The 277,620-nt window shown below is 33.2% G+C and overlaps 5 protein-coding genes across 6 annotated transcripts; 2 read left to right on the top strand and 3 right to left on the bottom strand.

The window, feature by feature from the left end:
* Positions 1-18,864: 18,864 nt before the first annotated feature.
* LOC129229263 (uncharacterized) lies at positions 18,865-37,729 on the bottom strand. Its single transcript, XM_054863537.1, has 7 exons — positions 37,604-37,729; positions 36,876-36,992; positions 26,673-26,765; positions 23,007-23,181; positions 22,155-22,217; positions 21,949-22,007; positions 18,865-19,123 (listed from the first exon to the last, which is right to left on the bottom strand). The coding sequence occupies exons 3-7, from the start codon at positions 26,754-26,756 to the stop codon at positions 18,938-18,940; spliced, it is 567 nt and encodes a 188-aa protein (XP_054719512.1). The 5' UTR covers positions 26,757-26,765; positions 36,876-36,992; positions 37,604-37,729; the 3' UTR covers positions 18,865-18,937.
* A 7,904-nt stretch (positions 37,730-45,633) lies between these two features.
* Positions 45,634-251,875, bottom strand: LOC129234349 (ninein-like protein). Its single transcript, XM_054868342.1, has 8 exons — positions 251,814-251,875; positions 249,124-249,305; positions 246,996-247,089; positions 244,750-244,928; positions 237,450-237,746; positions 236,975-237,204; positions 157,953-158,025; positions 45,634-45,777 (listed from the first exon to the last, which is right to left on the bottom strand). The coding sequence occupies exons 2-8, from the start codon at positions 249,301-249,303 to the stop codon at positions 45,634-45,636; spliced, it is 1,197 nt and encodes a 398-aa protein (XP_054724317.1). The 5' UTR covers positions 249,304-249,305; positions 251,814-251,875.
* Positions 157,889-230,539, top strand: LOC129229248 (XK-related protein 6-like). 2 transcript variants are annotated; one of them, XM_054863517.1, is made up of 4 exons: positions 157,889-158,046; positions 206,632-207,151; positions 223,739-223,971; positions 229,832-230,539. In XM_054863517.1, the coding sequence occupies exons 2-4, from the start codon at positions 206,640-206,642 to the stop codon at positions 230,434-230,436; spliced, it is 1,350 nt and encodes a 449-aa protein (XP_054719492.1). In that variant the 5' UTR covers positions 157,889-158,046; positions 206,632-206,639; the 3' UTR covers positions 230,437-230,539. The 2 variants fall into 2 exon arrangements, with proteins under 2 accessions (XP_054719492.1, XP_054719500.1); XM_054863525.1 differs by having other exon boundaries at positions 157,897-158,043.
* Positions 251,876-261,106: 9,231 nt separating the features above from the next.
* On the top strand, positions 261,107-263,882 carry LOC129234541 (transmembrane protein 209-like). Its single transcript, XM_054868556.1, has one exon. The coding sequence runs from the start codon at positions 261,218-261,220 to the stop codon at positions 262,991-262,993; it is 1,776 nt and encodes a 591-aa protein (XP_054724531.1). The 5' UTR covers positions 261,107-261,217; the 3' UTR covers positions 262,994-263,882.
* A 9,294-nt stretch (positions 263,883-273,176) lies between these two features.
* LOC129234348 (B-box type zinc finger protein ncl-1-like) lies at positions 273,177-275,411 on the bottom strand. Its single transcript, XM_054868341.1, has one exon. It carries the CDS (start codon positions 275,409-275,411, stop codon positions 273,177-273,179), a length of 2,235 nt encoding a protein of 744 aa, XP_054724316.1.
* Between the last annotated feature and the right edge of the window lie 2,209 nt (positions 275,412-277,620).

Below are 277,620 nucleotides of genomic sequence, written 5' to 3'. Positions count from 1 at the left end.
GTGACATTCATCCTTAAATGTTGGTTTATTGAGATATTAGAGGGTACAGTAATTTACCCCCTAATACCCCAATACTTATATCAAATGTCGATTACAAAAGTTAAAGACATTATTTAAAATTTGAAAAGAAAAAAAATATTTTACACTGAAAAATCAAAAAGTTGCGCGTTTCAGGATTTTTTTGAAAATTACAAAAAATATTACCCTTTAATATCTAGAGGGTACAAGGATTTACCCTCTAAAATATCCGAAAACTTATTTCAAATTTCAATTACAAAAACTAAAGTAATTATTCAAAATTCAGAAAAAAAAATTGTTTTACAATAAAAAGTCAAACTAAAGGTTGCGCGTTTCAGGATTTTAATGAAAATTATGAAACTTATTACCATTTAATATCTTATTGTGATATTAGAGAGTACGAGGATTTACCCTTTAATATCCCAAAACTTATTTGAAATTCCAACTACAAAAACTAAAGTAATTATTTAAAATTCGGAAAAGACAATTATGTTACAATACGAAGTCAAACTAAAGGATGCGCATATCAGGATTTTTCTGAAAATTATGAAACTTATTTCCCTCTAATATCTAATTGTGGTTATTAGAGGGTACAAGTATTTACCCTCAAACATCCCAAAAATTATTTTAAATTTCAATTACAAAAACTTTAAAAAATATTCAAAATTCGGAAAAAAAATCTTACAAAAAGAAATTAAATTAAAGTTGAAGCGATTCAGGATTTTTCTGGAAAACTCTTTTCCATTCAATTGAAGGGGGTCTGTTGAAGGTTAATTGTGATGAATATTTTGCCCTGAAAATTTGTATTTTTAGCAAAATCCTATACCGTGTCAACTGTAATTTGTTTTCTTATTGTAAAGTTTTTTTTAGTTTGGTAGTTTGGTTTGGTTTATTTGGTTTTTATGACGCAAGAGCCTTTGGAAGCTGTACTACGCCAAACGATTGATTATTTCACATTATTTATTTTTCATTTAAGAAGAAAAACAAGAAATGGTAAAAGAACGTATTTTAAAGTAAAAAACATAGAACGTAAAGCAGTTTAAAATTAAAATATGTGAAAAACATGTAAACTTTAAAAACATTTAAACAAAGTAAAAATCAAGAAAAAATGGTTGAAATAATACCTTGATAACAAACCCTGAACAATAAGAAAAGGACAAAAGCACATAATGACGATACAAGCACTACATTAAAAAGGGGAAACCAATCTCCTGGAGGAGGAAGAAGAATTTTTGATGGGGTAAATATTTTGATAGCTTTATAACCAAACACTTGTACCATAAGCGAATGGTCTCGACTTCTAACACTAAAATATCATACAATTCAAAGGTAGTATTGATAAGAAATTAGTGCACTGTTTTTATTCATCCATAAAAAAAGACATTCATTAATACAGTTACTTTAACAACTTCGTTATTTTTCAAGATTTCTAAACCTTTCATTAATAATAATCAAATTTTTATATGTTCAAAACTGTTCTGGCATTTTTTTTTTTTTGAGCTTTTCAACAATTTATTTATTTATTTATTTTTTAAAGATGTTTTGCTTTGTAATCTTTAATGCTTTTCGTGCAAGGGAGGGGTATGTTTTCTCAGTATAGATGTATACATCATAGTTTATCATACGAGAGCACATTATCATTCAAAACGAACCTTAAAATTTGCCAAATTTATTTATCTAAATCGGAAACAACATAAAAATTCGCAGTTTCTAAAGAAATAATACAAAGAAAGATGAAATATTACAGCCACTAAGAAAACATAATTCTCTCCTTTTTACGATTTTTCACTTTTATGGCACTTTTATGAGTCTTTATGATGCTCAAATAATCGTAGACATGAATAACGATTACAGATATAACTTACAGCGTTTAATCCGACTTAAAGTAGAAAAATCCATTCATATTTTGCGTTGTAAAAATATCGTTATTCTTTACAGCAAAAAATCGTATTTTTATTTTTATTCATATTGTTAATATTAACTTGCTTAAAACGTAAAAATGGAAGAGAAAATTTTGGTTGAAGAGGTTTTTGAGACCACTTTAGAATCGTGACAACTTTTGACGCCTGACTATCAATGCAAAAATGTGTGCTGATAGTTGCGTAACTAACCTACTAGCTATTGATTTAAAATCGCAATTTAAAGCTCTTTCTTTCCAAAAAAAACTTGCACAGAGTTAGTTTACGTAACTGGTGGGCGTAAAAAAGGTAGAATCAATAGAGAAACATTATTAAAATTTCATAATTTAGAAGAATAATTTTCAAACCTTTAGAATGAATTATTAATTTAGGCAACAAAAACTAACCAGTAAACATCACAATTTTTTGCACGTATTGTAGTAATATTTGAGACTAAATCGCTTAAAAACTACTTATGCGTAAAACTCCATTGGTTTTTTTTTTTAATTGTTTCAATTTCTTTGTCGGGGTGCGATATGTTTTTTTTTTTTTTTTTTTTTTTTTTGTCATGGACAATGCAACTAGAAGAAAAAAAAAATAAACATATAAAATAAAACACAAATAAATACAAAAAGTCTCAAGTGCTGATAATTTTACAGCAGTGCGCAGATAAAAGTTCAGTAACTGCAAATTTTTCATTTTCTTTTGGAATTTTTGTCATCTATTTTACGTTAACTTTCTTGTGCAATATATGTAGTTTCCGCAGAAAAAAAAAGTGCAGAAAAAACTTGTGTTCAACATTTTCCTATGGTTAGTGTTAAATCCAAAACGCATTTCTTCAACCATATCGAAAACTCTTATCTGCAGATACTGCCGTTTACCTGCACAAGGCAGTGCAGTCAAAGTTATCGTGTATATGTATCGTTGGTGTAGTTGCCTGTGCTTCTGTGATTCTGGGCTGTAAAAGACATCTCGTTTTCTTAAGCTATAGCACCCCAAGTCTTAGGATATTCGCAATCAGAAATGGATACTTGAAGATATGCTTCGAAGGTGCAGGACTGACATGAGGTCATATCAGTCTAATCATGATCTCCACAAATATGAATATGAAAACCCAAAAAATAATTTGCATTAACAGAAAACGTGTCAAGACTTTCGGTTTTTTTTTTTTTTTTTTTAGTTGTGTAGCTTTTTTGGCCGAGATGCGGCATATTGGTGGCCAGATTCATTTTTTAACAGTAAAACTTTGACATAATAAAAAATCATATGAGCAATTCAAAGAGTCAATTTCCATAAATGATATGAAGACAAACAAAAACGAAAGACATGGGGTCTTTGATGAATATGCCGAGATTATTCCGCTGATTTTCAAGAGATTTCAAACAAAATTTCTTAATAACATCGACAGACTTCTATATATTTTTTTTAATACATATTTCATTAACTTTTATTTACATCTCAATACAAAATAGTTGAATGGTATAACAAACTAAAATCTGAACAGAAAACTTTGAATTTATCCAGTGGTTTTAACATGTTCGTTTACTGGGTTGATACAACAGAACCATAAAAGTTTTTATTTGCACATATCTATATAAATGTTTTTAAGGTTATGAACCAAGTACCATAGCTTTTAAAGACATTGCGAATTTGTAAAAATGAAATTGTACTTAAATGTTTATTCAATGGTCAGACTATTTTATATCATTTTACGGTTCAGGAAAAGAACTATACAAGATGAATTTTAATTTATATTTTCCCTATGATTAGAACGATTATGACTAAGGATTGAAATACCGGACCAAAAATTCTATACCGGTATTCATTATTCTTAATAACGTGGTGCCGGGATACCGGTATTTGAAATTTCTCAAAAAACGCCTGAAAACATATTGTTTTGTTGCCACTTTTCATAATTTTGTACAAAAATTGTATTATTCATGAAAACGTATTGTGAACATATATAAAATGAAGGAACAAATGTCATTATAAAAAGTAAACAATATAAAAAACATAATGTATCTATTGAATTGTCTCTAAGCCTGGATTTCATTTAGTGCTCAACGTTCCCACAGTTGAAAATACTCTTTCTGAATTCGTGCATGTCGGTGGTGCTTTTAACAACGCGCGATACACCTCCTCTAAGTGTCTAGAAGAACTTCATCTTCAAATAATTTGGTCTCTTGCGTGCCTTTTGTGTGTTTGTTTTGTATTGTGTGTATTATCATTATAATTTTTTTTTTAGATTTATATCTAGTTGTAATTTCTCTCCGAGAGACGATACTTTTTCAATATTAACATTTTTTCTTGAGTAGGAGAAGTTTGTCTCTGATTTTTAGCCTACTTTCCCAGTAAAAGTCAGAGAAAGAAGAAAAAGGCATGAAAGAAGGCTTAATGCGTCTTGAAAATATCTATAAAAACAAAAAAAAAGTCAAAAATTAAAAAAAATAAAATTAATAAGTATCGAAAAATTAAAAATTGGAAAGTAGGGTATTGAGATGGGGGAAAATGTCTGTCGATCTGTCTGCCCCCCCCCCCTCCAAAGAAAAAACACTTTTTTGTTCGAAAGATCTCTTCCTAAATTTTAATTTTTAATCTGAACTAGTTTTCGTTCAATTTTGAACAGTTCAAAAGAACTTAACAGTAGCGCCTACAACAACTCCGAACTTAGAGTCGAATTTGCTTCAAACAAACTTGGAGGAAAAAGCTTTTGATGAAAAACATGTAGGGTAAAGAAACCAATTGCTGACATCACCCCAATTACTGACACATGCTCATTGTATCTTGAAAAATTAGCGGTTCAAGTCACCTAGGAATTCCAAATCGGCGTCAAATCAATGCTACAGTAATTTGCTACCAATTTTAGCCAAGATCTTATCAGCATTCATGATAAGGTGTTCAGGAATCAAGTTTTATCAGCAGTCTAACAATAGCTGTCCGATCGTCAGTGGTTTTGATAAGAAGGTGAGTCGTTACTTTATCTGTTATATGTCATGTTTGTCTCCACATTCAAATTATTTCTTACATCTCCAATATTAATGTTAGGTAGTATATAAGCATACACAAATCCTGTTCAAATTACTGATAAAAACAACATTTTTTGTAGTGTTAAGATTTGGGTTGCTAGAAACGTGCCTTTACACAATTACTGACACTTGTATTAGTTATTGGGGATTTCGGAAAAATTTAGTTCCAAAGTCCAATTAACTAGAGTGTTTAAGAAGAAAACAATGGTGCTAACCGCCTTTTGAAAAAAGCAAAGGATCCACTTCCTAACAGGGGGTGCTAGTAACTAGTTGTGGGAGTGTTAGTAATTGAGATGAACGCACACCAGATACTGACAGTGAGCATATCCAATCGCTGACACCCCTTTCCCTGTAAGGAATCGTGTGATTCAGAAGGGAAGCAGAAAACCTTACAGTGGAGGATCAAATGCTAGCAGCCCTTGCTGACGTACAGAAAGGACTTCCAGGGGCGACTGCAGCTCGGAATCACAGGGTACCTCGTATCGCTCTTCACTGTGAGGTAATTGGGAAATATCTTATTTCTGGTAAACCTGGTCCTCATAGTATTCTGAACCGTGAAGAAGAAGAAGTTCTCGTTCAATGGATCGATGAGATGTTCAAATCAAGGTTCCCTGTCACTGATGAGCAATTGAAAGACAGTGATCAACATCTACTCAGGAAGGAACAAAGAAGACAGTCACCATTCAAAAACGATCGGCCTGGGAAAAAGTGGCTTCAATATCTCATAAAGCGACACCCGTCTATCAAAGATCGAGTAGCTGAGAACTTAACAGTCAGCAGATCCCCAGTCACAAAAGAAGACATAGTAAGTAGGTTCCAACGTATTGAAAAATATTTACGTGTTAAATTATTGTTTAATATGTTAGAAAATCCACAAAGGGTGTTCAATGTGGATGCGATCGCATTTTTTCTCTATTCTAAAGGGAAAACAGGGTCGGTTCCCAAAGGAGCAAAAAAGGTTTATTTAACTCTTAGCAACGATGAAAAAGAATGTCTACTGTTTTGATCACTGCCAATGCACTTGGTGATATAGCTGCACCAATGGTGGTATTTAAGTACGAGACAGTGTCCGACGTCATTGCAGAAAGTGTTCCTTATAAACGGGGCATGGGGAAATCTGAAAACGGGTGGATGACTGGGGCCACATTTTGTGAAAATATCACTAAAATATTTGAACCTTGGCTTGAAGAAAATGAGATTCCACGTGTAATTTTGTTCATGGATGGCCACTCATCGCACCATTTGAACCACTTTTGTATAGAGAAAAATATAATTATGATTGCTTTGCCCCCGAATGCGACTCTTATCATGTCGCCGACGGACGTCTCCGTGTTTAGGCTCTTAAGAAAAATCTCGAAGACTAAGATGCATAATTGGCGACAGGAATACATGAACATGATGCTGGACTTGTACCCTTGGACATGACAGCCACAGTGGTGTGAAAGAAACGAATACCTCGAATCTCACTGGTTCAAAACCTCATTTCAAAGGTGTTCAACAAGCGTTGTTGGTAATGAAGGGATTCAACAGCGAAGATACCATAAAGTTATTTAAAGAATCACCACGAGGTACTGGTCATATTGAGGATTCATCTCTCCTAATGACTTTTAAAAGAACGCGAAGGTGTTGCCTAATGGGGCTTGCTAGGGAAGAGATTTTGGATACATCTCAAGGAGAGCTCATTGACGATGCGCTCAGAGATGGGATGGGTAAAAGATATCTTTGTAATTAGCATTCACTACTGGCAGGTGAAGATGCCACTGAAGTCGTATCATCTAAACCCCTCAAAGACTTTGAGAACTTCCTGCCCCCCCCCTTCTCCAGCACCTTCAAAAAAAAAAAAAAAAACAGCACGGATGATCCATCCAATTTAAGCCGCATCAGTTGATAATCGTAGAAGCTATTGTTCGTAATGACCCCAATACACGAGTCAAATCCAACAATTTTATAAAACGTGTTATAGAAATCACCGTACAAACTCAGGCATGTAAAACCTAAAAAGTTACTAGTACTAAGCAAAGATTATTTGTAAATGTTATTCGGTTTATGACCTCGATTTCTGTGAAGCTTACTATATTTGGAAAAAAATCTCATTCTCTTGTCAATGATTTTTCCAGCATTCCATTTTTTCATGATATTCGGAAGCAATTTCTATAATTGCTTTTTTGATTTCTTCGTTGTCTCTCACTCTTTTTGTCTCCTGGTTTCCGATTGGTTGTCTCTCCCCCTTGCTCTGAGCTCGGGGTTGGGTCACAATATTCCTCTTTACAAGCAGGGCATCTAATAACACCATTCTTTGAAGTCATGCAACTGGATTGCTTGGCATGAATGGAATAAACTTGTGCCTACAAGAACTTACTTCGAGTTTTTTACTCTCTTTTTAGTTTCACGAGCATATTTCCTCTTCTTTTTTTTCGAATAATCCTTTTTTTCCTTCTGTTTTGCTCTTTGTTCTGACATTTCTTTGATGAGTGTGCTTCTAAGAATGTTTGAGCTCAGTTTTCTTCTTTTCCTGTTTTCTAACATTGTGTTGCTTTAGGTAATGGATTGAAATCAGAAACACTAACAGGCTTCTTTGGTGCATCGGAATCAGCATTTGTCATAACTTCTGCTTCGTCTAGAGGGCTTATGTTGATTTTCCACTCCCAAGGTCTGAGGATCACACAACACTATTGTTCTCTGTTTCATCGCCAACAACATCATAGTCTGCTATAAACAAGAGAATTATGAGTCTCGATCCCTCATTCTTTAAACCCTTTATCGGCACTTTCAACTGTAGCTGCTTGAAGTCAGCGGTATTCAAAAGCTGACCAATATTTTTGTATGTGATAATTTGTCTTAGATGAATGACCATAAAATTGTCACATGCTTGGCTATAGTAGGTTTTTTATAGGCAAAAAATGACGCATCAGGAGCTAGAGACTATGCGGTGTGTGAGGTGGCAACCCAACCATGATAATGTTTTTCCACTGCAATATAAGATAGCCTGCAAAGTTATGTGAGATATATGATTGTCAATAATCAACAGAGCAGAAGATCCTTTGCTTGGTTTAATTCAATCAACTAGTCATTTACTCAATTAGTTTATAAATAGACTCTGGTCACCCGTTTTCGAGCGAAACCTCCCTTGATTCAACGCGTCCTTTAGCCCCAGAGGGATAGAAGCGCAAGGTCGCATGGACAAACACACAGACAAATGAGCGTTTACAGGATTTAATAAAATGAACAACATAGTTTAATAAATTCCGAAACAAGGGGCAAAATGACCAGCTCGTCATCTTGCCCCGTGTTTCGGTCCGTCATTTTGCCCCGGACTGCCTGTTTGAACGGATTTTTCACCATTACCATAAAAGAAGGCGAGTAATTGACATTAATTCATGGTAATAGGTAGTATTTAAACCAAGTTACTCATAAATACTAAAGAGACATGATATATCTATCTGTATCTGTAGGAGAACTTATTTACACATGCATAAAAGTTATAACGTGGCAACAGAAAACAAACAGAGCTTCAGAACTAGTACAAATATGGCGACTTCATCTTCTCTATACTATTGCTGAACGAACAGCGGATAGGAGAGCCAGTAGTATGCAGTAGATGCTGTTACCTACTGGAAAACGGAAATAATAAGGCATTCGTCATCTTGCACGGCTCCTCATCTTGCCCCGGTCTCACCTACGTAACAAACTATTTTCGAACTGAAAACATTCTTTTTGAATTTGAATTAAGCTTTGAACAATAAACATGTAAAAGTAAAAAAAATGAATTAATAAATAATTACACTCATTATTAGTGTCATTCGCACTAAGTTTATTAACTTGGGTTTCCACTGAGTTCGCTTTCTTTTAAAAGTCATGTAGTGTCCCATAACTACAACGCACAACAGTGATTTTTTCTAAAAATAATTAAACTCATAACTTGGAAAATTATTAGGACAAAACTTCAAATCGCGACAGATGTGTGTGTTCTGTTAATCTAACTTACTTCTACGTTTCATTGAATGAGGAGCAATTAATTTTAATTGAAAACAATCTGAAATCTTTTTAAAGGAATTTAAGCATTAGCACACGAACAACACTTCAAAATTCTGTTTTAAATTACATTTTCTTCACATTCTTTAAAAATCGCTAAAGTAAATATTTCTAGTTTGCTACTTACAATTGAGTTTATTTTGCACAAGAACAGTTGAAAGTTCTAGCTAATATAGGAGTTTGTCTTTCCTCGAAAGAACTCTTTTTCCGCTTCAATGAATGGAATTGAGAGAAGCTTTTAAGGGAAAGTCGCAAAGAAAATTGGAAAAATAGTTTCAGAAAAAAAAATACCGTATCGGATTCCGTCTGCATTTAGAATAAAGTATTAAACCACACGGTAATAGAGGGAGAAAATGCAAAATAACCAAAATGAATTAAAGGTTTTTCTTACGTTTCGAAACTTGATGGAAAAATTTGATGAAAATAGCGCAGTCTCGGCAGGGTGAAAGTTGTTTTATTTTAACTATTTTTTTGTATTGAAATGTAACAGCTAAATCATAACAGCGCGGAAATAATACGTAAGGCAATACATTGACTCTGACTGACAGCTCCATAGTTTATTTATGCATAATTATTATAGTGTAAGTTGATGATGATAGTAACAAATGTGCGCAATTAAGGGTCCTCTCAGCTTACTTGTCTCTTTCATTTTGGGAGTCTTTAAATTCTAGCCTTTTTCACCGAAAATGTGCTAAATAGGCTCCATTAAGGATATTCATACGGCAGGACCGGATTTAGTCTTAAGGGGGCCCTAATCTTTATCAGGTATGGGGGGGGGGGGCTTTTTTTTGTCTGGGCAAGTTTTATGTTAGTGGTAAAAAGAGGCCAATTTTCGTATTGGCCCTATGCGTCGAGGGCCCTATGCGTGTCTTTTCCTCTGGAAAAACACATGGTTTTATGTATCATTCTCTTTTTATAATACTATAGCAATTCTGGATTACAGAAGAAAATGCTCACACAATGAACATCCGGTTTGGAGTAAAAGCTTTCAGTTATCATGGTAGTAAAGGCACAGTGCTATCGAAAATATATATTTAATGATACTTCTTTTTGAAGTAGAAAATTTTATTTTGTATTTTTTGCTTTTATATTGCACTCCTATTACCTAAAGCCCTAGGTCGTAGCTTAAGTAGCGACACGTCCACCATCTTGGGGTCAAACGATGCTTTCTTTTGTGCCTGCTATGGTGAAGTAGCTAGTTTTGCTACTTGAAAGTGGTGTTTCTTGATTGTGGATTAACATGGAGTTAATAAGAAACCTCAATCAAGAAGAAAAACACGCTACTTCACCATTACAGACATAGAAAAAAAACACCGTTTGGTCCCAAGATGGTGGGCGTGTCGCTACTTAAGCTACGATTCAGGGCTTTACTATTACCTTGTCTTCTAGGCATGAGCCTAGATTTAGACATCATTATGCCTCAAGGGCAGATACAAAGGAGGGGCGATGGGGGCGATCGCCCCTCCCTTGTGGGATTCTGCATCAGCAATTTTTCCAAATTAAAGTTCTAAAACGCAACTGTAGGCCATCTTTGTAGGGGAGTGACAGAAATTTTGGGGCCGTCACAAATGACTTTTATGGGCCCCCCTCCATATTGTTTACTCCAAGGTCTCTTCATATATTTCACACCTCATTTAAAAAATCTCGGGCCCCCTTCAGGATAGGAAAGGAATGTTTTTCGAATCTCCCTCCCGGAAACTTTTCGGAATTGAAGCTTCAAAAAGGCAATTTCAGACGATCTTGGAGATGTTAGGGGGGAGAGTTTAGAGGCCTTCCGCCGGGCATTTTGAAAATTTAAGTCTTAAAGATGCGGTGTAGACATTAGGGTGAAGTGAAAAAAAATCAAAATCTGATAAACGTTAAGTAAATAGTGCGGAAAAGTTACCTTTTGTAGAGATATTTAGTCATGCAAATGGATTTCGACAGAAAAAAAAATCTTGAAGGTTCGCCCGTTCCTTGAAGTTGACCATTATTGCATAAAAAGTGGAAAAACAATAATTTCATCAAAAATAAAAATTTGATGTAATATCACTTAAGAGTATGCTTTTTGTGTAGATTACACACCGCATGTGATCATTTTAATAATTAACTACATTTTAAAGTTCCACACATGCTTTGAATTTAGCGTCAACACTGAATAACATCGTAATGCTACGTACATTGAGAAAAAAGTATTAGATGTTATTATTTGTAAAAATTTGTTTCCATATTATATTAATTAATTCTTACATAGATACGGAAAAAATAGGTAATACAAACATTTTTTGTTTAGTAAAAAAAAAGATAATTATCCACTTAGTCAATAACTTAAGCTCGAAAAGTAAAAATTGCCTGATAGGGGAAAATGGTTAAGTGTAAAAAATTGAAAATGTTTATGTAGCTAGAAACAACCGACATAAATCACACTTCGAAACAAAAGTTGCTAAATAAATTTTAATATTTTTGAGCCCTTAAAATGACTATATATATATAAAACATAGTGTGGCGTGTGCGAATTGAACTATTTCACTAATGCCAATTTTCGGTCGTAGTGTTATATTGTGGAGTAGTTCTGGATTCTAATTTGACTCGAATAAAGCCTTTGTCTAAACAGTTTGTTGTCTTAACTCTGGTTAGACAACTATAGCTAGCGTTTCCTTATCTAATTTTACCTATCGTCTCACTGCTTTAGTATCACATGTGAGGTTTTGAAAACCATAAAATTCAGTAGGTGCGCCATAAAGCACCATTTCTTTCAATTCGTTTTATCTGAAATTCTCATTTTGAAATGGTGGAGCCAAGTTTTCCCACTTCTGCTTATCGATGAACTCATGGTAGTCTTTCAGCTTCGTAATTGAAATCTGAAATTGCAAATTTTCAATGTCCACTCGAACTGTTCGACTTTGTCGTCGTAATCCGACGCAAACCAAGTTCTCTGATGACGATCATCTGCATTCCCCAGGGTAATATTTTTTAGATTCTCAAAGTAACCATTGTACAGAACTACAGTATTGTTGACGATCGAAACGCCATCTGAGAACATGGTTTATGTCGAAGTACGATGGCAAAGTTGAAGAATTCGATTGGACAGCAAAAATGTGTAATTCCAGATTTCAATTTCAATGCTGAGAGACTACCTTGAATTCATTGATAGGTGGGTATGGGAAAACTCGGATCCTCCGCCTAAAATATGAATTTCAGATAAAATTTTGAAAGAAATGGTCCTCTATGGCGTAACTACTGAATTGTATGATTTCCAAAACCTCACGTTACACTAAAACAATGAGTCGATACGTAAAATTAGAGAAAGAAGCGTCAACCACAGTTTGTTGTCTAACCAAGAGAGATGGATTTCTTAGAGTCAGATTAGAATCTAGAAATATTACCCCACATTGCATCACTAAGGCCAAACATTGTTAGGAGTCAAGATAAAGTCCGACTCGCCAGCCAAACTATGCTTTATGGTGTGAAATGTGGTTACAGGTTAAGAACTCAAAAATCGTTAAAATTTATTTAGTAACTTCTTTTGTTTCTAGGTGTGACTTATGTCGGTTGTTTCAAGCTACATTTACATTTTCAAATTTTTACACTTTACCATTGTTCCCTATCGTAGGCAAATTTTACTTTTTGAGCTTAAGTTATTGACAAAGTGGAGAATTATCTTTTTTTTTATTGGATAAGAAATGCTTACCCTTTTTTTCGTATCTATGTAAGAATTAATTCATATGGAAGCAAGTTTTTACAAATAATAATTTCTAATACTTTTTCCTCAATGTACGAAGTATTATGATATTATTCAGTTTTGACGTTATATTCGTCAAATTCAAAGCATGTGTGGATTTTTAAAATATAGTTAATTATCAAAATGATCACATACGGTGTGTAATCTAAACAAAAAGCCTACTCTTAAGTGATATTACATCAAATTTATCAAATTTTTATTTTTGAAATTATTGTAACTTTTTCCATTTTTTATGCAATAATGGTCAACTTCAAGGCGCAGGCGAACCCTCAAGATATTTTTTTCTGTTGAAATCCTTTTGTATGACTAAATATCACAACAAAAGGCAACTTTTCCGCACTATTACTTAACATTTATCAGATTTTGATTTTTTTCACTCTACCCTAGTAGACATCTCAGTTGGTGTTATTAGGGAAAAAAATGGGTTCAGTGACTTTCCTCCGGTATTTTTTCGAAACTGAAGTTCCAAAAAAAGCGCAACTTTAAACTACTTGTGACATGTTAGGGGGAAGGGATTTTGAAACATTCCACGAAATTACTACGAAATTGAAGTTCTAAAACGCAATTTTATCCCTTCCAACGAAAAAGGAAAGGAATAGGTTCGGGGACATGCTCGGAAAAACCTCTATATTTTAGTTGTGTTAGATAAAAATTAGGTGGCAGCCCCCCCCCCTTCCTACCCTTCTAAAGTATGCAATTCAGATACGTAGTAAGAGGTAAGTTAAACTCAACCGCCTCCTCCTTGAACAATTTCTGGATGCGTTCTTGCTCTGCCTGCAAATGATGGCTCAAGTCCTATTTCACAAAGTTTGAATAAAATTGGCAATTAATAATACAAAAATCTGCTAACAGAAATAAATTTATTGTGCTAAGGCACAATGAATATGAAATACATATAAATACTAATTTTACAATTCTTAAACTGAATTTCATCATGAGCTTAAATGAAACATGAACAATGCATTAATAGTTCAATTTTCTAATTTATTTTTCTTGTTTTACCAACTTTCGGAAATATTTTGAGGTTTCAGTAAAATGAGAAAACTTTTCTAGAGCAAATATTTCTTAACAACTGTTGCAGCAAAAAAAGTGCTTAAAAATTACATAAGTATTTCAAAAAACAATCGGCAAACAACATTGGTTAATATATTTCAAACTATACAAAAGAATAAGTGGCATAACATAATTTAAATCAAATTATTTTAAAAATAACCGGTATCAACAATTCTAAATGTTTTTAGTAGTATTTTTGAAAAGCTGTAATACATTTTCTCACACGAAAAAAAAAAAAAAAAACATACATATGTACAAAATCTTTGAACATAAAAACCCAATTAAAATAATTGGCATGTGAAATAAAGACCATTTCATAAAGCTGTAAGTAAAAATCTAAGATATAACATTTTTTAAATAAAAACTTTCTAAATATATCTAGGTTCCTAACATGTTTCATTATAAAAAATATGCATAACAATTCTCAAGCAAATTCATGTAACATTTCTTTGTAAAAACTAGAAAATTTCATATTTATGTTACAACAGTATAAATTGCAATAAAGGAATAGACTCTTATATTTACATTTTATTTGTAAAGCTAAAACACAAAATCGATTAACTCCAACATTTTTGTCATAAAATATAACAACTCAATAAATCTTTTTCAGACACATGTAGGGAAAACAACTTCTTCAATGATTAGAAAAGTGCATGAAACAAAACTGCAACTCAAATATTACAGTAAAAATAAAAATAGTGTGTTTGGCGCAAAGGAACCCAAAGATACCAGCTTACCAACAAGCTCTGTATTATTGATGATGTCAGCTCTTTTCAAAATCCAAACATTTAATGGGCTATTCTTGAAAAAATGTCCCGTGCGTAATACTAAGCTTTTTATTTTTTCCAGCTAACTAAAGCCTTCAAAAAGTAATGCTGTTGGGGAATAATACATGCTTTAATATACTATCAAAGCATAACAGTTAATCCCATATTTAATTAATAGTTACTTGAATAAAATAAAAAAATAGCATTACGCATGGGACATTTTTTCGAGAATCGCTCTAATACTGTACTATTACCTTTCCTTATAATTTTTCCCTACAACAGAATATCAATGAAATTTTCATATCATTAAATGCTTTTATGGTCAAAACTTGCAACGTTTCATATCACTACAAAGCTTTTATGTTCATGCATTTTGTTTTTCAACTACTAGCGTAACGTTGATTGCTAGGATACAATTCGCTGATACATGCTCAAAACCATTTATTTTAGTTAAAACAGCATTTTATGAAAAAAAATTTAAACGGGGAAAATAAATACATTTGAACCAATCACAAATCACTATAAGAATTGGATACCTTGGTGCTTGAAAAATAAAAGAAAATAAAGAAACGTAAAGGAGCACAAATTTACAGGAGATCTGCATACACGTGTTTCAGGGTAACAAGAAGCCCCTATATTCAACGCAAAAGAAGCCAGCTTATGGATGAAAAGACATACGACAAAAGCTTTTCATCAATAAGCTCACTTTTACATTGAAATTATTAATGAAATAAAAAAAGTTTTATATACCATGTTTTAAAAATGAGCTAAAAAGTATTCATAATTTCTAACAAATTGACTGGACAGTTTGTGATTGGGAATTTTTAATAGTTATCAAAATACTTTCAGCTGTAAAAGGGAAAAATATGGCCCATGCAACAAACAACTGATGCATTTATAACATAACTTTAAGAATTCCATCAGTCTACAACTGAGGAGTGGGTTTTCTCATTGATAGCTACCTTTTATGCTTAGGATTACGCAGTACATAATCCCCATGTTTTTCCCTTCAAAGCTTAAAAGTATTTTGATGGCTAAAACATGGTAAAAAGGGGTACCTTGTACACTCGAAACAGCCCCAAAAAGTGCAGTTTTCCTGCAAAATTTGCTTTTTCATGTTGTATTATTTTCTCTTACACATCACTTTATCTGGCAAACATGGGCGCCCATATGTAAAATTGTAAGGGGGGCTCAGATATTTTAACCATGGTTCAGCATTATATTTTCCCCATGAAAACCAATTTCAGGACAGATTAGAGTCATTAAAATTGGACATTTTTAATGGCTTATTCATTAATGGCTGGAGAAATATTTTTACATTTTTGCAAAGAGAAAAGTATTAAAAACAAGAAAGTTCTAATTTCTAAGGGGGGAGGGGACTGGAGCCCCCCTTTGCTCCCCTATATGGGCGCCCGTGCAGGCAAATGTTATTCACTATAGCTATTCAGTGTAAATATTTTAAGCAGCGTAATTGCTAGAATAACAGAAAAAAAGTATTAGCACCAGCTGAAGAGATATGAACGTGAACTTGCAACCAAAAGTAGAGTACAGGGACAGATTTAGAAGAGTTCTATGGGGGACATGGCCTCTCCCAAAACCTTGGGATTGAACGATTTTTTTCAAGAAGAAAGAAATAAAGAAAATATTATGTGAAGGTAACAAAATTTAACATGTGTTTTACTTTAAAAGAAATTTATGCCACAATTGGGAGAGAAATTATAAATCTCCCCTCAAAACAGAACTACTATTTTCAAAATTTTGCTCCATCGCTTGCATCATTTCCTGATTTCAATCTTAGACCTCTCAATGCTGCTGTATTCTAAGTACATCCATTGCTCACGAGACCAAAAAAAGTCGAAGTTTGTGTTTTTTTTTACTTTAATTTTAAATCTTTTCTGGGGGAGAGCCCCCTTTTGCCATGCTCTTCCACAATTGCCATGAAAGGTAAACAAAAATTGTATTTTAGGACTTCAACTTGGAAAAAATTTCAACGGAGGTTAGCTAACTTCGCCCTTATCGATTTACTTGCCTAAAAGCGCCTTGAATGGCCTTTTTTTGATGCTTCAATTACAAACAATTTCCGATAGGACCCACTCCCCTCCCCCATTAATATCGTGATGATAGCTTTAATATGGGGTTTTTTGAGGGACAGCTCATGAATCTGGTATCTCTTTGTCTAATACGTACAAAAATAGCAAAAAATTTGACTTTTAGAGCCTGAATGGCAAAATATTTCCTAGGAGGAAGATTGCAAACACCCTCACTCTCGTTTCAATGTCAGCAAACATTTCTCAAAGGTGCATTTTTAGTCTCAACAGCATAAGAGCGCTCACCCCCTCTCCTAATTTTCCAACATATAAAGGCAAAATATTTCGGTTTCTAAGTTTCATTTTCGAAAAATATTTTGCGGTCAACACCACGAACAATGACCTTACATCATTAAAAATAGCCTAGAGAACGTTTTTAGAGCCCTACTTTTTCTAAAATTACTTGGAAATTTTAATTTTGAAACGTTTTTGATACATCCCTAAATTCATCCCTCTCACCTAACCACTCTAAAGATAGCCTAAAATAGAGTTTAAAAACTTCATTTTAATAACATTTCTGTGGAGTTCGCTCAAAAATCTCGGATGGCCTTTGCCAAAATGAACGGCTAGATCCGCCACTGGTAGTGTGTCACAGAAACCTAGTTTCTGGGTCAAGCTTTGAGCAGTCCTGTTATTAGAGTTGTCAATATATACTTGCAATACAGCGACTGCTCGATTATTCCATGCAGAGACTTCAGTTTCGGCCTTGGTATGAACTCATCAGTCTGGAATAGGAGAGTCCATAACAAGAACGAAACTGCAGTCTCTGGATGGGATAGCCGAGTTGTTGGTATATTATTATATTAGATTTCTAAGCAGGTAAAATAAAATTATTTCCTACAATGATGGATGGTAACCGGATATGAAACATCGCCGGTTGAAAAACAGAACATTGTTGCTGAATTTGGTTTTTTAAGGCCATCAAAAATTTTTAGTAACCAATTCGATTTTAACAGGATGCCAAAGGTTGTGCCAACTTTTCGGTTGAAATTTCTGATATCTCTTGGCTTAATGAAGCAATTTATTTCTTCTTCTGGATGCATTTATTGCTCAACCTATAAAATGTTATGAATCATTAAAAATGAGAATTAAATACTTCCAAGCAAAAGGGCTTGATGAACTTGCTATGAATGAAAACAGAGTATAATACTTAATGAAGATCTACATGAAAAGATGTTTAATAAAAAGCCTTGCAGTATAAAGCAAGGAATGGTCTAAATTTAACTGCTAGACTAGCAAACTAAATATAATGTGGCACTAAATCAAAATTCACTTTTGACTAGCTTTATATGAGCGCAGGGGCTTGCACAGAAATTTTGAGGCCCGTTACAAATGACTTTTACGGGCACCCCTTCCTTATTGCTTAGCCCTATGCCCCTATACATATTTCACCATTCAATTCAAAAATCTCGGGCTCCTCTTGGGCTCGGACCAACAGATGCCCCTTCCCCCTGTGCACACCCCTGTATCAGAGCGTCTAGCAATATAACTTATTTCGTTTAGATTTTATCATAAAATATGATCTCAAGCAAGCAAAATAAATTTCAATTCAAATCACCTATCCCCAAAATTGATTTTTTGCATAAAAATGCTTAAACTTTTTAATAGCATTTTCGTTTATTTTCCATCCATGTTCCACTTTTGAAACTATTGTTTTATCACATCATACGTTTCTGCTGTGATATCATTTCTAGTAGTTTCATTAAGTTCAGATGATCTTTCATGATTATCTGCAGTTGTTTGTCCTAAATTTAAGCATCAATAACTTAAAATATGTTGCTTTGCAGTTTGCACATAAACCAATGAGTTCTTTAGTTTCAAAAATAATAATAACCTTGGGTCATTATAAAAGTTGTAATTACAATACATGTTGTGGAAATACATCAGATTAATTCTAATAAAGACAACTACTTTAAAAGCCACAAAATAATAATTAAAATGTCATTCACATCATATTACAATACAGAATACGTTTAACTCATCTCGATTTTACTATAAACTTGCAGCAATTACAAATTGTGTAAAAATCTATGTACATTTCCAGGTTTGGAATTATGTATACATAATACATCATGACTAAAAATCTACAATTAAAAAAACTTCCATGACACTGAAACAGGCATTTACATAAAAACCAGTCATATGTAAACATAATAAGAGAGAGCAATTGAATCAAGTAAGCACACTGTGTTTGCTTGATTGCAAGTACAGTGATTGCAAGCACATTGTGCTTGCTGCATAAAGAAACATGGTCAAAAAAGTTGAACAAGGGGGGACTCAAACCATTGGAATGTTTTTAAGTTAAAAATAATGCCCTGAAGGAAAGTACAAAATACTAAGCCATGGCAGTTGACATATCACGTATAAGACTATTTAGCATTTTATTTTTGTTCTCAGAACGTTTATATAATCTTTCAAACATCAATTGCTTTTCTTCTGAAACTTGAAGCTTTTTCATTAAACAAGATTGGTTGATCATCATATCTTTAACTAATATTTCCAATGAACTAGGCTGGTTTCCCTAAAATAGAATAATTTAGATTAAGTGAAAATGAATTACAAAAGCACAGTGGTACAACAGGAAACATACAGAGTGTGGCTACATGTCTAAACTAGGAGATGATTTAGTTTGCATAATAACATTTTAAGAATGCCATTGTAACATTTTAAAAAATAGATTCAGGATTCAGGGGCGAAAAGTCTCTTCTTAGATTAACACAACACTGGATTTTAGTTCAATGGGATACAATCAAAAAATACTTTCTTTCACAGATTTTATGTAAATATCTCTTTTCGAGCAAACTTGTTCGAACCAAATCTACATTTGATCTTCAGCTCTAAAGGATTTAATTTTCCAGGTGAATGCAGTAGTTAGTAGCACCAAAAGGTTGTATTAGAAATTGCATACGGAGGTCAGAAATTCTATTTTTTAAAAATTCAATTTATATATATATATATAATGCGGCGTATATTATTAAAATCAGCTATATTAATTTTTTATAAATTTTACCATGAGAGGAAGAAAAAAAAAACAGTTCTGGCTATGCCCACTTCATTTTTCCAAAGGAAATAACTTTTGCTTGAATAACTTTTGGAGTTCAACTTGTTTTTTGTTTTCTTTTTTTAAAGTAGCTGTGTGGTATAATTAAATAGATAAAAATAAGCTATTTAAGACACTTTTAAAACCGAAATTCCAAATGTATTGTAACGCATGAATCTTTTTTGAAGTTTTGATTTTGCAAATTTTATTGCATCAAGGTAAAAGAATAAATTTCAAGGGGAAAGAATTTGTACTCTTTAAAAATCCACAAAAGTCTACAAAAGCCTGAATAGAGGGTGAAAATTATAATAAACGATACATATGGGTAGCCTTTTCCTTGATACATTAGCATGTAAAATACTCTAAGCTTCTTTAATTCAGAATAAAATTTTGTTATTACAAGCTTTTAGAAATAACTGGCATTTACCCCATTTTGAAAACATAATGTAATTATGTATTTTTGTGTGTATTGTGATGCTTTTTTTCCTATAAAATGCATTAATTTCATACTCCATCCTCCCCCCTCCCTCCACCTCCGGAAAACTTTGAAATGACGGGCCTGAAAAAGAATCATCAAAGTTCATATTGACAACACACTCGTTGTGCTCTGCAAAAATTGTTCCTTGCTGAATATTGTTCCTTATTTGGTCTCTTTAATCCTTGATGGATTTTAGTATGACACACAGATCCACAAAATGCTAGATGAGCAAATGGTTTGTTACATTTATAGTTGCTGGAACAACAGAAGTATCAGCAACCACATAGTAAAAAAATCTGAATATTTCTGTGTCTCTTCCACACACACACACACTCTTCAAAGTTCTATACTTGCTTCCAACTTTGGTTGACAGTGACGTCACAATGCGAGGAAGAAAAACCGAGTAAAAAGATAAAATGTCACACTTACTAGCTACATACCTTACCTGCTTCGCGAATAAAAGGAGATAGCCACCTGTCTATGAGCTGCTACTGGCTCGAGCTTTTGGTTTAAATGGATAAAATGCTACGCACTTGTAAAATTGAAAATATTTAACGATTGACAGAAATTATGACAAAACGGTTATGTATGCACGGGTTTAACTAACTAATCCCATTTCTAAAGTGAAGAGAGTAATTTTACCCGAATATCGGACAGAGAGCTAGGAACTATTTCCTTCGCCTGGTCTCATTTTACATCTCCAGTGTTAAGTAAGCTTCCAGCCGAGTATAGTGTCCTAATCATAAGCAACTCCACCTCGCACTACCCATACGTTTTCAAAAGAAAATTTTAGAGGAGAGGGTCATATTTACAATAAAATGTACACTAACTTCAAATTTTTGATTGGAAATTTTCACAACATGAACTAATTCTGAATGCTCAAATCAGCCTAAAGAATGAAAACTGAATTGCATTTTGACTTGCCAGTTTACATGACAAGAGTTATGAAGCAATGTAAAAAAAACCAAGATCTCAAAGAAAAAAGACTCAAGAACTACAATGTCTTTGTCAAAGTTATCTATTTCTATAAAGAAGTACAATTGTATACAAACCTATATTTTTTATGAGATTTAAAATTTAAAAATGCATGAAAATTATCTGTTTCCTCAGAAGACTAACAAGATGGATAATTTTTCTTAATATTTGTAATTTTTTGCAATTGTTGCGATGATATTAAGAACACTTCATAAATATCAAGATAATTTCTTAAGTTTTTCCTATTGATTATTTTAACACAGTAATGTTAAAATAAACCTTATTTTATTTAGAAATGCTATAAGCCTCTAAAATGGCAGCAATGCTTTAAAATGTATTTTTAAGCATAATAAAAATACAATTGGATTTTTAAACTAAAATTTTGGATGCTTAATAATTATCATAATACTTTCAACCACTTAAAATATATTTTACTGCTTGTTCAGTTCAGTGTTATGTAAACGAAAATCATCCACCTTGATACTGCAGCAGTTCAGTTCATATGTAAAAATTATCAAAAAACATTTTCACGTAACAAGGTAAACTTTCGCAATTTAAATACAAAGAACTGAACCAAATTGCATGAAACTTGATTCATAAAAATATTTTAAATATTCAATAATAACGTTAGGCATCACTAAACAGAAGCTAACAATTCCATTAACAAACGTACATTAGTATGTGATGAAAATATTTCATCACTAACGTCTGTAATTTGGAGAAGTAGAGTAGTTAAAATCAAATTTTAGATGACAAACCATTTACTCAGATTGTTCAGTGATGCTTACAGAAATATGTTTTTTTTTTTTTAAACTTTAAATTATTGATGTATTTTTTATGAAATAACTTTTACCTTCCGTGAAGACTTTTTGTTACAGGCTTCTTCAAAATCCAATTCTGGAGTTAATTTTCCTATAAAAAACAAAACAAAAATAATTAAAAGAAACACTGTGAATTCATAAAATTACAGCAACCTGAAATACTGTCAGTTGCTTTCAATGGACAATTTATCTGCGAAATAAGTAACAAAGAATTAAATAAAAAAACTGAGTAGTATACCTTCTGAAAAGAATGTCTTCCTTAGCTTTCCAATGGTTGGGCTTTCATCATCTGACATATCATCTATTTGGAAAAAGAGTTAAATTAAATGAGGTACTTGATCCTTCAAAAAATCATTGCAAATTAAAAAAATACAGATTGTTGAAAATCAGTCTTACAAGAACCAAGCCATTTAATTAAAAAGGATTTTCTACTTATTACTTGGCATTGCAACTTGGGATGGGTTTTAAGGCTGTTTCACAATGCTCTTCCAAATTAAAGGGAGTAAAACACTCCTATAATGCAAGTGCCTTATTTTTGAATGCAACACATATGGGTAAAAACGTTAAAAAAACATTATTTTTAGAATTTGAAGTTCTGCACAAAAAATAATTGTTAATAATTTAAAAAAGCAAAATATAGTGTCTAAAAAAGGATGTTATCACATTATCACAATACAAAATTTCAGTAGTTTCACCCATATATTGAATTTTACTTTCTCTTAATCACTAAATTACATGGAAACACACTGAGGATTTTTTTTAAAAATGTAAATTTACAATACAACAGAAAATATGTTTCATCTTTTTAGCCACGCAAGAAATAAAATTGAAAAAAAAAAAAAAATCAAGAGATATGAGAAAAAGGATTCTAAACACATTAAATTTAAGTACTTGTATATAATTTCTTTTATGTTGAACTTTATCATATTAATAATATGCACTTAACTCAATCTTCAACATTCAGCCAATTTAAAAGCTTTTCCTGACAAATTCAAAACAGTGATACATATCATATTTCTTGTGGGTTCATAGTAAATTGCTGTACTGTTTTATAGCTTTCTATCTTGCACATAGGTATAATATGACTGACCTGATGAGGAACCACTGCCACGTCGCTTATTGCCAGCAGTAGAAGACTCCTTTTTATAATCAGACAACCAAGAATGTGTTCTTCTAACCCCAGGACTTGCTGAAGATTCGACTAACGAGTTCTGATGAATATTTTCCATCTCCAAGGTTAATTCATCAATTTTATCGAGTAACTCCTTAAAAATAATCATTTTAAATGAAAAATCATACATTAAATGAAACATACTACATCGAAAATATTGTCCAAACAAAGTTTGTTAACTGATACAAAGCAAATGCAAAATACCCAGTCATGAAAATTCATAATACTTCTTGAGAGAAGCCTATTTAAACTTTTCATTGGAAAAGATAAATGCCACAGTTTAACAAATACAGGGGTAGAAAATCAAAAAATCATTTCTGTATCAGTCAAAATGCCAATTTTATATCAGATAGACCAGCTTTGTGTCAGTAAAAACACAGTTTTGTATCAGATCGAATACCTACATATACTGAAGGTGGCACTCTATGGCTTAAACTTTGCAAGTTAAACTTCAAGGGTTGATAATATGAGAGGGTTTTTAATTGGGGAAGGGGGTGTGCCATGCACATCTACATACTGTCACCTCAGAGCATCAGTAAAACATCTAAACCCAGGAATAACAGTAAGGTATCTTTCTGTTGATTTGAGGCGGCAACATACAATACGTAAAATAATCATTGATTTTTTTTCATAAATATTTTACGAATGCTTTCATTATTCACAGATACATTAATATTAAATATTAAGATGCATAAAATTTGTATTAAATATGAAAGCAACTTTATACGATAAAGGTAAAACCATGCACTCAAACAAGAAAGAGGTAGACCAAAAAAAAAAAATCCAAGACCAGCACTCAGAATTCCTTAACACAATATTTTAATAGATGGCACTTCTAATTTTTGTCAACAAAATTTAAATGTTTGAAGAAGAACTTGCAATTGAAAATGTGTAGCAACATATATAAAATCGAATTGCATAAAGGGATCATGTTATACATTGAGATAGTCAGAAAATGATTTTTAATATAATAAACTTCAAGACATTTTTTTTTTTTATTTTGAGATTTGATAAATTTTACACTTAAAAAAATCCAAGCAGTGGCGGATACACAAGGAAAGGAGGGGGGGGGGGCAAAACTTTTGCAAATTCAAAAAATTTCCAGAAAAAGATCACCAAACTCTCCCCTCCTCCTACTCCAACATATCACAAAAAATCGCCTACAACTGTATTTTTACGACTTCAACTCCAAAATTTTTTCACGGGAGAGTTCCCCAAACTCCCTCTCTCCAATGTCAGCAAAGATCGTCAAAAATGTTGAATTTTCAGAGCTTTTAATTTCGAAAAAAATCGCTGGAATCGAAAACTTTTTTGCAAATGTCGTTAATGATGGCCTTCAATTAAGTTTTTAGAACTTCTATTCCGAAAAAACTCCTGGGGAGAGCCCTCGATCTCGAGTCCTTCCCCTAACATGAATGAAGACCCACTAACATTGAAGTTTTTGAAGTTTCAATATTGAAAAGTTGAGGGATAACTCCTGACTCCATCCCTCCCTTTATCGCTACCAAAGACGGCTACCATTGCATTTCAAGACTTCAATTTCCGATAGAAAGTTCCAAACCCCGTTCCTTTCCCATACGTCATAAAAAATGGCTTACAACTGCGTTTTTGAGACTTCAACAAAAAATTTCTCGAAAAGAGTCCCCATGTCCCTCTTTCCTCATCTTTCAACACCATTCAAAGATCGTCTAAAACAGCGTTTTTGGAACTCCTACATAAAAAAGTTTCTGGGGTAAGTTCTGAACCCCATGTCTTTTGCTACATTATCAGAGATAACCTACTATTGCGTTTTTAGTACTTCAATTCCAAAAAAATTTCAGGGTGAAAAATTCCGAACCCCTGGTTTGTTAGCATCACTAAAGATATCTAAAATTGCGTTTTTGAAGCTCTAGTATCATAAAAGGACTGGGGAGAATTCCTGAATCTCATCATTTCCCTTCAAGAAAAGAAGGATAGCAAACAATTGTGTTTTCGAAAATATATCCTTAAATTGAAAAAAAAATTCCGGAAAGGAGCCTCCAAATCTCCCTTCCACTCACGTGTATAGGCAACGATACGGTTGATAGAAAGCGAGATCAGTCTTTAATTCGCTTCTTGATTATCATAACTTGGAAACGCGATAAACAGATGTGACACAGTGCATCATTTGTGACGTCATAAAAACCACGTCTTTTTTGAAGAAACGGACATTTAAAAAAATTAATTAAAAAATAACTGTTGGGAAAATTAAAGTATTTTCTGGGTCCATGTTATTTTTTTGCTCATTCTATTCATTTCAATGACTAAAAGTAGTACTTTTGACTGAAGGAAACCACCCCATTGTAAAATAATAATCACTCTGATAAACATTTGCATTTCACAAATAAAATATGCATAAGAACAGCATTCCTATTCAAATAAAGATTCGTGTAATAAACTCTGACATTTGCCAATATTGTATCTTATTAGTAATATTCTGATTGGAGTAACAAAAGCTAGTTGTGGTTTCAAACAGAATAAATATACAAAATTACACAAGAGCATAATTCAGAAAGATTGATGAAAAGTTAATACAAGGAGGAATAATGCAGTTTTCAAGTTTTGAGTGACAGAAACCAATCATGATATTCAAAAAACTAATTGCAATAAAAACTAAAGTCAACTAAGATGTTGATCAGGCCAAAATTAATTTAATTGAAAAATGGTATATCTACATAAGTGAGTCTTTCCCTGCAAAAAAGTACCGTATTACCCCGCTTTATCTGGCATGCTGGGAAAAAGCAAGGTTGACCAGCGGGCTGGGTAATTCGAATTTTCCGGCATGCCGGATAATTCAAGGTTTATTTTGCAAGAAAACAAAAGTGAATTTCCCCATTTCCAATCACGAGGCAAACCACCTGTAAGGAAAAAAATAATAAATCCCGAAAGTAACCTTCTTTTTAAAAAAATGTGTATTGCATATAATATGTACTTGTTATTTATGGTATGTCATTATTAATCGATTTAATTATATGCTAATAAGGTGATCAATTCAGGAGCAATCATCGTTACTGCAATTTGTTCATAATTTTTTTAAATAAATTATTTTAGGTTCATTTTAGAAACATAAGTTTAATTTTTATTTATTGAATATCTATGGTAAATTGGCACTGGTTTATGGGCGGTAACTTATTGCTTAAATGTTTGCTTACTTAGTTTTGATTTAATTTTCATAAAATTATTCATTATTGAACAATATTTTTCTTGTTGAAATAACAAACGACATTGTTAGTAAATATTTTTGCAAAATTAAACTGTTTATCAATACTAATAAGATATGTATAGAACTTACATTCATTTTAAGCTGAGCATACATTTTGTATAGTATTTTTTTGTTTCTTAACCTCAATTTCTCTGGCATGCTGAAAAGGACCAGGTAAGTTTTATTGAAAATCTGGTGACCCCTGAGTTTTGCGGCACGCCGAAAAATGCGGGATAATACGGTATTTATATGCTAAAACAGACTCTCTCAAAAGGTTTCCCGACTACAAATTATTTCACAATTAACAGTTACAGTTAACACCATTTACATTTGATGTAAGAGAATGCAAAAACAAAATTATTTACTTGATTTGTTTTCTTATGAGATTCTAACTCTTGCAGTAAAGACTGATGCTGTTGTTCTTGAAGTTCAGTAAGTTGGGATTCCATGTCTGCAAGCTATAGGATGTAAAAAGAAGTTAAATTTAAATTAATGATAAAGGAATAAGAAAATTGCTTGACATTCAAAATTAACTTCAATCCTTTTTAATTAAAAGCTTGTGCAACATTGATCATTCAATTTCAATAGGAAACTAATGATATAGTTTCGATAGACAACTAATTATCTTTTTTTTTCAATTATTTCAAAACGGAAAATATAAGTGATCTTCAAAATCATTAACTATTAAAATATTAATAATATTGCAAGACAAACTACTAAGATTTTTTACAAAAAAAAAAAAAAAAAAAACCTATAGATCAAGTTTTCCAAATTTTTTAAATGCATTAAAAATGTCAGTTTTGAATTTCATACAATGAAAATTTAATAAAAGAAATTTGAATTAAAGCTAGACATAGTACATCAGACAGTATTAACAGCAATAAATGGATGAACTCTTTACAATAATTACCCTTTTATGTAAGTTTTGATAGGGAAAAATTTAGTTTCTGCATTTTCGGTATCATTGCAGTGTTAAAGATTTTCTTTTGAACTCTGATGAAAAATGTTTTTTTAAAGATCTTTAACTTCTCAAAATCTAAGTCTCCCTACAAAACTTAAGTCTTTTCTTTCTCTTTCATTTCTTAATTTATAATTTTTTCTGATTTTTTGCGGTAGTGAGAAGCAAAGGGTTGTAAGTAGACATTTTAAAGTTTCATGTAAAACATGTGCTGAGTTTTCACAACAATGAACATATTAACTCTTTACAAGTATCCTTTTCCAATATAAATTTTTTTGGGTAGGTAGCCCTAGGGAACTTTTACTGAAAAGCCTTTCTAAATCCGGCTGTATAGTAGTACCTACCAAGGCTACTAGTACAATATTTTGCCCTAAAACAGAAGAGACATTTTCCGACCATTTAGTAGTTATCTTCAAATTTTTAATGTTAGCATAACATCCCCCTGCTTCCAGATGCTTCACATATAATATAACAAAATATCAGGGGTGCCCCCCTGAGGGCAAGGGCAAACCCCCCCCCCTTAAATATCGCAAAGACCTCCCAGAACAAAAGTCCCCCCCCCAAAAAAAAACACAAAAATATCCCTCCAAACACTCTCCAAAAAATTCTAATGGTGTAATCTGCGCCACAATTCCCCCCCCCCCAGGTGGGCACCCCTGAAAATATGCACAGTGTTAATAATGAAAACCCAATTTTTTAAATTTATACAAGAATAACCTACTTTCTAACGTACATTAAAAAATGTAAAACTGTTTCAAAAGAAGTTTCTGACAACAACCATTTAAGAGTCAGTGAGCAGTGTGCTAGTGGCGTGATATCGTTGAAAAAACATCGATATTTCAAGATATCGATATTTCAAGATATCGATGTTCAAAATTAAAACATCGTTGGTATCGATACATCGACCCCAAAACGTTGATGTTCTGAAACATCGAACTCTTAAAAGCATAGGGTCTGGTGGGGTAAAGTGGTCATAAAATCGTAGGTTTCCAACTTAGGTGGATAATAAATGCAACAAATTCTTTAAACACTTCAACTTTTTTTGTTGTTATTTTACATTGCATTATTAAAGAACACGGTACATTGAATTTTAGGAAGAAAAGTATTGATTTTAGTAGTTTTATAGAACTTTCTTTTTCCTATGTTTTTATGACCACTTTACCCCATGGGGTGGGGGAAAGTGGTCATAGCATGGGGTAAAGTGGTCATAGTTAAAAATAGATGCAAAACCTTTATAAAGAACCCTAATACTTGTATATTTCAGTTGTTTTTATAGTTACAAGTATATTCACGAGTACATGCGTGTATACACGAATATATACGTGTGTTATACACGAGTAAACACATTCCTATATGAGTAGATACATGTATACATCGGATACATGCATGCACGTGCCTACTCAAGTATATACGTGTATATACGAGTATATAAGCATGTATACGTGATTACCTACAGGAGTGTATACGTGTCTACATGAGTACATACGTGTCACATGTATATACGTGTTACGTATATGTACGTGTCATGTGTTTATACGAATATATACGCGTATAAACGAACATCATATGCGCGTCTGCACTTGTATCTCGAGAAAATACATGCATACTTAAGTATATATGTGTATAGTAGACGTACATACGCATATATAAGTGTACATACGTACATATACGAGTATACACGAGTTAATTCGTGGATACATCCAGTGCGTCTTTGTAAGTGTCTACTCACCAGGCGCGGATCCACGGGAGGGGAACTGGGGGAACGTTCCCCCTCCAAAATCCCAAGTATACCTAAAAATTTTCAAAAGAGAGTACGGGAAAATAATTCCGTTTTTCAAAACTCGAACTATAAGAAAGGCGCCAGAAAAAGTAAGGAGAGAATTTCAAAAGCGGATCTAAAAAGAGGAACTGCTGGAATGTCCCCCCCTCCCGCACACACACACTTTAGAACGTGAACTAAGGCACCAGGAAAAGCAATTAGGCAACAACAGAAACGGATCCATGGAGGGAACTGGGGGAACCTTCTCTTCCCCTCAAAACCCCCATATATACCTAAAAATTTTCACAATAGAGTGTAGAAAAAATCTTCTGTTTTATAGAACTTAAACTCGAGGAAAAGCTCCAGAAAATTCGATCAAACAATAGCAGAGGCGGATCCCTGGAAGGGAACTGGGGGAACGTTCCCCTTCCTCTAAATTCTCATGTGTACTTAAAAATTTTCACAACGTATTACAGCGAAGTTCTCCAGTTATATAGAACTTTAGCTTGAAGAAAGGCGCAAGAAAAAGATAGGAGAGAATTGCAAAAACGGATCTAAAGAGAACTGGGGAATGTTCCCCTCTTCCCTGCATAAAAATAAATAAAGACAAACCTGTTTAAACTGTTTTTTGCATTTACTTGGTGAAGGATTGATCATTATATTTAAAGCTACTGCAATTCAGTGGCGCTATTAGAGGCTGGAGGGGGGGGGGACACAGGGCGACAGGATCCGTGATCCCCCAGAAGGCCGAGTAGAATGTTTTTGTAAAACATTTCCTATAATTAAAGAGAAAAATAGAACGTACCTTGGAAACAGTCGCCTTTTTTAGTCGGTCTAAAAATAAGAAAGTCTTCATAATGTCGGAAGTCCGCTTCCTCCGCCAATACCTTTAAAGCGCATCTCAAATCTTGCATTCAGGACTTCAATTTTGAAAATTTTAAAGGGGAGAACTACCTAACACCTCGCATTCTAATAACATCGAGAATCGTTTAAAATTGCTTTTTTAGAGCTTCAATTTTGAAAAATTGCCAAACCCCTGACGTTACCAAATATGGTCTACAGTCATTTTTTTAAGATGTCGATAACGAAAAATTTCCGGACAAGGGTCCGAATGCTCCTGTAGAAAATCTGAACATTAAGAAATTAAGGTTTTGAAAAATTTAATGGGGAAAGCGTTTAAATCCTTTATCACCGAATATCGCTCAAAAACTTCGTTTTCTAGGACTTCAATTCCGAAACATTTTTTGGGAAAAGTCCCAGAACCGTACTGCTCGAAGTATTGTCAAAGTTAGTCTGTAACTGCGTTTTTGGAAATTCAATTTCAGAAAATTTAGCGGAGGGATTTTCGATTTAAATCTATTTTACAAAAAAACGGAGGCAGCCCCCAAAAAAAATCCCATCTCTGACCCTACCGTCAATAAATATCGCCTATAATTGCGTTTTTAAAACTTTAATTTCCGCAGGCGGCCCCCGAACCTTTCTTTTTCGTAACTTCACCAGAGGCCGTCTAAAACTGCGTCCTTAAGACGAAAATTTCAACATTTTTTTTCAACAACCGCCCTATCAGATGGTGAAAATTTTAAAAGTGCACCCTCTATAAAACTTTTGTGGTTGAACCACTGGTGCACATATTATTTCCTTTAAGCACATACAAATAGAAAAATGAACAAACTTTTTAAACTAATTATTTAAGAATTGTACTTTTAGAATTTGTAATGAATACATTTTTTTCGTAAGAGGCATTAAGAAGCAGTAGATACATTGTAAAACTCAATATTTATGGTTATTTTTTAATGAGTAATTTCATATAACTCCCCCACCCCCATAAACATACTTGCTAGAAAAGTTCCCCTCCCAAATCCATAGTCTGGATCCGCCCCTGCTACTCACGTATATATAATATGGAAGCACGAGTACATATGCACGTATACGTGTAAACACGATTATATACCTGTATAGACGTATAGACGTACATTTACGTGTATACACCAGTACATGTATGTATACACGAGAATATACGCTTATATACATGTTGGCCTACAGAGTGAATCTAAGCTCTTGGGCAAAATAAAAGGGTGTGAGAGGGGAGGATAAGAAGCAAAGAATCATTAGGACGTTATAATCACTGACGCGCTACATGCACACGAAGCCAGAAACTGATGGATGCAAAGCAGGGCACAAATTTGTTGCACAAAGATGATTTCACCTAACATTTTAGTTTTTAAGAAATATTTAAAGCAGTTGTTGAAAGTTACGGTCTGTAGTAGCTTTAATACACGTATCGCAACAAAGGCGCAGCGGCTGATGAAAGTTTTTCAAAAGTCTCGTTATTACAACAGAGAGGGATCTGTGAATGCGACGCTTGTATTACAGCCTACGGCCGCAAATTTCATCAATCGCTTTAAAACTTTCTTAAGTAATAAAATGTTGTGTAAAATTGTATTTGTGTTATATATATATATATATATATATATATATATATATACATATATATATATATATATATATATACAGGGTTCATACACTTTTGGTTAAAAAAAGTTCCCTGACTTTTCCAGGTTTTCCAGGTTGTTTTTTAGAAAATTCCAGGTTACTAGCTTCATTCAAAATTTAAGTTTAAATAGTAATATTTTTAAAATAATTAAAATTGTTTAAAGTAGCGATGCAGAAGAACTGAAACTTCTCCCCTTAGATTAAAAAAAAAAAACTTTTTTTTTTCGTTTGTTTTCTCTGTCAAAATTTTAAGTTTTTTTTTAAACATTTTGTTCAAAATTGTTTTAATTTGTTTACAATTTGTTGAAAACAGAGTACTTTCAACTTATTTTAGTGTTTCTTTGATGTCACGCGTAATATTATAGCGTTTTGCTGTAGTCCCGCAGCAACCTTTTAGCATCCGCTTTTGGTTTACAATACTTTTTATTTTCTTATAAGTAGGTTACACAAAACATATTGAGCAAAATGCAATGCTAAATTTCAGTTTAAATATGATTAACTTGTTGCATCAATCGGCATACCATGTAATGCATAGTAACAAAAATCAACTCCGCCAATCATAGGCCAATGCCAATAATCTTTTTTTTTTTTTTTCACATATTAAAGGACGCTTACATTAAAATTTCAAACTTTCTTTTCCAGAAAGTAGTAGTTAATTTTCAAAAATTCATAACTTTCTGCACATTTAATGTTGTTTTCAATATTACACATTGATATAAACGTCCAATTCTGTTTCTGGAAGTTTAAGTCTACTTCCATTGTGCAAACGATCAAATATGGCGACAAAGTGAAAAATTTAAAATAATAAGTAGATTTTTGGATTTGTAGTATAAAAGTAGTAATAAATAATTAATAATCCTTAAAAAACTACAATAAAAGCAAAATAGTCAGTATTTAGCATATAAGAGTCTAAATCAATTTAAAAAAAAATGTTATGAAGATTAAATTTTGCATTTTTCCAGAAAATAATTACAAATTATCCGGAAAAAAAGGGCACAATTTGTGTTGTTTTCAATAGTTTGCATTGCAATTAACATCCAATGCCATTTTCGGGAACTTAGGCACTTGAAAAAGTCTTGTGTACTTCCATCTTGGAAATGAACAAATACGGCGGCTATGCCCAAAAATAAGAAATAACTTTTTTTTTAATTTGTTGCATGAAGGCAATTAAAAAATAATAAATCTTCATGATACTACAATTCATTGAAAAGTTTTTATCACATTTGCGTCCGAGGCAGTGAGGATAAGATTAAGTTTTAAGAACAAAATTTTTCATTTCTCAAGAAAATTATTACAAATAACAATAGAAAAACAATTTGCAGACCATTTTTTGTTGTTTTCATCAGTTTTCAATTAAAGAAAACATCCAATTCTGCTTTGTTTTTAGAAACTTAGGCATTTTTGGATCGTATCTACTTCCATCTTGTGAATGACCAAAGATGGCGACTACGTTTCACACGTAGCTGAAATGATTTTCCGATCAAAAAAAAAAAACGATTTCCCCAGATCGACCCTCCCCTCTACAGGTTGTGCTTCCGAAGCAGTAAATTGTCTTCTCTCCTGTTGAGTTTGTGCATAATTGCTGTTCACCTGATTTTTTTTCCCTTGGGAACTACTGAGAGCCAAAAATGGCGGCTGCTGAAGATTTTTTGGGTCGCCACTTTTTTCATTGCTTTAAAATTGTTACAATTTTTTTTAAATACATCGATAAAAATGAAGATTAGATCTTATAAAACGAAATTCCCTGGGAAAAAATTGGGAAAAGAAAAATTTTGGGGACACATTTGGAAAATTCCTTGACATTTTTGACTAAGTCATTTTCCCTGATAATTCCAAGTTTTCCCGGAGCGTACGAACCCTGAACCGAACAGAATGTTGTGGCAACCCATCTAAAACTTTAGGCAGTAGAAAGAAATGTGTTCCCCTCACTGACTCCATGTAAGAAAATCTTCGCTCTTTTGGCGCATTTTTCGTTGTGAAAAAAAACGTTCATTTTTCGATTGCAGTTTTTAAGTGCCAGCGTCGGTTTAGATAAAAATTTACAATTTTTTTCGTGAAATCACAATAAAAACGAAGACTAGATCTCATAGTACTTAATTCCTTGGGAAAAAAATGGGAAAAAAAATTTTGGAGGACAAAATTTGAAAACTCCCTGACTTTTCCCTGACATTTTTGACAATGTCATTTTCCCTGACAATTCCCGGTTTTCCCGGAATTCCCGGAGCGTACGAACCCTGATATATATATATATATATATATATATATATATATATATATATATATATATATATATATATATATATATATGTGACTTTTTTTGCATCCATCAATTTCTCACTTTGCGTGCATGTAGCGCGTCAGCATTGTGTTTGTGACCATATTTCCTTATTGATTCTTGCTTTTTATTCTCTCCTCTATTACCTTTTAATAATTTGCTCAAGAATATAAACTCACCCTGTATATCTTTATATTATATTGTATGTGTCTACTCGAGTATGTACGCGTATATGCGTGTCTACCTGAGTATATAAGTGTTCTTATATATACGAGTATAAGCGAGCATATACGTGTATAGTAGAATGTATAGCTGTATGGATTAAAAATACTTACAGATACCTAAATACGTATTTATTGGCGCATTTATGTGAATACGTCTATGTACATGTCTACACGAGTATATATGCGTATATATACGCATATACTCGTATATTTAACCCCGTTTACTGTAAAAAAATACATATTAAGTAAAATTAATATGTATCTTCCTTATACCTAAAGATTAAGTGACATTAGAAGAACAATATTCGTTAAGCCTAATATTATGACCACTTTACCCCATCTTACTTAAATTGTTCTAAAAAATTATGTAAAAATAGATTCAGCTAACTGCTAATGAGTAAGAGTTCTTGAGACATGTAGGAAGCTTCCTGTATAGTCAATCTGTTCCAAATTCTAACAAACAAAATTTCCCAAGAATGTTAAAATAGGTGTTTAGATTTTAAAATTTTTCATATTCACGCAAAATATTTTTTTTTACCGAATTAAATTTTGCCAGTTGTAAAATTTTGTATTCAAAATGTAGTTTCTAACTGCCTTACTCTAAAGTAAAATTTTTACATTCATTCGAACATTTCTTTCCAAGCTATAGCCATTTATTTGACGTATGACCACTTTACCCCATTGACCACTTTCCCCCACCAGACCCTATTCTATTTTTGTATAACAAACTTTAAAAATGTGTCAATACTAGAAGTGAATTTAGCCTGAACTAATTAATTAATGAATAAAATTTTTGAACAGTCAAATGAAAGTTAATAATAATAATATTGACAATTGATTATCAACATTTCAAATGATTGAACAAAGGAATAAACACTACAATTCGAATCAATTAAAGAACTATTTTAAAAAAATTCTAACCAGATAACACACAAAAAGAAAAGAGAGTAATTTAAATAAATTTAAATACATATTTAAATAAATTTAAATATAATAAATGGATGTTCTAAGTATTTTATTCCAACAGAATTATATGGAAGAATAGTTCAAATTATGCTTAAATTGCAAATATATTCAAAGATTATATATATATATATTTTTTTTTTTTTTGTGACTAGAAATGCATACTAGTAACAGTATAGCAGATACTTAAATGTTTTAAAGCACCTACTTATGGTGGGATTATAATAGGAAAAAAATAATAAAAAGAATTGATGTTTCTATTTGGGTATTCCAAGAATCCACACAAGAGCGTAATAATGAAAAAAAAAAAAAAAAAAAAAGCCTAAATAAATAGCAATTGAAACAACGTAGTAAAACATGATTCTGGATGCATAAATTATTTGCACTTTCCCCCACCAGACCCTATTCTATTTTTGTATAACAAACTTTAAAAATGTGTCAATACTAGAAGTGAATTTAGCCTGAACTAATTAATTAATGAATAAAATTTTTGAACAGTCAAATGAAAGTTAATAATAATAATATTGACAATTGATTATCAACATTTCAAATGATTGAACAAAGGAATAAACACTACAATTCGAATCAATTAAAGAACTATTTTAAAAAAATTCTAACCAGATAACACACAAAAAGAAAAGAGAGTAATTTAAATAAATTTAAATACATATTTAAATAAATTTAAATATAATAAATGGATGTTCTAAGTATTTTATTCCAACAGAATTATATGGAAGAATAGTTCAAATTATGCTTAAATTGCAAATATATTCAAAGATTATATATATATATATATATTTTTTTTTGTGACTAGAAATGCATACTAGTAACAGTATAGCAGATACTTAAATGTTTTAAAGCACCTACTTATGGTGGGATTATAATAGGAAAAAAATAATAAAAAGAATTGATGTTTCTATTTGGGTATTCCAAGAATCCACACAAGAGCGTAATAATGAAAAAAAAAAAAAAAAGCCTAAATAAATAGCAATTGAAACAACGTAGTAAAACATGATTCTGGATGCATAAATTATTTGCCATCATCGAATAAGGAGTTCTTAAAGTATGCCGAAATTTTAAAGAAAAGTTGGCATCTTTCACACGAGCGACACGTCCGCCATCTTGCGGCTAAATGCAGCTTTCTTTGTATGTCTGTTGTAATGAAGTAAAATAGTGTTTTGCTTCTTGGTTGTGGATTCACTTAGAGTTAATAAGAAACCCCAATCAAGAAGCAAAACACGCTACTTCACCATTGTAGACATAAGGAGAAAGCATCGTTTAGCTCCAAGATGGCGAACGTGTCGATATTTATTTCAAGATTCGGGGCTTTAGAAATGATGTCTTGCCAGATACAGACAATAAAGTCATTTGATACCTTTCATTTTTTGCCACGTTTTGAAAATCGGCAATTATTTTTTTCTTTTGGAAGACTTGAACTCCGATAACAAGAAGACGACGACAAATAATTTTGCGCCAAAAAAAAAAAAAAACCTTCACTACGCTCTTTCGATTGCTACGTACCTATTTATTAATCGTTTTTATTTTATTAGTACCATTTCGTGTGGTTCCCGGGTTACGTACCTGTTTTTTTTTTTTTTTTTTTTTCAAGGCTGATTTGGTATACATGTTGGCGGTATCAGACGTTTCCTTTGGACCCGAAATGTTGGATGAGTCAACCCCCCCCCCTTTCCGCCCTCCTTCTCCCCACATATGTAAAATCACGGAAGAAGTTTCTCATACCTAAATTTTTAGGCGTTATTAAAAATAATTTCCCTTGAGGTCTTAAATTAGTATTAAATACAAACGTACAATGGGTATCGGTGTGAGTAATATAACACCAACTTTGTTTCTGTTGTCAGAAAGATATGCGTAAAAAAATATTTTTTCGATTCCTACCTTTTGATTTAGATCAGGAACAATCTGTAATTCTTTCTGTAAAACTTCATTTAGCTTTTCAGCTTCCAGGCATTTTTCAGAAATATCATGCAATTCCTGCTCCAGCCTATTATTTTCCTATGAAATAGAAGTTTTCCTTCTGCATAAAAGCTATCTCGGACAGAAAGCACGTTAAGTAACAGTAATTTAAAAAATAATGATAAAGGAAGAATAATCCGTATTCAATCTTATCGTTTATTTATGCATGATACGAGCTCCATGCTAGTCAAATATTTATTTTCCAACATTTGATGAAAATGATCAATACAGTTGAAAAGAAATAATGAATACAATTTCTTTTTACATTATACTTCTTTAGAACACTTGAATTATCTAGCTCATAGGCATTAACAATGACACAATTAAGAGAACTGAAAGCTTTGTATGAATTTTAAATTGGATATAAATAAATTCCCATTAGTAACATCAGCAATATTTTTGAAATTTATTCTTCCTAGTCCACTGCCTATTGCAAGACCCTACGCATCAGGGCTAAGGATACCAACCCAACCTAAGACTGCCTTGAAAAAATAAGATTTTCTTATACTTTACAGATGCATACAGCTAAAGGTTATGTAATAAGGTTACAGAAACATTATAAGTTGAATACTCAATCCAACAAATCAGATATTATATGATATAATTTCATCCCTCCATCAGAATGACTACATTATAATAGGGTTTTATACCTGTTCCAATAAGGTCAAACGGGTTTTCAGTTTCGTTTCCTCATCGCGGAATAATCTAGTATCCTTCTGCAATTGTTGCTTGAGCTTTGTAACTTGTGAATTGATGTTATCTCGTTCCAGCTGCAATTCCTCCACCAGTTCACGAGCCTGCTCTTGATATTTTTTTTCCATCAACCTAGAATACACAAAAACATTGATTTCAACGGAAACTTAAGTAAAATATCACAAAAAAAAAATAAATAAATAAATAACTGGTTTCAAACTGACAAGAAATTGTTTTTTTCAGAAACACATGTGCGATTCTTGGGCAATAAAATGTGCAGCTTTAACAGGAGAATTAAATTCAACTCATATCATGCACCTGCTGTGCAAACGATGAATTTTTTTAAATAAAAAGGGAAGTATTTCATCTAAACTAGATCATACTGTACGAATTCTTACATGCGAAACTAGTGGAATGTGATAAAAAATTAAAACCAAGAATTAAAAGAACATAGTAAAACTTCATTAAAAATGTGACTTCAACTTCGAGCATAACTGTGGAGAAGATAGAAACGTTCATTAGGCAGTCATTTGGAAAGAAAGGACCGTGCTTTTTTATTATTATTGTTGTTGTTGTTTGTTGATTTATTTTATATGGAGAGGATAGGATCTTCTTTGCAGTGTTAACGATGTTTGCTGTGCAAACAACTGTGACAAGATTGTCAAGGATGCATCGAATTCGATTTCTTTTATAATGCCAATCTTTGCTGATGGCTGGTCACATGCACAAGCTCTCAAGCGTTATTTTTTGCACATGGTTTACTTACCATTACACAACTTTTCCACAGACTAGCGCATATGAGCATATGAAAATCGTCAAAAACGTTTTTTTCGCATTTTCCTGTATATATATATATATATATATATATATATATATATATATATATATATATATATATATATATATACTATATATATATATATATATATATATATTATATGCATAGAAAGAGGGTGAGGGGGATGTTTAATTTAGGATCATAGTCTCAATCATTCACTTGTCGACAACTTTGTCGTCAAGAGTACCAATAATCTAAACTGGAAATGCAACATTATCATTATTCACTTAGAGCGTATCTAAGCAAAAATGTATAAATATGAATGTTCTTCTTGATAAGGAAGGAATACAGTGAAGCAATCAGATTAGAAGTAGGAGCTTCCATTCACATGAGGAAGGGGGAGAACACTTTCATGACCGCCCAAATAACAGCAAAAAAGAATGACAAAGTAAAACATATAAAACAGAAAAAGTAACTTACGTAGAAAAAAAAACAAAGAAAGCAATAAGATCTTTTACTTACATCAATTTTTTTCTGAAGCGAACTTTCGAGTTTGGCATGATTATCGTCTACCTCTTGAGCCAGGAGTGCAGCCCGGACGTTTGCCTCTTCCACGTTGACTCGCAATTTATTTCTTTCGGTGTGCATCTGATCAATGGTTTGTCTGTGACAGAAAATACTTCGATGATCACCGTGTAGCTTCGCATTTTAAGATATTTTACAGTAATTAAACATATTTCGATAAATTGACAGTCATGCAATTTTTTTGAAACAATTAGCTGGCTCTCTATGGGGAAGTGCTAGGACAAACCTAAACATAACTTAAGACATTTGTTGTACCATGATTAGAGATGTAAAATTTCCGAAAATCTTGAAGTGGTGGACCGGTTTTTTACCGGTTTTTACCGGTTTTACCGGTAAAAAAACCGGGAAAAATTGGAAAGAATGGAAAATTTGATTTCTTTATGAATAAAATTTGGGTTTCTTAATAGCTCTATGTTTCTTGTAACATATAAAGGGTTAAGTATTAAAAAATATATGCTATCCACACATCTTCTTTTTCTGCTTGACAGAAATACACATAAAGGTAAGATAAATTAGAAGAAAAATCTTTTTATTTTGCATCTGAGTAGAGGGCTTTCATGGTCAAACCCAGAAATAAGTCAAGTCGTCACTCAACCAATAATATTGGGTAATTGTGTCTAATCATAACAATTACAGTTTCTATTTTAGATTGCCTTTGAAACTTCTGAAATTTTCAACTTTCAAACATGATTGATATATATATATATATATATATATATATATATATATAAATAATAATAAAAGGTGAAGGATTCACTCTTTTTCTATTCCTACTTAATAGCTGTTTGCACTTTTCCTTTTTATCATCATTTGGTATTTATAATTTGTTTAATATTTGTAATTCTGTTTGCTTAATTTTATATATATATATATATATATTTATATATATATATATATATATATATTATATATATATATTTAATATATATATACATATATTTTTTTTTTTTTTTTTAAGAAAAATAATACAATGTTACTGTCTGAAAATGAAAGCTATTGAGTTTTGATTTTTTCCAATCCAGTCTCAGATCAAATCAAAACTAAATTGGCGTTTCTTAAGCTGAACCAAAACTTAAACAACAGTTTCAGTTTATTCATACGGCCGTGCTAAGCACAGTAGGAAAAATAGTCATACCAGCCCTTTTGAACAAATTTGAGTTATTATAACCAAGTTGTTCTCTGTTTCGTATTTTACTTAATAAATAAAATGTTTTAGGGTCATTTGATCAAGAAAGAATCAAATATATGGAAGAGCCACACTCTAAAGTACAATATCTCAGCTTGAGCCCAACTGCTAAGTCCCCTTTTTTGCTTAGCACGGCAGTATACAGGGTGCGATAAAAAAAATATCGGACAAAAATTGTATCATCGCATGGAAGAAAGGTAATTTCATTTCAATGAGTACCTAATTTATTTTTGTTTCTCACATTATTAGGAAATAATTTACAATATATTACCTAGTTTATGTATTGGTTTTCGGTTTTCTTACAATTTTAAGCGAAATACCTGCTATTTTAAGTTGTTCAACCAAGTAGAACGACAGTTCGTTTGCTTGTTGTGCCTCGACAAACAGTATTTCAAAGGGCATGCCGTTTCAAGGGGCTTGGAAATGATAGTCGATGTCCGGAAAGTGTACAAAAACGAACAGTGAACATTTCAGTTAATCGTCAGATCATCCAAAAGTGAGTTCAATGAAATCCTCGGAGTTTCCACGAGAGCAGTCGTTTGTGGGAATTTGTGACCGATAAGTGCGACTAAGGGAAAAAACAGCTCTAAACAGAAGTTTTGCAAGTTCCAAAAATTCAGGCATTCGTATGACTAAAGATGCCAGAAACGTTTGAGACGGGCCCGCAAGTCCACGATGGAAGAGATACCTTTCACTGATTTACCGTTCAACCGATTCAAATCCCCCAGAACCATAGCATTTGGTCTGTAGACACCATAGGCTCCCACATAGGGGGGAAGGGGGGCTCAAGCCCCCCCCCCTTGGAAATGAGAATTTTTTTCCTTTTAATGCTTTTTTCTTTGTAAAAATGTAAAAAATACTTTTTTCTCCAGCCATTAATGAATTAGTTATCGAAAATGTTAAATTTTATAAGCTCTAATCTGTACTAAAGTAGGTTTCCATGGGGAAAATATCCTGCTAAACCATGGGGAAAAGATCAGAGCCCCCCCCCCCTTAAAATTTTGCATATCGGCACCTTTGCTAGACACTCCAAGCATCTTAGAAAGTGTTAGATATCGCCAAAATCTGATGTCAGGCTTGGTCTGAGATGGAATCAGGACAAGCGACAAAAAAATATCTAGTTTTTTGTGGATGAGGGCCGTAAAATGAATCAAAAAGTGAACCAGAAGGACATATTAGAAGTTATTGTACTTCTGTGGGCCTAAGAGCACTTTAACATTGTAGACTAGACATTTTCCTTTAACTCCACACCGATTCATATGTCCAAAAAGACAAGAGTGGTGCAAAGCGCATTGTTTTTGACAAGATATCATTTTTTTGAGTGGACGCTCTACTCGCTCGACCTCAATCCCATTTATTACACTGTATGGCCTATTTTAGAGTCAAAGGTCTACCCTAAACTACACATAAAAATTGAACTCTCTAAACCAATTGCTTTATAGGGAATAGGATTAATAAAAGGACTTGCTGCCCTTGAATGAAAATTTCAATAAGCAGCTGCATCTCTGTATTACTGCAAAAGGCTGCTAGTTTGAAACCAATTAAATTTAATGATTGCTAAAGGTCTTCTCATATTATCATTTTTTGTGTTTTGTTAGTTTATTTATTTTAAATAAAGTTTCTTGGAAAATTGCCTGCCGGATTTTTTTTTTTTCTTTTGCCGCACCCTGTACATTTTGTTCGCAGTCAGCAGAAACATAGTTTTGTGATTAAAGTTATGCTTGTTTGTTTTGTGAAGAAGGAAAATAAATTCTTCACTAAGGTTATTGGTTTAAGCTTTTTTGTAAAATGTATTATTAAACATTTTTTTATCTATATGCAAATTATATTGTCATACAACATCTTGCATTAACGTTAGACAGTATTTAACATAAAACGGGAGGGGGAGGAAATTGCATCAGAATTTAAGCATGAGAAAATTCTAATCACTTTTTGCTGAAAATTTCAATTAAAACCCTAAAAAGTTGAAAAAATTCTTTTTTTTTTCAATTTTTCCGAAGTGGAAATTTATTTCTTCGGAAAAAAACCGGTTTTTTTCCGTTTTTTTTCGGAAATTTTCCGTTTTTTCCGACTGTTTTCATCTTTAACCATGATATTATTTATATTGTAGTGAACCACTTGTTGCGGCAAGTGTTCAAGTCCTTAGGATGCTGGATACATTTCATAATCAAGCTATGAGAACAGTGGCGCACACAGGAATTTTTGACGGGGGGGGGGGACCAGAATCGAAAATCCACCATATCATACCCAAACACACATCCTAACACATTCTTCTAATTTTACCGATTGTCAGGAATAAAAAACAATTTTTAAAAAAATGAATAATTAATTAGCTTTTATTAATAAAATAAATTTATTAATTACAAATACTTAACTAAAATACCAGAAAGCACAAGAATGAATGTACTTACTTTTCATATATTTAAAAATAAAAATAGCATAGCAAAATCATCATTATAGAACAATTTATGTTCGCATAGAGTTCGATTTTGCAGGGGAAGAAAGAGATAAAAGAAATTAATTTTTTCATTTATAAAGTCTGAAAATATTGTTACCTTTGCTAGAAATTTTCAACAATAAAAAAAAAATATATATATATATATATAAACGTGAAAAAAATATTTTTAAAAAGAGAAGAAATAGATTGAGTTGAAAAATAAAGAAAACTGGCATTCCTCTCCCAAAAAAAGTAAATAACAAGAAACATATTACATGTCTGTGCAAAAACAGAACAGTTTAGAATTTACTAGAAAACACTAGTTACGAAAATATAAACACTTTTTAGCAACACAAAATGATCCAAAAAGTGAAAAAAGTATTCAATCAAGTATAAATCGAAATCAAGGAGGTTAAAGACATTTAGTAACAGTACAGTAAGTAAACAGAATAGTAAGAAAACAGTTATGGAAAACGTACTAACACTTTACTTATAAATATCAGTTATAAGATCAGAATTTGTTTGTTTTGTAAAATATACTTACAATAAAATCGCAAAGAGCCGAGATTTGACACAGCGAACCACGCTAATTTAAACGTGCTTTGGAGAACGATATTGATTATGGCATTAATATTATAAAAGAGCCTAGATTATATGCAAATGCATATCAACACATAATACACTGGTGTGCAAAAATTAAGGACGAGACGGTTTTTTCAATATAACTTTGTACAAAAGCTTTCCAAATCAGCACATTTAATACCGTAAGATCCCCAATACGTCAGGACATGTGTAATGTAAGCAACACTTACTAAAAGAGAAATCAGAGGGATAAAAAGAAGCTTTATTGAAAAAGTAGCATGGAGCGCAATGCGACTGAAGGCCGAAACATCCCTATGATGGGTGTCCAGCAAGAAACATCCGGTCTTTAGTAGGGGATATGATCTCCCGCGACTGCTAGGCAGGTTTCACAGTGTCTGCCCATGCTGAGAATGAGGGTGTCAATGAGTTGTTAAGGCATTGCTGCCCATTCGTCTTTCAGCGCCAATCGAAGCTCCCGAATCGTTACTGGTGGCAAGGTACGAGCTGCCAAGCGTCTGCCTAGGAAATCCCATACATGCTCGATGGGATTGCGATCCGGAGATCGTGCCGGCCAATCCATACGTTCAATATCCTCACTCTCTAAGAGCTGTTCGGCAGCTACTGTGCGATGACATAGTGCATTGTCGTCCATGAAAAGGAACTGCGAACCCATAGCGCCTCTAAAAAGACGCACATATGGAAGAAGAATCTAGTTACAATAACGGGTCCCGTTGACTGAACCTGCGTCGAAGATGTGAAGGTATGTACAACTACCAAGCATGATGCCTCCCCAAACGAGAACACCGCGACCTCCATACCTGTCCCTTTCAATGATGTTCGAGGAATGATTGCGGCTTCCCCGCTCTCTCCAGATGAGTATGCGATGAGAATCGCTACTCAGACTGAATCTGCTCTCATCTGTAAAGAGTACTCGTCCCCATTCATTGTCTCTCCAATTCCGATGTTCCCGGCACCACAGAGAACGCCTTCTCCGATGGGCAGGCGTTAGAGGTACACACCGTATAAGGCGTCGTGCAAACAGATCACCACCGTGCAGTCTTCTGGCCACGGTAAAACGCGATATCGGTCGTCCAGTCGCCTGTGTCGTGTGTCTAGCGATTTCTCCCGTTGTCTGCCGCCTGTTTCTTCTGGCCTGTATACCGGTCATCTGCGGGTGTGGTTCCTCGTGGACGACCACTACTGAACCCCTGGATAGCTGTTCCTGTAGTTTGAAATTGTCTCCAAAGTCGTGAAACGATGCTGTGAGCAATTCCGAACTCTGCAGCCACTTGTCACACTGCGGCCTTCCTCCAACTTCCCAATGATTCGACCTTGGGTAAAAGCATCCAGATGTCGTCTAACAGATTGATTATTCGCCATTTCTCTCTGAGGCAGCAACTTGGTGTGATTTTAACTGCTATACGGCGTGCAATCTCTTTGCCAGAAATACTGATCTTACACCGACAACATGCTTTATACTACTCAGACACTCCATTACGTCTGCCTGCATATCTGCGCATGTGCTACCGTACATCACCTTACTTAATCTCCTGATTGGTCTTTCTGTCCGCTCTGCCTCTTGATTCAGGTGATATGCTTTTTTTTCGACTTTGTCCTTAATTTTTGCAAAAAAGTGTACGTTATGCAATTACATATCTTCGCTTTTTAAAATATTAGTGTATGAGCATATAAACGGCGAAAGTTTTTAAAAGATATGCATATTACTGGGTTTTCACCTGTTTTTATTATTATTATTATTATTACTTTAATTTTGAACAAAACTTAAAAACCCAAGATTTTTTTCAAACAGAACAAAAACTCTGGCAACCTACGGAAACCATTTCAAGAAAAGGAATAGAGAACCCTGAATTAGAGCATTTGTTTAGAAATCTTTAATGGGTTTTAACAAATGGGATTTTTTAAACTAATAATAACATCTGCAGAAGTTAAAAGTATATTTTCGTTTTCAAAACCGATAGTAAATTACAAAAGGCAACGTCTAACAAAAGAAAACTTTGAAATATTTTGTTTTTTTTAATAGCAATTGATGTCAATAACAGTAATTTATATGAATACTAATTTATGTGTGATAGTTGATTAACATAATATAAAATTGCTAATCATTTTGACTCAGATGTGAAACTTTTTTTTTTTTTTTTAAGTTAGTAAAAAAATATTAGTGCGTATTTTTAAATTTTTAAGGCATATTTTTTGTGCATATTTGCATGCATACTTCAACGATATTATATAATTATATATATTTATATAATTAATATGGGCTTCAATAATAACTATCAATAAATACATAGTCAAAGTTATTGATCAAGTTATGAAATGATATTTAAAGAGTTCTAAACTGTCATCCCTTCGGAGTAATAAACTCGACTTAAAGAACAGCAGATGAAAACTAATTCAACACTTACCTCAAAAATTGCAGTTCGTTTTGATACGTCATAAAAGCTAATTGTAGAATTGGTCTATTTACTATATTGAGCAATAATTCCTCCAGTACAGAAGTCAGATCAGACAAGTTTATTTTTAAATTCGTATTGAATCCAAGCTCCTGAAAGGAAAAAAATATATATATGAGTATAAAATATAAATTGCAAGGTTAAAAGTAAAATCAAATTCACAAAGCTAGATGAATATTTTATTCAAAGTTCTAAAAGTTTGCTAGAACTTTTACGGCGTGTCCTGAAATGTACAACTCATTTAACAAATGAATGAATTGCTTGAATTAACAAATTAATTGCATGATTAATTTAATTGCATGAATTAACAAATGCTTGAATTAAAATTTCTGTTATTTTCTCTCGAAAGACACACGCTTCACAAGCATGCGGCGTGACTGCAAGTTTTGCAGTTATCGCATATTTATTTCAGGAAAAATCTAATATTTACTTTTAAAAAAGTTAAAACAAAATGAAGTAATAACACTTGAAAAAAAAATTAAGACTCAAAATGTTTTAAAACTTTTTTTTTACTGAATAATTTATTTCTATGGGTTGTGAGAATTAGACACCAAACTATCAAAATACACTGAATCTAGAAATCAGCCATAAAATAAATAAATTAAAATCTCTCTCTCTCTCTCTCTTGCTTTGGCTTCTCCGATAATTTCTTGAATAATTTATTATTAGGGGTTGTAGTAATTAGACACCAAACTATCAAAAATACAATGAATCTAGAACTCAGCAATAAAATAAATAAATTAGAATCTATCTCTCTCTCCCCCGCTTTGGCGATAATTTCTTGAATAATTTATTATTACGGGTTGTAGTAATTAGACACCAAACCATCAAAAATACACCGAATCTAGAACTCAGAAATAAAATAAATAAATTAAAATCTCTCTCTCTCTCTCGCTTTGGCTTCTCCGATAATTCCTTGAATAATTTATTATTATGGGTTTAATAATTAGACACCAAACTATCAAAAATACACCGATTCAAGAACTCAGTCATAAAATAAATGAATTAGAATATCTTCTCTCTCTCGCTTTGAATTCTCCGATAACAGGAGACTTAAAACTTTTCCTTTTTGTTTTTGTTTTTTTGGTATTTAATGTCTTAATGTCTCTTTGTTCGTGCAGCCTATGGTTAACACGGTTACGTCTTTTATTCCCTTTGTTTCGTTCGTTATTTTTTCCTTTGCAGGCATTTTTTTTTTAATGTACTTTATTTTTAAGCGATCTGAGCCTTTTTGCCTTATAGGAATGAATTAAATTGAAATATTTTAACTGCTACGCCACTGTTACGGCCACGTGCAGTGGCCAACCGAACATAGTTTTGTACCACTGTTCGTAGGTGAAGATTAATGAAATTTCAAAACATCAACGAAATGGTGCAACCCTCAAAACTCATTGTTCTTTTTATCTTCGTAATAACAAAAGAATACTGGTGTTTATCGAAATCCCAGTTCATATGGGGAAAAAATGCATTGTGAGGCGATCTATTAATATATTGAACACAGCAGCCCGAAAGCGGCCAGTGGGCTGAAGCTCACTGGTTTAACGTATGTCTTACAAAAGTAACTGCAAAACACTAATACGTAATTAAAAATTATATCACATATAGTTCTGTAGTTGAGAGGGGGGGTGCCAACACCGAAATATTTGAATTCTACTTAAAAAAAGCAATCGGTAAATTGGTTTCAAACTGTCTTTTCCTTTGGTGCTCGAGGGGGAGGGGGGCACCTGAAGGTCGGGGCCCGATCCTGAAGGGGGGGGGGCGAGATTTTTAAAATGAAGGGTGAAATATATGTAGGGACGTAGGGGTAAACAATATGGATGGGGGCCCTTAAAAGTCATTTGTGACGGGCTCCAAAATTTCTGTGCACACCTTCTGTTGGTGAATCCCTCAAAACCCCAAGGTAAGTTCGCACAAATATTGCCGACAATATAATTCCACAACCAGAGTACTGGCCTTACTCGCATGAGCGCCGAATACAAAAATATGTTCACGTTGTAAAAAATATTGAAAAAAAAAAAAACGGAAAAAAATTAATGATTTTTTAAAAATATTTTAGCTCTCTCGCCCTTTTCCTAAGTCTCTCTCCTTGCTATAAATATTTATGCTTTTAAACTTGTCATCTCTTTAGCCCTATAGAGGAAATTTAACATTTAATCTAATGCGTTGTTTCCCTCTAAATTAAAATTAGTGGCAATGAAATTGTCAAAAACTGAAAAGAATAGGAAGGTGCCATTTCCAGAAAGTGGTGAGTGATGGGAGAAAACGGAGGTCATATTTGCATTGAGGAGGTCATTTTACAAAAGAACCAGCAAATATAGAATCAGGAGAATTTTTATTCCTCTCAATGTAATTATTTTGCTTATTTTTACTTTTTTGTGTGTATTTATGCCCGACACCTAAATATTGCATAAGAGCAAAAGTTTTTTTTTTTTTTAACAAAAATGTTCGACTTCATAGTTTACATCAGTCAACTAAAATTTTCAAAAAATTTCGTTAATATATATATATATATATATATATATATATATATATATATATATATATATATATATATATATATATATATATATATATATATATATATATACAGGGTGGTTATGAAATAACGTGAGGTGTTCAGAGCCTTCTAGCGAGTAATGCAGTGGACGAAATATTGTCAAATTTCATGGGCATACACAGTAGACCATGGGATTTCGATTTCTGAAATAAAATAAAAAATAGTACCAAAAATCAGCACCAGGGGAAATTTTGGCGTTGAAAAGGTGTATTACTGTAAATATTGAAGGAATAAATGCTAACTGATAAAATATGAATCAATTTTATTCACAAAATATGGTTTTTACCAACAAGTGAGGTTCAATCTGACCAATATCGAGATTTTCCAGGTACTGTATACAATGCACAATATTTTCCACGCCTCTGAGGGAGGAGGGGGGATGAATCTCGCCTACCTGTAACATTTTTCTAGTTTTGAAAATTGAGGTATCGGAAACATGTCGCAGATACAAAATGCCGTTACGAAATCCCCATGGTTAAAAATCGCAAGGTGAAAGATTGGGCGACCACGGTCTCCATACCGTAGGAAATGCATGAATAATATAACTGCTATCAAAGAAATGTTGCCGCCATACACTCAGAACCTAAAGTTCAACATCGGGTGGTGCATCATCTTACATGAATATTATTCAGAAAGAAATCCTTGCTGCTGCGCCGAAAATTCTTAATGACGACTTTGGGTAAAATTCTTCTCTTGTTACAAATTGAAATTTCTTGTTGGTTTTATTGAACCTCATTTGGTAAGCAACAATTATTTGTAGCAAATAACTTGATGTGAGCTTTTAATTGGAATTTTTTGGCATTTAATTCTTCAGTATTCGGAAGTAATTCACTTTAGCAAAATTCCCCCTGGTGGTGACTTTTGGTACTATTTTTTTATTGTAGAAATCGAAACCCCATGGTCTGCTATGTACGCCCATAAAATTTGGTGAATCTTCGTCCAGTACTTCACATGCTAGAGGACTCTGAACACCTCACGTTATTTTATAACCACCCTGTGTGTATATTATATTATATATATATTAGGGTAGTCCTTATTTTTGAAGTTGTAGATATTTTACGCGACGCCCCCTCAATTTGTTCCATTATACAAATAAATGATCCTTGCAAAATTTTAAGTCAATCCATGAATATTAACCCGTGCCCCTAGGGCCCCCTTTTTTGAGTTTCGAAGAAGAAATTGCGGATTTTCTCATTTTTATGTGAAAGTTTTCTTTAGTTTCATATTCAAAGTAATTTTGAACGTGAATAGATGTTGCTACTTCCAGACTGACCATTCTCTCACTTTCATTGTGTAAAATTTTACATGTTATAGAGGCTTCATGTACACCAATGGCTTTGGTTCAGCCATACCGCTATTTTCCGCTCGGTTCAAACCAAGCAGCAGGGGAACATTTCTTCCAACCAATATAGACACAAGGGATTCTAAAGGCCATTAATGAACGGCCTAGGCCATTAATGAATGATCTTTGACGATAACAAATTGCCTCCTTCAGGCTTTGGGTGTGTTGCTTTAAAAAATTTCCTGTGTAGGTTATAGGTGTGGCAAATAGGGCCGCTAGATTTCAGCGCTATAAATATAATACTGGCAATTGTATTTTAATTCGCTGTTCTTTAGTTATAAATATATTTAAATGTTTATGCAATTCTTAATTCTTAAAGCATAAATTTCGAAAAATACTCGATTACTCTAACATAAATATATACTGTATTTTCCATACCTAAAATATAAATTTAAAAAATGTCCAGATCGGAATAATGTAAAAATTTATACTTTAAATTAATTTTCTTCTATTTCAGTACATATACCTTTATTATCATCAAATTCTTCTTGCAATTCACAAGATTTAGAAACCGAAATGGGTATCTATCCTAACTTGTTGAAACTTTTTTCTATATCTGTTCTACTACAACGAAAAAAAAAGGCTTAACAACTATTGATATCGGCTCGCCTTTCATCACTGTTAGACAAATGCCGTATTAGGGACAAAGATGCTGTTCATTTATTAACAGCCTATGTAGATGCAGTAAATTTAAATCCAAATGACCTTGTGATCAATTGGACATCCCTTAAGAGAGTAAGAGAAAATCGTCGAGAGGTAAAATCAAATTTCATGAATTTAAATTTAGGTTTTGTAGTTATTCACTTGGATACAAAAAGCTACATCCAGATGTAACTGAAAAAAAAAGCAATAAACTGGAAACAATTTAAATTAACCTTACATGAAAAGAAAGCCCATAAATGCTGTTTTACAGTTAGATGCTGTATGAAGATATGATTTTTCGCAGCAACCCAATTTAGGCTAATTTAAATAATATAATGTGTCTATAAAAACTAGCAGCGTACAAAATGATGACAAACGTGCAGCAGAAGCAGTGATTGGAAAATTCATAAATCACTTATGGTATTTAGGGAATGAATTAGTAGCTTTGTCCGTATTGGATGAAGGAATTAACTTTGAAGATAGGAAAAGACTACTCCAAAAAATGCTTGCTGATAAGGAAAGCGTGTCTGATGACTGTATAAAAATTTTCAAATAACAGTAGATGATTTCGAATACTTCCTTAGTAAAGATCTTCCTCTTTATAGAATCAATTACAAGTCAATATAAAACTGTTTGATAAGTTACAAACACCAAAAGATGTTTTCCTATTTGATCCTGATTCGTGGCAAAATGAAGGAAGCTAGTTAAAGGGAAGAGGTATCGTTAAAATACTGAAAGTTGTGAATGATACAACTGAAAAAGGAGCATAATATTAATCGAAGAATTTCACAATCAATTTACCAAATTTGAGTCACAAAAGCAATTTAGTTTACAGACAGTCCAAGATTCGGAAGAAATTGCACCTGATTGAAATACATTGAGAAAAGCGTAAGATTAAGGTAAAGTTTCTAAAGCACTATTTCATTCTTATTCAATGTACAGGGTTCATACTCTATTTGGATGAAAAAATTCCATGACTTTTTCAAGACTTTTTCATGACTTCAATGAAAAATTTCATGACCTCTTTACTCGAAGAGAATAGCACTATTCAATCTCAAACTTGATAATTTTTGGAAATGAGCATTAGCAAAACATCTACATGAATACCACAGCCTCTTTGAAGCACTTACTCGTAATGTAAAAAATATAGGTGTACACTTAAAAAACTAAACTATTCTTATTTGTCTTCATCACATAAATTTACGTAAAGTGCAGTGAAACGAATATGATGATGCTTAAATGTCTGATATTTTATTTATAAACAGGCAGAATGATATTAAATGGGACAAAGGTTGAATGAATCATCACTAAGTTTCAATATATTTGCTTCAAAAGTTGCCTTTTAGTGTCAACAGTGCATTTAATAATCCACGATACTTGACAGTATTTTGGTTCTTTAAAGCAAAGCCACATGCATGAAATACACCTCCAGCTCAGTCATTTCCAACCGATGACTGCAGTTTCGTGCTTATTAGCACTCAACAGCCCGGCATAGGAAAGTGACTGAGCTGGAGATGGGAAACCTCTTAAGGAAGCAAAGAGCGCCAAACAAACTGGTAGTTGATATGGAATTAGCAGACCAGACAAGTGACCGAAGCAATGCCGTGCTAATAAGCACAAAACTGCAGTCCTCGGCTGGAAATGACTGAGCTGGAGGTGTATTTCATGTATTTCTGCCTTAGCCTGGCTCAAGGGCGGTAACTTACTGAACAAAGCCACATAGTTTAGTTTTTTATGTTTCTAAATAAGATCTTTTATGAAAAAACCATTTAGTAATGAATCAATCTTCTGATTCAAAAGTATACTTGTTTTGTTTACTTATTTGCACATTTTCAAATGCATATAAATTAATAGGTGCAGAAACTACAAAACATGTTTGATTCCTGACATTGAGCGTAGCAGTGGGTCGCATGGATTAGTTTTGCGGGTCGTATGTTGGGTACTACTGTTTTTAAAGTATTAGAATTTCTCTTTTTCTGTATTCCGTCGCCTGACTAAAGATCTTTATTTTCTAAAACCTTCAACAAATTAAGATAAACTCTGATAAGTTTAATAATAAAGTTCTTACGAGTGATGGAATCAAATTCGGATGCAATTGAATTGCTTTTTTTTTTTTGAGTGGGCGTGGCAAAACTAAGAACGTGAAATTTCGCTACTACAGAATATGAAACACAAGAAGTGTCGAAAATAACAGTAAATTCAAAATAATCAATGTCCAAGCAGTAAAATCACATCGCAAAAAAAAAAAAAAAAGGCAAGCGGCTGCGACAGAAGTGGATGAAATGAGATTTCAAAATTCAGATTTTTTTCCATGACTTTTCCAGGACTGAAATTCGCTTATTTTTTTTCCATGACTTTTCAGGATTTCCATGACCCGTACGAACCCTGAATGTAAAATCTTTAGATGATATGAAGTAAATTAAAGATTAATTTTAGTGCGAGGGGAAAAACCTAGGAGAAACGATGTACGGGGTCTAGAGTAAAAACTCGATTTGTGGGAAAATTATTAAAAGGGTTAAAGTTCAACGCCCTAGGGGCACGTGTTATTATTAACCGATCGAGTTCAAATTTTGCACAGATTACTTTTTATTATAGTGTCACAAAACTAGGGGGCGTCACTTGTTGAATTCCGAAAAAAATATTTTCCCATATAAATAAGGACCACCCTAATATATATATATATATATATATATATATAGACTATATGATCAAAAGTATTAGGACACTTTCAAAAATTCACATTTTGAAGCATTTCTCGAGAAATAAAATACCAATTGCTTTGTAACTTTTGTCACACAAAAGGTATCATCTAGCTGTCCTTTTCTATTGAAAGTTATATCACCCATGCAGTTAGGGGACCAGCAAAAATTTCGGAAAACAAAAAGGTTTTTTGATCATCGTTCACCATAAATAACTACGAATAAGCTGTAAATTTCAGAAATTAGTTACCCTACTACGAACAATTATTTTGCATTTCTTTTAGAACTACGAATTTTATTTGAAGCTTTTTAGCTCAAAATACGCAAAGTTTTCAATCGAAACTTACCAAACTTTCAGAAAACTTGGCAGCATACAAGAGAAGTATGAAACTAAAATTTGAAAGCTAACTGTTGAAAATTTGATGAAATATGAAAGTTTAAAGCAATTAATTTTTCTCTGAGCATGCGCGAAAGATAGCAATTGATAACTTTCATAATCTAAACCCCAAATAGATTTTCCAACCCAAAATAAAATTTCAGTTCAATATCTTATGAATTCAAAAAGTTATCAGCGTTCAAATAACCTGAATTTGAATAGCTCTTGAGCAGACTAGGAGTCGTGAGGGATCGTTCGCAAATAATCTGTTTTATCACGAATGACACTGAGCGAATGCAAGCAAATGCTGCAAACTTGCGAACGACCCCTAACGAGTCGTCGCCTATCCAAGATCTATTCAAATTCAACTCATTATATCGCTGATAACTTTCGGAATTTTTAAGATATTGAACTGGAGCTTTTTAATGAGTTGGAAAATCTAGTTGGGGTTTGGATAATGGAAGTTATAAATTGTGTTCTTCTCTTGTGTGCTGTTAAGTTTTCTGAAAGTTTGGTAAGCTTTGACGGAACTCTTTACCCGTTATGAGCCAAAAATCATCAAATAAAATTTGTAGTTCTGAAAGAAATGCTTATATTTTCATGAATATCAGCGATATTTTCTCGAAAGTACATAAATATAAGGTAACTAATTTCTGAAATATACAGCTTATTCTCAGCTATTTACGATGAACGATGATCAAATAACATTTTTGTTTTCCTCAATTTGTTGCTGGTCCCCTAAATGCATGGGTGATGTAACTTTTGATGGAAAATGACAGTTAAAACATACTTTCTATGCGACAAAAGTTGCAAAGCAATTGCTCTTTTATTTCTCCAGTAATACTTAAAAATGTGAATTCTTGAAAGTGTCCCAATACTTTTGGTCACATAGTGTATATAAATACATATAAAGGACTTTTTGCAGAAGATTATTAACTTCAACCTTCGTGCGACGTACTTAAATATTTTTTGATTTCAATAAAAAAAAATTGTGTGGTACATGTGGGTCTCTATGAGCAACTCTACTTAACATTTTGAATTTCCAAAAAAAGAGTTATTCGATACATCCTAATACACAATACACTTCTTCTGAAAGACGCAAACCAGTTGATTGCCCAAATAAATTCTCGAATATATATATATATATATATATATATATATATATATATATATATATATATATATATATATATATATATATATATATATACACACACACACAATAAAGTATCTGCAGAGAATAACAACAAATAAGAAAATAAGACTTACAAATCAAATAACTAAGCCAAAAATTTCATAAACTAGAATTCTTTTTGCTCCTCGTGGAAGAAGTTCTTTCTTTTATTAGCTACTAGCAAAAATTTATTTGTTGCATAAACAAAGAAAAGCGAAAGAATTGATAGTTCAAATGAAGTGCTTTCTTCATTCTCAAAATAAAAGCTTTTGAAATGAAACTACTTTCCGTCAATTCAATTGTAAAAGTTCTTTATTCTTCGTGTCCGTACGAAATCAAATGAACATGGATTGTTACTTGGCAGAAAAGACTTTTAAGTCAATCAAATACAATATACCAGATTTTAAAAAACTTTACTGGACTAGTCAAGAAAAGCATTTACTGAATCTTTATCTGTTAAATAAAATGCAGGGTGATTCAAAAAAAAAAAAAAAACGATGAAGTTTCAACCGTGTAAATTTCTAAGCGTGAACATTTTTTTAGCAATTGTTAACGACCCAGCTGTACAGATTTGCAAATAAATTTCCTGTGTTTCAGCAAAATTTTAAAAGTTTTTTTTTTCTGAAAGAGCATGCCTAAAAACACAGGCTTTAACCAATTTTAAAATAATTTGAAGAAGTTTAATATTTTTTAACTATTAATTTAATCGGTGCGCAGATTAAAATTCATTTTTTTTTTTTTTCTGCTTCTGCACATGACATCACAAGTGATGAAATGCCATTCACTGGTGGCATTGGCGCACAGCGCAAATTATCATAACCTGGCAACACGGTTGACAGCAAAGCGTTAAAATTTAGCACGGCAATGGAGTAACGCGCCAAAGTACATCACTTGTGACGTCATTAAGACCACGTTTTATTTCTAAAATCGAATATTTAAAAAATATACATAAAAAATAACTGTTGGGGAAATAAAAGTGTTTTCTGGCTCCATGATATTGTTATTTTTTGCTTATTCTATCAATTTCATTGAATAAAAGTAGTATTTTTGACTGAAGGAAACAACCCCATTGTACCGAAGCCGTAGCAGTATATTTTGCCAAAGGAGGAAAAATAACAAAAATTAAAAGAAAAAAAAAAGTCAAACATACGTTTATTTAGACCACTACAATTTCCGCCATGATTATAGAACAACAGATTTTAACATCATTGTCGCAGGCACAATACCACGGTTATCGAAACATACAAAACGCTTCGGCAAAATAAATCGTTTCTGAAGTTGAAAAAAACACCAAATATCGTGTCTCTTTCACCACTCACATGGAACGAAATTCTTCCGACTTCGGATACTTAACAGAGAAATATATACGCAGCATGGAACATATCACGTAAAGTAATAGATTAAACGCAGAGGAGAAGAAAAATTTTGTACACATTCCTAGGTAATAAATGAGCACAGTCATTCATCATAATTTGATTATCAGTTATGGCGAAAAGTATGGATAACGTTTTAGCATTATTTATGATGTGGAAGTTATTTTTACCAAGATGACTCACATCATCAGCTTGAGAGCTGAGTTTCAAATTGAAATACAGTCGAACTCTCTTATACTGCCGTGCTAAGCACAGATGTGGTATCTGCACATTTTATCAAAATTGAGTTATTGTCACCAGGTGGTCGTTAGTAATTTAATTTACCTAAATCTCAAGTTTTTTGGCGATTTGTGAACGCGAAATATTAAAAAAAGCTTTAAGAAAAAAGTCGTAACTGCAAGTTTGCTTAGTTTACTAAGGCAATTTGAACGTAAGTGACAAATACTAAGCCTTTAAAGTGGTATCTGCGTAGTTACCACTTTTTTCCTTAGTAATTTGTAGATACGACTTTTATACCTTAGTAAAGCAGCATATTTAATAATGTAGCAGTTTATTGTAACACAGAATATTAAAATTAGTTTACCGTTGAATAGTTTATACAGGTTGATAATAAAAACTAATACAACTTTGCATAATTGTCAAAGTAAATATTCAGCTTTTTCTATTTAAATAGTTATTTAAAATGCAAATTCTAAAAATGAAATGCATGTAAAGTATTTATATCTACTTCTTTCATGCAAAAAAAACCGCATTTCATTCTACGGCCAGTAATATTTTTATTTAAGTATCATCTGCTGCCAAAATTATCTTCATGCTCGGTAAAAATGAATCTAGAAAACAAAACATTATAAAAAAAAAACACATTCTTCGAATATAAAAAACAGAAAATTGTTATGGACAACAGTTTTAACTGTCCGGAGTTTTGAAAATGATATCTTTCAGAAGGTAGATTCTGTTAGATTTATATTAACAAAATACTAAAGCGAAACAGTTAAGTCCAAAGAAAGCAGATGTTTTCAGTATTATTTAATGATACATTGAGCACGTTTTTCTAAGCTACTTTTGTCGTATCTGCGCAGATACCCCTAAAAATGTCTATTATTTGTCACTTACGGTAAAAATAGCTTAGTATAAGAAAAGGTTTTGAAAAGAAAATTTGTCGTAACTGCATTTATTAATTTTAAACTAAGATTTTTACAAAAATACTCTCTTACGGTTTTTAGATAAGTTATTTATGAAGCAACTACCGCAAGTTGAGCATTTAATTAAGTCACAAATCAAAGAAACGAGTTGTAAAACTTTAATCATCAATTTCTCATTTTCAGCTCTACTGCAGATACCACATCTGTGCTTAGCACGGCAGTATAGCGAGCGCGAAGGGACCGCAATAACTGCTCGTTATAACAGAGTGTTCGTAAAAAATTCATAAAATTCATTCACATTTGTTTATTATTGTCACTAGTGGTACAAGCACGGCTTTTCCCATAGTAGAAAATTAAAAGGTAATTTGATTCGCCTGTCTCTCTAATTTGCTACTGTCTGACCACGGATTGTATGGAAAGACAAATATCCGTTTTACAGCCGGAAATGGACGAATCTTTGATTTTTTACCGATGTCAGCTTTTGCAGAAGCAGAGTCTCATTCAAATGAGCGGAATACGCGCATCAAATTTTTACTTTCCCCCCTCATTCACTTAGATTCGTCTTATCTGGACGTTTGAAAATTCCATGCAATCCGTGGTTGGACAGTATGTTCATTTGCTTGTCCACGTTGTGATAATTTTCTCGGTGAAATGTTCGTAAAATTGAAAAAGAAAAAGAACAAAATCGAATTTTCGAAAAATCGCTTCGAGGTGCTCACCCCTATGCTACGATACTTATTTTGTGCCACATTTCATGAAAATTGGCCGAACGGTCTAGGCGCTATGCGCGTAACGAACATCCAGACAGAGATCCAGAGACACAGACTTTTAGCTTTATTATTAATAAAGATTAATATTTCTGGTTAATTGACTTTGAACTGTCGTACTGCCTGATTATCTTTCGTGTGCACCCGAAAAAAATTGACATTTGCACCTCTGACTTCAAAAAAAGTTTAGAGTTTTTCTGCACATCGAAGCCATTGACTATTTCTTCCCTTTTTGTCATTATCGTTGTCGCTTTCATCATTTTTTTTTTCATATGCATATTAGCTTGAAGTTCATTTACAATATCCTCGGAAGTGATAACCAATTGGCATCAACAAATATTTAATTTTTTAAATGCTTCTCTAATCCACAAATTAAAAAAAGAAGATCCTCATCATTTTTTCTCAGGATTTATGACTCATCACTAACTTTCGGTTGACTTCAGTGTCAAAGGAATTTTTCTCAGAAAGGATATGCTGAGCTGGAGGTCATACCAATAAAAATTTTATGAATCACAAAAATATTGCTCGCTCTAAGCGGGGTTTGCTCGTTAAAAGCGAGTTATGCTCCTATGACTTAACATCGGAGTAACCAAATATTTCGGATTTCCTCCCTTAATCCGGGTTCTCGTTAAATCATTGCTCGTTCGAAGCGAGTTTGACTGTATTGGTTATATGGGTAAAAACCAATGAAAATTTTCAGAAGTATACAATGAACATGATACTAATGGCAAAGTAGAAATAATTATTCAGTAAAAAAAAATCTTGAGTATTTAAATGTGAATTGTGACCGAATAAACTGAGCTTTTATAAACTCGAAATCAAACTATTAAGAATTTTGAGGGTGAAGGCAAGGTTTTTGATTAAATTAAACTAAAACTTCGAACATTTCTTTTGCTATGTATTTCCTGTATTTTACGTTTTTTAACCCAGTCCCTTGAGAAACGTAAAATCAGGGTTTCACTGTTCATACAAAGAGAAACTACTATAAAATATAAATACATATTTCAATAAATGTAAACGTTTTCAGAAAAATAAACAAAATACGATCTTAACAACTCTCCCAAAAAATGTATCGCAAGCATTTGAATTGTTAGAATCTTCACCCGAGAAATCTTTTATCGATTTAAGAACAATAGATCATTCTCGGTCTCTGAAAGCAATTAACAGTCCGTATGAAAAAGATTTTACACCATTCATCAAGAGCGAAAAATCAGGGTGGAAAACAACTACTTAGCCGCGTTTCGGGGGAAGGGTGTGCAAATCCCGTTTCACCCTTGATTCAAACACGGTTCCAGTTATGCGGAAAAGAACCTTATTCTTTCGGATAAGGGAGTCCAATATTTCTTCCGGTTCACTTAACACTCACGACATTCCATCCTATCAGATTCAAAAAAATAGAAATTGGATTTCGTAAGATTTTTTTGCTGTGTTGAAAAGACTCAAGCGTGAAGATGGGTCTGAAATCTATAACAAGAGCTGTTAAAAAGGAAATTGGATACACTTTTAAAATATCTATCAGTTTTGAATTGAGTTAATTTCATAAACAATGCGTTTGCGAACATGTGTTGGTACTCCTGGACTATAACACTATACTTATAAAATGTAAAAAGAATAACAATAAATGTCTCTGTATATCTGCAGAAGATTTTTCGTAATTTTTAGAAATAAGTATCAATTAGTCGAAATGAGGTGATATATAGTCATCATATATATAAACATAGCAACATGTTTGGAATTTTAAATGAGAAAATTCAAAAACTCGTATCATTTAACGAAGATCTATGAGTAATTTTTGTTTGTCTCCTGACTTCTTGGGCGACAGCAATAATGTTAAATAAAAAAATTGTTCAGTTGAGCCACGCCCCTTTAGCATTCCCACGTAAACAAACAAAATGGTGGAATGAGCTAAATCCAGTTGATCAGCAAAGTAGTACAAAAGCATCCGTAGCCGTTTTTATAAAGATTATTCAGTGTACCAAAAGTTTCAAATGAAATTTTTAGAGGGCGGGAAGAAAAAAGATGTTTTTATCATTATCAATTAAATAGTAATTTTATTTTATAATTTCTTTCTATTGTGCTGTCTCATAACTATAGGCCGCAATCTATACAGGAGATTCCTGCAGTTCTTTTCAACAGGCGCAGCAGTCATTGTCATGAACCACCAAACACCCCAACAACGTGAAGTGGACTAGTCCACTTACTATATAATTGCCAGTCTAAGCGTTGGAAACATTAAAGGACTTGATGGAGCAATGCGGAGTGAGAATTGTGATTCTGCACGAGTTCCGGCTTGGAAATTCGGCGGCTGTAATAGTAGCCAACTTTAACAAAGCATGGAGTTAAGGTCCGACAAGTGAGAAAAGTCTTAGTTGTTTGCTAGGCTTCGTAGCACAGATATGGAATTCAATCCTAAGCCTGGAGACGGCCGTTCTGCGCAATGTAATCAGCCGTTTACGGCATAAAGTCGACGCCTGACCAAGTTCAGAGTCCAGCAGTTGAGAGGAAAACTCGCTGTAGCCCCACAGACAATCTTTCAAGATTTAGTGACAATGGACATGGTAAAAAAAGCCCTCAACATGAGTACCGCAACAACTATCGGTGACGCAACTCCACGACGTATGGAGACGTGTACAAACAGGAACGCAATATTAGAGACCCATCCTTGCATCATATCACCCTAGTTTACGAAAAATGAATGTTGTACGACAAACGAGGGTATAAATAACAGTGACTGCATAAAAGGGAATCTGCGAAGCGGATGCTGAAATAAAACCATTCACAGATGATTTTCGTCTTTGTTTGGTGGTCTATCAAAATCGTGATCCATTATGAGCAAATCCTGACTGTCCAGGTCATTAATACTGACTTGTACAGTCGTATTTTGAATAAATGTCACAGGAGAATTGGCATCAAATGGTAGGCGCTTGTCAATAGATCAGGTTCAATACTCTTGCAAGATTGACCTCCTGCCTCAGTTGGTAGCCGGCAAAAGGTGCAGACGTTGGAATATGAGATTCTGCCGTACCCACCTTATTCTCTTGAATTTGCTCCGACTGATTATCACATATTTCTTCAGCTGAACAGGTCTTGTAAAAGCCAAATAGCTCCCGAACCAGGATATTACAATTCAAGGGGTTTATGATTTCATGACCAATGTTATGATGTATTCTGCCAACGTGAGAGCGTTTGCTCAAAGTTCGTTGATCAAAGTATATTTTTGCCAATGGTGGACAATGGTCAGTGAATAAAATTCTTTCGTTTGTCTTTGATGCATTTTTGTGTATGTGTGTTTAATTTCGGTCGATTATTATGAAACAACCCAATATATTTTTTTTTCCATTTTTTTTTCTGAACTTATCTTGTGTTTTGTTACACCCAAAATTTCATTTAGTTTGCATTTTAATCTCTGCACAAAAATTAATTTTTTAAACTGTTTACACCTTAAGCAAAAAAAAACGCAGGATTACATATATTAAGTCAAACATTAAATAGTAGCTAATGTTCTTATAAGAACATAAAATGAATTTTTATTTTAGAATATTTGAATGAATCACACATTATTACTTAACTAACTATACAACATCAACAACTAGCGAAACAAATTAAGAAAACGATTAAATTAAGGCACAGTAAAACACTTTCTTACATCGATCGAGTTTTTCCACTTAAACACTTAAGAGTTCGAAACACTTTCCACAAACAATCAACGGCAGTTGTTGCAGAGGAATCGCCGAAGAAAGTCTCAGACATCTGAAGCTGAACAAACAAATTTCAGACGAGTCTGCGAGTCCAGACGAAACGCATGGATTCTTGATAATCGTTTAAGACGAAACTTCTTCACAGTAAGATGGGGAAAATTCTAGTTTTAAATTAAGAATGATTAATTACGTTAGACGATAAGTCGTTAGAAACTTGGAAATATTAGATAAGAGAAATTGGCGTTAGACAATGATTCTGAGAAAATAATGGGGTACAAATGACAATAAGGTTCAGAAGATTCATTATTTATTTGAAATTTAATTCTCGAAGTTAGGTAAAAGTAAATATAAAAGTATTTGAAAAGCTGATCCATCAAGGGCAAGGATGCAACTGCCACAGAACTGAAATTTTATGAAGCTGAACTTTTTAAAACTCATCCAATGCAGAAGTTATTAAGAGGTGCCGTGAAAGAAGGGAGAGAAAGAAGGGATTAGAAGCATCGAATGTCAGCAATGAGCTTTAGAATACATAGAATACTACACATAGATTAGATAAGAAACTAAATCACATGTACTTATACTCAGTAATTCTTGCTGATACCCTGAAGGCGTGATATGATACATAAGCCAAATACGCATTACGGTCTTAGTGCGTCATATGACTTCAACAGGTTAGATGCAAAAGTTATATTGCTCATACAATCAGTACATCTACTGAACTTTTAGATCAGAACAAGACAAAATGTTCATGATGATAAGCTAATTTTGTCTGTATTATCGAAGCAGTTGACAGTACGGAAAACAAATGTATACTAACAACATAAAGCTGAAAAATTTGTTTGTTTGAACGCGCTAATCTCAGGAACTATTGGTTCGAGTTGAAAAATACTTCTTGTGTTGCATAGTCCATTTATTGAGGAAGGTCATGAGCTACAAAACATCACGCTATGGCTAATAGGGGTGGATCATCAATAAATTGAAATTAAATCAATAATAATCATGACGCATTTTTTGTTGCAGCAATAGCTCGATCTTTTTTTTTGCCCGAATAGCTTAGTCGATAAAGCGCTCGGTTAGAAACCCTAGGGTCTCGGGTTCGAATCCGGCTGCGCGCGGGAAGATTTTCAGCATTTATTACCCGGCTCATTTAAAAATTAATAAATTTATAAATCAAGGGTTTTCAATTATTTTTTATTGATTTTTTTTAACACGCTTTTATTAGCTTCACTTGTATGTTTGTAAGTAACTCTTCTTTGGACAAAGAGCTAGTGGCTTATTACTGTTAGTACATTCCACCACTTTATGAGCGTTCGTAGCCGAGCAGTCTAAGGCGCGGGTCTTCGCTGACGTTCACCTCCGGGAATCATTAAGCGTGCATTCTAATCCCGTCCACACCGAAATTAAATTTATAATCTTGCAACTCAATTTTCGCCCACTTTTTGTGATCGGATTCTTTTAAAATTTGGCATGCAACCTCAGACCCGATGACATTGCAATATTCTATAATCAAATTAAGTTGAGAGTTTATTCGAATTAACACGCTTTTATTAGCTTAATTTGTATGTTTGTGGGTCCAACTTTCCTTTGGACAAATAGCCAGTGGTTATTAGAATTACTTACAACGTGCAAATCAGAGCTGCGGAGTGTAACAATGTTTGCACATGAATTTACCACAAAGCATTCAAAATGTCTGATGCAAGTAATGCAATAGAATACTAAGATACATTACATTATAATAATAGTTTAAAAAACTAAAAAAAACACGCTTTAGTAGAAAGTAATTGACCAAACACTTAATTTTACTGTAGTAGAAAAAAAGCGTGGGGGGGGGGCTTCTTATCAGTTGTCTTAAATTTCTTCCATTTGTTATCCATGCAAAAATGTAAATAGCCAGCCCCAACGCTTTTTTTATTACAGTAAAATTAAGTGTTTGGTCAATTACTTTATATACTTGCATTCCAAAGATTATTTTAAACTTTTTAGTTCATTTTGCAACTAAAGCGTGTTTTTTTAGTTTTTTAAACTATTATTTTCTTTTCAATTTTCTTGACGAAAAACATCGATGTGGGTAAGGGTAAATAATATTTTACTATCTATCTATCTATCTATCTATATATATATATATATATATATATATATATATATATATATATATATATATATATATATATATATATATATATATATATATATATAATGCATTGTTGTCTTATTAACGCGGGTGAAACCTCGGGGCACAGCTAAAAATAAATAAAGGAAAGTATAAATTATTTCTCAATATTATTACTGACCCAAGCAACGTTGCGTATGCTTGCAAGTCATTTTATAAGGGGAGAAAATAAACGATTCGTGTAAAAAGAAGTTTACGACAAAAATGTTCAAATGTCTGGTTTCTGGTCCCCAATATTTGTAGTACAAGAGCAAGTAGATTTCTTGAGAATTTAATATTCATATACATAATTTTGTTATATTTCATATACATAAACGAAAAAGGTTCTGTGGAAGCGATCAACCAACTTTTTCGTTTCAGCGTAACTTGATCCAACGCGTAGCTCAAAAACCTTCCAAATTCAAACAATATTTTCCAAATAAAAAATGACGAATTTTGTCTTTCAATCAATTAGAATCACCGTGGGCAGCCTAGCGGAATGGGTATCAGCCTCGAAATCTGAGGGCCCCGGATTGGGTATCAGCCTCGAAATCAGAGGGCCCCGGATTTTGAGCCTGATGTCGCCAAATACCCACCCAGTACAAGCGGAGTACAAGATCGCTGAATCCGTGGGTCAGAAAGATCTATAGCTGGTCGGTAGCAGTTGAAATGGGTGCAGTGTTACTAATGATTTTCTCTCCTCTTCATGCCTACGGGGACTCCTCCCCATTTGAGGCGCTTAATTTCTAAGGAGTTGCTTTCTTCTGCCTTAATTCCTATTGGCAGAGCGGAAAGGGCTTGGGTCTCCCTAGTAACATTGTCAACAACAACAACGACACAGAATGGCCGTGTGCAGTGACGTTATTACCCAGATCACATTATACAATAACAGTAACGAGAAATAGTAAAAAAAATTCTTGAGTGCTAGTTTGAAATTTTACCCAAAACGATAGATCTAAGAGGTTTTCTTGGATCAAGAGTTAATGTGGCAATTCTAAAGTGAAGGGAGAGCGAGAGATCACTTTTGAGTGTACAGTTAGCACATAAGTCCTTCCATGTAGCAGACGATCCCGCAAAATAAATGGGACGAAGTCAAATAATTCATCTTAAAAAATCAAGTTACACATGTTCAGAACAACGAGGATATAATGACTTACATAATAGTTATCGTATGTAAAGGTGGTTGAAGGAGTAGCGGCTTTAAGAGCACAGTTTTGCGCTATATATTCATTTACTGTGGTTTCATTATTACTTTTGAACTACATAGGTTCATTTAAAGCAATTTATGTTAACTATATCACCACGTTTTAGCTGTCTAGACTTGCTTTAAGTGATTTTATGTTGACTGCGTCATTATTTTGTAAATGTACAGGCTCACTTAAAGCACTTTTGATATGTCCAACACATTTTTAACTCCACACAAATCCCCCGTTCCATTTTAAAAAGATTCAAATACTCATCATCTTCCTTTCACAAGAGACCAAGAATATTCTATAGCATTTTTGCAAGTTTAGTCACCGCTTCTTGTTGCTGACTAATTGATTAATGAAGGATTAAAAAATTAAGCATAAAATCTAATGGACCAAAACGCAACTAAAACTACGCTAAGCGTATAATGCGGAGTTTCAGTATATATGCAGTCCGTTAGATCTTTTATTCTTAGTTACCAAGCATTAAAATTTTAATTAAAATCAAACATGACACAGTGGCTCCACGAAAAGAAGCAAATCTTGGGAGAACTTGTTCAAATTTATGCATCTGCAAATTCCTCCGTAAACAAAGTCCTTCAAAAGCTAAACTACGATTAACTCATCCTGACACAAAGATAACTTCACTTTCTTACGTATCCTTATCTTTAGTTTCTTCCACTTGAACTGTTTTCTAAGGACGCGCATAAAGGCTCGACTTGAGAAAAATTAAAATTGATGTTAATGTTCTCTTTCAGACATCTTTTAATTATTTTACGTATGCCCTCCTAAGAGAAGGACAAGTAGGGGAAAAAAAGAAACTTAACTTCACCCGAGGAGATACCGTCGTGACAAAACCTGGTAAATGCACTCTAATTAAGCTAATTAACATTTTAATTAATTACACGCTACTTAACTTGTCTTTGTTCCTTAACTTTCCATTTCTTGTTCCTTCGAAGGTTTTGACGATGATAAAGAAATCTGGTTCTTTTTGGAATCGTCCACCAGTCAATTAAGTATCAGGGGAATTGACGCCCCCCCCCCCCCCTTTCATCCCTTAAAATAAAAACAGTGAATAACTCACTGAATACATTAAAGTGTACGATTATTCCCCACATTTCTCGAAATAAACGGCAAATAAATGTTATTTCCGATGAAATACACATTATAGCAATGAAATCTACAGCCAGCAAATATAAGCTAGTTTCGGTATAAATAGCAATACTCGTTAGTGAAATATTATTACATTTGAAATTTCTTAGCACCCTAATACTTTAAATTCGAATTTAAATAATTTTGGAAAACCCATTTCGAAATCTTCAACGGGACATATTTTTTACCTAGTACTGGTGTATTTCTTTACTTTATTCATGACTTTTGTTTGTGGCATGTTATTGATTTGGACTCAAATCCATCCCAATAACATGTCGCTTTTTCATTGAACTCTCTCAAAAGAAGGGAACATTGTCAAGATCAAGCTTCAATTTATCACAGCTATATTATATGTACTTGAGATTCTGTTTATCAATGGTGATTTCGAGCTCTATCTATCCATTACTAAATTGAGTAAATATTCATGGACGAATTTCCGATAAAAGAGAAACGAAGAGTAAAGGTTTTTTCGAACGAGTTTCGTCCTCATTTCCAATTTTTACATAAATGTCATCACTGGATTTTCAAAATTGAATTATTTCATTGACACATTTTAGAAATTAGGCATAATCGTCAGTTAGAAGTTGACTTATCATCGTCAACCCTTAACGTATAGTTTTATTAGAGCTCCTATTTGGAAAAAAAAAAAACATTATAGTAGCTACATTTGGAAAATCAACTGTCATTCATTCGCACATTTTACGCATTAATTTTAACGTAAACACATTTTTAATAATTAAATTTCATAAGAGTTTCATTTCAACTACGAACTTTATCGTAGTCATAACTTTAAATGACAAAAATGCCAACAGAACAATCAAGATATTAAATTTATTTTGACATTATTGAGGAATTAGAGAACATATTTTGTCTTTACTACATTTTTTGATATACATATTAGCCTTATTTTTTACTGATCGAATTTTGCTATTGCCTCATTAAAGGAATAAACTTTATTTAAAACTAGTGGCACCCGCACTTCTTTGCCCGTAGTAGAAAACTAAAAAGTCTTTTGGTTCGCCTGTATATTTACAAATAATGTATGATGAATTTCTCGCCAATTACCTTGCCCATGTTACGGTTCCACGTTATGATAACTTGGTAATTTACTCGTCCATCTTATGATAACTTTGCTGCGGAAAATGTTCTTAAAATTGGAATAAAAAAAGAACAAAATCGAATTTTCGAAAAATCGCTTCGAGGTGTACACCCCCATGCTACAAATTAATTCTGTGCCAAATTTCATGAAAATTGACCGAACGGTCTTGGCACTATTCACGCCAGAGATCCTGACAGACAGAGAGACTTTCAGCTTTATTATTAGCAAAGAGTAACGAAGATAATTCTGTCAATGGCACGAGATTTAGTTTTTTTTTTTTTTTAACGAAACTGTTATGAAATTTTGCTATCGCCATCATTTAGTTTTAACCTTTCCATTAGTACATTTTTAGGAATGAATTTTTCTCAGCCGTATTTTTTGGAAGTTAATTTTAGCAGCAGACATTTCTGAACTGAAATCTTGTCAATATTATTTTTATGTAAATAGCTTCAGTACAGATTTATTTTAGCAATTAATTTGTGTTTTTTTTATACGCAGGCATTTATAAATGGAATGTTTCAACTATTCTATATTAATGTATTTTGTGTTATGAACAGCATCTAAAGAACAAAATTAAAAGCACAAGGAGAAAACATTCAACAGTACATTATTATACGACTGTGGTAGTTGCATAATGTTTTGGCAGTAAGTTTTCTTCAAGCATAAGAAAACCTTTCAGTCAAAAGCAGCTCGAATAATGTAGATAGCATTTGCGACAAAGTATTTCAAAAGTCTAGCATAATTTTCGGAAAAAGCAAAATAAATTAACGCGAAGCATTTTGACATAAATTATAAATTATTGAAGTAGGGGAATGTAGGGCAAAATGAAATGGTTAAAATGACTGAGTTTTTTTTTTTTTTTTAATGAACAAATCGAATTTTTTTTTTTTTTTTTTTTTGAAAATTACAGTACATAAAGAAAGAACACTGTATTTTATAATAAAACTTGCGTTAAAATAGTATTTTTATTTTTGGCAGTAAATCTGAGTATTCAAAAAAAAAAAAAAAAAGGTGGAAAATTTTCGCCTTTTTTTCATGGGGCAAAGTGAAAAATAAAATATTTTCTAATGAAATATTTTCTATTCGATTATAAAACATATTTTTTAGCATAAGAATCAGTAAATAAAAGGTTGAATGAATAAATGAAAAGATAATGAAACAATAAACGAATAATTAAATGAATAAATCAACTAATATATGATGAAAAATAAATGAGCGAGTAAAAGAATGAATGAATAAGAAATTAAGTGAATGAATGAATAAATAACTGAATTAATAAATGAAGGAATGTAAATGAATGAATTAATAAATGAAATCGTTATTGATTTATAATAAATGATTGAGTGAGTAAATGAAACAAACTCTTTCACTTTGCCCCATCCACTTTGCCCCGTATGTATTTGACTAATTGTACAATTTATTTAAAATGCAAAAAAGCTTAATATTAATTAAATTAAAACTGTATTGAAGATTAGAAAGTCTCAATTAGTATTTAAAATATTAAATACAAGAACTTTATTATTTTATAGTAACAAAAATAGTTTTTGACTTACAACAAAATATTACAATATGAGTATTAATTTTTTTAAGTTGTCTGTATTACCAAATGCTTTAATCTTCGGCAGTATTTTTTCCTGACTGGAATATAGGCTACATATGGTATTATATATTTCAAATAATACCCGATAGGTGGAGCTAAAAGCAGAGTAAATATTTAACTATTTCACTTTGCCTCATGTTCCCCTACTGATAACTGAGTTTCATATTTCACAACAGCGGTGTTTTTATAACAGCTGTGGTAAAGGAAATGCTGTTTTGTGGCGTATAATGTGAAAAGATACCAGCTTCTCAGTTAAATAAAAAACAAATTTAGAAAATACAATTTTTCAACTCCCCCCCCCCCCATTTTTTCCTATTTTAATATTCTTTTTTTTTTGTGTGTGTGTGTGTGTGTGTGTTTCTTTATTGTTTTGAAGAAATATAAGGACTCCACATGTGCTTTAAAAGGGCACAAGCCACTAAATATAATTAAAAATGTTTATTACTTCAAAGCAACCGCATTTTCTTTTATCTTTACTCTTCCTCACTTTCTATTTCTTTAGCCTTAAACCATTAAAAAAAGAAGAAATTTCGAACTGATTCTTTTTTTGAATCTTTCATAAGTCAATTAAGTATCGCAGGAATTACCGCCCTCCATTCCCCCCTCTCCCTTTAAAGTTGCACACGCCGCACTGAATATATTACGGACCGCTATTATTCAAGGCGCTTCCAGCGATGAGCAAAGAGCAGTCCTCTGCGAAAGCTTACATTTCAGGAAAATTCTTCCCGCGCGAAGTTGGCGGCGATTATAGCTGAGATTAATACCCGTAGGCGGTGCTTTATTTCTTTGAAAAAAGTATGGGAGCTTAGTGAAATACGGTTATTACATAAGGTTCAGAATTTCTTTTTAAAACTGGCATGGTTTAAGAACAGGAGGGAAAAGCGGCAAGGCAAACATAGATAAACATCATCTTGTTTTAATGCTTGCATAAATTGAAAAGCTTAATATTTGTCGGTTTTCTTTAGTAATAGTTAGGAGTCGCTATATATCCGGACCTTAGTTATAGTAATGCACCAACCTTGGTAGTAAAGAAGTTGAGCTGTTTGTCGGAATATCAGCACAGATATATCTAGCTCTCCTTTCCTCACCGTGTTCTCGTGAAATTGTTTATTCGCTTAAAAACCCGGCTATTGTTGTAAAGTTTAATGCTCTTTCTACAGAAAAAAACTGATGGAGCAATAGAAAAAAAAGTACCCGCTATTTAGTACATATCACAAGTGAGTTAAAGCAATATATATATATATATATATATATATATATATATATATATATATATATATATATATATATATATATATATATATATATATATAGAGAGAGAGAGAGAGAGAGAGAGAGAGAGAGAGAGAGAGAGAGAGAGAAACACTATTATATATTGTATTTATTTATAATCTGGACAAGTCAACCAAAATGAACTTCACTAAAAATAAACTTCACTACTCAGTTCAATAGGCGCCACTGGCTACTCTATGATACTGGTAGACAACACATTTGATAGCAATATAAGGATTGAACAAGAACGAAAAAATCTTTTAAAAGAAGGAAAAAATGAAAAAATCCCAAAATAGACAGGGGCCTCATCAGGGGGTACTCCCAAGAGAGTACCCCCTGATATCCTTATTCAATCCTTATATTGCTATCAAATATATATATATATATATATATATATATATATATATATATATATATATATATATATATATATATATATATATATATATATATATATATATATATAACAGCTCAGTTTGAAAGTCTAGTTTTACAAATGACCAGTTTTTGTTAACAATAAATTCAAACTTATTTTGTGTTTTAATGCCTCAATAACAACTAAAAACGATCGGTTTTGGGACGACTATTATCTACTGGAGAAGATCCCAAACTGGGTGTAGTAGAAGGAGGCGAGGGGTGCCGTGAAGGTACCATATTAGTATCTGTGTATATGACAGATTGAGTAGAGTGCCATGAGAAAATTATAATTCTTCAAAGGGTGCCGCGAATCGTAAAAGTTTGGGAATTGTTCAAGGACTTCACTTTTCCCGATGCAAATGTACTTCTTACAAATGAAATAACTAACACGGGAAAATATAAGAGGTCAACTTTTCAAAAGCATATGTGAAAAGTACTTATTTTGCTTCAAACGAATATCTTTATAAAAATCGTAGAATTTAAATGAAACAATTCGGTAGTAAAACGTTTATTTTCCAAAGAATTTCCAAAGGATTAAAGAACTTATGAAAGTTTCATTCTAAGCATATATTTACGGATAGCGGGAAAGTCTACATTAAGAGTGAATACTGTTATTTTCCTTTTCTGAACACCGACTAAGAACAAAATATTCCCCCAAGTAAACTACAGCTGAGGCCACTTTGTCACCAAAGCCTTATCCAAAAGATGATGAACTATGAATAATGCAAATAAGCAAATATGAGCTTTCAAAACAAACGCCACAGTCGGTTTTAATTTAATAAACATAGATCGCATCTCTACAGATATCGACATGCAACTCACGAAAGTAAGGGGGCGCTGCCTGCCGTACTTCGCCGCCATTGCCATTCATTACGCGCAACCCATCGGGATTAAATGCAAAATATGGGTTAGAAAGAAAGTCTAATTTCTGCCATTTTTTACGTCCTGAATGGCGCGGGAAAACTGTTTTCGCCGGATCAATGGGGGCGATGTATTATGCAAGTAATTCTGTTACGGCGCGAATATGTATATATCCGGCCTTCGGGCTGGGCCGGATAGATTGCCCGGATCCCCCATCGGGATGTGCTGGATCGCAGGGACGCATTGGAGAGTGAGATAAGGAGCCGGAGAGCCAAGGGGTTGTCGAGATATTACAAGGAAAGGAACGGGATACGCGAGATTTACTAATGCATACTTAGAAGAGATACACAGAAAGGAACTTAAACGTTCCGCTTCAAATAATCTTTACTGGAACGAAACGATCTCTAATACGTGTCAAATGGTAGCTAGGGATGTTCTTCATGAGCCAAATTATCTCATTTGATACTAGTTTCTGAATGAAGAGTTAATGAAAAGGGGTCAGAAACAGGAATTTATAATACTGTCTTAAGCTAACGCTTTTGTTCAAAATGAGTTGAGACTTCTATTTAACATGAAAGTCATAAAGTGAATCAAGAAAAGACATAAATTAACTCTATAACAGTAACAAGTGTTCTTATACGCTACTGTAATGGGGTCGTTTCCAAAATGTTAAAAATATTTTTTTCTGGAAGAGCATGTTTAAAACATAGAATCTGACCATTTTTAAAATAATTTGACTAAGTTTAATATTTTTAAAAAAATGTTTTAATCGGTGCGCATTTATTGTTTACGCTTCAGCCGATGATATCGCAAATGATGAAATGCCATTCACTGATGCCAAAGCGCAACGCAAAATATTTAATTCGCATATTTACTCACATGTAATGGCAACGATATGGTTGATAGCAAGCGCACAGCGAAATGTTTAATTCGCTTCTTGATCATCATAACGTGGAAACGCGGTACACAGATGCGCCTAAGTACATCATTTATGACGTCAAAAAGACCAAGCCTTATTTTCAAAATCGGATATTTTAAAAAATTAATTAAAAATTAAGCGCAGGGGAAATGAAAGTTTTATATCGCACCATGTTTTTTCAGAGAAATCACAATTGCTTATTGCTTTCATTTGACCGTCCTTTATGTTGTGGTTCCTTTTTCAGCTTGGACCAGGCACACCAGCACCACCGCCCCCCGGCCCCTGCAGACGCGGCTGTCCCCCGGTCCTGAGCTACCCGCTTCTCCTGATCGGAGGCGTCCATGTCCTACACACACGCACGCTCACACACATACAAACACATGACTTCAAACACATGCACTCACACACGCCTACGTGCATACACACAGGTTCACGCACACACACAAGCCTACATACTCACACACAAACCTACACGCACACACACACACAATTATGCACACGTAACCGCTCAGGAGGAGGGGCAGGCTTGGGGGGACAGGAGCCGTTTCTAGAAACAATAACTCCAATGAGTAGGGTCCTGTCGCAGTTCGTGATTGCGAAAAACATAATTTGAATTTAAATTTTCAGAATTCAATTTCTTTCTTTTTTTTTTTTTTTTTTGCTTATTCTATCAATTTCAGTGACGAAAAGTAGTACTTTTGACTCAAGGTAACCACCCCATTGTAGTCGAGTCTTGACTTACGCGAGGGATGCGTTCCATAATCTCTCACGTAAGTCAAAATTTAACGGAATAAAATAAAATACGTGTATGGCATTTTAAAATGCATGCACAATTATTTTAGACACGTACAAACACCCCTTAAACCACTCTAAAGCAATCCCTAACTATCAATAATTATTTCTCAGCTTCAGTGATGAATAAATATCGTACTTGAGTAAAGGCGCACAATTTATGATTAGAGACAAAGAACAGTAATGTACATACAGTAAGCAGTAATAATAATACAGAGCAACAGTTTTATTTTTAAAAAAATGTAAGTCTAAAAGACACACGCTAAAAGTGAAACCTTTATCTTTTATTTATTCATTTACTAGCTGCATTGCCCGGCTTTGCACGGTCTACCTTGAAAATAAAAGTTCTGATTGTTGACGCATGTTCAACAATCAGGCTTCAATTAGAGGAAAAAAATATTGTGAGTTTCCCGTCAAAATAATCATTCTTAAAGTAAGAAAACGGAAAATCAAAAATTCTCGAATAAATTAAACACAACATCTAAAATCTTAAAGAAAAAAGAAAGAAGATAAATTGCCAAATAATAATCAAAAAGGAAAAATTTTACTTCAAAACAAAAACAAAATTTTATTTAGTCAGTCGAGGAAAAAAAAGTGGCAACATTCTGAATTGTTTTCACGCTAATTTAAAATGAGATCGCACAAACGATAAATTTTTGACACAAAATTTCTATTCCATTAGGTTTAATGATGCTTTTTAATTTTTTTTCCCGGTGATTTTACAGATTTTTTTTTTTTTTTTGCAATTCGAAGGAAATGACTGAACCTAATGGGTATTTTTGACGAGCTTTAGAATGGCGCCAAAATTGAACTGGTCGGATAATTATTTTGGATAGAAAAAGCGATTTAATGCCATTTTCGAGTCTTAAAATTAAAATTCGAACGGTTCGGTACTTTTTTTTGCTATCGAAAAAAAACCCTACGTTCCTTCTCGTATGCACAAGTACCTTCCTGCCAAATTTGGTCCAGATTCGACGAAAACTGTGGATTTGTATATGGAACATATAAACATACACACATATATCTATATACACGCACACATATTCTTTGTTTTATTTATATAGATTTATTTTTTACTCTCTGAACTGTATGTTTTCTCTCACGCCACGCTCTTGTTCTTTCTGCGCATAACTTAGGCATATTCGCAACAAAATTGTATATTTTAGTGAAGAAAGTAGATCATAAACCAAAGAGAAAGCTAAACAATACTCGAAATCCTTTTTTAATTTTTGCCAAAAACAATGAAAAGTATTCGTTATTATAAAGTTACTTTTGTTAATAAAAATCAACAAATTAATTTCAAGACTGAACCTAGAACCCTGAATTACGCTTTCAACCGATGACTTGAATTATATGCTTGCTTAATTTCAGCCTTGAAATTAATTTATTAAATGTAGTAATAAAACTAACTTTATAATTACTATTATTCTTCATCATTTTGGGTAACAATTTTAAAACAACTACGTCACTTCCGGGACACAAAAAGAATTTCAAAGTCTTCGCTTATGATCTTTCACTTCAATTTTACTGTACTGTAAAGTAACAATCAAAGGACGTGGAAGCGTCCTGCCTGCGAGAAAATTAATTGAGGATTAAGGTAATGATTGGTGCTAAGCATCTGATCACTTAGTGGAGGATGTTTTTTTTTTTTTTTTTTTTTTTAGCAATCACGATTGCTTATTGTTCTCATTTGACGGTCCTTGGCGTTCCGGTTCCTTTTTCAGCTTGGACCAGGGGCCTCTGCGCCTCTGCAGCACCACCGCCCACCGGCCTCTACAGGCGCAACTGTCCCCCGGCAGCCGCTTTTCCTGGTCGGTGGCGTCCATGTCCTACATACACGCACGCTCACACACACGCATTGTTACGCACAAATACACTCCCACACACAAGCCGTTACAGACATACACACACGCCTAAGTGCATACACACAGGTCTACGCACGCACGTGCGCCTGCAGACACATACCCAAATATACACACGTAACCCCCAGAAGGAAGGGCAGGCTTGAGGGCACAGGAGTCGTTTCTGGTAGCAATAATTCCAATGAGTAGGGTCCTGTCGCAATTGCGAAAAACATAATTTGAATTCAAAATTTCAGAATTCATTTTTTTTTTTAAGCTTTTTTGTCGCCGTATGTGTTTGGGGATAAAATCAGCCAATCTTCAGTAGCTAATCAAGAAGCCTATACTTATTTCACGCTTGTTTTCCAAAAAAACTCAGACGACGGGAGATGAGTTCCGGTTAACTCTGAGCATGGCCCCACTAGTGGTGCCATACTCTGAGATAAGTTGCTTGCAGAAAACTCGTGTAATACCCTTTACGCGTTAGATAAAGTTTTAGCGTGAGTCCACTGTATCTCTTTTTGCTACTATTTGAATGAAATATTAAAATCTTCGGTACTTATTAGAAATGTATCTAAAGTGAGAATGTACGTGAATCTGTAATTTATGTAATTGTATTTAGTTATGTCTACACGTAACCAAAACCAATTAAATAAATTGCAGCGCATCACAGTGGATTTTGAACTCTTTTACAAAAAAATCACTCAAAAATAATTTTTCATCAAAACGTTTTAAAAATTATTCGTAGTCTTTCTAAATTTAAAACATTTGACATCGCACACTAAAAATTTTCTGATGGATAAATGTTTAAACTAAAAACTGTTTTTATCGAAATTAAAACTTAGAAAAGATATTTAGTACTTAAAAAAAGTTGACACATATTTCTGTAAAACTTTTTAAGACTAAACTTTAAAAAACACTTAAAATTAAAATCCAATTTACAAAAAGACACACACGACAAAACAAGAAATCATGTTACTGTTACCACAAATATCAAGTTTTCTAACTGAAAATTTAAATCAAATATTAAACATTAACCATTGAAAATAGCCATTTAAATCTTGACTGTTAACCAACCGTTGGGAGTTAAAAACAAGTTACGTTTTAATCAAAAATTACAATTGGAATACTGAAAATTGCTAAAGACGCATTGAAAATTGATTGCATATAACTCAAAAAAAAAAAACTGCACTTAAAAATTTGGAATGAATTGGAAAGAAGTATTGGAATGATTGTTGACTAATGACTTGAATGGTCAAAGGTCGTACAAAAACTATTGAGAAACAAAAACTTCAAGGTTCAACAAGAAGCAAAATATAAAAACATTCTAAAGGACTGTATTAGAAAAAAAAATGTATGAGTATAAAAGTTTCAACTAAAAAGTATACGAACGCGGCAATCAGAAGATAATTAAGAGAATTTCAAATAAATAAATAAATAAACTTCCACCTCAATAAAGAAATTTTTCAAAAAATGTGCAGATAGACATAACTTCTAAAACACAAAACACAACAGGGGAATAGTTTCGATTTAAGAACCCACACAAGTTTTACGTTCAAGAATGCACAAACTACTTTCAAATAGAATGTCTTAAATTCCAACGCAACTTACGAAAATTTATTTTTATCATCTACTATTTCATTTCGTGATATTTACGTTAGCAAAAGCAGCCACCATTTCTTCCACATAAAATTAAAAATAGAAACGACATTGCACGATTACTGAACACTGAAAAGACAAATAAGCGGAGATACGATCAAAAATTTACGAGAGAACCCGAAACATCAGACATTAATATTCAAAGATGAAATTTGATACGAAAAATTATGATGGCGATGATAGCGCAAACAGCAATATTTCTCATTTTTAAAGCACCAAAATCTCTTATAAACCATAAATATCTCCAACTTTATCGATAAAGAAAAATATTCTATCGGACTGAAGATAAATTATCACAAAGCAGTTTTGAAGAAAATGTGCAGAGCTCAGCAAGTTTTCGTTCACACTGTATTTCGCAGGGAGTCGCAATAATTCACTTTTGTCAGGGGCGCTAGTGCTATGACAGTTCCAGCAGGTGATAGATTCTCCATCCAATTTTACACTTGCGGTTTTCCCTTAGTGTAGAGATCTTTTCTAACGAGATCCTTTTTTTTTCTCTTTCTCTCTCACAGTGGGAACGTCTGCACTCATTACATGTGATACAACAGCGACGACAAACCTTTTTTACAAAGTGGATCAAATTTCGTTATTAGTTTTTAAATACTAATCGTTGAGTCACTGCATCAGATGAGGAGAGGACTTGGAGGAGGAATGTAGGGGATAAAAAGAGTATCAATAATTGAAAAGTACCGAAACTTTGTCAGCAAAAAAACTTAACAGTTGGTCCCCCTCCTCCAACTCCTCTCTCTTACAGGTTTAATCAGTATCAGATACACCCAAACCTGTTTTTGTGCGGTTTTTTTTTTTTTTTTTTTTTTTTTTTTTTTTTTTTTTTTTTTTTTTTTTTTTTTTTTTTGCGCGCGCGGTATATGAAAATTTCAATCAGATTAAGACTCAATTGAAGAAATTATTTATAAAACGAGTGCGAGGTAGTCAAGTGACAACATAGGCACCTTGATGGGAAGTCACTGTGACTTCCCGAAAAATTCCTTATTCGGGAAATTTTGTCCGACAATTCGGCTAAATTATCATCACTTGGTTTACGTAAGCAATTCCTAGTTACTTTATAAATTTTTGGGTAATTTTCTACATTAGGCTTTTTTGTGCGGTCCCCATCCACCGCATAAAAACAGGTTTGAGTGTCTTCATTTTTAAATATTTTGACTGTCTGTTTGATTTTTTTACTGTAAAAAAATTAGTTTATAAAAATCAACGCACGGGAGGGTCAATTAAAAAGCATCCGTGATTTAGTAGCTGACCCGCGGGTAATTGGTTAGCCACCACTTATCTAATGCGCTAAGTCGTTAAGAGAAAAGAAAATAAATTAAACTCCATTTGAGTTACGTCAGAATCTGCGAGTATTTTGCGCTACAATCAGAGGTACTTTTTAATAATGTTGTGAAATTCCAGGCTGTTGTGCCATGGTCTGAATTTCGTTACGCCAAACGTTTCGACTGCACAACTGCCCGGAATCTCACAACATTATTGACACCGGCCGTGAAGGCCTTCATTTTGACAGAGGTAAATCTTGCCTGAAAGCCGATATCTTGTAATATGCGTAAGGTTATAATGTGATAACTGGCACAGGCCCGTGTCCAGGATTTCATAAAGGGAGGGGTTGAACCTTTTTTCTTTGTAACTTACGTTGTCAAAGGAAAACTAACTACGCGTGTTGAATAGTTCATTTTAGTTCGATAACTAGGCTTTTTTTTATACGTTTTGCGTTTTTTTTTTTTTTTAATGAAATCTTTTTTGTACAGTTGAACATTATATAAAAGCACACATATTTCTTTTATGCCACCTCATTTTCCTTCTTTTTTTTTTTTTTTTTTTTTTTGTTTTTCCATCAAATAATATTGAACAGGAATCGAATGAAAATAAAAAATTTATTTAAAAAAAATTGCTGTTTCGCATAGAAACATTTTTCTACTGTGTGAAACGACTAATTCATCCAACACTAAAGGCGTACCATAAAAAAACAGAAAGCAAAGTAACCATTTTCCCTGCCTCCAAGTTTTCTTTTTTTTTTTTTTGGGGGGGGGGGGTCATTGTCTAATATTCTCTTAAATAATTTTCCCCTGCATGCTTACAGCGTTGCCGGACTCTCCAACCATTCCATTTTTTTCAAGCACTTAGAAGCGAAGGTGCTTGGGAATCCTACAATTGAGGAAAATGTTAATTGTTAAAGTTGGGGAAATATTAAAGAGGGTGAATACTATATCAGAGTTTAACTCTAAAATTAATTAAAACTTAAAATACGTTTTGGAAAATCATTTAATGATTCGTTGATTTTTTTTTTTTTCAATGGGAGGGGTTTAACCCCTAAAACCCTCCCCTTGGACATGGCTCTGAACTGGCAACATATGTATTGCATTTGTTTCAAAAAGAAAAACCATCACCAAATACTAGAATAGAACAAAAATAATTTTGATATTCACAAATAAATTGGGTGAATATTTGAAAAAACAGTTAAAACCCTGAACAAAGATATGAGTAAAATGCACCAACGTGGATGAAATCACAAATAAAAGACATAAAAAAGACATTAAAAACTCAGCAGACAGCTGTTTTGAGGCTATCAAAACAAGCCTCTTCCTTATGCATACTTATCTGTTAGTGCTCGAATCTATAACTCGGAAAATCAGTGAAATTATTCCGAAATCAATCTTTAGCGATTATCAAGTCCTATTCACATTGCCGATTGTAAACAAATAACTGAAAATTTTTTAAGTTGAATAAGCAACTTTTTACGTGTCAGCAACACACTTAAAATATATTTTAATCCCTAAATCTACGATCAGATTATTTCTATTATCTGTTGCATTTGTGGTTATACAATACATATACAAGAGTGTATTTAATATCTTCTTAAAACATCTGAAACAAATGTATATAGAAGCTTTCAAATGTAGAATTATGAGGTTTGATTATAAGTTGTGAACGGCCAGCTCTGTGCCTCGGCTCCCTCGCCAATTCGCATGCGGGTAAGTTATTAAAATCCAGTAATTACACGGATTGAAATAATTAAATGCAAGTTAATGAGGCAGCCACCTCAAATTTAATGAGGTATCGAGACGTTAATCTTCTGAGTGACTAACTGCTTTCCGTTTATAACGAAGAGCCGTTAGAAAGCATTTATTTCAATCCCGTACTCGCATTTATCCCGCATCGCAAAGTTCCGCAGACAAAGACGAGAATTTGCAGCGTAATGCGGTTTTAATGAGACTATTATTGTTATTAATGATGTATGGGGTTACAAATGAAACAAGGATGTCAAAGGTTTCCGTAAGAAATGTCGGAAATGCGATTCAATATCTTCATTCGGAAAAGATATAAAACTTTCTACGTGAACAAACGTAACCCATCAGGGAATTCTACAACGAATTAAACTACTGTGGTTTACTAACTGCACATTTTCTATCATTGTGTTTAAAGAACGAAATTATATTAATGACGAAGGTCGTAAATTTAAATGATACCAATACTTTATACCAATTCATAATGCAACCATATAATTTGCAGAGTATTACAAAACAAAATTTTAGTTACATAAAAATAAATCCTGAAGCTAAAATCAGTTTTAAAATTAACGCATGGTTGAAAACATATTGCATGATAGAAAAGGTTAAAATAAATACAAATTCAAATCGGAAACTCACGAATTTTCCCTTTACCTTTGAACATAAAAACCTTCAATAGAGATAACATTTTTCAAATAAATTTTTCGAAATCCAAATTTTCAACATTAGAATAAATTGAATCCACCCTACTCCTGAACTATTTTGCTTCAATATAAATAAACAATTTTAAGGGGCAAATTTAAAGACTCATCAGTTATTCAAAATTAAATCATGCGTTTACCTTCATTTCATCAGAAAATCTCTTTGGAATAAGATTTATCAATAAACACTACTCGCTGGGAATTGAAGAATCTAAAATTTTTGTTCAAATATAAAGAATTTGTATTTTTTAAATATTCTACGTTTTTATATCAAACCGTTCTAAATACAGTAGAATCTGAAAAATCTGGACTTGCAAATGTTGGATAACCAAATATAACACACCACGTCAATTTTGTTGAAACATGAGCTCCAAAGGTGCAAAATGCATGCCATTTATGCAATGTGGAATAATCCCCACGCAGGTTTTACCGATTTATTATTAACTAGCAAAAATACCCGGCGTTGCCTGGGTCAGTAATAATTATTAGAAAAAATCGTTACATGCTTTTGTTTTCTGTTTTAAGTGAAAGAATTTAAAACACATCTTTTTGACGTGATTAATAATCGAGTTTCTTCCTTACCCATAAAACTAAAATAGCAATAAGTATAAAGAACAAAGTAATATTGATTTAGAAACGAAAGCACTATATTTAAGCGTATACAAATTTAAAAAAACATGAAATTAATCTTCTCATATTTAAAAAGATTAATCTGTTGATACTTTTTTTTTTAACATGGAGTCTAAAACCTTCTCTGTATGGCTAATGAAGTACGAAGTGATTAAAAAAAAGTAGCTGCGCTCGTAATCCCCTTATACTTGCTTTAGTTATTTCGGGAAATTTCAATCATTGTGGCTCTTGGTGCGATTTTACCGAATTTGCGAAAGTCGTTTCGGGGTACCTTCGATGATGCTCCCCCATTCTTTCCTTACTTTGTAAAACGATATGATATTAATTTTCGTTACAGAGATATCGTCGCTAGATGCTGAGATATTTTTGGTCACCATAAAATGGCGCTAAACAGTTTCATCCGAAATGTTACCAAAATAAGTAATACAATTTGGTGATTGTTTGAAATTGTGCAAAAAGGAAAATTAATGGAAGTTTTTGTGCTGTTTATGGATTTGCCTAATTTAGTTGCTGGATTATTTAACACAGTAAAAAAGGTCTTTTGAAAATTCTTTGATTGGCGATATTTTGTTTACATGGTGAAAGCTGAGAAACATTATGACGTAGTCTTCGGCTTCAAAAACAGCAACGTTGAAAAAACTGCCAAATGCATCAGCTACGGAAATCTTTCTGCAAAAATTTTGGCGATCTGCTGGTTGTTTGGATAATGATTAAGTGTTCAATCAGCATAAATAATAATAAAAACCATTAATTACATTAAAGTTCCGTTTAAATGGAAAATCATCAGCCAAATCATGTATTATTTGCCAATCGTGTGCAAAAATCTAACTTCAAGATTTGACTTGAGAAAAGCCTTGAACAATCACGAAAAGCAAAGAAAGTCAACAGTACAACAATTGTCGCTATCGACAGGGAGTTGAGATGATACACTAAATACTGTATTGAGTTGAGGAAAGCCTTCGAACATGGATCTAAAAAGCTCATAACTCGTTTTTTATTCTACTTAGAAATTTCGAACAGGTGCCATCTTCAGCAGAAAAATCAGAGCTTTCGATGGACATATAATGTAAATATGTGCAAGTATTTTTTCATCCCAATATTAGAGAATTTATACAAAAATTGTGTTTTATTGCCCCCCTAAGGGGGTTTTGCCCCCCATAACGGGACGAAAACTACCCTATGTGTTATTCTGATGCATAAGCTATATTATTGTAAAGTTTCATCAAAATCCGTTCAGTAGTTTTTGCGTGAAAGAGTAACAAACATCCATCCATACATCCATACATCCATACATCCTTACAGACAAACTTTCGCATATATAATATTAGTAAGATTACGCATGAATATTACTAATATCGATAAAATTTCTGGATTTTAAAAATTACGGATATTTGAGATCCGGATTAGTGAGAGGCTATTGTACTTATAGGAAAGTCAGTAATAAATTGTATAATTCTGCTTGACTATAATTTTCTGCGTCATTTAGCAGCACGCGTGGCGTAGTTAATAACTTGTAAACCAATACAGGTACTTGTAAACCAATAATATAAAATTCAAATTAAGAAGCATCTCAAGAGAGATTTTGATTCAAATGTAGAAACAGAAAACTTGTGCGCTCAAAACAAATTTAATGAAAGAGAATAATGAAAAAAACTGCAAATTTTATTCTCTACAAAAAAAAGCATTTTCAAAAAATAAAAAATACGAAACAAAGTTAAATAAGCAATACATTTACAGACACTACACACGTATGTAAGCATACAACAAGGACACTGGTAGGTATCAAAGATCACATCAAAAATTCTACCCTAATTCTTTCGACAAGAAATCTCCCTTTACTCAACCCTTTACGCAGTTCATACGCCCGGAGCGTTGGATTTAACCCGATATTTCCAAGTGAAACATCTGAAAAATATCCAATTCCGCTAAGTACACCCATGCCGGAAAAGTTTTCTCATAAGGCAGAGAGGGGTGTTAGCTCTCAGAATTATGCGGTTTCGTAAAATAGCCCTGCGGCGCGATTTAATCTTTTGTTTATTGCTGGCGAGAGCAATTCAATCTTTTATTGGAGTCCGTCCGCAAACAACGCGTGCTAAAAGATTAGCATCGAGTTGAGCAGTTTGCAGCCTTCCTTACTATGAAAAAAAAAAGGAGCAATCGAAAACTAATGAAAGGTGCAATACTAAAATGCAAATAAGCTTTAATTAGCGGATAAATGCCCACAGTTGCTGCCGGGTCTATACGTAGAAAGCGCCTGCTGAAAGTCAGCAATGAGTTCAGTTGTTTGGAGCATTATTAAAAGGATTATTATAAAAAGGATTAATTGAAGATATCAAGCTGAAGATATCGTAAAAGCTCCTACTTAAATATTAATGTTGTTACGCTGAACTCTGGTTTATGTTAGATAATTTTAAATTAAAATTCGAAATATGAAGCACAGCTAAGAAATGACGGTCGTGTAAGCTGCAAATTAATAAAAAATGAAAGAAAATCTACTTTTCGCAGAGTTCTAAAACGTAGAAGTTGACAATAACTATTCACTTTAAGGAGAGTTATTTTTCTTCTCCTCCCCCCCTCCCCCATCGCCACGGGATAACGGAGCACTATTTATTTTTTCCCTCAATCTATTTGCTTGAACTTTTGGAATAAATGTATAACGATTTAAAATTTCAAAATAAACAACTACAATATAACGCAATTTGCAGAACTCAATTCTCAGAAAACAATCTAGCACCTCTGCCTCTATGTAATCCAACAATTCAGTTAAAAAAAAAAAAAAACTACTCCATAAATTTTATTGGAGCATTCTGCTCACCATGTAAAATCAAACATAAACGCAGAGGAGGGCCGTTCGTTTAGGTTAAACCGAACTAACTACATTCGCACCACAGAGCGGCTAATACACATATCTGTAAATGTGATTTCTTTGCGCATGCATAAAATCGAATGCAAAAGCAACTTTAAGGTGGATGCGCCGTTAGCGTTCTCAAGTTTTACAACTATTTTATGCAGGGACCCGAGCTGGAGTCCGAAGCCGAAGCTGTGTTTTCCTTGGAGCTAGAACTCTATATTTTCCTTCGTTCTTTTAATTTTTCAATAATCTTTTCGTTTCTTCCTTTTTAGTTTATTTCAAATAGAAATGAAAATTAGCATTTTTATTTAGCAGCCGAAGGCCAGTAAGCACTTTTATTTGGTAGCCACTTCTTCGACAATTATAACTTAATTCAGAAAACGAAAATAAAAAACAGTTTTTTAAGCATTGCTTCAACCAGCAACTTTTGAAAAACAAAACTTAAAGTGTGTTTGAACTTGAAATAAAGTGTGTTGAATTTGAAAACAAATATATTTGGCATAAAACGTTTTATGCCAAAAAAAAAAAGGAAAAAGAAAACATTTTTGTATAAATCCATCATGCAACTCTTTTTTTAATCTTCTTTTTAAAATAAAAACTAGGGGGCTCCACCCCCTGCAAACTTCGCTCGCCAACCCCACTTACATTTTAACTTGAAATTAGTTAAAACACATAATTCACGGTCTAACCACCAACGAAAATTCCAACAAGTTTCATCTCATTAAGAAAATTAAGGATTTCTATTGATGTATGAGTATTAATATGTATGAGTATTGTTTTACACACGGGTTGCAGTTTTTATGTATGAACATTCTGATTAAAATCGGAATGAACTAATTCGTAGGTGACAATTAAGCACATGATATTAAATGGTCGCCACGAGAGAATCTGAGTACCAAATAATTAAAGAATCCGAGCACAGAAAAAGGGTGAAAATTGAATTGAAAGATTTTATTACAAATGTATGGATAGATGTGAAGCTATTACAAAAGTAGTCGTGATAAAGCTAGACTAAATATTTTAGCGTCCCGTGAACGAGCTCCAATCCTCAAACCATCCGCTGTGTAAGCGTCATTCATTAATTATGTAAGGATGATTTTGGCAATTTTGACTCCTCCCCCTCCCTCATGTAAGGGTAAATAAGATTTTCCAAACCCTCCCCCAATTCTTCTTCTTCTCCCTTTTGTTCTTCAAAATAATTTTTTAAAAAAACGAATCTTACATCACTGGAATCGTTGTTAAATTCACTATTATTAAATTAAACCTTTTTGTGTAAAGACATATTTACTAAAAAGTTGGAATCTAGACTAAATGTTTTATCGATATTTCTTTGCATATGATGCGAGACAAATTAAAAGTAAAACTTGCCAATGCCATACATAGTGTGACTCTTTTATTGTATTTTACACTATTCATTCTTTGTAAAACAAATAAAAAACAGCTCATCCCAATATGATTTTTACCTTCCAGACGCAAATGAAATAGGATCCGTGCCAAACCACTGGACCGCGCGATTTCTAATGTAGAATATCGACTTGGAAAATATTACGGGGATAATGGGTTCCCCCCCCCCCCCAGTAAGGGTATATAGAGATTCTACCAGCCCTCCTCCCCTTCTTGACCCTTACATTACGGAGTTGTTTAAATTTGGTAAAATATCTATATCACTTACTCATTGGTATCATTTTTATTATGCGTAAACGTGCCCCACTCGATGCGTAAACTTGCCCCGTGTTCAGGGCAAGTTTACGCAACCGACTTAGAGTCAAAAAACATTTCTTTTAGGGTTAAAAACACAAGCTAAGAAACAACTGAATATACAAATTTTGACTTCATTAACTGCTTTATAAAACCACTAGCTGCGTTGCCCGGCTTTGCCTGGTCCACCTTGAAAATAAAAATTGTGTCAAGTGACGGATGTATTCAACAATCAGGCGTAAAAAATAAATAAAAAAAACATTATGATTTCCCTCCAAACAATTACGACAGATATTAAAATACTTTTAAAAATTAAATCCAGAAAGATGGATTTAAAATGCATAACCATGGAAACACAAAATAAAATAAGTTTAAGGAATTAAAATGCGAAAAAAAAATGGTTCACAATTTTAATGGAATCGACATTTCTTAAACGTGATTTAAAATGGCTTGTAACTTTTTTTTCCTTTCGACATAACAGCTTATTTTTTTGATCAAAGGTCGAGTTAGATCTGAAATGAAAAGAAAAGGTCGCTTTTTCGAATTGCGTTAAAAGGAAAGCTGTGGAACAATTCCTTCACTTTTTATTGATTTATTTAATGAGGAAAGTAGTGGCTAAATTTTAGCTAAGCCTAAAAAAATTCGCTCTAAAAACGCAAATAACTCCCGCCATAATAAAGTTAAAGCATTGAAACAAATTACGTAGAACGCGGAAAATTCTACCTTTTCTAACGATATGTAATATTAATATGTGCAAGTAATTTTTCATCCCCATATTTGAGAATTTATGTGAAAATTCGACGTAAATTGGAATAAAAAAAAAGAACGATTCATATAATTTTATTCGAACTGGTCTGCAAACCTTTTCAAGACTTAAAGGAACAAATTGAAAATTTCAGCGCAATCGGCCGGGTAGGTCTTGAGTTTTGCGAGTTCAAACACACAGACGCCTTTTGGGGACTTCATTTTATACTACGTAGAGACAATGTCTAAAATTTCCTAGGTTCAAACAAAACAATTAGAAAATTCATTAAAAAATTCCTTGTAAATGTGCCTCGTTCTACCCTATTAGTAAAATAAAAATAATAAACAAAAAGTTCCATCTAGAACTAAACGAGCCTACTTTCCCGTATACCCATATCTACTATCTAGGATCTGATCAATATTCTCAATAATAGCCAAAATCGCAAATTGTTTCAAACATATTTTTTTAATATTTTAAGCCGATTTCTAGGAATAAAATAGCGTTACTCATCTGAAGAATTAGATGCGTAAAAAAAAAATAAATAAATAAACGAACAAATAAAATACCAGCACCTTTTAAACAAAGCAGCTAATACACTTTTTCCATTAAAAAAAAATTCTTTAACTACTTTCAAAAAGAAAAAACAATAATTAAAATTAATCAGCTCATTTTACTAAAACCTCATATCAAAAAAAAAAAGTTTGTTTTTTCCTCTGCTGCCAAAATTTTTTTTTTTTAAATGGATTAATGTACTTTCCAAAATAAATAAAAACAATAAAATGTCAACTTAAAGAAATAATTTCATTGTCAAAAAAAAAAATGTCTGCGCATATCTTAATGTAGAAATATAAAGGACTTCGAGTTTATCCGCCGAAAACTGAATACGTAAATTAAAACTTTAGAGTGAAAATAAAAACAAGTCATGTTAAAATAATTATTTCAAACCCATGGCTGCGGAGTCAGAGTCGAAGTCAATCTTATTTTGGAAGAAAAGAGTCATGTTCGGGAGCCGAAGGTATTTAATTCAAAGACTGTTAGTTGGAATCTGTCATTTCCCTTAGAGTACGCAACTCTGCCAATGTTTACGGAGTCGGAGTCGAATATCCAAGAATCGGAGTCAGTCATTTTTCCTCCATGTATAAATTTTTGCCAAAACTACGAAGTCGGAGTCGAAGTCGGGGAGTCGGAGTCCGACTAATTGTCGGGCACAGGAGTCGAAGTCGGAGTCAGGTGCCCAAAAGTTGAAAAAGGAGTCGGGAGTTTGTCGTCAAGAGCTATTTCCAACAAAAATTTTTTGTAGTAAATCCGCCTTCAAGCGCGGAATCTACATTGACTTTCAGTTTCCCCGTAGGCGCTAATGTTGAGGGATTTGAACTGTTCAAAATTGAGAACGGAAAATTGTTCAAATCAAAAATATACATGATATTTTATATACGAGTTTTTTATCAAAAGTTTTTTCATACAAGTTTGTTTCAAGCAAATTCGCCTCTAAGTTCGGAATTGCTTTGAATTTCCCCGTAGACGCTAATTTTGTTTTTTTGAACAGTTCAAAATTGAATGAAAAATAGTGCTAATCAAAAAGTGAAATATATGAATGAGGTGTCCTCGCCGAGATTTTTCGAACGAATAAAAATATTTGTTCGAATCGGACTATTCACTCAAAAGTTATTAGGGGGGGGGGGGAAAGCAGACAGACAGACATTTTTTCACATTTCAATACTCTACTTTCCAATTTTTAATTTCTCGATTTTTTTCCCCGCGATATTTTTAAGATGCATTAAGCCTTCTTTCATTCTTTTTCTTCTCTGACTTTTACTGGGAAAGTAGTGTAAAAAGGGAAATATCTGAATACAAAAAATTTAAGTGCAAGACATGTCCTCGCAAGTAACTATACAAATATTCATCCACAAGATATGCTGTCATAAATAACAGAGCAAAAACGTGTTCCGGTAAAATGTTCAAGTAAATTCCTGATATAATGCTTTGAGAAACTTAGAATACTTTTTATGATAGTCAAATGGCTCCTATAGAAATGAAAAATATGATGAAAATCCCACACCCAATAAACTTACCACAAGACACTGATTCTACCGTTGGAGAAAATTTCAAACACGAAAATCAACTAGAAATTAACATTGATTTGCAACAAAAAAGAACGATATTTTTAGAAGAATCTATTGCAACCAAAAAACGAAGACGCACGATAAACATAGTACAGGTCATACAAAAGAAATTTCAACTTTCCATGGGGGCTCCATCCTCTGCTCGCTTCGCTCGCCAACCCACCTGCAGCACGTGAAAATTGATGATTTTAATGCTAATGGATATTTCGATTGCTCGTACGAACGTACGGAAGTGAAAACGAAACTAACTAATCAATCTTGATTTCAGGGTGATTAAATTTGAATTTTTGTTTTCTTTTTATTTATTTATTAATATTTTATTTATTTATTTATTTTTAGATTTAATACTTGCTTTACTCCCGTATTTCATACTAGGAAATAAAAACTTTTCCTGGATGTAATAGAAAGAAATGAAGCAATAACACCTTTAAGATTAGTTCAACAACGCAATTTTCCTTACAGATGACAACATATTACTGAAAAAAGGATTAATATTATGAGCAATAGAGGTATTATGTAAAGGAGATTATGAGATGAAACACAATTCGTAACAATTTTCAATTCAAAAAAATATTAAAATATTAGCATTCACTGATCCGGGTTGGAATGTTTGAGAAAATAATAAAATTAAACTACTAATCATTCAACTTCCATTAAGTATTTTTATATTCAAAGGGAAAAAAAAGTATAAGAACCAAGATAAATAAGTTGAGTATAGTTAAGCAATATTTTAAATTTTTCTGAAAATCTGCCAATTGTGCCAACCCTCTCCACTCCAGATGATCTCCGCTATTCCTGATTTGAGAGAATTGTTGAGTTCTACTGCTTGCCAATAAAACGATTGGCGATGTTCATTTCTCCTGGGCTTAATATTTCAAGATGATTGGCGGTATTTATAGACGATGATGTCCTCCGGCTGGCCTCCGAAAAGTTCTTTCCTGCGCCAATAAAGGCAAGTTCTCGAGGAATAAACCTTATTTCCTGTTAAAGGAGCTGCCGAAAAGAAATTCCACTTTCGTTTGTGGTGAGGGTCGGAGAATTTTATTGATTTCGTGTTAGAAAAGAACTCATATTGTAGAGGGACAGTACAAAGGTTTTCCTCTTTTATTTATTTACTAGTGGTACCCGCACGGCTTTGCCCGTAATATAAAAATTAAAAGGTCTTTTGGTTCGCCTGTTTGTTTACAAATAATGCATGGTGAATTTTCTCGCTAACTGGCTTGTACCCATGTTACGGTTCCACGTTATGATAATTTCGCATCTCGCCAATTGGCTTGTGCCCATGTTCCGGTTCTACGTTATAATAATTTCGTAATTTACTCGTCCATCTTATAATATTTTTGTTCTTAAAATTGAAATAGAAAAAGAACCACATCGAATTTTCGAAAAATCGCTTCGAGGTGCACACCCCCATGCTACAAACTAACTTTGTGCCAAATTTCATGAAAATTGGCCGAACGGTCTAGGCGCTATGCGCCTAGACCGTTCGGCCGATTATACCTTTATTATTAGTAAAGATAACGATTTCTATTTTATTCATTTATTTAGTGTTTTTTTCTAATGGGTGCGTTCATAGCACTAGCGCAGCCTCCTGGACCTCCTAATACTGGACTCGGGGGGGGGGGGACTGATCAAAAACACCTTCTGGATGATATTTTTTTGATCAAAAATACCTTCTGAAGTTTTTTTTTTTTTAAACAAAACAGTATTTTCATATGCATAAACTACTGTATTAGAATTTGCATTTATGTTAAAACAAATGACTCTGGGGGGTGTTTCTCCCCCCTCGTCCCATCGCTGCCCCACTGGTTCATAACTAAACGGAAAAAGTTTATGTATAGTGTGGGGGGGGGGCACATGTGAGCACAGAGAACTTATGAACATGGTATGTTTTACTAGGATAACATCAAGCAAAAAATCTTAAAAAATCTTGAAGTAATGGCAATACCACTCCTACTTCTTGGCCAAATTTTTACAGCAATGAGCCTGTTAATGTTCATGTGGTGTGGTGTTGTGTGTGTGGTGGAGCTTCTTTGGTTTAGAAGATGCTGATGCAATTTAATCAGTCTTCTTCACGTAAAAACATATTTTAAAATAACTATTACGCTAAACTTAATTATTGCAAACCATTATATGAGCATTCAAGTAAATTTATGACAATCGTTAAATTTTGTAATTAAATTAGAAGTTCTTTATTTTTGAAAATTAGTTCTAAGGCAGATGACGGGGCACTTGTGAACACAACATGTCGGGTCACATGAGAACAGTTCCCATATCCTCTCCGTAATATAAATTTTAGTGTAAACTACGAGTCCTATCGAAAAAAAAGTAAATAACAAAGTTGCTGGTAATAAAAAGAACTACAACTTTTGTATTCGCACTTTTTTCACAAAACCTCAAAATTTATGCAAAAAATTCAAAAAACTAGCTTTTTGGTTTGATATTTTATTTCCCATAAAAGAATGATTTTTTTCACGAAACTTAGCGAAAAATTACCTTTTTATGTCTCAAATACACTGCATTTTTTTATTTAAAATATTTATTTTTTCTTCTATTTTTGATTTAGTTAAAAAAAAAGCATTGTGATTTTCAATTGAAAAATCTCACGTCAAAATATCTGATTAAAAAAAAAAACGGAGCGTGTTTTTTTCGTTGGAATCTACTTTTTGATGGTATAAAAAATTTATACAATATTATGTAAAAATTTCGCAGAAAATAAAAAAACACGAAAAAGTTCGAATTTAAAAAAAAATCATCACTACGTAAAATTTTAAGTTATTTATTAAAATTTACGGTTTTGTTACTCAAAAAATGTAAGTTTCCATGTTAAATTGCTAAATTAAAAAATTGAAAAACCATGGAACATAGAGATTACAAAGAACATGCGAAATTAGTTAACAAAAGTCGACATATATTATAGTATATTTTTTTACGGGAGATAAAAATAAAAAACCAAAAAGTTGGTTTTTTGAATTTTTTGCATAAATTTTGAGGTTTTGTGAAAAAATTGCGAATACAAAAGTTGTAGTTCTTTTTATTATCAACAACTTTGTTACTTACTCTTTTTCGATAGGACTCGTAGTTTTGCCAGAAATCGTGATAAACAGATTTCCCCCTTAAAATCCCCCTTCCCCTCCCCAAACTCAGATCGCCCGTAAATTATTTTTCCTATTAATTTTATTATATTTTCTTACCGATGGGTTTCATCATGTTCTATTTTTTTTAAACTTTTTACCATTTTCAAAGGTATGCACTGGCCTATACATGTTAAGACTAATAAAGAAATTGAAACTTACTAATATATTACAAATATCTAAAAAAAATTCTTGACAGCTCAAAATGTAATTCAGACTATGTACAATAAGGTGTATATCTGAAAATGATGCGCGAACTGCACCTTGGTGGGTTTTGTTACATATCGATCATCTGTCATAGTTCCCGAATTTAGGATTGCAATCAAGTTACAGTTAAAAAAAAAGGGGGAGGCACTGATAATACATGTTTATTTATTGATTTATACATCAATATAACCTCGCTAATCCAAAGTAATTGCGGCCGGTGCCTGTTCGGATTACAAAACTGTTTCTGATCCAAACTTCAGATTTTAAAAAAAAGAAAAAAAAACAGATATGAAATGTATAATCGAGTTATAGTATTAGTTACTTCAATGTGTACAAAATTACGCAGTTAAAAAGCTTTTTAATTATTTAGTTTTTTTTAATTATTTTTATTTTTTAAAAGATATTTTTTAGTTTATTTTAGCACATTAACTTTTCCTTTTTTTCAGTGACAATTTTCGAAAATAAAATTCTTCCGGATTAGCGGAATTCCGAATAACATGTTTCAACTATATGTGTGTATACACACATATCTATGATCAACTGCTTTTAGGTAACTAATCAACGTCTAAAATGTAATCAGCAAGGAAAAGAAAACGATTAAATCACTAAGTAAATAAAAGTCGTGACACAGACGTTAAATAACCAACGATAATGACCTTTGCAAGAAAATAGATTATAACTCAGACAGAGAGGAAGTTCTTTATTGCTTTCATTCTTTCAGAAGAAAGAATTTCGGTATGAAACATTTGTCTCTGGGTGAATCGAACAGACTCCATCACTTCTGCTGGGATCTGGAGAAATAATTCAAGACAACCTATTCACCGAAACAAGTTGCTGAAAGGTTTTCAAATGTAAAAACTTTATTCTATAGATTTTACATTAAAGAATTTAGAAAAGTAAATCAAAAAGTTGTAAATAAAGCAGAAGCACCGGGAATATGTGAATTAAGAATATAATATTTCGTAACGAATCATGAAAGACTTCATTAAACACAACTCTAATCATTGAAGCTCTAATCTGCTAATAAAATGAAAAATAATCAGAATTCTTAAAAATGTGACATTTGTGCTTTATATCAGTCGTTTAACTGTTTATTTATTTATTTCTAATCTCACTATCAATGGCAATGAATCTCGTAAACTTAATTAAACCACAACGGTGAGGAGTGCACATTTAATGGGGGGGGAATGCCTTTTTCGTTCATTCATGGCGTCATAGGGGTTTTAGCGAAAAACGCAATATTATACATGCTCACAATTACAACTGCTACGCATAAGGAACTAAGGCAAAATTATATTTATAACTAGAGTCCAGATTATACATGCACAATAAAATCATCAAAATATGCATGCAAATATGCAATAAAAGTTCCTAAAATATGCACAAAATATTTCCATTCACGAAAATAAACATTTTTACTTTCGGATAAAAACACGATTAGGTTTTCTATTCTTGCATTTTTTATATTTTTGGTAATAAGTTTTAGTTTTTTGGCGATAGTATGCACAAAAATAGAATGTGCATTGAAAAAATAGTATGGGCATTGATAATATGCACAAAAAAAAATCAGGCGACACCAGAAAAATCCGCAGATCGTCAGACTTTGTTCTTTATGAATAATATCTTTTCTTATGAACGAAATAGTTATTCACAATATTTCTTTTATGAAAAAAAAAACTGAAAGCGAGTAAAAACGCAGTATAATATGAAATTATATTGAAAATTGGCCGTTTTTATGCAGTTCTATGCAATAACGTCAAAAGCAGCAAAAATATATAATTGCATACGCATATGCATGTATATGCATGTGCATATAATCAAGGCTTTTAATAAATAAACCGAAAAATTTAGCAAGACACGATTGAAAAAGAAAAGAATCTTCTAGTCGCAGATACTTCTAGGAAGAAAGCAAAGTTAAACCTACCCATAGTAAACTAAGCAACAAAAACTTCAAAACATCCGAAAATATTTTCACCTAATAATAGACTCGGAGCCGAAGAGAAAGAAGGGATGAAAAAAGACAAGCACATAAAAGCTACGGCTACAATTTACAATGAAGCATCTTTTTTTAAAGAAATTTGTCATAGGAAGTTAAAAAATAATAAAAAATAATTCCATGCTTTAGAAATGGAGCTGGAATGCAGTCTTTTGACAGAATTGAAAAAGAAAAAACGACAGTTAAAACTTTTTATCGCACAACAATTCAATCAATAAAAAACATCGGGAAAATCTGACAGAACTCCTTTATTTTGACAGAAAAAAAAAAGAAGGCTTTTAGTGCCGCAGTAAAAAAAAAAAAAAGTCGATTGCAATGTTTTGTTAGAAATGTAATAGAGCTCCTTTTATTTTAACAATGCTTTTGAAAGAATCTGGACCATAACGCGCATCCTACTTGCTACCCTGACAAAACATGTATTTGAGCCTGTAAAACATGTGTGACAATAATATGTATTTCAGATTTTTAAAAAATATAAGAAAAATCAATCAGTATAACTGCTTGCTAAACATTTATATTCATTTTTTACAGCAAAGAATGATTTTTTTAAATACATTTACAGAAGAAAAACGAGGGTAAGTAAGTTCAACTGTTTTGTCTTAAATTGAAACTGGATCAATTCTTCAGTCACCGGTGGCCGAAAATAGCGATTTCATTAGTAGCCACTATTTCTTACTCAATTAGCAAACGATATTTAAAAAAAAAATAAATAAAAATAAAAATAAAAATAATAAAAACGTATATTGAATTCAAAAAATCCAATTTATATTAATTAGTGTAAGTAACTGTTCTTAAATTAGTTCATACATCTCGATTTTGGTTGAAACGATTTTAGTCTCAACGTCTTTTGTACTTTTGAGGAAGCAGCAGGGTGGCGATTTGTTGGATGTTTTCAATCGCCAATTTTAGTCGCCCTATAGCAGGCGGCGACCGCTAACTTTGCACTATATTTTGTCTACCAGATAATCAATCTATCTAGTAGTTAGCAGTTTAATAATCTTCAAAAATTGAATCTGCCACAAAAAGGTAAAACGCAGTATCCACGCTTTTTTTTTTTTTTTTTTTGTCATCTATTATACTTTAGTTTTATCGTTCAAGCTAACTTATTTGGTTTCCGCTGAAAATAAAGTACGAAACAAACGTCTAATTCCAAATTTCACTATTGTTAGTGGGGAATCAAAACGCCTTTCTTCGAATATTTCAAAATCTCAATTCTGCAAAAACTGCACTTTACCTTTCCCAAGCAGAAATATACTCCAATATTATCAGAAAACTATATTTTAAGATTTACACTTTTCTTTATTCATTTTCTCAACGATGGGACTTATTCATTACGTAAGACAAAAATTGGTATTACAATGGTCAAAACTAGAACACTTAAAACGGTGAATCTATGAATTGAATTATTGCTCAGTGATACAATATACACTGATAAATATCGAAAAAATAGCATTAAACAGTTGAATTTGCTAGGCAAAATGAAGAAAAACCAGTAACAAATCTATAGGTAGCATAACCAACTCGAAATTTGATTGGGTAAAGATTTATGGAATACGTTTTTTGTTCTTACGGCGGGTGAAAACTTATCTTTGTAGTCCTTGATGCTGGAGCGATGGAAAAACATTTTTCCTCGTGAAAGAAGTCTAACTCGCTGCCAGACTGGTGAAGATTTGGTGAGGATATTGCTATGCGAAAATATTTCAAGCCAAAAAATAATAATTTCGTCACAATATGAAGAGACAGGCACACCTAAATACATTTCTTTCTATTTCAAGTATGTATATTCGATCTTCATTTTTAAACTTAAATGTCATTTATCTACTTATTAACGTGTTAATTTGTTGTACGAATGTAACGTCATTTTGAGAAGAAACGAATTGCTTTCAGTTCAATCCCTTTATTTTTTGCTTCCTTTTATTAAGTTATTTTTTATTTTAATGTTTATTGTTATTATTATCATTATTATTGTTTTTTCCCTCCAATTGTGGAGAAGTGTGTAAAAAAGAATACGACAGTGGTCCTAAACCCAACCTGGACTAAGTGTTGGAAAAATGAGAAATAAACCATATGAAGAGAAATTCACAGCAGTCACGGGATTTAAAACAATAAGCGATAAAAATTGAAATCTTATCAAGAATTTGAAAAACTTTTTGAAAAAAAGCTCAAGACAGAAACATCTAAGAAATATAAAACAATATCTCGGGTGGAGAAAAGGAAAGAGCAAAATTCCTATTAAAAATTTTAAAAGATAAATAAATAAAACCTTCGCAATTAACACATTTCCTAAAGCAAAATATATTTAGTTTTTAAGACAAAAATATATTTGTTCCAATTCCGAACTGATTAGCAGAAGAGATGTGATGAAAATATTTTTCAATTTTCCAAGTTCTTTCTTTTTTCTTTTACGTCTCTTTTGATTGGGCTGATTTCCTCTTCCTATTCCTTCCAAGGAAGGGAAGGACACACACACATACGAAGACTGATTTCTGTTAAAAAGAGCTCCCTGATTGCAAGTCAACATTTTTCGTTCCCCCCCCCCCCCTTGGTTTTTTGCGTCTCTCTACGTCTGTTTTTCCGTGAGTGAAACACACTTGGTTGAGGTTTTCTGAGTTTTCCTCCCTTTTCATTTTTGTAATTGCTAATTCCAAATGGCTCTCTACCGGCTAAACTGAATGTTTGTTTTGAGAAAGTAAATTACGTTGATTGCTGAGTTTTCTGCTTTTGTGAAAAGGCTTTGTAATTCATGATTTGATTTCAGAGTCCCGCTATTTTTTTATTTTATTTATTTACTTATTTTATTTGATTTGTATTTGTAATTATTTATTTTTTTTGCTTTTATTTTTGTTATTTATTCATTTATATATATATATATATTTGACAGTTTTACTCATATGGGTTTTTAAAAAATATTGGTTATGATTATAGAACAAGAGTGTTCGGTGCAAATACAAAAATGGGATTCGATAAGGTAAACAATACTAAATGAGATAGCGAGAGGAAAGGGGTGTAAGTCACAAAATATGAAACTACAAATGACATGAGAACCTCTTCTTTGCTTTGGGGCAACAAATAGTATGAGTTACTCTGGTAAGTGCTGCTATACAGCGTGAATTAGAAAAGCATTTCAATGAAAGTCTAGCTAGGATCTGAACTTCAAACGCGTTTCACTCGAAACTTTAAAACGTCCACTTAGATCCCTTTGATTCTAACTGCCTCAAATGCAAAAAAAAAAAAAAAAAAAAAAAAAAAAAAACAAGAATTTTCAACTGAGACCAAAACATAAACTTTGCTTTTTTGAATCAAATGAAGATTTTTATGTTACTCAATTAGAATGGACATCAACCAGAAGCAATTAAAGTAAGAAAAAACAACGTCAGCGAATTTGTGCTTTTCTGACGTTGTTTTTTTTTTACTTTACTGTACCAAAAAATATGCATATAAAATTCAAAAAACTAATTTAGCATAGCCGAAAACGTAGAGATGGAACACAGACCATGAAAGTACACAAAAGTAATCGGCTGTCTAATGCAATGCCAAAATAGAATAGAAATTCAAATTGCAAAAATTCGTAATGGAATAATCTAATAGGAGCCCTTTTATTAAAGTCAGGTTCTAGGCGAAAAAAGCACAGAAATGAGAATTCCACCAATCGAATTATGAAGAACGGAAGTAAGAAGCAACTACTCCAAAACAAAAAGCAGTGTTTTCTCCAAGGAACAACAAGAGCGAAAAACATCAAAGCTTTAAAAAGCATTTTAACTTAATGCGTATCTAGACGTGTGAGGAAAAAAGAAAACTTTTTTAAGAGCAGCGCATCAGGACTTACAATGAACCACCGCTTTTTATGGAACGTCTTCAAATTTCGAGTTGGAGATGAAATTTTTGCTTCTACAAAAGAGTAACAGCTCTTTGAGGCACCATTTTCGGAAGCAAATTTAGGAAAATGTAAGAAGCACTTTCATCATTTTCTGATCATGTTCAGGAATAGGAAATGATGGAGATTTTAATGTCTTCTAGAAGCTAGATTGTTTTTTCCCACCTTCTTCATGTTCTTCCATGTGGTTAGGCAGTTTAAGGAAAACCGGAACGCTTTGATTATTTTCAAATGTCAACAACTAAAATGAAAGCAAGTACTAGCGCTTGTATACATTTATCAACATTTGTGGCATTTTTTTTTCTCCTTAAATCTTTACAAATAATAAAGATGAAAACCTGGATTTCTGTCTGTCAGGATTTCTGTAACGCGCATAGCGTCTAGACCGTTAGGCCGATTTTCATTAAATTTGGAACAAAATTAGTTTGTAGCATGGGGGTGTGCACCTCGAAGCGATTTTTCGAAAATTCGATTTTGTTCTTTTTCTATTCCAATTTTGAGAACATTTTCCCAAGCAAAATTATCATAAGATGGACGAGTAAATTACCAAGTTATCATAACGTGGAACTGTAACTGGGCAAGCCAATTGGCGAGAAATTCACCACACATTATTTGTAAATATACAGGTAAACCAAAAGACCTTTTAATTTTCTACTACGGGCAAAGCCGTGCGGGTATCACTAGTCTCTGAATAAAGCAACACTAGTTTAACGAATTTTCCGCTGAGATGCAGTTTGATTCTGATATTAAATATCTTGACTAAACGCTTTCCAGTTACAGTGTAGACGTGTTTACAGAAATAATAGTATCAGCACAGGGGCTTGCAATTACTTTGGTAAAAATGCAATTCCATTAGGTTTTTTTTTCTTTTGAAAAAAAAAAAGTTGATATGTATTAATGAATTCCACATTGACTTGAGTTGATGTGGAAAATAAAATATTTTTTTAGGTATTTCGAGATTATCAGAATAACAAATACACACACACACACACATATATATATATATATATATATATATATATATATATATATATATATATATATATATATATATATATATATTATGCTGCACTTGCACCGGCAACATGGGTGAACCGGCAAAAAAAAGTTTCACGTTTTTCCTAACCAAAACGTGTCACCGCTTTAATATGAGACAAAAATACCATCTAGAAAAATTAAAAATATTAATTTCGGTCTTACTTATAGCTGCGCAATCTTTCATTATGGCTTTTAGTTGCAGCTAACTTGGAAATGAAACTCGAGGAACACTTACCAGAAGAGTTTTGGGCGGATAATCTTTCATATCCTTTCAAACAAAGTGAAAGAAGACGATCCATAACGTTAATGCACGACTTGCTTTCTAAAATTAAAACACCTCCCAAAAAGAAATTATGAAACCTGCTTAACAGAGCAAGTTGGTTGGAAAGATTCGAGAAAACACGGGTTCTGCAGACGATTAAAATTAACGAGCATCATTTCGAACAAAGACTAGGGCCTTCTTTCTCAAGCCCATATCTTGTTGGCAATTAATACTGATGACAGAAAATTTCTGCGAGCTTTTGTCAACGGCAGAGCGTTATTTTCCACAGAGAAAGAAATCCACAAACCATAGATAAAAATAGCAATTAATGATTACATGTGAGTCTTACAGGAAAAGAACGCCGACTAACCAAACAGGTGAAGGAGAAATTGAAACAATAAATATAGGATGGAACAATCTGCTGTCTTTTCACATATTTCACTTACAAAGAAAATTATTAATTTCTCGACGATATGAGTCTTTTAGAAATCTACTGCAAATTAGAAAAGTACCATACTGATAAAAAATATATTACTCGAGGTAAATTCTACAAGTGTTGTTATTTATACCACTCGGGATCTCGTGGAGGGATGCTACTCAATTTAAGGCTGAAAGGTCCGGCTACTGTAAGAGCACTATAAAGATGCAGCTCCGTTTTGGCTCAGACAGCAAACGATATCAACAGCATTTCGATAATTTTGATCCAAACCAGAAGCCGAACAACTTTTGCTTTAGCACCTCCAGAGGTATTGATTCAATTGGAGGACTTTAGAACCACGAAATATGTAACGTGCCTCAGAATGATCATCGAACACGGAGGATCTCGACCGCCTGGTATCGAACCTGGAACCCTTCCGTTACGAGCCCGACGCTTTAGCGATCAGGACACCATGGCCCATAAGCCCTTCATTTTCGGACTTCAACATCGTTCTTAACCCATTGCTGTTTGTTCACAAATAAACTGCCGCTCATAACTTTCTTCGAATAATTTTTCAATTAAAAAGAAAAGTTTTGATTTGCTCTCTGGGAATTCGCAACAGGGTCTTTATTAGTGTATCAGTTAAAGACAGCATTCTATAGAATGCCTAGTCATTTATATATAATGCCTAACACTAGCCAGCAATTCATGAAGCTATTCGTGTTTCATACATTTTCTAAGAATTCTATATAATTCCAAATAAGAAACTGGCAAAGTATGAAATGTATCTCCTATTCGTTTCGAATGTCACGTGGCAAGGCATCAAACATGCAAATCCGTAGGCACTCAAAAATTTTCACGCATCCAATATATTCTTCTATTCTACATTAAATATAGAAGAAAATAACAATGAAAAATAGGTGGAAATAACGAGACAATACTATGCAAAAAAAAGAAAGAACCTTTCAAAAAACATGGATGAGATTACAACAGTCTATGGTGGATTAGCCCAACATGATGAAGACACGCTAACCGAAGAGATTATCGTTTCTAATATAGTAAAGTTGACCACCTTTGTAAGTTAACCGTACTCAAAGAAACTGACACCTAGTATACTTCATTAGTATACCTCACAAATCCACCCTTTAAACAGTCAACATGACACCTGCAATTATCACAAAGCACGTACTTTAGTCTAATTAAAATCCTCTCTCGGAATAGATTGGATAATCAGAAAATATTTCTTCAAGGTATTTCAGAAAAAAAAAAAGAATCTAAGAGTGAAATTTTTGAAACAGGAAGAGAGAGGATTAAACCTTTGAACGCTAATACCAGAAAAATTCGATTTACTGGTTTTCTTTTACCTTGCTCAAATAAAAAATGTTTATTAGCACCACGAATTGCAATTAAAAAGTTCAGAGCAGATTTAATAGACCTTCACCTTCTAATATTTTTTCCCGACCACAATTTTGCAGATATTTTATCCAAGCATAAAGAAATAATTGTTACTGCTTAGCAGTAAATTATTTCTTAGTAAATGCAAGCCTACTATCAATGAGTATAGTCTGGCGCCATTCTATTTGCTTCAATTAACCAACCTATTTGTTAAAATAGAGGTAAAGAAAATAGGTTTGAGCTGGAATTACATTATTGGTGCTGTGCCAATGGTGGTGGTGTGCCAATCCAACAATTTCTCCTCTTTCAAACTAAAAACAAATGAGCTCTTCCAAGGTCAAACATTAAGTTACCAGCATCCCACAGTAACGATAGGAGCGTAATGAACGATCTCGTGGTAAACAAAAAAATTTTTTTTTGAAGCGGTCCCAGGATCTGAGCTTCCAGTTGAACAAAAATCCTCTCATTGACATGGAATAATAGACGGGATACGGGGGGGGGGGCACTTTACGACTGTATGAAACACGAAAAAATACTCAAAGGTTCAATACTTTTGAGCATTTCCTTTTCTACGTTTTTAATGCGATCTAATCAACGTGCATTTAACAACATAGTCAATAAGGAAAATCAAACTACATTCAGAAGGAGCTGAATGCTTCAAATTACAAAAAAAAAAAATGTCAAAACTAATGCGACTCCTTTTGGCAACAGCTCAAGCTTCAGACAAGAAAATGGTGCAGGCATATGTAGATTGGTTTCTAAAGTATCGAAAGAAATATCAAGATATATAAGTGGTTCGTGCTATGAGAATGTGACGGTAAATATTCATTCATTCTCCTTTAATTCACGATTTCAAATTTCTTGGCTTTGCAGGTACTTGAGACTCGAGGAATTCAGAACTCAGATAGAGCCGTAATTACTTCTAAATTTTATTCGAAAACCCTTTCAGGCTCTTGACATTCGGAAAACTAATATGCTGTAAGGCTCATACTTGGTGAAAATCTCTACGCACATCAACGACTCAAGCATATTTTATCTCCGTACAAATATATTTGAATAGGAAAATGGTTTTAAAGGGTTGTGTGTGTGTGTGAATGTTAAAGGTAAGTTTAAAAGCTTATAGATGGTTTCGATGAAAATATTAATGGCGTAGACTTGATTCAATACAATAAATTAGAAAGCACAAAATTATGCTGCATTCATACTTGATGAATTCAGATACTGAAGGCAAATCTTTGCTATCACGTTCAAAAGAATAGATTCATGCATTTTATTCCTAAATTGTTTCAGTGATGCCACATTTCGCAAACATAACAGAAATATACGCAAATCAACATAAACTAAATCATGAATAAATGCAAGTACATACTTCGAGAAGAAAAACAACATTAATGAATGTTAGTCGTGGCTGCAGTATGTATACATTTTCGTGTGCATGTATTCAACATATGCCATTAATATCTTCGGTATTTTTTTAAAAATTTAAATCTTCAATTGTTTACTTTACTTTCTAGCATTTATGCGTGCCCTTACGTCCGATGTGACATGTTCCTAATAATATAACTCCATTCACCTATTCACTGAACTGGATATCTATTTAACTAATTCAAACATGCGCTTTTCTACAATTTTTTGGATATATACTTAATTTTTTATGACAATGGGTAAATGTATTTATACATACATCAGTGATATAATGACTTCAGATACATAAGGTGAGTAGCAATTGCGTGAACTAACTTACTGAAGGAATTGTTTATCTAAAAATAGGTTGGAACAACATACCCTGGCGGGCAAAATTTAAGATGGAAGACATTTTCACACATTTCTAGGAAAATATCCCATAAAACACGGAGAATTGGTTACCATATATAATGGCATTATGGCGCTGGTGTCACTGAGATGAGTTTGCGTATTCTTGTGGGGGTTGCTAAGGTAGCAGGAGCTATAAGAGTCTGCAGAGGGCTGTTCAGCTTATTCCACTCTACAACAAAGTAGCGATTTGTATTGTGTTTTTTGAACAATCTTGTTGTTTTTTGTTGATTTTTAGGTGAAATGAGTGAACATCATCGTTTAGACGAAGGTATGAGGTAGTGCATTGTGGGTAGACTTGAGGCACAAGAGTCCCAAGCTCAGGTAGCTAGGGAATTGGGTATTAACTCCAAGCGTTGTTTCGAATTTGTGGAGTCAGCTTAAAAACAGTGGGACAGTGTCCAGAAGACCAGGACAAGGTCGTCCGAGAGTAACAACGTCCAATGAAAAATAGTATTTGTTACTTACAGCCAAACGCCAGAAGACGCCTACAGCAACACAACTGTGTAGGGACTTCGCTTTTGCCACAGGTATATTAGTTTCAAGAAAGACAGTGGCCAGAAAGCTCGGTGAAAGAGGTTTGTATGCCAGGAAGCCCGCCATTTCTATCCCACTCAATCCCTCCCACAAAAGAGAGCATATACAATGGCGCAGACAGCACCAACAGTGGACACAGCTCTAATGGGCTAATGATCTTTTCACAGATGAGTCCAGATTAAGTCTACATCCTGATGCTCGGCGAATATTCATATGGAGGAACCTCGGACTCGATACCATCCCAGTAACGTCATGGAAAGGGACCATTAAGCTGGTGGAGAAGTGATGGTTTGGGAGGAGATCAGGATGACTGGAGGAATCAAGCAAGATACTGTCAGAGGTGACCATACACCATACTAGAGGAGGCGGCCACACATTATACAAGCCTCGTTTTCATTGCCATCTTTTATCACGAAGTTCAGTCCACATTGGATTGTAGGCAATAACTCTTGCCTATGAATGGCCCTTTAATTTTTGCTTTTCACACATTGTCATACTATAAGTTATATCCATACTAGTTTTCATTTATTATCCAGTATTTCTCGAGACATTTGGAAAAATGCCTTCCAACTCTTAATTTTGTCAACCAGTGTACTAATGTCAGTTACTAATGTTGTACCCAGTCACCAAACTAAGCCTCACACGACTTACCTACAAAAGCTGGGTGCCATTAAAAGTAAATTATCAAATATAATATTATCGCTGTACATTTACAACGACTTACAATTTCAATCCGCACATAGAAAGCAACAGAAAACTTTAGCAGAACTCGGAAATCAAATCTAACTTTACAGAGCATACTCACAAAAGCAGCAAACCCAGCAATCAACGTAATTCACTTTCTCAAAACAAACATTCAGTTTAGTCCGCAGAGAGCCATTTGGAATCAACAATTACAAAAAGCAGGAAGAGGCGGGGGGGGGGGCTAAGAAACCTCAACTTTCCAAATGTGTTTCACGCACCGAGAGCAGACGTGGAGAGACGCAAAAGCCAAAGAAAGTAGAAAGACCGTTGACTCGCAATCAGGGAATTCTTTTTAATAGAAATCTGTCTTTCCTATGATGTGCTTTTTCTCCTTCCTTTCCTTGGAAAGAATTGGAAGCGGAAATCAGCCCAATCAAAGAGAAATAAGGAACAAGGAAAGAGTTGGAAAAATTGAGAAATATTTTCATCACATCCCTCCTGCTAATCAATCTAGAACTGAAGCAGTTTTATTTTTCGTCTTTTATTCTTTCGAGTCATTCTTCTCTTTCGGAATAAAACTAGCAAATACGAAGAAAGAAATAAAGTACCAAAATAAGTGGGACGAAAATCGATATAACTTTGAAGAAGTTCAAATTCTTTAAAACTTCTTAATATAAATTTAGTGTAAAATATAAAATTGAAAAGAAGATTACATACGTACTTTATTACTCCATGTTTTTAACATTATACGAATATATATATATATATATATATATATATATATATATATATATATATATATATATATATATATATATATATATATATATATATATATATTATAGGCTTTTCAATAAGTAATAATGCTAATTTTACTGCGGCGAAACCACTCATCGGAATGTTAATTCCTGTGGCATGAGAAATGTTTGTTGTCTGTATTAACAAAACCTACTGATACGATGTGTACAGAGTCATGTTCCTGAGTATCACGTGATTGAAATAGAGTGTTGTCGAGCGGCTACAAGAAATAAGACCAATTTTACTGCCGCAAAACCACTCATCAGAATGTTAATTTCTGTGGCATGAAAAATGCCTGTTGTCTGTATTAAGAAAAACTAACCGATAGTTGGCGCGTACAGACTCATGTTCCTGATCATCACACGTTACGGGAAGCCTGTTGACGTTCGCCTACAAGACGCAGCCAGTTGTCAAAATAGAAGCTTAGTTGGAACCAAGTTAGGCGATTCAAGTTTGTTTTCGTCTGCAAAAATTAGCATCGGAGCTCTTTGATATGATATGTGAAGTTTTCAACGATGAAGCAATGATTTGAGTCAGTACTTTTTGCTGGCATAAAGCTTTTAAGGAAGGCAGGCAGAATACGGCAAATATTGAACGTGAGGGACAACCTTCAACGTCCACCACAGACACAATGATTAACACTTCTGCTATTATTATAAAGAGGAATCTCAGAATTATTTTACAACAGTCAGTGAGTTTGCTGTTTTCTCAACTTAAGAAACCATCACGAGGAAAACATTTTGAAAGCAACAAACATGTCTAAACTCTTCGGAGGTGGTCTTGAAATAGCTTGCATAGACTTAACGTTCACAAGTTTTTAAGACGTGGACAAAACGTTGTATTAAATGCATTTATTCCCGCAGAAGTTATTCTTAAAAAACACCATGTAAATTATGACGATTATTGTATTTTTATAAATTTAGGCTTGTTACTTATTGAACACAGCCCTCGTATATATATATATATATATATATATATATATATATATATATATATATATATATTAGGGTGCATCATTTGCCCAACTATTCTAAAATTGTTTTGTCCCTAATTTAAAAATGTTCTCATACCACTAGATAGTATTCCTGTGAATTTTTATGAAAATCAAAATTAATTTAGGCATCCCACCTCAAGCAAGAAGTTTTTTTTTTAAGGTAAATGAACAATTATAACAATAAAAAGTGACTCAAAATGCAATACTGGTAAATAATTTTTAAATTATTTAATTTACATTGTACCTGTGTTAACTTTAACTGTTACCATTTTTTCAGTAACTTTCCATAACATATTTTGTAACTGTAACAGTTCAGGTTCACTATTTGTTTTCAACTTTCTACCGTTTTCTTCTACCATACAACTACTAATGCTAGTTCTTTAAGTTTTCTTCTTGTTATTCTATGCATATGTGTTGTAAATTACTTAAATAAGTAATATATTCTATTTTAATTCATAAGGTGCATGAATTTTTGAAAGTAACATATTTTGAAAACTTTTAATAAACATGAGTGAATCAGCTGCTGTTGAATTAGTGACATTTTCTCCACAAACAAAGCCTTGTTCATCTGTACAAAAGGTAAAAGTCAAAACCAGACAATCTTTAACGGTATTTGGACTTGGAAGAGGAATAATTCAAGAGGACTCAGAATTTAAGGGTTCATGTTTACCCACAAGCTTGCAAGTGCTTCGTTGCTTGATGTATCATATTGAGAAAGGTGCCGATCGGAATCTTACCAAATGGGAGTCTTCAAAGCTTGTCTTGTCAAAAATATCTGATTTCTATGCAAAAGCAAACATTCCAATGATTACTGAACGTAAATCCTGTGAGAAAATACTAAAACTTCATGAAGACAACACAAAATTAAAAGCAATTCCTCTTCAAAGAAGAAATACAACGAATTCTATTAATAAAGTAAAGAAAATGGAAGAAGAATTATCTAAAACATTTTCATTATGACTTAAAAGTGTAGAATGCCTTATAAAAAATTCAGAAGATTTAGCTTTTCTTCAATCTATGAAAAGTGATCGTCTAGCAACCTTTGGTTCACATAAAATATTACAGCAAAAAATTGAGCGTCGGGAAATGCGTGAAATATCAAAAGCAGCATTTCATGAAAAAATAGTCAAGGAAACAAGCAACATTAATACAAGTTTTAATTCAGCTATTATTGATGAAATTGAAAGAGATGAAAATAGTGATGTAAGTGAGGCAAGTGATGAGACAGATCCGAGAGATTAGATTTAAAATGCTCATACCAGAAATCATCCTCGTACAGTACGAACTGGTACATATGCTTTTATTCCACATGATATTATAAAACGACCTGATGTTATATCATTAGCAACACGTTTAAAAATGACACTAGCACAGCAAGCTTCATACACTAAAGTTTTAATAGCAGAAGCTGATGGTGATTCATCCAAAATTTCAACATCATATGCAACAACAGACAGAGCAAGACGATCAAGTGTCAGAGACATTGCCAAAGCTTGTAAAGATCAATGGAATGCTTATGATTTGGCAACTTTGCACTGGCATTCTAAGCGCTTACCAACTTTAACGAATCAAAATATTGCAGAAGAAAAGCTTGCAGTTATAGTGGGTAATTCGTATGAAGTTAAGCTTCTTGTTGTACCAGCATATCCACCAGGAACAGAGAGAAAAAAAAAAAAAAAGAACGGCGATATCATTGCTAATTTAACAACTAATTTGCTAAATTCATGGAACTGTTCTGACTCAATAGTTAATGTGTCATTTGACACAACTGCTTCTAATACAGGACATATAACTGCAGCATGTGTAGCTATTTAAGAGCGTTTGGGTAAAGCGCTCCTGTGATCAGCTTGCGTACCACATTGGAGAAATTATATTGTCACATGTGTTTGACAATTTAAAAATTAAAGCATCGAAGTCACCAGACATATTTGTGTTTAAAAGATTTGACAAACTTTATACATTACTGCAGTTTGTGGAAGAAAGATATACCGCTAATATACCTATAAATTTATCCAAATTTGATGACAGTTCATTCAGTGAGTCAGCAAAAAGATTAATTGACGAGTGCAAAAACAATGTTATCAAATTAGCTAAATCAAATGTTGTTTTGCAGAGGTGATTACTTAGAATTTGTTCAACTTTGTCTTTTATTCTCAGTAAACTATCCAAATGAGATAACTGCAGCCAACTTTAAACGCCCAAGAGCTTTACACAAAGCACGATGGATGGAAAAATTAATTTATTCAATCAAAATTTGCTTATTTCAACATCAAATCCAAGAACTATCAACTGCAACAATAACTACACATCAAAAAGTTTTAAAATTTAGAACCTTTGTTAATTTTGTCACTTTGGTACATAGTTCATGGTGAATGACATGCACTTCTGTCTTTTATGCACCATGGAATGACATGCAATTCTTTCATTTACTTATAAAATACAGTATTATTAATTCAGAAATTTCTGGAAGTCCAATTAATGCTTTTAAAAATCACCTTTGGTATCTGACAGAAGAAACTACCTCTAGCACTATGGAGTGATAAATTGCCTGAAGCAGACCGACGTGATCTTGCTGACAGTATGTTAGTATTAGACCAGCTAATCTTTCTAATCCAAAACACAGATTTGGTATGGGTTTTGGAAAACCAGTTTCCAACACAAATTCATTTATCATCAACACTGTCTGATTTTGTTGGCATTGATTCCTGGTTTTTATTTTTAATTTTGAAGTTAGATTCAGAATTCATGGTGGAAGATGTTAAACAGTGGTCAAATTGTATTTCCTATCAGACTTCAAAGACTAATTTGAAAGGAATCAATGTAGTAAACGATTGTGCTGAGCGAGGAATAAAGCTGACCAATGACTTTTTAATATCAGCCAAAACAGAAGATCATTACCAGAATGTATTACAAGCAGTTGAGCATGATCGAAAACAACTCTCAAATCTTCGCAAAAAGCGGAAAATTGATTAAAAACTAACTTTTAAACCGAACTTTAATATTTATCAAAGTAATATTACGAAATATACTGTAAATTTGCTTCAGTAAATCAAATAATTCTCTCAGTAATTAAATAAATATAAAAAATTGCTTAATTTGTTATTTTTCTGAGTTTTCGTAACTTTCAATTGTCAGGTGGCACACATAAATATTGTTCAAAGTGGGAAAAATTTCACACAAATTATTAATTTTTGTATGTAGAATAAAAGTAGCTTAGGGACAAAGCATTTGTAAACGAAAAAAAAATTGACGGGGCGTATGATGCACCCTAATATATATATATATATATATATATATATATATATATATATATATATATATATATATATATAAAACAAGAGATACAATTTAAGACAAATTTAAAATAGAAATTCAAAGAAATTGAAAAATCAACGACATTAAAAAACTGAAAGAATAAATACAAAAGTGTACCGTAATGCCAGCGCAAAGCTGCTAGAAACAAAAACAGTACAAACATATTCACACAAACAGTCAAAATACAAATGAAAAAAGCAAATGAAAAAGCGAGAACATCAAAATGGAAAATGAAAAAGGTGAACCCAGGACCAACACTTTATCAAGGAGGGACAGCGTTGTGTAAGTCACAAATCGCTGCGTTTCATATCTCAGTGAATATTGGTTGCACTAATGTCAAACTTTTTTTGTTGGAATTGTTTTTCAATAGAGATTATTTCCCGAATATAAGTCAGAAGACCTGGGGCCCGTGTAAAAAGTTAAAATTTGTATTTTTTTTTTTCGCATATTTATTTTCACTTCAAATTTTCAATATCTTAAGTCTGCATCTGATTTTGAACATTTGTGTGGTCCTGGGTTCACCTTTTTCATTTTCCATTTTGATGTTCTCGCTTTTTCATTTGCTTTTTTCATTTGTATTTTGACTGTTTGTGTAAATATATATATATATATATGTATATATATATATAATGGCGCAAGGTCAAGTTTCTCAAAAATTTGTCTATTAACTTAGTGCAAAGTAAATATTTAAAGTAACAAAAAAAAAATTCTCGCCTCGTCCGATATGAACAGAACACAGCAAAAGTTCTTTTAAAGAACTTTAAAATTAATCGTAATACGTCATTTTGAGCATACTTCTTTGCAAATGCATTTAGAAGAGATTAGATTAGTTATTATTTTTTTCAAAGATTTTAAGAATCTTCCTGCAGTGGAAGTCTCGATTGGTAGAAAGTCTAAAAATGTAAAATTTAACCATCAAAAATAGAAGAACATACAACAACATCACAGATTGACGTAATACTGCTTTTTGTCGAAAGCAACGCTTTTTATTTTATATTCATTTTAGAGCTCACTCTATGTAGAATGGCCACGTTAGTGACAAAAATAATGGAAGAAATAAATAAATAAGCCGCAGACGAAAGACATACAAGAAAAAAGCTATCCTCTTCTAAACACAACATCGTATAAAATACAAAGCAAAATCGACAAAGGGGGGGGGGGGGGACTAATCTTCACTCGAAAATAGTCTTAAAAACTTTTCCGAAAATCAAGGCACGAAAAAAGGAAGAAAGAAAGCTTCATAAAAGCTACAACTACGACTTACAATGAAGCATCTCTTTTAAAGAAATTTGTCTTCACACGTCTAAGAACGGAAAAAAAAAAAAAATACTACTTCACCAGTAGAATTGAAGGTGTAATGCAGCCTATTGACAGGAGTTGTCGGGGAGAAAAAGCGACGAACGAAAAAGTATTTTATCACATCTCCCCCTTAATCAATTCGGAATTGGAAAATGATGCAGTTGGTGTTCTTTTTTGAAAGATCTATCTTTCGCCTCTGCTCGAGAAGCAAAAGTGAGCCAGCTAACCATGAGAGAGACTATCGATTGATCGATGCAGCGTTTCATCAATTTATCGTTAACCATTCAAAACGGTAGACCACCGCAAGCGTTGAAACAAATGGAGAAATGGTTTGGGGGGAAAAAAAAGACGCTTAATGTTTTTCTGTGATAAATTATTGGTGAGAAATCTACTAAAATTATTTTTCAGCATGTTAGACTAGTCTAGAAATGCACATGTTTTTGTGCTCGCAGTAGGATCGAAATAAGTCTGAGAACAATTGCTGAAGAAGGAAAAAAACGAGCTGATGTGTGCATCACATGACTTCCTTTTACAATAAATTTAATGTTATTTCCACATTGCTGGCAATTTTAATGTGAGTCAATAGTTAACTCTCTAAATATCACCAACAGTGGCCAAATTGAAACCAGATTTCAAAAAAAAAAAAAACCCTGTCGCCAAATTGATGACAAAACTTGGCAACCAAAAGACTGGCGATATATTGCCAAGTATCCGCCAAATTATAACACCACTTGAGTTTGCATCGAAATTACAATGATTTCCCCCATAAGGGTGCAAAAGACCCCTTTAGAAACAGCCGAATGCAACCAGAATGGGAGGTGCAAAACTAGACCCCACTAGGAGTCTACGTACCAAATTTCAACTTTCTAGGACATACCGTTCTTGAGTTATAAGACATACATACGCACATACGCACTGTACGTACATACAGACGTCACGAGAAAACTTGTTGTAATTAATTCGGGAATCGTCAAAATGGATAATTCGGGTGTGTATACGTTCATAGGTATATATGCACGTGTGGTCGGGTCGAAAAAAAAAAACTCTGCGTTCATTCGGGGGTGAGCAAAATGGAAATTAAGGTCGATTTTTGAGTGAAAATTTTTTCGCGAATACAATAGTTCCTTTTTTGTAAAAGAAAGTAAAAACCAGTGGGGAAAAAAACTAAATGCTTATATTAAAATAAATTTTTAAAAGTTAGAAATTTTAATCATTATAAACTACAGACCAGGACGTTCTAAGAACCGGCAATAACTCCTCAAAGACGCAAGTGACAAAAAAAAAAAAAAAAAAAACATAACATGGGAAACATTTGTAATACAGAATTACGTATCTAGCGTTGAACGTACAATTAATTTGTGTAACAACTTTTAAACATTCGATGAAAATTCTGAGTTGAAGTTACATACCAACCATTAAAGAAAACAATGTAACCGAAATGTATTTATAATAATTTCGGAACAATTTGAAGTTTTTCTTAGAACAGCAGATGCATTTATCATCGATTGAAAAGAAAACTTTTATGCTTGAAATTAATGTTATTTAACAAAAAGACAGGTGGAACAAAATAAATTCTCGAACATACACAGTCTAGATCATCACATTGAAAGCACAAATATAACCGACATTTCGTTATCTAACGTCCTTCGCATTCACACTTTTCAAATTATATGTATTTGTTCGAAAAAGGCAACAAGATGAAACTATATCTTGAAAACATACCGGAAAATCTTTAAATTTTTACATCTTTACTAATAATAAAGCTGAAAGTCTCTCTGTCTGGATCTGTCTGTCAGGATTTCTGTGACGCGCATAGCGCGTCACAGAAATCTAGAAGAAGTTCACAGAAATCTATCAGAAGGCATCACAGCGCCTAGACTAATCGGCCGATTTTCATGAAGTTTGGCACAGAATTAGTTTGTAGCATGGGGGTGTGCACCTCGAAGAGATTTTTTGAAAATTCGATTTTGTTCTTTTTCTACTCCAATTTTAAGAACATTTTCCCGAGTAAAATTATCATAAGATGGACAAGTAAATTACCAAGTTATCATAACGTGGAACCGTAACATGGGCAAGCCAATTGGCGAGAAATTCATCATACATTATTTGTACATTAAATATACAGGCGAACCAAAAGACCTATTAATTTTCTACTACGGGCAAAGCCGTGCGGGTGCCACTAGTAACATATAAAGTGCCATACACAAAAAATAACTTCATCAACACATCTCAGAGTAACTTTCAGAACTAGTTAGAGTTAAACATAACCTTCCATGAGAGTAGAAAAAAAATAAAATACTATGTCTCTAAAAGTTCGCGAAACTTCGAACGAAACCGCTTAAATAAGAATTGCGCTTGAACATTTTCAATTAGTTATTTCGCAAGTGAGTTAGTTTATTGTTATTTACTCCCCCCCCCCTCTCCCCTCCTTTATTATACATTCATAGAATTCACCAAAAAAGCATTTTCCTAAGAGAGTACTAACTCAACATTTAGATCAATGTTTTAATGATACAAAGAATATTCTAAATCAAAAAAAAAAAAAAATACTTTGTAGTAAAAATTTAGCTACATCCCAGTAAATTAAGTTAAACATTTTTTCCACTTTGGTAACAAATAGCAAAAAGGTACCTTACCAGGACGGTTTTTTCAATGTTTTTTCCCCCTTCGGCAAAAACGTTCCAACCCCCGCATAAAAACTTTGCATCTCTTTTAACATACAATGGTATGAAAAAGGTACATTCTTTCAAACAGGCAGTACAATAAAAATGATCCTTAAAAGTACCTAGAAAGTTCTTTGAAGTTTAATAAAGAACAACAAATTTGAATGCACAACATATGACAAGAAATTTTTGTGATCACAGCAAAATATTCATTATTTAAATATTCATCGACATCTTTCCCATCGCAAAGCGTACAACAGTTGAATGTGCATATCTAAAAATATAGAAGATAAAATTCAGAGGAACTAATTTCTACCCACAAACTATCTTGTATTTCACATAACACTGCAAACAAAATATTTTCACAGTTTAAAAAAATTTGCATTTACAACGGAAAAATGGAAACTCGCGTCCGTCGTGACAAAACAAAATCGGCGAACATGGATTATAAATAGCACTAGGGATTTGTAAATCTTCAAATAACTAAAACAAAGTTCAGACAAAACTAAAAATATGCTACACGCATAAAATAAAAGAACGAAATTCAAAAGGTTAAATTATGCAAGTTGTTTCCCAAAAATTAAGCCACACGAAATAGTTTGCCAGTAGCGAATGTTTGTATCATTCAAATATTTTAGAAATGTAAAGTTGTGCTAAAAATAAAAGAAAATATCGCTTGAGATATACAATCTTTGAGCTTGATCTTTGATATCTGAAAGACTTTTTGATGACGTCATATATTAGAAGACAAATTTTATTTATTTATTTATTGAGCAATCACGATTGCTTATTGTTCTCACTTGACAGTCCTTGATGTTCCGGTTTTTTTTTCAGCTTGGACCAGGCCTGCAGCACCACCGTCCACCGGCGGCGGCGCGGCTGGTCCTGAGCACTGTCCCCCGGAATCCACTTTTGCTGGGCGGTGGCGTCCATGTCCTACACACGCATGTTCATACACACTCCCCTACGCGCGCACGCCTTTACACACATACACACGCCTACGTGCACACTCGTAAGCCTACACACACACACGCACACAACTATATACACGTAAGCACCCAGGAGGAGGGACATGCTTGGGCGGGGGAGCCATTTCTAGAAACAATAACTCTAACCAGTAGAGTCTTGTCGCAACTCGTGATTGCGAAAAACATAATTTGAATTCAAAGTTTCGGAATTCAAATTACAGTTAATATATTTTATTTTACTTTTATTTGTTTATCTTTTTTTATTTTATTTATTTATTTATTTTTTATTCAATCATATATTTCTTAATGAAATGAATAAATCGTATAAATTTAGAAAAATCTGTTCATTTAAGTTGTTTTTCCAGCAGTTAATCTGAGCATACTTTCAAAACTAACGCATTTCAAAACCTTTTTCGCCTTCAAATGATTCTAATGAAAAAAAAAAGTGTGATGCCCCTCATCACGTAAAGGGATTTCCTAGTACGCTTCAAATAGGTACTGAATTTAATAATGGGCTATTTTTTTTATTTTGCCGACTCAGTTATTGCGCAATTGAGGCAGTGTGAAGCAAAGAAATGTAAGTGCCAAAATAAAAAAAAAATTAATGGTAAAGGAACCTCTCCACTGTTTTGGAACTAGTATTAGGAGAAATGGTACTGGTAGGCGCTCCCATACAGCATGATTTAGAAACATTTTTCAAAGAAAGCTTACCTAGGACCGGGACTTTAAAAATGCCTTTTACTCAAAACTTGAAAATTTCCACTTACACCCTTTTGCTTCTCACTGCCTCCATTGTTTAATGAAATTGAAACATATTCTGAATGTTATTGTTAATAAAAATACATTTCGACTATTTGGAATTCAGAATTTAAACTAATTTCCAAAAAGATAACGAATCTATAGAAAACTTGTTTTTGAAGTGAAGTTTTTCAAAAAAAAAAATAGTAATAATAATAATAATAATAATGAATAAAGTCATAAAATAAATAATAATAATAGCAAAAACATTTTCAAAAACCAGAAAAAAAAACACCTATCCCATCCTTAAAACATTACATGATTTGTTCATTCTAGACCAACAAAAAATAAATAAATAACATAATTAAAAAACGCCCATGTTTGTCAGCTGTGACTCATTGAATCTACCAACTGAAAATATAGGGAGGGGACTACACATAATGAATGACACCACTCTACTGCCCTTAATATCACTTTTATGGTTTATTTTGAAGATGGTTTATTTTGAAGAAGAAAACCATTAAATTCAGCAAAATTAAAGCATGCTAAATGCTAAAAATGAACAAGCAACAAGAAGTTCCGTCTAGAACTAGACGAGCCTACTTTCCCGTATACCCATACTACTTTCTAGTACCTGATCAATATTCTCAAAAATAGCTAAAATCGTAAATTTTTTCAAACATATATTTTTTAATATTTTAAGCTGATTTCTAGGAATAAAATATTCCTTACTTTTCTTCAAAAAAACGAACAAATAAAATAGCAGCACCTTTTAAACAAAGCAGCTAATACACTTCTTTCCATTAAAAAAATTTTTTTAACAGCTTTCAAAACGAAAAAATAATAATAAGTTCATTAAAATAAATACATCATATAAAAAAAAAATCGTTTCTTTTTCCCCTGTTGCCGAAAATAATTTTTTAAACGAATTAATGCACTTACCAAAATAAAAAAAAACAATAAAATGTCAACTTAAAGAAATAAATTTCATTGTCAAAAAAAAAAAAAAATCGTCTGCGCATATTTTTCGAGTTTATTCACCGAAAACTAAATACCTAAATTAAAACTTTAGCGTGAAAATAAAAACAAATCATATCAACAATAATTATTTCACAGTTAAAACCACAGCAGCGGAGTCGGAGTCGGAGTCACTCTCATTTTGGGATAAAAGAGTCGGAGTAGAATATCCAAGAATCGGAGTCAGTCATTTGTCCTCCGTGTATAAATGTTTGCCAAAGCTACGAAGTCAGAGTCGAAGTCGGGGAGTCGGAGTCCGATTAATTGTCGGGAACAGGAGTCAGAGTCGGTGTCAGGTCCCCCTAAATTCTCGGAGTCGGAGTCGGGAGTAGGTCGTCATGAGCTATTTCCAACAAAGTTTGTTTGAAGTAAATCCGCCTTCAAGTACGGAATCTACATTGACTTTCAGTTTCCCCGTAGGCGCTAATGTTAAGGGATTTGAACTGTTCAAAATTGAACGGAAAATTGTTCAAATCAAAAAGATATCTTATATACAAGTTTTTTATCAAAAGTTTTTTCCTACAAAGTTTGTTTGAAGCAAATTCGCCTCAAAGTTCGGAATTGCTTTGAATTTCCCCGTAGGCGCTAATGTTAAGTTTTTTTGAACTGTTCAAAATTGAACAAAAAATAGTTCAAATCAAAAAGTGAAATATAGGAATGAGGTGTCCTCGCCGAGATCTTTTGAACAAAAAAAATTTTGTTCGAATCGGACTATTCATTCAAAAGTTATTAGGGGGGGACAGACAGACAGACCGACAGACAGACCGACAGACAGACAGACAGACAGACCGACAGACAGACAGACCGACAGACATTTTTCCCCATCTCAATACCCTACTTTCCAATTTTTAATTTTTCAATATCTATTTAATTATTTTATTTATTTTTGACTTTTTTTTGTTTTTCACGATATTTTTAAGATGCATTAAGCCTTCTTTCATGCTTTTTTCTTCTTTTTCTGACTTTTACTGGGAAAGTAGGCTAAAAATGGTACAAAAATCATTAATTTTCAGAAGCTTACAGAGCTTAATTTTTAAGAAACGTAAAATAATAAATAAATTGAATTTATCTCATAGGTATCTTATATAATTAAAAACTGAGCGTATGTATCTATGTATGTACCTATGGATCTATGTCCAAGTTTCTTCCCAAACGACAGTGAACTGACCATTGAATCAGGTATCAATGGATTCGTAATCTTCCCGACTTTATGTTTGGCTATTTAACATAATCATTCGATAAAAATTAGCGGAGATATCAATTAAAAACTATTAATTGTGACACTTAGATTTCGACTTAAAATCCCAATTTTTTGAAGGGTTTCCTCCATTCAAATTATTATTCAGTGCTTCATCTCAGCTTTTCGCAACAATGCTTTTATTAAAACTTATACCGTGAAGAAAATCATATTGAGATGAATATGTTGCCATTTTTTTCTCGAATATAAACAATTAAAATTCATGCTTTTGTTTTAAAGGCTTTTCCTGCAATCAGGGGAATTTAAAATGTTTACTTTTTGGTTATTTCTCCGCAATCTGCCGCAAAATTTTACTGATTTTTTTTTTTTTTTTTTTTGGTTCAAGCCTGAGTGTTGAACTTGCTTCACTTGACATAACATTTATTTTCGAGGTGACCCGTGTAAAGCCGGGCGACGCAGCTAGTCTATTTATAAATTTTGCTTTAAAAACATCCGAGGCACGTTGCACAATAGTGCAAGTTCATTCAGGGCTGCGTGTGGAGTAGGAAGAAAAATGGCCCAACTCCGACTCCTGGATTTTGAAACGTCCGACTCCGATTCCAACTCCGGCTTTTTTATTTATTTATTTTTTTTTCTAATGCCCCCCAAGTGGGAAGAGGGGAAAACCCCTAAACAGAGATTGAAATATTAATTCCTTTTTATGAAATTTTCGCGTTGTGTTTTATTGTAAACCGAAGACGCATATACAACGTTAGCAATTCAATTTGAAAATCAAATTATCCAACAGTTGCGATTTCTAAAGTAAGATTACTTTTAAAATCCCTTTTTTTAGCCTACTTTCCCAGTGGAAGTCAGAAAAAGAAAAAAAAAGCATGAAAGATGGATTAATGCATCTTTAAAATATTGCGAAAAACAAAAAAAAAAAAGTCAAAAATAAATAAAATAATTAAATAAGTATCGAAAAATCAAAAATTGGAAAGTAGGGTATTGAGATGGGGAAAAATGTCTGTCGGTCTGCCCCCCCCCCCCAAAAAAAAAACCTTTTGAGTGAATAGTCCGATTCGAACTCTTTTTTTTTTTTTTTTTTTGTCGAAAGATCTCGACGAGGACACCTCATTCCTATATTTCATTTTTCGATTTGAACTATTTTTTGTTAAAAAAAACTTAACATTAGCGCCTACGGGGAAATTCAAGGCAATTCTGAACTTTGAGGCGAATTTGCTTCAAACAAACTTTGTAGGAAAAAGTTTTTGATGAAAAACTTGTATATAAAATATCTTTTTGATTTGAACAATTTTCCGTTCAATTTTGAACAGTTCAAATCCCTTAACGGGAAAACTGAAAGTCAATGTAGATTCCGTACTTAAAGGCGGATTTACTTCAAACAAATTTTGATGGAAATAGCTATTAACGACAAACTCCAGACTCCGACTCCTAGAATTTAGGGGCACCTGACTCCGACTCCTGTGCCCGACAATTAATCGGACTCCGACTCCCCGACTTCGACTCTGACTTCGTAGCTTTGGCAAAATTTATACACGGGGAACCAAATGACTGACTCCGATTCTTGGATATTCGACTCCGACTCCTTTATCTCAAAATGAGATTGACTCCGACTCCGCAACTATGGTTTTAACTGTGAAATAATTATTGTTGATATGATTTGTTTTTATTTTCATGCGAAAGTTTTAACTTAGTTATTCAGTTTTCGGCGGATAAACTCGAAGTCCTTTATGTTTCTACCATAGACAAATAATAAGAGTAGACCGAGCTTTCCCAGACTTACTGATGAAAAAATTGGTTCATGGATACATCATGTGACTGATTGGAAGCTTGGCGAAAACTTTGGCAGCATGGTTGCTAGATGGCAGGATTATCTATAGTTTGGCACTCGACATGTATTAAGACGTAATGTGTTTTTATTATATTTTTTTTTTCCAAGTGCAGAGATTGAACTGTTTTTCTTTTAGTTATGCATTATTTTGACATTAGTAATTAGTTTTTGATCACAGTTTTCAGTAACTTTTATTTCATTCGGAACTGCTACGTCAGCGTTGGCGTACACGTAATGGCGTAAACGTTTTGCGTTAACGCAAAAATGTACTAATCGGTATCTTAAATTGAAATTGTAGGTAAAAATCTTACCGTTTGCCGATTCTTTTTGGGCGCTTGCATCTTTAATTGCTTAGAGAGTTATTGAAATTGAATAAAGAAAATGCACAGTACTATCTAAACGAAAAACTCACTATATTAACAAAATATTTACAACTTAGAATAGTAAATTTACAAATCAGACTCCCTAAAAGATCATTCTTCCGTGTTCCATCAATTCTATTTAATTTATTTCTCTCGGCGTTGATCGTCTGGTTTATGAGCAGCAAAAGGGTTGCTATAGCTCGGTCTATTCTTATTATTAGTCTATGGTTTCTACATAAAGATATGCGCAGACTTTTTTTTTTTTTCAGCAATCACGATTGCTTATTGCTTTTATTTGACTGCTTTTGGCGTTCCTATCATTTTTTTTCCAGCGCCACCCTCCGCACCATCACCGTCGATTGGCTCCTCACGATGCTGCTCCTCTTGCCAAAGCCGTCACCAGGTTGCATGCATATGTTACACACACACGCATACATACACAACTACATACACATGCACACACAAAAACATACACCTATACACACGCATACACACACAAAAACATACACACACATACACACAACTACCCACACATTCATGCCTGCACACAGACACAAACACATATGCCTACACACACATACACATACCCCCCCCACACACACATCCATACACACAACTACCCACACACTTATGCCAGCACACAGACACAAACACTCATGCCTACACACACATACCCCCCCCCACACACACACACAAATATACACGCCTACATACACACACTCGTGATTGCGAAAAACATAATTTGAATTCAAGATGTCAAAATTCAAATTTTTTTTTTTTTTTTTTTTTTTGACAATGAAAATTATTTCTTTAAGTTGACATTTTATTGTTTTTATTTATTTTGCTAAGTGCATAAATTCATTTAAAACATAATTTCTGGCAGAAGGGGAAAAAGAAACGATTTTTTTTTTTTTTTTGAACTTATTAATTTTAATTATTATTGTTTCGTTTTGAAAGCTTTAAAAGAAATTTTTTAAGGAAAAAAGTATTAGCTGCTTTGTTTAAAAAGTGCTGCTATTTTATTTGTTTTTTTTTTTTTTTTTTTTTACTTTTTTTTACGCATCTAATTTTTTTTAGATGAGTGAGGAATATTTTATTGCTAGAGATCAGCTTAAAATATTTAAAAAAAAAATGTTTGAAACAATTTGCGATTTTAGCTATTTTGAGAATATTGATCAGGTACTAGAAAATAGTATGAGTATACGGGAAAGTAAGCTCGTTTAGTTCTAGACGGAACTTCTTGTTAAAAAAATTGAAAAGGATTAATTTGCTCCCCTTTACTGTTTAACAAATATATACTGATCAAATCCTGTGGTTTTAATTTTTGAAAGCTGTAACTTGAGAGAAAAGACAAACATTTTGCTAAGTCAAAAAAAATTTCTTGTGACAGGGCGGTCCCCCATCCCCACGGGTGACACCTCAACTTAATTTCAGAGTTTATAAAATTGAAGTACTTTACTTCTAAATAATTTCCCCAATAATAAATCTTAAATTTCATCTTAAAAATTTCAACGAAAACATTGCACTATATTTTGGGGAGAGGTTGGGTACATGTGCGTCTGAAGCAAATTTTACACAAAATATGGCGGTATACAGCTTTGTACGAATAGCTTTTACTGCAACTAGATTTCTTGGCTCACTTTTTAATTTTAAGTTTATTAGCAGCTTTAGAATTAACCTTAATATGAAAATTTTAGGATTAACTACAATTATTGAATGTTGTAACCAATAAATCATGTACTGCTTTTATTTTGTACTTTTTAGTGATAACCAATCTGTCTTAGATAGTCTTCAGATTAAAAAAAAAAAAACATTTATATTTTATCGTATCTTTTGGATTTGCGCTTTCGTGCCAACACTTATTTCACCAAGCACCCTCAGAAGTTTCCCGGCTTGCTCAAGCGATACATACATTCCTTTTACTATTTTATAACTGAAATCGAGATAGAAAACATATTATTGTTTTTATTTGAAAGTGATTACTTAGAAAATGTTAGGCAACAAAACAGTTTGCTGACAGTTGCTATCCGGCTAAATAAAGTTAAAAAAACAAGCAAACATGGGGACGGCGTATGTAGCTGTTGCAGAAAGTTCGATAATCAATCAAGCTAGCTGGTTGCCACAATGACATTTAGTTTCTTATTAGTAGGCCTTAAAACATGTAATCAAACTAATTGGTAGTCAGTTATTGAAAAATGCAATAAGTGTCAGTGAAAATTAAAGAAAAAAATATGAAACCCGGAGTTGGAGTCTGCATGTTTTCGAACGACTCCAACTCTTTTACCCCAAAATCAGTCCAACTCCGACTCCACAGCCCTGGGTTTATTTCACGTAAAGTGACTCTGGTCAAAAAAATATGCTTTCACATAATCATCACCAAAACTACACCTACCGCGAACTTTTTTTCTGAATAAGTCATAGCATCCTAAGGGACTATCGATAAATGATGTCCCACATTTTTTCCAACATCTCTGACCCTTCTCCCTACTTTTTCGCTAAAAGTCTCATTTCATCTTACCCCTCCCCACTTTCACGTCATTTTTTTTATAATTCCATGGTCGTATTTTTTAAAAAAAGTGCGTGTGATGTTACACTTTCTATTATCCCTTCCTCTCCCTTGTCACAAACTCACAATTTCACGAACTCCCTTTCCAACTCATCATTTGAGGATAGCCTATAACTGCATCTATTGCCAGCCTGAGCATCACATCCGGAGACTGTAATTTCATCCCTGTTATGCACCCATCAGTCTGGAATAGCTATAGCTACCAGTTTGTAGGCACTCTCAGTTTCAACAGATGACATCTGCCTCCAGCTCGGTTATTCACTATCACTATTCTAGATTGATGGGTCCACAACAGAGACAAAACTGCAGTCTCTGGATGTGATAGCCGAGCTGTCGGTATATTGAAGGTATATTGAATGTAGTGGCTTAAGGGCGGTAAATTACTGCATAAGCTCATAACTAATTATACATATTTTTCCATTGGAAAAAACATGCTGCTCATAAAGTTGTTTTCACCGAGATATGAAACGCAGCGTTTTGTGATTTACACCACTTTTCACTCGCCGTCAATAACATCTTTTGAGGAAAAATATAGCGGTTAACAAATGTTTAAAATTATGTGTGTATAGAGTGTGGTTTTTCAAATTGTTCGAGGTTATGTAGTTTGTGTTTCATGGCATTCGTATCATGGCATAACATTTGCCCTTATTTTTGAACAGCAATGAAAAATATAAATACTTTGTTTTTCTTACTTTGACGACCTATCATTCTCCTAAAAGGGCGATAAGTTCCAATCTCATTTTCTGTATGGTCCCTTAACTTTGAGCTGGTATATCTCCTTAAGTTTTGGTCACACAACTGTCAGTTAATACTTTTCAATGGAGAATATTTCTCTAAATATTAGTTAGGGGACTCAGGGCGCGTACAAAAAGTTAAATTTTGTATTTTTTGACTCATTTTTAGTTTTGCTTCAAACTTTCAAATCTTAACTCTGCATCTGATTTTTAACCTTTTTGAAATTGGAAGCATACATCTAGGATTAATGTGCGAAAATAAAGGTCTTGCAGGTTAAAATGTAACACTCTGTATATATATATATATAGGACAGAGAAGCTTTGAAAACACACATCGAAAAATGCAGAAAACAACGAGAAATACTTTCTTCGTAAAGAACCTCAATGCTTCATTCGAAGGTGGAAGTTTTTATTCTTCCAGAGGGTGGCAAAGTTTCTCGCCCGCATCCAGATTTCAGAAATTCAGGCTCGTGTATGGATTCACTTTCAGGAATAACCACACATAGCGGCACCACTGCGGATCGATGAAGAAAGTTATTTCATGGAAGGAGGCAATGTTATCAAGTTATGCAAGGCGGAGAAGAGAGTTCACTTGTAACCAAGGTTGCGGAGTCGGAGGGAAAATGACCGACTCTGGCTCCGATTTCGATTTCAGAAATTTTAGGACTTTCGACTCCGACTCCCCAAAATCAGTCTCCGCAAGCAGTGGCAGTTTTGCGGCCCTTGAGGGAAAATGACCGACTCCAACTCTGACTCTTGGAACTTTAAACCTTCGACTCCCGACTCCGACTCCTTTGCATCAAAATCAGTCGGACTCTAACTGGGCTAATAATTTTAAGGAAAGGGAACATAAATAAAGAATTGTGTTTGTTTTCAAAAAAAATTACCAACTTCAAATTTTTGAATCAGGATATAAAACGAAATTCAATTAAACAACATGCACATAAAGTTACATTATAGCAACTAAATCACGGTAAAGATTTATTTATATATATATATATATATATATATATATATATATATATATATATATATATATATATATATATATATATATATATATATATATATATATATATATATATATATATAAACTCACATTGCAATCATTTCGTTACAAAGAAATGTTTAAATTGCGTTTAATATTTTTAAGAATATGAAAAAATCTATTATTCTTTTTAATTTACAAAATAATTTACTTTGCGAATTATTTAAAATTGATTTCAATTTAAATTACAATGGTTCGATAAATTACACTTTTTTTACAGCTGGCACCACCTTTTTCTATTTCGAAGCCTAGTTTTTCAAGTGCAATATTTATTTGTTTTGTAAAGGATGAAATTGATTGAAAACAAGAAAGTAGATTTCATCAGCTGAATTTTATTCAAGATTTTATTTCCAATGCTAATTCGTATTCAGCAGAGAATAAACAAACTAGAAATATACTAGGAAAGACGGCAAGCATAGTGACGTTACACGGTAACTATTACCAAATGGATAAAGAATAAATACCTTTGTGCTGAAAAATTAAAATGTCAGTAATCCAACGTTATTAAGCACAAAACTTGCAAATGATTGCAGACACGTGTTTCGGTGTTACAAGGAACACCTTTTTCAATGCAAAGAAGTGTGAGCTTTTGGATGAAAAGTCATCCGAGAAAAGCAACACGGTGGAACAGGAGGTAGTATAAATATCAAAAAATAGAAATTAAACAAAACAAAAAAGATAAAATGACACATGGAGACAAAATTTATTATATAATTCCATCAGGAAAAAACCGTTAAGTAATAAATTTTAAAAGAAAACCCATAAACAATGCAAAAAGTCCATAAATGAAACCACTCTGAATAAATTAGCAATAAATTTACCAGCGGGAAAAACTATGTATGGAAGCAATGTATCAAATGGAGAAATGCAGAAAAAACAGAGTGAAGGATAAACATATTGGAATTAGTTAATCACAAAACGAAATAAGAAAGCAAAAAATGAAAAAATAAAAGTAAGAAATGTACGACGTTTACATAAAAATAATAGAAAATCTAAACCAATTTTAACAAAGGAGTCCACACAGAAGAAAAATAGGGAATTGCAGTAAGATCGTTAACTAAATTAGAACGGTTCCTCAGGATGTGAAAAGATTCCCAAAAATCAAGATCCAACGAATTGGGGCATTTTTGGATAATTTGATAAGAGTTAAAATCAAAAGAGTGATTCGATTCCCAACAGTGTTGAGCAATACTGGATTTATTCAGCTGTTGTTTTCTCACATAGCTTTGATGTTCTTTTAACCGAAATTTCAAAGAACGGCGGGTCTGTCCGATGTATCCGAGTCCGCAATTGCAAACAATTTTATAGATCCCACAGCAATTAAGAGGGTGAATAGAATCTTTAAGAGAAGAGAAAGAAAGTTTATTAATAGGAGAAAATACCACTTGGAATTGGAATCGCTTCAGAATCTTAGCAACCTGAAAACTGATACCAGGGAAGAAAGGCAGAACAACTAAATTCTTAGTGTTAAAAGTTCTATTAAGAACAACATTTTGAGATTTTTTGCAAAGTATTTTATAAATGGAATCAACTAAGGTGGGCGGATAGTCTCTATCAACAGCCACAGCTCTTATATAGTTAAGTTCCGCATTAAGAAGCTCAGGTGAAGAACAAATATTCATTGCACGATAAACATATGTGTTGAAAGCTGAATATTTTTGATTAGGAGGGTGAGACGATAATCTATGTGGGGGTAAGGAAACAGCAAAAGGTTTACGATAAACCGTAGTTTCAAAACCGGACTCAGTTCGAGAAACGAGAACATCCAGAAATGGAAGGCAATTATTCTGTTCTTTTTCACAAGAGAATTGAATATGAGGATCAATGGAATTTAAAATGGATAAAGTATCATCAATGCTTAGTTGACCGTGGTTCATAAGAACAAAACAGTCATCAACATAGCGAACATAGAATTGAAACTGTAGTTTCTGAAACAACTTGACCTCAAAGTAATGCATGTAAATATCACTAAGGATGGGGCTTCCGGTCGAGGGTTCATTGTTATGCCTTCAGAGTAGACTGTCTGAATTTCATTTTACCTCTAAGGAAATTGAGGATTTAGTTTTCCTTACTCATACTTGTCTAAGGCAAAGTTCCTTTGTTTTTAATGGTAAATTTTATACTATGTTGGATGGTTTGGCAATGGGAAACCCACTTAGCCCCATCCTTAGTGATATTTACATGCATTACTTTGAGGTCAAGTTGTTTCAGAAACTACAGTTTCAATTCTATGTTCGCTATGTTGATGACTGTTTTGTTCTTATGAACCACGGTCAACTAAGCATTGATGATACTTTATCCATTTTAAATTCCATTGATCCTCATATTCAATTCTCTTGTGAAAAAGAACAGAATAATTGCCTTCCATTTCTGGATGTTCTCGTTTCTCGAACTGAGTCCGGTTTTGAAACTACGGTTTATCGTAAACCTTTTGCTGTTTCCTTACCCCCACATAGATTATCGTCTCACCCTCCTAATCAAAAATATTCAGCTTTCAACACATATGTTTATCGTGCAATGAATATTTGTTCTTCACCTGAGCTTCTTAATGCGGAACTTAACTATATAAGAGCTGTGGCTGTTGATAGAGACTATCCGCCCACCTTAGTTGATTCCATTTATAAAATACTTTGCAAAAAATCTCAAAATGTTGTTCTTAATAGAACTTTTAACACTAAGAATTTAGTTGTTCTGCCTTTCTTCCCTGGTATCAGTTTTCAGGTTGCTAAGATTCTGAAGCGATTCCAATTCCAAGTGGTATTTTCTCCTATTAATAAACTTTCTTTCTCTTCTCTTAAAGATTCTATTCACCCTCTTAATTGCTGTGGGATCTATAAAATTGTTTGCAATTGCGGACTCGGATACATCGGACAGACCCGCCGTTCTTTGAAATTTCGGTTAAAAGAACATCAAAGCTATGTGAGAAAACAACAGCTGAATAAATCCAGTATTGCTCAACACTGTTGGGAATCGAATCACTCTTTTGATTTTAACTCTTATCAAATTATCCAAAAATGCCCCAATTCGTTGGATCTTGATTTTTGGGAATCTTTTCACATCCTGAGGAACCGTTCTAATTTAGTTAACGATCTTACTGCAATTCCCTATTTTTCTTCTGTGTGGACTCCTTTGTTAAAATTGGTTTAGATTTTCTATTATTTTTATGTAAACGTCGTACATTTCTTACTTTTATTTTTTCATTTTTTGCTTTCTTATTTCGTTTTGTGATTAACTAATTCCAATATGTTTATCCTTCACTCTGTTTTTTCTGCATTTCTCCATTTGATACATTGCTTCCATACATAGTTTTTCCCGCTGGTAAATTTATTGCTAATTTATTCAGAGTGGTTTCATTTATGGACTTTTTGCATTGTTTATGGGTTTTCTTTTAAAATTTATTACTTAACGGTTTTTTCCTGATGGAATTATATAATAAATTTTGTCTCCATGTGTCATTTTATCTTTTTTGTTTTGTTTAATTTCTATTTTTTGATATTTATACTACCTCCTGTTCCACCGTGTTGCTTTTCTCGGATGACTTTTCATCCAAAAGCTCACACTTCTTTGCATTGAAAAAGGTGTTCCTTGTAACACCGAAACACGTGTCTGCAATCATTTGCAAGTTTTGTGCTTAATAACGTTGGATTACTGACATTTTAATATTACCAAATGGGTTGTTTCTATCAGTCAAAAGTTCTACTTTTAATCACTCAAGTTGATAGAATGGGTAAAAAAAAATAACACAGAGTGAGAAAAACATTTTATTTTCAAAACGTTTAATTTATTATTATTTTTTTTTAATTTCCGATTTTTCAAACAAGGTGTGGTCTTTATGACGTCACAAGTGATGAGCTTTGGCGTCGTACTCGACTGCCGCGCTGAATGCTTACGCTTGATGCCTAGATTATGATAAACTTTCCAGATTACGATAATCAAGAAGCGAATTAAATACTGCGCTCTATGCTTGCTATCAACCCTATCGTTGCCAGAACATGTGAGTAAAGAAGCGAATTAAATATTGCGCTCTGCGCTGATGGCATCAGTAAATGACATATCATCACTTTTGATGTCATGCGCAGAAGCGTAAAAAATAAAACTGAATCTGCGAACCAATTAAAATTAATCGTTACAAAATATTAAACTTTGTCAAGTTATTTTTAAAATGGTCAAGTCCTATTTTTTAAGCATACCCTTTCAGAAAAAAATGCTTCTAAAAGTTCGGATACGACCCCGTTATAATTTTTATACATAACATCAAATCTTCATAGGAAATTGACAGCGAATAATCTAATAGTTGCAGTAAGCATATCAATCATCAGGGGAAATTTTTCAAACGACGTTTTTTTAAAAATCACGTATAATTTTGAATCTGATAAAATTATATATATATATATATATATATATATATATATATATATATATATATATATATATATATATATATATATATATATATATACGAGGGTCAGTTAGAAAGTTAGTTTCACTGCTCAAGAAAACAAAAAAAAAGAATTGAAATTTTACAATAACTTTATTGTTACCTTAAAGTTCCATTCAAAATCTACTTTTTAACATAACCATCCCGTTATTTAAGCATTTGCCGAGGCGGGGTACAAGTATTTTGATGCATTCTGCGAAACAATCCCGTGTCCTATAACCATTGTTGCATTGCAGCGCTTTCACTTCGTCATCCGAATGGCATTGTCGTTTTGAAGGTTATTTACTCATGGGACCAAAAACATCGAAGTCAGGTTGTGAAAGGTTTAGGCGGCCAGGAGAGTGATCCCACACTTCCCATCTAATCTCTGTCTTCGATTGAGCTCAGCGTCGTCAGTATCTGTACGTCTATTCTCAACCATGTTGCATCATTTCACGATAGCTTAACGTGATATTGCATTTTCACCACACATTTCATGCTAATGCCCACTCTGTCGCAAAAAAATATATGCACCTAGAAGAATTAGAGCCACAATCATGAAATTCGGCACAAATGCAGTTTGGTAGCCGATATGCAAATGATTAAAATTTCAGCGCCAATGAAACAAGGCTAAGCGCGCTATGAGCATGTGAGTTGCACAGGTGGGAGAGTTTAAAAGCATGAGTACTTGTGCCGTAGGGCTATTCAATCAAATCTGTTGATTTCGGCAGATTGTATTGTGACTTAAAATGCCTCTAAGACGTAACCGGCGGTAGTACGAACAGCTGACGGAGTTTGATAGGGGCCGTATAATAGGCCTCAGAGGAGCAGGTTGGTCAAACAGGAGTATCGACCGCCACCTCGGTCGGAGTGATATGGTAGTTGCTCGGTGTTGGCAACAGTGGATCACGGAAGGGAGAGTCTACCGTCGCGGAGGGTCAGGAAGTCCCAGGAATAGAAATGAACGCGAGGATCGCGCAATCAGAAGAGCGGCCACGTCGGCACCGACAACGTCACTAGCATCAATTCAATACCACTTACCTCCTTCCAGGCATCCGCTGGTATCAAGGGAAACCATTAGGAGACGACAGGCCGAAGTTAGCTTAAGGTGCTGACGTCCATTAAGACGCTTGCCACTGACCCCACATCACAAGCAGTGTCGACTGGATTTTTGCCGACCTCGGGCGGCTTGGAATGTAACAGACTGGAGGCGTGTGATCTTCAGCGATGAAACCCGATTCAGTCTGAGTGCTGATGATCACTATACACGTGTGTGGAGGTGCACCGGCCAGCGCTCCGATCCGGCATTTGTTGTCGAGCGCCATACAGCCATTTCACAAGGTATGACTGTGGGAAGCGATTTCTTGGGACACACGATCACCTCTAATTGTTCTCCAAGCATTTTGACAGCTCGCAGATACGTGGACAGCATTTTAACGTCGATTGTTCTTGCTCGTGCTATCAAGTTGCCCTGATGCCATTTATCAGCAGGACAAAGCTGGCCCACATACAGCGCGACTCTCTCAACATTGTCTTCAGGGATACGACGTACTCCCATGGCCTGCCAGGTCACCAGGTCTTTCGCCAATAGAGCATATATGGGACGTGCTGAGAAGGCAACTGCAGCCCTCCCGAGATACAGGGGAATTAACGGCGCAATTGCAAAGATTACGGCATGATCTTCCGCAGGAGGTCACAAGTGACCTAATTAATTCGATGCCACGTTGTGTTTCAGCTTGTATAGCTGCCAGAGGTAGCTTTACTACTTACTGATTGGTAACCTTTTGTATGCTGTAACTGCTTAATAAAATTATCTTTTATTCTGAATTTTGAATCATCTTCTTATCTCCTTATACACTACAAGCCTGCCAAATTTCGTGAGTGTAGCTCAATTTCTTCTGGGTGCATATATTTTTTTGCGACAGAGTATATATATATATATATATATAAAGGCTGAGGGAAAGGGAAGGGTGGCGGAGGCGCAAAAACAACCCAATCGGCTATTTCTAAAAGAGGAAAAACATTGTTCGCTACAAGGAGCACCTTAAATGCGGCGATTAAGCCTGCAAAATAAAAATTTATTGTCTTCTGAAAACGCTTTCGCCAAACACGCATCAAAAGCCAAACGTGAGCGAAACGAAAAACTCGTAAAAAAGTGGAGGGAAGACTTACATTGAGAGCTGCATTTTAAGGAAATTCGCTCCAAATGCCGAGTTTAGCGAAGGAAATTTTACTTTTCAAGTACAATGCTACCAATTCTCGACTTTTATTTTATTTTTTTCGTTACAGGGAAAGGAAAACATCGAGAAATATGGGAAAGAATAAGAAGCACTTTCATCCTAAAGAAGCTCCTGATCAATTCGAAGATAGAAGATGAAGCAATTTTTATTCTTTTTGGGGTGGAGAACTTTTTCTCTTCAGGATTTTTGAAATACGGGCTTATGTATGGATTCACTTTCAAGTGTAATCGCACATATCAGCGCCCAGGCCGATCGATTGAGGAAGTTATTTTTTGGAAGAAGTCAGCTTTGAGAAATGCGGGATCAATGCCCTCTATAAAGGCATAGAAATGCAGACGTGTAAAATAAAAAATGATCAGTAAAAATCTGGGAAAATGACTGTTCATTCAGTTGTTTTCATCCATAACAATCATCAAGAACCTGATTGCTAACTAAAACTAACAAACACGTACTCTGGGGCTAGCTCAAACAAATAAATTACTTGAATTTCCAAAAATAATTCCAATGCAAAAAATGATGTAATCGACCTATCTACAAAGAACCGCCAAATGACAGCACAGTAGGCTTGGGTGATGCAGGAATTTCTACATCGTAATGTATTGTCAACCTTACATCGCGATGTTGCGATACATCAAGATGTGTGTGTGTGTGTGTTTTGCTTGACTTTACTTAGACTTGTTTGTCTAAATTTGACAAAATACACAATAGATATAGAAATATATGTTATGGCAGATACTTACAAACAAATTCTAGACCCAGCTAGTTACATTTTTTTTAGGCATTAAAAGCACAAGAGAGTAATAAATATTGTAGATTGCAGACAAGCGATTTGTGATTACAATAAGCCAATCTTTTCATTGCAAAAAAGATGTGAGCTTACGGATCACTGTTATTACCAGGGGTTACAGACGAGTGAATATATTCCCCCTAAGGTCAAAGCATGGTGCCCAAATGTGCCATGCTGGCCAGTTAATAGAGCAGAGGTGCGAAAACAGCAGACAATCGCAGAAAAACAACAAGCAATCGCTAAATGACTCGCTGGCGCATGCGCTTCCGGCATACATTAACCATTCAACCATTTCAATATGGTGGACGAATGATAGGTTGCATTGGATTAAATCTCAACTTTTCTAGGATAATTCTTTAAAATAACAAGTAAGTACAGCTTTTGATCACTTTGTAACTTTTAGGGCTTTCAAACATAATTAAAAGTACGTTTACTGCTTTTTAATTACCGTTAGTCCGTTACGGTACCGTAGTACCGTTAGTTGTTTAGTTTCAGTTTACCGTTACTGTCGCGAAATTTCCATCATTCAAAACGCTACTAAATATATCTATCATTATTTTCTTGATTACTCGATAAGCAACATTTAATCACCAAAATAATAACCACAATAAGATTATCAATAATCAAGAAGTGAGAACCTAAAAAAAATGATTCTTGTTCTTCGTCGATTACTACAAAAGAGCAAGCGCAAAAAATAAAAAAGAAATCTCTCTCCGTCTAGCACCTCCTTTTTTTTTTTTTTTTTTTTTGCTTTTCATTCAAGTGTTTGAATCATTTCTTGTTAGCGGTTAATATTTCGATAGCGTTAGGAATTTCTTTAGGTTTTTAAACTGTCAAAAAATTTATATGTGCATTTTACTTTATTGTTACTCTTGATTGAAATTTTGAACGCTCGAGAAACGATTTTGTTTTCCTGTAACCTTAATACCCCAGAATATTTTTGGCTCTTCATGCAAATAATTCATAAGTACCTCTACACTTTACTTTCGGTGCGGTTTTTTCTCACAAATGATCATTAACTTAACAATGATTATTGAAATAATTACTCGTCTTTAATTTTAAATACTTTTGTGACAACACTTTGATACCAAGTAAAATGGGTAGATATTTATTGTTTTACTCATTTTTAATATAACTATGTAAAAAAAAATCATCAGTACGCAGAATTTGTTCACAAGTTTTTAACGGCCCGAGAGTTATTATAATTATTATTATTTATTTTATTTATTTTTAAGAAAAGGATAAAAATTTCACAGGTCCGCAATGTTTTTCATTTGCTTTTACCGACCCGTGGGTCAAAATATGTTGAGAAACACTGAGTTAGAGCACGATCAGATGAATTAAAGCAATGAGCACTTCTTAACTATGTTGGAAACTCTGAAATATGATCAAATGCTGTAATTACAAGTTTTAATCATTTCCAGTACTGAATTCATGCAATGTGAAAAATGCCCTAAACGTAGAATATCATGAATCAAAACAAAACTATTAAAAAAAAAAGAACTACATTACTGTATACAAAAACGCACACAATACGGGGGAGGGGGAGGAGGATCTACAGTAAGGGTTCCATTTCTCTCTCCGAAGGTTCATTCTTTTCACCCCGGCTGCCTATTTTTTAAAAGGTGCCGGTTTTTCACCCTAGTTAGAGGTGCCATTTCGGCTCCGTATTGGGTGCCGCTGGTGAACAAGCGTTTCACCCCTGAAAGGTGCCGAATGCAACCTGTTTTAACAGTGATACTTAGTCATGCATTCTTTTCACTACTTTATATCTTCTTTTGTTTAAGGGGGTTCCTTTTAATACGTGTCCGTAATTTTTGTTGCTTCTTTACGTTTCAAATTTAGCTTTTTTTTTTTTCTTTTGAGTGATAATATGATAAACTTTTATCATCTATATATTTTTCGTAAGGAGCTAAAAAGAAAAAATCCGTATCCTGCCTGCTTGGGAGAAGTAAAGGTATTTCGTTACTTATGATGCTTTCACCTGTGTATGCTCGAAAAGATTCCAATAACAAACTCATCACACCTCTACTGTAAAGCCTGATTGGGTTAACAAACTGCTAATTTAACATCGGTGTGAAAAAATTACAGATTAAATTGGCAACTAGCATAGACCGGTGTCTGTACATTGGTGCTTGGATTTGTAGACGGTGCGATATTGATGCATTGGTTCAAGAGAAAAATTTTAAACCGATTTAACAATTTTAACAATGAGAGATGTACACTATTTTTTTTGAGCAGTCACGATTGCTTATTGTCCTCACTTGACCATCTTTGAAGTCTGGTTCCTTTTTCAGCTTGGACCAGAGCCTCTGAAGCACCACCGCCCACCGTCCTCTGCATTCGCGGCTCCTCTTATCCGCTTCTCCTGGTCGGACGTCCATGTTCTTCACACACGCACGTTCACACACTCCCGACTTTACACACATAGGTCTCCGCACACACACAAGCCTACACACAAACACAACTATGCACACGTAACCGCCCAGGAGGATGGGCAGGCTTGGAGGTACAGAAGCCGTTTCTAGAAATAATAACGGACAGGAGCCGTTTCTAGAAGCAATAACTCCGATGAGTAGGGTCCTGTTGCAGTTCGTGATTGCAAAAAACATAATTTGAATTCAAAATTTCAGAGTTCAAATTAATTTTCTTTTTTTTTTTTCCATGCTTTGTCTAGCCTAGCCTTACAGCATATAAACATTTGATTATAGCACAATATAGCCCACTGACGCTTTTGGGTCTTTGAACAAAATAAAATCAAATATAATACTGAAAACTCATTAAACATTGCAATAACAAAGAATTTTGAAGCTCTTTATTGACACATGTAGGTAGATGACCACAGAATATAGACAAGAACTTTTCCGCTTTTTTTTTTTTTTTTTTTTTTTTTTTTTGTAACATGCATTACACCTCATCACGAAAATTTAAAGGAGTACTTTGTATTCCAAGGTGATTGACGTCCAAAGACTTGGAATTACAATTACTACCTCTTCTCTTTCACATCAATACTTTCGAGCATTCTTTTTCTAATTAGAATCTATTACTTTTTTCATAGTTTATTTACCATATACACATAAAGATGGCATTTAAAGATAGAAAGTAGCCCAAAGAAGATACAGTAAAACCTGTAAAGTTGACCACCCTTGTAAGTTGACCACCTGTCTTAAGTTGACTGCAATTATCAGATAGAGAATAAGTGCTGGATCCTATATATATCAACTTATCATATCATAAGTTGACCACTTGTCTCAGTTGATCACTAAAGTGCTGCACCACAGGTGGTCAACTTACACAGGTTTCACTGTGATATGGTACCTAGGTATAAGACAAATTTCGCATCAAAGCCAAAAAAATTTCTTTGCAACATCAATATTTTATTATTTATGGAAAAAATGTCGATACAAATACAGCAACTACCAATAAACAAGTCCATGAAAAGTTTATGCATTTAATTCAATGTACTTTATGAATTTGAAAATTCCGAAACTAAATAAAGGAACAAGTAGTTACTGAAAGTAAAAGTAGTTACAAGTCCCCCCCCTCCCCCCATTCAAATCAATGTGTTCTCGTTGAGCCTTTACAATTTTGGAATTTGCGACCCTAAGTATCAATGGAACAAGTAGACGATAGGTAAATTGTTACAGTACGTTCATGCTGAGTTCTTAGAATTTCATGCAATGTCGTTAAGAACCATTAAAATAGTAAGCTAATAAAAAATGAAAATTATCTGCAGTAAACATAATTCTATTTCTTATTTCCCGCTTTTAATAAGCTGCCCTTTTAAAATATCTCATTCATGGAGAAAATATCGAAAATAACAACTAGATAAGTTTCAAAAGGTATTCAAAAAGATGTAATCCTTTTCCGCCATTCATTCATTTTCGCATACAAAATCAATCAAAAAGAAATGCACGCATAAAGAAGGTATTCGATGTTTTTTCAATAAAAAATGAAAATGTTCATAATATCGTTTACTCTAAGTAGTTCGCTATTACAGAATCAAAATCTATCTGTAGAAATGCCTGAAGCGTCCACATACGACGGGAAAAAAAATAATCCTACGTCAATGAAAGAATTTCATCAAAAAGATTATGAATGAATAAATTAACGCACTATACCCATCGAGAAGCAAAGGATTTTCACAAGTAAACAATAGTTGGACACATTAATTTATAATTGTGTATTTATTTTATTTTGTTTATTTTTTGGTATTATTGCATTTATTTATTCATTTACTTATTTATTTTTCAATTTAAGCTGAAAATGTTTCTCGTTCTGCTACAAGCTCTATAGATCTAATATAAAACAGTCGGAGTCTGGAGCAGGTCATTAAGAAATATTTCCAACAAAATTTGTTTGAAGTAAATTTGCCTTTAAGTTCGGGATCTATATCGAATTTTAGTTTCTCCGGAAGCACTAAGGAATTTGAGCTATTCGAAACTGAACGGAAAATTGTTCAAATCAAAAAGATATTTTCGATACATATTCTTCATCAAAAACTTTTTCCTACAAAATTTGGTGCAGTATAGCCTATTAGAGTTCTTGCGTCAAAACACCAATAAAAACCAAACATTTTCAGTCGTTAAAATGAAGAAAAAATAATAAAGTGAAAGACACACATGATTTAAAAGAAAAAATATTTTTGGCCGTTTTGCCGAAGCAAAATTCCATTACTTCATTTTTCCCTAGTTCCCGTCGTTTCGCTGACATGAAATCCATAAATATTTCAGAAGGTAAGATTGAAAAACAAAAACAAGAGGGGGGGGGGATTTCGTGTTGGGCGAAAAGTAGGGGACAACCTGATGGTAACAGTACTTGGGGATAAGAAAAAAGTGAAGATAAAAAAATCAATTTCCAACTAGTTAGAAGAGTATAAGCGGTAATTTGCTTCATTTAAAGTCTTCAGTGTCATCTGAATAAATCATAGTTCTGTTCGAAATTTTACTCTCCAAAGCTTAACGATGAAACGCTAACAAGAAGTAATGTAACAGATAAGAAATGACAGCAGCCCTAGATTCAATACAGATACAGTAGAATCAAAAAATCCGAACGTCAAACACTCGAAATGTCAAAAATCCGAACCCACTCGGATTTTTCAAAAAGGTTTTTCAAAAATAATTAATTACTTATGTTACCTACATATACACATTGTATAACCACTCTATTCAACTAACTGGCATAATATTTTTTAAATCGGTATTATCTTGATTATTTTCGAAAATCCGAACAACATACAAACCCAATTAGTTCATATTTTTTTAGGTTTACTGTATCATTAAAATTTACAAGTAGTGGTTTACATAAATTGTTCTTTTTAAAAAATATACGTCTAGTGTAATTGTTTGAGTTACGCAACACTGACACTCAAAACAAGCACACAGTTGAATATTTTTGAATGCACACACATATTTTTGAGAATTTTGAATGCAACGTATGCTTCAATGCTAACGCATCCAACAACATGACATTATACTCGCGATTGCAATCCGCTTAATTGAAATCAAACAAAGCTATCCGTGCAGGCCCCACAAATTCATCAACGTCGAATCGCTTCAATAGTTTCGCAATAAGTTGGTTTACAACGACATGGTACTAAGATTAGATAGATAAAGGACTGGGGGTGTGCAGACACAAGTAGCATTAAATCAAAATCTAACATTCGTAACGCTCTTAAGACAATTCTCCTAACTCAACACCTCCCACTCCCCACCCCCCTCAAAAAAAAACAGCTTATTCATAGAAGATATTTTGTATGTTTATTTTTGGAAAAAGAGTTCCACGTTTTTGAAATACAAAATTGAATGATTCAGCAGTACATCCACGTTATCAATATTAAAAATTGGAAATCACTTTTGTGGCAAAAATCATACTGCAGATTTTTACCACGAACACATCATATCTTCGGAAAGTAGAAAATCCGCAGAAAACCACGCATGGTATGAAAATTCCACAACAAGTGGTTTTGTGAACTGTATTCCGACAGAAATTGCTTAAATATCCTCTTATATATATAATAGCCGATGATCGAGTAACCCGAGTGTTTCAACAAAGAAATTCGCGCAACGGCATTATTATTTGATAATATGCTTTAGTAATGTTTATCATGCGGGGAAAGACTTTATCGTGACAAGGCTGAACTCGATCCGATAACTTAACAGCTTTACTGAAAAATCTGTATCATTTCAGGGAAATGAAGAAACGAAAAAGCGTCAACAATGAACGCTAAATTTAAACTATCAAAGTATCACCAGACAGGCAATAGCTTCGTTCAAATGTAGAAGCAATTTTCACCTGTCATACCTTGACGGACGACTTTCTAGTTATAATTATAACTGCTTAAATATAAATTGCTTCACCTAATTTTAATCTTTTTAGTTTAGTATTATGAAAAACTACAGTGGTGGTCCAGCGAAAAAGGACAGCAGAAAATTGCACAGAAAAAAAATTTATTACTGAAATAATTCAGTGAAATTTATACGCCAAACGCCTTTTTATGCCAGAAATCATTGTGGAATGCAGAACATTTGAAAATACAAAATATAAATGTTTTGCTGTGATTAATAAAAAATGTCGTCGTTAAAACTGGACAAAATTGTAACAACGAGCATTTTGCCCAGAAAAACCTTAGTGATCAATAATATCCCCCCCCCCCCCTTTGCTTTTCAATCACTTTTATCAGTCTCGATGTCATGGGAGCTGAAGATCGTTCTTGGAAATTTTTATCTTACTAGCTTTTTCGATAGAGAAAATGAGTTCGCTTCGATACTGAATACCACTTTTTCATACTTCGGGTGCCAGAATGAATCACAAAATTTAAATTAAACTTCAATCGAGCCTTTTCTCCGGTCAGAACAGTGAATTCACGAAATAAGCATCAAATAATGAACCTAAGAGGTTTGAGAAACATATAATTAAACATGATCATGCTAGAAAAAATTGTGTAAACTCGTAATTAACCATGCTTTTGGTTAAAAAGAATATTGCTCAGTACATCAGCATTACTCTCAGAATTCATTCCGCCCTGCACAAAAAATATTGGTATAGTTTCCGTCCGTTGCGGAACTTCATCAGATCATTACTGAGCCACCTCCAAATGAAGGCTTTGAGATTTTTTTCCCATCAGAGAGATTGTACCAGAAGTAGCCAAAACCATCCAGTCCATCTTGATTAAACTTGTTCTCACCAAAAAAAAAAAAAAAATATCCCATTTTTTACCCATAACAACGCATTTTTGGTACGCTCAACCCTTGGTCTCTTATGAACTTTTTTAAGAGTCAGTTGTGACATTAGTTTCACATCATGAAACTTCTTCTCTTTTTTATTTGTTTGTTCGTTGTTGAACAGTTTGATAAGTGCATCATAACTTGAATTCCCACGAAATACATCTTGATGTTTGTTTTTCGGAGCAAGCTCGTCTTATTATCGTGTGTTTCACATGCACAGAAACAGAAGAAGTTTTTCAAACTAACACTTTCAAAAAAAAGAAGCAAAATGTACTTTTTAGAACACACAAATCTGATCATTCTTATAATCTTGTCCCTATAACAGGAATGTCTAAATTCAAACTTCATTCTATAAGTTCGAAATTCCTATGTATTTCAAATAAAAGTAACAATAAAAGTTTATTTTACCGTTAGTTTCCAGTCATAAAATTTCGTAACTTTCCGATCAATTGCAGTCAAAATTTCAGGATTTTTCTTTTGTCCTTATAATTTCGGCCACCACTGTATGTAATCTGCGTAGATGATCACCCAAGAATCATAGGATAATGAATGCAAAACCACTGTTTAGTTACGTCAAAACCTTTCTTTAAGCCTGAAACAAGGAAGCTACTAGCCTACTACCACCCTATTAACTTTTATAAAATGACATTGTCCTGCCGGAATAAACAGCAAAAAAAATTGAATGAATTGTACACTGCGATTGCAGAAAGTTACAAGACGTCGACATCGAATAATCCCACCTCCTGTTATGCTTTCCGTGGAATAGCTTTCCTTCACTGCTAGTCAAGAGCATGTTCTCCATGATCCATGATAAATACCCTACGCTTATATAATTTATATCACACAATAAAAGCAATTCTTACTGGGGGAAAAAAACGAATGAGCTTGCACGAAACTAGCACCAATTCGACAATCATTTTCTTTTTCACCTCTGCCATTAATTCAATTTTATTTTGTTTATTTTTTAATGACTTTGACTAAACAAGCAGGATTGTAGTTGTTAATTCCCCTTTATTGCACATTTGAACAAAACTTAGTTAACCTTTTCGTGAGAACCTGTTTGACGTTACAAGGCCCTCCTCCGCAAAGGATTCTTTTCACATTTTACATACAATTTTCATTCAAATTTAAGCCTCACTTACGCTGGTTTTGTGCAAGTTTCTTTACCCCCGTTTCCAGGACACCACAAGACGAACGGGACCGTATGCAAATTTCGACCAGCACCCCACCCGTATCTCCATCCCGCCTCCCTCTACCTCATAGCCAATCGAGATATCGATTCCCTTTGTCGAAATTGACGGAGGAACAGGAGAGTGGGAAGAGGACCCCCATTCCCTTCACCTCCTGCGAACGGAAAAGCAATCGAAAAACAGCGTCGAGGAACAAATTCTCGAATCCTCCTCCTTCCCTTATGAAGAGGGGCGCCGCATCAGCTGGGAGGGCTTCAGTTGCAAAATGAGACGAGTCCCTAAACGATCTAGAGGCCAGCGGGCTCAATCGATGGGGATGCTCACCCACCCATCCCCAAGCGATAAGTTTGAATGAAATTAATGTTGGAAATTAATACCGTTACACACACACGTTTTCATTCCACGACTGCAAAACACGCACGGGCAAAACATGACCGCGTTAATGGTTTCCCTGCTTCCAGTGACGGCTTCAAAACAGGCCCTGATGAAATTCACTACGTGTATGGGAGGGTTTTTGGACAACTCCATTTTAATTTAATGACGATGCATTTTTAAAACATTAAGCGTTTATTAACCTATTATTTAATCAAAGGAATACCATAGTATGTGCAACAACAATCACTAAATGTCACAGATTTTTTTATATAATTATTCATTTTAATTACTAATTTTTTAGTGGTAAATATTTAACTTTTAAACAAAAGACGGTATCCTCATATATAAAACTAGAAAATCGCCCGTCAAGATAAGACGGGTGAAAATTGTTTCTACATTCGAAAGAAGCAATTGCCTGTTTGGTGAACCGCCTGCTTCGAAAGCCGGCCAGTTTGAAACCAATTAATTGATTGCTAAAGACCTTCTCATATTATTGTTTTTTTTTTTTTTTTTTTTTTTTGTTTTGTTAATTAATTTATTTTTAATAAAGTTACATGGAAAATTGTTTGCCCGGTTTTTCCCCCCGCACCCTGTACATTTGGTTCACACAGTCAGCAGAAACATAGTTCTGTGATTAAAGTTATGCTTGTTTGTTTTATGAAGAAGGAAAATAGATTCTTCATTAAGGATACTAGTTTTTTTTTTTTTTTTGCTAAAAGTATTGAATGTTTTTTGACCTATATGCAAATTATATTACCATACAACAACTTGCATTACCAAAGTTAGACAGCATGTTAACGTACAAGGAGGGGGTGGGGGAGGAAATTGCATTAGAATTTAAGTATGACAAATTTCTAATCGCTTTTTGCTGAAAATTTCAACTAAAACTTCCTAAAAAGTTGAAAAAATTCATTTTTTCAATTTTTCCGAAGTGAAAATAAACTCCTTCGGAAATGGTTTTTTTTCGTTTTTTTCCGAAATTTTCTCGCTTTTTTCCGACTTTTTTAATCTTTAGGCTGAACTGAATCCGGCGACTTAACTTTTTTACTGTGAAGACTAGAAGAATGAAGATACGAAAAAGTGGTCAACTATGAACGCTATCTACTGGAGTTAGGGTTAAAATTTAAACTATCAAAATATCACCAAACAGGCAATTACTTCGTTCAAATGTAGAAGCAATTTTCACCCGTCATACCTTGACGGGCGATTTTCTAGATTCTAATGGAGAAACAATAGTTATTCAAAATTTTCGTTTCCTCTAAGTTTTAAAACTGCTGAAAGAACTAGCTCCTCTGTGGAATTTTAAATACCCACGCGACGAGTCCCGCACATATGTGTTTCAGTACGCATTTAACATCTCACCCAATTCATGAATATCATCACATTTCTGCGACAACATTCTGCTTCAACAAGAAACGCGAGTTTCCTGAACAAAAGAGAACAGAAATGCCCCGCTATTTCGAGAAAAAATCCGTTTACATTTCCTCGAGAAATTTCAAAAGATGTTTTCGAGTTCATTCATAAGATTATTTCCCAGAAACGGTTGCTGTGAGCTCGAGGAATATTGCGAAAATCAATTTCGTCTCCCGGGCTATTACAGTGAATGGGGAAAATCATACTTAACTCTTCTGCAACCAATATAGAATATGTTAAATCAAAGAAAATGAAATGTGCGACAAATTTATTGCAAGATGAAAGTGAGCTACTATACTTGGACGCATTGTGGAAGATGCAATAGCTTAATGAATCTGTTGATAGGGTCATGCTTGCTGTGTCTTAATTTGTACACAAATAATACAATTCTAGTTCACAGAAAAAAACAACTAATTCTAACGGTATTAGAACTTTATATGTGTCATATTTTCAGAAACTTCCAATTATGATTTATGCATATTTTTTTTAAATAAATCGGAATACACTGATTTGACCAGTCGCTTAGTTACGGATATAATAAAAACTAGTAATGGTCAATTGGTCATGCTAGTTGAATTCAAATATTTTCAGGAAACACAGAAAAAAGTACTAAGACACTTATTTCTCTTAAAATATAATCAAATTTAAAGTATCTTGACTTACTAATTCGAGCAACATGAAAATTAAAATATGGATAATTGACAGATCACTTTTGATAGGTTGGACTGAACAACAACAAAAATCAATCAATAAAAAAAACAAAATAAATAAATAGAACAATTCTACTGCTGCATTTTATGTTTATCGTTAGCTAAACTAACCTTATGTTTAATCATCAATTCTAAACAATAATTTTCAGTAAGAATGGCTGAAAACCTAATTATAGACATACTGCCCATATCTAAAACATTTACTTTCATTTGACTAGTTATGGGCACATTAGCTTGAAAGAATTTTAAATATCTTAATTAATGGCAAAAATATACCAACATGATATAAAAAAGCTAAGGAATGAGCGCGTACCAATAAAACTGCGATCTGGTAAGAAAAAAAAAACAATGTCACGTCCTGAAAAAAAAAACCCTTCAGAAACTGAAATATAAAGAAAATTCCCTATTGGTGACGAGAATCATTAATATAACAAACCCACATTGTGGATAAAAACTTACGTTTGGAAAAAATGTGGTGGGCGGATGTTATTTTGAGAATTTACTGTGGACGTTCCAGGAACATTGATGAAACTTGATATTTACAATACAAGACTAACCTGTTCCATCAGGGTGTGTCCCCCCCCCCAAAAAAAAAAAAAACTTTCAAAAGTTGAAAGTCTCACCTTCTAAAAAGTTTTTTATGGTGGACATTAAACCACTGATAAAATTTTATAACTGTACGAAAATATTTAGAGTTCCCCCAAGAGTGTTGAATTTTTCCAAAAGGTCCCGAATTTAGCAACCTTTCACTAGAACAAGGGTTTACGTGCACTAACACCCCCTACATCATTTTAAAATGTAACCATTTATACATATACTAATGCCTTCATTGCAATCAATTTATTTAAAAAAAAGGCACCTACTATTTTAACTGTAACCATATCACTGTAAACTAATAAAGCCATTTTTTTCCTCTTTGGATTCTATGTTGATGCCATTAACTGCTAGTGATAAAAAGAGGATACTTAAATCTGATTAAAATTTCTGAACAACATCTATCAGTAGTAGGAAAAATGATTATGTATGGCTCATTTAATCTGGAAATCGGGAAATTTTTTCTTTTAGTAGGGTTGTGGACACTAGGAACAGTTTAGCGAGAGAGGCTGTTATGAGTAACGGGGTAGATAGCTTTAAGAGGGCCTTTGATCTCCATTAGGGACTAACAAACAGATTAGGACCAGCCTAGCTGGGCTCTGAGCCTGTTACTTGTCATCACATTTGTATTTGCAGTTGAACATTCAATTTTTTTAAAAAAAAATAATTTTTAAGGAATAAGTCACTCAGTTTATCCAACATCCCGTATGAAGAGCAGCTGGTTTTTGAATAGAAGTTTTAACATTTATTCAACCATCAAGACAAAGATTCAAAAGTTGTCTGTACTCATTTCAAAAGGATGTTTCTGATGAAGGAGCTGGCACATGAACTGATGTGGATGAGGATGAGACTGTCAATCGCTTAGCAAGTTCTTCTGATTGTTCTGTTGCTCTTTTTTCACCGATGGTTAATCATTTATCTAAAGCACCAATACATAATTTTCTTGAATCTAGCAGCAATTTGAGGCTGACTATTTGAGGCTATGCCTATCTTCATAATTTTTTACGAGTTGTTTAAAGTTGGCATAGTTTATATTGATCCAGGCTTTTGATTCACCTGATCTCTTGGATTGTTTCTGTTTCAATGCTTTATTAAGTTTGCTTGCTTTTTGTAAAAATCCTTGACCTTCCTTGATACATGTTGTTTTTGCCTTCTTGGCGGTTTGGATTTCCCAAAATGGCAAAATGTGATCATGTACTAGAACAGTACTGTCTTAGATTGTGCGCTTCTCGGTAAGATGAAAATAAACGAAGTTTTGTATTACATCTCTTCTTGATGGTGTGCACCTGTATTTTCTTCTTTGGATGTTCAAATACAACCAGCAACAGGTTCTGGGCAGAGCTAGGCTGGTCCTAGTCAGATAATCAGTCCCTAAGGAAGATTGATGGTCCTCTTAAAGTTTTCTACCTCTTACTCATTACAGCTTCTTCCGCGAAACTGTTTCAAACGTCCACAATCCAGCTAAATTGAAAATGTTTCCCAATTTCCAGATTAAATGAGCCATACATAATCATTTTTCCAACTACTGATAGATGTTATTCAGAAATATTTATCAGAGTTACGTATCCCTTTTTTTTTGGGGGGGGGGGGGGGGAAATAACTCTATTACTTTACAGTGATATGGTTACAGTTAAAATAGTAGGTGCCTTTTTTTTTAATAAATTGTTTGCAACTAAGGCATACATTTTAAAATGATGTAGGGAGTGTTCTTGCACGTAATCCCTTGTTCTAGTGAAATGTTGCTAAATTCGGGACCTTTTGGCAAAATTCTTGGGGGACCTCTGAATATTTTCGTAGAGTTATACAATTTTACCAGTGGTTTAATGTCAACCATGGGAACTTTTTAGATGGTGAGACTTTCAGCTTTTGATTTTTTTTTTTTTTTTTTTCGGACACCTTACTGTTTATGCTTGGGAGGGGGAGGCTGCCACAATATTTTATTTAAAAGAACTAAAATATAGTGATTTAAACAAGGAGGGACCCGATTTTTTCTGTTTAAAGAGGTTTTCTAAAATTTCATTTCAGAACTTTCATTTCGTAATAATTCCGGAGGAATTTTTCGTAACTCCATCCCCTAACAATATCGAAGTTTGTCCAAAATTGCACTTTTTGGCACTTCAGTTTAAAAAAATTACCGGAGGAAAGTCACTGAACCCATTATTTTCTCTAACACTATCTGAGATATCTAAAATCACGTCTTTAAGACTTAAATGTTGCAAAATGCCCTGAGGGGGGCCTACAGACTAATCCTCCTGACATCGATAAAAAAAAGATTGTCTGAAGCTCCCATTTAAAAGCTTCAATTCCAAAAAATTTCCGGGAAGATTCGGTCTCTATTCCTCTCCTTAACGTCATCAACGATAGCCTACACTTGCGTTTCAGGACTTCAGTTCGGAAAAACTGCAGGTGCAGAGTCCCCCAAGAGAAAGACGATCGTTCCTCCCTTGTATGCGTCCTTAGTAAAAGATTCGACTCAGATGGAGTAAAATTCGAGACATCGAAACAACTCTGTATTAAAAACAATAAATTATTTTGGGAATGAAAGAAACCTGCAAGATAAAGGAATATTTGAGTTATAAAGACTTTGAGTTATCGAGAGTCGACGGTACATAAGAAAGGAGAGAAAAAGCGAACCAGTTACAGAAGATAAATGCATTGATACTAGGACTGGGTGATATCAGAATTTTAATACCGCGATGCATCGCTCTCCAAATACCGATATTTTCTATATATCGGTATATTCTTGGGGGGAGGGGGATCGAAAAATAACAAAAAACATTTCCAAATATAATATTATTTCTAATTCAAAACTTTCCTGGGGGGGGGGGGGGGAGGCGTGCTCAATGGTATAGCTCAATGCATGACAAAAATGCTTCGCAACGAAAAAGTTTTAAACATTCAATTCAATATTTTGTTTAAATCTTTCAACTTGAGCAGTCTCAATAATTTGAATGTACTTTGAACTGTATTTCGTATTGATGTCTTAAATAGTTTGTTTTTAGTCACTTATTAGCTTTTGCTTTAAGACTTTTTACTTTTTAGTTGAGTAAGATTACGTAAAATACTAATAATAAATCTTTCAAGAATGCAGCTATAAATGCACTGCAATTTGATATGTAACTTAAATATTTTCGGGGGGAAAATTAAAATTTTTTTTTTTTTTTTTGAAAAATCTGAATACTATCAAAATTAATACAGTAAACTTCTTTTTTTTTTGGCGTTTTTAAATAAATTTTAAAACATTTTTTTATTTCAATAAAATTTTCATAATTTTTAAAATCCACGAATTATGTATATTATTCATTTATGTTACATTAGTAAATAAAAAAAAATGCTTAAAAATTGTACTTACTTTTTATCTTCATTTGACGGTCTTAGAAAATCTTGGTAAACCATCCAATAAATGTCATCAATCGACAAGCTCAGCTTCTTCAATCATAGTACTTGTTACTCTTCCGAAAATGCGTAGATTTTTCACAAAGAACTTAATGCCCGTGAATGGTAAAACTCAATTCCATCTTCGTTAATGCGTACAACTTTCACAAAAAACACTATGTCCGCGCATTAATGTTAATGCGTACAACTTTCACAAAAAACACATGTCCGCGCATTAACAGTAATGTCCGGCGAGAAGTTCAAATCAGGGTTGCCGGCGATAACGCTTTAAAATTGGATTACCGTGTTATGATCGGAATAAAAAAATTTCCCTCTTATTATTAGTGATGTGCCGGATCGTTAAAAAAGTAGATCCGCGGATCCGAATCCGGATCATCAGTGTCTAGATCCGCGGATACGGATCTCAATTTTTTTTTCCCAATTCAACTATCCAAGTGTAAAATTTATTACGGAAGGTATTCCCGTCAGAATAATCAGCAGTTTCTTCAAAAAATGTCAACTGCGGCAGAAATATAATCAAGACTATGATTTACTCTTTAAAAAAAATCAAAAAATCTCCGTTAAAATTGAGGGAGAGTTGGAAGGAATGGGTCAGCGCTGCATTAATACTTTGATGGAATGTGAAAAATTATTTTTAGCTTGCTCGGTAGATGTAGGATACAGGAGCAAGAGTTTAAAGCTGCTACTGGGCAGGCTAGAAATAATTTTCCCCATAAATGCAGCGCTGACCCATTCCACCGAACTTCTCCGACCGACGAAATAAAGAGCCGGGAACAACTTTACAAACAGTAAATAGAGAATTTAGTCTCACTTTGTTTAAAGGACGCCGAGAAAAACAAAAATGAAGAATAACAGAAACTCCAAATCAATAACAAAAACTAATATTAAATTAAACGTTAAAAAAACAAAACATGTCCCAGAGAGCCAACCTCATATTAACATGAATTTCGCGGGTCAGAACACACATTTGTTAACAAATATGAACTGACAGCAGGTTAACATTTTAAATCATTGAGTTTTTTCTCCTTACCTTCCAACTATAAAAACGCTACCAATCACACGTATCAAGACTTAGAATTGCATTTAAAATTTACTTAACAAGATTATAGCTCCGACCTTACATAAGTTAGAAGTTTCAAATAAATATCAAACGCAGAAAACTTAGTTCTTTCAATTAGAGCCAATATTTTTAACTTACGGGTAAATTTTTACTACGATAATTGTGAAAAACGTTTTAAATCGGTTTTTAATTAATACCTCCGGTAATTAAAGTTCTACAAAAACGAGGTCAAGCTAAGAACACTTTCGATCAAGTCACCTTTTGAACGAAAAATGAACTATCAAAATCGGTTCATCTGTTTAGGAGCTACGATGCCAGAAAAAGACACACTGATACACACTAATAAAACGTATTTCCCTTTCCTTTTTGCAAGGGGGGGGGGGGTACAAACTGGCTGCTGAAATGATACCTTATAATTTAAATAGGGAATAAAATCTAATTTAAACGGAATTTAAGAGTCTTTATTCAAATATTTAAAAAATTTTAGAATAGAAATGATCCGTTTAAGATCCGTCAAAAAAGTAACGGATACAGATCTTTATTTTCCCTCGGATATCCGCGGATACGGATATCCGGAACATCACTACTTATTATTATAATATCAAATATAAAGTTACTATTTTCATTCAGTAATGAGTAGCGCTCTTTTTGATACGACAGCTCGGATGGAAATGATTGAGTTGGCGACGTATTTTATTTTATCTCATTAGGTTTTTTAGGTTTTTCATTTCTTTTTAATACAAACATTTCTGTTCAGTAAATTTTGCAAACCTTTTATTCAGCGTAATATCAATGGTTTACGTTTAATTAGAATTATGAACCGTGTTGATACCTTTATTGGTTAATTTTTAATTGTTGCATTAAGATGCTTTTTTAACCAACACGCATTCACTTTTCAGGCCTCACGAGAGGCCATATCAGCCTTGCCAGAAACTAGGGTCGCGGTCCTTAGAAGGGCCCCACTCTTGATAACTTTTTAGGGGGATGGGATATGGAGATCAATCTGACAATGGATCCACCTTGACCTTCGGCGGCCCTGTAGTTAATTTTCCCTCGTATTATAATTAAAAATAAAATAACTTATTGAAGAATGCAGTTAATTTCTTAAAATTTCAAGCCCTTATCCGTCATACAGAACTATAAAAAGTTATGTATTTTTGAGTCAGTATTTCAATTTCTCCGTAATTATGACCCGTATTTCTGTTTCAACCGATATATCGGACGGATAGAAATCTAAATATCGTTACCGTGACAATAGTTATATATCGATATATGACGATATATCGGTATATCGCCCAGCCCTAATCGATACCTAAACAGAGAGCGCAATATAAATCAGCTAATAGATATTTGATACGCATTATGTACAAATAAGTTATATAACTAATGGTAAAATGCAAAACTAAATTATACAAAACAAATTTAAACATTTTCTCGTCAGAATAAACCAAGCAATAAATATTCAAAATCTAACGATTATAAAAGACATGAAAGGGCTCAAATAGTTGCTTTTCCTTGAAATTCATTTTTGTGTAGGATGCCCTACATCATTTAAAATATTTTTAAAGCTATTCAAAGAAGCCTAATTTGATTGCAAAGTTTATCCTCAAGCGTAAAAAAAAAAACAGAAAACAATTTAAAATGGGAAAAAAATCAGAAATTCTGCCGACATTTCCATTAAATTCGAAACAACTCAACTGGATATCTCCAGCCCCGTGATTTGAATTCTGAAAGTTTCGAACGATCCAGTAAACTTATCTGATGCAAAAGCTGATCTATATTCCTTTCGAAGATATCAAGTTTCTCTTAACCTTTGAGTTCTATCCTAATAGAACCATTTCACGGCAATTTTCCATTACGGTTCATCATGTGCAGTACGGAATTGCATTCTCAATGAAGCTGTAAAGGAATAAAGGAGAACAAATAAATGATTGCAGCTGAAGGTGAAGAGTACCAAATCTTTTAGTCAAATGGGCATCATTTATTACTGTAATTGCGTATGCAAATACAGGAGAATATATCATTCGTTTGTTGAACGGTTAGTTTAGTTTAGTTGAAGGTCCGTATACAGAATGTATATCACCGCCTCAGAGCAACAGTAAGATATCTTGTTATCTATATACAGTGTTATTTCTGGGATTAGATGTCTTACTGCTGCTCTGAGGTGACGATATAAACAAATTTCTGTGTTTATATATGTGTGTCTGTATATATATATATATATATATATATATATATATATATATATATATATATATATATATATATATATATATATATATATATATATATATATCGGGTGATCCAAAAGCCAAGACCAACTTTAAAAATAAATAATTCGAAAACGAATAAAGAGATGCGGTTTGCACTAAACGGACGGTAGTTGGGTTTTGTCTGACAACGAACCAAAAATAGTTCTGTTGACGGGCAACAGATGGCGCTGTCGGATTTCTGATCTAGGATCATCTAAGAAGCTTAGCCGAATCGATTGTTTCAGAAAGGGCATAAGTCACTTTTTTTTTTTTTTTTTTTCAAAATTGAGTTAGCTGTGGTTTTCCTATATTTATCCTATTCCTCCCGTATGCAGAGAGATCGACTAGTGTAGCAGGGAAGTCAATCCTTGTACAACAAAGCACTTTATTTAGGGGTCACATTTTTCGTTCAGTGCAGAAAGGGCATAAGTCACGGACTTATGCCCTTTCTGCACTAAACAAAACGCGACCGAAGGAATTGTAAGACCCAATGTGAATATTTGGAGAGATTATAGAAGAACTAGATTTTTTGGTGTAATGACGTAAAAACAAATAACTCCTTTGATCTAGCATTATTACGGTTAGGGTAGGTTCGTTAGTTTCGGGGGAGGAGGTTCGAAATCACGGAATCGGAATGAAATTCACTTATTTCCCAGGGATTTTATTAACATCACTTAAGAAACTGCGAAAAAACTGCATGTTTTCAGAGATATACGCTGGTCAAAATAAGAACAACACTGCAGGAGATTTTTTCTACAAAATAACACTGCAGAAATTTGACAAGATTGCTGATGAATTTCCTATGAGAGAACATTCGTTTGTCCTTTGCGACCGAGATTTAGGGACAGTAAAATGAATGATAAACAGATGTGACAAATTATTACCATGTGAAATCCAATCTCTTATAAGTGCAATTCTGAAACTACATCAAGATTCACCGTCAAATCTGTAGAAAACAATGAAATCTGTAACTGATAAAACAGGTGCCTTTCATTTTTAAGAAGACTTATCTCTCAAATTGGGATTTTGGAAAAAGATACTACTGAGCGACAAATGTTTTTAATTATTAACATTCATGATGTTTAAATATTCGATAGAACATCAACGGAACGGTTTCAGGCTAGCTATTTTATAGACTGTTTTCAAGAGAATATTGCAAAGTAACGCTTGTTGGCTGAACTACCTTTGCCACTATGGAGCATTAAGGGAAATATTCATGTCGTAGGAATAAATAACAGATATCGGGATGATTATTCAGTGCAATTTTGAACATAGTCATACTAATATGTACATCGAACTTGGTACACAAAGCTAGACAAGAGAAGGATAGAAAAAGAAGATTTCTATGGAGGATATATTTGATGAATATGAATATAGTTTTATACACATGTGAACCGGTTTGCTTTTTTGCCTCAGTTAGTTTTTGTATCTCTCTCTCTCTCTCTCTCTCTCTCTCTTTTTTTTTTTTTTTTTTACATTAGACTTTATTTTTTAACAAAAACAAGACGAGAGAAAGGGGAAAATACACGATGTATTTTCTTAAAATAATGAATTTATGAATACGGACGTCACTAATTATTTCTGTCCCTTTGTTATATTATTTTTTACTGTCATAAATCAGTTTGAAACAAATCTGTTTCACTTGATTTATATTTTCATCACTCTAAACTAGTCTTTCAGGATATTTATAGCAGAAAGGGCATAAGTCAAATGTTTAAAAAAAAACTAATTAATTTCAGTGACGAAATGAAACGTAATTTTAGGTGAGGTAATGATCCTAATTGTGGCTAGATTAGTCATAAAAAATTTCGTAGAATTTAGTTCATTTCTGAATGAAATAATCACTTTTTATTGATTCCTGAAAAGTTGCATTAGTGGCACTTATGAACATTCTGAAATAATCGATTCAACTATAGCCTTTATTATCCCTTTGGCTCGGCTCGTCTACTTAGTGTTTGAACAAATACTTTACAATACCAGTCTTCAAAAATCGATTTCGTTCTCTCAAACGGCGTACTCGCTAGGAGGTAGTACATACGAGCAATATTTTTACTCTCAACTGATACTTTAATCAGAAAATAATTAGCATCGAACGGCAAAGTGTGAAAATTCACACATTATAGAAAATAAACTTCATCAAATTTCATAAAAAAAATCACATAACAATTCGTTATTTCCCTAAAAATTTTCATTCGAAATCCATCTAGCTGTTTTAATTTTTTACATTGAAAACCCTGATTTTTTTCTAAATAAAGTATGTGCAAACATTATGTTGATGAAACAGTAAACCACAAAAAGTACTTAATAAATTTAATCAAAAATCCACTAAGTTGTAAACAAACACACCAAAACCAATCTCACTTATAAATTTGATTTTAAGAAATTTTAACTGAAAACATTTACATCACAAAAGATCGAGCTAAAGAAAATAATTAGCTTTCAATTTCAGTAGGAAATGAATAAAGTTAAATAATTTACATCACGTTCAAACACTTTTGAAAAATCTGTTCAAATATCTGTTATTCAAAACGAAATCATAAACAGCTCCGCGTACAATAAGATTCTGCTGAAGTAGATTCAAAGCGACATTCTAAGCACGATATATAGAAAGAGGCAGCTTAAGTGAATGAAATGTGTCTCAATCTTCAAGGTACTCCAATAATTGAGAGTCTCTTTTAATTTAATAATTTATGATACTAATAAAGTGCGCTAGTTCATGCAAAAATACAGAAACGTAAAGAAAAAAAAATCTAACAACAAATATTGAATTGCAACAAAAATGAACAAACAAATACAAGATTTCAAAATAAATTAGAAAATTAAATTTAAAAAACAAGAAAAATTTATATACAATGGCATTAACTTGCTCATTCGTCGCCTTCGTAATAATAGTCGCAATTTGTGTCTTAGGCAAAATATTTGAATTTCGCCCAGGATCCTGTGTTCAAAATAATTGTACTGTTCAAAAAATTTCGCTAAAACAGTCCAAAAAAAAAACCTAAAGCGAATTTCCCGAAGGTCGCGGCTCAAAAGAATTATTTTGTTTTGTTACAAAACAATTCTTACAAAACAATAATCACAAAGAAGGAGGTATTTAATTCGCGAAAAAAATTTCACTCAAAAATAGACCTAATTTCCATTTTGCTCAACCCCGAAAGAATGTTGAGGTTTTTTTTCGACTCGACCACACGTGGATACCACACGACCTACACGTGGGCCTAAGAACGTATAGACACGCGAAATATCCATTTTGACGATTCCCGATTTAGTTACAACGAGTTTTCTCGTTACGTCTGTATGTACGTATGTATGTGCGGATCTGCGTATATATGTCACATAACTCAAGAACGGTATGTCCTAGAAAGTTGAAATTCGGTACGTAAACTCCTAGTGGGGTATAGTTGTGCACCTCGCCTTTTAGTTGCATTCGGGTGTTTCCAAGGGGATCTTTTGGCCCTATTTGGGGGGAAATCATTGTTAATTTCAATGTAAACTCAAGTGGTGTTACAATTTGGCGGACACTTGGCGATATGTCACCAGTCTTTTCGTCGCCAAGTTTTGTCGCCAACTTGGCGGGGGTTTTTTTTTTTTTTTTTTTTTTTTTCTAATCTGGTTTCAATTTGGTCACTGTTGGTGATATTTAGAGAGTTAACTATTGAATCACATTAAAATTACCAATAATTGAAAAATGACATTAAATTGAAGTAAAAGGAAGTCATGTGAGGCACACATCATCTCGTTTTTCTATAGAGATGAATGTTCTATTCTAATTGTTCAAAGTTATTCAAATAAAAAATTAAACACCATATTGAGGTGTGTCCTGGCAGCAGACTTGGATAAAATGAAAAGCTTTCTGCGAACACAAATCCTAACTGGAAAATTTTCTGCAAATAACTATTATAACTCACTCATGCTTTATTTATACAAAAATATAAAAAAGGGGGTGAAGAGCTTTATTTTGCTCCAGCATATAGTTCATGCTTACTTTTCACTAACTGAAGAAAACTGCTTAAACTATTATTTTTTGCTCAATATCAATTGCATGATCATTATTATTTTCATTTTACAGTGAAAAAGTTCATGTAAATCTGATAAAACATGAGCTACCTGCTTTTTACTTGAAAATTTTATACTACTTGAACTTACTAATATTACTTGAAGATATTTGATTTTGTACACATATCAACATAACTACTTATTTGTTTGAAATTAAGTATTTCTGCAAAAATAAATACCGTATTTTCTGCATATTACCTGTTAAAAAGTTTTAAATTAATGCTCCTCCCCTCTCTCTACGCCAACGCATTGGAACTCAATTTACAGTGGGAGAGATTGTTCTATAGTCTGTCAAGTTGTTTATTTTATGTACTGTAATTTTCGTCTTACGTGATCCAGGCTGTGTAAAATAATTACAGTCATAGTAAGAGCGGTCTCGACTTGACTTGCAACCGTTTACTCCTTTGTCTGTTAAGTAATTAGCGTACTATAATCGCAATTTCAAGAAATAATTATTTTTTAGATTAATAACTATATAAGATTTGGAAGAAACAAATAAAATATGGTTTTTTTTTTAAATTTCTTCATTTTTTTTTATTAACAATAAATAGTAGTGAAAAAAATTTCTGCAGAGCCAAAATTTTTCTGCGAACACCGTTCGCGCGTTCGTCTATATTATGCAAGACTGCCTGGCAGTATTGAGGTGTCCTATTATTTCAGTTCAACAAAAAGGGCTCTCTTCGAACCGGATCAAAACTTCAAAAACTATTTCGGAGGAACAGAGACCCCCCACGGCATCATTTTCCACATTTCATTTGAAAACAATCTTCCTTTTCAATATTTATTGAATCAACTTATTTACTACTTCCGTGTGCGCAGTACAAGAAGTAATGTGTTCTCGAGAAAAGTTTCACTCAAACTTAGGCACAAATGTCCATTTTACTCACCCCCAAATAAATGTTGAGTAATTTTATCGGCCCGTCTGCACGTGCATATATACAGTAGTGTGCGAATTAATGTGAACACAATGAAAACACGCATTTATCGTTTATGTATTTCTTTAATCAAAAAAATATTACATATTTATTATTTTAATATGAAATGTGTCACCCCTTGACCTTTCTAATGTCTTGAACACGTTTTGACATGGAATCAACAAGTTTCTTACAGTTTTCTGATATTTGCTGATTTCCAAATCATATCTGGATAACAGCTTCTATCAATTTTGTTTGTGAGGTGCAATCAATTTTGCGAAGCCTAGCTTTCACTATAGCTCACAAATTTTCTATAGGATTAATATGCAGAGAATTTCCTGGCCATTATAGGCATGAAATTTTTTTCTCCTTGAAAAATTTCCGCATGATCTTGGACACGTGACACGGAGCCGAGTCTTGCTGAAAGATTGCTTCATTGCTTACATCAACTTTTTCGAGTTCCACTTTCAATCTCTGGTCTAACAAGTCTCAAAATTTTTGGGAGTTCATCATACCTTCGAATTGGCACAAGGCATCCGGGGTACCTTCATAAGAAAAATGGCTCCAAAACATCTTCTTTGACGGATGTTTCACTGTTTGATCAACATGTGCCATTGTGAGTTTTTCGTTGACACTACTTCTGACGTAACGAGATCGTTGCCGTTGTATCAAAAAATGGTTCTCGTCTGAAAATAAATCTTTCCTCCAGTTGTCAACAGTCCAGCTAACATATTTTTTTGCCCAAGCAAATCGATTTTTCATCATAGCAGCTGTCAGTAACTGCTTCTTTTGAGGTCTAATTGATATTCTTCTACCTTCAATAAGACGTTTTTCTTACGGCTGAATCGCAAGACAACAAATCTGCGTGTGCAAAAACTTGCTGAAGTTCCTGGCTGGTTTTCCTAGGGTTTAATTTACTTTCCCTTATCAAAAAAGCTTCATCTTTGCTCTTGTTTTTCTTTTTCTCCCACATTTTCCTTTTATGTTCACCTAAATCGTCCCAAAATCTCTTTTTTGCTTTAAAATTTTATTGACAGCTCCCAAACTCACATTACCCTCCTTGGCAATGTCTCTTTGAGTCATGGATGTGTGTTCATGCAAAGTAACGATCTTAGTTCGCATTTTTGGAGTAATATCCATTTTCAAAAGCAAGTTATAATACATCTGTGCAGACTAACGTCACAAAAACCAATATTTTGCAAAAAATAAAAATAAAATGCACAGCGTCCGTAGCGTGATATGTCATACCACTAACTGACTGACACATTGACAAAACAAAATGGCGGTTGTACTGACTTAAAAGTGTTGCCAATCACGAGACAAAAACAAAATTGTGTAATTTTTGTCGTGTTCATATTAATTCGCACACTACTGTACCTATAAACTTATGGACCATCAAAATATCAATCTTGACCATCCCCGAGTTAATTATAACAAGTTTTCCCGTGACTGAGCGTGTGTATTAACGTACGTATGTATTTCGCATAACTCAAAAACGGTTTGCAGTGGATAGAAGGTTTAAATTTTGCATGTTGACTCTGAGTGGGGTCCAGTAAACAAGTTTGTGGAAGTCAGTTGGTCCTAGTTTCAATGCAATATAAAATAATGTCATAAGTCATAAATTGGCGACCACTTACAGATACATCGTCAAGCTTTCGGGCGCTAAGTTTTTGCCGCCAACTTAGCGGCATATCGCAACGACAAAAACAATACTTTGAATCCGGAGTCAGTTTGTCGCTATGGTGGTCATTAAGCGAGATGCCCAATGCCCATTGAATCAAAGATTATTTTGTCCATATTTGGAAAATAAATTTCTGTGAAGGTCCCTTCTCATCAACAGTAAAAAACACAGCAGTTATTCAATCATATCAAATTCAGCATACTTTCTTCATCAGACAACAGCATATATTTCGTTTGATAAAATATCTAAGGAAGACAGTTTTGTTCACCAGTCCATAAACAGGAATGAAAAGGAATAATGCCATGAGTCATCAACATAATTCTCCATCTCCCCCCCCCCCCCTCCTCCTAATCATAAGAACGGGAAAAGGCCTCTGTCAACACGATTATTTAATGATTCATTTTAATTGTAAGCAGTTCTTGTTGACCAGTTCCCAGCAGCAGTGACCATAAATGTTGTACAAAGCAATAAATAATATTACTGGTTATTCTCTTCGGAAAATAATGAGTTTTGCTTAAAATATTTCCAAATTTTATTGTGCGACTTTCCAGTTGTAAATTTATACATAATGCAATTAAAAAAAACTGTAGGTAATTTTCCTAATTTTAAATGAGGTTCATACGAACCTCATTTAAAATTAGGAAAAATGTTACTTCTAATATTAAGAAAGAAATGTTATCAAACCATTTTTGTGCAAAAGTTAACCATTTGCATACACTAGCCTCAAAAGGGTTTTACCAGACGCCAAGCACAGCCGTACAGAGGGCTTGCTAAGCGGACCCTTCGTGTGGCAAAACTTAAGGCGCCTCGATAAAAGATGGAGTAAGGCAGAGAAAAGTATGCATAGATGGTTGTACGAAATAAATAATATTTTCTTTACTTTTAGACAACTTTATAGCATGCTACACCTTTGTTCGCTAGTCATTTATACTTAAACTGACCGAAAATGGTTGTGCCATCTTATACATATAAAATCTGAGTATCTATCTATCTATCTATCTATCTATGTCCAAGCTTCTTCTCCCGAACGACAGTGAACTGACCATCGAACCAGGTATCGATGGATTCGTCATCTTCCCGTCTTCATGTTTGGCTATTTAACATAATCCTCCGATAATAATTAGCGGAGATATCAATTAAAAACTATTAATTATGACTCTTAGATTTCAAAATCAAATCCCTGTTTTTCGAAGGCTTTCCTCCATTCAAATTATTATTCAGTGCTTCAACTCAACTTTCCGGATGAACGCTTTTATTAAAATTTACAGCGTGAAGAAAATCATTGAGATGAAAGATCTGTTGCCATTTCTTTTTCTCGAATATGAACAGGTAAAATTCTTGTTTTTGTTTTGAGGCTTTTCCTGTAATCAGGGGATTTAAAATGTTTACTTTATGGGGGTTTTCCGCAATCTGCCACAAAATTTCACTGACTTTTTTTTTTTTTGGTTCAAGCCTGATTGTTAAATACGCGTCACATGACATAACTTTCATTTTCGAGGAGGACCGTGCACGTCGTAAAGTAAATGAGTGATTTACAAGTTATTTGAGTTCTTTGAGGGTTTGTACCTGGAAAACGGATTGATGTAATTCTTGTACGACCATGTGGATGGAATCCATCCAAATATTTATCTGAGTGGTATGTTGCATTAATAAACACCCGGGCAACGCCGGGTAGTAGACTATTTTATGTAAAAAGCGGATTGTTATTGTGCATAAATATTTCCGATATAGTCTATCAGATGTAATTCAGTTTAACGTGAGTAAAGATTATAGTTGATAATGCATATATTTTCCCCTTTTGTGCTGACTGAAAATGTACTCATAACTTGTATCATTGATAACGATTATTAACGTTGATGAGGTGTTTTGGCAAAAATATGTTTTACTGGTGTTTTGCAAACCTTGCTTTACGCGCATTTATTTATTCCTTAACGCGTTAGAAACTAGTGTCAGTGTACTACAAAAGCATCAACTGGACTGCTCTTACATTTTTTAGGTAGCCCGTGCAACGCCGGGCACGCAGCTAGTAATTAAATAAATTTTGAAAGGTTTCCTTAACAAAAGTTTTCTTTCTTTTTTTTTTTTTTTAATGCGTCTAATTTTTGTTATTCTTTTTATCTTTTGTCTATCCGAAATAAAGTTAGTGAGGTCTTTAGTAAGGGTAAAATTAAAAACCCGCCTCCGAATAATTTAAACAATTCCTTGGAGTGAAATTTCAAAGTTTCACTGCAAACAATCCTATAATTTCGCCCTTTATTCATCAGCGACGAAATTCCATTTAACTCCAACCCAGCTCCAGGCAGTGTGAAATTAAAAACTTTTTCGGACATGCTTCACTTTAAAACGGAACTATCCAATGTTCCCAAAGAGGGGGTAGCGAAAGAAAGAGAGAGAGAGAGAGACAGACTCGGTTCAATGCAGATCAAGCGATGAATGATTTGTGGAAAAATCGATGTCCGAGGGAGCCGCGGGAAAATCCGGGGGAGGGGGTCGACCAGCGAGAGAGAGGGAACAGCCGGAGCGTCAGTAAGGCAAGAGAGGTCGCTGTGGAAGGATTCTCTCTCTCCTGCTCCACTTACCTCCAGCAGTTGGAGCGAACAGGACAGCTCCAGGGATTCCCAAAGTTCCAGGATGGCAGAGGCATCGGCGTACCTGTAACAGAGGAACCAGGTGGTGAGTTTTTGTCTAGAATTTCATTTCTAATTGACTTTTTTGCACCCCATCCCTGTAGATGCCTATCAACACACGCAAGGAGAGAAATCCACCGCGCATGCGTTCTTCGCGCGAGAGAACATCGAGAAATGTGTAAAATAGGGAGGCAGTAGGCCTGGCGGTTTCTTTGGGGCATCTGTAAGTGCCGGCATAGAAGATTTGGTCGCAAAATACGGCACTGGGGGGGGGGGGGATGCACGGTCATTGAAAGAATCTTTGGAGGGCCGTTGGAGACAGCTTGTGGAACTCGTGCGCTTGCGCAACATCCAAGAACGTCGGATGCCATCACCATGGCGTTGTTTCCGTGAGATTTCTGTGGAATGCATGGGAGTTTCTTAAACTTCTTTTTCCAAGAAAACTACTCTGAACAACTGTTAAAATAATTGCGTCAGGAATCTGTACTCAAATTACAATTTCATTCAACTATTAGAAAGATTTATCTTTGACTTAACCATCAAAACTTGAGCAACGATAGGGGCCTGATGTTTAGTTGAAATCTCTTAATAAATATAATAATACCTATAATATTGCTGCCACATTTTAAAATTATTTTATTTTAAAAGTTTCTTAAAATTGTTGCATCTGAAAAAAAGGATTATCTTTCTGCAAGCTGTCATTCGTTGAATTTAAAACATATGCGGTAATATTTCACAAAATATTACGACACTTGCATGTTTTTACTCTTAAGTATGAAGCAAGTAGATCAAAATAAGGGACAAAGTACAGAAGTAATTATAAACACAGCAATATAGTTTGTTTAAACATCATTTGTGGCAAATAATATTTTACGAATCAGTTATACTGTAATAAAATATAAAAATAAACAATACATAGGCATGCTTACAAAAAGAAATTAATAAACTATTCTTAGTTATATAAACGTTATTCATAAAGTAATTATTTTTCGAACATCATTCTCACTTCTTTTAAACGACAATAAAGAACGTTGTTAGAAAAATGTTTTTGAAAAACTAGCATCTCATATGAGATTGTAAGCGATTTATTATTTTACCGAGGGTTACTGAAACTGCATGAAAATATATATAACATAGGATTAAAAAAGATAACGCTGTGCACATTTTTAGGAGACATAGTTTACTAAAATTGATGGAAAGAAAACGTATAACATGCAATTACTGGGTTATAAAGTATTCCTCAGAATATTCTGTCGGGAATATTTATACAGTGAAAGTTTACGAAACAAATATTAACACGAACATAGATTTGAGGGGGGGGGGGGGTTGCAGTTTCAAAAAAGTGATTTTTTTTTATTTTTTTTTGAGCAATCACGATTCATATTGTTCTCATTTGACTGTTTTTGGTGTTACGCTGATTTTATTTTCCCGCCAGCACCCTCTGCAGCATCACCGTCGACCGGCTGCCTCACGATGCTGCTCCTCTTGCGAAAACTGTGTCCAGGTTGCGTCCATATCCTACACACACACGCATACATACACACACCTACACACACACACCTACACACACACACACCTACACATACACACACTCATGCCTGCACACAGACACAAACACACATGCCTACACACACACACACACACATGCACCCATACACATGCGCCCACAAAAGCGCATACATACACACACACTCTCGTGATTGCGAAAAACATAATTTGAATTCAAGATGCCAAAAATTAAAATTAATATAATTTTTTTTTTTTTTTTTTTTTTTTTTTTTTTTTTTTTTTTTTTGAGCAATCACAATTGCTTATTGCTTTCATTTGACTGTTTTTGGCGTGCTATCATTTTATTTCCCACCGACGCCACCCTCTGCCAGCACCACCCGTCGGCCGGCCTCACGATGCTGCTCCTCTAGCCAAAACCGTCTCCAGGTTGCGTCCATATCCTACACACACGCATACATACACGCACCAACACACACGCACACACAAACACATACACACACATACACAAACACCACCATACACACACATACCCCTACACACATACACAAACACATACACACACGCATGCATACAGACACCTGCACAGATACAAATACCCCCCCCCCCCACACACACACACAAACAAACACGCACTCGTGATTGCGAAAAACATAATTTGAATTCAAGATGACAAAATTCATTTTTTTTTTTTTTTTTTTTTTGTCTTGTAGTTAAACATTTCAAAAATATGTTCCCAAAATATCAAGTGGTTTCGAGCAAAGTTCTCAAAGTTATCAAGTATTCAGTCTCCGTTCCTTGAAACTGTAGCTCCGACAGCTGCCGAAGAATGCAGCTGTTCTGAGAGCTGACGCTCAGAATGTCAGTGCTGCTTGCTTGGGGCAAGTCAAATATAATATAAATAAATAATGAAAATAGAAAATCCTGAGGAAATCGAAGTTCCTACAGGGACTGTCTTCTATGGAGCTGGAATCGATGCCTTTTATAGCTTCTAAAACTTCAAACGCATTTTTCTCAAACCACTTTTTCAAAGTCGGTGTTCACTCCCATTTTAAAACCAATTGACCGATCCATTTCAAATTTTTTATACACATCCTGCATATAAAAAGCCTCCCCCCTACGTTGAGTTTTAGGTTTTTTATGTTTTTTAATGCGTTTTTTACTAAACAAAATAACGAAATTTTTCGTGAAAAATAGCATTTTTAACTTCAAATGCTATTTTTCACGAAAAAATTTTAAAGTAAAAAAAAAGAAGATCCGAGAATATAGAGGGGAGGATTAATTAATAATTTGACTAAATTCAAATAGAATTTGATTTCAGATAAATGTCAGCTGAGATACAGTGAACACCGCAAATCATCTTTCTAAAAAGGGGCTCTGAGAAAAACATGTCACCGGCTTGTCTGTGGATATTTTTTTGATCACAAATTTATAGAATATTCTCTAAACCATACATAATAATGCACAAAAGGTTTTAATAAATTTAATCAAACCATTTTGTTTAAAAACATCGTAAAAAAAAGAATTTTTTGAAGCTGAACCCCCCCCCCTCCCTTAAGGAAAAAAACGTGAATAATGTTTCCCTTTTTATTCGGTTTTTAAATCTATATCTCGTTAGCACTTTACACAGTTGCTTACATCGAATTGCTATTCTTCATATTTTCACTAACTTTTATAAATTAAACTTCTCCACCGAGAGAGATACATCCTTTTGAAAAAAAAAAATTATTTAAAATTCTCTTGTCACCGTGCGCTATTTTTTTCCCTCGAGATTATAGAATATTTTAATTCAATAAACTTTTTGTGTTATACACTCATGTTCTCGATCTTAAATATCAAGAAAAAAGTATCCAGTAAAAAAAATTGCTAAAAATCCGCCCCTGCCCCCACCCCAGGAAAACAACAAAACTACGTGATCTACAGTGCTGCCAAAAAAAAAAAAAAAAAAAAAAAAAAAAAACAGAGAGGAGACATTTTTTTTTTTAACTTCAGCTCTTCTTATTTCGAACAAATACACTTTGTTTTAGCAAAGTTGAGCTATCACGATTGGGATCCTATCGTAATAATAAGAGTATTTAATGTAAAATATAATAATACAATATATTATATACTAGCCTTCAACACTTGTAACGTCACGCACAGAAACTTTATTTCTGAATATGAACTATCTAAGTACAGTCTAATTAATTTTAAATTAAATAATGAGATAATAGGTTAATTTACGAGAAAATTTCATTTTTTTTCCAATGTCCTCTATGCATAAAAAATCTTTCCGAAAAATGAAAACAACCCCATTCTAAACGACAGTATAAATCTTCGCGAAACAGATTTGGAATACGTTGACCAATGGCATAACATACCATTTCAAATTAAGCAACTTGAAGCAGAAAAAATATTACGTTTGACAAAATACGGTATAGTACAAAATGTCTCTAAATACTTCCCACTGCCTCCCCCCCCCTTTCATATGTTTTTGTTTTTTCTTTTTAATTCAAGTGTTTTATAGTACAGTAACATTAGTCCAAAAAATGGCCAACCCAAACATCCAAAAAAAAAAGTTTAAACCTGTTGCAAATTACTTCTTACCCTACCAGCAAGAAGGGGTAAAAAGTCTCAGCATTTTGCTGCAAACAAATTTTGTTAGAAACAGCCCTTGACGATAAACTTTCGACTCTGACAATTTTGGGGCACCTGACTCCGACTCCGACTCATGTGCCTGAAAATTAATTGAACTCCGACCCCCCGCCTTCGACTCTGACTCAAGCTTTGTCAAAAATTTAAGCACGGAGGAAAAATGACTGACTCTGACTCTTGGCAAATCGACTCCGACCGCTTTATCTCAAAATAAGTCTGACTCTGAGTCCGCAAACATTGGTAGAGTTGCGGACTTTAAGAGAAAACGACGGATTCCAACTCTGAGTCTTTAAATTAAAAACCTTCGGCTACCGAAACTGACTCTTTTGTCCCAAAATGAGATTGACTCCGACTCCGCAGCAATGGTTTTTACTGTGAAATAATTATTGTTAATATGATTTGTTTTTATTTTCATTCTAAAATTTTAATTTATGTATTTAGTTTTCGGCGAGAAATTAGCAGTCCTTTATGTTTGCATAAAGATATGCGCAGACGATTTTTTTTTTTTTAACCATGAAAATATGAAAATTATTTCTTTAACTAAGAAAAGAAATAAACATCATCCTATTCACCAAAAACATATCATTTAAACTCCAAACTCAAATAAGGGCCTTCGATCACAAATTAGAGAACCAGTTTTGAATAACCAGAACATTAAAATCGTGATTGATGAGGTCAATTTTAGAATGAAAATTGCAAATAAGCGCTCATAAATACGCACAGTAATTAGGGCAACTCCTTACCCAACTTTAGATGCAAAATGCCAAATACTGGACGAAATTTACATAGACCTCCAAAACCAGGCTGATGAAACTGGCAACGTGCTTTCCACTGCAGAAGACTGGTTTCGAGACGTCATTAAGATCGAAGTCTGGTGTTTCTTATCGTACTAGAAAATCGCCCCTCAAGGAATGATGGGTGAAAATTGTTTCTACATTTGAACGAAGCAACGGGGTCGTTTCCGAAATTTTAAAAGTGACAAGAAACTTCTTAAAGTGCAACTTAACACAGCTTATTAATAAATACTTGTTGCCAGGTTCAAGACACAACAAAAAGTTTTTTTTTCCTGAAAGCGCATGCTAAAAACATAGGATCTGACCACTTTTTAAATATTAATTTCGCAAAGTTTAATATTTTTAAAAAATTATTTTAATCGTTGCGCAGATTCAATTTTATTTTTTACGCTTCTGACCATGACATTACAAGTGATGAAATACCATTCACTGATGCCATTACCATAAGCGCAATATTTAATTCGCATTTTTACTCACTTGAACCCGCAACAATATGGTTGATAGAAAGGGTAGAGCGTAATATTTAATTGCTTTTGAATTATCATGACGACGAAACGCGGTAGACAGCAAGCGTAAGCATTCAGCGTGCCAGAGGATTACGCACCAAAGTACATCCCTTGTAACGTCATAAAGACCATGCCTTATTTGAAAAATCGCACATTTTAAAAAATTAATTAAAAATTAAATGTTGGGAAAATGAAAGTCTTTTCTGGATCCATGTTTTTTTTTTTTTTTTTTTTTTTTTTTTTTAACTCATTTTATCAACTTCAGTGACTAATAGTACTTTTGACTGATGGAAACAACCTCATTGCATGTTTGGTGATATTTTGATCGTTGAAATTTTAAGCCTAACTCCAGTGGATTAATCCTTAACTCCAGTAGATAGCGTTCATTGTTGATCACTTTTTCGTTTCTCCACTCTCCTAAAACTAGTCTTACCAGTAAAACAGTTAAGTTACCAGATCCCGTTCAGACTTGTCAAAATAAAGCATTTCCCTACATGTCAAACATTACTAAAAAATATTATGAAATTATCATGCCGTGGTGCGAGTTTTCTTGTTAGTGACGTCGGGAGCGTTACTCGATCAGTGAATTCGATATTATATATATGAGGATTAGCTAACGTTGATATTTTTCTATCAACATAACTTTTAACATAACTGCTGAGTATAACCCGAATATCATTATCAAAGAGAGAGGAGTTTCGGATTTTGTCGTTTAATACTAAACAAAGCAGTACGACAGAGAGCGATTAAAAATGTTATGATGAAACGGGTAACTATAAACATTACGTTGAGCAATAAAACATTTATATGCAATTTAAAACATTAATATGTAAGCCATTATGATTCATTAAATTTAAAAATTAGATCTATTATTTCAGGTGGCCATCTAAGCTACCACATTGTAAGAAACTTCTTTGGAAGGTTTTTATTAAAGCAGACCGTACAACTTTAAACTATTTTTGGTGACATTGGGGAGGAAAAAGAAAGTCGGAGATTCTCCTCTAGGGAAAGGCAGCTGTCCCTGCCTGCCCCCCTCTGGTTAAGCCCATGCTCAATATAGTGGAATTTGAGATTTTCTGCGCTTAATTTTCTTTTTAATGCCTAAAAAGAAATATATGAGTACATGTATAGTTTTACCAGTTTGTGAGCTTCCCGCGGCCATAGGTTGGAGACCCCTATTGTATGTTATGTATAACGTACATAATACAAGCACACATATAGAAGCGACCACCCAAAAAATGCTGAGAGCTCTAGGCCTAGAACAGAGATTCTCAATATGTGGTTCGACGGACCGGTCTTCAAAAATTGTTGCTTGTTCAAGTTTTAAAAAAAAATTCCAACTAAAAAAAAGAGCACCATAATAATAGTATTTATAAGACTTTTTTTTTGCGAGTTTTGTGATTAATTTTGTACTTACTTTTATATGATTTTTCAGCAGTATTTATTGTTTACGTATCATTATTAAAAAAAATCACTTCACTTATTTGGAACACAAAAATATTTTTCTAACCGTTATTTAACACTAAGTACCGATTTATATTTGTATTTACTTACTCATTCTTTTATTATTACTACTTTGTAAAAAAAAAGGGGGGGGGGTCCTCAGCCATTGGCTAAGTGTTTGGCGGGTGCCGGGGAAATTCAAAGTCCCTCCGCCCCCAAAGATGGAAAAAGATGCGCAAAAAAAAAAAAGAAAAGGGGTAAAACACTACTACCGGTCCGCGAATTTTTTTCAGACGCAATTGCCAGTTTGCGGATCAGAAAAGGTTGAGAAACGCTGGTCTAGAATATAACTTAAGCTGAGGTCATCCCTCAGGAATGGAAACACACCTCCCAAACTCCATTTGTCTAGCGCACTTCTTTCTTTGTGCAAAGACCCCCCCCCCCCCCCCGTCAATGCAGTTATTTAGTTAATCCAAAACCGACACTATTTGAATGCTAAAAAGATACAACTTTGACAACAGCGTTCAATAGACAGCAAAAAAAAAATTAACTACTTAACAACCACAGTTTTTTATTTATTTATTTATTTATTTGAGCACTACATCTACTTTTTTTACTAACAAAAAAGGGGTTATTTTCTGCAAATGTTTCTTCAAAAAATTTCTGCTTCAAAAGAAGCGCAATAAAATTATCACACTGATCTACGTTTTTCACAAAAAAAAAAAAAGAATTGTGTTTGTAAATCATGAAACAATTTTTGAAACTTAAAAAATAAAAGTTTTTAAATCATGTTCAACACATAAATGCTGTTGCATAAAAATGAATACAGTTAATTAAATGCACGATTTAAAACATGTCCAATATGCATGAAAACAATTAGGTTACATGACAGTTTATTTTTACTTCTTTAGAAAAAATGGAATATGTTTTGAAAATCCTCAATGCTATTTTGTTTTCATAACACAAAATTAAGAGGAAAAATACTTTAATTTTTGACATAAATCACCTTGAAAATATTTCCAACTACCTGCGCTAACAACCATCACAATGAAAAACTAAAACAATCACTCACAGACTATACAGAAAAAGAACATAATGCATTTACGATATCAGTTTTAAAATGTTACTTTTCATATTTTTGAAAATATCACGTTAATATGCTTTTTAATTCGCTAGTACTCCGAACTTTTCAGAACAACTCATTAAAAGCGAGCGAATCATAATTAAAATAAGTGATTTTAACAAAGTTTAAAAATGCAGCAGCAATTTACAAATCATCAAGACAAAGTAAAAAAAAAAATTACGGCTCAACAAAAAGTAAGATACTAATAGAGTAACAGCTTGTTTTAAAACTTTCCACTTTTTTCCACATTTTAAAAGCAAAAGTGAAAATTTATCGTTTGGTAAAACTTTAATTCCTAAGCATCATTTTCCATGTGCTTAAGCCGAATCGTTTTCAGCAAATAATCGTTTTAAATTAAAGTTCAACTACAAATTGCAGCGCAAATAAAAAGTGACTCAGAAGAATTTATCATGTTTTGACAACGTAATAAAGAGAAATGGATTTTTCACCGTGTGGGAATAATAAAACTTATGAGCGCTTCCAACTTTTCTAAAGTGCATATTTAATTGCAGAGTTGGAATATTTATTTCAAATCATAGAATTTTATACTCCGTAATTATATTTTAAACATTAATAATGTCAGAAGACTAAAATGTTATTTATTTTGCAATTTAAAAGCAGAGGAATTAAAATACGTTTCTCTTACATACAAATAAATAAATAAATATTTCTGAAAATGTATGCTTTTATTCCTCCAACACAGAAAAATGCATTTCTAATTTAGTTGCATGTATCCATAATTTTGTGAAGCGTAATTTTATATTAATCTATCAAACACTGTTCCGAAAAATATCGAAACGAGATCGAAAGCGACACTTAAGCATATAAAACTTTGAAGAATTTCCAAAATATGAAGTAATTAAAACAAAGATCACTAAAAAAACCTAGCGCTTTATTTATTTAGTTAAATAGTACACCAGACACAAAAAACAAAAGCTCTCTACTGAGTTTCCTTAAGTGTGCAAAAAAAAAATTTCCAAATATTTAAATGAGTTTAAATTCATGTTTGCTCCGGAGAAGCCTTGATTCAAAATTTTCATTATGATTACTATTAATACTGCTGTTGTAAAGCAACGAATTTTTGTAACAATGGGTTTTATATTAAATCAATTTAATGGGGGAATTACATGAAATTTAGGCTAGACCGGGGTACGTCTACGCATGGGGCACGTTAACGCAGTGCCTTTTTTTTTCAAAACAAATCATAACTGGAGAGCCAACAGTCATAACATATTGAAGCTGCTCCCTAGCACATATTCTCACAAGTTTTTGAGCATCAGTCGAGCTTCGCTCTAGCATTCAGAAATAAAAATCTGTTTTCTACCAGGTTGAGTAAGTTTTGTGTTGAACGTTTTGAAGCTTATTGTGAATAAATATTATTTAGTTAAGAAAGAACAAATACATAAAAATTTGCAGAATTTCATCTTTTTTTGAGAATTGTACTTGTATGAACTGAAATATTATAAAATTATTTTTCACGTTAAAAATAAATCCAAACTTGGCGACGGGGCAAGTTTACGTGTTGACGTCGAAGCACCTTTATGCACGTTCTTACGATGTCTCACACTTCTAAATGTGCCTTGATACTTTTTTCACTCTGGTCTCAAACTTTTCTAGTATTTTCGGAATATTTAGTTTTGAAAATCACCATTTATTTTTTAACTGCGTTACAAATTCGTATCTGACAGGTTACAATCACGTAGTGCTGCCTTCATGCATATTCAACTGGGTCAATCCATTTCAAATCACCCAGTCGGTGTTGCTCAACATTTTTAATTTTCACAATTCTTTTATCATGGATTACCTATGGGTAGACATTAACAAAACTGCAATTGAAAAAAATTTACTAGCCATATTTTTTATTTGGCAGCCATTTTTAAAATGGCAATTTGGCAAATTTGACAAAAAACAGAGTTTGCGGAAAATTGTATTGCCAATTCATTTTTAAAGATATCAAAATAATTTAAAAGCCAGTGTGTTAAGCATAAAATGACCTTTAAATAGACCATATTTTTATTTTCCTATCATGCAGGAAAGTCAGTTAAACTCTTTCTCTAAAAAATCGGAAAAAAGTTAACAATCACTAATTTTTGAGACCGTAAATTTTTAGGAAGGAAAATAGACTCAGCAATATTATTTTATTTCTGTGTTTGAGTACTCATAGTACTACCAACAGCATAAGTTTTAGTCTTTAGAATGAACTAGTTTTTTTTCTACGGCTTTTCAAAAATGGCCAAAAACACGTTAATGCCAATTTTCGTAGGTCAATATCTGAAAAGGGACTGAATGAAAAAAAGTGAAAATTTTATAAAATGTTCTTAATACTAATAAGAATGTCTCACAAAAAAATTATGACTGATATTCAACTACGTTTTGAGTTATAGAGCTGTGAATTTCAATAAAAACGCTACCGTTTTAAATACACTTGTGCAATGCTAAAGTATTAACTATAGGCTTAAAATTATTTAAACTGGCAAAGTTAGTTGATGCTTAAGTCAATAAATTATTATTTAGAGTTTTAAAAATAATTTACTTAGTTTATATTTAAATGCAGCTCAAGTTATAATATATAATACTGCCAAAAACATTTGTTAAAATATAAACAACAACAACTCGCCCATAAAGCATCTTAAGCTAATATTCACCACAGCAGCTGGGAAGAAAAATTTTAATTCTGTGAAGTGTTGTGTGGTTTTCTTCTCTTTCTTTTTCAAATCTATCTTTAAATGCAGGTAATGATCTAAACAAGAGCCTTGCAATAGATGATCTGATTTTAGTAGAATCCACCATCAACACTGATTTCTTTCATATTATCTAACGTATGCAATTAAATATTCTTGAGCAATTCTAGCATTTTAAAAAGTTTATATTTCTTTTAATAAAAATCGTTCTATCATGAAAACATAATAATGACATGGGATAAAATTATTTATATACTCTAGTTTAAATTAAATTTTCTTGCTTTTACTGGTATATCAAAGAACAGATGAAAAAAAAAAAGAAAGAAATAATGGCTATTTTTGCCATGGAAGAATTCGAAAGATACTGTTGTCAAAAGCATGGATTTTTCACTTTCTTCTCTCTTTTTTGGTTATTTACTTGTTCAGTAAATTTGACTCAAGCATTCATTTGCCAATCTTTGTTTTTCTTGTTTATTTTTTATGGTTTTTGGGGTTTAAATCTATTGGTGTAAGAGAGGCAAAAAAAAAAAAAAAAAGTAGTCTGCAACTGCTTGTACAGTCAAGATCTTTTCTGGTGCTCACAAGTCTAGACTTCAAGGTGACATGCTTTGGTATGGATGAGGTTCAGTCGGTGATAGCATAGGCGGATTTACGGGGGTGCCAGGGGGTGCGCCGCACCCCCAAAATTTTTGGTTGGGTTTTGAAAAAAAATTAGTTTAGTATATTTCACTCAGAAACGCAGCTGGGGGAAAAAATTCATAGCTGCTATACTAGTAAATTTACTTGAATCCAGTGTATCACCACACGTCACTAGTGCAAGAAAAACATAACTGTGCTCATATTAAGAATTAAAGTAATTTTATCCATTTGGAAAAAAAAAACCTAATAAATAATTTCATGCAAATAAAGAAACTTCTCAAACAATTTATTGTTCAGTGCTGTGTTATTGTATAGAATAATTGCATATTCTGTAATTGGGTATTTATTCGTATATCAATACAAACTCTTCTATTTTAAAACAACAATGGCTAATAAAGTCCAAAAAAAAAAAAACATGGCTATTGCAAGAAACTTGATCAATAAAATCTACACCGAAATCAACCGAAAACCAACAATTTTAAGGTAAATAATCAAAATTTTTTGAAGGAGGACTTCCGGACATTTTGCTGCAGTTGTGCATACAGGGGGGGGGGGGCACAAGACTAATGACCCTCCCCACAAAATGCTGAGTAGATGTTTTAAAAAAAAAATATTCTTTATTATTGAAGAGAAGAAAAGATCTCATTTTGGGAAAACGCAGTTATTTTACGGGGAAAAAAAAAGAATGTTGGGAAAAATTCTTAATTTCTATTTCAAAAAGAAATATTGACATATAAATTTTTCAACAGCTTCAGATTATTGGCGGCGAATTGTGTGCCTTCTCGCACAATATCCTCTTTCTTTCATATCTCCCCCTCCCTTTTTTTTTTTTTTGATTTATTTTCTATTTTGTTTTCATTTTTTCTATTAGTCCTCAAAATGTTGCTTCTCCAAAGCCCTTTCTCCAGTTAAAGGTATTAGAGTATCTCAAATTTTGTTTCTTGGGCTTCACTTTCGCAAAATTTTCAAGGAAGATCTTCTAATCACCTAAATACATCGAAAATCGTTTAAAATTGCGTTTTTGGAGCTTCAGTTTTGAAAAACTGCAGTGTCCCTAACGTTACCAAATATGGTCTTACACTCATGTGTTTAGACTTTAATTTTGGAAAATATTCGAACAAGGGCCTCTGACCCCCCTTTCTCTATTATCATCAAAGAAGTGTTAATATTTTGGTTTTAAAAACCACTATTTCGAAATATTTAAGCGGGAGAATCTTTTTTTTTTTTAATACCATGGATTATTGCAGAAGAACTTCAATTTCGAAAATTTTCCAGGGGAGAGTTCTAGAACACACCGTCCGGTAACAGCAGCAAAAATTGTCCTCCGTAGTATTTTTGAAACTTCAATTATGAAAAGTTAAAGAGGTAGCGTGGGGGATAGGGGAGGGGTTACGTATTTCTATCTGCTTTTCAAAAAATCGATTGGAGACAGTCTATGAGTCTCATTCATAACCCAAACTATAAATATGAACTATAATCACATTTATAAGACTAAAATTTCTAAAAATAGCCTTCGAGCCACATGTACCTTTCTTGCCTCTAAAATATCACCAAGAACTGTAAAACTGCGTTTACAAAACTACTATTTCAAATTTTTTCTGGAGCGTGAATCCCATTCCAAACCAGTAGCTAGATTCAAACATTGCTTCTAATATCGACTTTCGTTTAAGACTTTTTCTGCAGTTTGAAATGTTAAGAATTGTCCATCCCCTAATCTTACTAAATATGGTTTACATCGCGTTTTTTAGACTTAAAAGTGTGTCCGCCCTAAAATTATTTTCTGATTTCGCCACTGCCTTGTTATTCCGGGAATAACCCTCCCCCCCCCCTCCTCAGATCCCTGTTATTCACCAAATATCCTAAATAAACAAATAAACCACTGATGTAGACCGGAAGTAGCGAGTCTTATTTCCGGTTAAGCGCCAATCTCCATTGCTAGAGATAGGTGTTCATAGCGAAAGCGATTTTGTTGTGCTTCTTTAAAAAGCAGAATAATGTCTCCTGCGTATTTCAATGTATTAAACAAGAAAGACAAACTTAGTTATTGTTAAAAATTATCTTTCAATGGCTGTGACCTTACCGATCCTTTAGTAGATGGATGGCGAATCTATTGCTAACGATTGATGTTTACAGTGTTCAGGCAATTTTGTTTTCTTTCAGTTCTAGGTAGAATCATGTCTTTTGCGTATTTTAATGCATGAAATGAGTATAATAGGCTTTGCTATTCTCAAAAATTGTCGATAAACGGATCTGATTTTCCTGATCCTTTAAATACAGAAATAAGAGAGAGAAAAAAAAAAAGAGTCTTCGTTTGTCGATCATTACCGCGATTTCAATGATAAGCATTTATGAATACCTCCTAAACAGAAATAAAGTTGATACAAAGTCTGCTTTCAAGAATCACAAATCTACTGGATTGCAAGTACTACGTTGTGAATTGTAATTCCTATTCTTAAGTTGAAGCTATTTTTTCAAAGATGGAAGCTTTTCTGCACTGTGTTCACACAGAATGGCTATGACAGGGAGTTTTGATGTCATATTCAATCAATTCTCCTGTAGTAGCTTTTCAGTTCACACACACTTATTACAGTTGCTACCTAATTTTCAGGTTTGATAATTAATATATTTTATTACATATTTGTTCATCACTTTTTTTTTTTTTTTTTTTGTTTAATCAACTTGCTTCTGTAGCAAGATTGATATAGGCATAAAAAAAATTGAAAGATAACAAAATTTAAATTTAATCTCCGGGTGCTTTCTCCTGCGTTAAAATTGCTTTGAATGTAATACCAATAGCTGTACTATGATACTATACTATAACTTTAATTAATGTGTTTGTTTACCGATTGTCGAATATCTAAATTTGTTTACAATTAGAGCGCCTAATATTAAAGTACCGTCAATAACTCGAAGTCCCAAGAGACGGGCTAAATGGTTCGAGTTATTGATAGTTCGAGCTATGGGAAGTTTCCTTCTCATGAGGTAATGAATAGTGGTTCTTTATTTTAATCACACAAATCAAACTGTTTGAAACCCGTCAAAACACTGGAAACTTTCAGCTTTGCAGGAAGCAAATAAAAAATTGTTCATGTTGAGTTTTTCTAATAATCAATTTAATATAGATCAATATAGATCTTCACACATTACAGTAAAAATACAAAGCTGATGAAATTAAGGTGAATGTTTCCAGCTCGTAAATACCTCGCACAAAGTGTGTTTACTACTTAATATTCATTAAGATTCAATCCTTTCGATTTAAAGCATTGGCTTTGATTCGACGATCAAGACCTTTAGAAATTTGAACATCTTTATTTCTGACATCTTATTTGCTCCTGTCCTCATGCTGTACCCGAAAGCAGAACAACATCCCCTCTTTTTACGAAAATTTTGCGCCTTTGAAATTCATGATTAATTTTAAAAATTCAATCAAATTACAGATACGTAAACAGAGCAATTCGTCGTAAGAAGCAATACAAATGAGACTTCCGCCGGAAGTTTTGAGTGACCCCGTGCAGCCCTGCCACCTAGTGTTCAAAAGAGTAAGCGTGGCTTGGAATTTGGTGAATTGTTGCACCCCCAAATATTTCGGCCTAAATCCGCCTATGGGTGATAGTTATTTGACTAGTGAACATGTCCTGCTTTAGAATGTAGTTTTGGAATTGTATTTTTCTGTTTGCATTATTGTGCTTTTTTAAATCCACCTAATATTAGCTTTAAAGAATTTAATTGATTGTTTAAGTATTCGGTATGAGTTGTTTTGTGGGTGAACTAATAAGTGAACAGTGTCATAAACAACACTACAACAAAGAAGTACCTAAAGAGTTGATCAAGGTATGTGACTTGCCATCTGAAGAACAATGTTTGCTAAAATTAAGAATTTCAAATGAAATTACTAATATTTGTCATTACCACAGAGATAAATATTTACACAAGTACAACCACATTTTTGGGAAAAAATGCTGTGACCCATTTGGTAGCCACAAAAGGCCAATCAAAAACGGTTTGCGTAAAATACTAATTGAACACCTTTCCAAAAGTAAAAATATGAACATTGAACTAATTCCTGGACAAGCTCTATGTTCAAATTGCGCATCAAAAATTTTTTGTAGAAAAACTGCCCGAAGATGAAAAAAATAATGCTGAGGATGATCCTGAATTTCTTCCTGGCCCTTTTGAATTAGTAGAGGAGAATCCGTTGTATCAATTGGAATCCATTTGTGAAACTTTGGAATTGTCTCCTTTATGTAAAATAACAAAGCTTAACACAGAACAACGACTGTCAGCTTTGCAAAGAAAAACTGATAAAATTACAAGCACAGTCAAGCGAAAATTGGATGAATCTTTCCATAATGACTTAGAAACACAGAGTTTAAATGAAACAGATACTTCAATTAGTGAGTACTACGCACTCATTACTAAACTAAAAGAAAAATTCAAAGTGTCTAGTAAAGATGATAAAATTAAGATAATTAGTCTACTGCCAAGCTCATGGTCAAAGAAAAAAATAGTTGAGAACTTTGGTGCATCTGAATACATGGTAAAGTTAACTAGGCAGCTAGTAAAGGATCAAGGTATTTTGCCACATCTTTCAAAAAGACAGGGCAACCGAATAAGTGAAGCTATTATTAACTGTGTTAAAGAGTTTTACGAAGATGACGAAAATAGTCGCTTATGCCCTGGTAAAAAGGAATATGTTTAAACTATGATTGACAATGTCAAGGTGCAAAAACAGAAAAGGTTAATTCTTCTCTCACTCAACGAACTCTACAGCATATATAAACAGAAATATCCAAATCACAAAATTAGTCGCTCTATGTTTTGCGCTTTCCGACCAAAGTGGTGCGTTCTTCCGGGTTCATCAGGAACTCATAGTGTATGTGTTTGCAAACATCACCAAAACACAAAGCTTATGATAGAAGGAGCAAAGCTTAATTTAAATTATAAAGACCTCATAGCTTTCATGGTATGTGATATTGAAAATGAAAAATGTATGCTTGACACCTGTTCAAAATGTCCTGGACCAGATACCCTGCTTGATCTCTTACAAAATCAAATTGACAATCTGCCTGATGAAGTTGCTTTCAAACAATGGGTGCAAACCGATAGAGCTGAGCTCATAACACAAGTAATGTCCAGTGAAGAGTTTCTGCATTCTCTTATTGATAAGCTTACTCTTTTAAAATCCCATCATTTTATATCAAAAGTTCAAGCTAAACATTTCAGGGAAACTAAAGAAAACTTGGAAGATAACCACTGTTTAGCGATTGGTGATTTTGCAGAAAACTTCACATTCACAGTGCAGGACGAAATACAAAGTTTTCATTGGACTAATACACAAGCAAGTCTTCATCCGTTTGTAATATACTACAAAAAGGAAGGAACGGTGAGTTGCAAATCTATTTGTGTTATTAGCGACCACCTCGATCATAATACAACTGCTGTGTACACATTTCAACAGCACCTCATCAGGGAAATCAAGAAAATTATACCAAATATTGAAATGGTTGTGTACTTCAGCGATGGCGCAAGCAGCCAATACAAAAATAAGAAAAACTTTGTGAATGTCTGCCAACACAAAAACGATTATGGTGTGCAAGCCGAGTGGAATTTCTTTGCCTCATCACATGGGAAGAACTCTTGTGATGGGATTGGCGGAACAACAAAGCGAGAAGTAACACGAGCATCCCTCCAAAGACCTTATACAGATCAAATCCTGACTCCACAAGACATGTTTAAATACTGTCGGAACAACATTACTGGAATCAAATATGTATATGTTTCTTCAGCTGAAATTGAGCGAATGGAAACAACACTGACCGAGAGATTTGAATGTTGTTTAACAGTGAAAGGTACAAGAGGCTATCACAGATATGTTCCCTTAAGTAACAATGAAATAAGGTGCTTTGTTACTTCTACAGGCTCGAGATTTGATGATCATCAGACTTCAATATTATTTACAAATGTGTCGTCTTTCACAAATAATGATTTTGTTGCCTGTATATACGATGAGAAGTGGTGGCTTGGAAAAGTTGAAGACAAAAGTGAAGGTAACAATGATATTTTGGTGCATTTCTTTCATCCTTCTGGACCAAAAACTTCCTTTCAACTGTCAAAAAATGATACTGCTTGGGTACCCGCAAAAAAAATAGTACGTAAAGTTACTTCATTGGAGCTCACAACAATGTCTGGAAGAACACACAACATAACTGATAAACTGTGCAATGAGATATCATATTTGTTTAACTCTTTAATCAAAATTACAGCTGCCAAGTAGTTACAAGTTTTACATAAAGATATATAGAAAAACATTAGTGTGTGTTATAGTTTGTGACAGTGTAGTATATAAAACATATGAGCAAGTTCAAGCATTTTACCGGTAGTACTACTACTACAGTCCTGTATTTTAAAAAAAGAAGAAATGAACAATGTGTTGATACTTTATTGACTTAAGCATCAACTAACTTTGCCAGTTTAAATAATTTTAAGCCTATAGTTGTTACTTTAGCATTGCACGAGTGTATTTAAAAAGGTAGCGTTTTTATTGAAATTCACAACTCTATAACTCAAAACGTAGTTGAATATCAGTCATAATTTTTTTGTGAGATATTCTTATTAGTATTAAGAACATTTTATAAAATTTTCACTTTTTTTCATTCAGTCCCTTTTCAGATATTAAACTACGAAAATTGGCATTAACGTGTTTTTGGACATTTTTGAAAAGCCGTAGAAAAAAAACTAGTTCATTCTAAAGACTAAACTTTATGCTGTTGGTAGTACTATGAGTACTCAAACACAGAAATAAAATAATATTGCTGAGTCTCTTTTCCTTCCTAAAAATTTACGCTCTCAAAAATTAGTGATTGTTAACTTTTTTTCGAATTTTTAGAGAAAGAGTTTAACTGACTTTCCTGCATGATAGGAAAATAAAAATATGGTCTATTTAAAGGACATTTTATGCTTAACACACTGGTTTTTAAATTATTTTGATATCTTTAAAAATGAATTGGCAATACAATTTTCCGCAAACTCTGTTTTTTGTCAAATTTGCCAAATTGCCATTTTAAAAATGGCTGCCAAATAAAAAATATAGCTAGTAAATTTTTTTCAATTGCAGTTTTGTTAATGTCTACCTATAGGTAATCCATGCTAAAAGAATCAGGAAAATCAAAAATGTTGAGCAACAAATTTTACTCTTTTTGGGTGATTTCAAATGGATTGACCCAACTTTTACTTGCACTACTCAGTCTGCAATAAATTTGCTTATTTTAACGATGGTAAGACATTATGTTCAAAATACTAACAGAACCACGTCAGATGTCAAACTAAATATGTGTAAACTTGCCCCGTATCCGGGGTAAGTCTACGCAATCGACTTGGACTCAAAAATCTAGTTTTTAACAGTTAAAAACACAAACTGAGCAATAACTGAATATACCAATTTTGACTTCATTAACCGCTTTATAAAATCGCCATGTCTAACATTTCCTAAGTTAAAACCTAAAAATTAGAAAATTCATTGAAAAAAAACCGCCTAAACGTGCCCCGGTCTACCTTACTGTTTTCCATCATAACTTTTTTAAACTATGATTTACAGAAATAAATTATAGCCTATGTTGTTTCCTGATAATGTAGCTATCTGTGGTGAAGAAATGGTTAAAATCGGTCCAATAGTTTACCCTGGACATACTTACATACAGAAGTAGCCATTTATGTATATAGATTAATAAATGTAGTTACAACAAATTTTCTCTTCAAAACCTTTTCATTTACTAGATTAATTTCACTGTAAGTGACTAGTACTAGTCATTTTTAATGGTATCAGCACAGATACGACAAAAATAGATTAGTAAAACGCGCTCAATGTATCATTAAATAATACTCTGCTTTACTTGGGTTTTGCTGTCACTTTATTTTGTTAATACAAATCTAACAGATTCTGCCTTCTGAAAAACACCACTTTCAAAATTTTGGACATTTAAAACTGTAACACAAAATAATTTTGTGTTCATCACATTCAAAGAATGCGTTGATGCTATCATTTATAATGTTTTATTTTTTAAATTCATTTTTACCGAGCACGAAGGTAATTTTGACAGGAGACACTTAAATAAAAATAAAATTGGCCGTAGAATGAAATGATTCTTTTTATTTTCTTTCTTTATATATATATATATATATATATATATATATATATATATATATATATATATATAGAATAGATTAATTATTTTATATGCATTTGATTTTTAAGAATTTGTAATTAAAATAAAAATTTAAATAGAAAAAGCTGAATATTTACCTGAACATTTATGCAAAGTTGTATTAGTTTTTATTATCGACCTATATCAACTATTCAAAGGTAAATTAATTTTAATACTCTGTTACAATAAACTGCTACGTTATTAAATATGCTGCTTTACTAAGGTATAAAAGTTGTATCTACATAAGTACTGATGAAAAGAGGGTAACAGCTCAGATACCACTTTAAAGGCTTAGTATTTGTCACATTTTGCATTCACGAATCACCAAAAAAGTTGAGATTTAGGTAAACTAAATTACTAATGACCACCCGGTGACAACAACTCAATTTTGACAAAATGTGCAGGTACCACATCTGTGCTCAGCACGGCAGTTTACCTAATATTGTACCAATGATTTAAAAAAAAATCAAAAAAATAATAAAAAATAAATTTAAACAAAAAAAAAACTTAATGAGATAAGGAACAAAATAACAAATGAACATGCACACATCTTAAATAGTTTCTTAAAAATAAATTTTCTTTATCAGTGCAACGCTTTTTTATACACTGTGTATTAGGCATTAAAAAAATTCCCCCTTTTGTGTATCATTAACTATGCGTGCCCTCAACAAAAGCTTTAGTTCTACTAAATGTTTTACATTAGTTAACTCGTTCCAAAGTTTCGTAAACTTCTCAAAACTATTAATAGCTTCGAGATACTTTTTTTTCCTTTTACATATTGAGAATGAAGTCTAAAGAATTTTATTGTTTATTTTTACCAAAAATATTAACGAGAATCGTGTTTCTATTAAACCAATTCAGGAGCAACGGATCTCGCATGTTCATTCTCAAAAATGAAAAAAAAAATCTGTAAAAGTCGTTTCTCTGCTAGCGCAGTATTAATATAGAAAAAACAACTTCGCGTCTTCGCTACATTGTGTATGTTCTTACTGGTAAGGATTCGATTGGCAATTCGGGTATCTGACGATAGTTTGAATCGGTTGGTGAATGCGACAAATAGTAGAATGGATTTCAGAAAAGGATTTCTAAAGTGGTTCCATTTAGCATCAGAATCGCCTTCGCTAGTTATTCCAGTTTATTGTAATCGCTTAAAGACAATTTGGGTATTTCCAATTGGAATGGAGCGCACAGAAAGTGCTAACTTATTTCTGCTCCAGAACTGGAGCGCAATAATAAGTTCCGATATATAAATACCTCTAAAACTATTCTTGATGTTTTAATCCAATCTAACAATTAACCAATAATGTAAACACCTGATACCAAGAAATTAACGAATGAAGATCACATTTTTGCAGTTATTGCAAGAAATTAATAAAACTATTATTGTGCTATGACGATATTGAAAATAAAAAATCCGAATTTTTAAAATTAAGAAAATGCAAAATAAAATACGTAAATGAAGATACTAAAATAGCTAAACTCATTGGTATAAACAAAGCAACCCTTCGTTAAAAACATATAAAAAGGATATGACCTAAATATTCAATTTTGCGCCGTGTTGAAATGTCTAAAAGTTGGACAGAAGTTTGCGGTTATGTTTGAGAATTGAACCTATTCAACTAAAAATATTTAGGTTACGACCGACTAGGAGGATTCCCAAACGCAAACATTAAAGGTTCCAAAAAGCAAACCTTTAAAGGTTCCAAAAAGCAAACCTTTAAAGTTTAAAGGCTGGTAAGACATTTTCATACCTTAAAAATACATATACAGGGTGACAAGAAATACTTAGACACGCATAATACACCATTACTTTAATGCTAATGAAATTATTACGACCAAACTTCAAAATAAATATGAATACATTATTTATTGCGATATATTTGCGAATTTTCAAAGCGGCTGATTTTAGGATTAATACAGAGCTTTAAACGTGTCACAAAATTTTCGACTCTATGCCGCAACTCACTTACTGATATTTTATCCTATGCCCAGAGCTGCCAACTGCTACGAAAAAATCGCAGTTTCTACGAACTACAACTTTAAACTACGACGCTACGAAAGCAGGTCCAAAAATTACGATTTTCTGTTTTTTTTTTCTTTTTTTTTTCATTTATAACCCCAAGAACGCAAGAAAAAAAATAAAACAATATAAAAGCACTTGACCATTCCTCATTTCATCTTTAAAGAAGATTTATGCAAGATGAACTATTTGGAATAGCGATTTTTCAGTTGAATGTGGTGGTCGTGATGATTGACGCGAGCATTTTACTTCAAAAAAACATGACGACCGGGTGAAAGGTACAGCTAATAACCAAGAATTGAGTTTTTAAAATCAGTATTTTATCATCTTAAATTATTCTGTATAAAACTTTTTATTCCGTATTAATATTTTATGTATCATATTTGAAGTTTGTTGAGCATCGTTTCTGTTCTTTATATTGTTCACAATTCATATCACTGTTTAAATCTGCGCCCCCCCCCCCCCTTCCCCCACAGCAAAACCCTGCTACGATTTTGGATTTTCAAAAGTTGGCAGCTCTGCCTATGCCTTGCATAAGTACTTCTTTTGGGATGCCAAAGTTTTTTGAGGTTTAGCACACAGCATTGTCTTCACGATGGATCAAACAGAATAATCCATTGGGTTCAAATGTGGGGAATACGGTGGCCATTCTTGAGCTCCAATGAAGTCCAGAAAATGTGTCTTGCACCAATCTTGGGTGCCTTTAGTTTTGAGTGCAGGTGTGGAATCCTGTTGGAAGGTCCATCTTTGTTTCCAAAGAACTTTTGCGACCAAGGTAAGACAACATTTTATAAAATGCGTTTGTGATATGTTTCTTGAGTAATTTTATCAATTGTTCAACAAAAACAAGTGATATTTTCCCACTAGCACGTATCCCACCCCAAACCAATAGATTGGGGTCGTTGACGCAGTTTAACAGTGCAAGAAGGTCCTGGAGACAAGGATGTGTGCTAAACCTCCTAAAACTTTGGCATCACTAAAGAAATACTTATGCAAGGGATGGGATAAAATTTGCGGCTCAGTAGCCGAAAATTTTCTGACACGTTTAAAGCTCTGTATCAATCCTCAAGGTAGCCACTTTGAAAATTTGTAAATATATTAGACGATATAATGCATTCATATTTGTTTTGAAGTTTGGTTGTAATATTTTCATTAGCTTTTAAAGTTATGGTGCATTATTTGTGTCTAAGTTATTTCTTGTCACCCTGTAAAACAGGAAAGAACAAAAGAGACATTTACAAAATCAAAAATGATTTTTCTACAGTTACATTCAAAAACAGTTTTAAGTTTATCGTTATTTTTCATTTAATTACTACTTCCGCAAGCTTACAACAAATTCTTATTTTTAATTTCACATAAACTGCTTCCTAAAGACTCCGAAAACGGATTTAAAATTAAAGCCAAAATTTATTTTTCTTTCAAAACACGTAAATTGACCCCAAACTTAAACGAAGCATTTGCAATAAAAGTACGATCAGATTAAATTTTGAGAATTCGAGAAAAAAATTTCGAAATAAGAATTTAACCAACAAGCCGATTTTAATAAATATCAGTTCATCAATTCGCCCAGCTTTAAATGCAATTAAAGGAAGCAATATCCCTATATCAATTATAAAATTCTTTTCAAAACAATAACTCACCGAAACAATTTGAATGGAATAAATTTAAGAGGGGAATATTTTTCAAACTTCGGGTTTCATTAATTAAAAATATTTCCAACTTAATTTTGGAAGTAAGAAAATTTTCATTTCGGCATTTTAGAAAACTTACTTTAATTAGTCAAAAATTATAATCCAGATTTTTTTTCTTTTACTGAAAATAACTTACGAGCAGTTTTTAACGTTTAGAACACTGGCTGTTTTGGCAATTAGTATTTCATTATTTTGCTCTACAATAAAAGAAATAATTAGTATTCTCCAACCGCAAGAAAATATATTCATTATAAACCAATAAATTTCGCGTTTAAATTAATTTTTTTTTAGATTATAACTGTAATTAATTCGCTTGAGCTTATATTTCATCGTTGCTTATTTTATTGATAACATATATAGTGAGAAAAGGCAAAATAAAACAGATGTTCAGGAAACGATTAAGTTAATAGAGAAGCTAAATTTATAAATATTTTTCAAATGATTTTTTATGATTTACATACATCAGTGTTGACTCCCCCCCCCCCTTCTTCCTAGACAATTTTCCCTTGAAAGAGTGTAAATAAGACCAATGTTTACAAAGGGAAGAATTATCACTTTTTAGTGAGAAGTTTTACTTGAGAAAACAATAAAATAAATGAAACAATGTCTCAAACTCATTTTAGCAGTGTGTAAAAATACGTTTTTTTTTTTTTTTTTTTTTTTTTTGCTACATATTTTGGCAATACTATATTCACCTTGATGAAATTTATTTCATTATAACTACTTTTAAATCGTTAACAGTTAAAGATACACTGATAAACAAATTGAATGGTTACCGATTAATTAACAGATAATCGACGATGCCGATTAATGACAATTACAGCTATTTTTGAAACCAAAATTTTTTCATCAACCTTAAGATAAAAAAAAAAATGAGCAAATGTTTTTTTAAATTTTGTATTTCAGAATTAGCTAATAGTTTATAAATATTTATTTCTGTAAGCGGTAGCTATTATTATTTCCTTCATTTTCACAATTTTGGTTTAAAACAATGTTTCAAAACTTTATTCAAGTTCTGTAAACCAATTTCCTTGTTGTAAACAAATAAACAGAAATAAACGCTCTGTTGTTAAACAGATATAAACAGATAAAATTCAAATATTTAGATACATAGTAGACCCTTACCTGTAGACACTTTTACTTCAGCATCGACTTTTTTATTTTTTGTAGAAATTTTAATGCAAGGGTTTTTATCTCAATGAAATGCCCCAGTCAATAAAGGGTTTTTGTCGGAACAAATTAGCGGCAAGCTGAATTTTTGTCAGTTGTTAGTACATAATGAGGAGAGTATTTTCTCAAGTCCCAACCCCTTGAGCTTCCCCCACAACTCCCCTTAAGTATAAATTATACGTTTTCGAATAAACGCTTATACCTTCGCTACATTTTATTCGAATCTTGAAAACTTAACATATTTTCAATCCTTATAACATAATAAATGAAAGTCCACTTTTAAATTTTTTATGTACCTTTTTCGTAATTTGAAGAATTACGTTATTTTACGTCATTTTAAATGATGTAATCTCTGTTGTTTTTTCCGTCTGATACTCATTATTCGAAGAAAAAAAATGCAACACAATTTTTAGAGCAGTTTCTAAGCTTTTTTACTTCCTTTTACAAAAAAGGAAGTATTGCATTCGCGAAAAAATTTTCACTCAAAAATCGCCCTTAATTTCCATTTTGCTCACCCCCAAATGAATGTTGAGTTTTTTTTTCGATTCGACCACATGCGGAAAAGTGCCTAAGAATGTATAGACACGCGAAATATCCATTTTGACCATCACCGAGGTAATTACAACGACTTTTCTCGTGACGTCTGTATGTATGTGCGTATGTGCGTATGTATCTCGCATAACTCAAAAATGGTATGTCCTAGAAAGTTGAAATTTGGTACATAGACTCGTAGTGGGGTCTAGTTGTGCACCTCCTATTTTGGTTGCATTCGGGTGTTTCTAAAGGGGTCTTTTGCACCTTTTTGGGGGGAAATCATTGTTAATTTCGATGCAAACTCAAGTGGTGTTATAATTTGGCGGTCACTTGGCGATATATCGCCAGTCTTTTGGTTGCCAAGTTTTGTCGCCAACTTGGCGAAAAATTTGGCGATTTTTTTTTTTTTTTTTAATCTGCTTTCAATGTGGCCATTGCTAGTGATATTTAAAGAGTTAGAGAGAGAATCCCATTAAAATTGCAATAATAGGGAAATAGCATTAAATTGGTGTAAAAGGAAGTCATGTGATGCACACATCAGCTCGTTTAGATACATACTCGTACATAGAGGAAGGTTGCCGTCAATGAACCGGTTCTATGACTAGACCGCGAAGATATTTCCCGTACCAGAGTTTGTGCAGATGCGTAATCAGTTTTAGTACCATCCTTTGTCTGAAAACAATCACTGCAGTGTCGTCAAGTAGCTAAAATTATTTAATCATATTGTGAATCGGTCAGAAAAAATTTCTACCATTATTTTACTAGTTATTGAGATTTTCATTTAGTTATAACATGCTTTGAATATCACTGATCATCTAAACGTGAACATTGACTTAAAAGAGTGCCTTTTCAAGTACAATTCCCCTTTATGTTTCATCATGATTCGTCACAGCAGTAACACTTATAAGAATATTCAAAATGAAGCAGTTGCTATCATTGGATCACCAGGTGTTACCATGAATGGACCACGAGACAAAGTGTTTCATTTGGGGGAAAATGACAAATATTGCTATAACTTCAGCTCAATTACCTTTGAAAAGTGCTCAATTGTTTTAAAATAAATATGACAATGAAAAAAATAATTTCAGTAATTCATGAAAATACTCTTATACTTTATCATAATTTCAAGGCAAATTTCTTTATAAAATTTATTAAAAATTTAAAACATAATAATACAGTTTCAAATACTTTTGCTGCTCCATAAAAATGTAAAAAATAGTAAAATAAATGCCTCAATTGCCAAACCGATTAACTCCACTTTCTTTTTTAAAAAAAATCCTCATTTCTGCTTTAATAGTGCTTAATCATTGCTTAGCATGTGAATTTATCTTAAAGTTTTGGTTCAGTATATTTCTGACCATATGATGGCAGAAAATGTAACCCGAGGGCCTATTCACTCCCCTATGGATAACGCCATCATCTCCTTAACTTTTCTCTACTTTTTGCTTTATGGAGCTAATCGATTTGGCAAGTGAGGCATTTATGGCCAGTGGACAAGTGAAAGCATGTAACGTGCTACAGTAGCTTACAGAAATGGTGGTAGATCTTAACAAAGTCTGCCGACAATATAGTCCTGAAAGCAACTTTAAACAGTCGCATGGAAGATAAAAACCGGTTTGTTGTTACCTTAGTCACTTATATAAAATTTAGGAGATAAGCCCTCCGAAATAGGAATAAGATTAGTGAAACATATTTTGAAACTAGAGAAGAAGATTTTGGAATTACTTATGAAAAATTGAGGGAATTGGCCTTTCAAGAGGCTGAGAAAGATAACATGTCCCACAGATTTAATTAAGACAAAAAGTCTGTTAATATTGCAGTCTCTGGTAGTTTGAGACTTAGGCTTCTGGTTTCAGTAAAATATCAAGTGGTGACCGAGGTGTGATGCTGTGTGTTGTGTGAGTGTTGGAGTTTTTTTTTATGTTCCTCTTATCCAAAATTAAAACATTCTCGAAAATAAATCTATTTTTCTATAACTTATTGTTATTTATAGTGTTTATTGATCACCTGTTACAAATATTTGTATTTTGCGCATTGATTTTTTAATTTGAGGATGTGGTATCGATGGTCCATCCATAGCAACCGGTAGCCATGAATGGACCACATGCTAAAATATTTATTTTTAATTTTTATTCTTTATTGTGCATATTTATCATGAAAGTGAATATTATTATTAAAAGAGAAATATACTGAGAAATTGTTCCTATAACTAAAGTGAAATTTGAGTTGTATTTCCTTTCCAAAAAATTCGAAAATTGTTATGTGGTTCATTGACAGCAACCTTCTCCTATATAGAAATATACAGTCGAGCTCAAGCATAGAGCGCGTGAAAAAGTCAAGCACCGACTTGCTGACGAAAGAAAACTTCCTTCTTACCCTAGGTAATAAAAGACTTCTGCAGAAGAAATTGGGGACAAGCTGAATTTTTGTTTCACATTTTAATTTTTGTTCAAAAATCATTTTTTAAGTATCTCGCTTTAAAAAAAAAAGCCCTGATTTCAAAATACTACAATTAATTTCATTAAATTACACATAAATGAAACTATGTATAGTTTTTCTAACTTTCTAAAAATATATTATTGATAAATGTATGCTCATTCGCGTTTTATCTACATCAAGTTCACACAACATGATCCACGTAAATTTAAAAATGCACAGAATAATGAGTAGAATATTCTGCAAACAGGATGAATATCAAATAGTAATTAGTTATATTAGTTACATCTCTTCAATAGCCGGAGTTTTTTCCTAGGCGAAGGGAGCAGACAAAAAGATTTGACATATACGTATATTGCACTAATTAATAGGGCTTAAAACCAAAGGTTTTGAGGGGTTACAGACCCCTCCTCCCCCAAACCCCCGCTCTTGTAACTTTCTTTTGCAGAAATCAAAAGACGGTACGAACCAGTCAAGCTTTTAAGCTTTTTTAAGTTTTAATTTTCTTAACGCTTATAATATTTTCTAGAACTTGCATATTCCTTCTACACTTCCTTTTCAACCAATAAAATCGTAAAGCTGTAATATATTATTTAAAATATTTTCTATAATATTAATACATGAGTTATCTTTCAAAAATATAAAACTAACACATTTTATTAATGTCAAAGCATAATCACTCAATACGATTTTAAGGATTACGGTGTAAAACCCATCGCTGAATCTCTATTTGAATTGCTTACTTTCCCATTAACAGGAACGATCACATTTTTTCCTCAGTATTACCAATAAAATACTTCGGAAGAATTCTTAAACTAAAATAAGGCTTTGAACAAATTGTGACTAGGCGCAATAAAGAACATGACAGTTACGGGCACGATTAATGGATATACAGAAATCATTGCTTTGAAAAATGGTTTTATCCGCGAGAACAAGTTGCAATTACCTAAAAGACAAGGGGAGAGGTGAAGAAACTCAATTTCGGATAGCTCAAAATGAATGGTTTCGAAGATCAATAAATTTTCATTTCTATCTGTCAAGCTAAAGCTGATTATTACATAAAACAGCCTTAAAGTATTAACAATTGTTTTCCTTTGGTAACTGATAAACATAACAAGGTATGTGTATATCGATAAATAATCGGACAATTTTGATTGAAAGTAATGTCATTACTCATTTGAACAGTTCAAATAAGATTAATAATATTGATCTTGAAGTAGCTAAAGCAATGTAGAAAACCACTTTTTATTAGCACAGAAAGGAATAGGGCTACAGCATTTCTTAAATTGAGATCCGCGGAAAATCATGGGTTTCATGGAGATTACTCAAGGGTTTCTCGAAGCTTCCATTTTTTTTTCTTCTTTTTTTTTCAAAACGTACAAACTAGACACTTCAAAAATAAGGTTTGAGTGAAGTACTTGACAAGTATTTTCCAACTGATTAGAGGAGAAATTTTCAATAGTCGATTGAAAAGCCATTTATTGTCAATGTTAATCTTGAATTATAACTGCTCACGAAAGCAATTTTATTGAAATTACACTTGATCCTTCCTTGCACCGGAATTTATATTGATGCCATGATGATCAGTGAAATTCTGGTGCAGTATAAAATATACATGTTCTCAATTGTCACAAAGTTCCTCGTTGACATTTTTAACATTTGAAACTATAAATGTATGTTCTCAACTTATGCGTCAACAAAAATTAAATATCACAACAGACATAGTGTTGAACCTGATCTGAGAATGCAGCTTTCATCCATGAAGAGTGATATAAATGATGTACAGTGAAACCTGTGTAAGTTGACCACTTGCGGTGCACTACTTTAGTGGTCAACTTAAACAGGTAGTCAACTTATAGAGGTTAAATTATATGCCATAGATCTAATTCTGTGCCTGAGATTCTGTGTGCGGTCAACTTAGACAGGTGGTCAACTTTCGCAAGGGTGGTCAACTTTACAGGTTTTACTGTATTTGCCATAGTAAAACTAGGTGCCACGCACATCATTAAAATTTCAATATCTTGTTTGAAACGAGGTGTACATGCTTAGAAAAACTTTGTATTGATTTTGAAATTGCTTTTTTTAGTCGAAAAAAAAATTTTAACACAAAAAAGCACTTTTATTAAAAATAATTGAATGTTGCATTCAAACTGTATTATTGAGAAAAAAACAGGGAATCCACGAAAAAAGTTGACATTCAAAATTATTCCACTCATTAAACAACTTTTCAAACGTTGAACTAAAACTTTCTTTGTGACAATTTTTAGTATCGTTCACATCCTCAATTTGACGCAATAACATCCATTGATGAGCTTGCATCAGTAAACTTAAACTATACTTAAACCAAGAAACAAGCTGTCGTAACATGCCGTTCAGTGCCGTAAGCAAGAAATGGTTTTTGGGGTTCAAACAAATACCAAAAATTTTCAAAATTATTCAAAAAAATACTCTACTTTTTTTTCATTTTAATATTAAAATTGAAGTTAATTTTAACGAAAATTAATATACAGGGTGACAAAAAATAACATGGACACACATGATACATTATAATTTTAATACTAATTAAAATATTACGACCAAACTTCAAAGTAAATATGAATATTTTATTCCGTCTAATATACTCGTACTTTCAAATTTTTCAAAGTGGTTACCTTTGGCCTCAACACAGAGCTTTAAACGTGCCACAAAATTTTCGGCTATGGATCGCAACTCACTTATTGATACTTTATCTCATTTCTTGCCTAAGGATTTCTTCAGTTTTATGAGGTTTAGTTACACTCCCTTGTCTTCAAGACCTTCTTTTGCATTGTTGAACGGGGTCAACGACCCAAATCTGTAATGGTTTGGGGTGGAATATGGGGGCTATCGGGGGGGGGGACTGGGAAAACACCACTTGTTTTTGTTCATCAAGGGATAAAGATTAATCAAGAAACATATCGCAAATTCATTTTGGAAGATGCTGTTTTACCTTGGTCGCAAAAGTTCTTTGCAAACAAAAGATGGACCTTCCAACAGTATTCTGCACCTGCGCACAAAACTAAACGCACTCAAGATTGGTGCAAGACACATTTTTCGAATTTCATTGGAGCTCAAGAATGGCCACCGTGTTCCCCACATTTGAACCCAATCCACTATCCACTATAATATTAAAATCTGTTCGCGTCTGTCTGTCTGTCTGTCTGTCTGAAGATCGATCTTCTCGAGAACCACTGCGAATCGGGAGTCAAACGAGATACCGATCAATTTGAAATTTTCCAAAGAAAACAATAGGACCAATCTCACAATTGTACGACTTTAATTAGCGGAGATATTAATTAAAACGTTAATTAACATAACGTTATTCAGGAATTTTTATTTCTTTCCTGTTGCCATTTTGCATACGGGTGAGCAAATAAAATTCTAAAAATTGTTTTAAAAAAGATTTTTTTGGCTGCTGTTCAAATCTTAAAACGACGTTTCCATCTAGAATTTCATTTTAAATAAGTTTAAAATTGGTTGCTCTATTCGGACTTTTATCGTCTGTTCTTTCTTATTTTTTCACATTCAACGTTCTTAACTCTTTTCAGCATATGAAAAATGTTTCTTTAGTAATGTTTAAGGATGTGCGACTAATTATGTTTATTTTGTTGGACTTTTTACCGTCACATGGGTGAGTTTTTGAATTGTAATAAATCTCTTTTTCCTTCCTGTTTCGATTTTTGCAATACAGTTTGTATCGTTAAAAGAACACGTTAAATTAAGATTCTTTGGATTTCTTTAAGTGAAACAGAGTTGAACAAAAAAGATTGTTTTTAAGGATTTTAACTAAAGCTTAATTGGAATCTGATGACTTGATATTAAATTAATGCTTATTGGTATTTAATAAGTCTTGGTGCTTTAGTTTCGCGTAATCAACAAAAAAGTGTGTGTCATTTTATGTAAAAAGCTGATTGTAATTGTACATAAGTATTTCAGATATATTCTATTAGATTTAATTCAGTTTAAAGTGAGCACATATTATAATTGAGAATGCATATACGAGGCGTATTTTTAAAGTAAGTTCCGTTTTGATATAAAAAAAAAGAACGAGTACAGATAGAGCAAAGAAATTTATTGCACAAAAATCTACCATCCTTACGCTATTTTTTGACATTGCTCCCGTGATTTTTCAAACATTTGATTTGTCATAGCGTGGTACAGGTTTTTGTATACTTATTCATAGAAAATTGCCGCCTGTGTAGTCAGCCATTGGATAACATGTTCTCTGAGCTCATTATTGCTGTTGTGCCACAGACCATCTTGGAAAGACTTTAGATGCCGAAACAAATGAAAGATGCTGCGAGCGAGGTGAGGGCAGACCAGAGGATGTTCAAAAACGCCCCAGCCAAAGCCCTGTAAGAGTCCTCATGATTGACTAAACGGGCGGTAACTTTGTACGAATAGGTATACAAAAACCTGTACCACGCTATGACAAATGCTTGGAAAATCACGGGAGCAATGTCGAAAAATAGCGTAAGGGTGGTAGATTTTTGTGCACTAAATTACTTAGCTCTATCTGTACTCGTTCCTTTTTTATATAAAAACGGAACTTACTTTAAAAACACGCCTCGTATTTTCATCTTTTGTGCTAATTGAAGATGCTCATAACTTGTGTTATTGATAAATATGATTAACGTTAAAGAGGTTTTTGCCAAAAATATGCTCTGTTGGTGTTTTGCAAACCTTGCATTACGCGTAATTATTTACTCCTTAGCGCTTTAGAAACTGATGTCAGAGTAATACAAAAACATCAATTGAACAGCTCTATCATTTTTTAAGTAGCCCGTGCAACGCCGGGCACGCAGGCTAGTGGATTATTAAGTTTGGTCCCTCTAGGAGACGAGGGTGTGTGCTAAACCTAATAACACTTTGGCATCCCCAAAGAAATCCTTATGCAAGGTATAGGATAAAATATCAGTATGTCACTTGCGGTTCATAGCCGAAATATTTGTGACACATTTAAAACTCTGTATTAACGCGAAAGGTATCCACTTTGAAAATTTGTAAATATATAAGATGAAATAATGTATTCATATTTATTTTGAAGTTTGGTGGTAATATTTTCAATAGTATTAAAATTATAATGCATCATGGTTTTTCAAGTTATTTCTTGTCACCCTGTAATTGAAATTAAAGCTTTAGTGGGCATAAATTCTTAAAAGGTTTCTCATATCCAACCCTTTTCTTCATTCACATAGCTTAAATTGAAAGCTGTTCCTTTTCGAGAAATGTTATTTGTTTTATCAGCCACAACTGAAACATTCTGCAACTTTTTCTGTTTTCAAAATTTCTTCTTTTATAACGATTCCACAAAACTGAATTAAATAATTTTGTATTAATGGAATTTTATATCGTACATATCCTAAATCCGACTCTACATGTTTTTTAAATAACTGAATAGCCAAAAGTAATTCTAAATCTTAATAAAGTACGAAAATTTTCCCAACGGCATTCTTGTAATTCTCATTTCTATTTATAATTTTTCCAAAACCACGAAATCTTAGTGAAATTTTTAGACGTCCTAAAGTGTAATTGTTTCAATAACAGACAACAATTTTTGTGTTTTTTACTGATTCTTGAGTATTCTGAGAATTGGTTACTAATTTTGTACTATTTATTTCATTTATTTTTGGTCATTGCAATTTCGCTTCTCAAATGCCGGGAAAAACATCAAAATTCCGTACATTTGAAAGTGCTACATTTCAGAGGTGTAACTTGGCCACGTGAAGTGGGAGGGGCAAACTTTTTTTTTTAAGGAAAATTTATTTGATTCTTATTTTGCCACCCAATTAAAATTATGCAAAAATTAGCTTTTTCAAAAAATAAATGAATAAATTTAAAAAATCATAATAACTTTTAACGCAATGTATGTTGTTGATCAGTTTAAACAGAACGGCTCCAGAGAGTAATGCGCACATACATCCGGATAACACAGATTTAACCAAGCACTAATGAAGTGTAAGGCGCCTTCCTCTCATTTCCTTTTTGCAGCAAATGCATCGAAGGCAGCAGTGGCGGCCCTAGGTTTTGATGCCCCCCCCCCCCGCCCCACGAACAAGAGCTCTCAAAAAAGTGAGAAAAGATTCCTAGAAACAGCCTCTTGCAACTCTTCAATGACCCAGTTTTTGTTATGCCTCCAGCCTGGGAGCCCCCTTGTTAGTTATACATACAACGAATGTGTATTAATATAAATGAATTATGATCATACCTAATTAACATTAACAAAACATTTTTTTCTCAATACAATCCCGCATATCGTCGCCTCAGAGCAACAGTAGGACATCTTAGTGTTATTTCTGGGATTAGATGTCTTACTGGTGTTCTGAGACGACGATATATACATTTAGGACTGGCATTATAGGGAGGGTATCAGGAGAGTGATTCAAGGACCACTTTAAGTACGATGTAGACTTCTTAATTTAAGAGGGTCCGGGAGCTTCTCCCCCGGTGAAAATTTTGAAAAGAAAATAATAATAAAATTCTGCGTTTTGAAGCCTTATAAATCCTAGTTTGACTAAAAAAATATCAAGAAAAAAAAACAAATAGGTTAACCAAAACTTTTTATAAGTTTTACACACTTTTGCAAATTAAGATAATGTAAAATAAAAAATGGTTTTTGATTCGACAAATCGTTGACATTGATCGACAGAGAGAGGAGAAAAGACAACGCACTTTGGGATCAGGTACAAGGGCCTCTTCTGGGCTTCTGATAGCACCACTGTGGTGCAGTTTAAAAACAAATAAACTATAGGTTGAAGTTACTAATTGGTGGCTGAATACAAGTATGCAATTTTTGCATATTCATAATAATTGCATCGGTAGTATATGAATTACATTTTTATTTTATTATCGTTTGGAAATAAAGTATAAATCATTTGATAAACAATTTTTAAAAATAGCTTGCCTAAAAACTAGGGTATAATAGGGGATAATAACTCTACCCATGGCTCAAAAAAGTAGGAGCACATGCCCCCTATAACTCCCCCCCCCCCCAGATTACGCCTATGCCATACTTCATATTTAACATTTATTTCGGTATGATAAGACTGACACAAGAAATTAATTTTTTTCTCCACTCACTCAAGACAACCTGCATTCTCCAGTGGATCCCAGCTCATGTCGGAATCGAGGGAAATGAGTGTACAGATGCCCTTGCAAAGGAGGCACGTGACCAAGACCAACCACTAACAGCCACCTTCAAAGACGTTAATGCTGCAGCCAGGCGAAGGATCTATAATCAGCTTTTCAGCAAGGCAACAATCCCTGACCTCCACTGCCCAAGAAACCTACAATAGCTAGGCTACGTACTGGACATTTCAAGGGCATGAAAATTCTACCAAATAATATTAAATCCTATCCCATCTGCAAGCACTGTCCCTATTCACAACTAACCCCAGACCATGTCTTTAATTGCCAGGCCATTATTCGCTCCCTCCTCCAACTTGGAGCACCACCACATGAAATCCTTTACAGTCATCGGGCTCCAGAATTAGCGGATCTTGTTTTTAAGACTTTTGGAGCCATTTAAACCTTTCGCACTCTACACTTCTTTGGACACGACAACAACATTTATTTATTTGATTTAAAATACATATACTTACATTTTAAATTATTACTTCTCATAACTACAATGAATTCTTTTGCTTTTATATTCCCACCAAAATCCACAGATCAGCTTTCCCATACCGAGATTGCGATCGTCCAACAGCCCTGTCACAACTTCGGTTACACTTACGAATCCTTTTTAAAAGTTGTTTTGTTTGATCTGATTCTAAGTGCGCACTTCGAGCAGTTGATGCACTCGGTAGCTCTTGAACTTCAACCGTCGCATTGATTCACATTTCAATCTCCTCAACTGGCTTACCCGTAATAATGGAGTACAGTGTTGTGCAATTTAATTGGGGAAACACATATTTTTAAAGAAAATTATTCCCTTTTCCTGCGTTAAAAATTTCCCCTTCATTTGCTGTAAGAAGTGGTAGATAGCGGGAATTGTCTGCTTCTGACTAATGTTTAAAAGATAGATATCACTCCAAGGAAAATGGGCTGAAATTGCTACACTTAGTCAGCATATACTTCTATGACTATGAGGGATATAGCTGCATCAGTTGGAGTTGGGAAAAACCAGTATTTCTAGGATTATTAACCAGCAGAAGAATTTTGTAATAGTGTCTCCAAAACAGAAGAGTAAATGTGGGAAGCAAGCGTAAGACCACACCTTACAGGTGTGGTCAGGTCTACAGTCCCCCCTTCAGACAACTTTCTTGAACAAAATAATAAACTGCACCCTTTAAAAACAAGTACAGGTCTTCAGATCGAGGTATTAGCTACTGGTATCAAGTTCAAATTGCTAAGCAGCGGGTAATTCCATACTCACAACTGCTTTTAAAAACGTATGAGGCTCTTATAAATGTCGAGTTTTGCAATTCCGAGAAATCTATTAAAGTCATATACGTTACTTACGGTCTTTATTAGGTAGTATTCGAAGTAAGAGATATGGACAAAATTGCCGAAAAAACACGATAAGCCATGAGTGGATATAAAAACAGCAGCGAAGCTATCTGGCTTCCCCATATACGAACCCCAGTCTTCCCCCCTTCTGTACAGCATCTTGCAGTACATCTTGAAAACGGTCAACAAGTATATTTCACCGAAAATATTTTCCACGGAGAGCACTTGAACCACCAAAAACGAACCTGATTTTTTTTTTTTTTTTTTACATTGTCAAAAACCTAATGTGTTTGGCCCAATTCTCAGAAATAAAATTATTTACCAATGTTCCATACCATTTTACATGCACTGTAAACAAATCCAAAATGTGACTGATTATTTCCGTGGAACATGTTGGGATTTCACAGGTCCTCAACAGTTTCATTTGGAAATCAAGTATCTGCTTCGAAAAGTTTCCTAAATTGCTATAAACGTCATGAATGCAGACTTCTTACTGTTGCGAAAAATATTTTTAATTTCCAGTTTAAAGATTAACCGAGCGTATTTATTAAGTGTATCGGATTCAATTCGATTATGTTCAGTCTACATTGACTAAACTCTCAATGAGAGTGAATAAGCCTCTGGATTCCGTAGCTTTGCGTGTAGACGAAGTAGACCATGATACTGGCTGGCAAGCCTGTCTTACCTTTCGCCATGCTTGCAGCTTCCTTTTAAAAGTAGAGAGGTGTCAAGCTGTTTAGTAGCTTACCTACTCTTTTTCGGAAGGTCCAGCGACGCCACTGGCTTTCAGCCTGGAATAGTACTGAATTCTTCAAAGATTCTAGGATAATTTCAGGAAGGTTCATGAATTTTAGTGATGAACTGACTTCAATACCGTCGTCGTGGTTCGTACAGATTGACATAACTCCCAATGGGAGGAAGTGAGTTTCTCGATTCCGTAACCTTCCAAGAGTAACAAGCAAGTAGAATTCTTTGTGCGTGCTTAAAAGTCCTTTTTAGCAGTAGCTATGGTTGCGATAATGCTTTTGGTACTTTCTTGGTGAGTCTAAAAATGTGCCAAGCTATTATTTTTAATCTTGCTTCGGTTCTCTTTAAAGTTTCAGAGAAATAATGTCTCGAATCGAGAGGTTTCGAAATTCTTCAGAAAGACTTCAGGATAATTTTAGGAAGGTTTCTGATTTTTAGTGGGATATGCTCCTATTTTTTTCTAAGATATGTTACTGGCAGAAATTGGACATATTCGCTGCCCATTATTTTTCAGGACACTTCTTAATTGTTTTTACAGTGTTAAATAAAATAAAAAAATGGAATCCACGCAAACAAAGAACACAACATTCATCAATCCCGTTTATAATTAAAAATTAAAGCCAAGACATTGGAACCAAAACTCCATCCAAAACAAAACTGTGCATCCAAAACAAAGTGAATGTTGTTTTTGCATTTAATTTCGTTAAACATTCCCTAAAAGACGGGATTATTTGCGGACCGTTAATTGTCGAGTGTTTAATACATATCACGATGCATTTCTCGAATTGTGATTATTGGTAGCACACAATAATTGGGAGTTGCATTTTTAATGCAGGTTTTGCGTAACGAGAAACAGTATTCGTCATTGGTTTAAGATAATTTTCACAACATGATATCCAACGCAATCATCATTTCTGTGGGGAAACTATATAAATTTTATGCTTGAAGATGTACTCCATAGAGTTAAACAAACACCGATGACCAAATCTAGATTTTACACCAAAGGTGTATAATGAAGCTTTAGTGTTGATTGAAGATTTATGCATTTCAATTTCAAATTTGTTGTTTAGTCATTATGGTGTGATATCACCTGATGAATTGGTCACCGACTTAGTTGACACTGATTTGCAACGAGAAAAAACAGTGCAATGACGCTGTCTTAGCTACAATTATAGTCAGGGTTCATACTCTATTTGGATGAAAAAATTCCATGACTTTTCCAAGACTTTTTCATGACTTCAATGAAAATTTTCATGACCTTGTTACACGAACAGAATAGCACTATTTAATCTCAAACTTGGCAATATTTGGAAATGAGCATTAGCAAAACATCTATATGAATGCCACAGCCTCATTGAGGCACTTACTAGTAATTTAAAAAATATAAGTGCACACTTAAAAAACTAAACTATTCTTATTTGTCTTCATCATATAAATTTAAGTAAATCAAAAATGCAGTGAAGCGAATATGATGATGCTAAAATGTCTGATATTTTTTTTAAACAGACAGAATGATATTGAATGGGACAAGGTTGATTGAGTCATCACTAAGTTTCAATAAATTTCCTTAAAAAGTTACCTTTTGGTATCAACAGTGCCTTTAATCATCCACGTAACTTGACAGTATTTTGGTTCCTTGAAGTAAAGCCACATAGTTTAGTTCTTTATGTTTCTAAACCAGATCTTTTTTTTAAAAACCCATTCAGTAATGAATCAATCTTCTGATTCAAAAGTATATTTGTTTTGTTTTCAAATTTGCATACTTTCAAATCTATATAAATTAATAGGTTCAGAAATTCAGGAACACGTTTAATTCTCGACATTGAACATAGCAGTGGGTCGCATGGATTAGTTTTGCCTGCCGTATATTGAGCACTACTGGTTTAGAGCATTAGAATGCCTCTTTTTCTGTATTCTATCGCCTGACGTAAGATCTTTATTTTCTAAAACATTTAACAAATTAAAATAAACTCTAATAAATATAATAATAAAGTCCTTACGAGTGATGGAATCGAACTTGCATACAATTGAACTGCTTTTTTTTTTTTTTTTTTTTTTTTTTTTTTTGAGTGGGCGTGGCAAAACTAAGAACATGAAATTTTGCTACTACAGAATATGAAACATAAGAAGTGTTGAAAATAACAGAAAATTCAAAATAAGTGATGTCCAGGCAGGAAAATCACATCGCAAAAAATGGCAAGGGGCTGCGACAGAAGTAAATGCAATGAGATTTCAAAATTCAGATTTGATTTTTGGATCGTTCAATTTTCCACTTTTAATAGCTTTTTTGTGCTATACTCAGGGCTCCCAACACATTTTAGCTTCAGAAAAGGGTAAAAGAGGGCCATTTTCAATCAAAAAGGGGACTAAAGAGGACCAGTTAGGATCAAAAAGAGGACCTTGGGAGGACCACTCATATTTAAACCCAGGGATGCATCAAAAGGCAAATTAGTTGCCAGCTGCTAAATTCGTGAAGATAATTCGTTAATTAATTATAATAATGATATAAATCCTTTATCACCTGTGAAATTGATCTTTTTTATCCATTGAATAATATTATTTACACAAATATTTGGATGGGGAGGGGGCACTTAGTTCAGCACTTAAGGCAGCCTCTTTAGAACTAAATAGGCATAATGATACATTTTGACTTGAATCAGGGATGCTGATAGTCTCACTGAAGGATAGATAAAGCTGCGCTCCATCTTTATTTAGTTCAAAATTATTTTTATGTTTTTCTGTCTTGTAATGCTTCTTAATAGCGTTATATCCCTTCTCAACCAATATTAATCTACCATACACCAAACAAAAAAAGTTATTCTTTTGTTGTTTTCCCTAGTCTCTAATTTTATTCCCATCTTCATGTAACCATTTGCTGAGAAATTTGCACTTCCCCATGACTCACACTGAAACCTAAAAAATATTGTTGTGTAGCTACAACTCAGTTTATAGTAAAATTATTTTGTATTTGAGTTTTATATTTAATCTCTTATCACAGGTTTCATACCCTTTAAGGAGAAAAAAATTTAAGCAGTTTTCAAGAGTAAAAAAATATTTTTCAAGGTACTATCCTGAATTCGCACTATAAATATTGCATGCAGATTTAATTTAATGCTAATATATAAATAACAGGAAGTAATATAAAAAGTATAGGAAAACTGCTTTTTCTACAAGAGACACTTTGATAAAAGATCTACTGTATTGAAAGTTTTCCTAAAAATGTTTGAAATGCTTAATCACAAAGAGAAGCAGATCACATGAGGTTTAGTTTTGCAATTTTCGTATTCAAAGTATATTTTCAAGAATCATAAAGCTCAAATTAAAAAAAAAAAAAAAACTCCATGATTGCAATGCCATGAGTGCTTTGAACTTTTATGGGGGGGGGACTAATTCCCTCTTAGCATGACAATGAAATGTTGCACATAAATTCAACTTTATAAAATTTTATAATTCAACTTTGTTTCAAATACAAACACTAAGTTAAAATGTTATGCACTCAATTTGTTTGCATTTAATATCCCCCCACTCCAATAAAAAAACCAGTAATAACCGAAAATAAGCTAAAAATAATTAAAACTAAATTTGCAAAACTAGAAATGTGAATTAAAAACAAAACAATATTAATTTTTTAGTTATTTAAATACAAATTGAAACGAGTTAATCTAATGTAGCATGTCAAAACAACTTCAAACTGCCAAAAATATAAAAATATTTATTAGATGCAAAACGATTGAAAGCTCAGATAAGCAAATTTTCACGAACCAAGTTCAATTTTGACATGTTTCCCATAAAATAAATTTATTTATTTTCTACTGAATTAAACATAAAACATGCTAATCTAAGGTAGCATTTGGGAAAAAAAACATTCGATTGGGCAAAATATTTTAATATTTTCATGATGCAAAAAGATTGAAATTTCAAACACTAAAAGTCATTTTCCGCGAAGTCCGAGTAAGCTCAATGTTGCCATGGTTTCCAAAATAATTACTTCGTTAATTATTGAAATTAAACGAAAAATAAGCTAATCTAAAGTAGTATGTGTCAAAATAACTTCCTACTGTCATAAACATCAAAATATTTGCAAGATGCAAAAGGATTGAAATTTCGATTGCGAGAACCAGTTTTCCGCGAAGTCCGAGTAAGTTCAATGTTGTCATGGTTTCCAAACTAAATCCTTTGTTAATTATAGAAATTAAACAAAAAATAAGCTAATCTAAAGTAGTATGTGTCAAAATAACTTCCTACTGTCAAAAACATCAAAATATTTACAAGATGCAAAAGGATTGAAATTTCAAACGTGAGAAGCAGCTTTCCGTGAAGTCCGAGTAAGTTTAATGTTGTCATGGCTTCCGAACTAATTCCTTCGTTAATTATTGAAATTAAACGAAAATTAAGCTAATCTAAAGTAGTATGTGTCAAAATAACTTCCTACTGTCAAAAACTTCAAAATATTTACAAGATGCAAAAGGATTGAAATTTCAAACGTGAGAAGCAGCTTTCCGTGAAGTCCGAGTAAGTTTAATGTTGTCATGGCTTCCGAACTAATTCCTTCGTTAATTATTGAAATTAAACGAAAATTAAGCTAATCTAAAGTAGTATGTGTCAAAATAACTTCCTACTTTCAAAAACATCAAAATATTTACAAGATGCAAAAGGATTGAAGTTTCAAACGCGAGGGGAAGTTTTCTGCGAAGTCCGAGTAAGTTCAAAGTTATCATGGTTTCCAAACTAATTCAATCCTTAATTATTGAAATTAAACGAAAAATAAGCTAATCTAAGGTAGCACATGTCAAAATAACTTCTGATTGTAAAAAACGTGAAAATATTTACAAGATGCAAAAGGATTGAAACTTCAAACACAAAAGCAATTTTTTGCGATACTGCATATCGAACATATGTTCAGAAAATTGCACTGATGAAATATTTTTAAAAGAATTACAAGCAGTCTAAAGTATGCTTTAAATTGCTTGTAATGATTTTTGAAAGAATTCAACCAATAAAGAAACTTTTCATACTTTTTCAAAGTTTTCAAGCACATAGAAAATAAACTCTCTCCCCCCCCCCCAAAAAAAAAAAAACTTTTCAAGGTTTTTCAAGGGCGTAAAATTTACGAACATATGCGCCTTCGTGTAAAAAAAATGGCGCATGCGCCACGAGATTACTTTCGAATTCATTTGCAAGAAAAGAGGTGTTTCATAGCAGCGTTACTATTACAGTCAACTCGCGACAACTCTAAGTCCCAAGGTACCGGCTAAAACGTCCTGAGTTATGGGAAGTTTCCACAACAGTCTCAAAGCTTAGGATTCAATAAAAACTTTGAGATAAAGGAATATTCGAGTTATCGAGATCCCAGATTGGAAAGTTTATTCGTTATTGCAAACGTGAGGCTGAAATTCCGAGAAATATCGGTAGCACCCTGCTCCGATTCGACGTCATAACTCCTTCCCCAAACCTCTCTTTTTTATGGATTTCCATGCTGCAGCTGTGAAGGAGGAGTAATGACGTTAATCTGAAGCGAAAAAACACGGGAAAGTCAGGTTAAGGCGCCGCGGCCGCGTGTTTGGGTGAAAAGTATCTTTTAACGAAATGGAAATTTTTTAAAATCTGATTCTTAAGTAAAAACAATATAAAAGCGGACTAATCGGACTAAAAAGTTAAAAAGCGGTCCAAAGCGGACTTAAACCTAAAAAACGGACTTTGGCGGGAAAAGCGGACCATTTGGGAGCCCTGTATACTGTTAAATCACTCAAAATTTCTAATGCTCCTTTAGCTACTGTTCCTTTCTCTTTGTCCAGGAAATTTTTCCATGACTTGAAATAAATTTCCATGACTTTCAATGAAAATTTCAATTTTCCATGACTTTTCCAGGTCTGAAATTTTGTTATTTTTTTCCATGACTTTCCAGGATTTCCATGACCCGTACGAACCCTGTATAGTGAATAATGAGGCATTACTGACTGCTGAAAAAAAAAATCATAATCAAAGTGTGCTGACGTTGATACTGAACAAGGCTATAACAGTTGTCGAAGAAAACAAAGCCGTAAACATTTCAACTGAATTTTTAAATTTTCTGGAATTACCAGGAATGCCACTAGACGATTTTCGGTCGAAAATTCGTCCACCAGTGTTATTCTTTTTCACAGTTTAAACCCACCTAAATTATGCAACGGCACACGTTTCTTCTTCAAAATGTCAACAATTTTGACGGAAAAATTTAAAAGAGAAATTTTTGTGTTGCCGCGTAAGCGATCAATAGCGTTGTAATTTTCAAACACATTTGGAAGGCTTCAATTTCCGATTTGTTTAGCTTTTGAAAAGTTCATAAATAAATCTCAAGAACGAACAATTTCTACTTTCGGTTTGGACTTGAAACATCTATGTTTCGCTCATGAGCAACTACAGGGTGTCCAGAAAAAGACTGACTGTTTTCAAAAATTCATAACAATAAAATGGTTAATGATAAAACAATAATTTTTTGCAGAAAATTCATGTGGTGGGCGGTAAGTTTCGTCCCCCAAAGTTCCAAAATTTAGTTCAAGAATTCTCCAACAGATGACGCAGCAGATGTAAGACCGTAAATCAAAGAGAGACGGAAAATTACATCATAATTTTTCGAAAAATGTTTTTAATAATTACGATTTCGCAACAATATTTTCAAAATGCCTGCCGTCGGCTGCAACCACATGTCGCAATTGGAGAAAAAAAATCGGTGAATTCCAATAATTATTTTTTGACTTAGAGGTTACTATCTGCAGCACCGTCTATTGAAAAACTTTTGACCTAAACTTTGGAGCTCTGGGGGATAAAACTTACATGAATTTTCTGCAAAAATTTCTTTTTATCATTAACTATTTTCCTGTTAAATTTTTTTGAAAACAGTCAGTATTTTTCAGGATAAACGGTATCTATCGCCTAATCACGAGTGGGAAAGTTATCATGCCTATTCGTGTTTGCAAAAGACAGGTTAAGGAAGAATATTGTGCACAACTTAGTGCTTAGATAATTTTTAGTTTTCAAATAATAGAAAAAATAGATCGAAGTCAATGTTAGCTACCTCATTTATAAAATTTAATTTTATATGATTTTAATTTATTTAATGCATTTTGTAAAAAAGTCATTGATTACAAACTATAGAGAAATCTGAGATGAATAAAATGTAGTGTACATTCTAAAAGTTTATGTTGGTTTACGCTTAATTTCTACGTTCCGATATTTTACAATCAGTTTCGATATTTAAAATCACTTTCAAGTTACTTTGCTTTTATTTTTGGCCGAAGTCGTACTTGCAAAATTTACTAAGCGTAAGTATATTTCTTTTAGCATTAAAAATTTAGTTAGAACTTACTTATTTCAATAAGTACTTAATTCAGCCTAACACGTCCATTATCAATCTCATATATTTTAAAATTGGCTAGACTATTTTAAGCTTTATTAAAAATATTATTTAGATTCTATCAAAATATTGAGCAAAAGAATATTTTAATCCAACTACTTCGCCACAGCAACGCGTGGCTGGGTCAGCTAGTATATATATATATATATATATATATATATATATATATATATATATATATATATATATATATATATATATATATATATATATATATATATATATATATTAGGGTGGTCCTTATTTATATGAGAAAAAAAAATTTCGGAATTCAACAAGTGACGCCCCCTAGTTTTGTGACACTATAGTAAAAAGTAACGTGTGCAAAATTTGAACTCGATCGGTCAATAATAACACGTGCCCCTAGGCCGTTGAACTTTAACACTTTTGATAATTTTCTCACAAATCTTCGAAATTTTACTTCGTACTCAGTACATCGTTTCTCCTAGGTTTGCAAAATATTTTTAATGTAGGTAGCACTAAAAATAATCTTTATAATTACTTTACATCATCTAAAAATTTTACGTTGAATAAGAATGAAATAATGCTTTAGAAACTTTCCTTAATCGTACGCTTTTCCCAATGTATCTCGATAGTGTGCATTTTTTTTCCGATAGTCTTGGACGGTCTGTAAAATAAATTGTTTTTGTGACTCATATTCGGTAAATTAGCTGCGAAATTCTTCGATTAATATTGTGCTCCTCTTTCAGTTGTATCATTCACAATTTTCAGTATTTTAACGATCTTTCTTCCCTTTAAAGAGTTTCCTTCATTTTGCCGTGAATCAGGATCAAATTGAAAAAATCTTTTAGTATTTTTAACTTATCAAACAGTTTTATTGACTCGTAATTGATTCTATGAAGAGGAAGATCTTTACCAAGAAAGTATTCCAAATCATCTACAGTTATCTGAAATTTGTTAAACAGTCATCAGACACGTCTTCCTTATCACAAGCATTTTTTGGACTAGTGTTTTCCTATCTTCAAAGTTAATTCCTTCATCCAATACGGACAAAGCTACTAGTTTATCCCACTAAATACTATAAGTGATTTATAAATTTTACAATCACTGTTTCTGCTGCATGTTTGTCGTCATTTTGTACGCTGCTAGTTTTTCAGACATATTATATTCTTCAAAAAAGCCTCGATTGGGTTGCTGCGAAAAACCATATCTTCATACAGCATTTAATTGTAAAACAGCTTTGTAAAACAACATTGAAGGGCTTTCTTTTCATGTAAGGTCAATTTAAATTGTTTCCTAAATATAAAAATTTTTAAACAAAAATTCTTTTTGCCACCTATGTGGCTCAGGGATATGCTCCAGGTTGCCGAATACATATCCCTGTAGGAGGAAATTTACCAGGAAATATTATTACGAGTTATGAGAATTATCTGTAATCTTTCTCAATTCCGCTTTTTACGAACAATAAATCATACGTCATCAACTTCGTCTTTCTTAGAATTTAAATGGTATGTGTACTTGATTGAAATGTTATAAGTTCTGAATGATGGAGATCTTTCCACAAAATTTTGAAGCGCTTAAATAATTGAATATCTGATCTAGAACTAAGAAAGGCAAGAACTTCTTTAAGGACACACTCTGCAGTACGATTTCAAGTGCATGATGCTGGCAATCCAAATGTAATATATCGCCGTTCAGTTTTTGCTCTAAAAAATTGCATGCACAATTCATTGGTATTGCAAGTCGTTGTACCAAACACTAGAGCTAGAACAGTTAGTAATAAAGAGCTATCATATAAGATATCATAAGCAACTGAAGAAATATCTAAGGAATTCCGTGTAGCTGTTCAATATTAGGACAAGGAAGCTATCACGGTAATCCTGTCGGCGTTCTTTTTCCAGTTACATCTGGATGTAGCTTTGTATCCCAGTGAATAACTACAAAATCTAAATTTAAATTCATGAAATTTAATTTTACCACTCGAAGATTTTCTCTTGCTCTCTTAAGGAATGTACCATTGATCACTAGGTCATTTGGATTCAAATTTACTGCATCTATATAGGCTGTAAATAAACAAACAACATCTTTATCCCTAATATGGCATTTGTCTAACGATGATGAAAGGCGAGCAGATATCAATAGTTATCAAGCTTTTTCGCATTGAGGTAGACCAGCTGTAGAAAACAAAAGTTCAACAGTTTAGGATAGATATCCAAAATAAAGATAGATCTAAATTTTGTGAATCGTAAGAATTTGATGATAATAAAGGACTATGTACTGAAGTAGAAGAAAATTAATTTAAAGTATTGATTTCTACATTGTTCTGATCTAAATATTTTTTTTTAATTTATATTTTAGCTATGGAAAATACAGTATATTTTTATGTTAGGTGCAATCGAGGATTTTTCGAAATTTATATTTTAAAAATTAAAAATTGTATAAGCATTAGGTATGTTTATAACTAAAGAACAGCGAATTAAAATATAATTGCAATTACTTATATTTATAGCATTGAAACCTTGCGACTCTATTTGCTCACCTATTACATACACAGGGAATTTTGTAAATCAACACCCCCGAAGCATGGAGGAGGCAATTTGTTGCTGTCAAAAATCATTCATTAATGGCCTATAGAATCCCTTGTGTCCATCTTGGTGGGAAGGAACGTTCCCCTGCTGCTTGGTTCGAACAAGCGTAGAAGAGTGGTACGCTTGACCCAAGGCCATTGGTGTACATGTACCCTCTGTAACATATTAAATTTTACAGAATGAAGGTGAGAGAATGGTCGGTCTGGAAGTGGCAGCACCTATTGAGGTTCAAAATTACTTTAAATATAAAACGTTAGAATTATTTTTACATAAAAATGAGAAAATCCGCAATTTTTTCTTCGAAACTCAAAAAAGGGGGCCCTAGGGGCACGTGTTAATATTCATGGATTGACTTAAAATTTCGCAGGGATCATTTATTTGCATAATGGAACAAATTGAAGGGGCGTCGCGTAAAATATCTGCAACATAAAAAATAAGGACCACCCTAATATATATATATATATATATATATATATATATATATATATATATATATATATATATATATATATATATATATATATTAGTTCTCCGGTTCTGGCACTGATATTCAAGGATATGAGGCGGCTGATTACCTGAGAAAAACAGGGGACTTCTGTTCTTCAGATATCTGACTCAAGAATTACTTTTAATTATGTCAAATACCTAATGAAGGACATCCTTAGGGATCTTTCCATAAGGAACTCAAATATCGCAGTCCAAATAAACCATAGCTTAAACAGATTGTGAACTTCCTCTGCGACCTATCCATTTAGCGCCATTTTTTGTCTGTTTTTCAGGCCACGATTGCTTAAGAAAACATCTATGTCGCATCAAAGTGGTTTTTGATCCTTTTGGTACGGTGTGCTACCTTCACGAAGAAATAGAATCTGTTTAGATGCACTATCCTTCCTCAGGCATCAATCTGGGAACGCTACTGGACTGCTCGTTTTCTACTTATAGATTTAATATTATCTTATGATTTTCAATTGTCTTTTAATGTGCCATTGGAAAAAAAAACTTCTAATGCGCGTATTTGTGTAATCGTATGTATTTTTTTGGAATCACAAACTAAAATTGTTTAATACACATACAAGGAAGTCATATAGTGGGTTATTTCACGGTGACTTGGGGGACAGTTTGGACAACATTTTCCTTACAGTTTCATATGTGTATAAATTAGTAATGGCTAGAAGTTAAAAGTTTGTTGACCAAATGAAAGTATTTGACTCGTGTGAATTGTTAAGTACAAAATCATTTTTTGAAATTCTTCTTAATTGGTATTTTTTAAATGAAGTTTGCCTGTCACGTGTGGGACACGCTTTTGGACATCTGCTTTAGAGTTTTTTGTTTTAGCAATATATCTGTCGAATCTGTTGCTGCAAATCTGTTAAATATATACTTTGCTTTTCCAATAATTAATTTTTAGTGCTAGTTTCAAAAAGAAACAAATAGTATGCCATTTCAAAGAAAACCAGACATTTGTCCCACACGTGACAGCTCTATATTTCATGTCAAAGGTAATTTTTAAAAGTATAATAAACAAAAATTTTTTATCCTAAGAAACTACACTTACAATTGCGTAATTTCTTAGGCAAAAAAATTACCTTTTACCCCGTTTTGAAATAAAGTCTGTCACGTGAGGGACCAAATGTCTGCTTTTTCGAGGAATGGCCCTAGTGCACAAATCAATTTTTTTTTCTAACATAAATACGTACTTAATTCTTTACATTTGCTGATGATAATGCCCTTAAAGCAGAACCTCTTACCCAACCAAATTTTAATAACCTTTTGCAGTTGCGGTTGGTCATATAAATTTATCAAGAAACGTCTTCCGTAAAACCCCTCTAGAAACATAAGTCTGGTTACGGCCCTGATACATTGTCTACAAAAGATAAATGATTTATAAAATACATTTTATGGTTACAGTTGAGCTACTTAATTGCACTAGCAGGGGAAATTTTTGTTTTAGGCGAACTAATAATATAATTGCAAATTATAATTCCTTTTGCTGCCATTAAATCATGAAACATCCTTTTTAATTAAAACCATTCACTGAAAAGACCCTATATTGCTTCGAATTTGTACCAATTCTAATTTTTTCTCCATTTCACAGGAGGGGCCATGCTAAACGAGGTGGAGCTGTTGGAGGATATCCCTTACTACCGGACACTGCAGAAGCCACACCCACCGCCCCATGGCCACCTGCTGTCCTCGGCACCACATTACCCCACGGCACCACGCCCTCGCCCGGACTATGACGAAACGGCGATCGCCATCATCGCGCCGGACATCCGGAGCCACCCTCCCAACAGCCACCCTTTGTCTATCTCAACGCTGGACCATGGCGAGCAATACGCGCCTCTGGGCTGCCTGGACGCCACCCTCTCTGCCCTCGCGTACCTGGGTGACCTGGGCACAGACCTGCTTGTCTGCTACGTCCTGTTCGCCGAGGGCCGCGTCACGTGGTCCGCCCTGACCGCGGCTTTCGTCCTGCTGTCGGCCATCGTGGTCAATATCATCAGCATCGACTGGTATGCCAGGAACCAAAGGGCTTCTGTTTACACTTCTGCGAGCAAGCTTACGTGGACCGTCCGTTCTCTGTTCCACTTACTATTCGTGGGACTTTTATACAGGTAAGAATCATTGAACTCACCTTTGTAAGTACAGGATGGGTCACAATTACCCCCGGGGTTTGGAAGGTTCATTAAAATAAACATCTTACCATAATAGCTACAACGCTGCCTTACTAGAAAAAAAAACTTTACTAGTTTTGTTTCACAAATGCTAAATATGAACTTTCGTGATGCGGCAGATATCAAGTCTGAAGTCAAATTCACTCATTGTAACATAAACGAACAATGGCAGCAAATGTGGTGATACTGTGGTGTAAAATTTTGTGAATTACGTGGCATTAAGGGGTACCAAAACTCAATCTGTGATCTTACCACGAGGTTTACAAGGTTTATGTCCGAGGATCGACAACCGCATTTGCTACTATTGATCGTGACATGTTACAGTGAGTGAAACAAAAATTTAATTTAGGACTTGAGATCTGCCGCATCACGTTACGTTCCCATATCGAACATCTGTGAAACAAAACTTGTGTGTTTCGTTCAACGTTGTTGCTGCGTAGGTAAGTTTGTTTTAAGAAGTTCTCGAAACATCGGAGGAAATTGCGACACATCCTGTACAATGTTATTAATTAAACAATCTCTATTTCTTTACCGAGTGACATCTATAATTTGATTACTATTGTGGTATGTTAATTGTTCTATTCAATCTTTGAGGGATTTATAGCATAAACTCGTCTAGTCTATAGTGATACCATGTGGTAGCATTGGCATAGCTGCAGTTTCTGCCGCTCGGGGCGGTTTTTCTATTCGCCGCCCTTTTATTTCGACATATCTATTACATTAAATCATCAAAAACTATTGAACTTAATATTGAAAACTTTATTTAAGGAAGGAAGGAAATCACTCTAATCTGTATTATTTCTACAAAAATAAAGGGACGGGGGTACCAGGCGCATATCCCGGAGAAATATTCTAAATTTACGTCAAAAATCGTAGTTAAAAATAACGTTTGGAGGGAGGGGGGAGGGGTTCTCTCTCGAATCTTCATCAAAACTTAAGTCAGTTTTAGCCTTTGGTGTCGTTAGGAAGTCGGGGTCTTTTATGGAATATTTTCCGAAATTTGAGTTTTAAAAATACAAATTAAGTCTGTCTTAGAGGACGTTGGGAATGAGGAAGATTCAGGGGATCTGTACGGAAATATTTCAACTTTGAACTTTGAGGAGCGCAGTTTATAGTCATACCAAAAACATATCGAACTTTACATATCGAAGGGGGGGGGGGTTCTTTGCCTCCAGTAATAGATGTATAGTATGTTGTTGTTGTCTTGTGCCAGCTAGGATGGCAATTTGGAGTGCGCTGTCTTACTTTTCCAACTGTATCGTAATTTGGTGTGAAGTCCGATTTCCACGGTATACACATGCCATTAGGACCCGTTTATAGGGTAGGAAACATTCACAGCATAACAACACATTCACACAAAGAAAGGGCAAGGACAGGAGAAAGAAATGCCCGAGCCGGGAATCGAACCCGGATCCGCCTCACCGCAGTCAGACTCCCCGAACAGGTTCCCTTTTTTAAATTTTTTTTCTCAGCAGAGGTGCTGAATCGCCGCCCCCAAAAGTGTGGCGGACCGCCACATACGCCCCACCCTAGCTACGCTACTGTGTGGTGGACTTATTTCTTGAATGCTCTCACAAGTTTTGAAGTTAGTCACCCAGAAAACATAAAATACCAGAAACTATTCTTTATGCCATGCAGTGTGACAGAAAAAAAAATTTTCTGTAAAGGATTTTTAAGGTTGCAATGTAGAACAAATTTTGATTTTCAATTCCTCCAAATTCAGGGTGGAGACAGGAACTGGGAAAAAAGTTCCCTGACTTTTCCCTGATTAAGTTCACCAAATTTCTGATTTACGTTATCAATGATAATGGCTTCCTTTCTTTACCTTACTTGAAAAGCATTGCGTAGTAAATAAAACGCAGTGTTTAGAACGGTTTAAGCTGTTAATTAAAAATATATTTTGAAAAGATGCTCCTCGTTTTTTTTTTTTTTTTTTTTTTTTGGTAAAAATCGTGTATTAAACTATCGACAGAGAAATATTGTAGGAAATTTAAAACAAACACTTTACTTCCAGGAACCAATTAACATAAGAATTCTAAGAAATATTATTAAAACCACTCTTAAAGAAATATCTAATCATGATAAAACTGAAACATTTAAATGGAAATAATCTTGAATTGAATTTTCAAGCAGTATTATTGTTGCTGCAAGAATAACAAGTGATAGTTAAAGTATAGAAGTAATGTACTTTTACTTACGTAAATAATATTGCCGTGTTCAGGTAAACGGCAGTATCTGCAGAAATTAGTTTTCGAGATATTTGAAAAAATGTGTGGTGGATTCAATACTAACAATAGGAAAATGTTGGAATTAGACGTTTTTTTCGCGCCTCTTTTTCAGCGGAAATCAAATAAGCGAGTATGTACAATAAAGATAATGAACAACAGATGACAAAAATGCAAAAAAAAAAAAAAATGAAAATTGTGCAGTTACTGTCCTTTACTTGCACACGGCAGAATAGACATATTTATGTAAAACAAATTGAAATCTTTCAACAACCAGTCATATTGAGCTATTCTCCGATCAAGAACTTAGGTTTTAAAAAATGAATACAGCATTTTAACTATTAAAAAATAATAAAAATATTTACTTATGTACACAACTCAATTTCAAATGATTTCATTAGTTGTCGAAAAAAAAACCTTACATTACTTTTTAGTAACAAAAAACATTGAAATTCAAAAACAATTATAAATTTCAAAATGTATATGGTTTTAAAATAAAAGAGTTTTAAAGTCTAAAAAAAGACCCTGCTTGTAATCTGAGGTGACAGCGAATAATACCATGGCAAAAAAAAAAAGATTTTCAGTCAAAATTCAATTTTAGCAATTAAATTAAAAACGCCAAGTGATAACTTTTAAGATTTCTTCAGCATTAATTTTAAAAACAAAGATTTTTTTCTTGAAATCGTGATATCAGTATGCTAATTACTTCAAGACAATGAGTAAAGGCAAGGAAGCTAAGTGGTTAATGACGGCTTCCTTTTTGCCTGTAGGGTTGTTTATTTTACGTAGTTTGGAATGCTTGAGAGGAAAATTCAACAAGGTAAAATAAACAACTTTACAGACACAGAAGCAATCTTAGGAAGCTCATTCTAAGATTGAATACTTTGACCTCGAGGAAAAAAGATGCACAAATATGCGGCACTGCATAATCGCACCTCATTAATTTTACTTTTTTAAAATAAATAATTGGCGGAAAATTCGTAGGGAATCAAAGTACTTAATTTTGCAAGGAAAAAAATATTTACTCATTTGATCAATTTTTCCTGAATTTTTGTTATTTTTTCAAAATTGCTTGATATTTCCCTGATATTTCCCTAAGTAATCAAGTTCCCTGACTTTTCCCTGATTTGTTGTCACCCTGAAATTATACATTGGTTTTGCATCACAGCGAAAAATGAGTGATCAATGAGCTACAAGATTAACAATGATTGTTTATTTATCAGACAATGAGCTATCGATCAATCCATGTCAAATTATTCAGACCATGGCAACCACCATTTTTGATTTTGTTCAAATTTGCTATACTTGCACACATTTTGATTATGATTATGAAAGTATAAATTATATTGAGATTGATGAAGTGATTGAAAAGTAATGATCCTTTAAATATAAACCAAGATGATTTATCTGCTGTCATTTTTAATGACAAGAAGGGTACACTGCTGTGGAAGTAAAACGCAGTATCTGCAAACTTTTCATTTTTGTCATCTATTGCACGAGGGTCAGTCAGAAAGTTAGTTGCACTGATCAAAAAAACAAAAAAGGATTGAAATTTTATAATAACTGTATTGTTATCTTAAAGTTCCATTCAAAATCTACTTTTCAACGTAACCACTCCGTTATTTAAGCATTTGTTGAGGCGTGGTAGAAGTTTTTCGATGCTTTCTGCAAAGAAATCCCGTCCAATGTCCGATAACAATTATTGGGTTGCAGCTCTCACTTCGTCATCCAAATGGTATCATCGCTTTTAAATTTCTTGTTTCATGGGACTAAAAACATCAAAGTCAGGAGGTGAAAGGTTAAGGCGGCTAGGGAAGGTGATCTCACACTTCCAACCTGAACTTGATCTTCCCTCGCGTTCAGCGTCGTCAATATCTGTTCGTCCATTCTTAAACATGATGCACCATTTCACGATACCTAAACGTGACATTGCATTTTCACCATACACTTCATGCTACTGCCCATAAATTTCTCTCTCAGTGCAGTTGCACCTTTTTGCCCACAAAATCGAATCACTGCACGCATTTCCAATTTGGACGCTACTTGCAGCTGTCGAGACATGTTTGCGACTGATTATCAGAAAAACTCAACTTGCCTTGGGGAAACCGCTTCGTCACATGATAAAGGAAGTGTTACCAGAGAATTTCATCAAAATTGTCCTTGACAGGACATATTTCTGAAGTAGTGCAACTAACTTTCTGACTGACCTACGTACTTTAGCTTTATTGCACAATTACCCTTTATTTGGTTTTCGCTGAAAATAAAGCAAGAAAAGAACATTAAACTTTAGCATGTTTCTATTGTTAGTATGTAATCAGAAACGCGTTTCTTCAAATTTCACAAGATCTCATTTCTGCAAGTACTGCGCTTTACCTTCTCACGACAGTATGAATAGCTGTAACTCCCTAAAAAAATGTCATACAGCTTTCTTTCTTTCCTTTTTTTTTTTTTTTTCCATTTTGTGCATGAATGGCAGAAGCCCTAATGTGAGCTTCAATTTAAACCGTTTTTAACACTAGTACAGTTCTCTTACATTTTTTCCCCGTGAGCGTTTGCTTCTGATCTTTTGGATCGAAAACGGAGTAACCTAAACACAAATTTACTCACAATGGGCCCTTTTCAATTTCAACCAAATTTTATGCAAACTCTAAGTGTATTTAAACACCTGGTTGGAAAAAAAATCAGTGGGCCGCTCACAAACAATCATTGAAAACAGAATTTTTTTTCCCCCCGATCAAAAAAAAATCCTTTTTAAAAAAAAAAAAAAAGAAATTTTCATACTGTGTTTCCCAATAAAACGGAAGCCAACAGATGTAAAAGTTATAGCATACGAATTTAGGTTTCTTACAAAATAAACCCAAGCACCAGAATAAGCAGCTAGGATTATTGAACGGTGAACGTATTTTCTACTCGGAAGCTCAGAACACTCTGAAACAGGGCCGAAGCTAGGCATTGGTATAAGGTAGGGCAACTGACTTTCTTGAGGCTTATTGTGGGCTCAGGGCTGTCACAAGATTAAAAAATAGTGTTTGAGTTTGACCACTTTTTTTTTTTTAAACATACAGAAAGAGATACAGAGCAGATCCAGCATCTGATATAGGAGAGGCTCATTACTAGAATATGAGCAAACAAATCAGGAAAATTGTGTCATGTACAGTAAGGTAAGGGTTGTTCAAATGAAAAGGTACCATACGATACTGTGGGTCTAAATGAAGTTTTTATACAAAGTATGCACCATAGGCCTGAGCATAATGATCCCACTGATTAAATAACTGGAGAATTCCTTGTTCCCAGAATTCATGTGGTCCATTGCGATTAAAGTTTGGTTAAAATTACTCCGCTTTCGAGTCAAAAAATTAAAAGTAAACACTCACAGGAAAAAAATATACAAGTGGTAGCCCAGTTTAAATTGAAGCTTACATCATGCTGAACAATATTTTCAAAAATATCGAAAGCTCTATGACATGTTTTTAGGGAGTTATAGCCATTTATACTTTCTTGTCATTTAAAATGGTGGCAGATAAATCATCTTAGTAGATATTAAAAGGCTCATAACTTTTCAACTCATCAGTCTCAATATAATTTATATTTTCATAATCAGCAACAAAAGGTCTACAAGTACTGCAAATTTGGACAAAATCGGAGATGGTGGATGTCATGGTCTGAAAAATTTGACACCGCTGACTCACAGAACATCGTCCGATAAATAAATAATCATTGTTAATCATATGGCATCTCATTTTTTGCTATGATATAAAACTAATATAAAATCCGGAGACATTGAACATCAAAATGTAATTTGATTTAAGTTGCAATTATGAAAATTATTTGTGAAACATTTTTTTTTTTTTTTGGTCACACAGCATGACACAACGAATGTTTTCTGGATGACTAAAGTGTGCATTCCTTGAATAAAAGGAGCCATAACACACTTCAAGTGGACTCGAATGAGGCGTGATAATTTAAGCATCCATTATATTCTTAGTTCCTTCTTAGTAAAACTTTCGTTTTCTCAAACCAATTGGAGTAGACATAGGTGTTATATATTTAGCTAAAGTTCCTAGATTTTCTGAAGGCAACTCAGTTACCAAGATAAAAGAAGCAATAGCGGTTATTTTGCCCTCCGTAATGAAATATTTTTATAGGATCTCTTTGTGCCAAGTTTTCGGAACATTTGCTTTAATACTTGATTTCTAATGTGTCCATTTAAAACACAGCAAGTGGCGGATTGGTTAAAAAAATCGGCTCTGGCATAAAGGGATGCCGCACAGTGGGGCCGAATGGCCAAAAAGTGGAAAAAATTCAATATCTCGAGAACGGGTTAACATAGAAAGCTGGGGCCGGTCTCATTCAAAAAAGAACAAAAAAATACATAAAGTTCAACTGTTTTTATTGACATTTTGAAGTTAATTAAATAACTAATTGGGAAATGAAAGATTATTGGAAATATAATTTTTTTTTTTTTTAATTTCCGAAACAGCGTGTACTTATAAAAACAAGTTGCAACAAGTATTTTGAGCATATATTTAAATTAAATAGTGCTTAAAATGATTCCTTCAAGAAAGCTTAAAGACCCGGAGAGTTTTAAAAATAATAAAGTTTGAGATTCTTAGTCAGTAGTTGTTTAAATTGAAAGAATACATACCAATTCAAATTCAAGGAAATTAGATTAACAGTTCCTTAGCTGCCTCACTGATTTCCAGATGCTTTTTCTTTGATTCGGGTCTCTTGTTCGTAATAAAAGGATCCGTCGTCTCTAGTAGCTTGTGGAACACGTTTTCGTTGGTGGATATACGAGATATTTTTCGCGAGTTGGTGATCCTGAATGCCTTGTAATCTTTATTCCTACTTTGTTGTGCCTCTTCCGGCAATATTCCGACTGGGAGAATTGACTTCTGCACTATTTCAGCACCGTATAACAAAATCTTATGTACTGTGGATGGCATGTTAGTACAGTAAAACCTGTAAAGTTGACCACCTTTGTAAGTTGACCACCTGTCTATGTTGACCGCTTTTGTCTGGAACGGAATCAGTCCTATCTTATATAATGAAGGAAAACCTCTGTAACTTGACCACCTCTCTATCTTGACCACCTGTCTATCTTGACCACTAATGAACACCAAATTTGGTTTGGAGTATTGGAAAAAACCCTTTGTAAGTTGACCACTTGGTTTATTTTTTAAAATTTTATTTAGCAAATTTTTATTTTTTTACTATTTTTTTTATAGCTTTCCAAGAATATTTTTGATGTCAGACCAGCATTTTACCAACTAAATGAAACAGCAGCATAACTAAACCTCCTTTTGAGTTTGAGTAGATCATCATGGGGTTATAAATGTATATGAGAAAAAAATAAAGCGAAAAATTTGTAATTTTTGATTAGCTATGAATTTTTAGGAACCATTAATATCAAAGGAGTAACTTTTCATAAACAATAAGACTTTTTTTTTTTTTTTTTTGATCAATTTACTGAAATTTTAAATTTGCATGACCCATTATATGTCATTCTGGGAAAATAATCTCTAAAAATATTTAAATAACATTTTAAATTATTGTTTCAAAGTAATGCTAAACAATGAAAGTGAGTTGAACAGAAAGAATAAGTGTCAATTAGTCAAAAAATGAATACATGGTGCAAGAAATGGCAAAAAAAAAAAAATCATTACCCCCTTTATAAGTTGACCACCTGTCTAAGTTGACCACCAAAGTACTGCACCGCAAGTGGTCAACTTACACAGGTTTCACTGTACCATGAATAGTTCTCAATGGCCAGCTCTGCTGTTTCTTTTGAGAATAGTCGGAATTTCTCTGGGTCAATCATTGCACTGCTGTTTATGACTTCCAGAATGGTAGCGATCCGGTGGATTAGAATTTCGTCGACTCCCGTTATTGCACGTGACCTTGCAGTCATTGAAAAAACGTCTGGCTGTGTTGCCATTATTTGAAGATCCGCAACACTGCTTAACAAAGTCCACTTTGATGCCGACTTTCTCAAGAAACTCTTGTTGAATACGTTTCTTTTCGTTTTCGTGCATGTCTCTTGTGTCTTTTGTAGTCCTCCATTTTTCGAATTTTTTGTTGTATGCAATGTGTATTCCATATACTTGATTCTGGCGTGTAATGGAGAGATACCGAATTCGAGAGCATTCACAATAAGAGGTTTCTGTTGGATTTTTGCTGAGTCGTTCATTTCCGAAGGTAAAGCATTGCATATGTAGCAGGCACTTGCAACTGCAGACTTTGTATTTGTGATGGCTTGAGCTACCTTGCCGTCCAACATTGTCATCACCAACGTGTGTCGAATACGGATGACATTAATGCCGATCACAACTTAGGTAATTTCCAACTTCTCTATTTCTTCTTCAACCCGTTTTTTTTTCATCTCATGCCAAATCAAGTGTCTCTTTCTGGGAGCTGTATCTCAAGGGCCTGCAATGTCTTGTTGAAGAAGGTCGGCCGTTTCCCAAAGCGATCCATTTTGATCAACATCAATTGGAATTGTGAGCTTCAGAGGAATTATGGACGTCATGAATAAATTCGAGTCACTTATTTCGTTATTGCTGATCGAATATTTTTGGGCAAATTCACTTTGACCTGAGGCACCGTCGAATCCCCATTTCGTTGTCAATATTAATTCATGTTCATTTAATTTTTCTAGTTCTTCTAGGGGTTTTGTTTCCAGAATTCGTTTAGCTGTATGGTCAAGCAAATTCTGCAAAGGGACAGCTGCAGATGTTTCACTAATTAACATATTATCAGGGTAGCATTGTTTCTTTGAGATGATTAATTTTTTATAACTTGGAAAAACATGGCATCCAAGGTCTTTTAGTGTTTGTCGAATCACATCGTACTGATATTTTGTCAGATTGGCCAAGAGAAATATTGCTAATGCTTGATCGGCTGACAAAGCTTTGGGTTTATCGTGCTTTTCATGTGTCGCAGCTGCGTTAATTAAGCTTTGTTGGTACGATGCTTGAAGTTTACACATTTTATTCTTTTTGCTTCGTTCACCAGAATCATCAAAGTCTTTACTTGGTCTCCCAACACATCCTGTAGATTCCTGCTCCGGAATGTTGAAAACGTATTCATTTTCCATCCACTCGCTGAACAATTTTTTGAACCTCTCCCGGTCTCGATTTACTTTATCTTTTTTTTTAATTAAATGAGGCAAGAAACTCTTGCTAAGAGCTGTCAGCATTAAAGAAATGTTTCCTTCGTCAAGTTCAGGGTGATTTTGTCGAAGGAATACGTCGAAATTTGTACCACTCCACAAGCACTCACACAAAACACGGTATTTAATTTTGATAGAGCTCATGACTAGACAACGTTAGCAACTAGACTGAACTCAAATAAAAAAGGTTTTGACGTGGGGAAATGTTTTGTCTGAGTCAATTCTATTAACAAAATAGTGCAAGAAACAAATACGTACTCTAACCCTTTCCTTTCTTTTCTGTGTTATGATCGGATAGGCAGATAAAGGCAGGTGATTTGTGTTCTAATGTTTACTTAAGGACCCCTAGTTTGATAAATAACCTTCCCCATCGCGGAGGAAGCCGGAGCTTTTTTTGTTACCTTAGCTGTTCTCAATGCTAATTTAAAATTCGTAACCTATAACGTTGTAAAGCGCTGTAATATTTTTTTGCACTGTTTGACTGATGAGAGGTTTAATTGACCATCGTAGAACAGGGGAAAAAATTGATTATTTTTTTCTAACTCTTTTACACTTTTTTATCACCCATCTTGAGTAGTGTGGAATTTGGTCAAACTTACATAATTCTGACTTTGAGCCTAAATTAATGGGAATACCCTCGATACAGCGGAAAAAATCATGCCGTTCCTATATCCTGTATCTTATATAGTGTGAGAATCATACACTGGATAATCGAAATAAGTGCTTTCGAAAATCGAATTTTTTCCACTCTGGCACCACTGTGTGCCGCGGCCCCATATCTCCTACAGATAATAAACTTTACTAAACGATAGGGATATCACTTAAATCTGAGGAAACTATTCGTAAACATTAAATACTTTTTATTAAAACAAAATTTCACAGGTAGGACCCTTTTCTGTGCTCTAATTGTGAACAAGTGACACACAATAAGCTAAATCTTGTTTTGTAAAAAAAAGGTGATTGCAATTATCTATTCAAGTATTTTTTAATGCTTGAAGCTTGATTGAGTATTGAAAAAAGCAAAGAAAGAAAAAAAAAAGTCTGTCAATGCCTTGACACTTCCAAAACCAGGAACAATATCTTCTCATATGGGTCATTCTTCTCAAAAAGTGTAACTTTTCTGTCATAAGCATTTTACAGTAAAAACTTCAAGGAACAATTCATTTAACAATGCTTTTTAATTTCATCAAAAATATATATATTTAAACCTGCCAACAATTTTTTAATAATAATTTTTATTTTAATATATTTTTGGTTCACATGTGAATTCTCAGCTCTGTGGCATGTCACACACCTGGTGTGCATGTTTATGTTGCTTAATAACTTGTTTAATTAAAAGTATATATTTATATATTTATTATTCCTTTCACAAGTGTCTCAGATATTAATTGTTTAAGTATATTTAACTTTTTAATATTGTGCTTGAGTTCGTTTTAATGGGATAAGGAATTAGGTCACACAATTAATTCTCATCTACAATACCTAAACACAAAATAACATTTCTCATTAACAGGTGGCAGTTATGACATCACATTTCATTTTTCATAACACAAGGGAGCCCTCTTGTTCATTTTCAGTCATAAAGAATTTGTGAGATTTTTGTTGAAAAACAAGATATAGATTTAGTTTTAAAAACAAAGTGTGGTTATTGTCAATTCTCACTTCCGTGCATTTGAATTTCAGGGATGTAAATTAATGTAAAAAAGAAGTGAACATGTTTTCATAGGCTTAACATGTGCAGATTGTAGCAACGAAGAAAAAAAATATTTCCCTGGAAAATTTATCCATTAGGCTCACATTAATGAAAAATTCCTCACCTCCGTGACAGACCTTATCAATCTATACTAATATTATAAAGAGAGAGGACGAATTTTTGTGTGTTTATATGATCGAGGTAATCTTTGGAACCATTGCAACTATTACAAAAGTTCTTTCACTCTATGAAAGGTGCCTTCTCACTGAGTAACATAGGCTATAATTCGAAAAAAATGCGATAAATAGTTCTTTTTTTTATCCCAATTTAGGCTAAAATTTCACGCAAATTGCCTATTATTGGCTATTAAAGGGGTGAAAAATTACTTGCACATATTAAAATTATATATCGTTGAAAAGGGTAGATTTTTCTGCGTTCTAAGGAATTTGTTTCAATGCTCTAACTTCATTACGGCGGGAGTAATTTGCGTTTTTAGCTTTTTTAGGCATAGCTGAAATTTAGGCACTACTTTCTTCATTAAATCTATCAATAAAAAGTGAAGGCATTGTCCCACAATTTTCTTTTTGACACCATTGGAAAAAGCGACATTGTTTACTCCAGAAATATCTCGACCTATGGTCGAAAAAATAATCTTCTATCTCAGAAGGAAAAAAAGTTACAAGCCATTAAAAATCAAATTCGAATAAATCTAATCTCTATTAAAATTACTGATGTTTGTTTCGCATTGCCATGATTACGTTTTTTAGCTTTGCTTCATTTTAATTTCTTAAAGGTCCACAAACTTGGCGCCAAGGAATTATAAGCAATGGGGAAATGTTTTCGCCAATTCTGCCTATTTTACGATCTACGTTATGATAATTCCCCCGTACAATGTAGAAATTGCAGGAAGAGTTTGAAAACTAGGAGTCTTAGCAATTTTCCCAATTGTCGCCAAAGACCAAGAGCTAATGTACTTCGGCCATGGTCTTGCTGATAGTGTAAAAGCAAACGAATATAGCCCATAATTGACGATAGCGCCAAACCCCTAGTTATCGAAATATCTTCAGAATTACTAGTGAAAAGTAACCAGTGCATCGTAAAAGCAGGGGGATGGAAGTTGTACTGGTACGCACTTTTACATTTAATTCTAAAGAAGAACATTACTATGATTTAGCTTTCAAAATTTAATGAAATCCAAACAAAATATCAATGTGAAAAGTAGTCAAGTTCGGTGGAAATGAGGTTCTGGGTGACGGTGATCCGGTGACGGTGTCACCGACAAGATTCAGATCTCAATGGATATCAAGTTCCATAGCAGTTCCTCATGGAAATTGGACTGCCCCGTGCTCTTCAATTCATTTTGGAAACAATTTTTTACTTTCTTTGATCCCGGATTTAAACTTAGCAAGTTACTGTATAATTGGAGCAGTCAAATGTTTTGGAAATTGTTTATTGACGACCAAAACTTGCCGCAAGTTTAAAATCCGGAATCAAAGAAAATAAAAAAAAAATTGTTTTCTGAATGAATTGAAAAACATGGGACAATTCAACTTCTATAAGGAACAGCTATGGAACTTGGTACCCGTTTAGATCTGGACTATTTTATCGGCGATACCGTCTACCCAGGGCCTCATTTTGATCCAACTTGGCTCCTTTTCACATTTATGTTTTGTTGGGATTTTATTTTACAGCGATCCACAGCGTACGGTAATGTCCACAGCCATGCAATTTTAATTACAATAGAGAAAATAATGCCTTTTAGTTCAGAGCAATAACATGTGTAACGGAAAGAGTTTTTTTTTTTTTTTTTTAAGGTTTAAGCGTTTACAGTGAAAGTATTTTCATTTCAGCTGACTTTTTTTTCGCTCTGCACTTCATTGTTAAAATATGAAAAACAAGACAGAGAAAAAAAATTATATTCCTTTTTCCTCAATGTTTGTGCTATTTTCTACTCTGTGGTGAAATGACACTTTTCTGAACGAAGTTTTTGAACGACTTCTTACAACAAAACGATATTTTTGTGAAATTGTGTATTAATTCAATCTTTTAACTGGCGAATACTTTCATGATAGAGAAGTAACAATAAGAAATTGTTAATTTGAATAATTTTTCATGCACTAGGTTGACAAATTCAAGTTTATGCGTTTTGATGGAATGACTGCGGTGGAGTGGCTTTTAAACTTCATTCATTACTATAAAAATGACCATATTTTTAATTAAGTTAAAAATTGTTGCCTTTAACTTATATGACACTACTGTTGTTGTTTACGTGTCCATAGTTAACAACCGTGGAAGGCTTGAGGGCCATTGCCTCGAGATTTTGGACTTTTTATTTATTCACACATAAGAACACATGAGAAAGATTTTCAGCGTAAAGAAAGGAAATACACCACTCAGAGCATCCGAGGTTATCGAACCCACGTTTACCGGCATTTGAAGCGAAATTTCTATCACAAAGCCATGAAGGCCCTCCACGCATAATGAATGAGGCATAATGAGTGATATAGTTTACGAAATCATTCCAATAAATTAATGAAAAAAGAAATTTCTTTCGTAAAAATTGTCATTTTCGTGGAATTGTCCTTCACTGAAATTAGAGACACAGTGAAAATTCCTTTTTACATACATAAAATACGCTTTAAAATCTGTGATTCTGTATGGTAGGAATATATGTGTAGTTTCAGCTGATTCAATGGAGTGAGTACTTTGATGACAAGATTTTTTTTCTTCTGTAATAATTTGCGTTCGTTGTAACTGTAAGAGATGTTTCAATAAAATACCTTTTTATTTGGAGCGGCACGGATTTTCATTCTGTTCTTTAAGTACTGAGTATTTCAACAAAATTATTTATTCTTTGGCTTGGGAGATTTTCACTTGATTCTGATTCAGCAATCAGGATTGCTCATAGTGGTCACATTGCTCAATGTCTTGCGCTTGTCAAACCCTACTCTCCTTGCAAACGGTAGATATCGAGTGAGTAACGTGATCATGATAATGTTTTTGCATGTACAAATACAGTGTTTATTTTTATTGATTACTTTTTGTTCTGCTTATAAATATTTTGAGACAACAAATTTTCTATTTCTTTGCTTCTTTTATTGGCAGTATCTTTGGAATTGGAGAGTTAAAAGTTATTATCATATTTTTTTTTCAACTTTAAACGCTTTTCTACGGCGATTTTAAAGGATTCTAAGCGTATTTATATTAGATGCTATTTTCTTTGAAAGAGAATTTTGACGGACAGGTGTAATCCTTATATCAGGATTTTTTTAAAAATTACTTTATGGACTATGTTTGGAGCTTAGACAAAATTATATGTGCACATTTTAACTAACGAAACAGAATCTTTCTTTTTATTTCGGAGTGGAAAGGGAAATTTACACTTGCTCTAAGAGTTTCTTGTTTAATTTTATAGCAGGAGCAGAGCCGTGCAGGTACTGCTAGTGTCATTAGTTCTGAGGTGAAAATAAATGAAGGAGGGGATATACATCAATTTTAGGCTTTCTATCAAAATTATAAATTGCCAGTACATTCTCAAATTTACTCATTTGGAAATATATTAACATTATGCTATTTTTTAACACACATTTGAACTAAAAGGATAACTAAAAATAAAGCCTTACTTTAATTAAGAGAGCTTAATATTAGATTAACACTAATCATTTCAATAGCTCATTGTTTGCACAATTAACAAAATTACTACTTTGATATTAAATTGGCCTCAATTTTCAAACAATAAATGTTTTTCTCTTTTCTCCCCCCCCCCCCCCATGAACAAGACATTTTTAATTATTTTATTTATGAGTAAAATAATTGGAATTCAGCTGGGCCATTGTTTATGGTTACTTCTAGTAGATAACACTTTTATGTAAGAATAGAAAAAAAAAGTTTCGAAATAGAAAAATATTTTCGTTCAAAAGTTACACTTTCTGGAGAATGGCACATATATATATATATATATATATATATATATATATATATATATATTAAGCTCCCGCTGCTTACTCTACAATTTCCAAGGAAAACATAAATGTGGCAAAATTAATTCGTCCAAGATATGTTTAATCGATTTCTTTTTGAAGCTTTCCCGTCATATTAAAGTTTAAAATCAATAAATGCATTTCGTTCAATATTAAAACATTATATCAGGTTTGAATCAGCAGCTGGGCTAGATATCTACATTGAATTTCATTTCCTATGTAAACTTTGCGAATCATCCTTATGGAAAAATATACATATTTTTTAAGTGATTTGCTAAAATGAATTAAGTAGTGAGAGAGTTTTAAATATACAAATCTAACAAATATTATCTTCATCACGACATTTTCAGTTGTTAGAAGACATATTTTCTTCTTAGCCTGTAGTCTAGAAAATATCCTCACATTTCTTTCAAAAAATACAGCTCTAGAGATTTGAATTAGTAAAAAAAAAAAAAAAAAAAAAAAAACAATTTTTGTTCATAACTAGTGAAAAGTGTAGAATTATGAGTTTAAAACATAAGGATCTATTGTAGATTAAAATTTATTAGAAATGATTAAATTGAACAAACAATTTTAGAAAAAAAAACTGAAGGTTTGTTTACATTCATCACCACCTCACTTTAATCTAATGCGCACTCTTGCCCAAATGTTGAATGTGAAAAGTTATGTACTTCACTTCTGTTAAAAAAATTGCATTGTCTGTTTCTTCTGAAGCACTAGAGAGAATAAGTTACAGATCAATCCAATCTCTATTATTTTTCACTGTGTACTATTCAATGCAATGTTTATTCAAGTACCTTTTGCATTATTTTTATGTCTCTTCAAATACTAATGTGTCCTAAAATATTGTGGGCCAATTTTAAAAAGTTTTTCCCTCCTGGGAAACCTAAGGAGATCATAAAATGCAACTGGAAAGTATTATATTCATAGAAGTATCCTAGGATCAAGAAGTTATTTTTACAGAATTATTTTTAAAATTATATAGCAGCAAACACACATTGATTTTTGCCGACAGAGGACCACACTGGAAAATTTGTAATGTTGAACTGAGTCCGACCTAGGACCGTAAAGAGTTACCACATGTACTCGATGGGCAGCCTCAGTCCTCAAACCTCAGACATTTTAAATCCAAATCTGATATTTTACCTGCTAAGCTCACCATGGCCCTTCTAAGCTGGGGGGAGGGGGTTCTTGCTTTATCGCTCCCATTAGCTGATGAGTATTTGTTTCATCAGTTCTAAACAAATGTGCCAGCTATTGCAATTCTGTAACTTTTGATGGATTTCACAATGTGGCTTTTTTTTTTTTTTTTTTTTTTTGGATCAATGAAATGTTAATATGAAATTTTTTACTTCATATAATATTCATTTCAAAACGAGTGACCTTTTGCTCCACCTACACTAAGAATGCTACTATGACTACAACATGATTTACCATTAATGCATCCCTTTCTTCCAGGTACTTACACCTGCTATGCAATAATCTGTGCCAAGATCACTTGGAAAACCGGGAGCACCGGAGTGTCATGGAGGCGCGGAAAAGAAAAAACGCTATCCGACAAATGACCATTAAGGAAGACAAGCAGACAGCCACACTGTGCTTGCTACACAGCTTCCTTCAGTCTGCCCCACAGCTCGTGCTGCAGCTCTACACATTAGCACAAAGGACAGACGAAGACAAACTAGTCACAGGCAAGTCTAAGATTGCATTTGCAAAATATATGAGCTATAAAATGTTGCCAGCAACTTCTTATTAAGTTCATAGAAAAAAAAATGAAAAGAATATTTCAACAGTTACAAAAATTAGGAAAAGCTAAAAATGTGTTTCACACATTCATTAATTACATACATTTTAGAACTCATAAAAGAAAAAGACAACTTTTTTTTTTAATAATGTCCTTCCAATAGTTAAATGGGTAAAAAAATTAACTATTTGTTCTTTCGAGCATATGAAGTCTTGCAGTTCAGTATGAAAATGAAAAATCTGCAGGAGGGGAGAGCATCTTAAAAAAGGAGGAATTACGGTCCTTCAGGAGTGCAGAACAGTAAAAGACAAATTGCAACAACCATGGAGTTAAATCACATTTTAAAAGACAAATAATTAAAATATGATTTAATTATGTGGTTGTTGCAGGTTTTTACACTTGTTTTTAAATTCATAAATGCAGGGCCAGACTGGCTCCTTCTGGGATGGCCGGCTAGGTACTGGAAAAGGCACCACTGGTATGGGGGTTCCCGGAGGCCCTGCCAGCGAAAATGTGAGAAAGTTATTGTTTCAAAAATTGCCTTTTCTTTTTGGATTTGCTAAGTAATAAAACTGAAGTTAAATTTATATATAAAAACATGTGTTTTGCTTTCAGTAGAGTATAAAATATCCCTAATTTTAGGGGGTCTGTTTCTTCCCCGGGGAAATTTTTGAGAAACAGATATACATCTCTACATTTTAGGCCCTATGTAGAAAGGGGCGGGCGCGAAGTCTCTGAGGAGGGCTTAGCCCCTTATCCTCTCCATGGATGAGCCACTGTTGGAAGGGGCTGAGGTTTCTTTATTGCACGCTTTCAAACTTAAAGCAATGCCTTAACTAGTAGGAAATTTATCATAAATCTTTTGCTTCATCCTGTTACTATTTTGTCCCAATGTATCTTTCTTTTAAACGACATAATAAAAATTATAGTTGGCTTGCACGCAAGTAAAATACAGAACTTCAACTATCTTACTATAATGCAGTTAAGATTGCAGAAGTAAAAACCCCACGTGGAATAGTTTCATGGCCAATATCCGATGATTAAGACCCTATCGGAAGGGTTTCCATGTGCACTCAATTTTCCCATTTATTTACTGGTTTAAGCAAAAGGAGACAGGGTAGGCACTAAAGCAATCTACATGAATTCATTGAGACTTGGACAAGTCATGAGGTTTTTATTGCTCCTATTTTTATTACACCTGCATATCTTTTATGTTCGAGTTTTTTTTGCATGGCCATCCATATCCAAACTCCATAGTTCTTGTCTTATCTCATCTTGTTGATTTTACAAGAACTTGGAGAAACGCACTTAGCGGCCTGGAGCACAAAGACTGACATCGATCTCAGATGGGTCCTCGTTCCTGTCGCAGGAGTACCTTTACCAGGTGTGACAAAGACTGACCTCCTGTGTAGTACCGACACCCCTCGGTAGTACACTCAGGTCATGAAGTGTTAAGCTTTTCCGCAGCATGGAGAAAGGAGGAAGGAAAGAAAGAAGGCTAAAATTTTATTTGTTGGAATTTGAAAAAGATAACGTTTTTCAACTTTAGAATTCCTCAAAAGATCTGCTTATGCGCAGACTCCACAATGCAAGGAGGGGGCGGCAACCACGAGGGGGCCTGTGGCCTGAGAAACCAAAAATGCTTTTTAAAAATAAATAAAACACCTTCAGGATCTGATTACAGAATAGGCCGTTGCCTAGGGCCCCCGATATTTAGGGAACCTCAAATGGCTAAAACTATTTCAGTCTACGGCTAAAATTGTTTTAGCCAATAAATAAAGTTTGAATACAGGGCCCACTAAAAAGTTAGTGGCCTAGGGCCCCTCGATATCTTAATTGGGCCTCTAATACCTCTGCTGAAATTTTGAAAGTTGATGAAATATGTTTTAGAAAACATATGAAGAAAAAACAAAACTCAGCACACAATAAGCAGGCGCCGCTAAACTGTGTAACTGTGATGTTTAAACACATTTTTAAATGGACAAAAAAATGTGTGTACAGAAAGCCTGAAAAATCCTCAAAGTTTTAAAATCTCTTAATGACAGTCACATCAGTTCTAAAAGGGAGAAAACAAAAACTGAAATTGATCAAAAGATTGAAGTTTCATGTTTTGTATCTTAACTTATATAAAAGGCACACAACACCTAAATATTATCTACGGTTAATAGAGGAATAAATTGAAATTAAAAAAATGGATTCAAGGAATTCACAAAATTAACCGAAAATGCCGTGAAAACTAGTCGACACATTTTCATGAAAGAATGTTTTGACCAGACCAGGTAAACAAAAATTCTGTGAATTTGGGTTTACCACAGAACAGAACCTTCAATACCATCAACATCAACACAAATGACATAAAATTAATTAATAAGACACAAACGAATTCAAAGAAAGTTTCAAGCAGGCAACAGAAAATAAAATATTTAAAGAAAACCCTCAAATCCTAAAAACATGCCTTCAACTCAGCACAAAAGCTTAATCATTTACCAAATCAATCAAATTCCATACAATGTGAATACTTTTTTCAAAACCAAGATTTACAGTGGAAAACAGTTATTATTAGCATACTGTTAAATCCTGAGAAAGTTGTTTACTTGCTTATATACCTTATAAATAAAATGAGTATCCAAAAAATCAGGATTTTAAAGTTCCACATAACTTTCTCAAAACCTTAAAATAATAATAAACTTGCAAAAATATTTAAACAAATGAAGTCCAAATTTAGGTACAAATATTGAAGCATACAAAAACAAACAACAATCACTCGTTTTTTTTTTTTTTTTTTTGAGGGGGTGGGCAATTTACTGGGCGGTTAGAGGCCCGGATAATTTTTTCCATTGAGGCCGAACATTTCTGTTGGGCCCCTAGGTGATTCCTAAGTTTTCTATTTGGTAACCTGGTCTTGTTTATGGGGTCAAATTCAGAGAAATGAAAGCCCTATTGCCCCTAACCTAAAATTAATGTTTGCCCCGGTCCCCTACCTGGCTTTAATTAAGCCCAGTGCACTATTTGCATAAAACTAGTAATTGATTTAAAGCATTCTGAACAGGGCCTGATTAACATATAGGAAGGTTCTAAGCAAAGATTTTTTAAAGTCACTATGCAGTCAAATCTTACACTTTTACACTTTTAGTCATTAGAAAAAACAAATTTAGCCATTTGAGGACCCCTAAAAAGCAAGGGCCCCAAACTACAGCCTAATTGACCTATTCAGTAATCAGAGACTGATCCTGGCAAAACATATGAAGAAAAAAAGAAACTCAACACATATTACCCTAGAGTCACAACTGTGATGTTTAAACACATTTTTACATAGACAAAAAAAAATATATATATTTACAAGGAAATCAAAAAATGTAAAATCATTTTTTGCTAAAAAAATTTCCGCTTCATTTTAGGAGGCCCTCAATTTCTCGGGGGCTCTTGGCGATCGCAGACTAGCCGATATGGTCAGTCTGGGCTAGCATAAATGGTTCTTTTCATCTTTTTTTTATTTCTTTTTATACTTCAAACGAATATTGAATTTTTATATCTACAATGAAGTAAAATAAGTTTTCTAAGTACAATGTTGTTTCATCTTACTTTCGTACAAAGACAAACGTTTAATGGTCATCGGTTGCTAATTAGTTTTTTAGCAGGTGCAGAATGCTGATGGGTAACAATTGTGAGTTAACCAGTACAGTTTAGCAACTTTTAGCAATGCTATACTCAAAATATTTTAAATTATGAAAAAACAAATGAGCAAACGAAAATGGGAAGTATCTTATAAAAATTTACGAATGAAATGTAGTTGTATTGTAGGTATGTAGTAATTGTAGATAGGTGTGTTGTGGTATGTATGCTAAGTAAATAACTATAATGAGAGATTTATATTTAAAACTACCACATTTAAAAGCTGTTAGTTACTAAAGCAAAGTTTACATTGATAAATAATCAAAATATATTAATTCATATTGTGTACATATTCTAATTAATATTTATTTGATTACATTATCAAATATCATAATTAATTTATTTGATACAAAAAATTTTTTACACAAAAATATGTTATTCTAATAAGCTAACTACCAAACGGCACGACCTTGAGAGTCACAGATCTGGATGAAATTCTGGATTCAGATCAGTTTGCTCTAGATGTGAACCCATGTAAAGCGGTTTGACTGCATAGTCCAGAAAAGCAATGGTTTTCCCTTTGAAATTAAACTTTTTCATGTTATTCTTGCATTTTCATTGCAGTAAGAATCACTTAAATGCATTCACAACATATAATAAATCTCCCCCCCCCCCCCTTCTTTGCACTGAAAATAAACGTCGATATTCTTCAGAGGGTAGATATTGTCCCAAAGTTTCAAATTCCAATGAAAACACCAATGCAATTCAGGAGGCCTGTAAATCAGTGTGGTTCAGACGTCAAAAACTTGAAGATTGGATTAACTTCTAGGTCAATTCGTACTAGATATGAGCCCAGGTAAAATAATTTGAGTGCATAGGCTCTAGTTCGGCAACAAGGAGGTTATAAATTTGCTTATTTGGCTCTGGAACTGCAATAGCGCTTTCTTTGGAACTTGAAACTTGGCACAATATTTGCTCTGCTTACATCTGTCTCGTTTCTTGTTAGAACAACATAGGGGTAGTGAAAGTTGCTTTATACTGTGAATATATTCAGTTAGGCGATACTGTACTACAATATCTAGAAAAGGGTAAAAAAAGGTTAATTTCAAAGGATAGACCATAGCTTTTCTAGAACCAAACTAAAAACTTTGGAACCCCATTACGGTCGCACTAGGGCCTACACAGTCAAACCGCTTCTAGTGGGATATGACCTAAATCCAGGATTTCGTCCAGATCCGTGACCCTCAAGGTCATGCCGTTTGGTAGTAAGTCAGCAAGAAGTTCTGACCCAGTATCTTGTTACATTAAAAGCAAGAGGCATAGAAAACTTTATGTCTAGATATCTTCTACATCTCATTATTGTCGTGAACAAATCTGCAACATGTCAGGCGAAATGTGAAACAGCAATAGCTCCATTATATTCCAGTAAAGGCATAGTACAAAATGCTTTGTAACAAATCAGATGACTCAATGCTAAAAAGTGCTCATAAAAAAAATCATTACATCATACATTCTGTAATGCTGAAATAACCACTGCATTGAAACACAGACACATTGTGTTCTTATAAATTATGGAACTGACAACATTTTATTGTACCAATTACATATGGGAAGGTTATAAAAAAAATGACCAAATAAATTTTAATTCTTTGGAAAGGTAAACCACAGATGCTTTAATTCACAGCAGAACTTACTAATTGTAAAGGTGACGTTCTTTTGAAAATCAACTAAGAAAATTCATTTAACTCATTGATTTGCAGTTTTTCAATACACAACTGTAACATATGACGTATAACTTAACGTTTCGATCTTGATATTTACAGCTCATAGCCCTTATTAATGATTCAGCTATTTCTGTGTGTTAGAGGAGCTGTTCAACAATCATAATCATTACTACTTTATTAAATAACTCTGGAAAGTTATGCAGGTTGATCAACATAAAAATTCCATAAACAAAAGATGAATTCTAATATGCACTAATGGAAGAAATATCTGCTCCATTAAATTTAAACAAACACTTAAAAGCAAAATAAAATGCAACCATTTAGGTCATCAAAGCAACTTGGTTAGTACTTACTATTTGATGAAGATACCTTCATAAAAAATTAAATATAAATTAAATATTTATTATTTATAATATATTTGTGCTGTATACATCTATTCATAATTTTAATGTTCATTTCTTCCTCCCACAGTCCTCATTCAAGGCATATGCGCCACTTCATCCCTCTTCCAGCTTGCCTGGTCCATTACATCCTATAACCACGCCCTCCATCGAACTACGCCTGGAAAAAGGCGTGGCAACAGCGTTGGTCGCCTCCTCCAGTTCCTGTGGCACTTCTGTATCATCGGGTCTCGAGCCTGCACTCTGGCCCTCTTCACCAAAGAATACCATTTCTGGCTTTTCCCCTTCTGCATTGGACACTGGGGGGTTATGACCGTCTGGGTCATGCACCAGCAAACGCGCTTTTGCCGGAAAGGAGGAGAGCTGCATCAGTGCAAAGAATACATCTGGAACATGGTAGTGGGCGTGGCCTATGTGATATACTACCTGAACGTCAAGGCAGAGCCAACCAGGTATAAGTACTCAGCCTATTATGCCATCGTCTTTGCCGAGAACTGTGTCCTCATGACCCTCTGGTTCCTGAGGAATGATCCCGGCGTCTGGTACCACATACCGGCACTTGTGGCTGTATTTTCAAGTTTTGCGAGTGGCATCATCTTCATGTTGTTTTATTATGGGTTCTGTCACCGAACGTTGAAACAGACAAACGAAAAACGCGCAGCCCACTGTTGTTGAAGTTTATCAACTGATGAATTGTTCTTCTTTTATACTATGCAGGCGCAAAATTTAATGAGAAGCAAGCGCTTTGAAGTTGTAATGTTCTTAGTTTGTTAATAAATTTTCATAATTAGAGGAAATTTAGAAAAAAAAAGAAAGAAAGAATGTTATTATTTATATTTTTTACATTTATTTTTTATCACACAGTTTGTGATCTCCCAAGAAATATTCCAAGGGTATTATAATCGTAAAATTGACTTTGTGAGAAGGGGGAGGGAAAGAGTAAGAAGTGTGACATCAAGCATTTTTTAATACGGATATGTTTATGAAAAGTAGTTTGTAAAACGAACTTTGTGACAAAGGGAAGGGGAAGGAAGGAGGAGAGGGTTAAAAATGTTGAAAAAAAGTATGAGTGACAAAAATTTGCTTAAGATGAAAGTCTAATGGCTTAAATGGTAATGCAGCACAGGGGATTCCTAAAACATTTTCTTTCTACTCAATATTACATAAATATAAGTTTCAAGAGTTGTGATGTAGCTCAAGTACATTGTTAGAGAAAAGTAAAAATTATGAGAAAATGTTAACGTGACATTGTGTGGAAAACTACAGAATACTTTTATATCAATTATTACATAATTAATCAGGTACAAGCACCTCTCGTATAACATGGTACTTCTTCTACATGGTTTTTGATGTTACACAGAACAAAATTTGCAGCTATCATGTAACACGGATTCGATATTACACAGCATAAAAAATGAACTTAACACTAACCGGTTTTAGTGTATGTATCGAATTTTAAAAAATTGAAATAAGTCAAATGGTAAATAAAAATAATGTAGCTATAGATTAATACTATTTACCTTATTTTTTGGTTGTTGTATCTCAGACAAACTTTATTGATGCAAAAATTCTCTGATCTCCTTTTTGATAGTATGTATTTTGTTTTTTGTTAATGAAGTTGGTAAATAATTTTTTTACTTCCCTTGCTTTTTTTAGTTTTTTACTTTTATACATGTTTATTTTCACGAACATTAATAGCGTGTTTTGTAGGCTTTATTGAAACGAAATTCCAGTTATCATCAAATTTTACACCTTAAGACTTGATGTAACACGGTACACATTGCATTGATTTACATTATTTCAAAGTTTCGTATTACAGTTTCCATGTAACATGAAACATAGTTTCGAGACAACATGGTAAATATTGCCCTGATTTATGCTATGGAAATACATAAAAAAAATTGAAATAGTAATTTAAATCTATACATATAATAAAATAAGATGTTTGTGTGTGTGTGTGTGTTTGTGGCGCGCATCCCAGGAAAACGGTAAGGCCTAGAAAGATGAAATTTGGTATACAGGTGCAGTTTTTGCTGAAAAAGTGCACCTCGGGCTTTGATTTTTGATATTTTTATTAGAAAAAAAGTTATTTAATGTTTTATGCGTTTTTTTTTGCACTTTTTAGTACTTTTTACCTCACAGACCCCGGACCAATCGCACCACACGAATATTTTTTGTACTATAATGTAGGAAATTTAGTTTTAAATATGATGATTGAAAAAATTTTGAAGATAGAGCAATTTTTGTATTTTTTATTGATTTTTGAAAAAACCTTTATTTTACATTTTTTTCTGGGTTTAGTTTTTTTCGAAACCCATCCTGCGACAAGTATTGAACCCTCAATTCTAAAATTTTAGTTGGTAATAGTAAAAACATTCCGCCCTCTTCAGAAGAAAAAAGTTTTGAAAAATACGCAATAGTTTTTTTTTTACAATTTTTTTAATGGCAGAACACAACGCGCGCTGTTCGCTTGCCGGCTGAGTTCCGAGTTTACCTCATCACGTGATCCAACTGAAATCGTTTGCCTTCTCTTCACCTTTTTTTTTTTTTGCAAGCGCTACTTTTTGAACACTACGGGGAACAAAGAGCTTTTATTTTTGAGGGCTATTTTGATTAAATAAATTAAGTCCGCGATTTTTTGCATGATCTTCGTTTCTGTTACGAATTGGCGGTTAGGTTAGGTAGATACAGAGATAGATAGAGGTTGAGTGGACAAAAAATGTTTTTGTTTTCGAATTAATACTTATATAAATAAAAAAAGATTGTACTGTCAGGAGGTAGATATGCGCAGATCGTATAGATTGATGGATAGACAAATATAGAATTCGATATAGCAGATGGACAGCAAGAAAGAGGCATGTCCGTCATTTAAGGAATTTCAACGGGGTGTCAGTGCCCCCCTCCCCACACACACCATGACTTTGAAAAAACAATGCTTTCACATAAAAGTGGAAGTGCTTTTTGTTATTTTTCGACAAAATTTGCATGAAGAGTACGTTGTACCCCCTCCTTTAAAAATATTCCAAACGACGGAACTGGAGATAGGTCTAGAAAATATTTTATTCAAACTACTAATGATATACATAGATATAGATTGATTGATACCGCCACGAAATTTGTTTAAGCAGCCGCCGAAGGCGGCAACATCGGTGTAAAAAGGCGAATGATAATATTGAGAAAAAAGAGAAAAACGTTGATTAATACCGTCGCTAAATTGTCTAAGCAGCCGCCGAAGGCGGCAACTCTGGCGCAAAAAGGCGAATGGCGTAAAAAGGTGGACCAGCTGGTCGCCGCAGGCAGCTAGTAAATAAATAAAAAAGTCTCGCATAACATGGTTTCGATAGAGCACAGTATCAATTAACGGTGTTATACAAGGTACACCCAAGGCCCCTATATATACGAGCCGACGCATCAGCTTAAGATCAGCCTTTTTGGATCGGAGCGCGTGTTTGAGTGGTTGTCTTTTCTGGCGAGTTATCGCGTTGGTGATTGTTTACTGTAAGCAATTATTAGTAGCATGTGAATTGTTTATAAAATAAAATATTATTTTCTGCAAATTTAGCGAAATCCGAAACTTGGCTGTGGTAACCCAAGAAGTGCAACAATGAAAAATCCGATCCAAAAAGGCTAAACTTAAGCTGATGCGTCGGCCTGTCTATATAGCGGCTCTAGGTACACTTGTAATCTGAATTCTAATGTGTTACATTTTAAAAACTATTTTAAAAAATTGGAAATGAAGGAAAAGCTTAGTTTATGGTACCCCTTCGCCTTCATATCTTGGCGCCCAGGGCAAAGAGGCCCCGCTCGTTCCCCTCTTCGGACGGCTATGGGGGGGGGCAAGAAATTGGCTTTTTATATTAAGTACATTATGGTCTTCTAAACCGCCAGCTCCCTTCTCTATTTGAAATCAAATTCTGAATTATTTTCTGCATTAATTAGTAAGAAAACGCCGATAAATTAATAAGCTTAGTTAGATGCTCAATGACACAAAAAGAACACAAGCAGCATCTTTCAAAAGTGATATCAAAAAAGATTTTAACAACTTTCACACGGAATAATCAAGATCTCTTTTAGCTCGAAATATTTAAAAACATGATCTCAAAAATGAGAACACATTTTTATTTAAGTGTAGCATGTCAAGAGTGCTAAAAATTTCTTAAGCCTAAAATACAATGTTCCAAATATATACAAAACATTTTTTGCATACAAGTAAAATATATTCATATGCCTGCATGTTCATCCATGAAATACAATCCTTAATCATCAAGAAGTTTCAAAGAGCAAGTATTTTTATTATTACAGGCGACCGTGTATAATATGGTACTTCTACAACATGGTTTCGATATCACACTCAGTGAAACTCGGAATTAATTTCTGAACAAATGAACTAATTTCATGGTGAACGATTGAACTTTTTTGGAACTATTCCCAGCAAAACCAAGTCTAATAAAAAGCTGCGTTATCCGGGGAGTCAAATTCATTTTCTAGATATCAGATGAAAGTGTCAACCAAAAAACCGAATTTCTTTGAATAACATTCATCTGTTTATCTACGTATTTATTTTCAAAATTTCATACCTGCAGCTTAAGCTGGGTTTTATCTTGTTATTTTATGCACTTATGTTTTCTTTATTTTATTATATATTTGCATTAATTAAATATAATTTATTCGTAAAAATTATTTTTAAATGATATATAATTGGATGCATACAATATTTTTATTTGGGTTTGTTTTTAGCATTCAGACATTTTTATTTGAAGAAATAGCTAGCTCTTTACATGAAATACACAGCCAGTTCAGTCAATTCCAGCAGAAGACTGCAGTTTTGTGCTTATTAGCACTCATCAGCCTGGCCTTGGAGTGACTGAGCCGGAGGTGGAAAACCTCTTAAGGAAGCCTAGAGTGCCAAACAAACTGGTAGCTAATACAAGAATTAGCACTGACCAGACGAGTGACCGAAACAATGGTTCGGTTCAACTCAAATATTGAAGGCAAGGCAGGTATATTCAATAAGGTAGCTCTTGATTTGAACTTGTTTTCTTAAAACAAACTTTTATCTTTTTCAACTTCATTAATTGAACTAGTGCACTAAATTCTGTGGATTTAACTTGCAAAAAACTAAACCATGTTAATAGACTTGCAATTATAATGCTATACTGATAATTTAAAGTAAACATATTTCTTAGATGGAAGTAAATCGCTATAAATTATCACATAAATTTAAATACGTCTCTCACGAAAGTTTTTAGAAGATCTCCAGAGGGTTTAGATCAACAAAATGTGTAACTGAATGTTTAAAAAGATATTACAGTCGTCTCTGCTTAATGAAATCACTTTGGGATGCAATCATTTTGATAATAATAGCCAATTGATAACAATAAACAAATCATAAAATTTGATGACAACCAATTTAGGGCACACACATTAAGTTTAAAAATAAATGAATAAACTTATGTTCTCGTATTGCATACTTCTAGAAAGTATAAAATTAAATATAATTTTGAAAAATGTTTAACTGTTGATTCTCAACCTCTTTTCAAAAGCTCGATTATAAATTACTCTTATCATTTTTTTTAATCTTCAGTGTGATATTGTACTCCAAGTTTCAAGACTCTCAATGCATTGGACATTTCAGCGTTTGTGGGAGGGGGCTCGACATCACGGTATTTTTCCCAGCCCCATCATCCCTCTGTTTTGCTATAACAATCTAGCAAACTTCCAATTATATTAATGCAGAAGATTAAGTTCCATCTATGACTCCAACTCCTGTGATGTCATACCTGAAGGACTTCCTACCATTTCTTACTATCCAGGTCAACTTTTTTACTCAAAAACATGAGTAGGCAAAACAAGTTCTAGTCGTTTCAACAGAAATTAAATTTCTAAGAAACTTGATAACATCAAATGATATAATGATCCCATAAAACGATAACTTTGACATTCAAATGAATAGATAAAATCAAGACAAAGACAAAGGTTTTTTGATAACAGTAGGCGATTGATAACATAAACTAAGATTACATTAAGCAGAGACTGCTGTATTGCATCGATAATCACAAACAATTATATTGCGTCATTTTGTGAAGGATATAAAAATAAAAACAGCAAGTATATCAATGTAATTATTTTTATTTAAAAAAAAACTTACAACCTAGCAGCATAGTTTTTTTTTTCTTTACCAGACACTATGTTGTACCAATGGAAAGTTCAACATGATGCAACTGTGACCAACAACAATGTTGCAAAAGTTTTTACTGCGTGATTCTAACCAGGATAACTAAAGAATTATGAGGTTTCAAGCTAGCAGCAATGACGATGATGGTAAATGAAGACTGACATTTTGTCAATAAAATTGAAATGGAAGATGACTGTAATATTTTTAGTTGGCAACTTTTAGTAGTTTAATTTTCAAGAAGAAAAACTAAACAGTTCATTACATAAGAGAAATGATAAAAGTCAGCAGTATAGATTTTTACTTTCAAACGGAAAATTAAAAATGTATCGTGAATGCAAACAAAGTTCTTTATCTTAATGGAAAAATATTTCATGCTCCCAAACCTGATATACTTATGAAGCTGCTTAAACCACTGAGAAATAGTACCTCACAAGCACAAAATGAACTATGTGCCTTTGAAGTTAATTCAGCAAAATCATAATTAAAACTAAAATTAAAAGAGATGGATGGTTGAACTATGATTTTCATTTTTAACTACTTTTAAAAACAACGGATCATTTACAAAGAGAGGCACTTCATGTTTTCTTATAGTTGTCAAATGTACTATTAGGTGAAATACAAAATTTTCCAGTTTTTCTCATTTACTTACATAATATGAGTTCAGTGGTACATGATTCTGTACTGAAATGTACATAACCAACGTGTACCTCTGAACAATTTTCCAAAAAAAAATCACTTTTAAAAGTGCAAATAAAAGCTATTTTTCATCCATAATAAAGAAATGCTATGACGATAAAAACACAACTTTAGCTACATTTCAAAACATGAAAAAATAGTTATCTGTACATTTAAAGTTTCTACTGTTCCAATATACAACAGTTTCCCCTGAAAATCAGTCTAAATAACTTATTATTTCTAAGATAAACAAAGTAACAAAAATTTTTTATCACGCATAAAAAATAAGTAATGAACAAAATATAACTAATAATTATAACAACACTTAGACAAAATGTTTTAATGAAATAGCCAAAAACTTACCCTGTATTATTCACATCAATGCATGAAAATATCCCCGATATTGAAGTACTTGAAATTTGATGATCTTCACGAGATCCCTCATTGTAAACAGATTTTGACTGTTCTGACTTTAGCACTGGTGAATCACAGTTTTGGGGATCTCCATGTTGAAATAAGCCTTGGAGAAATTCATCGAAACTAATTTGACCATCTTGATCGCAATCTAGTTTCTCAAAGAGTTGAGCAACAACCTGAAATAGAAATATAAACCACTTAATAAATATTAAGTTTCACAGGAACCACATTAACTCAGATTTAGGTAACTTGATGAAAACTATAGTTTTTACAAATAAGATATCCATTCATTGCTTTCAACAATAGTAATTACAGCAAATAAAAATCAAAAATGAAATCTAAGTACCATTAAGAACACAAATATCAACCTTGCCCTAGGTACATAGCATGTCTCTTGAATCTAACATTTTTTGGGATTTACCTCCTCAGTCATATCCATTCCAATATGCTCACACACCAAAGCCAGCTCTTCGACATTCAAGTACCCACTCTGACCAATGCCCAGTTTTTTCCAGGTATCTTGCAAGTACTGGACTGGATTGCTGTCAAATGATTGACTCATTTCCCCATCCGACTCAAATGATCGCTGAGAAACATTGACTTCTTCATGACTTCCGTCGCTATCAGTTCGAAACTCGGCAGTCATGCGGCCAGATTTCGTGGGAGGTTGTTGAGTATGACTTGGACTCATAGGTCTTTTTCCAGCTACATTTTCTGCCTACAAAAGAAATTACATTAATAAAGCTTTGAATACAATATAGTCCATCCAAGATGGACACTCACAGTTCAAGAAAAAAAAACCGACTTGCAGCAATGTGCATCAAAGAAATATTTGGTTCATTTTTGAAAATTTCCTACAAACTAAATATAAAATAAATACAAACAATCTTTTTAAAAAAAATCGATTTTTCAATTAAAGGTGGCATTTAATGGCAATCTAAACAAAATTCTTTTGACCTAACAAACCTTCATCAGTTGTGAAGCCTGCCTAATAAAAAGATGCATCACCCTAAATATTTTTTTCTAATGAAGGCACCGGATATAATTACAAGAAAGTTTTACAATTTGATTTCAAAACTTTAACTTTTTCATTTGATAAATATTTTAAACTAATTTTTGCTGTTTCAATGTCTCTATATTAGAGATGAAAACAGTCGGGGGAAAAAACGGAAAATTTCGGGGGGGGGGACATTTTTTCCCTGAAGGGGTTTATTTCCACTCCGGAAAAATTGAATTTTTTTCAACTTTTCAGGAAGTTTTAATTAAATTTTCAACAAAAAAGTGATTAGAAATTTCTTATACTTAAACTGATGCAATTTCCTTCCCCCACTCTCTCCTTATATGTAAAATGCTGTCTAACTTTGATAATGCAAGTTGTTCTACGATAATATAATTTGCATTTTCAGCAAAAAACATTTAATTCTTTTCGGGGGAAAAAATTAAACCAATAAACTTAGTGAAGAATTTTTTTCTTTCCTTCTTCATAAAACAAAGAAGCATAACTTCAATCACATAACTATGTTTCTGTTGACTGTGCAAACCAAATGTATAGGGTGATGCAAAAAAACCCGGGCAAGCAATTTTCTATGTAACTTTATTAAAAATAATAAATTAACAAAACACACAAAATAATAATATGAGAAAACCTTTAGCAAATTAATAAATTCATTGGTTTTGAACTGGCTGCATTTTGGAATAATACAAAGGTGCAACTACTTATTGAAATTTTAATTCAAGGGCCGCAAGTACTTTAATCAATCCTATTCCCTATAAAGTAAATGGTTTAGAGAGTCGAAACTTATGTGTAGTTTAGGGTAGACCTTTGACTCTAATACAGGTCATGCAGTATAATAAACAAGATGGAGGTCTAGCGAATAGAGCAAGGGTTCCCAAACTGTGGGTCGCGACCCCCAGGGGTGTCGTGAATCGATTTTTAGGGGGTCATGACATTATCCCTACATTTTAAAATGTATCATTTGTGTAGTTAAAAAATAGTATTACATAGGGGAAGAATAGCATCACTTTAGAGTAGCATCAATACTTGAGCGCAATGGTGAATTCAGGAGAGGGACTATGGGGGCACTATGGGTAACCCCTTATGGGTTTATAGAACTTAAAAAAAAATTAGTTTTGGATCAAATGACCCTAAAAGATTTTATTTTTTAAGTAAAATACAAAACAGAGAAAAACTTGGTTATAATAACTCAGTTTTGTTCAAAAGTGCAAGTATGACTACTTTTACTACTGTACTTAGCACGGCCGTATGAATAAACTGAAACTCGTTCGTTCAAGTTTTGGTTCAGCTTTAGAAACCGTTACGCAGTTTTGGTTTGAGGTTTCTGATGGAAAGAAAAACAAAAACCAATTTAGTTTTGATTTGGACTTAGATTGGATTGCAAAAAATCAAAACTCAATAGCTTTCATTTTCAGACAGTGAAGTTACATTGTAAGGAAGAGATACTATCATACTTATTTTTCTTTCAAACAATATCAATCGTGTTTGAAAGTCAAAAATTACAGTTATTATTTCAAGTTTCGAAGGCCATCTAAAATAGAAAATGTTTGATTAGACACACCTTACCCAATATTATTCGTTGAACGACGACTTGACTTATTTTTGGTGTTTGATCAAGAAAGCTCTCAGTTATAAAACAAAAAGGTTTTTCTTTTCTAATTAAACTTACCTTTATGTGTATTTCTGTTAAGCAGAAAAAGAAGTTATGAGGATTGCATATATTTTTTAATGTTTAGCCATTTATATGCTCCAAGAAACATAGAGCTATTAAAAAACGCTATTTTTGTTTGCTAAAAAATCAATTTTTCCATTTTTCCCGAAAAAAAAAAACTTTTTTTCCAGCACTTCAAAACCTCCGGAAATTTTACATCTTTACTCTGTATACATAAATGCTTTAAATTTTTTTGCAAAAACTTATATATGAAGTAATACTGTCAACGCTATTTAATTGAATCTACCACTTTAATGAATCAAATCATCAAAAAACCAGAACAAAATTTAACTTTATTGAATCAGCTGCTTTATGGAATCAAAACTGTTTTGAACAAACGTGATTCATACAAGCAGCGGCCACTGCATTAATTTTTAAGTTTCATTTTACCTATTTTATACAAATATGCACACAATGTTAATAACAAGCCTCATTTGCCAAAACCATTTCTCATGTTTATCTTTTTTTGGTTGGTTCCTTAAGATGGCATAGTTGTTTTTACCTAAAAAAAGAAAGGAAGAAAGAAAATTCCGAATAAAGGGAATACTAATAATTTTTTAAATGGCAATTAACTTAAAAGTGTCTACTGGTTTCTTTTTTAAAAAAATAGAGTTTTCCGGCTGAGTAAGGAGAGACTGAAATAACTTGTAACAGAGGAGGTGAAAATTTTTGACAAAACGGGATGTGAGGCCTCAGAGACTGTGCTATTTTTTATTTATTTTTATTTTTTTAAATCCTGTAACATGGATACAATCCTTTTATTTCTCTTAGATGTTCTTTGAACTTTTATTTGCATGGGGAAAAAATCATTTTTGAACTTTAACTTAAAATCTACCTTCTCCAAGAAAATTTTGCTAGATCCAAAAATTATATGCTGCAGTAATTATAAAGAGAATATTAATTATTAATGAGTTATGTTCATAAAAAAATTTCACAGTCGAATTTTGAACATAGCACATTCACTATGAAAAAACTTTGACACCATCCTAACTATTCGTCTATCACGTCTTATTTTCAAAAATATTTCAGTCCGCATCATCCCTAGGACAAACCAACCAACTACCAACTTCGTCTGGAATGTTCTGCATCTCTTCACTAACACGGATCATATAAATGAACCAATCTCAGCAGATCTTGACATGACACCTCGAAGTCCCTCGTACCTACTGTTTGCAGATCTTAATATGAGAGCATTGTGTACAATTACCAAAAATTGTAACACTGAAGAGCAGGTGAGGTCTCACAGACTGCTGTTGATGAATATGATGAAATTTCAACCAGACGCATATGCCAAAAGATGATGATGAAAAAGGGTGATGTTCAAAGTCTCAAAGCAAGAAGCCAGTGGCAGAAATTCGGGGGAGGCAACCTCTCCCCCTTTTATGGTTAGTTAATTAATTTTATTTCCAGTTTAGGAACCAAAACTAGAAATTATTTATAAAAAAAGCAAGAATGTCAAAATTTTCAGAACGAAATTCTTTGCTTAACTTTGTATATCTGTTTACGAAACATTATTTGGCACATGCAGTAACTTCTAGTTTATGTATTAATTGTTTAAATATAGGCTGGCGCTCAGGGATCAGGTGTTTTTCTAACGGAAAGTACGGCCGAACGAAGGGGGTAGCAAGGTTGCCAACCACATTTGCTTGGCGAGAAGGATCGGAAATTTTAGTCATCGTCCAGCCTGGTGTCCCCCATAATAAACAGGGCAAGTTCTGTTTTTTCCCAGCTATTAACCAGCCAATCCTGTGCAACAGAACGATTGCTTAAACAATTGTCTCCTCTTCCTGATGCATCCAAGAAATGACTCACAACGCATTCACAAAAAACTCAAAAGAAGGCAGATTCTCACTTCTCCATTTAAAAATGCTTTGGGGGAGAAAAATACAGTTGCAACTAGAAAAGCTGCAGCGCACAGTGGTTCAAAACGACAGAAAAGCGGAAAAAATTCAATAACTTTGAATACCCTCAAAAAATGCTACATAAAATTGTTAAAATTGTAGTATGGTAATATTTATCTTCATGCTTGCTGATCGTATACACTGTGAAACCCCGATTTTACATACCCTGAATCTACGTTTTCCCTGCATTTTACGTTTTTTATCATCAGGTCCCAGTTTTCACATACATTAATAATATTAATTTAACCCAGATGGAAAGTTTGTTATTTATTAATTTCCCGCATTTCATATTTTCACTTGGCAGTTAAAAAAAAGAGAAAAAATGTTTTAAAATTAAGCAGAGAGTTTCCTTTAGTGCATTTTTAAACATAATCCACTCTGCTGGAAGTTAATCCATGAAAACAGAAATGCTGCTGCTCTATCCGTTACCAACCTTATGGACTTTTTGGCCGCCAATGAAGATGAACAAGAAGAAGAAATACAACTTGTCTCTTCTCTGAATATTGCGTTTAAGAGCTTACAAATAGTGACAGACTATTTTCTTTACCATAAAGATAAGGAAAAAAAATTCACTAAGTATTTCAATCCTTGAAGATGCTGCATTTACTTTCGATTCAATGACTAAAAAAGTCCATTATTACGGACTATTTCAAACTTAAATGACGGGATTCATAACTTAAGGCGTTAGAATGATCTAAACTCAGGGGTGCCCACCTAGGGGAGGGGGTCATGGTGCAGACTGCACCATTGAAATTTTTAGGAGGATTGTTTTGAGGGGTACTTTTAACTATTTAGGGGGGGGGGGAGGCGGCTTTTGCCATTTGGGGGGTCTATGCAATATTTAGGCAGGGGTGTGCCCCTGCCCTAAAGAGAGGGGCACCTCTGCTAAAGGGGAATGAACAATAATGTTCTTTTCGTAAAATATCAAGTTCTTACATTTTATAAGAGTCATTGTAACAGCCTTTAGTTTTTTTTTTCCTATTTAATTTTTGCTTTCTATACATTTCCCGTATTTTATGTTTTCCCATATCTTATACTTCTTTTAATTCAGGCCATTCAGAAACATGAAATCGGGGTTTCTCTATAGTTCAAATTCATTTCTATTTTTAGCCAAAAATAGTTAATTAAATCAATTGTATGTCACACGCAAGGTTTATTTATTGCAATTGATACCCTTGAACAATACTTTCTGGCAATGTTGACGAACTGAGAACAGCTTTACACTAGAATGGCTTCGAAAAGGAAATAAAAAATTTTAAACGTTTGATGAGTTTCTAATTTCCATTGTTTTATGAACAGAATAGTTATTTAACTTTTTATATAGTTCTCTGTATTGAGTTTTAAAAATTTCTTTCTCATACGTATCTTCTTTAAAGTCATACTAAACTGATCCAAAAATTGTTATTTTCAGGGTACTACTGCGTTGCATGTAATATAATGCTCTGCATCAAGTTCTGGCAATGTAAGTCTGTTTAAAAAAAATCCTTTTTATTTATTGAAGAATGTTTTAAGAGCCCACCTTCAGAAACAGTAAACAAACCTTTTTAGGCTCTCCTGCAAAGTAGTGAAACTGATGTATGTTAGTCTGCAGCATGTCAAATTTGATGACCAATCTTTTTGACAAAAAAGCAATTCACCCCAGTCATATCTTTACGGGTTATTTTCTAGTTTACAATATTGTTGTATGTAAATAGCAAAAATCCAACAAAAACATCTGCTATGACAGCAGTTGCAGATGGTCACAGCTAAAATGCTGTTTATTTACGGGAAGGATTAAACTATTGATATATGTAAATTTTAACCCACCGGAAGCTGCCGATAAAAGTATATTCAACAATATTTTTCATTATATTTTTTAGAAAAAAATGTTTCTTTATTTCAGGTAGTTTTCAATTTTGATGATTTTTTAATTTTTAACTATGATGTAATATGCATCCTATAAGTGTGAAAAACCAATCAGAAATGACTTTTATTACATTTTAGTCCTATTTACTGAATGAATGAATTAAAACTGAAGCATAAGGGGTACGTCCGAAAAAGTAAAAACATAATTGTTCAACAATCTTTGCCTATTTTTGTAAAAACAATTTTTTTTTTCAAAAAACTCTTATGGAGTAAGTTACTACAACTCAAGGGCTAAATAATTACGGCATGAAATATTTTCTATCTTAAAACTTAAAAATGGCTATTTTTTCCGCCTTTGAACCACTGTGCAGTGTTAGAGACTAAAAAGAGGGGCGCAACAGCCACCAAAAATGTGAAAAATAAACAGAACATCCAAGAATTGTCAAGAGACCAGGGAACAGAGTGAATCATTTGCGGAGAAACATTCAAAGAAGATTGGATACAATGCCATGAATGTAAAGGCTGAGTGCATGAAGAATGCATAGATATTGATCCTTTACAGCTTTAATATTTTTGTGACGTTTGCAAATCCAAAGAACAACTTGGTCATCGCTAATATGTATGTAGGGAGCTACCTGCCAAAAAAACAACTTTCCAAATTTAAGACTTGATTAGAGCTAAGATAAAGAAATTATCTGATTGATACTTGTACTAAAATACTTTATATATATTTTATTTAACGTTTTGATACTAAATAAATATCTAATTATGTTCATTTAAAAAATAAAATGTGTTTTGTTTAAGTGTGGCTACCCGACTCTCCCCTACATCTAAGTTCTTTAATTTTTCTTACAAGATGTAAAATGAAAGTCAAAACACTTAGAGAAAATGTCATTGAGTGGAAATTCGAAAAGAAGGGAGCAAAACAGAAATAATACAAAATGGTTTCAAAACCTGAAGAGTACACCAATAATTATAAATATCTTTAAAACTTTGGAAACTTAATAGAAATTGAAAGAGACATTTACTTTTAATTTAATTATTAACAATTCCTCTCATAATTACTTCAAATAAGCCAATCAAATGAATGTTTTTAATTTTCCCAAACCAAACTATTGGGGAAACAATTTAATTCAGACAAAGATGCTTGCATTTTCAAAGTAAGGAGCTTAAAATGATACAATTCAGTCCTTAAATTAACAATGAAAGAATGTTTATGAAAACATTGAAAAGCCGTGATTATACTTACAGAGGCAGAAACTTTTGTAGCTACATCTGCAGATGAAACTTCTGTAGAGCTTTGAGGACTTAGAGCAGCTGCAGATGTACCTGACTCATCATCACCATCATCATCTGCAATAGAAGCAGGTCTGGACCGCCGTCCATATTTTTTTCGTCCCAAAGTGAATTTTGGAGATACTTCTCGATCTGTCAGTATTTTTTTTTAATAAGTCAGAATTTAAAAGCAGCTAAAACAATTTATGTTATAACAAATACAATGGGATATACACAATTATAAATCTATATTTGTTGAACGGATGCAAATAAAAAAAAAACTTTTTAAACAAACTTCCTAAGGAAAACAATTTTTAAATAAAATAAAACCATTGAAGTATAAGATGACATTTATTTTTGTTCAGCAACAATAAATGAGGAAATCAAAATTATAAAAATATAAATTGCAAAGCAGCATTTTAGGAGGATTAAAATGTAATGATATCTGGAGAAGAACAAATTTCCAATTCTATAAATTTTACAAGGGACCAGACATTATAACTTTCATTTCCATTCAAAGATTGAAATTAGCAGGACATATGAATAGAATGAACGATAACCAGGGTTGGCTTTCTGCCGGCAGAAACTAGTTTTTGCTGTGCCAGTGGCAGAAACTGGTTATAACCGGTAAAAACCGGCAGAAACTGGCAAAAACTTAAAAGTGTCTTTAATAACTCAAGTAATTAGTAAATGATATTTGTTTAAGTAAACTAAAAAATTAAACATCATTTCATCATTTAAAAAAATAAAATCCAATGCAAGTGCACTTGATTTAGTTCAGAAAGGGAACTTTTCAATTGCAGAGGCTCGTAGTATTTGGATTAATTTAACAAAGGATAAAAAAATCATATGGGGGTGCTTAGGAAAGAGGAGTGACACCCAGAATTAAACGGGCATTACTGATTGTAATTTGCTCACTTATATGCTTCCTCTAAATTGTTTGTGATTGAAATTATCACATCACAAAAAGAAAGTGCCAGAATTTTACTTGCCTAGAATTTTGTACCTAATGTCACAGCTTTGCAAAACAAATTGGCCCCATTTCTCAAAACTTATTTATCTAGTCAAATTTTTACCACAACCCCAGTTACTATAAGGTGGACCAGTTATACAATAGATGAAAATTTCACGAGCATTGCTTGCTCCTTGATGCATTGTCTGCTAGCTCTTCTGTTTCAAGAATATCCTAAAGTTTCTCATTTGTGCATACTAAGTTGAGAACCTGTTTAGATTTTTGAAACCACCTTTTCGAAGAGGCAATTGCAGAGTCCCAACAATGTAACATTTGATTTTGAATTGTGATAATTTTGTAATAAAATTACAGTGCTTTGGTTAACAATTAATTATTTTTTCCATGTATTTTCTGTTGTATATCAAGAAATAATTTTTTATTTTGTGAGTTTTTGCCAGTTTCTGCCGCAAATGTGGCAGAAAGTGGTTTCTACCAGAGGTTTTAACCGCCTCGGCAGAAACTTGCGAACCCTGTCGATAACCGACCAACTTTGGTAGGCATTTAATCAGCGGCGTCGCTGCGGAGGGCCAGGGACGCGGTCCGCCTCGGGTGTCACACGCCTGGGGGGTGACACCCAAAATGAAGTTGCAAGTTTTTAAAAAATATTAAGCTAAAATGTATTTTTAAGACTACAAATTTGAAAATTTTCTCAAGGGCGGGGGGGGGGGGGGGGGGGGGGTCACCACAAAGTACCGCCCCGGGTGTCACCCGTGCTAGGTATGCCACTTATTTAATCACTCTTGTAATCCATACAGATATACGTGAATGACAAATTAGTACAGTGATATATCCCTCCCTTGGCGCAATTTGACCTGAAATTGGTTTTCATGGAGAAATATCATGCTAAACCATGGTTAAAATATCTGAGCCCCCCTTACAATTTTGCATATGGGCGCCCATGGTATATTGTGTTCTGAACTATTTTGATCATGTATTTTTACCTGAATTTTTCCTGTTGGCGCCAAAAAAGCATCTCTAAGAACGATGTATGACGTTCTTAGAGATGCTTTGTATGTTGATGACGTATGTAAGATGAAGTATGTTGTCATACATTGTTTTCTCTGCGATGTTTATTTGGCGCCAACAGGAAAAAGTCTCCAAGGGGGGACATATGACATTAGTTCCGACAAATCTTCTGACTGTATAAAAAAATCGATTTAGTTTTTTATTAGACTTGCAACATAAAATATTCAGAGAATACTCATTACCTGCTGTATCCTCAGAGGCTTCATTAGATATTTCACTTGAAATGCCTTGAGTTAAAATAGCAACGAAACATTCTTTGAAATCATCAAATTTGACCTACAGAATATTAACAAAAAATTACTACAAGTTTGGCATAAATAATTACATAAAAGTTGCGTTCTATATAACTACATACAAGGATGCTACATTTAATGGTAGTAAAATATTTCATTCATGAACAAAGAACAGTATACAATTTCAAATGAATCATGAACTAAAATGTAATCTACTGGTTCCAAACAAAAATCTTCTATTTAAAAAAATAGAAAGAAAGAAACCTCATACTTAAAATGATTACTGTGCATTGGAAACAATGCCAAAAGCATCAACTTTATGCTTAAAATGGAGTGTCAAATTCCTTGGATTTGCATACATCGTCGTCTCAGAGCAACAGTAAGACATCTAATCCCAGGAATAACACTAAGATATCCTACTGTTGCTCTGAGGCGATGATATACATATATTTATATTTTCTTTAATTGTGTGATGTTACCTATGAACAATAATAAAATCAGTCCTGGTTTACCTTATGGTAAAAATGGCAGTCAAGATCTAGCTGGAGGGTAAAAAAATATGTACATAAAGTATTAAAATTGGCAGATCTTTTCCTACTCCCAGTATCAGAAAACACGGCTTGGTTTCCACGGTTTCTAAGCATTTTTTTTCTCCCCCCCCCCCCCCAAGAAATCATGATTTTCCATGACAAATTTCAATTATGGTAAAAACCCATCAGTTTCGAGGTGGACGGATACACTTTTTGCTCTCTGGGGTTCTTCATGACTCTAAGCATTTGGCCATTGCACGGACACACTAAAAAAAATGACCGAAAAGGGTTCCATCAAAAATCACATAAAAAGGCTGTGTCCATTTGCAAATTATGATCTGGTCATGATTGCAAGTGCATAGGAACCTCTATCAAAAAGCTGATTTTAAATTCTAGCACATGCCTCCCTATTTATAGAATTGAAAAGATGAATTAATCCCACCTGCTTGTCTGTAAGCAACTACAGTCTGACGTGGTCCATCATTTCAAAAAAATTCCAGAGGAAAAGGGAAACGGGTGCATTGTGAGAGGTCAACCACAACCATCAGGGTTGCAAAGCTACTGCTAACTTCATCCAAATTTGGCAGGGCATAGCCATCCAGCGGCTCTTTTGTGTCCTTTTTTGCATGTAGTGCCCCCCAACTCCTGTTTCCATGTCCCTAAGAGTCAATTCCAATAATGCCACATCCCTTAATAAACAGGAGTTAAAACAGAAAAGACTGGATTTCTGGAAAGGTAGTTTCAAGATTGAAAATTGCTTTCTTTCTCATTTATTTCTAATGCGCAAAATATTCAAAATGTATAACCAAACACTTTTCATGGTATAGCAATTTCTCCTTTATATCACTTGCTTTAAAATAATTAATTACTCGTATTGATATCATGCTGACTTACGGGAAGCAAAATAAATTAAACGTCTCTTTTATTTTAATTTTCTTTTCATTTTGCATGATTTGTTTCTCAAAATTATTTAGAACATCCTTTTAAGGTAAATCAATGTCTTTATGAATGTACATGCGAGCTAGGCCATGCAATAGTTCTTTCGAAATTGCTATATAGAGGTCTAAATCCAAAGGAAGAATGTCTCCAGCTTTAAGGAGAAGCATTTATTTCACTTACATGGCTATCTTGCAAAGTGCATGTAGATTGAAATCAAGATATTGGTCACTTTGTAAAATGCAGGCTAAAAATGGTTCCAATCTTTTGATGAGAATTGGAAAACAAGAAGAGAAAATCAGGAGTGGTAGACATTCTCTCTCTTGGTTTCCCTAAAAATAGTTTGTCCTGCACTTTAAGTGCTGAGTGACCATGATCCCTTTTTGTGCTTTATTAAGACCATTTTAGACCTTTTGTTATACCAGTTGAGGTTCTCATCACAAAATATTATTTGAATGTTTTAGAATTTGAAAATAATTTGTAATTGCTTCCTGAAAAGGGGTTTCAAATTTTATTTGTCCCAAAAATCTTTAAAATTTGGACTAATATTAAATCATGCAAGCAAAAGAGTGGAAAGTTCATGATGCATAATCTGTAAAATAAATAATAACCTCAGAATCAATTGCAAAAAGATGATGAGCTAATATGTTGGCATGTTCTGTCAAATGCAGTTTTTCGCATAATGCTTTCAATTCATCTTCATTCAAAGAACCACTTCCAGTAGAATCACAGCTGTCAAAAACTTCCTTCAGCTGTGACACATACTTATGATTATCTTCCGAATCATCCATTTCTGGAAAAGAGAATAGTAGGTTATATACACACACTTAGTGCTAATACATATTATTATACGTGAAATTACATTCTTACAGAAGCATATATTTTTAAAATATCTAATTGGACAGTAAACAAAAAATTACTTTCCTGTAAAAGGTTTGGAGCATTTTTTATTTTTGGTGATTTTGATTTATTTATCGCTGTTGCACACTAAAAATTTCGTAAAGCCATGTCCAACAGGTGAGTTTTAGGGGTTAATGCCTCCCACTGAAGAAAAAATAATAAGCCAAAAGAAGAAAAAGTAAAAAAATATTTTACTTTTATAACTTAAGTATAAAAGTGTGAAGTGCTTTTTCTCCGAAGTTTTTCTGGAATTTAAGACTGTGAAAGCTTTACCAACTGGAATAACATTTTGGAAAAACTATGGAGGAAGAACTGCAGAATGATTTGTCAACACAAAGCTCTAACAGCATTAATATTGCTTAAGGAGGTTATGATGAATTTGGTATATGTTGCAGCTATGAAGATGCATTGATTGTGTTTGGTAATGTAATTTGCATCTACAATAAGCTTTTTCTTGTTTAGTTTATTAAGCATTATTCCAGAATATGAAACCTAATATACATGCTACAATATAAAAGAATCTGTGGGCAGTTTTTTATACTAATTTCAATATACCGCACAGTAAACAGACTTGATTAAAAAAGAAACGGAAAGTTTGATTAAAAAGATGTAAAATGAAGGAATACTGCTCCTATTGGCACAGTCAGAATTATTCTTCAGGGGGAGGGAGGGAGTACAGCACTCCTTACAGGTATATAGATGCCATGCTGGGATTGCCAATTTAATGTAAAATGAAAACTTGGGAGATTTAACTCTCACCCCCTCCCCCTGGGAAAGGATGTAGAAGCTTTAAAACCCTTCCCTTTATGAAAACCTGGACATGGGCCTGCTTATATGTATCACTAATCCCATTGAGCACAAAATCTTAACTACCACATGAAACAAGTGATCTTATTGCAAATAACTCTATGAGACACCTTAAAATTAAGTGAAAATACTACAAGATAGTAAGTTGTAAGTTGAAAGAATCAAGTCACCAAACTAGCACTGAAATATAGTCCTTAGTGAGAAATAGGGAGTCAAATTGGGGCATAAACGGCAATTAACTGTTGGAAAGAAATGAAGTGTAACTAATAAAAAAGACCAAAAGAAGTAATCAGGAAATGATCTCAAAAAGGTAGCATTGAAAAAAAAACGATTTCTAAAAAGTTGCAGTTGCTAAAAATCATTAATAATACAAATGAAAAAAAAAAGAATTTATTTATTATTCAGCTTCTCCCTTAACAGGGGAGGTGCGGTCTCAAAGACCGCTCAAAAGTTCATCCGATCACCCCTATTTCAGTTTCAGTCCGATTGAATGTTTGTTCTCAATAGCTTTTTGTTTTGTGCCCTCGAACACCCTCCTTGCTTATATCAGTATCTTTAGGCAAGTGCATCTGGTTTAAATTTCATTGCATTCTTAGAAGCGGTCTGTGAGACTGCACCTGCCCCTCAGTGTTACAATTTTCTTCAGTAGTAGACATGGCTCTTAACGTTAGAAACCGCAGATATAGGTTCATTTAATCTTATCCGGGTTATGTGGAAGAGATGCAAAATAGTCTAGATGAGGTTGGGAGTTGTTTGAAATGTTCACAAACATTACGCAATGATGTTCTAGGGACAATGAAGACTAAATTATTTCTTGAAACACGACACGAAATACTAGTAGTTAAAGGGCTGTCAAAATTTTCCCGTAACATGATATAATCAATTTTCTGGTACTAAAACACTCTTTATATATTAAACAACTAAAATGAAATCATTAATAAATAATAGATTCATTTTTATTACGAATAGTGAGTTATTTACTGCAGCATATGACTTTCTCGAAAAACCTTAAGACTCTGGCAAAATTTCCTCGAAAATGGTATATTTCGATTCAAAGTTAAAAAATATTTTCTCCCCGTACTAATAAAAGTTCCAAGAAAATCTGAGGAAAATTAGGACTGTATCTTAATTACACGATTTTTGAGAATTTTTTAATAGAGCGGTATCTGAGACCTCACGTCCCCTGTTACGTCCTACTTTTTCACCTCCCCTGTTACAGGTTATTGAAAAATTACGGTTTAAGTTTTGAAATTAAGTGATATTAGGGAGCAAAATAGTTCCTTAACCTTAACAATTCCGAGTCCTAGACCATAAGTAAAAATACTAATTACTATAATTATTCAGGCAAAGAAGCTAATGAATCACAAGTTTTAAGAATACTTAAAAGAAACCATAAAAACAGCAAAAGAACCATTCCAAGAATTGATTTCCGGAATCATTAGTTCAATGTAACGTTTGACCTACTTTTGCACTTATAAAAAGATATACAGAAACACCTGGAAAATATTTTAAAAGACACGGTTTCTTTCATTTCTTCCCTTCAAAGGAAAGTAACATTTCATTAAATCAATAATGAGCAATAAAAGTTCAATACCCTTAGTTAGAAATATCGATTACAAATGAAGTGATATAAATTGAACTTGCTTCAGGAATTGCATGAAACGGAGAGTGATTTATTCACACGTGTGAAATGCTCTGCAGAACTTTAAAAATTAAAGAGCTGTACATCAAGACATAAAATTAAATCATCTGACACGCTAAGAACAAGCAGAATGAAATACATTTGCGTAACTTCTACAACGTCGAGCAAGTTTTTAATTTCTTCAATGTTTATTTTGACAACGAGAAAGATAACTTCTACTTCTGCTACTGCAAAATTGTAAATCAAAAGGAAGTGTCTGCTACTCCTCGATTTTTCTAGCAACCTTTGTAGTAGCTTGGCGTGGTTTCAGACGTCCCCGATATTTGGCGATCACGTTCGCGTTGTTTATTCCAGCGAGCAACAACTGCGCCTCGTGCTTTTCTCAGCATACTTTCCTATATGGATAGTATTTTAATGATCTAATTATTGTAATTATAGAGGAATGACTATTGAAGTAGGGGCGAAGTTTTCTTCATTTGAAAGCTTACGAATAAATTACGGAAGAAGAGAATTTTGTGCATTTTTATGTGCAAGATTCTGCTAAATTGACGAGTGATGTTCATATTCGACACGTTACAAACATGGAAATGCTGAATTGGTGTATTACAAATCAAAATACACCAATGTTTTTAGCCAAAAAAAAGGAAAGAAAACAAAAGTGAAAGTAAATCTAAGTGAGTATAAGTTTTGTGTGTTGACCAGTACACGGAACTGACATGTAAGAAATTTAATCTAACTTTCTTGCAAGTTGCTTCCTCTTTAAAAAGTGATACTACGTTGCATATATTAGCTGTTTTATAAGGTTATAAATAAATATATTGCTCAAAATGTGTCGCAATTCATTTATGATCCTAAGTTTGCCGATGATTGGTTTTATAAACCGTATTTAGCCACCAAAGAAGCTTTCTGGTGTTTTTGGGACCTCTATTTGGTGTATTTTTAATCAACATAAATGCTGCTTTCTGTTTGATGATACATTTATAGTATTAACAGCCATTTTTTATACTAGAGCTCCTACAGCTCAACACGCAATTAAAATAGCTATGGGTTATTATTTTATACTTATTGACAAATTGCTTCATGTAATATCTTTTCAATAATGTTTTTGTAGCTCTTTTACGATGTATCATTCTTGTTGCACTGTAATGTTAGTATTATATTCCTGGCTTCTTTTTTCTTTTCATGGCAATGCATACTGGTTTACTTTTTGTGAGGCTACTTCTATCTAAAGATGGACTGCATCTTGTCGAGTGTAAATAAACAACAGCTAAATCATTGGTGATTTTGACCTGGAGTTTTGGGCGAATGCAATGGTTTGACGTGCATGAACGAATGGAAAGGTACCCAAGGATAATTTGGTAAGGGAAATTTTAATAATTAAATTTAATTTATGTTTCACAAAAGAACTAGATAACAGTGCCCAAAAAAAACTATTAAAAACTTCAATTATTAAAGAATCTAATATTTATTTAAAAATTGATGCACCTAGTTAATCTATTACATAATTGTTTTGCTCGACCTTGCATGTCGTTAATATGATTTGATGCCGTTAAAATATTACAATGTATTTAATATTTCGCTATTGAGGTGAAATGAGGTTAGATGCACTTTTAAATCCATTGGGAGACCTGGAATCCTATTTTTTCAAGTATTAACCTTGAAGTGGCCACTACTGAAGCACTAGCCACAACTGATGTGTTTATCTTATGTGTCTGCGAGCACTCCAGGTTGAAATGCATTGTGCGCAAAGTATTTCCCCACTTGATATTTGGTATTCTTGATTTTTTTTCTATGCACAGATGGTAGAAAAATGTCTAATTCATATTACTTTATGATAATTGTTCTCCCTTTGGATGGTATTCTATATTGTTCATCTGAGTAAGTAGAAACATGGTGTAATAAACAACAGAAATATAATATGTTTATGAAAACAGTGAAAACTTATGCATTGCGTACTACTCCATTATGATGCATTGTAATATTGTTGCAATTAAGATTTAAATTAAGTCATTTTTTCCCCCACAGTTAAAGAAGCATTTTGAGCATGCAGCTTCAGAAACTGAATTCCTGACTGAATGGTACATGGTAGAGAGATTTGGCTTCATTTGCTGTCAGTCATTTCCTCTGCTTGTGCTTTTCAGTTTAGCCTGAGCCTGAGGAGTAACAACTGAATCAACAGAAGTATGGATCTGTGTGATGTTTCAAGGGTTTTCATCTGTAACAGGTGATCAAGTAGAAAATCATACAACTTTAAACTTTAAAAGTCGACAAATGAAATGAAACAAGCCTACATAAACTTTTTCCCATGTGTTCTAACTTTTGATTGTTTATTGATTTGTGTTCAAAAAAATAAAACAGAGTAAGCTATAAAAAACAGCTTTTTAACCTATTAAAACTATTAAATAAATTATTTAATTAGAAATAGACGAGAAATATAATACAGTTGACTCTATTTAACGACTTTGAGGGGACCACAAAAAATCGTAGTTAAATAGAATGATTCTAAAACTGCAGTGGAGTATCTGGGACTGTGAAAGTCATTAAACAGAGAACCAACTGCAATTTGATATTTGAAAAAGTAGAAAAAACAATGCATTGTGTATTATTCCAGTATGATTATGATGCATAGTAATATTGGTGCATTTAAGTTTTAAAATAATTTTTTTTCCCCGCAGTCCAAGAAGTATTTCAAATTTGCAGCTGCAGGAACTGAAAATTCCTGACTGAATGGCACATAGTAGAGAGATTTGCTGTCATTTCCTCTGCTTATGCCTTTCAATTTAGTCTGAGCCTGAAGAGTAATAACTGATTCAACAGAAGTATAAATGTGTGATGCTTCAAGAGTTTTAATCTGTAATAAGTAATCAAGAAGGAAATTATTCAAATTTAAAATCATCAAATAACAAGTTTACATGATTTTTTTCCTTATATTCTAACTTTTAATTATTCATTGACTTGTGTTATGCAGTTGACTCTAACTCTAATATTTCCTTTTCTCATAGATTTCATTGGGTCTCTACTCTTAAGAAGGCTGTGGTTGCTTCCTGTAACTCAAAGGTTACAGCCGGTTTTTCAGGACTTATGAGTAAAGTAATTGAGAGTCAACTGTACTATGTAGTATTTTGTCTACACATCTGAGGAGTGTTAGCAAAAGCGAACTGTGTTAGCTTTTGCTAACTGAACTGTTAGCGAAAGATAACAGCTCAGGCTCATTGATCACTTGAATTTACAGTGATTGGCATAGCTAACCTAAATTAATTTTTACTGTGTATTTTTTAGTTAAGCAATTTTTATACCTTCTTAAACCTCTTTATACATCCCTGATGAAAAAGTGTTAAGCAATTTTACTCTTTCTTTAGATCACCTGTTTCTTTCACGTCTTGATATCTCTTACCCCAACTTTCTTAATAGCACCCATAGTTTTTGTAAAATAGTTTAAATGAAAATTTAGAAAGTAAATTTTTAAGTTCCATGGAAGACTAAGTACGAACATATTCTTGAAGATTTAAAGCTTGGATCCTCCTTTTTCTAGATCTTTGCCTAGAAGCTTGTTAAGACATCTTTAAAAGCATCTTACGTAGAACATTGAAGGAACGGTGTGAAGCAGGATAATGGTAGAACTTACGAGACATTGGGGCAAAATATTGAAAGTATTTTGTGTAATTTGTCTGCTTGTCATTAAAGAAGGGTGGAAGTATCTGAAAACATAACATGCCTCATAACAATTCATTTAATAGGAATTGGTTAATTTTTAAAGGTTTTTACTGTATTGTTGGGAGACTTGCTCCATTTCCCTTCAATTAGGATCTTTTGATCAAATCCAATTTGTTAAACAGTTATATTTCTGTTTCATTCATGAAGAAATAAAGATTTGATAATTTGAATCGGTACCCAATATGCTTATATTTTTGGAAGCCATAAATAAAGTTCTTGTATCAAATCTGTGTCTGTATAGTTAATTTTTTCTACCAGATTGTTATAAATTTTCTTCTGCAACCTCTCAAATTAGCTACTATGTATTTTTTAACAGCTACAACTAGCCATTTCATATAAATCTTACAAGTGTGGTAAAAAAAAACATTTTAATATTTGAAGTTTGGTTGCTAATATTGCAAATAAGTGTTGGTTCAGTTATGTTAGGACAAATGATGAGTAAAAGAAATTGTTCCAGACATGCACTGCTCATGGATCCTTCAAGTGTGCGTATTAGAGAGGATATGCCTTTCTTTTTCAAATTAATACATGATTTATAATTATTTATCTATTTTTAGCTGATAGCCCTCACACATTTTCAGTTGTTTTAGTTTTAGCCATAATTTCTTAGGTTTCAAAATTTTGTTTCGTTCCTCTTTTTTTCCCCCAAGATTGTCATTTTTTTCAAGCATTTGCAGCGTAGCACATTCTGGCCAAGAGACCCCACGGTAATACAAAGACTACACAAACTTTGATTTCACAATTTTACTTGCAAACGTATAAATTGTTATCACTTGAAAAAAATAAATAAAAGCTCCTTTCATTCATTTGAATTTTGACGTCTTGAATTCAAATTATGTTTTTCGAAATCACGAATTGCGATAGGACCCTACTCGTTGAGTTTCTTGTTTCTATAAATAGAATGGAAGAGGACAATTCACACTCGCATATCATGACCAGTGATTTTCTAGGTAAGGTAAAACAAGGCATATTCTTTAAAAAAAAGAAACTAGTAATTAGGATGAGGTAATAAAGATAAGATATGGCCAATTTACACTTGTGCACTTATCATAAAGATTATACTTACAGCGTATAACATTATGATACCTTTATCCTTATCAGTATTGAGTTTTTTTAGATGTGTTTCCTGAAAATACGTGATTTTACACAAAAAAAAAAAAACTTTATGCAAGAGCTATTTGAGGTAAACCTTGAATGAATGCAGACGATTTGTAACCATGACGACGAAAATTAGTCTCGCTAAATAAATATTTAAAACAAAATTTGTCTATAAATATTTTATTAATTCCCTCATTATTTGGGGTTTGAGTATACAAATTTAATATTTGTTTTCTCCCATTATGGGAAGAAAAAAGTAAAATAAATTTTTTGATTAATTTTGTATATAATGACTGAAGAATCTCAACGGAATATCAATCTCCCTGATGTGGAGTTGAGATACGCCCATTAACATATCGGTCACTTAAATTTATTTTACCGATTAATCCGTGAAACGATTATTGGCGCTTTTTTTTTCTTACCCTAACCTAAACTCCAAATTCGACCTATAGAATCTGCTTTTCCCACTTCTGTAATGCGCTATGGCAGTTGTTTCTAACTATGATATGAACAGAGAAATCTTTTTTTTTTTTTTTCTAGGAATAAATGGTTTTGATTTTTTTTTTTTTTTTTTTTTTTTTGACGAACGTTTCAGGAGGGGTTTTTGTCACCAATCCTAATCTACGCTACACTGGCTGGGAGTTCCCCCCCCCCCAAGGATGAATTAATTTCACTATTTTATTTATTACTTTTTAATTGACCTTTCTTTTGCATTTTTTACGTAGTTAATTAAAAAGAACACAAAATACACACAGCATATTTGCTTGCTAAAGAAATATTACTGGAGTCACAGAGGCCCAGAGTTGCAGAATACATTTAACTCGCTGGTTTCGAATTCAAGGGACCGTAATATCGCGATTCGTCCACTAATTCTTCTTTCATGGAATCAATAATTAGCATTTTTTTTTTTAAATTTGTAAGCGCACCTAAAAGAGTCATTTTGATCCAGGAACCTATTTGCGAAATAATAGATTTCTTTTCCAGCTTATAAAAAATGCAAAATGAAAGAAATCATATGGTAGTTTCTTGGAAAAACCATGATTTTTAATGGAAACGGCATGTAGTATTAATATTTTATCTCAACTGTATCATGGTTTTAAGAACAAATCAGCAATTGTTTTGAAATTCACACGAAAATAGTTACTGAATTCTTCAGTAAAACTTATATGTTATGAAGTTATGATTTTATTTATAAATTAATTTAAAAAACTCAAGTGAGATATGGGTTTATTTAATAACCTTGCCCTTGTATTATAATCTTTATGGCAATTTTCCTGAGTAAAACTGCTCATTGTCTAGCATCTCGGTGACATTATATTGGGTTAAACGGCTTGAAACGTTAAAGATGCTTTCCGTCCGCATTAAAAGTATATTAGTGCATAATATTTATGTACTTCGAAGTAGATTTATTGATATAAAGGAGAAATAAACAACATGCACATTTAAAAATAAAGCCATTAAAACTTTGTTATGAAACATCGAAGGGAGGGGGGGAGCTATATTCAATTTTCCGTACCCCCTCCAAATGATTTTTCTGTATCCGCCCCTGCTGGCTGGTCGTCGTATTCATGTTAGTTAATCAGCACAAAGTTTTTTTTTTTTTTTTTTTTATCAGGGACAATTGCAAACTGCATTGTTCACGATTATCACAATAAGGCCATTGAGTCGTGGGGGGGGGGGAGTCAGGCCCGTCATTTCGACAGTTTGGTCTTAAAGGAGGGTAGTCTCCGATTGAAAAAAACTATAAGATCTTGAAGAAAAACTTAAGCTCTGGCGGCCCTATATTGGTGGTCCCAATTTTTTTCTTGATCAGGGGCTCTGTTTTTTATTTTACTTCGAACTGAGCAGGCCCGGATCTATAATTTTTGTGCCCATAATCTGTAGGGCCCTTTCCCTAGTAGTATGTTTGTGACTTAAGTCTGTGTAGTTTTTTTGAGCAATCACGATTGCTTATTGTTCTCATTTGACCGTTTTTGGTGTCCGTGTCTTTTTCAACTTGGACCAGAAGCCTTTGCAGCACCACCGCCCACCGTCTTCTGCTGGCGGCGCAGCGCGGCTGCTCCGATTTTGAGCTATCCGCTTCTCCTGGTCGGAGGCGTCCATGTCCTACACACACGCACGTTCACACACATGGCTTCACACACATACACTCACACACGCCTACGTGCATACACACAGGTCTACGCACACACAACTATGCACACGTAACCCCCAGGAGGAGAGGCAGGCTTGGGGGGGGGACAGGAGCCGTTTCTAGAAACAATAACTCCAATGAGTAGGGTCCTGTCTCAGTTCGTGATTGCGAAAAACATAATTTGAATTCAAAATTTCAGAATTCGAATTTTCTTTTTTTTTTTTACTTTTTTTTTTTCAATTTTTTCCCCAATTTCTTGGGACGTTGGGCCCCCTGCACCGCGAAGTCTGCAGGTACGCAGATCCAGGACTGAACCGAGGACACTCGTGATCCCCTGCTCCCATTGTGCATATATACCGTAGGAGATTCATAATTATATCGTTCAAAAAGCTGTCTGCGTGTAGATCAGAAACATGGATACAAAGCAAGATTCATGCTTAGGAACATATGACGTTAACACAATGCTGACGCGCGGTATGCATACAAAGTCAGAAACAGAAACAGGCATCAGTGTCGGATTCCTCTCCTGAAGAAATACTAGAAATGATGCTGAACAAGAAAAAATCAACAGTTTCGGAATAGCGTCAACCGTGCCAATCTTCATTAAGATAAAGTATAGCAGTCGACATTGGTCCAAAAATTTTCTTATTGGGGGGGGGGGGGCAGTCGACACCTCCTGATACCCAAAAGTGACGATCTTGGAATGAAGACAACAGTTTAATAGTATCATGATGCTTAAATCTTTCTCAGGAGCGATGTCCTGACTCCATTTAACCCCGGAGAATATTGATATATCATATTGATCCCGGAAAACAGGCGCCCATACACAAAATTTTAAGAGGAGGGGGGCTAGATATTTTCCGCATGGTTTAACAGGATATATTTTCCCCGTGGAAACCGATTTCTGTACAGGTTAAAGTTATTAAAATTTGACATTTTTAATACTTACTCATTTAGCTACAGAAATGTTAATACATTTTTGCAAAGAAAAAGTACTAAAATCAAGGAAGTTCTGATTTCCGAGAGTGACCAACTAGGGGGAGAGGGGGGGTATGAGAATGGTCCGATGTTAATAAGGAATCTCAAACTGAACCATTTTCCAATAGTATGGTGAGTCAAGTGATGAAGGGGGGGGGGGGGGTCATGGCGCAGACTGCGCCATTAAAATTTTTAGGGGGTGATTTGAGGGGTATTTTTTTTATTGGGGGGCTCAATATTGAGAGGGGTGCGCCCTTGGGGGACACCTCTGTCATTTATAAGGGGGGCTTGAGCCCTCACTTTCCGCCCATATGGACGTCTATGACCGGAGTACCCCCCTCCAAAGAGAGAGTCCCTCTAAATAAAGGATAAACACATCACTTAAAACTACCCCCTTAAAATCCGAATTAAAGCAGCCTGTGCACCATGAAAACTCTCTCTCTCTGCGTATATTCCTTCCTAAATTACGTCAACGGTCCTGTTCAAGCGACGAATCAAATTAAGGACAGTAGTCCTTGAAAAGTTTCATTTGAATGACAGGGGTGCTCATTCCCGATGGTCAAGGGCACATCTCCTCAATATTGCAAAAAACACCCCTCCCCGAGCAAGAGTCCCCCCGAATGAGAAAAATACCCTTCCGTTCTATAAAAATCTCCGCAGGGATTCTATGGAATGCTAGTTCGAAAACCCATGAGAACTAGTACTAGTACATTCTCCCCCCCCCCTCCCCCAAAAAAGGAAAAAAATAAATCCAAGGGGAATCCTCATAGCATCCCACAAAATTCTCATACACATCAGCATTTCTTAAGAATAAAAAAGTAAACATTTAAAATGCTTTTGCTTACGACAAAGCCTCAAAGCTTTTGTAACATTGATTCCGAGCAAATTTCTCTGCACGCAAGAAAAAAATGGCAACCGATAATATTACTAAACTGTATAATTCGTCATGTAATTTATTTCCTGTAGAATTAGAAGTTTTTCGCCAAAATAAGCGATTACTTTGCAAATAAGTAGTCCCTACTGGAGTAGAATTCGTTAGCCAATCACAGCTGCTTATTTTCGAGGAGTAGTAGCAACGTCCAAATCAAAAATGAAGTTAAATTGCTTAAAATAAAACCGACTAGTTTTAAACGAACAAAATTGCAAAGTCTAGATGATAAAATGGGAATCTCAGTATAGCTTGATAATTTGTATTTGTAAATAAGAGATACTCGCCGTGACGTTATCGAACCAACCGACCGATTCAACCGGTTACTGTACCCGAACACCAGTTTCCCTTTAACTTTCACTGAATAAACAGACGAATGGCGAATTTGAAATTTTGAAGCTCGATAGGATTCTCGGCGACTCGGCTCAATCGTTTATGTTTGGAATGTGAATCAAAAAATGGAATGATCATCTTTACTATGCCGTGTAAACACTAAACTTTACAATGGATTCAACCATTCAATCTGTGCGGTCAAAGATATTTCTTTTTGTCCATGACTTTGCTTTTATTATTGGAAATGTTTTGTGCATGTTGTACTACCGTTTGTACAGACTTTTTAACACTAGCTTTGTGATAGAAAGTTTACGTTCTTTGTACTACTGCTTTATTGGCCTTTTTATAACTGACAAAAGGAATCTAGAGTGGAAAACTCATTGGCAAAGTCCTGTATGTCGCGCTATTTTACGACGTAAATATTTTATGACCAGATCAAAATCATCATTATCTTGGTCTTTCTTCAATTTTCTCTTGGCATGTTTGTTAATAGTTGAGCTGAAAAATGAACTTATTGTATCACATATGGAGTCTTATATGAGCGTGGTATGGTACACCGAACTCATAATTATTGTAATTTTAACTCTAAATGCATCTGTTGCATTTGTTTTTTATATTTGGTCAGTATTTTCTAAACCGATGCCAATTTCACCCGCTCAAAAAAAATTGTTTCGCATAAACGACAATGATCTGGGCTTTGAAGTGAAAAAGAACAATGATAGTATTTCAAACACAAGCAAACAAGAGCCTCTTCGTTTCACTTCTTGGCGTGAATCATTAGACTGTAGTTCTCCATCTGTTTTATCCATTACACCTTTGAATTACTCTGCAAATAGTTGGATAAGTAGTCCTGAATCAACTAATGTTGATACTACCAGCTCTTCTTTTAGCTTTTACAGGCCATCTTCCCCAGCTGCCTACACATCTACGCCAAAGAACTTCGATAAATCCTATTTACGAACAATTAATCATGGTGAATATATAGAATCCCCATATGAAAGGCCAATCAAAAACAAGAAACAACTAGAGGAATTCCTTAAAGCCCATGAAGAAGAAGACAAAAAGGTCAAATCTTTTGAAGAATCAAAAGCATTCATGCATAATGTGACATCTATAGACAACAGTCCAATGGCTATTCTGGGGAAATGTCGTTACCAGAGAGCGTGTCGAATTCCCCATATGGAAACCACGGAAGATGATTCTTCTGAGATTTTGTGCGGTGATAATGTTCTACACAAGTTCAAAATCACGGATAAGATGCTCACCAACTGGTGCGAGCATGTACGGAAATGGATTGGCCAGACAATTCTTGTGAAATTAGTGCAAGAAATAGATGACATTAATAGCACTTTAAGTCAAATTGGTTTGCCTGAATTTCAAATTGGTACAGTAAGTCTATTTGCCTTACATCAGATTGCCGTCACCAAATCTCAACACCTGCCAACACTGTCTGCTATTCTACCATACCTGGATCTCCATCTGAATCAAGAATATTTATGTCGTAGACTGAAAGATCTTGCCCAAGGCGGTTGCATGGGTGAATTTAAGTGGAATTCTGGTGGATCCTACAATGACAAGCAATGGTGTGATGATTTGCCGAACGATTCGGCTATAATCATGCATATATTGTGCTGTTATTTAGATGCTCATTTGCCTCAAGAGCCACATTTTCCTGAGGGTAAACCATTTTCATCCAAGTATTTCAAAAAAGTGCCTGAAAAGCCAGTTGTTTCCAAAGACTTGCATTATATTTACCAGTCAAGTTTGAACCCACCTCATTTTAATGTTTTCTTGGGTGAAGATACCTGTACGTTAAAGAAAGGCCGGAGCAACTTATTCTGTGCTCTAGTTATATTTTTGCATTACTTAAAAACAAAAGAATGTGGTATGTTAGGTCGTGTCAATTTAGGCCCATCTGGTCTTAATATTTTGTGGGTGCTGGAGTAAATATTATAAAAATTTTGTTTTTTCAGTGACTTGTACTTTAACTTAAAAGTTCTTGTTAATCTGAAATATTCCTTATTATTCATGAAATGTAACCTGATGTAAAAATTACATTAAATGATATTAAGTTTGTAAGAAAATTAAGGAAGTTCTATTAGCTTTATTTAAGTAGAGGATGGTGAACAAATTCCCAAATGTGAGGCTTATGACCGAAAGCTTGTAACTTTTCACTGAAAAAATTGCTTATAACCTCAAAACAAACTTATAATTTATTTTGAAATAGTTTATTTTTACAGATATGCTTTTAGTACTTTACGTAAAGTTTACCATTTGGGATAGTATAGGGTACTGTTTGGCAACTTATATTACTGGGGTTCATGTATAATGTTCGATTATTTAGCAAATTGAATTGCAGCTCTCTTCTCTCAATTGTGATGCGTTCAACTAGTTCTCTCATTCATCACATTAATGGTTAAGATAAAAATTGCGATGCTAAAAGATTTATGCGCAATTCCTAGCTCTGATTTTTATGTGACTGTCATTGCAAAATATTAAACCTAAGCTGTTTTTTTTTTTTTTTTTTAATTTTAGGATTTGAACCAATAGTTGATTATATTAAAATTTGAAATATTTGACTAGGCATAAATTTCACAAACATGACATGCTCACAAAAATAAGTACTTTTGTGGTGTAGTGCGAGTTAATTGAAAAATATAAAAGGCCTCAGTTACAATTCATGCATCATAATCTCCATTGATCTTGTTTATTTTACTAATTTTTGTTTTGTGCCAATTGTTAATGCATATTCATGATTGCTTTGTTAAGACTTATGCAAATTCATTAAAATCCTATCATTTTCAGTATATTTTTTATTGAAAAGAATTGTAACATTGCATTAACTTCAGTTTCATTATCAGAGCCGGATCTATAGGCCGGGGATCTACAAACCAGGGCTCTTGCCCTGTTCGGCAACTTCAGGAGGGCTTACAGCAGGAAAATAAGACTTATTCTAAGAAAATCTGGAAAGTACTCTAGGTATTATATAGGGTTCGAAAATGTCATGATATTTTGATATATATCGGATATTTTCAAATTAAGTTTTAAATTTAAGTATTATAAATTAAGCTTCACCTGTATGTATGTATTATCTTGTAACGGAATCTTGCAGCTCCAATTTCGGCCACTTCCTTCGATCCGATTCTTTTGAAATTTGGCACGCGACCTCAGACTCGATGACAATGCAACATTGTATAATCAAATTAATTAACTCTTAATTGTTAGTTTCCTCCAATTTTAATCAATATTTTGGCATAAATCCAACAATGTGAAAAAGGAAAAAAAAATTAAAATGCTCGCTAAAATTATTTAAAAATATCTACAAAACCTTTAATTTTCTGCATCAGGCAAAATTTGTTCCAATGTTCCAAGGTAATTAGAACATGAAATATAATTGTTTTTAACTAATTTCATGCCAAAATTTTGGTGATCCTTCAATATATTCATTGCTGATTAGACCATTGTTGAACAAAACTTTCATTCAAATGCATCTCAAATTTTCAAAGTAATATAAATATGATTTCCGCAAACATACATCGATGACTCACAGTAGCTTCCTATTGTGGTGCCCTTGTCTTAAGATATTACCTCGCACTCATTTTATAAATAATTTCGTCGCCTGATAATTCTCCAATATAAGACTAAAAAACAGAAAAATAAAATAGTTTAAAAACTAAAAAAAACTCTTTTGTAGCAAAATGAACTAAAAAGTGAAAAATAATCTTTGGATGATAGTAGTTGACCAATCAACTTAATTTCAATGTAATACAAAAAAGCGTTAGGGCTTCTTATAGGTTGGCTTGAATTTCTTCCATTTGTTGTCCACGCAAAAATGTAAATAGACAGCAAGCACCCCACGCTTTTTTGTATTACATTAAAACTAAGTGATTGGTCTACTATCATCCAACGATTATTTTTCACTTTTTCGTACATTTCGAAAAAGTGAAGTCAGGGTAGCAAATAGGATGCACGTTTTGGTTCAAATTCTTTCGAAATCATTGTTAAAATAAAAGGAGCTCTATTACATCTCTAACAAAACACTGCAATTGACCTTTTTTTTTTTTACTGTGGCACACAGACAGAATCGTGATTTAAGATCCAAGAACACATTAAACCAAAAAACATTTTTATTATTCATACAAAGAATAAATGACTTACAACAAAATGCATCAAAATACAAAAAAGATCAACATTGTGAAAAAATATTTATCTATATTGTAAAAACGGTCACACACACTTTTGGTTCTAATTTATATTTTGCAACAAGATTCATTATATAAAAAATTGTGCTGTTATTACAAGTACAAAAATGAACAAAATAAAAACCTGAATCGAAAATTTTAAGTACTTACAGAAATATCAACTTCATATTATTAAAAAAAGTTCTAAACTGACATTACAGCGAATAAAATTTCCGAAACAAGAAAACATATGGATGGAGTGCTTTAAGATATGCATCTTGAAACTTTTGGAGCAAATTATCAGTGAAAATGAAATAAATCAACAGTCAAACTGATTGATAAAACATTTTTCAATGCCGTTAGAATAGAATGAAATAAAATATTACAGAATCGAAACTTTGACTTTTTGAAAAAGTAATAAAAAAATTATAGTTCAAAAATGTTTTAAGATTAATAAGTGCATCTATGTACCTAATAAAAAGCAACTACTAAGATTGAAAATCTTCACTTGATTTTTTTTTTTAATTAATTTTATAAAGGTTGGAACTTTACTAGAGGCAATTATGTATTTCCTACAAAAGTGATACATGCCACCAAATTCTTTAGTCATTGTGTCCATACCATTTCTAACTATGTGGAAGTCGTTGGATACCTGTTACAGGGTTACCACTCAATTCGGGGGCGGGGGGGATTCCCAGTGTTTTCCCTTGTATGCAGTGGCGGATCCAAGGGGGCTATAGCCCCTCTCTTGAGGTTTAAACTTACACTAGATAAAATCGAAATTTCTGAGAATTTTAATGCTGTAATACATTTGAGAATTTAAATATTAATTAAATATAACTACACTATATAGTGGCATATTAATAGATGGGGGGATAGGAGATTGTAGCCCCGCCCATTCTCCCATTTGATCAAAATTTAAAACAGATTAAACTGTGATCTGCAATGGAATGGAAAGACTTCGAGGAAACAGTTCCGTCAGGGTTCATACTCTATTTGGATGAAAAAATTCCATGACTTTTCCAAGACTTTTTCATGACTTCAATGAAAATTTTCATGACCTCGTTACAGAAGAGAATAGCACTATTTAATCTCAAACTTGGTAATATTTGGAAATGAGCAATACGTTCCACAGCCTCATTGAAGCACTTACTGTTGTGGAAAAAATATAAGTGCACACTTAAAAAACTAAACTATTCTTATTTGTCTTCAATATATAAATTTAAGTAAAGTAAAAATGCAGTGAAGAAAATATGATGATGCTTAAATGTGTGATTTTTTTTAAAAAAACAGGCAGAATGATATTGAATGGGACAAAGGTTGAATGAGTCATCACTAAGTTTCAATAAATTTGCTTCAAAAGTTACCTTTTAGTGTCAACAGTGCCTTTAATCATCCACGTAATTTGTATTTTGGTTCTTTGAAGTAAAGCCACATAGTTTAGTTCTTTATGTTTTTAAACCAGATCTTTTTTGAAAAAACATTCAGTAATGAATCAATCTTCTGATTCAGAAGTATATTTGTTTTGTTTACAAATTTGCATATTTTCAAATGCATATAAATTAATAGGTTCAGAAATTCCAGAACACGTTGAATTCCCGACATTGAACGTAGCAGTGGGTTGCATGGATTAGTTTTGCATGCCGTATGTTGGGCACTACTGTTTTAGAGCATTAGAATCCCTCTTTTTCTGTATTCTATCGCCTGACTTAAGATCTTTATTTTCTAAAACATTCAACAAATTAAGATAAACTCTGATAAATTTAATAATAAAGACCTTACGAGTGATGGAATTGAACTCGCATGCAATTGAATTGCTTTTTTTTTTGAGTGGGCGTGGCAAAACTAAGAACGTGAAATTTTGCTACTACAGAATTTGAAACATAAGAAGTGTTGAAAATAACAGAAAATTTAAAATAGGTGACGTCCAGGCAGTAAAATCACATCGCAAAAAATGGCAAGCGGCTGCGACAAAAGCGGATGCAATGAGATTTCAAAATTCAGATTTGATTTTTGGATCGTTCAATTTTCCACTTTTAATAGCTTTTATGTGCTGCACTGTTAAATCACTCAAGATTTCTAATGCTCCTTTAGCTACTGTTCCTTTCTCTTTGTCCAGAAAATTTTTCCATGACTTGAAATAAATTTCCATGACTTTCAAAGGAAATTTCAATTTTCCATGACTTTTCCAGGTCTGAAATTCTGTTATTTTTTTTCCATGACTTTCCAGGATTTCCATGACCCGTACGAACCCTGTTCCGTTCTGCAATCGTTTTATTTTAAATCTGAAAGTTATAATTTTCAAATTATACTAGCCATGTATAATTAATTTCATTCCCAGGTTAAGGGGGCTACAGCCCCCGCCCCCTCCCTCCACGAGGTCAGAAATAACTAAACAAAACCGAAATTTTTCAATTTAAATATGCATTATATTTAAATGAATATATCTCTAACCCACGGAAACGACCCTCTAAAACAGTACTCTCTACTTGGAGTTAGATCCCCCCCCCCTTTTTAGAGTTCTAGATCCGCCACTGCCTGTCTGAATATACAGCATTACAAACAAGTGAACACTGATATTAGAAAAAGAAGATTATTAATATCCTGATAGTTTCATCAGAGGGAAAAAATTAATTAAAATAACAGGAAAGAGAGAAGAATTCATAATTAAAATAATAGCAAAGTGATTGATTTTATTTATTTAAAAAAAAAAAAATCTATTTACTAAAAAATCTTATCATGTATTATTTGGAGCTTAAAAGATTAAAAAATGCAAAAGTGAAACATAAATGCAAAGCAGAGCAATAAATATTGATCACCAATTTCATGCCCTCTAAATTAAATTGGCATAAAATTCAAGATTAGTCAAACAAAGCAATAAATATTTTTTGCTTTTATAATTGACACTTTAATATTTATTAATTGAAAAAAATATTTTATTGAAGTTTCTTTTTAAAATTATTATTATTTCAATTATTTAGTAGTTTATATGTTGGGGACTGATTTTTGCAACTCCAATTTAAAAAATAACAATAAATTCCCGCCACTTTCTAGGTTTTTCAGAAAATTTTCAAAATTCCCTGTGTTTTTCTGTTTTATCAGGTCTTTCTGTGGCGTAGCAAAATTGCTGTAACAGCGCCTATTTTGTTGAAAGTTCGAATGAAGCAGTCTACTGTCACAAGAATCTTTGGACTTTTTCTAAAGCAAGTGCCACAATGTGGTTCCTGAATCAAGTCAGTCAATATGGCTTACGTCTTTTTGACTTTGACTTAATTAGGAAATTTGAAGGAACTACTTTGTGGTATTTGCTTCAGAACTGTTCCAGAGATTTTTGTGTCGGTAGACCATTCCATTCTTTCAACAGAACAGGCAGCATATAAACAACCTTTAATCAGCTAGAGACCTTGTAATAATTTTGGGACTCTTGATTGGCCAACCGATGCAAATGCGTGTGTCGTCGAAATTTTTTTTCACCATCCAGCACCTGTGAACAAAATTCATTCTTCAGAAGTTCTGAATTAATGCTTGAATGTTTTCTCCTTTCTAATAATGTCAGGAAGATTTTGTTTCTTAATAAAACAATAATAAATTAGAGCATGTTTAAACAAGCTATAAAGATGGATGACGTTTTTATGTGATATCCAACCAGCAGTCTTCAGTTCATGAGTCTATAAATAACTTTTTTTTAAACATCAATCCTTAAAACTTCCTTTGGGTCAAACAACTTTTTGAGACAGTATCCATTGAGTAATATATATAATCAAAATTGATGTAAAATATTCTACATTTAAACAGCACAATGTTGCAGCTAAAGTAGTTAAATGTATTGAAAATATAGTAAAGTATGTAGTTTCACATACACGGGTAGCACAGAAATAAGTGTATGTAACAATGAAGATAAACAATAACAACAACAATAATAAACATGGAACATTAAAAATAAGAATTAATGAAATCATGGATATTAATCTGCTGCTACGTTTATGAAGAGCTGGAGCAGCTGGCATATTAGATATTCTGCAAGGTTTCTGTGCGGGTCAGTATCATACATGCAGCAAAAATGAAAAGTAAAAGTATGTGTATTTGAGTTAACGAACTTATATGTGCAGCTACGCATTAGGCTTAACTTTTCCTGCTTACTGTATTAAGCCTAATGCGTAGCTACACATATAAGTTCGTTAACTCAAATACACATACTTTTACTTTTACTTTTCATTTTTGCTGCATGTATGATACTGACCCGCACAGAAACCTTGCAGAATATTTAATATGCCAGCTGCTCTAGCTCTTCGTAAACGTAGCAGCAGATTAATACCCATGATTTCATTAATTCTTATTTTTAATGTTCCTAGTTTATTTTTTAATGTTCCATGTTTATTATTGTTGTTTATCTTCGTTGTTACATACACTTATTTCTGTGCTACCCGTGTATGCGAAACTACATACTTTACTATATATATATATCTTATGCAACTTATATTAATTTGGTGTTTTTTTAACAAAGTTAAATATTTTACCATAATTTAAAATAAACGCAATTGCACTCAACTCTTTCTGTCAGGTCCCGCAATCAAGTTTCAAATAGTGAGTTGTGTCAACTTGTCCCAATCAATTACCTCAAAATGTCTTTATTAAAATACTGCATGTAGGGCATCCCGTCCCCCCTTTTTTTTCAACTATGTCCTTTACATATAATTTTATATGTATATGTTATGTACTTATTTAAAATACAACCTAAAAATTACATATGTGCTTCTGCTTACCTTAGAAATATGAGTCTTACCTAAATAAGTTTCATAATGCATATTGAGCACAAAAAACTCTTCTCAAAAAAACATTGGGGAACATTTCAACTTCTGACTAAATTGATAACAAAACATTCAAACAAATTTAACATTTACAAAAATATATGCAAATGCAGAAAGTGCATAAATTCAACAATTAATCTTAACAATAAAAAGTATAAATTAAACACAAATGTAACTAGTTTCTACCACAGATAAATAGATCTACCACAGATAGTATCTACAATTGATATTAAAAGGACTGTTTTGTTTGCATAGATCACAAGTTGAGATTTAGTTAACATTTTAACCTTTTACACTCTCATAGACGAGATGTTTTAATTTTACTAGTTTAAAAACTTATAATATGATAGAATTGTTAAAAAATAGAATATTAACCAGATTGTTTTAAAATGTAAAGAAAAATAATGAAATAACTTTTTTAAAAAAATTTGGCCACAATATATAAACTCTGGTACAAACTCATAAACAAAAAAAGTAAAATCAATAATTGATTTCTTCATTGAATATAAGCTGGTGCTTGAAGATGCAAATTTTTTTGAAACAATCAAAAAAGGGTTAAATAATTTTGAAGTTTTAAAAATTTTCTTTAACTTTATAAGTTAAAAGATATTTTAGTTATCGATTTTCATCTTCCATAATATGCTAAAGTGTATCAAAAATATGACCATTAAAAATTTGGTATTTCTACATTTGTCAGTTCCACTTATTTTTTTTCAACAAATGCATCTCTCCTTGTAAAATGTTAGGTCGACAGAAGAATAAAGCCTTGAATTTTCTCTTGTAGGCTTATTTTCAGTTTTAGAAATTTAAATATTTGTACAAAACAATTCTCTTTTCTTTGGTCTGTGCAACATATTTGACTTGCTACAAGATAGAAATCAAATATCTGTCTTTGTTTTTCATATATTTAATGCCTTTAACCAATAAATTAAAATAGCAAACAAAACAATACTGAAACTTATTAAGAACTTAAAAAAGCACAACACGTAAACCTAAAATAAGATCATATGAATAAACAAATGCAACACAAACACGATCAAAACTCAACAAAAACATCAAAAAAAAAAATCAACTTAAATTGCCCTGAATAACCTATAACAAATTTTAATCAAGAAAAGAAAGGAAAAAAATACATGTATACTGTTCCAATTAAATTCATAATAATTTGTTACTTAATGAAACTAAGGTCATTACAAGCATTTCAAAATTATATTTTGAAAATATAACTCAATTCTTGAACTACTGATGCAACTAAACTCATGATCAAATGCATGCTAATGAAGTTTATAATAGCCACTGGACAATTATTTTAGAACATATATGAAATTAGTTTAAAAAATATATCTAAAACAGGTTTTTGTTGGATAGAAGAATATTTCCAAATGTTCAATAATTTATATCTTAGAAAAATAGGTCAATGCATTTCTATCCATTATGTTTTATTTTACAAAGATATCTAATACAGATCAACAATGGTAAAATGATTAAAAAACAATGATTGTTAGACATATATTAAAATACAACAATTTGCAATGAAATTTTCAAGTGAAGAAATCACTCAAAAGTGTTTCAAGCTATAAAATTAGACAAAAAGATTTAAAACGCCAAAGTGTGCTTGAAAATTTTTAACAAAAAATAATAAAACTAAAAAAATAAATACATTTAAGCATGATCTGTAACACTTGAAACATTATAATGCAACTACAATTGGCAAGAAATATTTTTTAATTTTAATTTGAACATTGATTATTTCAGCAGATTAGATTTAGTTTTCTTGATGCATAAAGTTATTTTATCATACATATGCACTTCAGTTTATCACATTATTAAGTTCAAGTATAAAATTTTAGTTGAATTCCTGGTCAGTTCTTACATTATTAATAATAGAGGAATTCATTTGTATAGAAAATCCAATAAACCAAGATCGACATTTTCATATACTAAGCAAGTAACGTTATATTTATCTACTTAGATAGGGAAAACTCAGACTAGAAACAGAGAACAAGGACAGAAAATGTTCCCACGCATTAAAACTATTATTGAAAATCTTTGGCTTATCACTCTGTAACAAATAAAACAGATGTAATAGTTAAATTAACTGTTTTCCTGTATAATGCAATAACACTACTTATAAGAAATCTTGAACTATCTCAAGTGTTTTTTTTTTTTTTAAGTTTAAAATATTATTTAAAAACTGTTGCTCAAGCATTAGTACATTTAGCAGAATAGAGATTTGTATTTTTCTTGGCACTTTTGATTCAGGTAATTATCAACTACGAATATACAGCCTACAAATATAGATCTATTACTCCGAGTTTTAATCAAGAAGTGTTATCAAAAATATTGAATACAGTAACATTTCTTTGATTGTGTTTATATAAACTAGAGTTTTATGTACAGAACTGTAGTTTAAGCTTCAGCAAAATGGATGGATTATAAAATGGTGCATACATTTTTATCCTATTAAGACTAAATGAACTACCGGACACGTAACTTATATGAGATAAAAAAATAATATTTCCAAACGGTTTTTAAACTTCCTTTCAATCATGTTAACGAATTTTTCTCATGTGAAACACTATATTAACAGTAGAATATTTTAATAAAATAAAAGTTTTAAGAATTTCAATAGAAATAATGTAGATTAGAAATAACACAAAGACTCGGTAAACCCCTAACAGTTATAAATAAATGTTAGAAAAATTAAGCCTGAAATGTATTAATAAAGGATTATTTAATTTACACATTATAACTAAAATTTGTAGCCATTTACAAATTACTTCCTTGAAATAAATCAACTCTGTGAGCATTTAAAAAATTTCTTGCCAAATGTACCATGTTTGCTCACAGTGAAGATTTAAACTACATTAAAGGGCTAAACTCAAAAGATTAATGACTACAATTTTGGAAGAAGCAGTTTTCTATTTCACAGTACTGGAACTGGCTGAAGCTCTGAATTCTTAATTTCAACATGCTTTAATTTCGAACATCATCTATATTTTATTCCAAAATATAGTTTACAATTTGAAATAAAACTCAGATCAGCAGGCTATTGAAAAATTATCGTAATTGTATGCAACGCATCAGTTAATGCATAGAATTCAAAAGTGCCTTTCATTACAATAACTTTATAACGTCTTATTAAAATTCAGAAGGGGATGCTTGTAAATAGCGATAAACGTACACCCGATAATCCTTGCTACTTAAAACAACAGATTCATCATCCATTAAAGCAATATCAAAACATTGGGCGTGCTTGATTTTGCTTTCAGTGGCATACACTAACTGACCATCTTGAGTAAACAGCGTTATATTAAAATTGTTATGATTGTCGGCAATTAAAATATTCCCACTCATATTGATAGAAACTCCTATTGGATAATTAGTCAGACCTTTCCCACCAATCTGTCGGACATATTGACCATTGTAGTTAAAAACTTTCACACAATGATCTCTATTATCGCTAATAAAAATCTCATGGTAGTCATTGACCACAACTCCATTAGGGAATTCCAAATACTTAGCACAATTGAATTTTTGCATTACCATTCCAAATTGACTAAATATTACAACTCGCATCACCTTGCACTCAACAACAACAATTAGCCCCTTATTGTCAACAGCCACAGCACGGGGGTGCTGAAGGAGTTCTGTCCCAAATTTCCTCACAAACTGTCCATACTGATTATATATTTGAATCTGATGAGTTGGGCTCCTTTCGGAGACAATAATATCTCCTGTTTTCTTAAATACAGCTACTCTATTAGGATATAATAGCTGTCCATCACTTTTTCCACATTCACCAAATTGAAATTTAAATCTTCCTTCTTTGTCAAAAATTTGAATCCTGTGACTGTTAGTATCTGCTATGATAATATCATTATTAGCATTGACTGCTACTCCACCTGGCTCGGTAAACTGGCCCTCATAAGTCCCGAATTCCCCAAATTTGCAATGATATGCCATTTTATGCCGATTGGTAAGGGGAGGGAAAGTGAAAGAAGAAGCTGGAAAAAATCTCGAATTAGAATCAAAATCTGGCTGAGGATTAACATCATACAAATTTTCAGAAAGATTTTGAAGTAAGTTTGACACATTATAAGATTCTTTGTCAAAAAGACTCATGTTAGAAGAAAGTGGCCCAAAATTATTATCGGGTACAAAGCTGGCCAAAGAATTAATGTCTGGAATAGGTATACTGTTGTTGCCAAGATCCAAATCGTTAAAAAGAGAGCCTATTTCTGGTTCTGGTTTAAAATTTTCAATTTCTGCTTGATTACAGCGGATGTAACCAAATGTATTCTTCACACCAATTTGAATTGTTTTGTAGTTTGACAAGAATTCTAATTCAATAGCCGGCAAGTTAACATCAGCATTATAAGACAGTACATTTTCCATTTTATAATCAATCACTTGTTTTAACATTAAGAGCTGTGAATTATTAGGACTTTTTTTGACACCATCAACAAATGACAAAATCAGTTGAATACTTTTAATTACGTCTCGAAGTTTACTTGCCACAAAATTAAACAATGCCATTTTGCTAGCATATAATATTTTAAGTTGCCTCATCAGTTTGTCTTTGTGATCGACCAAGTGTGTGCTATAAAAATCAAATGTATCACTTATTTCAGACTTTGCTTTCAAATATTGGCCATGAAGATCTGATGAAATTGTTTCTATCTCTTTAGAAACATTCTTCAAAGCATTTGTTTTAGCATTGCCTCGATCAAATAACTTCTCCAGCATTTTAACTTGTTTCGGACCAACTTTTGATATGTGATCATAATCGTGAAAGTCCTTAGAATGATCTAAAAAAGTACAATCTTCACATATCAAAATACTGCATGTGTTACAAAAATAAACTAAAGGTTTTGTAAGATGCAGGAAGCAATTTGGCACTTTATCAGTTTCAAGCTCTTTTAAGTCAACAACACAATGTCCTTCAAAGCAATGCATATAATTATGTGCACGAACACAGTTCTCACATAAATAGCTGACACAATCAAAACAGAAAGCAATTGTATTTGTATCCTTAGTTTTGCAAGCTGTACAATATGTAGGAGAATTTGCAGTAGTTGTGGAGTCTGAACTTTCGCCATTGGAAAGGGCAATTGCAAGAGCAGATAAATCTCGACACAGACTCGCAGAATCTTGATCACATTTTGGACACGGAATCTTATTTTTATCACTTTGCAGCTTTTCGATACATTCTGAACAAAATATGTGATCACATGGGGCAATTTTTGGAGTAAAGCAAGGCTCATTGCAGAAACTACAAGTTGGATCAAAACTTTTAGTTTGATTCAAATCTTCAGAATCATCAGTTAAAAGGGATAAAACTGATGACAAATCTGCTGCTAAAGGAGAATCCATTGTATCAATGCAATTTTTCAGGAACTTAACTAAAAAAAAATGAAATGAAACATACATAAGAAATACATAGATAATGAATTAATAGAAAAATCAATGTTTTAAGGCAAAAACTATGATTTCATTTCAAGAGAATATTAACATTAGAATTAAATTAATTTATTCAGAATTTACATTTTAATATGAATCTCTATTAAAGTTAAACTATGATTCATTGTTCACTTTCGCATGAAAATTGGCTAGGGTTGGCATGTTTTGCAAAAGGTGGTAAAAAAAGGTAGAAAAAGCCTCCTGGTAAAAATACCACTTTGCCAAAATGGCAAAAATAGTTAGTTTTCTTTGTAGTGATGTTATTAAATTTTTACTTTGAAGTATTTTCTGACTTAGAATAGTCAATGCATCACAGGGATCTGGCCAAAGGAAATTTCGGTTTGTCAACGAATCTTTAACAAAAATTGAATCAACCAAAATGGACTGTTCATAAAAATCTGATTAACCAAAATGGACCCTTCACAAAATTCCGATAAACCGAAACAAACCTTTCGAAAGCTATTTATTGAAAAAGCGAATCCAAGATCAAAATAATGCAAATTATCGGCCATTTGAAACTTTTTTTTGAAATTAAAACTATGGATATCTGCTTATGTTGCAAAAAAATGTCAGCCCTCTTCTTTGGTGCCTGTAGAAGCGATTAATCTGGGGTTCGGGATGCTCTACGTTTTTTTTTTCAAAATTGATGTCTTAAGTACGCCATCTTTTTAGTAAGTCATCTTTTTAAATTTCTATTCTGAGTGTTAAATGAACTTGTTAATTTCCCCAGATTTAAATTATTGAATTGAAACTTGGGTGTCATTAAAGATTCTTTTTTGTGATAAATTTTGAAAGGGAAAGATGGAGATCAGGTACTTTTGTCCATCAATTTTTCAAAATCGAATCTCTTAGAGATGAAATTTTAGTCGATTTTTTTATAAGGGTTCTAGTGGATGGGAGAAGTGACTTCCAGCAAAGTTTTCAAATTTAACGACCTGGAAACGGAGTTTTTGACGTTTATTGGCTGCAGCCAGGAGCGCTGCTCCCGTGAACAAGCTTTGAAATTGAACCTTTAAAAACGAAATTTCAATATACCTTTAAAAATGTGGTTCTTGACCAGAAAATTTTAATTTTTTTTCTTGCATCCTTATAATTTTGGGGTTGGGCTGAAGTTCAGGGGGCTCTTTCAGTATTCCGAAATTAAACTAATTAATTTTGCGCTCAAAGGGTTTTACAACCGGTTACAGACTCTTGAAAGGAACAAAGTGTTTGGAAGTGGAAAAAGTGTCAAATGAAATAAAAACAAACAAAGACAATCTGACTTTATGAAAAAGCTTAACTTGAGATTAGGTGTGATAAAATAAAAATTTTAAATATTATACAGTCTATTTTTTTTTATAAGTATGCGTAATGTTTAAACATTGATTAAAAAGAAAATATTTTTCATGAAATATATATATATATATATATATATATATATATATATATATATATATATATATATTGGTATATATATATATTTTTTTTTTCTCATTATTATAAAGACCCTAATATCATACTTCCAACTAGGAAAAAAAATTATCTAACATTTAAAAAAAATCAATGTAATATTCTGAAAATACACATTTTAAGCTTTACAATGATATATAATATAGCATCTTAACTGCAATATGAAATTCTTACCTATTGGTTTCACTTTTCACGGAATTGCCCAATAGTAACAGTCAAATGTTTTGAAAATAGTTTAATACCGACTAAAACTTAACGCAAGTTTAAAATCACGTATGAAAGAAAGTAAAAAATTATTTTCCTAATGAATTGAAGAACATGGGACAATCCAACATCTATAAGGTACTATGGAATTTGGAAACGAAGAATAAGTTCAGTTACCATTTGGATGAGCGTTACATCTGAACTCTTCTGTCGGTGACACTGCCTATCCCAAGCCTTATTTCGACCGAACTCCTTTTTCGCCTTTTCTTTGGGGGGATTTATTTTTTCAGTAAATCACATGCCATTTTATAGTTTCTCATTTAAGTACTAATCTAATGTAACAAAAATTAAAACAATATTGGAATGAAATCAAAACTCTTATTAGTTTTCTAAAAGTAAACCCCTCTTCAAAACAAAATCTTGGTTATGGCCCTGAGTAAAATAGACCACTGGCTTAATTTAAAGAATT

The sequence above is a fragment of the Uloborus diversus genome, chromosome 1 (assembly GCF_026930045.1).
Source record: "Uloborus diversus isolate 005 chromosome 1, Udiv.v.3.1, whole genome shotgun sequence".
In the NCBI taxonomy this organism is placed as follows: domain Eukaryota; kingdom Metazoa; phylum Arthropoda; class Arachnida; order Araneae; family Uloboridae; genus Uloborus; species Uloborus diversus.
The sequence above is the reverse complement of the archived record's forward strand: the minus strand, read 5'-3'. Positions and strand labels throughout refer to the sequence as shown.

Coding starts and splice junctions, on each gene's coding strand:
- LOC129229263 (XM_054863537.1), bottom strand. CDS start 26,756: ATGGAATCCCAACTTACTGAACTTCAAGAACAACAGCATCAGTCTTTA. Junction 22,008..22,154: donor GAAGACATTCTTTTCAGAAG/GTATACTACTCA, acceptor TGTTTTTTATAG/GAAAATTAACTCCAGAATTG. Junction 19,124..21,948: donor ACAAAAAGTCTTCACGGAAG/GTAAAAGTTATT, acceptor ATTCTATTTTAG/GGAAACCAGCCTAGTTCATT.
- LOC129229248 (XM_054863517.1), top strand. CDS start 206,640: ATGCTAAACGAGGTGGAGCTGTTGGAGGATATCCCTTACTACCGGACA. Junction 207,152..223,738: donor TTCGTGGGACTTTTATACAG/GTAAGAATCATT, acceptor CCTTTCTTCCAG/GTACTTACACCTGCTATGCA. Junction 223,972..229,831: donor CGAAGACAAACTAGTCACAG/GCAAGTCTAAGA, acceptor TTCCTCCCACAG/TCCTCATTCAAGGCATATGC.
- LOC129234349 (XM_054868342.1), bottom strand. CDS start 249,303: ATGGATGATTCGGAAGATAATCATAAGTATGTGTCACAGCTGAAGGAA. Junction 237,205..237,449: donor GAATGGATATGACTGAGGAG/GTAAATCCCAAA, acceptor TTTCTATTTCAG/GTTGTTGCTCAACTCTTTGA. Junction 158,026..236,974: donor ATTGATGTGAATAATACAGG/GTAAGTTTTTGG, acceptor CCTCTGTTACAG/GTACGCCGATGCCTCTGCCA.
- LOC129234541 (XM_054868556.1), top strand. CDS start 261,218: ATGGATTCAACCATTCAATCTGTGCGGTCAAAGATATTTCTTTTTGTC.
- LOC129234348 (XM_054868341.1), bottom strand. CDS start 275,411: ATGGATTCTCCTTTAGCAGCAGATTTGTCATCAGTTTTATCCCTTTTA.